Raw genomic sequence first — 261119 nt, 5'->3', positions numbered from 1 at the left:
TATTATAATGTTTTGATTTACTCGCCCAACCTCAAAACACCTCAGGTAAACATCAAGCAGGTTATACAGATATTATGTGATAATAAACTGTATGCCAAACTAGAAAATTGTTTATTTGCTGTGCAGAAGGTGAAATTTTGAGGCTTCCTGGTGTCATCTACTAGTTTCCTGATGGATCCAGATAAAGTTTGTGGTACTCTGGAGTTGGATCCTCCTTGAAATCTGAAAGAACTACAGTGCTTTCTGGGGTTTGCTAATTATTATAGGAAGTTCATCAGGAACTTTTTGTCGATTGCCAAACCCCTCACGGATATGACTAAAAAAGGTACAGACTTTTTGAGGCCCGCCGGGAATTTTCTTTTTTGGAGAGATGCTCTGCTACGGCACCTGTACTCGTCCAACCCCATGTCTCACAACAATTTATTGTTAAGATTGATTCATCCAAGGTGGGAGTTGTCTGAAGGGCTGTCTTCTAGTACAGTAAGTGGCATCCATGCACTTTTTTTCTCAAGGAAATTGTTGCTGGCCAAAAGGAACAACTATATTGAGAATATTGAACTCTTGGCCACTGGACTGACATTTGAGGAATGTTGTAATTTTTTGGAGGTGGCAGTTCACCCTGTCACTCTGATTACCGATCATAAAATTTTCTGTACCTTGAATCTTCTAAGCGAATTTGCTAATCTGCTAATCCTAGACAAGCTAGGTGGTCCTTTTTTTATTTACCAGATTAAACTTTGTGGTTACCTATCATCCCAGTGTTAAAAATCTTAAAGCTTACTCTTTGTCTCTGAATTTTCCTGGTGGATGTAGCTAGGATGACTCTGTCTCTATTTTACAGGAGGGGGTGGTCATCTCTACTGTGTTTTCTGAACTTGAGGGTGAGATGCTGAAGTTTCAGGGGGACGCTTCTTGCCCTTCAGGGAAATTTCCTCGTGTCTTTTCAATTGCGCCTCAAAAATGTCATAGGAGAATCATAACTCGCTCCAGGACGCCTTTCTCGTCTTTTTTTGGTGGCCAAGGTTGCATAAGGATGTAGTGGAGTTTATGTATAAGACCCTGCATACTGGTTGGTCTGGGACTCTCCTACTTTTGACTATACCTAATAGATCATGGACTCATTTATCTATGGATTTTATAACTGACTTTCCTTCATCCGCTGGAAAAACATTGATCTTAGTGGTGGAGGATAGGTTGAGGAAAATGGTGTACTTCATTGCTTTACCTGCTCTCCCTAATGTAAAAATGTTAGCTTATGTGCTTGTTTTTGAGATTGTCAAGCTTCACCGGGTTCCATCCGATGTGGTGTCAGATCGGAGGACCCAGTTTGTCTCTAAATTTTGGAAGGCATTTTGTTCTTGTCTGAGGGTACATCTGTCTTTTTCCTCAACATTCCATCCCCAATCTAACGGTCAGACTGAACGCTTAAATCAAAGTTTGGAGACTTACCTAATCTATTTTGTGTCCGATAATCAGGAAAATTGGTAGTCTAATCTACCTTTGGCTAAGTTTGCGTTAAATAACCATTGCAATAAATCCACTTGCAAGTTACCCTTTTGGTGCCTACAGGTTCCACCCTCAGTTCAGTGCTTTCAATAGAGAAGGGTCTTCAAGGGTTTCTGGGGAGAAAAGATTTTCCTCCTCACTATTCTTTATATGGCATGGAGTTCTGAACAACTTGAGGGTTATGGGGGAAAGGTACAAATGCATGGCTGACAAAAGACATTCATCAGGTCTGGGCATGTGCGTGAATGAATACGTACGGTTGTCCACTAGGAATATCAAGTTGAAGGTTCCATCATAGAAACTGGATCCTAAGTTCATCGGTCCATATAAAACGATCACTTTACCCTGTAGCCTTTTAGCTTGAGCTACCCCAAGCACTAAAATACATAATGTTTTTCACAGGTCATTACTCAAGAAATTCGTCACGTTTCTGGTGTATCTCTGCTGTCCCCTCTCCCTATTGCTAGGGCCTTCCTTCCTTTTATACCATCCACATTGTCGCCTTTGTATTGCGCGTCATACTGAGGATTTGTGAGCTCTGGGGTGACAACAATTGTTTTTTTAAGATCCTCATCGAATGCTTTGTTATGAGATACCATGTTGAACCTCCAGTCAGCAGTATGAGAGAGGGTGTGAGAGATAACATCAAATTTAACACAACTGCTGCCCATTCACACCTGAGACCTTGTAACACTAGCGAGTCAAATTACTACGGTGAGGGAGAATAGCTAATTGGGCGCATTATGGCCATTTTTACTTTAAGGTGTACTAAGTTTTGTTGCCAGCAGTACAGACATTAAAGGCTGTGTGTTGGGTCATTTATATGTCCCACCATATTTTGTTGGAGAGCCAGTTTATGCAGAAGAAATAAACTTGATGGACTCTTAAAGTGACGATGTCCCTGTGCTACCTCGAAAAGTGAGCCAATACACATTAGAGCAGTGTTTATCAAACTCCAGTGCTCAAGGCCCACCAACAGATCATGTTTTCAGGTTTTCCACAGTATTGTACAGGTGCAATATTAAGAAAATCCTGAAAACCTGATCTGGTGCTGTGCCTTCAGGACTGGAGTTGGCAAACTTATATCAACGTGGCATTAATTTAGTGTGTATGGGGGGCTTTATACTTGTGTGGTGGACCATTTCAATTATTTAAAAATTTGCATTTTTCATAACGAATATTTGCTGTCCAAATGTAAAGCATCATTTTTTTTAAACCAAATTTTTATTTCTGTTCTTGTAATGGTAAAATAGGGTACAGAATGAAGAAAATAAGGGTCAACAAATCAAAATATCAAATAACATAGTCTCTACAATTTATCGATCAAATACTTGTCACGGTCATCAAATTTGCTCCTTCCCCTTCTTCGTCAGTGTATATTTCCATTGTTCAGTCTCCGCTACCCCCCTTCAGCATTCCTTGATAACTTGTTACATACATTACTTGTAAACACTATCCCTCCCATTCCCCCCCTCACCTCTCCATGCGACACAACCCAGAATTTGGCAAACTATACTTTCAGCTCGCACAGGGACCCTGACAGGTCTTCCTTCATGTACCATTCCGTAGACACAAATGTGGACATTTATTTGTATTGTTTCTTCTCTAGAACATATAACGCTTATGAACTTTCTCCATTTACTGAAAAATGTTGCTGTCATCCTTTCTTTGCACCTCTCCACCATCACCATCTCCAACATGAGCGTTTTTTTCGTAAAGCATCATTTTAATACAGCTTTGTGCTGTTGATACAATATTGGCCCATTTTCCTTTTCTTAATATTTACACAATTTTTTTCAATGAAATTGTCTTTAACAATTACCATGTTGTTCATTGTGTGTTAAATGAAAATGACAGTGGCTATTCTAACACTGACTGATATATTAGTGCTGTGTAATGTCAACACTGGACATATTGTGCCCAATAATCTTTTGTCTCAATGTCTACATGAGCTGATTGTGTAAAGATTTAAATGGTTGTGGCCAGAGTAAGTAAGCAATGAAAACAAAGATTAATTCGGACCACAAAAGTGATTCTCTACAAACACTTACAGTACAATGTGCAGTCATAGTGAGATTCAAAACCAAGTAGATTCGGTTCCTACGTTGAAGTTTTTCCTAAAATGGACTGTAAAGGGAACCTGTCAGGTGCGATATGCACCCAGAACCACGAGCCATTCTGGGTGTATATGGCTAATCCCTGCCTAACTGTCCCTGTATACAATAACATAGATAAAGAAATCTTTAGAAAAAGTATTTCTAAAGCTCTTTTATCGTATGCTAATGATTGAGGGCACTAGTCCCCTGGGCGTTAGTCGCCACTCCTTAGCATGTTAGTACGCCCCTGTGGGGTGTGCTAACATGCTAATGAATACACAGCATCACATGATGATCTCACTCACCTCTCCGCTGCCAGACTCTGGATTTCGGCTCAGTTCACATGACCCCGGAGTTTGGGTCATGCGCACTATGAAGCTGGGTGTACGCGTCCTGGCTTCAAACTGAAGTAATGCACATGACCCAAATTCCGGGGTCATGGGCACTGAGCCGAAATCTAGCGATGGCAGTGGAGAGGTGAGTGAGCTCATACCATGATGCTGCGTATTCATTCGCATGATAATACACACGGGGCGTACTAAAATGCTAATGAGGGGTGACTAACGCCCAGGGGACTAGTGCCCTCGCTTATTAGCATATGGTAAAAGATCTTTAGAAATACTTTTTCTAAAGATCTCTTTATCTATGCTAGTGTATATAGGGACGGTTAGGCAGGGATTAGCAATATGCACCCAGAACTGCTCGTGGCTCTGGGTGCATAATGCACCTGACAGGTTCCCTTTAATCTGTCAAACGAAGGAGGGGGGAGGACCCAGCACCAAGTCCAGTAAGATAAAATCCAAAAAACTTTATTAAGTCATAATAAAAGTTATAAAGGTACAAAAAGTTCCATGATAACGCCAAAGAATGGATACTTGACACGTTTTGGACTCTAGAAATAAAAACACAGTCCTTAATCATAAGCTTATGATTAAAGACTGTGTTTTTATTTCTAGAGTCCAAAAACGCACAAAAACGTGGCGTCAAGAAATCGCAGCATGCGCACGTTAGACTTTAATCTCAGCCTCTGTCTGTAATCCAAACCTATCCCTTCTTCAGCAGTTAGCCATACAGTGAATGCAGGTAACAATGATTTGTTTTTGGCTCCAAGTAAGGACAGTAATTAGCCATGAAAAGTACTTTTGGATTTCGGTTGCAGCAGCAGTATAACTTTAAAAGAACTGTTTTGCAATTAAACCTGTCTTTATGCCTGCTCTAATCTGTAACTATCCCTCCTCCAGCATTTATCCATATAGTTAATGCAGCTAAAAGCAGTATAAATAGGAAATAGGAGAGATGTAGCTTTGACAAAAATTTTTGGTTTTAGTTTGGAGCAGGGCTCTTATCCCTGCCTATATGTCTGTAATCCTAACCTATCACCCCTCCAGTAGCTAGCATTACAGTGAATGCAGCTAACAGCAGTATTAATAGGGAATTGAATAGATATAACCCTCACAAAGGATTTTTGGTTTCAGGCTGCAACAGCAAGAGCTGTAAGGCTCTAATACGTGCTGGTATGACTCTAATCCTAACTTCCCTTCTGCAGCGGCTATCCCTACACTGTTTCCAGGATAGAGTAAGCAAAGTGTCATGTCACCTGGTATTATTTAGTACCTAAGGATAAGGCTGCACATCAAAGTTAGATAATAGTATAATGCTATAAGCATACCGAAAAACATTGAAGCATACAATGAAAAATGCCACTTGCTAACTTGTAAATGTGAATAATGAAATGCATACCTGCCATGAATATTAGGAAAAAGGAGATATTTAGCAATCGCATTGATCAATGTAACTGAGCCCCAAAACCTCGTCAAGGTATATCTCTATATTGGGGTCCCTAGCTCTATGACCCTAACTGTGTGTCATCTCATTGCAATTAAAAACTGCTGTGTGTGGAGAGGGGTAACCAAGGACTTTCTGATATAGGAGATGGAAAAAACATGGCCGAAAGGGGCGGAGCTGTGTTCACATTCAGAAAAAAAAACAAAACTTCATGATACTTTGGGGGCTCAGTTACATTGATCAATGTGATTGCTAAATATCTTCTTTTTCCTAATATTCATGGCAGGTATGCATTTCATTATTCACACTTACAAGTTAGCAAGTGGCATTTTTCATTGTATGCTTCAATGTTTTTCGGTATGCTTATAGCATTATACTATTATCTAACTTTGATGTGCAGCCTTTATCCTTATGTACTATGTATTTTTTTGGCTTGCACTCAGAATATATATTCGTGCTCACTTCAGCTATCCTATTTAGCACCATGAAGTTTTTTTTTTCAGAATATATATTAGTGCTCACTTCAGTTATCCTATTTAGCACCTGGTATTATTTAGACCCGATGACGTGTTATGGCCGGCCATTCATAATTCATAGTAATGCCAGTAGCCAACATGGCTATGCAATAACCATGATTGACTTACAATCCCCGTGTGATTAGTGGCTGAAAAATAACAACGAAATATGCAGGGTGGGGACTCAACCAGGCCGCTCGAGCACCAAGGATTCTCGAAGCATGTGTAGCACCCCTGCGGTACCAGGTGCCACAAATGTAACCCGTGGAAACCCAAATCCCAGAATATCCGTGCCAGTAAGTACACCAGCACCTTTAGGCCACATACACAACCCCGACACTAAGGGCACTCTCACACATCCGGCTTTTCGCCGGTTTGACGGTTGCGGGGCACGCCAGTATAGTACGATACAGTACAGTGGCAGCGCCGCAACTTCCGGGTCACATGCTCCAGTCATATGACAGCACATGACTGGAGCTTGTTGCGTGACCATTGTACTGTATACACTGTATGGGAGCGCGCCATAGTTGACAAACTGATGAAAAGCCGGATGTGTGAAAGCGGCCTAACCTGGGAGACTGCCTAGTAACAGGTAAAAGGGGAGGGCACTAGTTGGATGTAGCCACCCAGCCTGTAGGGAGAGACTCAGTGACGGGGAGGGGCCAGTGGTCAGTTGGAAAGCTGGCAGGAAGTGGTGTTCAGTCAGTCAGGATAAGTGTGTGAGGAGAGTAGAGAGTCTGTCACAGCACGTGAAGGAAAGAGTAAAGTACTGAAGGCAGACCTGTAGAGAAAACTGAGAGCTGTAAAAGGAGTGAGAACTGTGGCGTATGGAACCAGGACTCCAGGCACCGTGGGTTACCTGTGGAAGCAGCAGACTGCAGAAACCACGGAGGGCATGTGGAAGTTCGGAACCAAGGCTCATTGGACTCGGCACAAGGCGGGGTGCAGACCCTAGGACAGTGGGACACTTTATGGTCAGCTGTTAACTCTGCCGGGCGAGAAGATCTCCAGGGTCAATCGCCAACCTAAAAAGCCTGAAGCACAAGCAGCAAAGAGTGGACTGGGGACTGAACCCCTTAAATAGTCCAGGCTGCCTGCATTAGGGCCCAGAGATAAAAAAGGGACTTCCAAGTAGCTCCAGGCCACAGGAGTCCAATCACAACAAGTGTACATGGAGGACAGCCATCCCAGGTCCAACTGGCATGGAGAACAAGGGGAGCAGGTACACCTGGAACTGGCACCCGTGGTTCCAGTACCAAAAGCAAACAAGGCAAGTTAAACTTCAACACTGGTGTGAACTGTTTCCTTGGCGGCGTGCACTCACATAGACTGTTTACCCACTACAACCCTCATAATGCACTGCCGTCCCTCAGGAAAGAAGCCCCTTCTTCTTTCCTGAGGGACAGCACCCCAAAGGCCATGGTACCGGTCCACGACCACGACTGACCCCACGAGCACTACAGAGCCCGGGCCGAGTAACCCACAGCCCTGGGACATCACATATACTTGCCCATCACTAATCTTTAGCATTTCATTGATGGTATCATATTTATGTTGAAAGAGAAAATGTTACCATCACTCCCCTGGTAGACGTGCATTTTTCTTAAATGCATGATGTCTACAGTGACACATGGTGGTGGAAGTGTCATTATGTGGGGCTGCATGAGTGATGTTAGGGTGTGTCAGGGAGTGGTGTCAGGGAGCTACATTGCAGATATCATGAATTCACACATGTACTTATCTATATTGAAAGATAAGATATTCCATGCTCTTTGTAGATGTGCACTTTCACAACATGACAATGATCCAAAACACACATCTGTAGCATTTCTAAAGAATAGTGATTGAGTTCCGTACCAAATCTGCATCGCTTGACAAAAAAAGCACAAAAACTGTTTTGACGCCCTTTCGGTGCAGTTTCTGCCAGATGATGCAAATTTGGTGTTGAAATATCTGGACCAGTTTTCCGCATAAAATTTGCATCTCCTGGCAGAAACTTAAACCGAAACAGCATCAAAACTGTTTTTGGGTGGTTTTTTTTGCCAAGATATGCAGATTTGGAGCTGAAATTTATACAACATATTCCTGTACCAAATCTGCATCTTCTGGCAAAAAAATAAATCAAAACAGTCCTACATCCAGAGGTGTATCTAGGCTTTCCTGCACCAGGGGCAAGAATTCAGTTTGCCCCCCCCTCCCCAACCAAGCAGTTTGGGTGCTCGTCATATGGCCAATCATTCATATGTGATTTGCACACTAAGGGGTACTTTGCACACTGCGACATCGCTAGCATCGGCTAGCGATGGCGAGCGTGATAGTCCCCGTCGCACATGCGATATCTTGTGATAGCTGCCGTAGCGAACATTATCGCTACGGCAGCTTCACACGCACTTACCTGCCCTGCGACATCGCTCTGGCCGGCGATGTCGCAGCGTGCAAAGTACCCCTTAAGGCCACTTTACACACTGCGATATCGGTACCGATATCGTTAGTGTGGGTACCCGCCCCCATCTGTTGTGAGACACGGGCAAATCGCTGCACCGTGGCGCACAACATCGCCCAGAGCAGTCACACATACTTACCTTCCCTGCGACGTCGCTGTGACCGGCGAACCGCCTTCTTTCTAAGGGGGCAGTCTGTGCGGCATCACAGCGACGTCACAGCAGCGTCACTGAACCGCCGCCCAATAGCAGCGGAGGGGCGGAGATGAGCGGGACGTAACATCCCGCCCACCTCCTTCCTTCCGCATTGTGGCCGGGAGGCAGGTCGGGGAGCTTCCTCGTTACTGCGGCGTCACACGCAGCGATGTGTGCTGCCGTAGGAACGAGGAACAACTTCGTTACTGCTGCAGTAACGATATTTGAGAATGGACCCCCATGTCACCGATGAGCGATTTTGCACGTTTTTGCGACGATGCAAAATCGCTCATAGGTGTCACACGCAACGGCATCGCTAATGCGGCCGGATGTGCGTCACCAATTCCGTGACCCCAACGACTTAGCATTAGCGATGTCGTAGTGTGTAAAGCCCCCTTTAGTCACGTGATGACGAGCTTCTCTTAATAATTCTCTCAATGTTCAATGAAAAATGTAGGAAGAAAAGCCAGTTGTCACATGCAAGTATGAAAATCACATATGAGTGGACTGGCCATTTGATGACTGCTGGAACCAGCAAGCAGAGCTGAATCCTGACAGGGAATATATTACACATTGTTGGAACTGAGGATACTACACTGCTTAATTTTATAATTAAAGGGGTTGTCCAGGTTTGAGATGAAAGTCTGCGGTGACTATTCATGATTTCAGGCTTCTTAATTTTTTAAATGCATGCTCTATACACTTTTAGGATTCTCCGGTGCCAGTCACGAGAGTGGCCGATCATGTGAACACAAGTATAAGATTTGTATACTTCTGGCCACATTCTGATTTGATGTGTCTGGCCTCAGTCAATTCATTTTCATGCCATTCACATACTTGCAGCTTCATAACCTCCCACTCTCACCGCCAGCAACAGAGAATCCTGACAGCGTGCAGTGTGCGCACTGTGAGAACACATGGCGTGACCGCAGACTCATCACAAACTTGGAGAACCCCTTTAATGCTCCTAACAACATGAATAAAAACATAGTAACCCTTAACTTGTCAAACGGCACAAGACTTTATTAAAGAGATTGTCCACTAGGATAGGTCGCCAATGTCTGATTGGTCGGGGTCCGGCACCTGGGACCCACTCCAATCGCCTGTTCTAGGTGCCATGCCGTTGGTGGCAGGTGGCCGTAAGTGGTCAGTTCTGGATCTGTTCTGTCTTCTGATACTGGCAGCAGCCTCCTATTAAAATCAAGGAGTCGGATGTGCAGTACCCGGCTGCGGACATTATCAGAGGATGGAGAAGATCCAGAAATAAGCATTTCTGAACACCTGCACCAAGAACAGCTAATCAGTGGGGGTCCCATTGCTCTCATATCAGAAGCAATGCGTAAGTGGGACCGAGACCTAATGATGGGACATAGTATCACAAATAAACATTTACATTCAGGTACCTTATAGATGATGTTGTCTCTAAGTCATTTCCTTCTATTCTTCATCTTGTCCTGACGCGATGATGACTTTTCACATTCACATTGCGTCTTTGCAGATTTCCATCTTCTCCGGTCTTCTGCAGCTTATGCCGACACAATGCCTTGAAAAATAGCAGAATGATCATAATACTCCTATTTAAAAATATCTGCCCTACACTGTGCCCCAGAATAAATAATTGCCTCTCACTGTGTTCTCTGCACAAAATATGACCCACACACTGTCTTTCTTATGGTACATGCCCTCCACACTCCCTCTCCTTTCCATACTGGGCCCCTCTCTTCACACTGTCCTTTACACTGTGTCCCCTTATACTGCTCAGTCCTTATACTGTGCCCTTTCATCACACACCCCTCCTCGCTATGGTTTCACAGTATCCCCTGATGCTACCCCCTCTCCATACCGCCCTCCTCCACTACCCAGTTTCTATTCAGTGCCCCCTCACATTTTTCCATCCCTTACTGTCTCCTGCCTACCCCCAGGGTGTGACAATATACTTTTCCCCCTCACTCCCCATCCTGCCCACTTGCTCCTCATACCATGTCACTCTTTATTCTGTGTCCTCAAAATTTATTTCCCCTGTTTGCTCCCCATATTATGTCCATATACATTCCCCCAATCGCTCCACATACTATGTATACATTCTCCCCTCGCCCTCGCTCCCATTATTATGTCTGTATACATCACCTCTCACCCTCTCTCCCCATACAACACCTCTCACCCCTATACTATGTCTGTATACATTACCCCTCACTCCCTATATCTGTATACATCACTCCTCACCCTCACTCCCTATACTATGTCTGTATACATTACCTCTCACCCTCTCTCCCCATAAATCACCCCTCACTCTCACGCTGTATAAAGTCAAAAAGGAATTCCAGCAAGCAAGTCCACGGAAAAAAATTTCTTCATTAATAATTCAATTTTATTTATAAATTCATATTAAAAAGGTCCATGGTATAATTCAAACTGCCCCATAAGAGTATACTATGTCTGTAATCATTCCCCCCCCACCCTCGATCCCTATAATATATCTGTATACATCACCTCACTCACTGTACTATGTCTGTATACATCACCCCTCACCCTCTCTCCCCATACATTACCCCTCACCCTCCCCTTTCTGTGTCCAAAGATACTTTCCCCCCATCCTCTCTTCCCCCCACAATGTGTCCAGATAGTTCCTGCCCCCACCCTCCCTCATACTGTGTATATAGATTTTGCCCCCTCCCCACCCTCTGTCCCCCCATACTGTGTCCACAGATAGTTCCCTCTCCCTACCATACTGTCTCTATAGATACTGCCCCCTCCACACTTTGTCCCCCCATACTGTGTACACAGTTCTCTCCCCACCCTCTCCCCCCATACAGTATCTATAGATACTCCCCCCTCTCCCACCTTCTGTCCCTCATACTGTGTTCACCGTTCCCTTTCCCCACCCTCTGTCCCCCATACTGTGTCCATGGATACTGTTCCCTTTCCCCACCATCTGTCCCCCCCCCATACTGTGTCCACAGATAGTTCCCTCTCCCCATCCTATCACCTCCATACTGTGTCTATGGATACTGCCCCCGCCCCACCCTCATGCTATGCCATAGATACCTCGCCCCTAATGCTATAATGTTCTTCTTCCGTGTCTTCAGCTCCACACTGGAGCAGTTATCATCAGCGTTCTCTGCCGCCTCTGTGCTGCGGCCCTGATTCCCGGGTCAGCAGGGTGATCAGCTAACACGATCACACAGCTGTCGCTCTGACCCGGAAGTCAGCGCCGCGCTCACCGCTTCAATTGTCCTTGCATCTGAAAAATACAAGGACAATTGATCGGTTGGACCCAACGCACTGCAGTTTCTATGAGTGCGGCTGTCAGTTTGATAGCCGCGCTCAGAGAATGGCGGCTTCCACTACAGAGAGGCAAACCCAGCCCCCGGGGAGACTTTCACAGTGCAGGCAGCCCAACAGCGCCCCCCTGACAGTTGCGCCCAGGGCAGATGTGCCTCTGCCTACATCTATTCAATTCTAGCCACTATTAATATCACTCTTCACAGCATTTAGTGTATTGAGAGTTGCTCTATATCTCTATGCAACTGAATAATTTACTTCTGGTTTCTTTGCCTGTAATACAGGTCGAGATTACCAAATCCTCTTATGTCTCTAAGTGCAGGCAGTGGCTCAGTGGTAGAGCTGCTGCCTATATATGGAGGCACGGTGGCTTAGTGGTTAGCACTGGGGTCCTGGGTTCAATTCCCACCAAGGACACCATCTGCAAGGAGTTTGTATGTTCTCCCTGTGTTTGCGTGGGTTTCCTCCGGGTACCCCGGTTTCCTCCCACACTACAAAAACATACAGATAGGGACCTTAGATTGTGAGGCCCAATGGGGACAGTGTTGCCAATGTATGTAAAGTGCTATGGAATTAATAGCGCTATATAAATGAATACATTTTATTATTATTATTATTATTATGATGATGATGGACACAGAGCTCACACTCTAGTCCCATCTGGGAAACCAAAAGCAGATGAGAATTTAATTTATGCACTGAACTGAGTTAATTTATTCACTGCACTAAAAGGAGGAGCCGGGACAAGAGCTGTGAACAGCGGGACTGTGGAAGAGAGCCTGAATCTGGGACGGTTAGGAAGTATGCGCATTGTGTGGCTCCAATCTCTCTGTTACAGTCCCAATGAGGAAAGATCAGAAACAGTGAAAGCATCTACTGCGAAAATGGTCATTGCACCCTAGTAAATTTTCTAGGCTATATTTCGATCAGTAATTGGTTAACACTGCTATAGCGTGACACAGTAATACCGCTATGCAGCGCATGAATAGCACCGCCATGTAGTGACTGAAAAATAACACTGCAGTGTTAGAAAGGCAGTGCCACCATACACATTGCTTACCATTCACCAAACAGTAGGACAATAATACAGCTATTCAGTTATTAAATAATACCGTCACACAGTGCAAGACAGACAACCCCACCATAGACAAAGCCTGAATTTCAGCCATTCATATAGTGATTAAGGTCACCAAATTGTGAGCAAATATTGACAAGCGGGGAACCAATTATACCACAATGCAGAGAATTCCCCAATACACAGTAAATATCAGAGATTATTTTCTTATATAGAACCATTACTTTGAATATTGATTCTTAAAATGTTTTCAAACTCAGTTACAATGTATATGTAAACTGTCTATCTTATAAAGACGTTATAAGGAAGTTATCAAATCAATCAATATGAGTTGAGTCAGTCACAATCTGTCATCTCCCTTTACACATCTGCACTTCTATATGTTTGTTTTAAAGGGGACCTTTCAAATTGAAAATGCAGTATAGTCTGCAGTCACCATGTTATATAGAGCAGGGCAGGCTGAGCAGATTGATGTATAGTTTTGTGAGAAAAGATTCAGTATAACTTGTATTTTAATTATTTAAATCTTTGCTTTTTCTGGGATTTTCAGTCCAGTGGGTGGTCCTATCAGTGATTGACAGCTATCTCTATAGTCACTCTTATGACATGTTCAGTATTTCGTCATTATTTTACCTCAGCATTGTTAAGTTGAAACTAGCAGTGGCTGAAAAATAGAGAAGTGGTGCCCGTGTTTCTATCATATTTTTATGCTGATTTTCCCACTCCTGAGTTTGACTTACAAATACTGAGGTAAAAAACTCACCAAATCATCGTGTGAACAAAGACTAAAGCGGGCTTTACATGGGAGCGATATCGGTGACGATATCGCTATTGTGCGTACCTGCCCCCTCTTTTGTGCGACACGGGCATATCGCTGTCCGTCGCGCACAAAATCGCACTCCCCCGTCACACTACTTACCTGCCCTGCGATGTCGCTGTGACCGGCGATCTGCCTCCTTTCTAAGGGGGTGATTCGTTTAGTGTCACAGCGACGTCACAGCAGCGTCACTGAACTGCCGCCCAATAGAAAAGGAGGGGAGGAGATGAGCGGCCGGAACCTCCTGTCTACCTCCTTCCTTCCTCCTTTTCCGGTGGAGGCAGGTAAGGAGATGTTTGTCGTTCCAGCGGCGTCACACACAGCGATGTGTGATGCCGCTGGAGCGACAAACAACATCGTACCGTCGCTGCAGCGATAGTTTGGAAATGAGCGATGTGACAACGAGCTACGATATCGCACGTTTTTGCGCTCATTGATCGTCGCTCATTTGCGTCACACGCTGCGATGTTGCTACCGGTGCCGGATGTGCGTCACTACCGACGTGACCCCGACGATATATCGGTAGCGATGTTGCAGCGTGTAAAGCCCGCTTTAAGGCCATGTCACACACAGATAAATCTGCGGCAGATCTGTGGTTGCAGTGAAATTGTGGACAATCAGTGCCAGGTTTGTGGCTGTGTACAAATGGAACAATATGTCCATGATTTCACTACAACCACAGATCTGCCAAAGATTTATCTGTGTGTGACGGGGCCTTTATACAATGAAAACTGTCAATCACTGATAGACCCACCCACTGAACCAAAAATTCCTCCAAAACACAGAAGTTTAAGTCCTTAAGGACAAAGCCAATTTTGACCTTAATGACCAGGGCAAATTTTAGAAATCTGACCACTATCACTTTATGAACTCTGGAACAATTCAACGGATCCTGGTAATTGTGAGACTGCTTTTTTATGACATATTGTACTTGATGATAGTGGTCAATTTAGGAAGATAGTTTTTGCTTTTATTTGTGAAAAAATCAGAAATTTTTACGAAAATTTAGCACATTTCAAACTTTGAATTTTTATGCCCTTAAATTAAAAAGTTATGTCAGAATAGTTAAAAAATTACATTTCCCACATGTCTACTTTACATCAGCACAATTTTTGAAACAAAATTTTGGGGGTTAGGAACTTAGAAGGGTTCAAAGTTCATCAAGAATTTCTAATTTTTTCAACAAAATTTACAAAACCATTTTTCTAGGGACTACATCATATTTTAAGTGACTTTCAGAGGTTTAGGTGAAAGAAAATATCTAAAAGTGACACCATTCTAAAATCTGCACTCCTCAAAGTACTCAAAATCACACCTAAGAAGTTTATTAACCCTTCAGGTGCTTCAGAAGAGCTGAAGTGATGTGGAAAGAAAAAAAACCCAAAAATTAACATTTTACCTAAAAATGTTGCTATAGCCCCAATTTATTCACTTTTATATACAATAAAGCAACAAAATTTACCTTAAAATGTGTTACCGGTTTCTTCTGAGCGCGTTGATACCCCACATGTGGTTAGAAATCTCTGTTTGTACAAATAGGAGGCCCGAAACAGAAGAAGCAATATTTGAATTTTGGAACACATATTTGGCTGAAATAAATTGCGGGCACCATGTCACATTTGTAGGGCCCCAAAGGTACTTAAACAGCAGAAAGCCCCAACAAGTGACTTCATAGTGGGAAGTTAAGGATATTATTCAGGGGTATAGTGAGCATTATAAACTCACAGGGACTTCTAAAAAAATGTTACTGTAGCACCAAATTTCTGACTTTAGGCTAAGTGTCCACTATTTGGCGACACTGCATCTAGGACGCAGTGTCAGCTCTTCTGCGGAGATGCAAGTGTTGTCCTCGGGATAATACAGCTGCCCGTGTCCATGATCCGGGTTCAGGCGGCTGCGAACATTAGCTCTATTCTCACCTCGAAGAACGCTCTCGTCTCTGCAGCATATGTAGCACCCAAGAAGCAGGGGTTGTCAGGCACGGGGTGTCTCGTACCTGCATTACTCGGCACCGGGCTGGAGTGATGATCTTGATGTCGCGGTGGCCTGCCCAGCTTCGTGCCCCAAGGTGTACACCATTAAGGAGGGAAGATGATGGTGATAGTAGTAGGATGAATGTCATGATGCCACCTGTGGTATGCGGCCAGGGATTTAGCCGCCACTGCTGTCGCTGTCCTCTGGGGTGGATGGTAGTAGCAGCCAGAGATGGTATCGCTCCCCACAGGTGGAGCTGGCCCCGGGATGATGAGGGCAGTAGTGATGGCGTTTGAGCGCCGAGGTGCGGGACGGCGGTGCCGGTAATAAGAGTCCGAGTCAGTGGCTGTGGTTCCAGGTGTCTTTATTCACTCTTTGTGCTGTGCCGCTCGCCTGGATAGTACTGGTCACCTGCTGTGATGGTCTCCGTTGAAAACCCGGATAAGTTAGGAGAAGTCACCGATGTTTGAAAGAAGAAGAAAGTCCTTTTTCAGAGTTGCCTTTCCAACTGCGAGGCACCTGGGCTGAGCGTTCAGCTCCAAGCCCCAGGCCCCGTGGAGTGAAGAGAAGAAAACGGTTGTGGTGGTCGTGTCCCAGAACTAACCCCCTCCTTACCCAAGGCGAATATTGCACCTAAAATAAGGTACAATACTCTGTGGCGACTGAAGCCTCAGGGTCGCCACACATACATTGACATGTTGGGGCTCAGGAAGCCACGCCACATGTCAGTTTATGCTGCATACAAAAGAAGCACAGTGGGCATGGGATTTCTAAAAATCCCATCCACTGTGTTTGTACTGTACAACACAGCATTTTGGAAACAGTGAAAACATGCTGCAAACCCTGATCATGGGCACACAGCCTAAAAAGCTAAGCTAGATATTTAGACGTCAAATATCTATATAATGTCCCCCTACATATTCTAAGCTGCCTTTCATGTGGCACTAAAGAGTGTTTAGCCTTGTATTTAGCAAAAAAAAAAAATGTAAAAAATGACGTAGGGTCCCCACCATTTTTGATAGCTAGGGTAAAGCAGACAGCTGCAGACCGCAGCTGGCAAGTTTACCTTGGCTGGTAATCCAAAACAGTGGGCACACCACTCTGTTTTTTAAATTGTTTATTTATGAAGAAATAATAAAAAAAAATGTGGGGTCCCCCCCAAATTTGGTTCACCTTGGCTGGTAATAAAACAGCTGCGGGCTGGTATTCCCAGTGTGGGAAGGGCCATATTTATTTGACTCTTCCCAGCCTAAAAATAGCAGGCTACAGCCGTCCTAGAGGTGGCACCATCATTAGATTTGCTAAACCTGGCGCTTTGCCCCTGCTCATCCCGTTACCCTGGTGCGGTGGCAAACAAAGTAATATATGGGGTTGATGTCAGCTGTGTAATGTCAGCTTGCATCAAGCCCAGGGTTTAGTAATGTCGAAGGCATCAGATACCCAACATTACTAACCCAGTCAGTAATAAAAAAAAAATAAAGACAACAAAAAAAAATTATTTTAAAAAATATTCCCCAACACATTCCCTCTTTCACCAAGATATTGAAAAAAAAAATTGCAAGGAAAAGAAAACAAATAAATCCCAATCTGGTCCGCTGTAATCCATTTTGAAGGTCCCACGACAACTCTGTCTTCTAGGATATGGGGGGGCACACTCAGAGAATGTATTCTCCATGTTCTGGAAGGGCAGGCACTCCAAGTGAGGAGTGTGCTTGTGGTGATCTCAGTGAGATCTGCAGTAACCTCCTTGACATCACCACACTGACGTCACTGCAGTCTTACTGCTCACAAAGAGGTGACTGAGAGCTGTCTCTCTGCGCATGTGTGAAGCCCCACAGGTGTTGTGTCGGTGCATTACCTTCAGGGACTCCACTCAGCTGGATCTGGTCACAGGTAGGAGATCTTCTTCTTGTCGTGACGCCACTCTCAGTATTGCGGCCAGTAGGGACCGCCACTGCAGGTTGAGGGTCGCCTGGGGCTGATGGTATGTGCAGTTAGTTGGAATAGCCCCCTGAGAGTGAGGCAAGCCCCAGGGCCCGATGTAGGTGCGTAGTACCACAAGGCGCAGAATAACTCCACACAGGCAGAATGTCTTTCAGGGTTTTTACTCACTTCAGGTGGCAGGGTGAGTAACCCGGGCGTAGCTGGGATGAACCAGGCGGGAACCAGGTGTCCTTCAGGCTGACTTGTGAGGGTGACTACTAACTCGCCTTCCTTAGCCCTTGGTGGTTTGGGGTGACCCCGACTTTGAGTCCCTATGGGGGTCACCCAGGGAAGTTGCTGAAGCCTCACTCCCCTTCGTTTGCCGTGTGCTTGTTGCCTGGGCCAGATCACTCCAGCTTCTTGCCTCCTGTGACCTATGGGCCCTAACTGTGGCTACGTGGCTGCGGCTTTTGTAGTGTTGTGGCGTGGGCTTTGAGAGCCCCACACCGGCAGGTTTAGCAAAAGAAAGCTGGATCTATCTCCGCTTCGGGATCTGCCGCCCGTTTGGGCCTGGTACTCTCTAGCAGTCTCCTTACTTCCCACTCCGTGCTCCCTCTTTAGCTGAAGATGGATTTCGGGTAGCACTCCTAGTTGACCGTTCTCCCCCGTCAGTAGCCACTGCGCGGGCGCTGTTAGACAGCAACAGCCCCACAGGTCTGCTCCTCACTGAGCCCTATGGAGTTCTGCTCTAACTGACTCACTGCCCCTCCTCTCCTGTTCTTGCCTACGCCACCTAGCAACCAGACTCTCTTACCACACCCCTTGAGAGGAGATGGAGGCTTTTGGCCCCCTCCACTATTCCAGTGAAGGTCAAGGCTTTTCCCCCTCCTGGGATCCCCAGGGGTCCTCTCATGGGTACATGTGTGAGAGCTGATTACTATGCGCCTGTGTTCCACACCCCGGTCAGCCTTCTGGATTACCTGTATTGTACTGTCCCCAGCATGGGTGCAGTACTCAGTGGTGCCTGACCAGGTCAGGGGCGCCACATTCCCCCTTAGTTATCACCAGCACGTCCTCGGGCTGCAAGACAACATTTTAAAAATGCATAAAACATTAAAACATGTAAAACATTTTTAAAAGCACCAGGTACCATACATCACCACCCTCCACCCACAAGTCCGTTAACCCACCCAAAACCCTCTCACGTTGGCCGCGGCTTCAGCCACTTCTGGCAGGATGTAGAGGCGGCTTACATGGGCTGGTGGTTTCAGGGTATACCTGGCCTGGTGGATCCGCGCCTTCAGCCTCTTCTGGCAGGATGCAGAGGCGGCCTCCACAGTTGGTGCTGACCAGGTACCCTCTTTGTGGTGGAGAGCCAGGCCCCATAAACAGGCATGCTCTCTGGTCGCAGGTGAGCCAAGGCCCTATATACGGACGGGCTCCTCCTGGTTGCAGACGAGCCAAGCCCCTAAACAGGCTGACTCTGGTGGTGGTGGTGCCCTCTGGTGTAACTATTTACACTGCGAGAGTTTGTGGCTATAGCCAGTTCATAGCCTTAAGGTTTATTTCTCACATCAGTTTATGTGGGCACATTCTTGAACTTGAGAACGTTGCAAAACAAACTTTTTCAAAACTTTAACTGATAACTTCTTTCTTTACTTTACTCCTCCATTTCACCAGGGCTTGGGCCTGTAGGGCTGCGGCACCTGTTGCTTTCTTGGCCTCTTTCTTCATCTGTTGTTGTCTCATCTGCAGGTTCCTTGTCTCTGCTTTCTCTATCTTCATCTGTTTCCTTTCCTGTATCTGTTTCTCTTTCCTGTAGCATGGGGTGGCTGTAAGGTTTGCTGGTACATAGTGCTACGTCAAGCGCGTACAGTCCTCTTTCGCCTTGATGCATGGTAAACTGTACTGAATCCCCCATCTTTAGGTTTCTGCCAGGGTGTCCTCTAGGCAGATGAGCGCTCACATCTCTTCTATTGACGAAGATACCTTCCTTTATACCAGGTGCAACGATGAACCCGTATCCTGACTTCAGGCTAAAGTCTTCCACAACTCCTCTGCAAAGGGGTCCTCTGACCTGGGCTTTGGCTCTTCTCAGGAACCTTTTCTCCTGTAGGTCTCTGGCTGTGACTTCTCTCTGCTCTGGAGACTGTGGTGCAGGGGACAGCGTTGTTCTGTTGCGACGCCTGGTCTTGCGGGCTGGGTTCTGCTGGGCTGTTACCTCAATGCCTGCAGGGCCCCAGGTGAGGTTTCTGGGCTGGTCTTCATCAGCAGACGGTGTCAAGTCCTCCTCATCCCAACGGGAATAGGGTAACATCTCCGGCTCTGAGTATTGCTCCACTGCCGGTGGCTCCGGAGTCAGCTCCTCAGTTTCCTGGCCTCCTCTCCCCCTTAGTTCTTCTTGGCACTCCTTTGGTGGCAGTGCTGGGGATGGGCTTTCTTCAGCAGGCCCAGGCGGGGGACTCTTTGGCGTGGTTGCTGCAGGGGTTGCCGGAACCCTCTTGGGGGTGTGCAGAGGGAGCAGATACCGATCCACCATCTCTTGTGGGAACTGGGCCTCTAGGTCAGCCTTCAGCTTCCAGTATTCGGGGTCCTCTCCTATCAGGGACTTCCTAGCAGGGACCTCTTTGGACTGGGGAGCGGTGTCTGCTCTGGCCTTGCAGGCCGGGGTAAATGGTGATGCAATCTCTTTGCGGGCCGCGCCCTGTATGGCGGCGGCCTGGTCTTGGCGGGCCGCGCCCGGCATGGCGGCGGCCTGGTCTTGGCGGGCCGCGCCCTGTTTGGCGGCGGCCTGGTCTTGGCGGGCCGCGCCCTGTTTGGCGGCGGCCTGGATCGGCGTCGCTGTCGCGATGGAATCGGTGCAGGCTGGGCTGGGCGTCGCTGCAGGGACCGGGTCTTGGTGGGCCGAGCAGGGCATCGCTGCGGCGGCCGGGGCTTGGCGGGCCGAGCAGGGCATCGCTGCGGCGGCCGGGGCTTGGCGGGCCGAGCAGGGCATCGCTGCGGCGGCCGGGTCTTGGCGGGCCGCACCTGGCGTGGCTGCGGCCTGGCTCAGCGTCGCCGCGCCGGGCGCCTCTTCAGGGACCGCGGGCGTGGCAGCAGGGGTCGGGGCATCCGGGCCGGCAGGGGTAATACTGGACTCACCCATCGGTGGCAGCATCGGGGTCTGAGTCGTCGCCGTCCGGTCTGGCACTCGTCGTGCGGTTCCCCTCTCATAGGCCTGAACCGCGGCAGCCATCTCCAGAAGTTCCATACGTTCTTCTCGGATCTGCTCCACGACCCGGGTCTCCAGTCGGTCGCAGAACTGGGCCAGCTCCCGATACCACCAGGCAGCGGAGCCCGGTTCTGGATTTCTGCGGTCAGACGCCATTTCTTCTGCGCCCTCTTCTGCACGACTCTCCAGCTGTGGACTCGCCGTTGCCTCTAATAGCAAGCTGTTCAGTTTCTGCTCTGCCTCTTTCAGCAGCTCCTCTCCCAGCAGCAGGCTTCTGGCTCCCTTTCTGTCCCGACGTCTCCGGACGCTTCCGCTCTCTTCACTTGCGAGGTCAGGACTCTGCAGGGGATCTCTGGGTAGCCACCCCTCTTCGTGGGCGGTAACTTCTTCCAGCGCGGGCTGCTGTTGTTTTTCAGCGCGCTTTTCATGGTGGCAATATGGCGGCGCTTCCAATTTTTCAAGCGGACCGCCTAGGCACATGGTCACCTGTCTGAACAGGTCTAGTCCTTATCCTGTTCGTGACGCCAGATGTGAAGCCCCACAGGTGTTGTGTCGGTGCATTACCTTCAGGGACTCCACTCAGCTGGATCTGGTCACAGGTAGGAGATCTTCTTCTTGTCGTGACGCCACTCTCAGTATTGCGGCCAGTAGGGACCGCCACTGCAGGTTGAGGGTCGCCTGGGGCTGATGGTATGTGCAGTTAGTTGGAATAGCCCCCTGAGAGTGAGGCAAGCCCCAGGGCCCGATGTAGGTGCGTAGTACCACAAGGCGCAGAATAACTCCACACAGGCAGAATGTCTTTCAGGGTTTTTACTCACTTCAGGTGGCAGGGTGAGTAACCCGGGCGTAGCTGGGATGAACCAGGCGGGAACCAGGTGTCCTTCAGGCTGACTTGTGAGGGTGACTACTAACTCGCCTTCCTTAGCCCTTGGTGGTTTGGGGTGACCCCGACTTTGAGTCCCTATGGGGGTCACCCAGGGAAGTTGCTGAAGCCTCACTCCCCTTCGTTTGCCGTGTGCTTGTTGCCTGGGCCAGATCACTCCAGCTTCTTGCCTCCTGTGACCTATGGGCCCTAACTGTGGCTACGTGGCTGCGGCTTTTGTAGTGTTGTGGCGTGGGCTTTGAGAGCCCCACACCGGCAGGTTTAGCAAAAGAAAGCTGGATCTATCTCCGCTTCGGGATCTGCCGCCCGTTTGGGCCTGGTACTCTCTAGCAGTCTCCTTACTTCCCACTCCGTGCTCCCTCTTTAGCTGAAGATGGATTTCGGGTAGCACTCCTAGTTGACCGTTCTCCCCCGTCAGTAGCCACTGCGCGGGCGCTGTTAGACAGCAACAGCCCCACAGGTCTGCTCCTCACTGAGCCCTATGGAGTTCTGCTCTAACTGACTCACTGCCCCTCCTCTCCTGTTCTTGCCTACGCCACCTAGCAACCAGACTCTCTTACCACACCCCTTGAGAGGAGATGGAGGCTTTTGGCCCCCTCCACTATTCCAGTGAAGGTCAAGGCTTTTCCCCCTCCTGGGATCCCCAGGGGTCCTCTCATGGGTACATGTGTGAGAGCTGATTACTATGCGCCTGTGTTCCACACCCCGGTCAGCCTTCTGGATTACCTGTATTGTACTGTCCCCAGCATGGGTGCAGTACTCAGTGGTGCCTGACCAGGTCAGGGGCGCCACACATGCGCCTGCCATTTTTACAGAAGAAGGGGAGAAGGAGAGGCTCCAGTGGACTCGGTGCAAATGAAGGTACCAGGACGAGGACCGGGAGAGTACAGGGGGTGACAGGGGGAGACTTCGGGAGAACTTTTCCATCAAACATGTCAGATGGGAGAGAAATCAGAGGAGGAGAATAATTGCGGCAGGCGCACAGCTCATGCACTCACCATTTTAGAAGATCAGGAGGAAGAGGGGGACCAGGGGGGACTTTGGCCACATCAGGAGATCGGGGGAGGACATTTCTCTCCCATCTGACTTGTTTGATCATAACAGATGGGAGAGTAATTATTTCTTTTGCGAGTGCTGCATTCACTTTTACATGATCACTATTATACAGCATATAACGATGATCACATGACCAGGGACCGGAAAAACCGACCCAGATCGTGACCTCCGGTAGCTGATATCCAGGATATTTTCTGACGCTGGAGGGTGCTATACCAATTTTCCGAGTGCCGTTAAAATGCGGCGATGAGGAATAAAACCCCTTTACTGCCGTTGTTAATTATTAAAACACACCTTATACTGAATCTTTTCCCACAAAACTATATATCAATCACTCAGCTCGTCATGCTCTATGACATGATGCCTGCAGATTAGGCTGCATTTTCATGGTAACTGTTTCACTGTAAGCACTATGCACTGTGTATGGTTTTAGCCCAGGCTGAGAAACTTGCTTAAGTTAAATCCAATGGAAAGACCAAACTATGTGTATTGCACCATGTCCGTTATGTTGAAATAAGATGTCTAAACCTATCAACTTGCTAAAATTCAGTTTATCTGCCTCCAGAATATTGAGCACTGTTCAAGTGACCATCAATCCTCGACATTATAAGGGACTATACATTTCTGATATATCGTTATCATCATATGGCACACATAGAAATCTTGGGCCCCATAGCAAAAGTTCTAATTGCCCCCTTCCTCAAAAAAGTTAAATAATTGGTAGGGTCACTGGTGTTGATCACATCTCAGAACTTTGCAGCCCTTACAAAGTAATTTTTCTCCTATTGAAGCCCCTTAGTGTTCCCATCCTCTATGATACCCCTTTTGCGGCTCCCAGAGAGTATGATGCCAACAAAAGTGCCCCCTAACACAGTATACCTCCACAGTGAATTCCTACAAAGTACCATCCACACACAGTATGATAACTCTACAGTATCCCCACCCCTGCAAAGTATGCCCCAAACACAGTGTGACACCCCCACAGTTAACTAGATACAGTATGATGGTCCTGACACAGTCATCCTACATAGAATGAGGGCCTCATAGCCCTCCACAAAATATGATGGTGTCCAAACAACCTTGCATACAACATAATGGCTCCCACACGCCTCAACACTGTATTATGCCCCCCCCCTCCAAACACAAAGTACAAAGTATAATGAACTGCACACACTGTAATAGTGTGTCGCCCAGGGCTTTGGGGAACTCAGTACCGGGCCGCATATGTATGGGGATGCTGTGTCACAGTTGTATAATGGCCGATGCCCGATTCCGTGACCCTGAGGATGCTTTTTAAAAGGGGGTATATACAGGGGAGTGAAAGAGTGTGTATTGTGATGCCACTTGTCGGTTGCAGTTATGGTAATGGAACCGCCGCTAAACAGTCTATTACCTCTGGGGCTGATGGTGGCAGCCGAGATGGTAGGCCCTCCACAAGTAGGGCTGGGCCCCAGGGAATGGATGGCGGGGTCCATCGCAGAAAGAAGAGAGGCCACACAGGGAGGATGTAGTATAACTTCTGTTTACTCACTGTCAGATGGAATGGTGGCCTTGAGGATGGCTGGTACAGACCCCTTGTCCCTTTTGTCCCAGTGCTGGTGTGGTGACTTGGTAGTCACTTTCTCCGGCACCTCTCACTTGTGGTTCGGACCCCGTAGCCTGGAGCGTTTGTGGGTCACTTACTGTCTTTTGGCAGTCTCTTGTTCGTACGGCGGGCAGTGTGAACTCTGTAGGGTTGGTGTTCTATTCCGGACCCTGGCTCAATTTTTACTGCTGGTGCCCAGATTCTTTGGGTCAGAGAGGTCCGTGAAGGTCCCCTCACTGTGCAGGTGTTTGTCAAGTCGCGTGAAGCTGTCGCCTGACCTAGGGCCCTGTGCCCCGACAGTGCTCTGGTTCCAGAGTACCTGGCTGTACCGTCCCTGAAACAAGACTCATATATGTGATAACAACTAGGGAATAACAAAATACATGCACATAGACTGTCCCTATAAAACTTAAATACTTTATTAAATCACTTAAAACCACCCCGTGATTACTAAAAGTGCACAGGATAGATTGTACCATGATTACTAAAAGTGAACAGGATAGATTGACCATGATTGCTAAAAGTGCACAGGATAGAGTGTACCATCCCTGGCAACCACTCACCTTGCTACCTTTGTCTGGAGACACATCCGTCCCCTTCCACTATCACTACGGGACTCTCCTCTTGAGTGTCTGTCTGTGTCTGTCTTATCCCCTCCCATTAGGCTGCCTTCTAGTGGACTGGACTGGCTCCACCTCTAGGCGGCCATCCATTGGGTCCCGGACTAGTCAGTCATCCCTAATGGGGAGTGGGGAACTGGGGATGCTAGGTGTGTTGTTGGTACTGGCACTGGGTTTCCAGGTCCCTGGGGGGTAGGCCCTGCCTCTTAGTTAGGATGCAGTACCTAGTAGTGCCCTGAGGGGATCAGGGGCGCTACAATAGCATGCACTCAGTATAATAACCTGAACACAATATATGGTCTACACAAAGCTCTCCACACAGTATAATGGTTCTTACATAGCCCTCCAAACAATATAATATATCACACATAGCCCTCCAAATGGTATTATGGCCCCCACATAGTCCACTCAACAGTATGATCACTCCAGTGAGAACAATGTACTCATTGATTAAAAAAAAAAAAAAAAAAAAAAACTACTGCAGAATGTGTTCTAAAGCTTTGTACACCACGCCCAATGTAATGATGTCATCGCATCTGATGCAATTGGAGAATTATGGAGGAGGGAGGTGACGGCTCTCGCTTCATCATTGTTTACAATGGTATTTGTATACAGGACGCAGTTACAGTTGAAAGTGTGATGCCGGGTGGGTACATCGGCCGCCGTGAGTCACGTACCCCACAGTGGTGCAGCTATTAGAACATATTCAGCTCATCACTATTCCATCAGGATAAATGTTCACCACGCTGATGCAACAGGAGGACGGCCGTTCATTAGCTGCAGCTGGCCCATGAAACAATGTTCATGTCACCACCAGGAACATCAGCTCTGACATCACTGGGACAGTCCCGCGGAAAAAGATGATAGTAAACTTTTTATTTCACATGTGGTCCTGAATTGATTTAACTCAAGTTCTCCTTTGGTGGACAACCCCTTGAAATTTCTCATTGACTGTAAGCTTGTGAGCAGGGCCCTCACTCTTCTTGGTATGTGTTGAACTATGTGTTACTCTGTAATGCTTTGTCTTGTTTGGAAAAACACCTTCTGAATTGCCAAGTGATGTGGAATTGTGAAGCCCCGAGAACGCTGTGTCGGTGCATTACCTTCAGGGACTCCACTCGGCTGGATCTTGTCACTGGTAGGAAACCTTCTTGTAGGATTGTCGTGACGCCACTCTCAGAATTGCGGTCAGTGCGGACCGCCACTGCAGGTTAAGGGACGCCTGGGGCTGATGGTGGGTGCAGTTAGTTATAATAGCCTCCTGAGAGTGAGGCAAGCCCCAGGGCCCTGTGTAGGTGTGTAGAACCACAAGGCGCAGAATAACTCCACACAAGCAGGATGTCTTTCAGGGGTTTTACTCACAGTTGATGGCAGGGTGAGTAACCCGGGCGTAGCTGGGATGAACCAGGCTGGAACCAGGTATCCTTCAGGCTGACTGATGATGGTGACTACCGACTCGCCTTCCTTAGCCCTTGGTGGTTTGGGGTAACCCCGACTTTTAGTCCCTATGGGGGTCACCCAGGGAAGTTGCTGAAGCCTCTCTCCCCTGCGTTTGGTTGCCGTTTGCTTGTCGCCTGGACCAGATCACTCCAGCTACTTGCCTCCTGTGAACTATGGGCCCTAACTGTGGCTACGTGGCTGCGGCTTTTGGGTGTTGTGGTGTGGGCTTTGAGGGCCCCACACCGGCAGGTTTAGCAGGGAAAGGTGGATCTATCCCCGCTCCGGGATCTGCCGCCCGTTTGGGCCTGGTACTCCCTAGCAGTCTCCTTACTTCCCACTCCGTGCTCTCTCTTTAGCTGAAGATGGATTTCGGGTAGCACTCCTAGGTGACCGTTCTCCCCCGTCGGTAGCCACTGCGCGGGCGCTGTTAGACTGCAACAGCCCCAGGGGTCTGCTCTCCTCGGAGCTCCCTGGACTCTGCACTAAACCGGCTCACTGCTCCTCCTCTCCTGTTCTTGCCTACGCCACCTAGCAACCAGGCTCTCTTACCACACCCCTTGAGTGGAGATGGAGGCTTTTGGCCCCCTCCACTATTCCAGTGGAGGTGAAGGCTTTGCCCCCTCCTGGGATCCCCAGGGGTCCTCTCAAAGGTACATGTGTGAGACCTGATCACTATGCGCCTGTGTAGTCACACCTCGGTCAGCCTTCTGGATTACCTGTATTGTACTGTCCCCAGCATGGGTGCAGCACTCAGTGGTGCCTGACCAGGTCAGGGGCGCCACATTCCCCCTTAGTTATCACCAGCACGTCCTCGGGCTGCAAGACAACATTTTAAAATACATAAAACATTAAAACATGTAAAACATTTTTAAAACCACCAGGTACCATACATCACCACCCTCCACCCACAAGTCCGTTAACCCACCCTAAACCCCTTCAGGAGGCAGGTCACCGGTCCTTTTGGTAACCAGATCTGGGCCATCTACTTCCCCAGACCTTTCCTCCAATCTGCCTCTCCCGTTGGCCGCGCCTTCAGCCACTTCTGGCAGGATGTAGAGGCGGCTTTCATGGTCTGGTGGTTTCAGGGTATACCTGGCCTGGTGAAGCCGCGCCTTCAGCCACTTCTGGCAGGATCCAGAGGCGGCCTTCACAGTTGGTGCTGACCAGGTACCCTCTTTGTGGTGGAGAGCCAGGCCCCATAAACAGGCATGCTCTCTGGTCGCAGGTGAGCCAAGGCCCTATATACGGACGTGCTCCCTGGTTGCAGACGAGCCAAGCCCCTAAACAGGCTGGCTCTGGTGGTGGTGGTGCCCTCTGGTGTAACTATTTACACTGCGAGAGTTTGTGGCTATAGCCAGTTCATAGCCTTAAGGTTCATTTCTCACATTAGTTTATGTGGGCACATGCTTAAACAGTAACGTTGCAAAACTTCAAACTTGTCAAAACAGTAACTTGTTGTACTTCTTACTTTATGCAGATTCCTCCTCACCAGGGCTTGGACCTGTAGGGCTGCGGCACCTGCTGCTTTCTTGGTCTTTTTCATCGTCCGTGGTGGTCTCATCGGTGGGTTCTTTGTCGGTTCTTTCTCTGTCTCTGTCTTTCCTTTCTTTAGGACATGGCGTAACATCTAGTGCATACCAGCCTCTTTCTCCTTGATGCATGGTAAACTGCACTGTGTCTCCCATCCGTAGGTTTCTTCCAGGATGTCCTCTGGGCAAATGGGCTCTCACGTCCCTTCTATTGACAAAGATGCCGTCCTTCATACCAGGTGCAACTATAAAGCCGTATCCTGATTTTAGGCTGAAATCTTCTACTACTCCTCGACAAAGGGGTCCTCTGACCTGGGCTTTGGCTCTTCTCAGGAACCGTTTCTCCTCTAGGTCTCTGGCCGTTATTTCATCTCTCTGCTCTGGGGACTGCGGTGCAGGGAAAGACTGGGTTCTGTTACGGCGCCGTGTCTTGCGGGCTGGATTCTGCGAGGTACAGCTTACAAGCTCCCAGGTGAGGCTTTTGGGCAGATCTTCTTCAGCAGAGGGTATCGGGTCTTCTTCGTCCCAGCGGGAGTATGGCAACATCTCTGGCTCGGGGTATGAATCCACTGCTGATGGCTCCGGAGTCAGCTCCTCAGCCTTCTGGCCTCCCCTCCCCCTTAGTTCTTCGGGACACTCCTGTCGTGGCAGTGCTGGGGATGGACTTTCATCAGCAGGCCCGGGCGGGGGACTCTTTGGCGTGGTTGCTGCAGGAGTCGGCTTGGGAGTGTGCGGAGGGAGCAGATACCGGTCCACCATCTCCTGTGGGAACTTGGCCTCCAGGTCAGCCTTCAGTCTCCAGTATTCGGGGTCCGCACCTATCAGGGACTTCCTAGCAGGGACTTCTTTAGACTGGGGAGCGGTGTCTGCTCTGGCCTTGCAGGCCTGGGTAAACAATGGTACGTCTGTCTTTTCTTGGCGGGCCGCGCCCTGTATGGCGGCGGCCTGGTCTTGGCAGGCCGCGCCCTGTATGGCGGCGGCCTGGTCTTGGCGGGCCGCGCCCTGTATGGCGGCGGCCTGGTCTTGGCGGGCCGCGCCCTGTATGGCGGCAGCCTGGATCAGCGTCGCTGTTGCAGCTGGCGTCTTAGCGGGCATCGCTACTATGGCCGGTTCTTGGCGGGCCGGGCAGGGCATCGCTGCGGCGGCCTGGATCGGCGTCGCTGTCGCGATGGGATCTTTGCAGGCTGGGCTGGGCGTCGCTGCAGCGATCTGGGCTTGGCGGGCCACACCTGACGTGGCGGCGGCCTGGTTCAGCACCTCACTTGCGGCGCGGACGAGCGTTGCTGCTGCGGTGGGGTCTCGGCGGGCCGGGCCTAGCATGGCGGCGGCCTGGGTCAGCGTCACACCTGCGGCGCGGATGAGGGTCGCGGTGGCAGCCGGTTCTCTACGGGCCGAGCAGGGCATCGCTGCGGCGGCCTGGGCTTGGCGGGCCGCACCTGGCGTGGCTGCGGCCTGGTTCGGCGTCGCCGCGCCGGGCGCCTCTTCAGGGACCGCGGGCATGGCAGCAGGGATCGGGGCACTCGTGCTGGCAGGGGCAACACTGGACTCACCCATCGTTGGCAGCATCGGGGTCTGAGTCGTCACCGTCCGGTCTGGCACTCGGCGCGCGGCTCTCCCCTCATAGGCCTGAACCGCCGCGGTCATTTCCAGAAACTCCGCACGTCCCTCTCTGATCTGCCTTCCGACCCTGGCCTCCAGTTGATCGCAGAACTCGGCAAGCTCCCGACTCCACCAGGCAGTGGAGCCTGGCTCTGGGTCTCGGTGTTCAGACGCCATTTCCTCTAGCAGCAGACTTCTGGCTCCCTTTCTGTCCCGACGTCTCTGAACGCTTCCGCTCTCTTCACAAGCGAGGTCAGAACTCTGCAGGGGATCTCTGGGTAGCCACACCTCTTCGTGGGCGGTAACTTCTCCCAGCGCGGGCTGCTGTTGTTTTTCAGCGCGCTTTTCATGGTGGCAATATGGCGGCGCTTCCAATTTTTCAAGCGGACCGCCCAGGCACATGGTCACCTGTCTGGACAGGTCTAGTCCTTATCCTGTTCGTGACGCCAGATGTGAAGCCCCGAGAACGCTGTGTCGGTGCATTACCTTCAGGGACTCCACTCGGCTGGATCTTGTCACTGGTAGGAAACCTTCTTGTAGGATTGTTGTGACGCCACTCTCAGAATTGCGGTCAGTGCGGACCGCCACTGCAGGTTAAGGGACGCCTGGGGCTGATGGTGGGTGCAGTTAGTTGTAATAGCCTCCTGAGAGTGAGGCAAGCCCCAGGGCCCTGTGTAGGTGTGTAGAACCACAAGGCACAGAATAACTCCACACAAGCAGGATGTCTTTCAGGGGTTTTACTCACAGTTGATGGCAGGGTGAGTAACCCGGGCGTAGCTGGGATGAACCAGGCTGGAACCAGGTATCCTTCAGGCTGACTGATGATGGTGACTACCGACTCGCCTTCCTTAGCCCTTGGTGGTTTGGGGTAACCCCGACTTTTAGTCCCTATGGGGGTCACCCAGGGAAGTTGCTGAAGCCTCTCTCCCCTTCGTTTGGTTGCCGTTTGCTTGTCGCCTGGACCAGATCACTCCAGCTACTTGCCTCCTGTGAACTATGGGCCCTAACTGTGGCTACGTGGCTGCGGCTTTTGGGTGTTGTGGTGTGGGCTTTGAGGGCCCCACACCGGCAGGTTTAGCAGGGAAAGGTGGATCTATCCCCGCTCCGGGATCTGCCGCCCGTTTGGGCCTGGTACTCCCTAGCAGTCTCCTTACTTCCCACTCCGTGCTCTCTCTTTAGCTGAAGATGGATTTCGGGTAGCACTCCTAGGTGACCGTTCTCCCCCGTCGGTAGCCACTGCGCGGGCGCTGTTAGACTGCAACAGCCCCAGGGGTCTGCTCTCCTCGGAGCTCCCTGGACTCTGCACTAAACCGGCTCACTGCTCCTCCTCTCCTGTTCTTGCCTACGCCACCTAGCAACCAGGCTCTCTTACCACACCCCTTGAGTGGAGATGGAGGCTTTTGGCCCCCTCCACTATTCCAGTGGAGGTGAAGGCTTTGCCCCCTCCTGGGATCCCCAGGGGTCCTCTCAAAGGTACATGTGTGAGACCTGATCACTATGCGCCTGTGTAGTCACACCTCGGTCAGCCTTCTGGATTACCTGTATTGTACTGTCCCCAGCATGGGTGCAGCACTCAGTGGTGCCTGACCAGGTCAGGGGCGCCACAGAATAAGTATAGAAATAAAAGCTATTATTATTATTTAAAGATGAAGCTCAGTTATATATTGCTCATTTCTGTTAAATAGGAGATAGTGTTTACTTATGAAATCATTTTCATGTTGGCTGCTGCACTGATAAGCTGGGGTCACACTAAACGACAGCGACAACGACGTCGCTGTTACGTCACCATTTTCTGTGATGTAGCAGCGACCTTGTAAGTCGCTGTTATGATCGCTGCTTAGCTGTCAAACACAGCAGCCGAAGCAGCGATCATAACGACACGCGTCGCTGTGCTGCAATATGTGCAGAGAGCAGGAAGCCGCGCACACTGAGCGCTGGCACCCTGCTCTCCTAGCTACAGTACACATCGGGTTAATTACACGATGTGTACTGCAACTACATGTGCAGAGAGCAGGAGCCGCGAACACTGCTTAGCGCTGGCTCCTTGCTCTCCTAGCTACAGTACACATCGGGTTAATTAACCCGATGTGTACTGCAGCTACATGTCACAGTGCAGAGAGCAGGGAGCCGCGCACACTGCTTAGCGCTGGCTCCCTGCTCTCCTAGCTACAGTACACATCGGGTTAATTACACGATGTGTACTGCAGCTACATGTGCAGAGAGCAGGAGCCGGCGCTGGCAGCGTGAGAGCGACGGAGGCTGGTAACGAAGGTAAATATCGGGTAACCACCTTGGTTACCCGATGTTTACCTTGGTTACAGCTTACCGCAGCGGCCAGATGCCGGCTCCTGCTCCCTGCTCGCTTCATTTCGTCGCTCTCTCGCTGTCACACACAGCAATCTGTGCGTCACAGCGGGAGAGCGACGTCCAAAAAATGAAGCTGGACATTCAGCAACGAGCGGCGACCTCACAGCAGGGGCCAGGTCGTTGCTAGATGTCACACACAGCAACACACAGCGACGGGACGTCGCTGCAACGTCACAGAAAATGGTGACGTTGCAGCGACGTCGTTGTCGCTGTGTGTGACACCACCTATAGAATATGTTCTTTACAGTGAACCTGACAGCTGATACATGCTGCCCAATCTATAGACTCTATGTATCAGACTGTGGCAGTATGAGCTCAACCATGCATGCTAAACTCTGAAACACTGTGGCGTTTCAAAGAAAAACATAATTGAAAAGTCGCCGGGGGCCAAGACTGCGCTGTAAACTAATTGAACAGTCAGCTTCTCCCCGCCCATTGCCCTGGATTGACAGGTCTCAGTCTATGGCTGCATGATCTTGTGCATCTAGTGTCTGATACATGCTGTATGTGGATGAAGCAGCATGTATCAGCATGTCAGGTTTTCATTAAAGGAAACCTGTCACCTTATAAAATGTTATTCATCCTTATTCTGCAGGTTAAGAGGGTTACAATCCTGTATGGCTCCTCTGCTGAAAAGTGCGGCTACTGGGAGAAAATTAACTTATTTCTTCCTGGGGGCTGCCTACTTTCAGTCATAACGACATGCATGGAGCAGCTACAATCATTGCTCACAGCATCACCCGCTGTATTGTGAGTGGTGACTGTAAGCATGTCCCACTACAGATGTTCTGCAGAGCCTGCTGTCCAAGTGTTTGGGAATGCTTACAGCTGCCACTCACTGTGCAACGAGTAATGACTGTAGTCTGTCTATGCGCGTGTCAATGACTGAAAGCTGACAGTTTCCAGGAGAAAATAAATTAATTTTCTTCCGGTACCCACATTTTCAGTAAGGTGGTTGGACAGCATTGTAATTCCATTAGCCTGTATATTAACCCTTTATCTGCAGGTATATAATGTTTTATGAGATGACAGGTTCCATAGAATGGGATTGTCCAGTTAAAACAAGTTATAACCTATCCTCAGGCTAGGGGATAACTTGCTGAGAGGTGGATCGAGCATGATCAGATCTGATAATGGGGAATTTGTGTCTCTGCAGGGGAACTGTTATCCACTTTTCAAAATTTCATGGCAGGGTGGACGACTGACCGCCACTCCTTTCATTCTCCATGGGACTGCCTGCAAATGCTGAGCGCAGCACTCAGCAACCACAAAGGGGAATAAAAGGAGCAGTTGTCGGACGTGCACTGCAGCTCCATTCAAACAGGGCTTAAAAATGTCTTGTTCTGCCCCACCAATCAACAAGTTATCATCTATCTTGGGATGGGTATAACTTTTTTTTAACAGACAACCCTTTTAAGACCATAAGCTTAATAGTGATCCAAACAGTAGTGGACATCAATAGTGTCACTCTCCACCCGTTAAAAAATGTTATTGCAAAAATTAAAACATACTGGAGAAAGCAGGGCATGTGGAGACGATGGCTGTTTCGCATTACACACGCTTCAACTGGGGGTGGGATCGATTGAAGCATATGTAACGCAAAACGGCTGTTGTCTCCACACACTTTGCTTCCTCCCTCATGTTTCATTTTTTTGCAATAATATTTTTTAACAGATGTAGAGTACCACTTTTGACTTCTACTACTGTTGGGATCATTCACGTCTTCCACAAGTAGGCACCTTGATTCTAAAATACTTATGGAGCTATTCCTGTCACTAAGATCCACAAGTATGGAACGGGAATTGTGCTGAATTTCCTCTATTATTTATCATATTAGCATATAATACATTATGTTAGCAGTGGGAACATCTGCTCCTTTCTCTGTATTTCTGGATATCCGCTAAAAATATGTCATCACAAATCACAGTATCCTTCATAGTGGCTGTCCACATTTTGGCCTGGGAAAGCCACCGCTCTCAGGAATGGAAGCCCACCAGGTGTCCAGCCTGAACGTCATGCACCTTTTCAGCCCTTCTCTTTTTGGACCACTTTAGGAATATCCTGAATTTGTGCTATATTGTTTCTGGAAGGGAAAGTTGGATGTGTAGTGACCAATTTGGAGAGTCCAGTGTGTTTTTCATTGTCTTATTGTCTTTTTCAGCACAAGTGCTTAGCTGTGTGCCTCAGGTGGCATATGGTACCCTCTCCACACTCCATCCAGGAGGGCATCCATGCGGCTGCTTTCCTAAGAATCTGTGTTATGTTGTCTCTTATTATTTTACAGTCTAAGTGTGTGGGGGATAGAATAGGTAAGTGTTATCTTAAGCAAACTGCCATTCTCCAAATTAAACAGCACCTTGTGTGACAGCAGCCTGCGAGCAAGTGCCTGATTGCAAAACCTGCCCATTGTTGGCAGAAGAAACACAGGATACAGTTAAGCTGGTTACCATATGTTTCAATAAAATAAGACAAATAGGACGTGGAGATATGGATAGCAGTAAACCAGGATAAAATAATGCAATGTAAACTGTGCAAACCCCTCCTTGAGTGGGCCATGTAGTGTCAGGCCTAGAGCAAAGCTGGGCAGACAGGTGGGAGTATAAACCTAACAGTTTTCTGCTTTATATATTTTATCAGGGTTGTGGTATTTTTGTGCTTGTTATGCTAACTATAAGTAAATATCGATGTTCAATCATAGTGAAGTTATCAGAGAGAGGAGCCGGACGGAGGTGCTTTAACAATAAACGTGCCTTGTGTAGGAGCAGGTGATACCTGCCCCGAGCCTTGTGATTAATGCCTTCCAGAGCACTCCACTTTGCAATCTCTTGTAATTATTTATTAAACAAAATCCATTTATTATTATTTTAGCAAACAGAGGTACCAGGTGGGGCTTTCATTTCTTCTACAGCTTTTGTTTGAAGGAAGATTGAAGTGGGTAGTCCAGGCTTTGGAAACTCGCTCACCAGATTTTTTAGTCCATCCAATTGTGCAAGAGAAGAAAACTGCCAAGCTTTAGCTATTCATTTTATCACTTCATATACATGTAAAAAGGCACAGAAAATAAGAAGAAAAAAAGAGAAAAGTCCCCCTGGTGAAGATGTAGAGAAATAAAGGCTTTTATACTCAACTGTCCTTTTTTTCCATACTTGAAAATGTAGCCACTAAACAGATGCCTCTCTTGGAAAGGTGGAAGTTGGCCCACTCATTCCTGTACTTTTGCAAGTGCTCGGAGGACATATAGCGACCTCAGACAAAGCACTTGCCGGCTGAAACAGTTCAAACTAAGAACTTCCTGGAAAAGAACCCAGATATGGAGCTGTTTCAGCACCATTGGTTTATATATGGAGAGCCACTGGAACTACAGCAAAACCAACACTCTCCAAATGGGCTTACTTACAGGATAACGATGTCCCATTGGTGAAATCTCATAGCCGGGGTCTATTGAAACATTCATTTGAAATTTATTAATATATAATTACAATAATGTATTCGATTCAATGCTACATTTTATTATTCATACAAGTGTATATCAGTTCTTTGAGCTACGTCTATTATAAAATGTATCAGTTATAAGACTGAGCAAATAGGTTTAGAGAAAAATGTTAAAATTTAGTAGAATAACAGGGTCGCAAACTCGAAACCCAACAGATACTGAGGGGACACCGCAACCAAACACTGACCCGGTCGCAATGTTGGAGAAGGCAAATTAAGGTAGAAGGGGGTTGGAGACAACTTTTTTTTTCATTCTAAGTAATGAGTGGTAACTGGGCTGCCAAATGATCATGGACTGAGAACAGGATGCAGAGCCTGTGATCAGAAGAAGAAGCAGGATAGAAATGGAGGCTCCAATAGGTAGGATACTTGATGGAGCTGAGGCCGATCTAGGTGTGGAGACTGGAGAACTACTGGGATGGAAGTAGGACCCAAAGGTTAGACAACTATAATTATACTAGAAGGTGGCCCGATTCTAACGCATCGGGTATTCTAGAATTTACGTATGGTGTAGTTAATGTATGATTTTTGTTTTATATATATATATATATATATATATATATATATATATATGTTTTTGTGTGTAGTTACCAAGTGTTTGTGTAGGGCGCTGTACATGTTCTGGGTGTTGTCTGGGTGTGGGGGTGTGTGAGAGCGGTGTTGTATGTGTGTTGCGGTGTGTGTTGCATTGTTTGTGGAGCGCTGTGTCTGCAGCATTCTGTGTGTGTGGTGCTGTGTGTGTTGCGTGGTTTGTGTGGGTGTGGAGTGTGTGTGTGTGTTTTGGGGGGAGGTATGTTTTGTGCAGTGTGTGTTGCGCGGTATGTGCGTATATTTATGTATGCCACGGTGTTTGTGTGTTGGGTGTTGTGTGTGTGCGGCGTTGTCTGTGTGTGTGTGAGTGTCTGTGTAGGGCGGTGTCTGTGGTTCCCAGTGTGTGTGTGGTGTGTTGTGCGGTGCGCGTGTGGCGATGTGTGTGTGTTTTGGGGGGAGGTGTGCACCCCCATCGTGCTCCATCCCCCATGCTGCGCACCCCCAATCGTGCTCCTTCCCCCATTCTGCGCATCCCCATCGTGCTCCATCCCCCATGCTGCGCACCCCCCATCGTGCTCCATCCGACATGCTGCGCACCCCCCATCGTGCTCCATCCCCCATGCTGCACACCCCCCATCATGCTCCATCCTCCATGCTGCACACTCCCCATTGTGCTACATCCTCCATGCTGCGCACCCCCCATCGTGCTCCATCCCCCATGCTGCGCACCCCCCATCGTGCTCCATCTCCCATGCTGCACACCCCCCATCGTGCTCCATCCCCCATGCTGCGCACCCCCCATCATGCTACATCTCCCATGCTGCGCACCCCCATCATGCTCCATCCTCCATGCTGCACCCCCCCCATGGTGCTCCATCCTCCATGCTGCACACCCCCCATCGTGCTCCATCCCCCATGCTGGGGCCGCCGGGGCGGGTCCGAGCATGGCAACGTGTTCCGGGGGCGGGGCTGAGCGGGCGAGGCGTCAGCGTATGCCGGCTCCCTGCACATGTGTACTGGGAGCCGGTGTACGCTAGAGCAGGGCTGAGTGGGCGAGGCGTCAGCGTATGCCGGCTCCCTGCACATGTGTACCTGGAGCCGGTGTACGCTGGAGCGGGCGATGCGTGCGGAGGGCTGGGGCGAGCGGCTAATCCATGCGGGGGGCCGGGGCCAGGCCGAGGCGAGCGGCCAATCCGTGGGGGGGGCGAGGCCAGGCCGAGCCCAGCGGCCAATCCAACAGTTGTCACTCTAACGACACTGTCACGGTGACACAATTTTGGAGCAAGACAGACAGAATAAGGCAATTATATATATAGATACTAATAGATTGAGCACTAGTCCAGATAGGGATCTAAGAAAGAAAGTATTGTTCATGTCAAGCGTCTGGGTTTAAGATGTCATTCAGGGCATGGGGAACTGCAGGGAGATGGATGGCAGAAGTGGTAAGGAAATATAACCACCGGTGAGAGGTACAAATGGAAATGAAATAGCACTGTATATAAGAGATGCGTTTACTCCCTGTATGCAGGGAACCTATAATTAAAAAATCTGTACTGAAGAAGTTGTTCATGACATAGTTTATATGTTGTCCGTCAGCTTATATTGCTGTAGGCTAGACACTGGTAGTTTCAAACATTTAATTCTACTAAAGGTAAAAGGGAAAGAAATAAGGAGTACACACTGGAGAATAAGGTAGGGTTTGAAGTGGCTTAATAGGAATATCTGAAATAATAAATGAGAGGGTATTCTCAGGTTATTCAGTTGAGTTTCTAAATAATAAAAGACTAGAAGAAAAGAGAAGGAAAAGAAGAATATTGATCAGAAGGAGTAAGAGTTCCAGTGAGGAGAAAACCTGAAGTGTAAGGGCAGTATCCAACAAAGAATGAGGCCTTCAGTACAATATAAGCCACATTACAAGAAGGCCACTGCCAATCCTAAAGGATCACATGATCAGTGTATTTGGCAATAAGGCTGGGGCCACATGAGCATTACTGCGAGTGCATCGCATGATACTCGGCTCCTGCTCTGCTGGAGTGTCATGCCACTGTTATGCTATCCTGCAATCACAGCACAGCCATGGAGGAGAGGGCGGGCACTGCAGAGGAGAGGAAGGGAGTAATCTCCCTATCTCCTTCGTTGTCAGCTGATGCGATTATTGCATGGTACTCCGGTGTAATGCGAGTGCAGTCTGATGTTTCTCTCGCACCCATAGACTTGTATGTGTGCGAGAGCAAACGAAACTGATTCCATCCGCAGCATGCTGTGATTGTTTTCTTGGTCCAATTAGGGCTGAGAAAAACATTGCTCATGGGAGCGACCCCATAGAGTAACATTGGTCCGAGTGGAATGTAATTTTTTTATCGCATTCCACTCGCTCCGTTTTTCTCGCCTTGTGTCCCTAGCCTAAGGGGCCCTTTGCACACTACAACATCGCAAGCCGATGCTTGCGATGCCGAGTGCGATTGTCCCCGCCCCCGTCGCAGCTGCGATATCATGGTGATAGCTGCCGTAGCGAACATTATCGCTACGGCATCTTCACATGCACTCACCTGCCCTGCGACATCGCTCTGGCCGTCGAACCGCCTCCTTCCTAAGGGGGCGGGTCGTGCGGCGTCATAGCGATGTCACACGGCAGGTGGCCAATAGAAGGAGATGGGCGGAGATGAGCGGGACATAAACATCCCACCCACCTCCTGCCTTCCGCATAGCCAGCCGGGACGCAGGTTGGAGATGTTCCTCGCTCCTGCGGCTTCACACACAGCGATGTGTGCTGTCGCAGGAACGAGGAACAACATTGTAACATCGGTCTTTCCCAATTCATGGAAATGACTGACGCTACACCGATGATACGATTACAACGCTTTTGTGCTCGTTAATCGTATCAAAAATGCTTTACACACTACGATGTCGAGAGCGACGCCGGATGTGCGTCACTTTCGATTTGACCCCACCGACATCGCACCTGCGATGTCGTAGTGTGCAAAGGGCCGCTAAGGCTGTTCCTTAGAATGACGTGAGAACTAGACCCTTGCTCTTGTGTGTGTCGGAAAACAGGCAGAAGACTTTACAGTCATAAACAGTGATTTATGGTGAGAAATGAGAGAAACCTTTGGGAGTTTGTGAGGGTTCAGCTTCTCAGGCCAGACACGTATACTGCTTTGTAGGCCTTCCTGAAGTGACATTCTCCACTTTAACACATTAGAGTTAGATCCCAGTGACAAGAAGGACCAGGGGAAAGTAAAGGTATAGGAAATTACTAAATTACTATTTACATTTATGTCATTGTCCCAGAAAACAAATTCTGCAAAAAGCATCATTCTGTTTTCTATTGACAAAGTGGTATATATTGTGAAATTATTGACATTGTTATAAACTATTTTTACTGGTCATCGGTCATTCTGAATATGAAATTGATCATAATAGACTTCTAGGCTTGAGAAAAATAAAAACATATTGCTGTAAGGCTAGGTTCACACTTCCGTTGTTTTGCATCAGTCACAATCCGTCGCCTTGAGGAATTACGGTATCCTGCAAAATATTTTGCTGGAATCCAGTTTTTCCGCATAGACTTCTATTAGCGACGGTTTGTGACTGATGGCCTTACGTTGCATCCGCTGCGAAAGGATCAGACGTTTAGTGACTGACCGTCAGGCGGGAGCAACGCTGAATGTAACGTTTTTTGGAGCGGCAAAAAACCGGACTCCACAGGTGTCCGTCACACACCGTCACAAGCTATAATGAATGTCTATGGTGAAGGATTCCGTCGTAATCCGTCACACGACGGAATCCAGTGCTGGATTCCGTCATGCTCTACCGAGCATGCCCAGCATGTTTGACACACCCACTGGCCTGTCCCAAACACAAACGGATCACGACGGATCCGTCAAAGAACGGATGCACAACGGATGTAACGGACGCGACGGATCAGTTTTTTCACATGATTCCTGTGAACGGAATCCTGTGAAATTACACATCCGTTGCATCAGTTGACATCTCAGAAATGACGGATCTGTCATTGCGTCACAACAACGGACCTGACGGAAGCAAAACAACGGAAGTGTGAACCTAGCGTAATAAACAAGCTACATATTAAAAGAAAAGTACAAAATACCAGTTCCCCATTGGATAAACAGATGCAAACTATTAATCAGCAGGAAGGGGGTTGCTGGGTTTCTTATCTTTATTGCTATCTCCAGTGACATTTTTGTGCTAATACCCAGTACAAATGAATTGATCAAGTGAACATGTTGGCAGCTTCTACGTATGGTCTAGAAAGTAATGACACCATTATATCCCACCATGGTTTGGTAACCACAATTTGCAGGAATACTTTTAAGAAATGGGAATGCCAGTGCCCAGCAGTGTACAGACAAGATACTATGTTATACAAAGGTGGGAGTTACAAGATATTGATGGGAATTCATTCACACAACTACTGTTTAAAAATGAGTGTCTACATATATAGTGTCAATCACATAGTTACTTGTAGTGCACCATGTGGTCTAGAAGTGTATTGGTCAACATCCTTAAAAGAGAAAGCAAACATTTTGGGTACCAGTTGGTCAGCCCTAATACGGAAGATTTCTGCTGGTGGTTTGCGAACAACCAGTATATGGCAAAATGTGCCTGATTTAAATACTAAGGTTACCACCCCCAAGGAAATCTAGGAAGAGCTTTACATAAGGCAGTGAACTTCAATTTACAGTTTTGAACAAGAACTAAAGTTTCTTGAAAAAAAGTTTAAGATTACTTTTTCTATCTTGAGTACTGACATCTGCTTTGATAGATGAGTGCACCCAATTTAAGTGTAGGTGACATTTTCCAAAGTTAAGGTGGGCGAAATGAAAGAAAGGAAGCTTAAAGGGGGTATTCCTATCTCAATATGTAGTAGGTGTATTAATAATAATAACAAATATCTACAATTAGAAATGTAGTATAGTTCTCCTGATAGAGCTATGTCTCTTACCTCATGTGCAGCACATTGCAGCTTAGGTATCCATGGTTATGACCATGAGCGGTCGCTATATGAGTTGACGTAACCATGGATACCTAAGCTACAATGCACTGCACATGAGGTGAGAGACATAGCTAGTCGGAGAACTATACTACATTTCTAATTGGAGGTGTTTGCTAATATTATTATTATTATGCCTACTACATATTGGGATAGGATCTTGGAGATGGGAATACACCTTTAACTTTGAAATTATCACACCTTTAAGGTGGTCAATTAATGATGTACTTTGATTTATGTAAGGAAAATATGACTGGCATTGTAGGGGGTGCCTTATCAGAAGGAGCATCATCTTCCATTTGTTTTTCTGTTGTGGTGCCAATTCATATGGTTCATGAATATATTAAAAAATTGGGATGTGGAGAAGAGCAGGACTTGTATTTTGCACTCACTTTATCTGCAATAGGACTAGTCTTTCTGGCAGCTCCAAGAGCAGTAGAGGGCAATGCCCATCCTATTCTTGAAGTGCTGCTCTTCTATGATGCTGGAATTTGTATATGCAGCTCTTTCTCCAACAAAAAAGAAGTTGAATGCAGCAATAAGGAAGTAATGGATGGCATGGAAAGCAAGGTAGGAATGCAGAAAAGGCAAAGTTTAAGACAAGAGGTACTAGGTGGATTTGGGGGTAACAGAGTGAAAAGTCTTTGAGGTTAAGGCATTAAAATTCAAAGATGAAGATTCTTCAGATAAGTGAAAGAGGCTGTACTTTCACCAGAAAGAAAAGGGCTTGAGGGAGAGCGAAAATACTATACCACTATTGAGCTAATTTCCCGAGGCTCCTGCAGTAATTAGCTATAACACTCAGTAGGACATCTATATCTACAGTATCAATGAGAGCATCTTTATGTATCCTCCTGAGCCTGGGGAACATATTCTGTGTTTTGAGTTTCTTATTGTTTCATCTTAAAAGCAATCTGAAAATTACCTTGAATATTCACTTACTTGGATTTTCCACCAATCTGTGAGAGGGAGAACGCCTCGACTTTTCCTTGGGATAAAACACCTTGACTTTTCCAGCCCCGTTTTGGACAGGGGAAGGCAGATCTGAAAACGTGCTACTCTATTCATTTTGGGCTTGCATATTAATAGTGTTAATTTTGGAACCGAAGATGTTATATCAGCTGCGAAAGAGAATGATAGAAGATGTCTAAAACTGGTGCTGAACTAATGTAGCTAAAAAATGGTCCCTTAACCGTTTCCAACTTGGTTGTTCAAAGCAAGTGACAATGTAGGAGATGGCTGCATTGGTTGACCACTTGGAGGTTATAGATGTTTAACAGAAAGAAATGAGTCAGAATATCACATTTATCTAAAAGGAAAGAATAGATTTTCAGAATCATTAATGCAAGGATTTAAGATGATGTACGAAGGGCACAATTATGGCCTTTCTTGTCCAAGGATCTGTAATGTGCCTTTTCATAAGGGATTAGTGAGTGTAAAGGGGAATATATACTTGTAATGACTTCTGGTATTAACAGACTTCACTTGGCAGAAAATCAAGCTGAATTCTCTGTAAATATGAATTCTATCTTCTAAGAAATGTCCTCTAATTTTGTCCTGATTGTGCAGAATTGCCCTATTTATCAGTTGGGAGGATATCACTGTTCTTAATGCCTAGGTGTATGTAGTAGACATCAGTTTATCTAGGTAATGTTCCTCTCAATAATGCATCTAGATATTATTGTTATTTGCTGGATGAGCAGAATGAAGTTTTGCCTCTCATGCTCCTATTCTTACCTAAAATCAATTAGATTTGCTATTCACATACTTAAAGGAATTAGGTGTGCATTCTCCATAGCGTGCAGAGGTTCCACATGGATAAACATTTTCAGTGCATTTTAAAACAAGGGTTCCAAAATTCTGTGGCAATTGTGCAAAGTTGAAGAATTACAAAAGTTCAGTCTCAAGTTAATCTTTTTTCCCCCCTCCTTGATACCACAGAGCTAAATGGGCAGCTCCTAGAGTCATGTACATATTAATTGTAAGGATCATTTATGGAGGGGTGGGGGTTCATTGCTCTCCCTCCCACTTGGCCCTTTGTTGGGATTCCAGCTGTGTCTGGCAGTGGGGAGGCTCGCATGTCATTGATGATTCTGATTGGCCACTTCCCAGGTTGTAATGAGCCCGGCACACTCCATGATAAGATAAAGTGTGCCAGGGGGGCACACTTTGTATTGATCTGCATTGTTTCACAATGGTATATATATGCCTGGGAGCTAGTTCTGTGCCTGTTCCACATCCCTCATACATCCTTCTAATGAAGCTCCTCTAATATATAAGTCCTAGAGGTCCAGGAAAGAAAAACACCTCACATCTCCTGGTGTCTTACCCCTGCTTACATCAAGTTCATACAGCCTGAATGTCTACAAGGTATGTTTTTGGCTTTACATTATGTCCTGTATAGTTATTTGTATTCGTTTCATTGGTTTAGACCTCTTGCTAATGTAGTAGGATGTTGTACCATATAAGCCAATATTGAAAACCAGAAAATCTGTAGATACTTTTGTTTAACTTAATTGAACATTTGGGTCTGTACTTCTGGTATAGAATAGCCCCACTTTCACTCACTAAAATATTTCCATGCAAATATATGTAACATAATGTTATAATGTTAACGAAATACAGTTAAATTCTATATATCTACAAGTTGGATTCTGAAAGATTCTGTTTCTAATTGTGTTTTGCAGAACTTCTCCCCAACTTGAAAAAACCCATAGGACAAGCAAGGGAGTCCTATAATTTATTGTCTCAGATGATGAAGGTCTTTCACTTCTCATTTAAAGCTCAATGTGGAGTAAAAATAAATTTTGTTTGTCGTAACATATTGCTTTTCTTCTTCTGCTGTCGTGAGCCTACCCAACAAGAGGAATAGTGAATTTCTTCTGATGCCAGCGAGCTGTGGTGGAATCATTGGCTTGCCTTTGCCCTCTTTATTCTCTGTACAAGCCTGGGCTGTTCCAACTTTGTGATCAGCACAGCTCACACTGTCCTCCTTTTCTATTAGACAAAATCTGCAGCAGTATTGGGGATAACCTCTGTTCCTGAGCTCAGACATAGAGGTGGTGACATCGAACAAGTGACAATGCTTCAAATTTTGGATGTGAACTAATATTATATCACTTCAACAAAAAAAATAAATAAATGGTAGCTGCAAACATAGCACAGAAAACCGGCCCTACTGGGTGAATGTTCTACATGAAAATCCACAAAATGTGATGAAGATGCAATAAATATTGTTTTATATATAATGTGGGCTTACGACATATGGTAAGTATAGCAAGTACAATGCTAACACTTCGATATCAGAGGCAATAGGATACATTTGGAGCAGTATTTCCGAAATATATATACATATATATATGTATATATATATATATATATATAGCTATATTCATTCACTCTGCACTTTTTACTTACAACCCTATGATCACTGCTTAATGTATAAACAATTAACTATTGATTCTTATTGTTCAAATCAATAAAAAAGGTAAGTTTTCTCTAAATTGCTTTTATCAATCTGCCCTTTGTACTAGAATTGATCAAAACAGACTTAAAGGGGTATTCTCCAAGACCCTATTACAATATGTAGCAGGTGTAATAATAATGCAAATACCTCCAATTAGATATGTAGTACAGTTCTTCTGATTAGCTATGCCTCTTACCTCATGTTCAGGGCATTGCAGGACCTTATGTACCCATGGTTAGGACCACAAGCAATTAACTAACTATGACTATATGCATGGTTGTAACCATGATTACCCAAGGTCTTGCAGTGCCCTGAACATGAGGCAAGAGACATAGTAAATCAGAACTATACTACATTTCTAATTGGAGGTATTTGGTAATATTATTACTACACCTACTATACATTAGGATAGGATCTTCTTGAACATGGGAATTATTACACTTCTTAATGTTTTTCCCTAATGAAGCTTATTGCTTTCTCACAAAGTTTCTGTGTGTTGAGTTTTAAAGTCATAGATTGATTAAAAATCATAAACCAAAGCATTATTACCTTCCAGCAGTCTGCCCTGTCCGGGAGTCACAGCACCGCTTCAGCCTGAAAGTGGCTGCATCAGTTTGGTGTCATCGGAGAAACATCCGAACATGGCAGACACTACTCCTAGAGCCAGCGTAGAAGGTTTCTGTCATTCACCAGACATCACAGTCTGTTTACTTCTTAGTGTTCCTTTAAGGCAGAGATGCACAACGTTTCTTTGTTCTAGTTGTTAAAATTTGTGATTCCACCACTCACAAGGGCTGCATAAAATTCAAAGGGGTTTTCTGATCGTTTGGTTATATATGCCATAATCTAATAAGTGTACAAACTATTAGGTTTTTGCCCCCCTTTTTGGGCGCAGTTTGTGGCACAAAACTGTATGCATTTCCTACCCTGGGAAAGTCTATAAGATTTCCGTTTTGCTGTCGCATGTTGTTTTTTTTTTGGAGGGGGCTGCAGTTTTGTGGTGACCACAAAACTGCAGTATGTCATTTTTTTTGCGTTTTTCCCTGCGTTTTTCACCCATTGGTGATAAAAAATGTATAAAAAACACATGGTCAAAAAACCCATGGAAAATACATGCGTTTTTGGATGAGTTTTTGGCCCACAGGCTGCATTTTTGTGGCCACACGGTGCAGTTTAGTGGTGAACACAAAACTGTAGCGTGAGGACATACCCTACTGTGAGCAGAGTCTCAGCTTTGTGTGACAAAACCTATAAATATGCCATAAACGGCTATAATGGAAAACTCTAAAATCCTTATGGCAATGTTTACAAATCCAAATCAATATGTCATTATGGCAAGTGTCTGTTTAATTTTATTTATTATGTGCCTTTATATTGTTATCAATACCATCTAGAGTAAAATGTCTGCATATTATGAGGGGGTATTTTAAGGAAAGATTATCTCAGAATTTTTTATCATTTTAAAGCAGATAAGCTCTATTCATAGGCATATTTAGATATAGTGGAAGTGTATTCATGACATGAGACTTCCTATTCTTAAAGGGGTTGTCCAGTCTAAAATATCAAGTCTTCAGACATTGTCTATGTGTCACTCTATGTGACTGCAGACTTGTGAATCCTCACATCTCACGCACTGTGCACTATGAGGATTCTCCAGGGTCAGCACCGGGTTTGGGCAGTCACGTGGCCGGGAGTATACATTAGGCATACTCCTAACCAGAATCAGACTTGATGGGCACGGCCTCGCTCAATGCAAGTGTATTTGTACTTGTGAATAGACTGGACAATGCCATTAACCAGTGTGGAGCTACAATAGCAAGACCCCCACAATCCAATAGTTTGAAGATCTTATTTCTATCAGTCGGTTGTTTAATGCATATATTCTTTTGCAAAGGAGCTGAGTTAAAGTAATTTAGTCGGTATGCATGCCATACTGAAAAATCTGCCCTCATAGGCGATACAGAACAGTCCGGAGACACTCGTCTATTCCTTATGACAGATGTGTGATTTGTAGAATGTGCTCTTTTTCTTCAAGGTTTAGGTGTCTGTGGATGAAAAAAATCTCTGTAGACATCAATCAATTTTGTGAATGAGGTATGTGAACTGATTCAATCAGGATTTAGTGATGGAATCTGTACGTAATCCTGGCAGAGCTCTGCGTGTGGCCATGATATTACACAGTTCTACTGCTCTCATTTTATGTCATCTTTAGTAGAGTCTGTCTTCCACTGTTATTTTTCATTTGAGTGTTAACTTGGTTGTATTAGTGTGATAATGGGAAGGGAGAGCCTGAGACATTCATTTTATGGAGGGAAAAGCCCAGATGGTGATATCTAAGATCACTTTCCATTGCTACTCACACTCCTCCAGGCACAAAATTCAAAGGGGAGCAACACCAGGAATAACCGGCAGGGACTTTCAGCATTGCTTGGTAGATTTCTTCCTCTTTAGTAGGCTTATATGCCATTATCTCCTACATGCAATATTCCCCAATGCAAATTCACTGTGTTTGGTACTACTTGAGTTTAAAGTTATCTCTGAAAAAAAGAGAATTTTTTTGGGGGGGGAAATTCAATTATTGTCATTTCAAGAGAGGGAACAAATCATATCACAACAAATTATGTGGACCAGAAGTAAGTTTCTCTATTAATTCCTGTAAAGGTATGTGTGCATACTGCAAATTAGGTGCAGACATTTTCTACACAAAAAACTGCACCTTGTGACAGAAAAATGCACAAAAAATGCATGCGTTTTTGGTGCGTTTCTGTGCCAGGCGTTTTTTGTGTGAAAGCAATGGCTGTAAGGGACACAAAATGCACCAAGAATTGATATGCTGCTTTTTTCTGCACCCAAAACTGCAAGGAAAAAAGAAGCAACATGTGCACAGCACTTCAGATTCTCATAGACGTTTCTGGGATAAGGATAGACATGCAGATTTGAGCAACAAAGTGCACCAAAAAATGCGGTAAAAACGCATTAAAAAAAGCAGTGTGCTCACAAGGCCTTAGCACAAATACACTCGCATTGGGCTGGGAGCATGCATAAATGCACAGAGAATTACATTTCCAGTCCACCCATAAGACGCTGTAGCATTCGGAGATTCTGAGCGCAGATACAAGGAACAGCAAAGGACCAAAGCGAAGAGCATAATTTGCAAATAAAGCTCTTGGCAAGATAAATAATGCTTGTGCTATTTTACATCTCAAGTGAACTATTAAAATAATATATAGTATATAATATCAGCATAGGTGCCTGTCTACCTGAAGATCTATCACTTAGTACATGCCTAAACTGTATGCTTTGAAGACCAGCACAATGGTCTATTGCGTTGTACTTTCTGTCTCATCTAAATACACCAAAATGTGTCTCCATGGGTTATTCCTAATGCTTAGAAAGCATCTTGCAGTGTTCTACTGCACTGCGTGATTAACATGCTGACAGTGGTCGATTTTTTTGCATTATTACAGCTTTCCAGTCAGCCCTTCTTCAACTTCTTCAATGAACAGAAAAGTGTTTCAAGCCAACAAAGGACAAGATATATAGTTAGTGGCAAGCTCAAACCAGCACTTCATTTTACTACTTGTTCCCAAATAAAACATATTGTTTGCCTTAGCTTGCTTTTACAAAGAAGGCATATGTGCACCTTGAGCCTGGCATATGGATTGCATGTATCTCAACAGCTTGTTTGTGTGCATTAGGAACAAGTGTGCATCTGTTAAACTTGACCATAAAGTTACAAAATGAGGCTGTTGTCAGCAAGATTAGTGGGTCTGGCACGTTAGGAAAAAAAGATCCCGAGAGCTGCTGGCTACAGGTATTATACTGTGGGTAGGTATGTTAGCAGTGGGAACATCTGCTCCTTTCTCTGTATTTCTGAATATCCACTAAACATATGTCATCACAAATCACAGTATCCTTCATAGTGCCTGTCCACATCCTGGCCTGGGAAAGCCACTGCTCTCAGGAATGGAAGCCCACCAGGTGTCCAGCCTGTATGTCATGCACCTTTTCAGACCTTCTCTCTTTGGACTTTAGTGGCATCAAGAGTTTATTCTCTATTGTTTCTGGGAATGTTATGGATGCATAAATAAAGACCATCTTGGAGAGTCCAGTGTGTTTTTCATTCTATTATTGTCTTTTTCAGCACAAGTGTTTAGCTGTGCGCCTAAGGTGGCATATGGTACCCTCTCCACACTCCATCCAGGAGGGCATCCATGCCGCAATGAGGCTGCTTTTCTAAGAATCTGTGTTCTGTTGTCTCTTATTATTTGCAATTTAACTATGTGCATAATAGAATAGGTAGTGTAATCTTAAGCAAACTGCCCTTCTCCAAATTAAACAGCACCTTGTGCAGCATGTGTGTAAGTGCCTGATTGCAAAACCTGCCCATTGCTGGCAGACCAAACACAGGATTCAGTTAAGCTGGTTACCATATGTTTTCAATAAAATAGGACAAATAGGACATAAAGATATGGATAGCAGTAAACCTGATATAAAGTAGCATAAAATAATCCAATGTAAACTATTCCGAGCCCCTCCTTGAATGGGACCTTTATTGTGAATCCTATACTAAAGCTGAGCGGACAGGTGTGTGTGTCGACCTAACAGTTTTCTGCTTTATATATTTTATCAGGTTTGTGGTAATTTTGTGCTTGTTAATCTAACTATGAGCAAACATAAGCGTCAAGTCATTGTGAAAATACCAGAATTATCAGACAGAGTATTCGTGTGAAGGTGATTCAACAATAAAGTAGCCTTGTCTAGGAGCAGGTGATACCTGCTCCATGCCTGGGGAAGAATGCCATCCAGGGCGCTTCACTTTGCAATCTCTTGTAATTTATTAAATGAAATCTATTTATTATTATTTTTTTCAAACAGAGGTACCAGGTGGGGCTTTCTTTTCATCTTCAGCCTTTGTTTGAAGGAAAATTGAAGTGGGTAGTCCAGGCTTTCCAAACTCGCTCACCAGATTTTTTAGCCCATCCAATTGTGCAAGGAAAAAAAAATCTGCCATGCCTTGGCTATTCATTTTTTTCCCTTGATATAAATGCAAAGAAATGAGAGAAAAGTTGTAGCCATACACAGAAATAAAGGCTTTTATACCCAACTGTCCTTTCTCCCGTGAACAGTAGCCACTAAGCAGATGCCTCTATTGGAAAAGGTGAATGTAGCACCAGCCATTTGTGCCTGGAACTTATCAGGGGGACCTCAGATAGGGCACATCAAAAGCTAAAACAGAAAAACCTTGGAAATCTTGTAAGGAGCTGTTTCAGCACCACAACTTATATCTCATTTAAACTTCCAGATACAGCAAAAGGGATATCTTGTTGGATAAAAATGTTCCATTTGTAGGAATATACATCTATGTAAAAAAAAGTCAGTATGGTTCAATGTTCTATACAGATGCCAACAAATTGTGGAATTATTTTCTTTATATACCTGATCCAAGTCTAGTGACCTGATAAGTTAAATTATTAATGCACTTTTGTGCATAATGAAAAATTTGTACACAATTTGCATTCACGCACACTGAGGTTTTTTGTCATTCCAAAGACTTAGTTACATAATCAATTAATTAATAAAATTACAAAGGAGTTAAATATCTCATTGGAAGGACTTGAAGGAGAAAAATGGGATTGTGCACTGGGCGTTTTAGGAACAGTGCATCTGCATCAACTGAAGGAAAGTCAAAAAGGAGAAATTGGAGTGGTTGGGGCCACTTAAGGGGTCAGGAGAGGTAGACTAATTAGCAACGAGTGTCATCTGCGGTGTAGTGAGGCAACTTGGGCCTCAAAACTTCATGCTGCCTGACTGTGTTCTACTCTTCTTTATACTGACAAGGACAAATAAGGAGGCTGGAACCATCGTTAATGAGGAAAACATAGTCTTAGGTCTAAGACTGGACCTAAAAGCCAGGCTCAGAAGAGATCTTAGAGAAAGGAACAGAACTTGAGGTGTCAGAGAAGTGAAGAAAGAGGTTGAGGAGATTTACAAGCAACATAAGAAGCCTATAAGATTTCCATTACTTAACAGGAGTTGAAAACAACAATGCTGGAGGCCATCGTCTCATAATAGGGAAGTAAAGATGCCTTGGACTTGGATGCATCAGTAAATTTACAGGGGAAGGGGATGAGGGGACTTTGGCCTCCAGCCATTGCAATGGAGCAAATTATACTAATTGTACAATCCACCAAAGGCAAATGTTAAAACATAATTCAAAACAATATTCTAAAATAAATAATAACTGTGGTGTTTTGTTATATTACACTTTACGAATCATTTGACATGAAGGAGGATTAGAAAATAGACAAGAAAAGAGGAGATATAGAATAGTCTCACTGCATTTGGCAAGAGTGAGGGTGTTTGGTGTTCATACAGTATAAACATCCACAGGATACTGTAGGGAATATGAAAAGAAATGGAGGACACAATCTTGTTATTAATTTGCAATGCATCTTTCAAGGACAGGCAAGAGGTTTAGGAACTCAACAGCTAGCTCATTGGAAAAAAAAAGGTTTCTTCTTTTCTATTTACATGAGCTGTGTCTGCAAAATTTTGGCACAGGGGCCTTGTATGTTGGGAAAGCACTACGCAAAGAACCATCCTCCAACATGAAACAGCTGTGGAGATCTAAGGGTTAATACCTACCAATGTGCAGGAGGCTGCTTTATTAAGGGAGGGAATAAGAGAGAATGTACAAATCCTTGGATATGGGGAATACTACTGAGGCTATCATTAAAATGATTTTTTTTTTTTTCTAGGTAATTTTGTATATAAGTGTTTTGTAGGACCAACTAAATATCTAGCATGCAGCTAGAAAATCGAGGTTTTAAATAGTGACAGAAGGAATGTGGCCAAAATAGTGTCCCAATATCCTTATTTTAGAGGGGAACTATGCCATACAGGAGAATTTTGTAAATCTACAGTAGTGGAAGTGAATTGCTTTAAGAAAACAATCTGTTACAGGAAAGTGAATAGATGTTTGTTGGGGTATGCTGTAGATCATTTATTTCACAATAACTGGTTGAGTGGTAAATTTTGAGATGGAACTTATAGAGAGTCTGTGGAACTTGACATCTGTCAGAATGAATAAGCCCCCTTTCAGAGCAAGTAGCATGAGGGCTTCATGGGATTGTGACACCTCACACCCCTGGCCACTCATTAGGTTTTAATGTGTTTGTTATGGGCTTCTTACTCCCCCCTCTTTTCTCTCTCCCCCCTTGCATACTGGCTATATATCGGTAAATAATACTTTTTTCAAGTTATTTCTTACGAGATCAGCTGACCAGGCAGAATTCAGCAACAGAATCCTGATTGGCGTAATACCTATTGGCGGAAAGGTGATCTAGGATATAAGCCTTGGCGTTCCTGTCAGCAAGGCGTTGCCAGCCGGTGAGATGAAGAAGCAGCTCCCCGTTCACCGTTCCCTAGTTTTTGCTTCAATCATGGTATTTGTTAGTTGGGTGGTCACCAAGTTATAAAACTGGGTTGACATTGGCTGAATTATAAGTACTTTATAATTTTTATTAGTAAATTATAGTTTAACTGGTTGAATAGTTAAAGTTTTGTAATAAACATTTAAATGTTTGTCAAGTAATCCTTTAATAAATACTGTGGCCTTTTATCTACAAATATCAATTATTGTCTTGTCTTTATTTAGTTAGGTCTGGTTAATCAATGGGAGTGTGTGTGGTGCCTGCAGTGCCATATGTGTGGAAACTAAGTGAAATTGTGAAAAATCTTTCAGTTTCAATCCTTGAAGGCTTACTGATCACAATAGTGACTTCTTCCATTTATATAAATGATAGATTGAATAGTTTACCTGGATGGGTACAAAAGGGAAGACAAGTGCGGCGCTGACCTAAGCGCAGCAAATGGTGAAAAGACTTGGATATAAATGAATTCAATGCTCCCCTTTTTGAAGGTATAATTCGCTTTGAAAGTAGCTGTATTGAGCCACGGCAACTGGCCCCTCTTGGCTTGCAGCAATCCCTGGACACTATGAGAGAATCCTCCCTTGGATTCACATAGGCACCACAAATCAGAACCATAAAAAAATCCAGGCTGTGTGTGATTGCGCTTCCATAGGAGGCTAGAGCGGGGTGATCCTTTTTAAAAATTATTTATTGATGTTCACATAATTCACATGCAACGCGTTTCGGCTAGCAAGGCTTCTTCAGGTATAATATAAGCAATATTATACCTGAAGAAGACTTGCTAGCTGAAGCGCGTTGTATGTGGATTATGTGAACATCAATAAATAATTTTTAAAAAGGATCTCCCCGCTCTGGCCCCCTTGGAAGCATAATCACACACAGCCTGGATTTTTTATGATTCTGATTTATATAAATGAGAATGCAATATTATGGATCTAGTCTTTAATAGATACAAAGTAAAAATACAAACATGCTCAACTAGGTTTGGTGCAGGAGGTGCCGGAAGCATTGTAATTCAGGTTTGAACATAGAATTGCTTTTTGGAGAAGGTTTCCCTGCAGAGATTTTCTGTTCTGCCTGTTTGTATTCTCTATTTCATGGTGAAGGAGGATAAATCAAGTGCTTTTATTAAAATGCCAAATACTAGGATGGAAATTTGCGGCTCATGTCTTTGTGTTGGAAACCACTGACACGTGTTGGTTATGGTTTGGTGATGAAGTCATACATAAGATTGGTCTGTGGGGGACAAGAAGGCGTGCCTTGTATATTAGGATAGCAATAGCTTGAATTCACTCAGTTTGCTTGTTCGATGTGTGTGTTATATATTCCCTACCCCTCCTGCTTTGATATATACCGTATATATATGTGTATATATATATATATAGATATATAGATATATAGATATATAGATATATATATAATATATGATTTAGATTTTTTTCCATTTACCACCCACACATTTCTCAAGGTGGGGCCAATTTTCTGTGAATTTAGATGATCACTAAAATACTGGAATGGTCCCTAGCCTCTGGGAATATTTTCAGAGATGGTTTTATCAGATGATTTCCATATGAGAAAGATTAATATGGATCTTGTCAATGTGCACAGTTAGGATGGGAAAAAGTATTGGTTGGAGAGAGAAGTATAGGAGGAAATATTTGTGCTCTTTGGTTGGTAATTAGTTACATCACTATAACAAGTTAAAGTTACAAGAAAATTATCTTAATAGACATGTCTGCAAGACATCCCTTTATTAATAGATCCAAGGAGGTAAAAAGCTAAAAAATATTTGATACCCACCTTCCAGACTGGTGCCGCTCCTTCGTACGCAAGCATAAGTTCCTTATCAGTCTGCTAGGATCAATAGTAATGTGGGATGTGCTATAATTGTAGAGAGAAAGGACAAGGACCACACATCCAAAACTCATACATTGATCCATTGCAGCTAATCAAAAATGTACAAAACTGAACCTGAGGTTCCTTGTTAGCATTCTGACCAGACTGTATTAAGCCGACTACCACGTCATGGCGGTCCTCTGAGTGGGGGTGTCACATGAGTAACGGAGCCAATCATTGACCAATTCTTTGCAGCATTCACAATTTGTCTGCCTTGACTACATAGTTTTTATTCTGACAAAATGTTACCACTGCAGTCAATCAGTGGGCACAGATTAGCTGCAACTCTCACATGACGCCCCTAAGGGGTGTTTTTTTCTTATTTCTCACCTCTCTATGTCTATTAATAAGGTCCAGTAGTGGACACCCCCCTTTACAGCACATGGTTATCCGACTGACTGGATTACAACAGCATGAGGCGGAACCTACATATTGGTGAATTAGAAACCAGCTTAAGATATAATATTGGAGAAATTGGGCTGAGTTCACATCTTTGGTGTGCTCATATAAAGTATATACCATGCAAATGTCTTGACTTTTACTTTTAACAGAAATAGAGAGAGAATACAGTTGTACATAGCAAACGTGGTGTGCGAACACAGCCTTACATTAATTAATGGAGATTGCCTTACTAAGAATGATGGTCTCAGAAAGATTTTATGGTGACTAAACATACATTTATTCTGCAGACACCTCCTACAGGGGAAACATATTATTACATGCCGGTAATTGAACTGGAAGGCTGAAATTGTGAAATAAGCCCTGGCTAGGTCTACCAGAAAAGTGCTTCTGATAGGGCCATGTTGATCTTTTATTGTATTAGATTAAATTAATAAATTGAAAACTCTTTTCATTCATAGATTTGAATGTGTTCTATTAAAAGGTATTGGAATCTACTAATGCATATAGTACAATTACCAAAGTAATGAAATAAACCATTGAAAGTTGATTGACAGCACACACTTATTTTTACCAAATGTTTGTTTTCCAAATGAGAAAAACATTGACCTCTACTTTTGGGGGCGTTTTTTAATAAGGAATTAAAAAAAAGTTTAATTTCTAATTCTTTTTTAAAACTATGCACAATATTGAGAACAAAAGCAGAAGCTAAACCATCTAAGGGCCGTTTGTCGACTAGCAGAAATTCAATCCTGAGATGAAATTTGTGTACTTTGAGAGATAACGGTATGCCGGGGAACCTCTTTGATGAAGCTAAAAGTACTTTGTTTTTAGGCAATGCATTCCTAGCAATTTATCTGGACTGTTAAGATAGTGGTAAAACGCGTGGATAGCAGTCAAGACATACCATTTTGCATCTCAGGATGCAGTAGTTAGACTAAATTTACAGCCCCTTTATTGTAGGAGGCACATGTTCCCATCTTGGTTTCTTGAGTAAAGCTTTATTAAAAATGGGAGTTGAATTTGTTAGGTGCTTTGAGTTGACTTAAATAAGCAGATCCCAAAACGGCCTCTTACCTCATAGATTTGATATTTTGCATCTTCTCTGAAAGGGTGTTGGTTTGAGAGCATCAGTTAGTGGTTAGCAGCAGCGTTCTTCAAACCTTCCACTGTCATTTATGCTTCAGCAAACAAGTTATAAGAAGTATCATGTAACAATTCCCCAACAGTCTTAAGACCATGGGTGCCATAGCCAAAACGAGTCCTAGACAATGTCAGTACTGCCAGTCTGAAGCGTCCAAAAATTGTCTATAATACCTTATTTTAAAATAATGGGAAAAAAGTCCATGTAGAGACTTCAATATATTTATATAGATCTCTTACAATATTATGCTGGATAATATTTTTTGAAAATTTTCACAAAGCAAAGTTTAGTCTTAACACAGTGCTATTCTTAATGCAAAGGAAAAACTTTAGTGTAGTTAAATCTATATGAAATTTCGATATTGTATATATTGGCTCTTCATGGACAAAACATGATCTTTATATTTTAGGGCAATCGTTCCAATAACCATGCAACATTTAGTCTACAAAAGTTGTCTTAAGTTAATCTTTTTCTTCCATTCTTGATACCACAGAGCTAAATGGGCAGCTCCTAGATGCATGTACATATTAAGTGTAAGGATCATTTATGGAGGGGTGGGGGTTCATTGCTCTCCCTCCCACTTGGCCCTTTGTTGGGATTCCAGCTGTGTCTGGCAGTGGGGAGGCTCGCGTGTCATTGATGATTCTGATTGGCCACTTCCCAGATTGTAATGAGCCCGGCACACTCCATGCAAGACTGATAAGATAAAGTGTGCCAGGGGGGCACACTTTGTATTGATCTGCATTGTTTCACAATGGTATATATATGCCTGAGAGCTAGTCGTGTGCCTGTTGCACATCCTTCACACATCCATCCACTGAAGCTCTTTTTACATATAAGACCAAGAGGTCCAGGACAAGAAAACACCCCACATCTCCTGGTTTCTACTTTCAGCTTTCATCTATTTTATACAGCAATTCAGCTGGCTATCTACAAGGTATGCTTCTGGCTTTTCATTTCCCCTTTTGTATACTCTCATATTATTTGTTTCATGTAGTCCTAACCTATGTTACATATTATTCTAAGAATTTTGAAGCATATGACCAGGAAAACTAGTATGACAAGCTTTATAACTTTTCATCCTTGATTTTCAGATTTGCTCACACATGTCTGTTTGCATTTTTTAGAATGTCTCCAAAAACAGAGAACAGCCATAGCAGAAGCGAGAGATACCTTTACTATGATGTCTCTGATGAGGAGGACCAGTCTCTTTCTCTGCCCTGTTCTCCAGCCCCCTCAGCTGGGAGTGAAGGTTGTTTAGTGGGAGAAAATTTTCCCCTTACTGACTCCAGGGAGTCACAGAGTAAAAGGCAAAAAGGGAGACAAAGATCACAAGTTAAGAATGAAGTAACAGTCATTAAACAAAAGAAGAATCGCAGGATAAAAGCTAATGATAGAGAAAGGAACCGAATGCACAACCTCAACTCAGCCTTGGATGCCTTGAGGAGTGTTCTACCTACCTTTCCAGATGATGCTAAACTGACCAAGATTGAAACCCTGAGGTTTGCTCACAATTATATCTGGGCTTTGTCTGAGACTCTGCGGATGGCTGACCACAGCTTATTTAACATGGCACAACAGGGTATGACAGACTCATTTGAAAAGTTATCTAAGACATGTTTAATGGTGGATCTCACTAGTCCAAATAGTAGCTGCAGTTCCTCAAGTGACTGGGATTCTCTGTATTCTCCTGGGTCACAGAGAAGCAGTCATAGCCCCACAGACATGGATGATTTTATTTCTCAGTCCAGTTCTTGCCTGAGATATACTGATACTTTATCAGAGTTCATATGAATTGTTCTAAGTGTCCCCATCACTGGGTGTCCCTGTGCTCTCATCTTCTCTTCTGAATGGCCAGCTTACTGTAGCAGATACAGAAGTGAATCTTACCCTCTCTGCAATGCTTTTCTACTGTATATTTATGTTGATGTGTCTCATTCTCTTCATTGTAAATGCTTTATTTCCTTTAAATATTTCTTTCCTTTCCCTTCTAAACTTACGTTGGAAAGACATGATTTTTTTGCACTTTTCTTGTAAAGGAAAAACAGTATCTTTATTAGCTCTTAAAACCCCCACTTAACTCTTTACTACTGTGTATATTGTCATATTGATTTTTAAAGTCTATTTTGTAATGGGCTTCTATGACTATTGATTTCCAACTATTTGCTATGTTTAAATTATATATTTTTTAATCATGTGTATTTATTAATTGTATTCAATATCAATATATATATATAGTGTACAGATATATTTTTGCACCATGTTGAGTAATTGTACCTTGAGGTATCATTGCAATAAAATATTCAGTAATTTGGAAACCATGAAAACTGTTGTGTTAAAATATTTAACAAACTATGTATATTTCAACCTGTGGCTAATTAAATATATATACACATATTGTGTGTGTGTGCGTGTGCGTGCGTGTGTGTGTGTGCGTGTGTGTGTGCGTGTGCTTTACTATATACATATATATATGTGTGTGTGTTTTTATTTATATATATATAAGCATATATATATATATATATATATATATATATTCAACTAATTCAACTATGGTGGTATATATATTTAGTGTGGCTTAGTGCATGGTAGTATATATATATTCGCTTAGATTTTTGAGTGTGTGTGTATGTATATATATATATATATATGTATATATATATATATATATATATATATATATATATATATAAAAAATCTATCTCTTTCTCTATCTCTATCTCTGTCTCTGTGTGTGTGTATATATATATATATATATATATAGATATATATATATAAAAAACAGTATTCACTATATAGAGTTATTTCATTTTTACTAGAATGCAGCTTTTAAATAAGAGATAATTGTTTCAAGTTACAATAAAGTGCTGTATTAAGCTTTAAATTAGTATTCGAATGCATAAGAAGAAAGGTGTTTACATTCAGGATGGAGGAAGTAAACAAATGGGCATTTCATTTTTTAAGATATAATCTAGTAGGGAAAGATTAATGGTTCCTTAGTTGCTGATTTTATATGGGCAGTGTCATGGGTTATGTAGGCTGTCCTGCACCTGGTAATTCACCTCTAACTCACCTGTATGTTTAGACGGACGAAGGTTACAGTGTTGTATTATTATATTCTATACACTGTTCCATGCACTTTCTAAGGGATTCATTTTCTTTGTCTCTATATTTTGTTATCTCATCTTCCAATTTGTTCTTTACAGTCATCTGTGATTGTATATTTTCCCTACATTTCAAAGTCTTCTTTGTCATTTCTAGTCCCCAATTCACTCATTTCTTTATTCAAAGATTACTTTTTTTCCTTGCTTGTTTTCCTTTTCTCCTTTTGTTCTCAAGTTTTTCCTCCCTGTTTTTCCTACTTTTTATACTAGTATCACTCATGGATACAAGAACTGTAATTTAAGAGTATTGGCATGTTTGGACTTTTTACTCAATTCTTATAAGATACAGTTCTATAGGGAAAAAAAAAAATCCTTTTTTAGGATTAAATAGTTCAACAATAGTGGCCAATGTTGACGACTTTACACCCTTAAACATTCAGCAGAGAGTTGTAAACTCTTTACAGCAAAAATCTGGTTGTTTTGTGCGCGGAGGGTGATCGTTGGGCTGGAATGCCAATGTGAATGCAGATCAAGCTTCCACACAATTTGTAGTAGCTAGATTTATATCATCTTCCTTTCATTGTGGCTTCCAAAGAGAAGCATTCTCTCACTGCCCCCATTGCAATGTGTCTTGATGACAAAGAGATGCTTATGTGCCAAACAGTTATTGTTATGCTAACAACTAGCAGTTGAATTAATTTAATGGAAGCAAAAGGATGCTTTTCAAGCAATTTGTAAAACAAAAGAAATTTGGCACTTCAACGCATGATGTTCAACATATCTACACAAACAGATCAAATGTGAGTCTTCAACAATTGTATACTGTCACTCAGTTACTGATGATCTAGGTCCTTGCTAATGATTTACTAGTCCTATATATCCAGGAGTCATCAACCAATGCTAAAAAGTTCACTCTCTTGTAAAATATAAATCTAGGGTCATACTTCGCCTATAGCAGGACAGGGGCAGCCAAGGATTTCTCCTTACACGCTGTCATTTATCCAGTAAATGTGTAGCTTTATGCATCAGTAATTAAGAAATTAGGAGACTTCATTCTTTATATTTTTTTTTTTAGACAGCCAAAATTTATATTACTGATATGGTAACTATTTTCATATAGGTCTGTCCTTAGTGAAACATTGTACACTGACCAGGATAAAAGGGTTATTCCCATCTCCAAGATCCTATCCTAATATGTAGTAGGCATAATAATAATAATAATAATAATAATATTAACAAATACCTTTAATTAGAAATGTAGTATACTTCTTCTGATTCACTATGTCACTTTCCTCATGTGCAGGGCATTGCAGGACCTGAGGTATCCATGATTTTGACCACGTATATAGTGTATATGTAGTTAGTTAGTTGCTGGTGGTCATAACCATGGATTCCTAAGGTCCTGCAATGCCCTGAACATGAGGGAAGTGACAGTGAATCAGAAGAACTATACTTCAATTCTAATTCGGAGTATTTGCTAATATCGTTATTGCTACACCTACTGCATATCAAGATAGAATCTTGGAGATGGGAATAATACTTTAATTTTCTTTCAAATTATTTCAATTAGGGAATCAGAAGAGGCGCCCTAAGTTTTGCCAAAAAAAACCCCCAAAACATGTGTATTTTAATCTTGTTATTACGCAGCTTGACTAAAATTCCACTATCTATACCATTAGTATTAGCAATCAGCCTTAGCAATTTTATGGAATACTTTTTGCCAATAATGGATGTTATATCCCATCCCTGTGTGATTATCTCATCTTTGCTCTTCAACATTTTCAATCATAGTGAAGTCATTGCCATGTTGGGATTTTTTAGTTTTAAGAGTTTCTGAATCAATACAGAACACATGCACATGTACTTTTAATGGCATCATAAACCTTTGAAACATCCTTGCATGTATAAAAGGTATAACCAATAAGGTCTAATGGGTTATTTGTGAAACAACACATAAGAAAGAGACCCCAAGAGGCGTTCCATTGGGTCTCATTGTTGTATCACTGTCTGGGTCCATTTATGGATCCTGTTGTTTTCTGATAGGCCACTCCAAGTACATCTGACAAAAGTGAGCATTGTTCTGTATGACAAAGAAGAACACATTTCAGCCTTCTAATTTTACTCACTTCTACCAATTCCAAAATAGTTATTTCATAATTCTATTACGTAAGAAAATGTTAGGAATTTATTAACACAAAATCATAGATGACCTGGGTACTTGACTGAAATTTTCAGTAGATTCTGCAATAATACTAATAAATTAGCCACCAAAGCTCAGCTGAGTATCATTTTGTACTCCATAATATAAATAATGCTCTTTTAATAACATTTGATGATAATTTTTAAAATGTTCTCTGGGCTTTATAGAATATTTCAGTGCCTTTAATTGTCTCAAGGTTCAGCCATAAAATATTGTGTGATTTAAATAGAATTCTTGCAAACGTTTCCTAATGAAATGTATGTATCTATAAGGATCTATAAAAGAATTTTAAAGTGAAGCTGGCTTTTCTTTCCAGAATAACATGATTTCTATGGAACTTAATTGATTTTAAGCATGCAATGAGTCTGAAATAGCATGCAACCCTCTTTTTATGAGAATTAAAATGACTTTAATTGGCTTGCAATTGAATAGAAAAGTTCAACCGGAGGGTATAAAAAGTAACAGATTGGCCCAGCATTTTCATAGGGTCCTCTATAGAACGACCCAATGGGTGAATTTTACGCTTATACGTTTTAATGTTGAAACCCACAGTAGTTAATGTCAGAGCCAAGATTAATGTAGACAATGCTAGGAAATGCACCACTGACCATGGTCCTGAACAGTGCGGAGTGAGCACACAGCATTGGCTTCCCTTCATTACAGGCTCATTTAGACTATTCAGCTCAAGAAAGCCTCCCTCCAGACACTGACAAGTCTCCTGTCAGGGTCCCAGCAAACTCCTGCTGCCAGACAAATCACCATTACCACGCTATGTCTTTTGCCAGTGAGGTCCTTCTTCCTTTTCCTTGCAGGCTTTTAAATAGCCTGGAACTCCCTACTGTGGCATCCTGCATTGAAACAAATCTGTTGCTTTCTCATTCAAATTCCTCAATTTAGGAGTCTTCTTTCTGATTAATAGGGCAGAGGGCACCTAAATCAATTTTATTTCTAAAGATAGGCCTTTTTCTTACTATTCTAAGTACCCCTAAACCCTTCCATATATGCATTACGTCATTTTGATTTGATAATGTAAAACAATGTTCCAGAATGGAGGACATGTTAGCCCTATGTAGAGCATGAATGTTTTAACAGCTTGGTAAACTAAGAGTTATGTAGAATATTTTGTCGTGGCATGCACATTGGCACATATACTTGCTTGGCCTCCATTTAATCCACATTTTACACTAGGTCAACATTTAGGACATCAAATGTGCTGTAGACTATAGAAATTAGCATTGTAACATTGAACATTTCATTTATTTTTATACTATTTCACTTATATAGTACATTTGGTATTGGTTGTTCGTACTAGTAAGTGTGACTAAAATCTATTCTTTAAGAGCACGTTCACACATTCAGTATTTGGTCAGTATTTGTAAGCCAAAATTAGGAGTGGAACTGATCTTTCATAGGAAAATAATAGAAATACGTGCATTACTTCTGCATTTTCCACCCACTCTTGGTTTCAGCTTACAAATAGGGATGCAAAATACTTACCAAATACTGAACGTATGAACATTGCTAAGTGGTAATCCCATTTTTTGTTTTTTTTCTTACTTCTGTGAGGCTAATTATTTATTACTGGGTAGCTACTAACTACCTCCTACTTCTGCCATGCACCAATGTCTCCTGGGTCAGGGCAGCCATAGAGCGGTCACTTCCTGTGCCATCATGTTGACAAAGCCGTACCTTCCCTTACATTCTGCTCTGTCGATGGGGCTTTGCTGCCAATGTCATGTTGATTGACAGCCGGCTCCCTGCTGCCTAACATGGCACAGGTGCACTGAGTTTGTGCAAGTTACATTGCATGAGCAGTGTAGTGAAATAAGTCTGCTAGTGATACTGATATCCAGCATAATTGCTGAAAATCAGAATCATTTGCAGAGCTCTTTGCCCTGCTCATGGGCCAGCTCATGCAAGTAAATCTTGGCTGTGCTGAGGTTGGCAGAGGGGAGCCGATTGTTAGTCAACAAGAGCAGGGTGGAAGAGAAGGAACTGCTCTGTAGATGTTACGGCACAGGAAGTGAGCATATCGCTGTTAGGAATGGTCCATGAGCACTCTGTGCTGGGAGGAATTGGCACACGGAAGAAGCAGGTAGTTAATGACAACCGACCGATAAGTGCTTAGCCGCATAGAAGATAAAAAGTCCTAGATAACTCACTTACCAGGCTTGCTCAATACTGCTACCACTTTGCATGCTACATAGTACTCGTGTCACATTTCTGTGAATGAGGAGCATATCAGCTACTTATACCCACATACATGGTAAAGTTAATCTTTGACTTTAAAAGCCAATTAGACAATTTTTTTTTTACTGGCTATTACTAAAATCTTATTGCTTAATTTTCTCTCTTTATAAGTGGGGGCATTTTGGATAGCAGAAAACAAATCAAATTAATTGAAGTACGAGTACTCTGCTTTATCTGTAATTTTGTGAATTAAAGAAGATGGACTTTTGCAATGTGCTGTGAACTGCATTTGTAGTCTAGTGTGGCAAAAAATCTGTTTTTCCTTTTTTATCATTATTATTATTATTATTATTAGTAGTAGTAGTAGTAGTAGTCATATTTTAGAATGCTATAAACTACTTTGGTGTCTATAAGATCACAAATAACTCAAAAAGTTCCGATTAAAATAAAAGGGCTTGTTATAGACTATAGACTAATATTCAGCACTGTCTGACTCATCTGTACAAGTAGGCCCCTTTAAAGGAGTTGTTCAGCACTAGGACAACCCCTTCTGATTCCACGTTTCCCCAAGGTAAAATAATAAAGCCTCCCATACTGACGCATTTCCAGCAGTGCCACAGCTCGCAGTAATGGGGCTCACATGTCCAATCAGCGCAGGCTATCTTCTCCCCACCTTCGGAACAAACAAGTAATCAACAGGAAGTGAGCACAGCCACAACTGGCTTGATACCCAAGGCTTGTGACCAGCAAGAACAATAATAAAAGTTGTTTCCTTATTATGGTAGTGCCACTTACACATTTTTATTTGCTCACAGTATGTTGGGGAAATTTGTGTACGGCATGGTAGTATTTAGTGAGGCATTGTGTGGAACTGCTACTGATCATGTGGTACTGTGTACTATGTATGCAGTATATGATAGTGACTATAATGTATATTTATGCAATTGTATGGCACTGGTATTTGGACATTATACTCTATGGCATTTGAATGGGCACCGTATGATATCGCGATTTGTGTGCCATATTGTGTGTGTAGGGGATGTACAAAATAAAAGATACAGCATGGTACTTCATCTAATATAAGGTCATTCGCCCTGACTATAAATATTTTAGTATTTTAGAAAGTCTACCAACAAAATGAGTTCTGTTATAGTGTAAAACAAGAGGATGGTATAAAAGATTGACCCTACCCAAAATGCTATTCAATTGGCACAATCCTTTAAGGAGGAGAAGGATTCCCAGTATAATATATAATCTCTTTACATCTTAACATAATATTCTGATTCTTCAGAGTAACAATTCAGTCTGATTTTTCTTTTAATAAGTTAAGTATCTTATCAGAAATAAGAAGGTAACATTATAATGTCTTAAAAAAAGGAAGAAATCAGATCTTTTCACTTGGGCAACATTCAAAAGTTCTTTTTTTTTTCCAAAGAAATAAATACAATCCAAAGTGTTTCTGATAGGGTTTTAAAAGATGATTATTCTTTCACTGTCTACCAAGCATGAAAATCTAGCTGACTTGGTCCCATTCTTGGTGCAAGCGACCTCACAGTGTCTAATTTAGGCAGCAGCCCGTTACCTAAAACTTGTCACTCACACTTTAACTTCTCTTTGTTGTCTTTAGTCTTTATCCCATTCTTCTTTGTCGGTTCCTCCTCCTTCTCTCTGGGAGCCAGAGAAAGGATGTCTGGGAATATGTTTAAGACGGGCTTCTCCATTGCTGTGCCTGTTTCCAAGTTAAAGCACTTCAGTGATGAAAGAGATTACAATAGGAGAGATTCGGTGAACGGTGATAACTGGAGCTTCTCTAGTTGGGTCTTGCATTGTTTATAGTCTTCATAAAGTATTAACTAGAAGGAATAACAGGCCAAGAGGGAAGGAGTTACCAGTCCAATTTGACATGGTATTACTATTATCATTTATTTATATATTATAATATTACAGTATATAGTTACATTTCTTTAATTATAGTCATATCTTAGAGATATTGTATTCATTCATGCACATGAGATACAATCAGATTGTTTCTTTATTATCTCGGGTTCTAAGTATTCAATATAATAGCGATATGTTCAATTCTAAAAACATTCTTCAATAGTAGCTACACTTAAATGCTTGACCATCTGCTAAGCTAAAATGACTTATCTCACTTCTCTTGGTGCTGTCTCAGAAAAATAGTCCCTATCTACATGAAGCTGTGACTTTAGGTAGACAGAAGAAGATTGATGAAACAGGTGGTTTAAACAGTGCTGCATACATATCAAACAAGACCTCATTGTGACTAATTACATTATTGGTTACAAATCACTGGCATGTGGCTTACAGTAGGAAAAATCCAGCTAATGTTTAATCCTGGGAGCAAATTAGCGAAGCTGGGTTTACAGAAGTCGTGATTTATCATCTGTCAGGAGGCAGCCGCTGGTCTTGGTTTTATGAATGGTTCCTCTAATTCATTAGTCTAAAAATCAAAAAACGAGCACTTCACTGGACTCCATGAACCAAAACATTTGTTACACCACATATAGGTTTCCAGGTCGATGCATCCTTCTGAATTTAGAGGTTTTATATGGCATGCAACGTCACCTAAGAGATGGTGATTTTGTAAATGTGATGACCAGTTGTAGCTATGTCCACATTTACCATCGATTTCATCGAACATAAACTGTATATAAATTTGCATTTTTGTGTTTAGAGATGAGTAGACCCGCTGAAGTTCGGTTCGGTGGGTTCAGCCGGACTTTAGGTAAAGTTTGGTTTGGGACCCGGACCTGATCTGAACCCTAAATGAAGTCACTAATTGGGCAGTTCGGGTCTCCGCCCACATGCAGCCAGCCATAAACAGAGCACTTCCAAGTTATGGTTGGTGGGGGTTTTCTATTTTTTTGGGGAGGGTCAACAACACTACATCCAATCATGCTGTTGTTACCCCCAGTGTGAGCCATTCAACACTGCAAGTGGCTCACACTGACCTGACTACTGAATGCACCCAAACACAGTGATGCTCCTGTGAGTGGACTTCATAGCTAAAGGACCTGAACTTCGAATCCAAACTCTGTTGTTTTTTTTTATAGTCTGTGTTTGGTACGAACAATGAACCTAGGGTTTGCTCATCTCTAATTGTGTGAAGTTACAGTTACCTGCTTACTATCATGTTCTACTGTGCATATAGTACTGGAGTTCTGCATTAGATGAACCATATGGGTCAGGATAAACATTGATGTATGTTCTGCATGACATAAGGTATGATGGCATGCCTCAGTGCATAGAAGGTAATGGATTGTGTATATTTTTTCTGATGACTAGGGACTATGATCAGTAGCACAGCATATTCAATCAAAAGAGCAGATTTGTCTATAAATTGATGGTTGTGGGTGCAGCTTCCGCTATCTCAATCTGCTCATGTTGCCAGCCAAACAAAAGGGCAACTATGTAACACAATGCAGGTCTAAAATGTAAAAATTACATTTTATCTGTTATATCTTAATTGTTAAATGGGTTGTCCACTATCTGGTAAACCCTTTTTAAATAAAGTAGTCCCCATTTTAAAATAAAAATAACAGATACCGCCCACACCGGCCCATTCCAGAAATATCAACAGTGAGACTCCCAGGGATTGCAAGATATTGTTATGTCACGTGAGCCCTGTAGCCAACATTGGCGCTCTCACTTCTGCTGGTACGAGGTTCGTCTGAAGGAGGTGAGCGCACAGCAGCTCAACAGCAGTCACTGATTGGCTGCAGGGCTCACGTGACATAATCTAACGCAAGTCCTAGGAGACCAAGCCCTGACGTGAGAATATGTTATTTCTATTTCAAATGGTGCACTACTTTCATTTAAAATATCCAGGTATTAGACAACTCTTTTAAGGCAAGCAGGCAGCAATATATTTTTCTTGTTAAAGAGATTATTTTAAGAGCTTCTCATCTATAAATTATATCATTGAAATTATTTAGACAACGCAACTAGATGGTGTAGATAAGCACTAGGGAACACAGACAGAAGAGGGCCCCTGTGCAAGAACAATATTTGGGCCCTTTGCAACTAACCCAATAGATCATTTTAATGCACAATACCTTCAGCTTTTGAGGTAGAAATGGTCCCCCTTACCTCTTGGGCCCCTGTGCACCAATGATATGTCCGCCCCTGTATAAAAGTTATACAGACTAGATAGAAAAATATTAAACATGCAGGCTTCTGTCTGATAAGAGAATCATCTAGTGCCAGTGCAAGAAGAGAGGCAATCCTCATTTCAACTGGTAAACTTTGTTAAAAAGTTCAGCTCTATAAACCATATGATTATATATTCTATTTACACAGGGAATAGAGAATATTCAAAGTTATCCCGAGCAGCAAGCAGCAGAGATGTCGCGGGTGGGGGCCAGACCTGTGCAAGGGGGCTGCTCAGGACGCTCGGATCCGGGGCTTTACTGTGGCTCGAGTGGGAACCGGACCTGGGCTCGAGCAGCGGTCCGCCGCCCACGAGTGAAAAGGGTATTTACAAGGAAAATTATCTGTGACGCCACCCACAGTGTGTGGTGAGGTATGGCACCACCGCTGCAGTTATGGGAGACCCGGGGAGGTGTAATGGCAGCTGGTTGTTAACCCCTCCGTGGGTAGGGATGGATGCCCCGGGTCCCCGTGTCTTTGCGCTGAGGATTAGTAGTGCAGGGGCCGGCGCACCCGGCCAGGCCGGGGATGTTACTCACGATGAAAAGAAGTACACAAGTCTGGTGGTAAACCAAAGTGATGGTGGACAGCCTCCGCAGACGGGTGTATCTGGTCCCACACCCGGGTGTAGTAGTCAAGTCTTTCTCCTCTGCACTGTTTGTGGAAAATGGGACTGCCTGGTGTGTAACGCAGGTTCCCGCTCCCGGTTCTTTGGGAGCCGTGCCCGTCTGATGCTGACCTGTGGGATCTACGGGCCCTGGCGGTGGCCCTATCCCTCTCTGTGGGTGGTTGTCTACTTTTTGGGACTTAGGTTGTGACAGGACCTATAATCCTGCCCTCAATTGGTTAATTAGCTAGCCGCTGGTTTCGGTCCCGGCTACAGGGTCCGAGTACCCCCCTTTCTGTGCGTACGGTTTCCGCTTGGTTCTGGGGTCGCTGCACCGGCGGGCCACTACCCTGTCCCGGTCCACTCTGGATCCCCGCAGCAGTCTTCCCGTCTCCTGCAGACTATGGCTACTATCTTCCACCTAGCCAAGGTACCAGGGCTCCGACCCTGGCACCATTCAAAATGGAACTTTCTCTGCTGGAGCTACACCTAGCGCCAGCCCACACTCCTCTCCAACATGAACTCCAAGCTAATCCAAACTGAACTGCTTTTTCCTGCCCCCGGCTGTCTAGACCCCTAGGTGGGCATTTCCTAACCGCCTGGTCCCGCCCACTGGTGTACCTGTCTTGCCCTGAGGGGGGGGGGTGTGACTAGGGTTTCAGGTCAGCTGGTGTAACCCTTTGGGGACTGGTGTTATGTGGGGGCCTAAATGTGTCAGCCCCTGGTTCTCCAGGGTGCTACAGAGAAACCATAGTCATTTAAAGTGTTCCTCAAATGCTTAGAATTGGCAACACAACCAATTATCATGGGGTCCCATTTTTAACACGTAAACTTTGTTGTTGTGCAGTTTATATATTCCTAGCAGAAAAGGACTGGATCTTAAAGAAGATGTTTGGCATGGGTATAGATAGATACATGGGAAATTGACAAGAAAAAAGATGTACCCTATCAGAAATCACTGCCGACTACTATTTATACCCTACAGGCAGGGGCGTAACGACCGCGGTCGCAGAGGTCGCCATCACAACTAGGCATGGCAGATTAGGGGCCCAGCACTCACCCTGCAGATCAGCAGCCGGCTCCTCTCTGTGAGAGAGTAGCTGTGCTCTTCTGTGGCAGACCACACGACTGCTATATGGCCCATGAGTCAGTGTTCTCCGCTCCATGCCTCATCATTCTCCCCCTTTGCATGTGTTCGACATCCGAATGCAGCAGAGCGTGGTGACATCTCCACTTTGGGACTGCTGTGCTGAGACTGCAGAGCGCAGACAGCCAGATGGTGGACGCTCTGACTGGAGCAGTAAGGGAGCGAGGAGAGGAGAGTACTTGTTTGTTTTTTTTAATCAATGAGTGAAGGACAACTTATACATGAACTATAGGGGTGCATTATACATGGAGGATTATGGGGCTGCATAATGCAATATGAAGGACACCTTATACATGACTATAGGGATGCCTTATACATGGACTATAGGGGTTCATTATACATGGAGATCTATGTGGCTGCATAATACAATATGAAGGACGCCTTATACATTGACTATAGGGGTGCATTATACATGGAGGTCTATGTGACTGCATAATACAATATGAAGGACGCGTTATACATGGACTATAGGGGTGCATTATACATGGAGGTCTTTGGGGCTGCATAATGCAATATGAAGGACACCTTATACATGGACTATGGGGGGGGGGAGTATATATGGAGGACTATGGGGCTGCATAATACAATATGAAAGTCTATAGGGCTACATTGTAATACATATAGGACTATGGGGGCTGCATTATAATATATGGAGGACTATGGGGGCTATCTTATACATGGGCTATAGGGGTGCATTATAAAACATGATGAAGGACTATGGGGGTGCATTATAACATATGGAGAATTATGCAGTGCAGTATAATATATGGAGTATTATGGGGTGCATTATAACATATTCAGGACTAAGTGGTGCATTATAATATATGGAGAACTATGGGGTGAATTATAATACATGGAGGATTATGGGAGTTGCATTATAATAATTGGAGGGCTATGATGGCTACTTTATACATGGAGGACTATGGGACATGCATTATAATACATGGAGGACTATGGAGGTACATTCTAATATATGCAGGGTTATGTGGGACCCTTTATACTATTAGGAAGGCTATGTGGGGGGCCATTATTGTATTTGGAGAACTAGATATGAGGGGGGACAAAGATGCATGGGATGGGAATGTTTTGTGCTGAGAGAAAAAGGCTCTTTCCCTCAGCAACCAGCTTCCCCATGCTCTGCTATACATCTTCTCTCAGTACCCAGCTTTCCCATGCTCTGATATGGGAAAGCTGGGTGCTGAGGGAAAGATGAATAGCAGAGTATGGGGAAGCTGGGTGCCGAGTACAAGATGGATATCAGATCATGGGAAAGCTGGGTGCTGATAAAAAGAAGGATTTCAGATCATGGGAAACCTGGGTACTGAGGGAAAGAGCCAAGTGTCAGCATCATTATCCCGTACCCCAAGTGTCGGTGTCATTATCTTGTACCCCGAGTGTCAATGTATCTTGGGGGGGGGGGGGCGGTAAGGTCTAAACTTTTCACCGGGGACCATCAAACTTTAGTTACAAATCTGCCTACAGGTGGTAATTCCCTTTCATTATTTTATTTCTATTTTATTGGTATTTGTTTTTTTTCTTTTAGTAAATATAATGTACTCCATATATGAATACATGTACACTTATTGTTACTAGCTGATTGGTTCTAAAAAAAAAAAAAAATAGTTAATTTTGCAGGTAGCAGATGGTCATATGTGGCTTGTGGAAGTGCTAATAGCTGTGAAGTCTCAAATCAGGCATTGTAAAAGAGACTCGCTGAAACAAACTTGAAGACACACACAAAAAACAAGCATAAAAGAATGAAAAAAAGACACAAATAAATGAGGGGGTATATTAGGAACATAGTATCAGTGCCTATCCTCCCAGTCCCCCCACCTGTATTCCCTCCAGCCATCTGCTGTAGCTTGCTGAACCTATTGATTAAAAGTCTACTCAATAGCCCATCACTCTGGCTAGACTGGGCAAACTGAGGTTCAACCTCTAGTCCCCATTAATAATTCTAGTGGAGCTGCTGCCTTTAAATTTATTACTGCCCTTTCTCCATGTAAAATACAGACCTTATTTATTCAGTCAACTTTTTTAAAACCCATTAATGATTTATTCGTACAACCTTTTTTAACCGCACAACATTTAGGGGTGAAGTAACTGGACTTCATGGCATTCCAGTTGTATATTGAGATTTTTCTATTACATCTCATACATCTGCTGTCAATTGCTGCTATTTACTTGCACATATTTATGTCTTCTATTCTTCTGTCTCCAACAGCTCCAGCTCTGACCCGGTTAAAGGTGACCAGTAAATTACTTGGCTTTCATTAACCTTTTTTTTGCTCACTTGCTGCCAGCTTTACTACCATTGCCCCAGTAACAACTTATACACATGTACCCTGGGATAAGAGGCAGTTTTGTGAAACTGAAAAAAGAACAGATGTAAAAAAGTCTTCTTTGGATTGTGTGCTTTAAATCCATTTGCATTTGCATGCAGGCTAGCTGAATAATGCTGTCTGTATATCAGAGGTCATATATCAAAACCTTGTTCTTCTGCATTGGCAGTCTGCAGGCTGCTTTTGATGGGAATAGCTGTCTTCTAACATACCTATGAACTCACTATGGATTCACAGAAAAGTGAAACGTTCGTGGCGCTCAGTACTACCACTTTGGATTGATAGAAATTTCTGTAATTCCTAGAGAGCTTCAATAATAATAATAATAATAATAATGTAAGTGATGACTTGGATTGATAGAAATTTCTGTAATTCCTAGAGAGCTTCAGAAGCGCCAATAATGTAAGTGATGACTTTGCTCTTATGACATAATATACGGCTATTGAGTATTATTGTGACATATAAAAGAAGGGGGTTAAATTATGAATCATTTATTATCTTTATTTCTGACCACTGGAAAAGTGACGGCTCAAGTGCATTACCAAGTTTGCGCAACCCCCTTGTTATGGAGATCATAGTCCTATCTCATGGACCCCGCTAATGATATTCTCTGACATACAGCTGGCTTGACAACCAATCATTTGGAGCATTGTTTTTTTGAAACATTTCACATGATATAGAACATAAGTAGGAGATACAAATATACAAGAATACAATGATAAAATAATGCCCAAATCTTATGCCAGAAAAGAAAATGAGAATTCTAAAGTACTGTGTGCACATCGCTTCTTTTTTCCTTGCAGTTTTGGGTGCAGAAAAAATCTGCAGCATGTCAAGTTGTTGGAGCGCTTTTTTTTTGGTTTTTTTTTGTTTGTTTTTTATCCCTTCCAGGTATTCATTTCACAAAAAAAAGCATGGCAAAAAACATGTTTTTTTATGCATTTTTGTACCACAAGGTGCAATTTTTAGTGCAGAAAATGTCTGCACCTAATCTGTAACGGGCGCACATACCCTTATTTATTAGTGTTAGGGTTGGCGGATTGGAAATAAATAAGAACGTTCCAATCGCAACCGGGGTCCACCGTGCTCTAATGTGATATAGAGCTGCTAATGTCCTGAGGACTTGCCGGACAACAGCAGACCACAATAGGTAGAACGCACTATACCCTGTGTTAACCGTCACGCAGGTAGCATGCAAAGTCTTGTGTTACTCCACACCAGCCTACTGTAGAGAAGCCTATGTTACTTCACATAGACTGAACATACACACACTAAAATAACTAAAGCCATAAGTGTGCTGCCGAAATAAAGGAGAAAGAAAAGACACATATTCAAGCAGCTAGAAACGTGTGTGCATGCTGCCCCGTGCACACACCACTATGCTAGAAAGGTAGATCCTAACCAGACTGCCTGTCACTGTATAGAATAGTAGTGCTTACCCAGCACACATGCTTAACCAGCATTGATACACCAAGGCACAAGGCACCTTGACTGCATCTACTGTCTAACACACACACTCTCCAATGTAAATGACAACTGCACACCCATGTGCGCCAGCGGAGGGTTTTTATAACCTAAACCCCTCCCCAAACACTCACACCCAGTTGGCGGTGATATCATCCGTGAGCCAATCCGGTGGGGCCACATCTTCAAGCCTGCTGGCGTTAGACCACCAATAGGACGATGCAACATCACGCACATGCTCACTAGTGTGGTTCTGCACTTAGACTCAGGAGTTAAAGCACCTCCAACCCGGGCATGCGTCGTAGACCCTTTTATAGGCTTAGTTGCAGCACAGCCAGTACACCGATGCACCTCCTGGAGATGCGCTAAGCAGTGGGAGCAACGCCTTGGCTGAGCAGCAGTCCCAGTGGCCAGCTCTGACTGGAAGACTTGAAGAGATCCGGGTTTTAGCCTGCGATGTCCAGGCTCCAGCCCACAAAGAAGGGTAACCACTGTCCATAACAATTAATTAGCCCTCAAATAGAAGCAGCAGCACAATGGAGGAAATTATACAGAAGTACTGAGGACTGCAGATGTAAATTCAGCTCTAGCATGAAGTGAAAGATTTGTTAAAAAACTTGGTATTTCTGTGTTTGCCTCTGTTTTCTCACTCCTCCTCCCTTCACCTATCAGGAGAATATAATAAAAGAAGTAAACTGACACCTCACTTGTACCAACAATTCCTTTGGTCTTCAGTATGTTCAGGAGGCTGCAAGGAGGGGAAGAAGTGACTCATAAGTGGAGAAAGCATCAAATTCCTCTGATAAAATATTTTACAAAGTTTATTATATTTGCCTTCATATTAATTTATGTTTCATTTGTGGAATCTAGTTTTCATTTAAAGCCTTTATCAATTGTGGTTTTACTTTTAATTTAGTTGATACCAAGGTGTTCAGATTGCATTGAAAAATATATTTCCCAAAAGGGAAAATATATATTCCTTCTGATTAGAGAAGAGCAGACCAGTGGAAGTTTGGGTTTGCAGGACTTTACTTAAAAGTTCGGTTTGGGATCCGGACGTGATCTGAACTTGACCCCGGACCTCAAATCTATATGTAAGTCAATGAGGACCCGAATTTCTAAGCTGTAAAATGATGAATTGATAGCTGCCATGAAGCCCAGGGGTTATTAATGGATAGGTGTCTATCAGACACCCCCATTACTAAACACACACAGGAACAAAAATTTGAATAAAAACTCCCTCATTCAGCAATTTATTAATTTTAAAAATTCCTTGAAGTTTCGATGTAATCCAGTTGGTGCATAAAAACTCCGCCACAATTCCTCGTTCACTAACTTATAAATGCAAAAGAAATCTTGGAATTTACAATGGAATCCAATGGTAGTGTCCCACGACGACCATCGATCCCATTGGAGCTTTGTTCTGCGAACGTTCTCAGTATGAGGCTCAGTAAGTCATTGCCGGTCAGTAGCAGGCCCGGAATTTCTCACAATTTCTGCCATTTTCCAAAACCCGTAACATTTTTATTTTTTGGTTGATGTTTGAAGACTGTTTTTTTTTTATTTGTTAGTCGTGCTTCCATTCTGAAACCTTCTGTGAAGCACCTGTGGGTTCAAGATGATCACCAAACCACTAGATAAATTCTGTGAGGGGTGGAGGGGGTTTCCACTTTTAAGACACATCAGGCTTAAAAATAAGAGAGGAGAAGGAGTTAACGCCGCGCATTCGCCAGAAAAGATGTAGAATTATTGATTAATTAATCATTCTTTTATTCCATAGGTGTACATGTTTTGAGGTATGGAACCTCTTCCTACGAACCAAAATATCAACAATACCTAGACATCAGGGGCTCTGGAAGGCGACATGGTGTTCGCTATCTATTACAGCCAATTTTGTGGTCTAAAAGTCTAATGGTGTTATTTCCCTTCCAAACCTTACTGTGTGCCCAAACAGTAGTTTTCCACCACATATAGGATATCAGTGTATTCAGGAGAAATTGTAGAGCAAATTATATGGTTCATATTCTACTGTTACCTTTGTGAAAATTAAAAATGTTGGGCTAAATCAATATTTTTGAGGTAAAAATGTAATTTTATATGATCACGGATCACTATAAAATTTTGTGAAGCACCTGTGGGTTCAAGGTGCTCACCACACCTCTATATATGTTTTGCGGATGTCCTTGTCACACAATGTCTTGCTCTAAACTCGCCGAGTGTCATGGGGGCATCAGATGCTTGTACAATACCACAGACTCTGACACTCCTCACTGTATTTTCTCTGGTGCTTCTGAGTTGCACAAGCAGGCATGGGCGTCAACCAGCTCTGTGTTCATTAGTGATTGGACTAGCAGGAGTTAATTTATCCTAGCCTCTTGGTTACCTTTTGGATCACATGTTCCAGGAGACCTATCACAGCCTTTTTGAGATGGAGGAATTTGTCTTCCAATGCCGACTATAGCTTTCTGGCACACCAGACCATGTGCTGCTGTTTTCCAGTCTGGTGATTTACTGCATGTTGCTAGGTGTGCTGTGGATTACCACCTGTGAACTGGTTATTTCCTTCCTGCTTTAGTTTTCATCTTTATCACTTGCCTGATTACTCTATGTGATAGAGTTTTGGTTTTCCCTGTTTCTCTATCACTGTTGGTGTTTACATGCTCCTATGTCTCGGCCCCCCTAGGGTAGGGAGAGAGGGGGTACTAGATTAAGGCTTGTCAGGAGCAGGGGTAGGAAGGCGGCTAAAACATCGTCAACTTCAGATGTATCTCTGGGATCAGGGACAGCTTGGGCTCCCATAGCCTGAGGGCATGTTTAGGAGCACTGGTTCCCTGTTATCCCCTGCCACCCTGTGACATTAGTTTACCAAATGAGGTCTCTTGTGGGGGTTTCTACTTTTATGGCACATCATGGGGTTTGCAAATACGACATGGTATACGCTATCTATTACAGCCATTTATTGCCCCAAAAGTTTAAGGGCACTCTTTCTTTTCTGAGTCCTGTGGTGCACTCAAACAGTAGTTTTCCACCAGATATGGAGTATTGGCATAGTCAGGAGAACTTTCACAACAAATTATATGGTTAACTTTTTACTTTTACCATCGTGAAATTGAAAAATGTGGGTCTGAAGAAACATTTCTGCAGGATAATGGGTTCAAGATGCTTACCGCACCTCTAGATAAATTCCTTGAGGGGTAAGTTTCCAAAATAGGGTCACTTGTGCAAGGTTTCCAATTTTCAAGGTACATCAGAGGCTTTGCAAACACAACATGGTGTCTGCCTTCTATTCCAGCTAATTTTGCACTGCAAAAGTTTATTTTCACTCCATCCCTACTGTGCCCTACCATGTGCCGAAACAGAAGGTGTACTGAGGAGAAATTGTACAAAAAATTGTATGGTCCATTTTCTCCTGTTACCATTCATGGGGTGTGATAGGATCACTAGGGACAGGGAAGCCCAAACTGGCCCTCAGGCTAAGCAAAACCTGGCTGACCCTGATCCCAAAGATACTTCTGAAGGTGACAATGTTTGGACCGCCTTCCTAACTCTAGCTTCTGAACAACCCTGGTCTAGTGGCCCCCCTCCCTCCACCCAGGAGAGGGCTAGTCCAGGAGTGATTAATCCCACACAAAAAAAACAGATGGGGGAAAAACATAACTCAAACTCACAGCAATCACTCACAGAGGTATAGACCATACATGCTTAGGAGGAAACTAAAGGAAGGGAGGAAATAATAAGGCAACAAGAGTAACACACCAAAATGTAGACAGAATTTCACCAGCAACTGGATATCAGAACACAAGGTACGGGATGGCAAAAGCTATCATCAGCATGAGAGACCAGGCTCCAGCATCTTTTAAAGGGTGGAGGCAACTGTGATAGGTCTCCTCCAACAAGTGACTCAAGCAGTAATCCACAGGCTAGCAGAAATTCACTCCTGCAATTCCAATTACTAACAAGATCCCAGCTGGTCGACGCTCGAGCCTGTCTGTACAACTCAAAAGCAGGATCATGTGGAGTGTCTGACTCTGCTGTGTGAACAGCATCACAAGTAGTCCTGACAGTTGGTGAGTTTTGAGCCACACATAGTGTGACATTACCCTTGTGAAAATGAAAAATTTGGGACTAAAGCAACATTTGTTTGCGAAAAATGCAATCTTATATTTTCCCTAATCAATGTTATAAAATTCTGTGAGGCAACTGTGGTTTCAAGTTCACACTTCTATATCAATTTTGTGAGGGGTGTAATTTAAAAAATGGGGTCACTTGTGGGGTGTTTCCACTTTTACTGCACAATAGAGGCTATGCAATTGTGACATGGTGTCCGCTATCTATTACAGACAATTTTGCACTCAAAGTCTAATGGCGGTCCTTTCCTTCAGTGCCCTACTGTGTGCCCAAACAGTAGTTTTCCTCCACATATAGGGTATCGGCGATCTCAGGAGAAATTTTCCAACAAACTATGAGGTCGATTTCCTCGATGTTACCTTTGTTAAAAATTAAAATTTTACCATTGTGAAAATGAAAAATTTGAGGCTAAAGCAACATTTTTGTGGGAAAAATTTAATTTTATACTTTTACGGCTCAATGTTATAAAATTCTGTGAAGTGCCTGAGGGTTCAAGTTGCTCACCACAGCCCTAGATAAAATCCTTGAGGGATAAAGTTTACAAAATTGGGGTCACTTATGGGGGGATTTCTTCCACTTTTATGGCATATTAGGGGCTCTGCAATGTGACCGAGTCTGCCATCTATTCCAGCCAATTCTGTACTTCGAAAGTCTAATGGTGCTTTTCCCTTCTGAGTCCTGTAGAGTACTCAAACAGTAGTTTTGCACTACATATTGGTGGAAAACTGGTAATTGGCATACACAGGAGAAATGGCACAAGAAATTGTATGTAAAATTTTTAGAGAATCATTGAGTTCAAAAATTTTGCGTTTCATTTTATGCCAATTGCTTTTAATTCCTCCCACTGTGCAAGAGATTACATGATATCAGGCGCAGCTAATTGTACAGCAAGCCAAACAGTATGGACTATAAAACAGATGCCTTAGCCTGCATAAAAGTAAAAATAGGAATTGTGTGCCACCCCTGCAGTGGTCGAACCGCTCGGATCTGGGGTTTGCTGTGGCTTGAGGGTCTCCGGACCCTGGGACTCATGGCCACTTGAATGTAAAAGGGGGGGGGGTATTTACAGGGGATTATAGTTTGTGATGCCACCCGTGGTTCGCGGTAAAGGAAGTACCACCGCTGCTGATGGGAGTATCCGGGGGAGATGGAGTGGAGGCAGCCAGATGACATTTCCCTCCACGGGTAGGGGAGGCCCCGGGACTCTGGATGGTGGTGTTGGGGAGCGGGATGCCGATTGGAAGCAGGGGAGGACCATGTACTCAGGCAGTGTTGGAGATGATGCGGCCGCAAAGCAGATCTGACAACAAGGTGAACCAAGTCTCTGGGTGCCGCTGCCCTCTTGGGGGAGCCCGTCCGGGTATCCGTCCCCTATAGTACTGCTGGGTGGTTCGGAGCCTGCCTCCGTGCACAAATTTGAAGTGTTCTCGTGGCCCGTTGGCATAAAGCTGTCCGGGCCCTGCTCCCTACTTTTTGGTAGTCAAGCTGTGCTCCCAAGGGCTCACACTTGGGATTTCTGTGGGCTGCTTGGGTTGGAAAGCCCTATCCCCCTCGTTGCGCTAGTGCCACTGATCTCTGAGCTTCTTGGGGACAGTCCATAAAGTCACTATCCTCTGTAGGTTAATTGCCGGGTTGCCTGAAGCTACTCCCTGACCTAGGCTCCAGTACCCCGCCATGCTTTTGGTCCCGAACCGGTTATTAGACTCAGATGCCTCCCATCCTCCAAGACCGGGTCCAGGCACCTAGCCTCAATACCCTGCGACCGGGTCTCCGACTCCTCCGGCCCAGACCACCGTCTGTGACCCAACCTGTAACTCTCCGGGAGCCACACACTCCCCTAGCTCCTCACTCAAAGAGGGCTACCACTGCTCTGCTCTACTTTACTTCCCTCCCACCAGTCTGCCTGACCCCTAGGTGGGCGGCCTTATTCCAGCTCAGCAGCCCACTGGTGTGTCTGGCAGGGTGTGGTATGAGGTGTGGTTGGGATTTGGATGCTGATGGAGGCAGTACCATAGGTTGGGAACCCAGAACGATGGGGGGTTTAGTCCTGCACTAAGAGATAAAGAGCGTGCAGTACCCTGTGATGACCTGACAAGTCCAGGGGCGTCACAATTGCATCAGTCATTTTGTGAGAATTGTCGATACAATATAGGATGAGGTCATGGAGCTACAGAAAGAGAAGCATAATACACAGAATATAATATATGGATAGCGAGTGACAATAGTGAACATTACCTAGTGAAAAAAACGGAATAATTCAGATTTAATGAATAGGGAGAGAGATAAGTCTGATCAAATTAAGTCTGTGTATGATGCTCTTTTAATCAGTCTGATACTCAGACAGTAAGGGAGTCAGACAGATAGGCACATTGGTTACTCATAGGTCTCAATTGCTTTAATTCAATCAGTTTCAGTTGTCTGCACATGCACATCAATGCAGCTCATCAGAGGCAACTATCGTACCGTTTTATACTTTACAGCATATTCCCTGGAATTTATTCAGTTGGGGCCATATAGTAAGCTTGGCACTTTATAAACTAATTTAGCCCTCTCACCCCTGAACCTGATTTTCACCTTCATGACCGGGCCATTTTATTTCAATTCTGACTTGTGTCACTTTGACAGGTTATAACGCTGGAACACTTCAACAGATCCCAGTGACTCGGAGATTGTTTTTTTCATGGCATATTGTATTTCATGATAGTGGTAAATTTGAGAAAATAATTTTTGCATTTAATTGTGAAAATATGAGAAATGTAGTAATTTTTACACTTTGAATTTTTATGCCCTTAGACGGTTATGTTACACAAAATGGTTAATAAATAACAATTCCCACATGTCTCACTTACATCAGCATTTTTAGTTTTTGAAATATCTTTTTTTTTGTTAGGAAGTTAGAAGGGTTCAAAGTTTATCAGCAATTTCTCATTTTTCCAACAAAATTTACAAAACTTTCTTTTTTGGACCACATCACATTTGAAGTGACTTTGAGAGGCCTACAGTTTAAATCAAAACTTTACATCCACTCTCCAAAAAGACACGTATACATGTTTTCTCACTATCTGACATGAATTTGGTACCATTGCCCTTAAACTGTATGACATGGGTCAAACGTTTTGGATGTCCTTCCACAAGCCGCTCACAATAGCTGGTAGGAATTTGGGCCGATTTTCCGTGACAGAACTGGTGTAACTGAGCCATGTTTGTAGGTCGACTTTCTCACATCTGTCTTTTCAGCTTTGGCCATAAATTTTCAATAGCATTGAGATCAGGGTTTTGTGATGGCCACTCCAAAACATTGACTTTGTTATCCTTAAGCCACTTTGTAACCAGTTTGGAAGTACTGTATGCTTCAGCTCATTGTCCATTTGGAAGACCCATTTACGCCCAAGCTATAAGGTTCTTAGCTGATGTCTTGAGATGTTGCTTCAGTATTGCCCTCTAATCTTCTTTCCTCATGATGCCATCTATTTTGTGAAGCGCACCAGTGACTCCTGCAGCAAAACAACTCCACAACATGATGCTGCCAAACCCATGTTTCTCGGTCGGCATGGTGTTCATAGGTTTCAAAGCTTCTCTGTTTTTCCTCCAAACGTAACAATGGTCATGATGGCCAAACAGTTCAATTTTAGTTTCGTCAGACCACAGGATGTCTCCAAAAGTAAGGTTTGTGTTCCTGTGTGGATTTGCAAGCATTGATCTGGCATTTTTTTGTTTCTTTAGAAGTCATGGCTTCTTCCTGGCAGTGTGTTTCAGGTGTGCACTAAAATACATCCACAGGTGTGTTTCTAATTAACTCAAATGGATGTTACCAATAAATCAGAAGCTTCCAAAGACAGGACATCATCATATGGGCTGTCCCATATTGTTTAAATGCATAGCACGCTTGGTGTATGTAAACTTTTGACTTTGCAGAAAGTAATAAAAATGTCTTAAACATTCTCTCTTATTATTCTGGCATTTGGCAAATATAAATAATTTTGGTTCCTAATTGACCTAAAATGGGAAAGTTTATTTTGATTTATTCTGATCTATGGGTGCAGTGAGCATTTTGACACCACAGGTGTGTCACAAAATTACTATTGGTCAGTGAAAAAAAAATAATTATGGTACATTTTTACCATCAAAATGTTTTAACCCTAAATTTGTAATTTTACAAGGGTTATAGGTAAAAAAGGCACTACAATGGGTTACACAATTTCTCCTGAACCTGGCAAAACTGCACATGTGACTGTACAGTACTGTTTAGCCGCAATGCAGGGCTCATGAGGGAAGAAGCATCATTTGATTGGCTGGCTGCCTGCAGTGTTTTCTCTGGCTGGTCTCCCCGAGATCAGTGATTGTTTTGTCTTGTTGGTCTACTAGGCATTGCTCCCACCTGGCCAGAATCCTACTCCACACTGATGAGGGGCAATACCCCGAAAAAGCTGTCTGTGGATGGATACCTGGCCTTGGTATTTCCCTTGTCATATCTTTAAACTTGTCAAAAAGTTGGATAATGACTAAAAGGGCCACTTAATGTGGTGGTTATGGTGGTCTCCTAAAAAGAGCCACTCCTTGCCTGGGTCCTTCCCGGAGGGATATCTGGCTGGTTTCTGTGTTGAGACTCCTAACAGAGGCTCCACGGACTTTTTTGATTTGAATATTTCCCAGGGGGCAATGTACCTAGGATTTCACTGTGTTGAGCGCCTTCACTGGCTGCTGGCAGTGCTTTCTCTGGCTTGTCTCCCCGAGATCAGTGATTTTTTTGTCTTGTTGGTCTACTAGGCATTGCTCCCACCTGGCCAGAATTCTACTCCACACTGATGAGGGGCAATACCCCAAAACAGCTGTCTGTGGACGGATACCTGGCCTTGGTATTTCCCTTGTCATATCTTTAAACTTGTCAAAAGGTTGAATATTGACTAAAAGGGCCACTTAATGTGGTGGTTATGGTGGTCTCCTAAAAAGAGCCACTCCTTGGCTGGGTCCTTCCCGGAGGGATATCTGGCTGGTTTCTGTGTTGAGACTCCTAACAATGGCTCCATGGACTTTTTTGATTTTAATTCTTCCCTCGGTACAGGTCTGGAGCACCAGGAACCAAACAGGAGCACCGTGGCACTACAAACTGCACAACACTGCAGAAAAGCCATATCACCACTCGGCAACTACATCTGTGTGTAATAGTGCCTCCAGCTTCTATTACCTGAGTGTGACGTACATTACATATACATTGGGTCTTTTATGGCAGTTAGGCAGCAGCTAGGTATCCTTTTAGTGATGAACATTAATAATGGAATGAAACATTTATTGAAATGCTCACATGCCTGAACAGGCTGGGTTTAACGTTTAATATTTAGAATAGTAAGGCCAAATTTCGGGAGACTTACTTGAGACCATTTCCCAGCCCAGATAAACTTAACCAACTTTACATTTACTAATAATTAGGGATGATCGAATACCTCAAATATTCGGCTTCTCGAATATCTGACAAATAGGTTGCCGCTATGCCAATATTCGATGCGCAATGTAAGTCTATGGGAAGCCTGAATAGTTCCAAATAGTTGTTATTCGAGTTTCCCATAGACTTACATTGCGCATCGAATATTCGCGAATAGTCGAATAGCGGCGACCTATTCGGCAAATATTCGCGAAGCAGAATATTTGAGGTATTCGATCATCCCTACTAATAATGTATTTTTATGTTTTAGATGACTGCAACTGGAAGTATTAGAAGGAAAATAGGAGCTCTGACACAAGTCCAGTGTAACACCCAGGGGTCGAGGTTTTTTTTCACCCAACACATCGCTGGGCCGGGGGTGCAGATGTTCTGCATCATCACGGGCTGGCCTGGCCCAGTTTCGTGACCCCGAGACGTACAGGAGGGGAGGAAAGCGGTGTACGAGAGGCAGGACGGAGGATGTTGGTGGTAGTGACGATTAGGAAAATCTTTTATGATCGTGACGCCACCTGTGGTACACGGCCAGGGATGGGCCGCCGCTGCTGCTCTCAGGGGTTGATGGTGAAGGTCGCAGCCGGGATGGGGTCGCTCCCCACAGGCGGTGCGGGATTACCCCAGGGAGGATTATGGAGTAAGGACGGGGATGGTGGTAGTCCCTGTTGGCGCTGGAGCGCTGGGCGCCGGTAAATGAGAGACAGAGGCAGGGGCTGCAGTTCCAGGTCTTTTACTCACAAGTAGTTGAGGTGCTGCCCCAGAGTACCGATCTCTGCCACGATGGGCTCCAGCCAATCCCGGATAGTCGGCGGTCACCGACGATGCCCGTGAAAGTGTTTTAGTGAAGTGTCCCAGGTGGAGCCTTCTGCTCCAAACCACGGGCCCACGAAGAGAGAGAAACACTAACTCCAGTTGTCAGTGCTAGATGTTATCCCAAGCTGTGCCCGGGAAGGTCTGCTCTAAGTGTGATGGTTGCGCCTACTTCTACCCCATGTGGTGCCCGCCCCGGTGGTTGTCCTAGCGACTGGGGAAGTCCCATGCTTCATGATGGCTAACTACCCTGTCTGCCCTAGTCCAAGCCCTGTAGGAAAGGCATTTTACTGTTGTATGTGTGTGTTTTGTGAAGGCACCGGCAGTTAAACGCCACCTAACCCAGGATAGATATTACCCCTGGTGTAATACCCTGTGGCACCTGAAGCACAGGGGTGCCACACCAGGAATATAGAAGGTGTTCTAATTTATACAATTAAAAGCTTTTAGAAAAAGGGGGATCATTTAGCTTATAGCAGCTATCAGGGGTTTCAAAATTGTTTCCTATGTAAGTTGTATAACAAGTTATAGGCTAAAGTGATCCATCTAGGGTTTTACAAATAAAAGTGCAGACCAGGTTTTCAAAGTTGTAATAGTTTCACTCTGTTTTAATAAAGTGGTAGTCTGGCGATGTTCCAAGTGTTGCTATCTCCAGTGCTTTTTATGCCTTGCACTACACCCCTGACAGAAGTTCTGTCGCTTATGCATGTTATGTAAATAAAAGCTTATTACCGGACTTTAAATTCATCTATTGGTTTCATAAATTACTCTTTTGAAAGCTGAAACCCTCTCAAATTTGGTTTAGGTTATGAAAATAAAGTTGCTGTAAAGCTGAAATATTGATCATTTAATGAACACCGAAAGGTCAGATTTTGTCAAGACAAAAGTTTTGTCTCCCACATAAAATAATGTGAAATTCTAACAATGAATTAACTTCTAATACAAAGGTATGTTGCATAAGATAGCTGAATGAAGTTGTGGTGCTATTAGAGCCATATTTAATATTTTGTGTGACTTCCATGAGCTTGAAGGACTGCATCCATGCGGTTCAACAATGATTCATACAATTTATTGATGAAGTCATCAGGAATAGCAAAGAATGCAGTCTTACATGCCTCCCAGAGTTCATCTAGTGTGAGGTTCTCTGACTTTTTGCCTTGTTTTGTCATTTTGCTTTAATCTGTTTTTTCTTCATAGGCCATCTTGCTTCCTGTTCTGTTGCCCTCACTTTTGCCCTCAGTCAGTATGGATTCCTCAGCTTCTATGTTCCCGCCCTGTTCCCTGCCAATTACCTGCTTAAGCCATCTCAGCTGATGGACCAATGCTTCTGAATCCTGTTAGCAGCCTGCCTGTAACCTGATCTCCTGAAGTCTTTGGAAGAACTACTTTTCTGCCATCCTCTGTTTTGGATCCCTGGAACTCGTGTCCACACAGGAACCCTTCTGCTTTGCCATGGACGTTTACAAGTACAGTAAGAGAGACTGAATTATACTTTGACACTTCTGCTGAACTTTGAGGATCCATTCCTGATTAATTTGTTCCCAGCCTCTGCACCCTGCAACTGTTTAACCCTTCATGTTTTGTGCACCTGTATGAAGTAATACAAGAACCGTTTAGCAAACCTGTGTCTGTGTTTCCCTTGTACCCTTGCACTAGACTCTATACAAACAGTATTTAACACCTTACAAGATTCAGAAGCCAAGAATAGAGTCTGCAGGGTCTGGGAATATGGAAGCCCGTATTAGCAATCTGTGTGAAGTGACAGACACAATTCTTACTGAGATACAGGCTTTAAAGACCAGCTGTGCAAGTGTGCAGGATCGTAATGAACACAATCTGCAGGTTTTTGGACAAACCATTCGTGATTTACGGGCCCGGATTGAGGCCCTAGAGGGGCGACTCCAAGCACCATCTTCACCCCTGGTTTCTGGAATCCCCAAGTTGCCACCATTCCACTTTGGCGGTGAACGGGAAAAATTCAAGGGATTTATTAACCGATGCAAACTGTTTTTTGCTGCTCATGCATCACAGTTCCTCAGTGAGCGATCGAGAGTGCTATCAATAATCATGCTGCTCACCAACAAGGCTCTTGCATGGGCTAATCCCCTGATTGAGACTGATGATGATTGTTTGAATAATCTGAATGATTTAATTTCAGCTATGGGTCAGGTGTTTGATGACCCGAACCGAGGTGCTACAGCAGAAGCAGCCATGTTGACTTTGCGTCAAGGTAAACGTTCTGTAGCAGAGTATGCCTTTGAGTTCAGAAGATGGGCCCTCGACACCAATTGGGATAGCTCCGCCAAGAAGTCTGTCTTCCGGAAAGGATTGTCTTCTGTGATTAAGGACGAACTTGCTCGTGCAGATCCTCCCTCTGCCTTGGGAGATTTCATCAATTTCTGCATTCGGATCGATGTCCGTCTTACTGAGCGCAGACAGGAGAAAGTATCTGAAAATTACCATATTAACAATTTCCTTCCTTCTTCTCCAGTTAAGGAGTCTCTTGGTAGGAGAACTCGAGTCTCTGAACCTGAACCCATGCAGGTGGACTCTCTACAGAGACGGGTCAGTGATGCACGCAAGGAACATCGACTGAAGGAAAATTTATGTTTCTATTGCGGTAAGTCAGGGCATTTCCTTACAAACTGCCCCAGCCGATCCCGTAAGACTACCGCAGCTGTTGTACACTGTGAATGCTGTGAAAGGAGATCTGTAATATCTGAATCACGGGCTCCAGAGAGATCTGCAGCTATAGACATTGATTATTCGGACTTGAACTCCGTTATTTCTGACTCCGATTCCCACATCAATGCTGCAGTTTTTCAGGTTTCCTCAGCAGTGTCTCAGCCGAGTTGTAAGAAGAACAATTCTCATATATTTCTCTCCATCAAGCTCTGGGTTAACACAGTGAGGGTGTCTAGCTCTGCTATGATTGATTCCGGAGCAAGCGGCAATTTTATAGACATTTCCTTTGCCCAGAAACATGGGATACGTTCTGTGAAGAAGACTACTCCTGTACAGATGGAGACTGTGGATGGTTCACTGTTAACCTCTGGACCAGTGGATCAGGAGACAGAGCCCCTGAAGGTTCTCCTGGGTAACAATCATCGAGAGACTGTCTTTTATGCTAATCTCTTTCTCCCCATTTTCCCATCATCCTAGGATTGCCATGGCTGCAGGCTCAGAACCCTACAATAAACTGTGAAACCTAGGAGCTGCATTTTCCAGAGAAGCAGAAGCAGATAAGTCCTGGGTTTTCAGTCTGTTCAGCCCCTAAGATACCCACACCAGTCTCCGAGCTACCAGCAATATACTGTGAGTATGCGGATGTGTGTGATAAGCGGAACGCTGACCAGCTTCCCCCCCACCGTTCCTATGACTGTCCAATTGAACTTTTACCTGGTGCTGAGATACCCTTTGGCAAAATTTACCCCCTGGCTGGACCAGAGTTGAAGGACTATAGAGATGAAAATTTAGCCAAGGGCTTCATTCGCCACTCTTCATCTCCTGCAGGCGCACCCATCTTTTTTGTGAAAAAGAAAGAAGGCTCTCTTAGGCCCTGCATAGACTATCGGGAGCTCAATAAGGTCACAATCAGAAACCGCTACCCACTGCCTTTGATCCCTGAATTATTAGAAAGAGTTCGGCATGCAAAGATTTTTACTAAATTGGATCTCCGTGGGGCCTATAATTTGGCCCGCATTAGACCTGGGGATGAATGAAAGACTGCATTCAGCTCATGCTATGGACATTTTGAATATCTAGTTATGCCGTTCGGCCTGTGTAACGCCCCAGCTACCTTTCAACGTCTAGTTAATGATATCTTCAGGGATCTCTTGGATACATTTGTGGTGATTTATCTAGACGATATTTTAATCTTTTCTAACTCCACAGATGAACATCATAGACATGTGAGGATGGTATTAGAGCGCCTTCGACTGAACCATCTTTATATCAAACTGGAAAAGTGTGAATTCCATCGGACCGAGATTCAATTTTTGGGGTACGTAATGTGTTCACAGGGAATAAGCATGGATGAAAGCAAGACTCAAGCCATCAAAGACTGGCCAGCTCCCAAGAATGTAAAGGACGTTCAGCGCTTCATCGGGTTTGCCAATTTCTATCGGCGTTTCATCAGGAACTTTTCTGAGGTACTGTCACCTATCACACAACTTACCCGTAAGAAGTCTACTTTCACCTGGACGCCTCAAGCCCAAGAAGCGTTTTTCCTTTTGAAGAATAAATTCATCTCAGTGCCTATCTTAGTGCATCCTAACCCTGAACTTGCCTTCATAGTAGAGGTGAATGCCTCGGACTGCGCCATCGGTGCCATACTCTCACAGAGGACAGGTGAGAATAACGTTTTACATCCCTGTGCTTTCTTTTCCCAGCGGTTGTCTTCAGCGGAAAGAAACTATGACGTGGGAAATAGAGAATTGCTGGACATTATTGCTGCCTTCAAGGAATGGAGACACCTTCTTCAGGGAGCAGCACAGCAGATAATCGTCCTGACTGATTACCGCAATCTGGTATTTATCAGGTCGGCCAAATGCTTGACTCTTCGCCAGGCTCGTTGGAGCCTTTTCTTAAATCAATTTAGTTTTGTAGTTTCCTATAGGCCTGGGTCACGCAATGGGAAGGCTGATGCACTATCTAGAATCTTCTCGACTGACACCATTCCATTCACGCCTCCTAAGACAATTGTTCCCGATTCCAGATTCCAGATTCCTGGGAGTGATTCATAATCAAGACTTACTTAATGACATCAAGGAGGCATATCATTCAGATTCCTTGCTAGCAAATCCATCTGATGAAGTAAGTCTGGTCTTCAAAAATGGTGTGTGGTTTCAAGGGCAATGTATGTACATACCTGAGGCATTCAGATTGAGAGTACTGCAACTCGTTCATGATTCAAAAATGGCTGGACACAGAGGAATTCTAAAGACTCAAGAGTTCCTTTCTCGTTTCTTTTGGTGGCCCACTTACAGAAGAGACGTTCAAAATTACGTTACTTCATGTGAAGTCTGTGCGAGATTCAAGACTCCACGTTCTTCACCTACAGGTCTATTACAGCCCCTACCTATTCCATCCCGTCGATGGGGTTCCATTGCAATGGACTTTATTGTAGAATTGCCAACCTCCCAAGGGAAGAACACTATTTTAGTGGTGGTGGACCGTTTAACGAAACCAGCTCATTTTATCCCCTGTGTCGGCTTACCCACTGCAAAACAGACATCTGACCTAATTATTCAAAACGTGTTCCGTCTGCATGGAGTACCAGATGAGGTTATTTGTGATTGAGGGGTGCGATTCACTTCAAAGTTCTGGCATAATTTTTGTAAGGCATTAGACATCAAAGTTAATCTTTCTTCTGCCTTTCACCCCCAGACAAATGGACAAACTGAGCGGACCAACCAGACCTTGGAACAGTATCTCCGCTGTTTCATCTGCCATCTACAAGATCAGAGGTTCCCAACTCCAGTCCTCAAGGCACACCAACAGTGCATGTTTTCAGGATTTCTTTAGCATTGCATGGGTGTTGGATTCAGCACCTTTGCAGGTGATTAAATTATCACCTGTGCAATACTAAGGAAATCCTGAAAACATGCACTGTTGGTGTGCCTTGAGGACTGGAGTTGGGAACCTCTGTACAAGATGACTGGGTGGATCTACTCCCACTGGCTGAGTTTTCATATAACAACTCTCAGAGCGCCTCCACTAAACAGTCTCCTTTTTATGCTAATCTGGGCTATCACCCTAATATTCTTCCTCGCCTTCCCATAGATTCTCCCTTACCAGCTGTGGCTGACAGAATCTCTTTGCTACAGCAGAATCTTGATCTTCTAAAGGAGAACCTGGGATCGGTTCAAGAGAGGTATAAGAAAGCAGCTGATAAGTTTCGTAAACCTGCACCAGCCTTCAAGGTAGGAGATTTGGTCTGGCTATCAACCAGAAACCTTAAGTTGAGAATTCCATCATCTAAGTTGGGACAAAAGTATGTTGGACCCTACAAGATCACTAAGGTTGTAAGTGCTGTGGCTTGTCGTCTTCAACTGCCCAGAACTATGAGAATCCATCCTGTGTTTCACGTTTCTCTCCTAAAGGCAGCAGTACCAAATACATTTCCTGGACGTTCTCCTTCCCCTCCTGATCCAGTGTTAATTGATGGTCAGGAAGAATTTGTAGTGGAGAAAATTCTGGACTCAAGGTTTCACAGAAATCAGCTACAGTACCTGATTTAGTGGCAGGGCTACTCATCGGAAGACAACTCTTGGGAACCAGTCAACAACATCAATGCTCCCCGCTGCTTACTCCGCCAGTTCCATCAGAGATACCCAGACAAGCCTGGTCTGGGGTCGTCCAGTGGCCGTCCCTAAGGGGGGAGTAATGTGAGGTTCTCTGACTTTTTGCCTTGTTTTGTCATTTTGCTTTAATCTGTTTTTTCTTTATAGGCCATCTTGCTTCCTGTTCTGTTGCCCTCACTTTTGCCCTCAGTCAGTATGGATTCCTCAGCTTCTATGTTCCTGCTCTGTTCCCTGCCAATTACCTGCTTAAGCCATCTCAGCTGATGGACCAATGCTTCTGAATCCTGTTAGCAGCCTGCCTGTAACCTGATCTCCTGAAGTCTTTGGAAGAACTACTTTTCTGCCATCCTCTGGTTTGGATCCCTGGAACTCGTGTCCACACAGGAACCCTTCTGCTCTGCCATGGACGTTTACAAGTACAGTAAGAGAGACTGAATTATACTTTGACACTTCTGCTGAACTTTGAGGATCCATTCCTGATTAATTTGTTCCCAGCCTCTGCACCCTGCAACTGTTTAACCCTTCATGTTTTGTGCACTTGTTTGAAGTAATACAAGAACTGTTTAGCAAACCTGTGTCTGTGTTTCCCTTGTACCCTTGCACTAGACTCTATACAAACAGTATTTAACACCTTACATCTAGATTCTTTGGTTTTGTCTTCCAAGCTTCCTCTTTCATCCTACGCTGAACATGCTCAATGATGTTCATGTCTGGTGACTGGGCTGGCCAGTCCTTGAGCACCTTGATCTTCTTTGCCAGGAGAACCTTTGTTGTAGAGATGGATGTATGAGATGGAGCACCATCCTGCTGCAGAATTTGACCCCTTTTATGATTGTGAATGAGGTAGCTAATACTTCTTGATATTTTAGGCTATTGATATTGCCTTTCTCCTTGCAAATCTTTCACACACACCCATACTAAATGTAACCCCAAACCATGATCTTTCCACTACCAAACTTAACTGTTTTCTGGATCCATATGGGCTCCAGTAGGTCTCCTGCAGTATTTGCGGCAGCTGTGGTGTAATTCAACTGAAGATTCATCGGAGAAAACCACCTTCTGCCACTTTTCCAGCGTTCATCTGTTTAGCAAGCTGTGGGACTTGGCAAATGCCACACGTTTTTTTAATTGCCTTTTGTTTAGCGCTGGCTTCTGGGCACTGATTCGACCATGGAGGCCATTTCGAGACAGAATCCTACAAACTATTCTAGTTGACACAGGGACTTAAAGTGATCAGGCCTTTTGGAGCTCTGCTGCAGTGGAAGAGAGGCTGGCTTTGGATTTTCTAACCAACAAACATTCCTCCTGAGCAGTTGTCTTGCAGGGTCTGCCAGACCTGGGCTTGTCAAAAACATCTCCAGTGACCAGTCTCTTCAAATCTTTTTTTAATTCTTTGTACTTGACGCTGAGACACATTAAAGATGTCAGCCACCTCTGCAGTGGATCTGTTCTTCAGCCTCTTGATAATCAAGGCTTTGGTCACAGGGTGGATTTTTAGCATGTTGTCAGAGGTCAAGTTGCAGTTCAAGTGAAGGTCTGGGGTGCTGGGTTTCTTTTTATACACACCCACTAATTAACCGATCTTTTAGTGAGCACAGGTGAGGATGTAAACTAGGATTGGGTGCATTATATGACAAGGTGACAAAACTTTTGTCTTGCTAAAATCTGACCTTTCTGTGTTCATTAAATTATCATTATTTCAGCAACTTTATTTTCATAACCTAAACCAAATTTGGGAGGGTTTCAGCTTTCAAAAGAGTAATTTATGAAACCAATGGATGAATTTAAAGTCAGGTTATAAGCTTTTATTTACATAACATGGATAAGCTACAGAACTTCTGTCAGGGACTGTATTTGCTTTGTGACTTCAATTGCAATAAGCTTGAGGTTTAAGGGGAGCTAAGGCTACAGAACCTAGGATATTTCTTGCAAGTCAGACTAAAGGGTTTCTGTAGGTGTTGAATCAGTGTGTGTGAGCACCATCTTGTTGAGAGCAGAGCTTTTGTCTCCCCAGAAGGAGGAAGTTGTCTGATTTTGTATGCTTCACATCAGATATGGGCCTATGGCGGGCTTTGCACACTACGACATCGCAGGTGCGATATCGGTGGGGTCAAATCGAAAGTGACGCACATCCGGCGTCGCAGTCGATATCGTAGTGTGTAAATCCTTTTTGATACGATTAACGAGCGCAAAAGCATCGTTATCGTATTATCGGTGTAGGGTCCAACATTTCCATTATTTGGCAGCAGCGACAGCTACGATGTTGTTCCTCGTTCCTGCGGCAGCACACATCGCTGCGTGAGAAGCCGCAGGAGCGAGGAACATCTCGTACCTGCGTCACCGCATCTCACGCCGGCTCTGCGGAAGGAAGGAGGGGGGTGGGATGTTTACGTCCCACTCATCTCCGCCCCTCTGCTTCTATTGGCCGCCTGTCGTGTGACGTCGCTGTGACGCCGCATGACCTGCCCCCTTAGGAAGGAGGCGGGTCGCCGGCCAGAGCGACGTCGCAGGGCAGGTAAGTGCAAGTGAAGCTGGCGTAGCGATAATGTTCACTACGCCAGCTATCACCATGATAATGCAGCTGCGACGGGGGTGGGGACTATCGCGCACGGCATCGCAGCATCGGTTTGGGATGTCGTAGTGTGCAAAGGGCCCCTATGACCTGCTGTTTGTTAACTTTTGAGGTGAGTGTAGGAATAAAACACAGTTATATCTGCCTGATTTGGTGATAATATGTGTTATGCAGGAGGACGGTTAGAGCAAAACTAATAACAGCTCTAAAGTCTCCTGAGGTCCTATGGGCAGATGGTAAAGTCACAGATGGACAAGCGGCAGGAAGGCACAGCTTCAGAGGAACAAGAAAATAAAAAACACAATCGGTGGTGTTGGCAGCACACCCACCGAGTACTGGACCTCTCCTGTTCATAGCACAGGGAGTCCTGAGGGAAATTGTCCGTATACGTATGGGGCACACCAGGACAGTAGGAGCAGCCCAGTTAACTTCACTGGACTGACACAGGACTGGAGTGGTAGCATAGAAGCGGGAATACTGTTCCTGTGTGTACCTCGCCACGAATCTTGGCATGATGGGTGCCGGACATCTAAGGCTATGTGCGCACTGAGCTTTTTTCGCAGCGTTTTTGTGCATTTTTCGGGTGCGTTTTTGGCCTCAAAACTGCATGACTTTGCTTCTTCAGCAAATTCTATAACTTTTAATTTTTACTGTCTGCATACAGCTTTTTTTTTTAGCTGCGTTTGAGCTAAAAAAAAAAAAAATGGACATGTCAATTCTTTCCTGCGTTTTACTGCGTTTTTCACTCATGCAATGCATTGGAAAAACGCAGCAAAATGCAGTGATCAAAAAAGCAGCAAAACGCAGCCAAAAACGCACCGAAACGTGGTAAAAATGCATGCGTTTTTTATCGGTGCGTTTTTGCCGCGGGTGTATTTTTGCGTTTTTTGCAGCCAAAAACGCACAAAAACGCAGCGCACATAGCCTTACGCTTCCAGTATAATATGCAGCTCTGTCACAGGCACTACAGGGCTGTATTGGCGCTATGGCCGATATATGACTGCAGTGCTCTGCTAGTGTCACAAAGCATAAATGACGCACGCGCAGTCATGTGTGTCGTCCAGGGTCTTTTAAAGACTAAGCCCTGCCCCAAGCCAAGCATCAGATGGCAATGGCGCCGGCAGCGGCCACTCAGGGATCGTCACATCACCAGTGACGTCATTGACGGCCAATCAGTGGCCGCCGCCTCACCGCGTACGTCATCGATGGCCAATCAGCAGCTGTCGCGTCATCGGTGACGTTAGCGACAGCCAATTAGGAGCCACCGCATCACTGGTGATGTCACGCGCATGCGCAGTAGCGGGAATCCTATACTTAGAGCCAGGAAAGGCAGCCGGAACCCACACATGCGCAGTAGGGCAAAACAGGGACTTCGCCTCAGAATGAACAAAGACCCTCGACACCTGATGCCTAGCAGCCAAGCGCCTGGAGTGGTGGACTGGTGGCGCAGGAGAGTCAGGCAACAACACAGCAGATGATGAGGCCGCGGCAGGAGCGGTTTTAGGCTCCAGAGAACCCCGAACCGTAACAATATGTGCTACTTTCTTCTAGTGATGTTGGTACAATGGAGGTGGAGGGGAACCCCAGAATTTATGACCGTTCTTTTACCTAATGTTCCCACAGGCATCCAAATACAGATAGTTTTCTTTTCAAATAAAGGAAAATACAGGGAGATAATCCATCATGCAAAAATATCAGGAAGGTATCTGATTGCCGTCATTATTTGTTCTGAAGCAGGGCAATAATCCCAAACATATGTCATTAAGAACTATCTTCAGCATAAAGAAGAAAAACAAGGAGTCCTGTAGGTGATGAAATGGCTCTATATAGACCTCATATTAACATCACCAAGTCTGCTTAAGGTTACATAAAGAGGCAGAAGGAATAGCACAAGCCTACATTCACAGACCTGTGGTTAGTCCTCCACGATGTTTGGAACAAACTCCCTGCGAATTTCTTCAAAAACTATGTTTGAGTATAGTGTACTTAGAAGAATTAATGCTGGTTTGAAGGCAAATGTGGGTGATCACACAAAATATATGATATGATAAACTTTTAACACTTCTATTTTTACAGCAATCCTACTTTCAACCTTTCTTCACACCTGCCTATAACTTTTTCACAGCAAAGTATATACACAGTGTATGTACACACACACACACACACACACTGTATATACAGTATATATATATATATATATATAAAAAAAAAAAAATACATGTGTATATATCTACATACACGCTCCTGAGTATAAAACACAGATACTAATGCTATCATTGTTTAAAACTATTGTTTAATACAAAGCAAAAGCTGCCTATGAACCCCCTATGAATGAGGAAGAACCTCGGAATAACTAACTTGGATGACTTGCTTTTAACCTTACGACCTTTCTCAATGCAGCGTGGGACCAAGGCTCATCCATCACAACTTGGACTGAAAAAAAAAATTAGCCCCCCTTGCTGCTTTCTTGTGGGTTCTCCCCTTGTCCCCTTCCACTTGCCCCTCATTTATCTATTCATTCCAAGACAGGAGATTTCAATTAGTTCATTCCTTCATCAGTTGAAGTGAAGTCACAATGGTCCACAATGACTAGGCCTCACCCCGGCCTGCTACGGCTTTGAAGCAGCGATTTGCTCACCCAGGGTTGGTCTAAACAAATGCTAATTTCACATGCGCCTGTTCCTTTTTTATTCTTTTCTTGATTTCTTTTCTTTTTTTTCTCATTTTATGCTGGTCCGGCAGTGGACGGATGATCAGCCAGGCTATCTGTACTAAAACTGTTATAAAGGGGATTTTAGTGTCTGAGAAAAGGAACTCCCCTAGATAGACTTCCTTTTTACGCTGTGATAAAAAGATTTTACAATTCAGTTAAAAAGAAAGGTGGATACTCAAAACCAGCTTCATTCAATGCCTGTGCAGAAAAAGGCTATACAATACAATACATTCACTGCTGACATTTAACCACCCCAGGATATAATTTATATTTCCTGACATTGTTGCTGAAAATGCAAAAAGATATATTACATTTAGTTTTAACCTTTTAGTGATTAAGACAATTTTGATCTGAATGACCAAGCCCCATTTTTCAAATCTGACGTTTTGTTTTATGTGGTAATGGAAAACAAAAAGAAGACTGCGCATTCTAAAAAATGAAACTTTATTATAAAAAAAGAGAACAAATATAAGAAAGCAATTGAAAACACCAAAGGTTTATATGATAACATATGGGGCATACTCACAATATGTCAGTCCAAGCAGCTGCAATGGGGCCTGTATACCAGGGGTGCCTGCGCCACTGGACCTAATTCCACTCCTCATCGCGATTTAAACTGCATCTGCATCCTCAGGATATGGATACCGCTGAATGCGCAATGACTTTACTACATCGTGGTTGCAGTGCGGAGCCTCAGTACTTCCATTGCACAGACCTAAGCAGAGCGCAGGGGAACAAGGTGAGGTGAGTAGTGTTTTTTAAATGCCACTAGCTGTGGGGACCCTCATACTGAGTGAGGTATGAGCTGTAGAAATATCATACTTAGTAAAGGCTGTGGGAGTTGGGCTATGGGGGATATTATACTGAGTGGAGGGTGGGCTGTGCAGGACATCATACTGATTAGGGATCAATGGGGACATATTACTGAGTGGGAGGCTGTGGTGGACATTATACTATGTGTGGGCCTCTGAGGCCATCATACTGAGTGTGGATTGGCATTGGAGGCCATCATGCTCAGTGTGGGACCGGCTGTGGGGGCCATCATACTGAACGGCGTCTGGCGTTGTGGGCTATAATACTGAGTAGAGGGATGGCATTGGGGTAATCATAATAAATGGGGGGTTGACATTGGGAACAATCATAATGAGTGGGAGGCTGGCATGGGGTGGGCCATCATACTGAGTAGGCGACTCAATGTTGGGACTATCATACTGACTGCGGGGCTTGATGTAGAGGCTATCATACTGAAAGGGGGGCAGGCAGAGGAACCCATTGTACATAGTGAGGGGCTGTGAAAGCATAAAACTGAGGGGCAATCATACTGTGCAGGGCGCTTTGGGGACCATGATACTGTGTGGGGTGCGGGGCTGTAAGGTATCATACTAAAGGGGATGATAATACTGAGGTAGGCTGGAATAGCATAATACTGAGGGACCTTCTGTCATGGGTGTGTCATGGGTGACAGGCAGTCATGTAGATTTTGGCCATAGAAGGTCACAGTGTTTGGTTGCACAGAATGCTCCCTGACTTTCCATTGTTCCTGCTGTCAGTATTCATTGGTATAGGTAGCTTTCACATACCTCCCAACCGTCCCGGATTCTGCGGGACTTTCACGATTTATCAGGGCTGTCCCGCACTCCCGCGGCTCACAGCTGATGTCCCGGCTCCTCCCCTCAGTGGAGTGAATAAATTAAATGCTCTGGATTTTCGGGGCGGCCGGGACTCGAACTCGTGGAACTGTGAGTTCATTGTTTCAAAGGCAGCAGCTCTAACCACTGAGCTACTGCCTCTATTGAAAGCAATAGGAAGATTTTGTTATCTTGACCTCTATACTGCAGGTGAGACACCAGAAGCAGGTTATTCAGCTGCAAAGATGGATGGAGGGATGGATGAATGGAGGGATAGAGGGAGGGATGGATGAATGGAGGGAGGGATGATAGAGTGATGAATGGAGGGATGGATGAATGGAGGGATGAATGGAGGGATAGAGGGAGGGATGATAGAGGGATGAATGGAGGGATAGAGGGAGGGATAGAGGGAGGGATGGATGGATGATAGAGGGATGAATGGAGGGATAGAGGGAGGGATGAATGGATGATAGAGAGATGAATGGAGGGATAGAAGGAGGGATGAATGGAGGGATAGAGGGATGGATGGATGATAGAGGGATGAATGGAGGGATAGAGGGAGGGATGGATGCATGGATGATAGAGGGATGAATGGAGGGATAGAGGGATGGATGAATGGAGGGATAGAGGGATGGATGGATGATAGAGGGATGAATGGAGGGATAGAGGGATGGATGGATGATAGAGGGATGAATGGAGGGATAGAGGGAGGGATGGATGCATGGATGATAGAGAGATGAATGGAGGGATAGAAGGAGGGATGAATGGAGGGATAGAGGGATGGATGGATGGATGATAGAGGGATTAATGGAGGGATAGAGGGAGGGATGGATGGATGATAGAGGGATGAATGGAGGGATAGAGGGAGGGATGAATGGATGATAGAGAGATGAATGGAGGGATAGAAGGAGGGATGAATGGAGGGATAGAGGGATGGATGGATGATAGAGGGATGAATGGAGGGATAGAGGGAGGGATGGATGCATGGATGATAGAGGGATGAATGGAGGGATAGAGGGATGGATGAATGGAGGGATAGAGGGATGGATGGATGATAGAGGGATGAATGGAGGGATAGAGGGATGGATGGATGATAGAGGGATGAATGGAGGGATAGAGGGAGGGATGGATGCATGGATGATAGAGAGATGAATGGAGGGATAGAAGGAGGGATGAATGGAGGGATAGAGGGATGGATGGATGATAGAGGGATGAATGGAGGGATAGAGGGAGGGATGGATGCATGGATGATAGAGGGATGAATGGAGGGATAGAGGGATGGATGGATGGATGATAGAGGGATGAATGGAGGGATAGAGGGATGGATGGATGGATGATAGAGGGATGAATGGAGGGATAGAGGGAGGGATGAATGGAGGGATAGAGGCAGGGATGGATGGATGATAGAGGGATGAATGGAAGGATGAATGAAGGGATAGAGGGATGAAAGGAGGGATAGAGGGATGGATGGATGATAGAGGGATGAATGGAGGGATAGAGGGAGGAATGGATGGATGATAGAGGGATGAATGGAGGGATAGAGGAAGGGATGGATGGATGATAGGAGGGATGAATGGAGGGATGAATGGAGGGATAGAAGGAGGGATGAATGGAGGGATAGAGGGATGAATGGAGGGATAGAGGGATGAATGGAGGGATAGAGGGATGGATGGATGATAGAGGGATGAATGGAGGGATAGAGGGAGGGATGGATGGATGATAGAGGGATGAAAGGAGGGATAGAGGGAGGGATGAATGGAGGGATAGAGGCAGGGATGGATGGATGATAGAGGGATGAATGGAGGGATGAATGGAGGGATAAAGGGAGGGATGGATGATAGAGGGATGAATGGAGGGATAGAGGGATGAAAGGAGGGATAGAGGGAGGGATGGATGGATGATAGAGGGATGAATGGAGGGATAGAGGGAGGGATGGATGGATGATAGAGGGATGAATGGAGGGATGAATGGAAGCATAGAAGGAGGGATGAATGGAGGGATAGAGGGATAAAAGGAGGGATAGAGGGAGGGATGGATGGATGATAGAGGAATGAATGGAGGGATGAATGGAGGGAAAGAGGGAGGGATGGATGCATGGATGATAGAGGGATGAATGGAGGGATGGATGGATGGATGATAGAGGGATGAATGGAGGGATAGAGGGAGGGATGAATGGAGGGATAGAGGGAGGGATGGATGGATGATAGAGGGATGAATGGAGGGATAGAGGGAGGGATGGATGAATGGAGGGATGAATGGAGGGATAGAGGGAGGGATAGAGGGAGGGATGGATGATAGTGGGATGGATGGATGATAGAGGGATGGATGATAGAGGGATATATAGATACACGACAGATAATAGATAGATAGAGATAGAATCATAGATAGATAGAATCATAGGTAGATAGATAGAGGGATAGATAGATAGATAGATAGATAGAGGGATAGATAGATAGATAGAGAGATAGAATCATAGAGGGATAGAGATAGATAGATAGATAGATAGATAGATAGATAGATAAATACTGTATCTCAATGTTGGTGAAAGAGTCAGATTCATTTGTTCCCATAAAACTACTATAAAGAAATGAGGAAAAAAATACAAATACAATTTTTTTTTATTTTTTTTTATCTTCACCACCTTGGATTCAAACCAGCAACATTCAAAACTTGTGTCCAGCAGCCTCCTGGCTTTCCTAGCTGCTCTAGCTGTTGAGCCACTAGGATTGATGATGTCAGAGGGAGGATTTCACATAAATAAACCTACAATGCAGCCGCTTACACAGCAGATTACACAGGACACAGCTCCATTGTACAGAGCAGCGTCTCTATCTCCTGTATTCTAGAGGGAGAGGAAAAGAGGATTTTTTTTTTCTTCTAATAAAGTTACTAAAAATAATAAAAAAAAAATAGAATAATGTAATTTTATTGCACTTTTTTATAAAATAATAAACATCACAAATCAGCAGATAACATGGACATATTTGGTGTCCCTGTAATCGTAATGACCTGAACAACACAGCGATCAGATTATTTATGGGGATCGGTAAATGGCGGGGAAAAAAAAGGCGCAATTTATTATTTTTCTTTATTAAAACCCATAAAAAATGTAATAAAAATGGATCACTGAGGCCGTGAATAGCGTAAATGCTGCATTTTTTCTGCAGGTGTCTGCGCCACGAGTGCAATAACAATGTTCTCTGATTATTGCGTGTTTGCGGTATTTTTTATACATTGTCCCCCTTATTTGATACATGTTTGTTGCTGATGTGAATCCTGAAGCTTATAAAGAAAAAAACACCAAATCCGCACAGTTCAGCGGCGTCTTTCCACGCACCAGGAGCGGAGATTTCAGGACGTCTCATCCACTTTGCTTGGACAATTAGTCCATATTCACATGTAGTGTAAATGCTGCATTTTTTTCTGCTGTTTCTTTGCACATTTATTCTGCTGTGTTTAATTGTCCAAGTAAAGTGGATGTGATTCCATGAAAAGACGCCGCTGAATTCTGCGGTTTTCGGGGGGGGGGGGGTGGTTTCTCTGGAGGTTTCTATGTGGAGCTTAAAAATGCAGGAAAAAGCTTCTCTGTACAATAAAAACACTTCAAAACGCAGATTCACATCTGAACCAAAAACACATTAAATAATGGAGAAAAGGCAGAAAAAATGCAGCAAAAATGGAAAAAACAGAGAAGATTGTTATTGTGTAGTTTGGTGCAGACAGAAGCAAAAAGAAACAGAATTTATGCAACGTGTGAACACAGATTGATAGGCACAAATATGCAACATGTCATATAGTGACAGAAATATAAAAAAATTCTGACTGCTATGAATATGAATGAACAGTCCGGGGCACAGCTGAATGACCCTTACTGCCAAATGGGTGTGGCTAGGGGTGTGGCTAGGGGCGTGGTCAAAATTTGCCGCAGCGCGCCGCATACTTTGTCCCTCTTTCCTTTCTTGAAAAGTTGGGAGGTATGGCTTTCTTGCTGTATTCATCTCTCCCCCTTCTAGACCCAGCAGGAGCTTGCCTTCCACCTAGTTGCTGATCATCAGCATTATCTTAGTGCTTAAATACCCCTTCCTTCCTTGTACTGGTGCTGGTGATATTTTTCAGTTCAATCAAGCCTTGGTTGCAAGCAGGTGGCTTGTACTCCTCTGTGGCATCATTGCTGAAAACTTTGCTGAACTTCTACCTGTGTCATCTGTAAATAAGTAGTTCATGCATTTTCCCCCTATGTGTCCTGCTCGTGTCATCTATAATGTTTAGTGGGGTTGATGAAGAGCTCATCCCATCTCATCTTGGAGGGGATAGGGGTGTGATCCCTCTCCCAATCCCCTAAGTGCCGTGATCGATATTTATACATTTAAGGGGTGTGGACCATTCCTGCCTGTGAGAGCGGGGGCTAAGTTGTTGGGAAAGCCGAGTCCCCAGCAGCATTTGCTCACAGCGCCAGTGCTACTGTGAACGCCATGATGTACCTATATGTCCTTCGTTTGGAACTCCTTCCCTCCTATGACGTATAAGTACATCCATGGTTGTGAAGGGGTTAAAGAGAGTGTCCTTACACTCTGGTAACCATCAAGATGCAGCTGTTATAATTGACAGTGGCATCTGCGATCAGTGCTAAAATCAATAATTGCTGAAACATTATGGTGTTAGTTGTCATATACAGCTGACACCCGCCGCATTTTCACCTGATGGCGAATCCAATCCACTTAATCCTGAGTGCCATAAAAAAGTGGTGTTGAGACTTTAGGTCCCTAAATAAGCTCCATTAAAAGTGTATCTGGGTTCTTTAAATTGTTCAGAATACTAAATTTATTTTTTTCCTGATAAATGTGTGTTAAGTGCACTGATTATGACTTATATTTGCTTGAATGAAACAACTTAACTTTGCTATTAAAGGGAACCTGTCAGTCGATTTATGCTGCAAACCGCAGACAGCTTGAATTGAAGCTTGGCTGTATGATTGCATCCTGTATTATTCACTGAAACACTTTCAGACAAAATATACTTTAAAGACGCAGTCCGACTCTGTCCAAGGCCAGCTTTTCACAGTGCTGCTGCTTGTAATTGACAAGTTTCCCATTCGCCTGAACTTAGGGAGAAACCTGTCAATCACCTGCAGCAGCGGTGGGAAGAGATAGCCGGAGACTAGCCTAATTTATGACTATGATTAGAGCTGGTCGAACTCGCAAACAACCAGGACCGGCGGGTGCCTGCTAAATTAAAAAAAACCAATCCACTCCAGAATTCGGTACCCATATAAGTCTATGGGGACCAGAATCCAGAGATTAAAAACGTTGGTGGAAAGGATAAGGGGGTAGAAGCACGTGCGGTGTACTCACCAAGGCTGTGTCATGGCAGCACACTCCTTCCAGATCACGCTTTCCCTTCCGGAGCCGACAATTGACTATTCACTGTTTTGCCCGCCCACCGGCGCATGTAATTAGTTGCAGTTAGACGCGCCCCCACCCTGAGTGTCAGCGTGTCAGCTGACTGCAATCAATCACAGGCCCCAGGACAGCCAGTGGGCAGGGAAAGCAGTGCAAGAGTCTATGGGTCAGTATGGTGGTATAAAAATAAATAAATAAAACAATTGGTGCAGGGTCCCCCATATTCTGATGCCAACACAGATAAAGCCTGTGGCTGCAGCCCCCAGCTGTCGGACTTTATCTGTGCTGTGTATCAAAATAAGCCCAGAGTCACATGTGCAAGGGACTCGCATCACATCACCTTGCAGCTGCACACTCTCCTGACAGGAGCGTGCAGGTACATAGAAACACATGCGGCCGACCCGCTCATATCAGAAGAGTGTGTGGCTGTGCCGAGTAATGCCATGTCAGACTCGCACGGCCTGCCGCTCTCCAAACATAAGAATGCAGGTACATAGAAACACAATGGCTAACCCGTTCCTGTTAGGAGAGTGTGCAGCTGTGCCAGGTGATGTGACGCGAGACTCATGTGAGTCCCTCGCAAGTGTGACTCCAGCCTAAGGGATAACCGCATGTGGCTTTTTTTTTATTATTATTATTATTATTATTATTTAAATAAATAATTAAAAAAAAACTGAATTGCGGTCCCCCCAATTTTGATACGCAGCCAAGATAAAGCCAGCTGGGGGCTAGTATTCTCAGCCCGTAGCCACCCAATATTGCCGCAGCCATTAGATCAATCCCGGTGCTTTACCGGCTCTTCCCGTTGCCCTGGTGCGGTGGCAATTGGGGTAATAGCAGGAGTTAATAACAGCACACAGCTGCTACTAAACCCTAGGTTACTGATGGCACAGCCGTCTATGAGATACCTGCACCACTACCTGTAAATGAAAGTAAATAAGTACACAGAGAAAAAATCCTTTATTTGGATTAAAATACAAAAACACACTCTCTTTCACCACTTTATTAACCCCCAACACACCTCTCCAGTTCCGACGTAATCCCCACGAGGTTCCACGCCGCTTCCAGTTCTGGTACATCTCACAGCGAGCGACCATAGAACACGACCGCCGGTTGTGAGTGCAGACAATGACTGAGCCGTGATGAGCAATGACTGCAGGCAGACAATGTCACAGGCTGGGGGCACGTCTTACTTCAACCAATCACAAACGACAGGACAGCCGGTGGGCGGGGAAAGCATGGAAAGCTGTGTGTATGCGATGAGCCTAATGTGCAGTACACAAAGTGAATACGCGACCCGGAAGCAGTTTGCCGCCTTGACACCGAGTCAGTGTAAGTATGAAATTCTCGCTTAATTCTTTTTTTCTTTATTTTTCCTTTAATTACAGCAGTGCTGAATCCGGATCGTACACCTGGAATCCCTGGCCTGGCACCAGAGCATCTTTGAAACCGTGGGGATCCGGACTATAAAAGTCCGGGTCTGCTCAGCCCTAACTATGATCCCCAGCTGCATGACTCCGGAATGTCTGACTAAAGGCCTTGACCTTCACCCAACAGCCCCCTACCCCCCAGGGTTCTTATCTAAAATAAACACAAACACTGCGTGACGTTGGATATAAAGGCCACAGCAGCCCCATTTATTAGTAACAGAAACATAAGCCATGTAACAATACAATTCTTCATTGAAGAACCCCCGAAAAAGGAGAGGGGGGGGTACCTGAAGGTTAACCAAAATGTTCCTTGCAACATCAGCCCACCTCCTGACCCTCAGCCGCAACACACCGACTCGAGAGCCCAAGCCAGATGTTGCCCACACTATGTCCCGCTGAGACTCAACCCAGCAAGGACCCGTTTAACAAACAATTGCACCGCTAGAGGTAACCCGCTCCGGCACTGGGTTCCGTCCTCTCCTCTGTGCAAACCCCCACCTTCAGACACCCCCCTCCTTTCCGCCGCTGCGACAAATACGATCTTCCTCCTTTTCTTCGTCGATGTCGAATCCACAATCAGGGCGGGCGGGCGGGAACGATTACAGTCACTGTCCAGGTAGGAATGGCCCACCCCCCTCTGACCTGCCCTATATACGACCCCCTATAGCACCACCCCCTGACCAATCACACTGACCCCTGATCCTGGCTGACCCTTAGCACCACCCCCAGATTTCGCTCCCAAACTGACTTCTCCATTAACCCCTTATTAACCCTATGGCCTGGCATCCCTCCTAGTCATGTAGCCCTCCCTTGAGCCCCTTCGGGGCAGCAGTCCGGGCTCTTCCTTGACTCCGGAATGTCTGACTAAAGGCCTTGACCTTCACCCAACAGCCCCCTACCCCCCAGGGTTCTTATCTAAAATAAACACAAACACTGCGTGACGTTGGATATAAAGGCCACAGCAGCCCCATTTATTAGTAACAGAAACATAAGCCATGTAACAATACAATTCTTCATTGAAGAACCCCCGAAAAAGGAGGGGGGGGGTACCTGAAGGTTAACCAAAATGTTCCTTGCAACATCAGCCCACCTCCTGACCCTCAGCCGCAACACACCGACTCGAGAGCCCAAGCCAGATGTTGCCCACACTATGTCCCGCTGAGACTCAACCCAGCAAGGACCCGTTTAACAAACAATTGCACCGCTAGAGGTAACCCGCTCCGGCACTGGGTTCCGTCCTCTCCTCTGTGCAAACCCCCACCTTCAGACACCCCCCTCCTTTCCGCCACCGCGAGTGCGCATGACCCCTTGTGCGCGCGAGTCCTCCCACACCAACAAAGCCTTCTCGACCCCCTCCATAAGCCCTAAGGCCCAAATATCATTTCCCACCGAATTTAAATGGACCCCGTCCCGCCGCAACAAGTCGGCGGATGCCGCTTCCAACTCCGGGTGCCGAACCGAGACACCCCCGACCCGGGAAATAAAACGCCCAATCTCCCGATTCACTTTGCTTCGTGCTCTGTTAACTGCCTCCACCGACCTGGCGTGCCGCCATGCCAGCCGCGCAACCATATCAGACCAGACGATTACTAGACCCGGGTGGGAGGACAGGAGCCGCAGGCAGTCACACTTTATATCTTGTATCAGGTCCCTGGAAGCCCGGAGACCCAGGTCATTCCCACCCGCGTGTAGTACTACCACGTCCGGTGCTCTATCCAACTGTGAATGGTGGCGCCAGGTAGGCAACACCTCACTCCACAGCATACCCCTGACGCCGATCCATCGCACTGTCGCCTTTTCCCTGGGGACCCCCAACTGACGGCCGTCCGGTCGTATTCCCGCACGAAACGCCCCCCAATACACGTATGAGTGGCCGAGCACCCACACCAATAAAGGTAAACCTACAAAACAAAAAGGTGACAGCACGGGGGGGGGGGGACACGTGGAAGAAAGGGGGGCAATGAGTACCAAACAAATACCGCCCCCCGACCCCCCCCCCCCACCAATATCTTACAAGTTCGGCCGGACGTAAGATCTAAACCTGGCCGAGTCCCATCGTCCAATCTTACGGAGAGCCTGCGCGCCCAGGCCCCAACGAGCCGCCTGAGTCGCAGCCCCAATCCGAAAGGAATGTGACGCGAACTCAGCCTCGTTGAGACCGCAACACTGCAGGCACCTCCGAAAGATACAGACAAATTGGTAACTGGACAAGGCTGACCCGTCCCGGTGGGACAAAAGGGACCCCGGGCGAGTTCCCCTCACTTCTAAAAACGCCGACAGCCATTTAACAGGGCATTCCGCTAAACCAGGTACACCCCACAATTCCACCACCCGACCTCTACCCAGCTGGTCCGTCTTTGACCGTCTCAAGCAACACCGCACCGCATCCATACCGCATGCCACGTCCTCCAACAACAAACCTCCGTGACTCCTCGTGTTCCTGCTCACCAATTCACTAATTCTGAACGCCCCAAAGAAGGCCAAAACAAAAGCGGTCCCAAACAACTGGCATTCATACTCCGAACAACACACCCGAGGCAAAACCGACAACAGCTTGCCCAGCAGCTCAAAAGACACCGGGCGCCGAAGGTCTCGGCGCGCCCCCGCCCTACGGTAACCCTTCAACGCCTGGTGCACCCAGAAATCCTTAGTGACATCCTTCCAGCCCAGTAGCCTGAAAAAGAAAGCAATGCCCGCCAACCTGCCCGCAACCGCCGACCACGAAAGGCCTTCTTCCTTTGCCCTGCCCATCATGAACAAAACTAAATAAACTCTGTCACCTTCAGATACATCACCTCCCACCTCATCAACCAACTCGAGCCAATGGTCCCACGCTGCATTATAGCTGCGCCACGTACTGGGTGCCACCGAATGTCTGATCAATTCCCAGGCCGGCTGCAAACCAGGTCCCACAACCAGACGGGCCACACGGTCTCCTGCTGCTCCGCGTCCGGCGCCAGCATTCGAAAGCGGTCCCACTGGAAGCGAGATAAAGCATCAGCCACGGAATTCAGCACCCCCGGCACATGTACAGCGCAGACCCACAAGTTCAACTCCAGACATTTCAACACCAAATGACGCAAGAGATCCACCACCGGGGGGGAATCAGCTGTCAACTTGTTAACACACTGAATGACCCCCAGGTTGTCACACATGAAACGCACCTTTCTGTCTTTCAAATCCTGTCCCCAAACCTCTATGGCCACGACAATAGGAAAAAGTTCCAATAGGGCCAAATTCCTAGTCAGACCGGAAACCCGCCACGAATCAGGCCACCTGCCGACACACCATCTCCCCCCAAAATATGCACCAAAACCGCTGGATCCCGCCGCGTCCGTATAAAGGACCAACTCCTCATTGGACACCACCTCACGAAGCCACAATGACCGTCCATTATACAGCTGCAAAAAACGGGACCACACTCTCAGGTCCGCCTTGTGCTCCACCTTCAAACGCACAAAATGCAAAGGGTGCAACACACCGGTAGTGGCTTGAGCCAAGCGATGGGAAAAAACTCTACCCATCGGCAAAATCCTACACGCAAAATTCAACTTTCCCAACAGGGACTGCAAATCCCGTAAACGAATCTTCTTGGCCTCAATGGCCCCTTGAACGCAACGCCTCAAATCCGCCAGCTTGTCCTCCGGCAAGCGGCACTCCATGGCAACTGTATCTAGCTCGATACCCAGGAATTTCAAAACAGTAACCGGACCCTCCGTTTTTTCAAGCGCCAACGGAACGCCAAAGCGGCGAGCAACCTGCTCCACTGTCCGAAGCAAAAGGGAACACTGCGAGGATCCAGCAGGTCCCATGCACAAAAAGTCGTCCAAGTAATGCAACACTGAATCTAAGCCCGCCTCCTCCTTAATTACCCATTCCACAAAACAACTAAACTTCTCAAAATAGGAACATGAAATTGAACAGCCCATAGGCAAACAACAATCTACATAAAACTTGTCCTCCCACCAACACCCCAACAGGTGAAAACTGTCCGGGTGCACCGGCAACAGGCGGAAGGCAGCTTCTATATCCGTTTTCGCCAAAAGCGAACCACAACCCAACTTCCTTAACCATTCCACCGCCTTATCAAAACGAACATACGATACTGAAACCAGCTCAGGATCAATACCGTCGTTCACCGACCTGCCAGTAGGATAGGACAAATGGTGGATGAGCCGAAACTTGTTAGGTTCCTTTTTTGGGACCAACCCCAACGGGGACACCACCAAGTCAGGCAATGGAGGGGCATCAAAAGGCCCTGCCATCCGTCCTAGTTCCACCTCCTTCTGTAACTTATCTGCAACAATCTCACCATGCAGGCGAGTCGACTGTAAATTTTTTAAACGAATCTCTCCCGTCTTAACAACCGACGGTATCTTGAAACCAAAACTAAAACCTTCACTCAACAATTCCGCCGACACCCGATCCGGGTATCTACTTAGAAACGGCGCCATCCGATCTACCCTCACCGGGGTCCTCCCTTTTTGACGAAGACTCTGCGGCCTTCCCTTTTCCCTTCCGGAAGCACTTGAGATAACTGTGGGCGCCACCACAGCCCGAACACTCGTGCTTGAACCGGCAGGAGGAACCAAATCGGCATTCCTTTTCATTGAACTGCCAGCAAACGCCCTTTTTGGGCCCCGGCGGGGTGCCAAATGATCCCCCGCCGGTACCCCCTGGAAAGGACTGCGACGCCGACTTCGGCGCAGCCATCAGTCGCATCCATAGACTGATTTCTTTGTGGTCCCACCGTAAACTGGGTCTGACCGCTTTCCTCTGGCGGAACTGCTCGTCATACCGTAGCCAAGCAGTCCCCCCCGTAGGTCCTATACGCTTCACAAATGGAATCCAGATAGCAAAAAAGCGCCGAACAGTTATCCGGAGCCTTTTCCCCCACCACACTGGCCAGTATCACAAAGGCCTGCAACCAATTCTGAAAAGTGCGAGGAATAAGGCGATAACGCCGCCGTTCTTCCTCGTCCTTTTTGCTCTCGTCCGGTTTAACCCGATCCAGATTAAACTTTTCCAACGGAAGCAATGAGAATATTTCAACATATTCATCCTTCCATATTTTTTCCCTGGTCTCCTGCTTCAGATGCGCCCCCAACGGCCCATCAAAGCAGACATACACTTCCCCTCTCGCCTTGTCATCTAAGCGAACAATATCCACTGTAGCCGCAGCTGCGGCAGCGGTAGCCGCAGCTGCGGCCGTGGGAGCCGCCACCACCGGCTCACCAACCACATTGCCACTGGCAACCCCTCCAGCCGCAGGAGTCACAACATCCTGCCCCGTCGCACCCTGCCACACCATGCTAGGGCCCCCCACAGGGGCAAACAAACCCCTGACCAACCTCAACAACTCGGATGCCACACTGCCGTCACCCGGCACCGCATTCATGACCTGCCCCCCACTCGGGCCACCAAGCAAACCACCCGTACCACCAACCACATTCACGCCCTGCACGCCATCCATATCGCCAGACACACCATCCATAGCCAAACCAGGTGTACGAGAAAGAGGAAAAACTGTGGTCTTACCAGGCTGACTCTGAGAAGATCCCGAAACAGCCGTCACATGTCCTCCGCGTCGCACTCCAGCCGTCTCGCCGACATCCACGATATGGTCCCCGGTGTCGTCCTCCGCGACGTCCTCCTCCAAGATGGCATCATCCTCCTCACTGGACCCAGGCCCAGGGAGCCCGCCGTCCGGCAGACTCGACCTTAGACCCCGTCCGCCCGCAGCACCACACATCCTCCGCGCCGTCCGCGACGATCCAGACGCTGGCGCCTCCATGTAGTCTCCGCCTGGGGCATGCCGTCCGGCATCCCCGCGCGCTCCAGCGGACCCCGACGCCGTCCCGTCGCTGTCCATCCTCTGTGACAAAAGGCCGGGCCCCGCTGATCCGGGCCGTCTCCGTACGGAATCCCCCGCCGGCACTGGGACCCTATGCTCCTGCATAGGCCCCGCTCGGTTCCTGGCCTGTGCTGCCGCTGCCACTGCGGCCTCATCTGCGCCCTGCGATCCCACTGGCCAACGCAACCCAGCTGGCCCCCGTGACCCCGCTAGCACATGCGTCCCCGCCGTGCCACGCGACCCCGCCGACCCACGCGACCGCGCCAGCCCACGCGACCGAGGCGGGTCAGGTGACCACGCCGGGTCAGGCAAGCCTGCCGAATCGCGAGGACGCGCCGGGCCGGGTGAGTCCGAGGGGTCACGCGACCGCGCCAGGTCAGGTGACCGCGCCAGGTCAGGTGACCGCGCCAGGCCACGTGACCGGGCCGGCCCACGTGACCGCGCCGACCCACGTGACCGCGCCGACCCACGTGACCGCACCGGCCCACGTGACCGCGCCGACCCACGCAACCGCGGCGGGTCAGGTGAGCGCGCCGGGTCAGGTGAGCCCGCCGGATCACGAGGGAACGCCGGGCCAGGTGAGCACAGCGGGTCACGTGACCGCGCCGGGTCAGGTGACCGCGCCGGGTCACGCGGCCGCGACGCGCGAGTCACCACAGTGCGCCGCGAACCGGAAGAGGAGGGGAGGCCGGCCATGTCGATCACCGCCCCGCTGCCTTGGTGCCCGCGGCCCGACTTCCGGCCGGGGCCTCGCGACGTCCCGGCTCCCGGATCCACCGCCGCACGTCCACTTGGGCTCCGTCTCCGCTGCCGGCTCCTCGGCGTCATCTCAGGGCTGAGGCGCTCCGGAGGCCGCGTTCTTCGCTGCCGCTTCGGAGGCAGGGGGGTCCCATCTTCCGCGCTGTCGCCGGTCCATCGCTGCAGCTGTTCGTCCATCCACCACTGTCCACGCTACTCCGCCATCCTCTTCATCTGTGCCATGAAGTCTTCCATCTTCAGGATCCAGACACAACGATTACAGTCACTGTCCAGGTAGGAATGGCCCACCCCCCTCTGACCTGCCCTATATACGACCACCTATAGCACCACCCCCTGACCAATCACACTGACCCCTGATCCTGGCTGACCCTTAGCACCACCCCCAGATTTCGCGCCCAAACTGACTTCTCCATTAACCCCTTATTAACCCTATGGCCTGGCATCCCTCCTAGTCATGTAGCCCTCCCTTGAGCCCCTTCGGGGCAGCAGTCCGGGCTCTTCCTTCATCAAAAGTCATGTCTACAGTCATGCAGCCAGGTTACGATTCATGCTTCCTGTGGTTTGGAGGGCAAGAATCACCTGAAAAGTTCCCCTGTAAATGTGTTATACTGTCAAAGTATAACTAAATATCTTCATAATGAAATGAAACAAGCTTTGCAGAACTCAATAGTACAAATGGATCTAAGGAACTTTGTAATGTATCTTAAAGAAATCTTCCACTTCTTCTCCCCATGCCTCATGAACTTACCATCCACTTGGAAAAAAGTTCAATTCTGTCTTCCTCAAGATAATACAGAGTGTGTATATATATATATATATATATATATATATATATATATACCACCTCTTTTTGGTAGACACACTTTCTCAATTGCATTAACCTGCAGTGAATCCATGTTGCCCGCATGCACATTGAGAAAGTGCTGCGATGCTCCAGATAATCCTCTAGTAGTTGCATTATTTGCATCATATATATGTTCAGACAGCCTCTTTAATCACCTTGAACCTGTGCAGTCTTTTCAGATTCTATGTCCGGTTTCATGTCTTTTTAATCACTCTGTCAGTGTCCATTTACTAGAGAACTAACTCTGTTCGAAACGCGTCCTCTCACGTTTATTCCTATGAATTCATGATGGAAAAATTTTTTAACTTGAACATGAAATAAAGAAAGAACCTATTTTTAACCTATTTTGGACCAGATTGCTGGATTTCTACTCTATTCATGCTGATGCTGAGGTCTGCCTACCTCTTTCTTTCCGTGCACGGTCTGGATTTGATCTCGGGTACAGGTGAGCGGGGTCACCCCCTTCCTCTGTTTTGGTACTTATGTCCTGCTCAAGTATGTCCATTGTTTCATAGGGAAAATATTAGTGATGAGTGAGCGCTAAAATGCTTGAGTGCTCGTGTCGCGGGCGAAGGAGGGGACGCTGCGCTCTCCCACTGCTCGGGTCCGGCTACTGCTGCCGCTGCTCAGTGGTGGCTCAAGCGGTGGGCCGGATCCCAGGGACTCGAGCGGTGTTCCTCGCCCGTGAGTGAAAAGGGGATTTGATTGAGGGAATTGGATATTGTCCGTTACGCCACCCACGGTTGTGGTGATATTGGTGACACCACCGCTGCTCTGAACGGGGATCCCGGGAGCGATGACAGGGAGCAGCTTTGTTGTTAGTTCTCCCCTCCGTGGGTAGGGGGTTGGTTGTCCCGGGGCCCGGTGATGGGGTAGGGATGGATGGCAGGCGGGTTACGGGGCCTGGTGAGGTGCAGGGTCGTGGGGGCAGCGCTGTGCCGCACGGCACGGTGGTACTCACTCAGCCAATGATGAGGACACAGTTCTCGGTAAAACACACGGCTGGATGGACGGGTCCCACAGAAGGCTGCGGTGTTGTTTCTCCCGGCAGGTTGATGGTGACTGCCTTTCCCTGCACCTATGTACTGTAAACGGTTCCAATGGGTTCCCACTGGTAACCCGCTCCCCAGCTTGGAGGGGAGCTGAAGGAGCCCCTTTTGCCCGCAGGCTCTGGCCCTGGGAACGGTAGCCTTGGCGATGGCTGTGTTTCCATCTCACGGTTGGACTGTTGCCTTCTGTCGGGACTTGGCTGCTGGGAAACCCAGGAGGTTCCCTTCGCTGATGGATTTGGCAAATTCACGGCGACTCCTAGCCTTGCCGGGGTCCGTAAGCCCCTGCCAGATGGTGCTGACTTCTCTTTGTGTACCGGTCCGGTACCGCCGGGCCACCGCCCGTCCACGGTCCTTACGGTAAACTCCGATAGGCCACTCCTGCAGACGGTCACCACCGTCTGCCAACCTTGCTGATCTGTCCGGGCCACATACCCGGACCAACTTCTGTCTGCTCCTTTGCCACTTTCCTTCCTCTCACTTTCACTTCCCTCACTCAACTGTCTGCTTTTCCCGCCTCCAGGACTGTGAACTCCTCGGTGGGCGGGGCCAAATACCTGGCCCACCCCCTGGTGTGGACATCAGCCCCTGGAGGAAGGCAACAAGGGTTTGTGTCTGACTTTGGTGTGCCTGACCGGGAGTGTGGGGTGTGTAGGTGTTGTTCTCTGTGGCCCCTGGCTTGTCCTTGGCGCCACACTCTGTACTCGAATCGAGCAAGTCAAACACTCGGACGGGCTCTACTGGAATAACGAGTATAATAGAAGTCAATGCGAAACTCAAGCATTTTTCCGTAAGACCCTACCAGGAGGGCTGGGGGGGGGAAAGCTCCCTGAAATTGATAGAAACAAAGCTCATATGGAATGGGAACAGCAAAGGGAAGATGACAGATTGCTTCTCTGACTAAAGGGCCATTTACACGCTGCGACATTGCTAGCGATATATCGTCGGGGTCACGGTGTTTGTGACGCACATCCGGCGTCATTAGCGACATCACAGCATGTAACACCTATGAGCGACCTTAAACGATCGCAAAAGAGGCAAAAATCATTGGTCTGTGACACGTCTTTCATTTACCAAAACTCGTTGTCTGGTCAGTAGCGAGGTTGTTTGTTGTTCCTGCGGCGTCACACATCGCTATGTGTGACACCGCAGGAGTGACGAACATCTCCTTACCTGCATCCACCGGCAATGAGGAAGGAAGGAGGTGGGTGGCATGTTCCGGCCGCTCATCTCCACCCCTCCTCTTCTATTGGACGGCCGTTTTGTGATGTCGTTGTGATGCCGAACGCACCTCCCCCTTGAAGGAGAGATTGGAATCAACAGCGACGTTGCAGAACAGGTATGTGCGTGTGACACTGCCGTAGCGATAATGTTCGCTACGGCAGCGATCACCACATATCGCACCAACGACGGGGGCGGGTGCTATAGCTCGCGATATAGCTAGCAATCGCTAGCGATGTCGCAGCGCGTAAAGCACCCTTAAGAGGTTGCTGCTGTGAACAATATTGCCAGAGTATTAGGCTGTTTGGAGATGTTGCATTTTTACATGCGTTTTTGAGTGTAGATTTGTTGCAAAACGTGAAGGGAATTTTGATACCCTGGCAAAACCAGGTAGTCACAAATAGGGCCCCGCATAACACCTTCCCTCACTAGTTAACAACTTGCTGCACAACATGGGTGTTACGGGTGTTACATGGGTTACGGGTGCCCCGTAACAGCAGCGGTGGTGTCCCACCTCACCACACACCATGGGTGGCGTCACAAATGTACTACGGCCTAGCCCGTACATCTACGGCCCCCATTTTATTCGGCATGTCCGCGAGACCCCCGGGTCTGGAGACCGTCAAGCGTCGGCTGCTGGCACGGGGGCGGCACACCTTGTGGAAGTGCGCCTTGTATTGGACAGTCAGCGGAGATCCGTTGCAAAATTTTCAGAAGTTGCCATTTTGGCGCGAAAAACTACAGCCCAGCGTCTTCTTCCCTGCGAAAAGGGCGCGAAAGCCGAAGCTCCGCCCCCTGGGAACGCGGCCGGAAAGCGAGGCCGGAAGTCGCAAAACGAAACTTACAGGCCTGAAAGAGGAGTGCCAGCAAAATACCAAGGGGGAGCAGCGGGAAGATGTCGGCTCCTAAACCTGCTGCAAGCCCCGCACCGACCGCGGGAGCGGCGGCACCTCTGAGCGGGGCAGAGGTCCCTGCGGAGGAACGCGAATCGGATCGCTTACCGTTGGGGACCACTGCCTGGCTGGAGCGGGAGCTGGCGAGATTTTGTGTCCGGGTGCGATCACAATCCCTGCAACAGGTGCTGGAATGGAAAGCGGAGGTCCGGAGAATGGTGGCTGTGGTGTGGGCCCGTGAGAGTCGAGTCATCCGTACAGTGTCGCAACGGGAGTAAGGCACCCAAACCATCTCGTCCTCGCTGACTTGCACGGAGTTGGAACCTGCTTCCCAGGTAATGGGAGAGTGCCGGCTGGCACTGCTCCCGGGAGCAGCGGCATCACCTACTATACCACCTCCGATCCCGATGGAGGTTCAAAGTTCCGGGATGTATTGCAGCTGGCCCCGGTATGCTGACCCCCGGGGGCTAAGTGAGCCATACGGCCCCATGCAGCAGTGGTAGTGGTTCACGGTTACCGACAAGTCCAGTCCCCATTGGGACCATCTAATGTCCCGGTTCTGCAGTTATAAGTTAAAAAGTTAAAAACAAAGACAATGGCTGAGAACTTGCAGGCCAACCCATAAACTTTTGGGCCTTGTAAATAGCCCCCAGACCGACCTTTTCACCAAGCCGCAGTCTCTGGAGAGGCTGATTGGAGGACGGGCCTGCGGTAGAGTAGGCCGAGGCCCTGTCACCAACGAGACCGGTGACTAACCTCCGGGTCAGGGGTCCCTTGGATGTGGGGCCCTTGAAAGGACTGCCGGGTAAGGAACTTTTTACCCGGCCCATTTGGGCAACACCCGGACCTAGCCTGGACTTGGGCAAGGGGTGCCAACCTGTGTTTTAGTGGTGGCACCAGGACTAGGTTGTTTTGGGTGGGTGAAGTGGAAAGGACCCGGTCCGTCCCGTCCCGGTTATGTATGTGCAACGTTTAAGTAACCTGCCTCCCGTAAGGGAAGAAATCCAAATATGCTTGGAATGTAAATATGTTATTATACTTGTAAAATGCTTTATTCTCTTAATTTCTTGCAGTAAAAATAAATCGGTGGTGGTCAGACAGCCCGCAGACGGTCTGTGTTTAACCAAGGGGGAGTATGACGCCCTGGCAAAACCAGGTAGTCACAAATAGGGCCCCGCATAACACCTTCCCTCACTAGGAAACACACAGCCAACCATTAAACCCTAGTCACCCCCCTTAGGAACAGATAGACACACCAGTGGGCGTGACCAGGCGGGCTGTTGGGACAAGCCCACCCAGGGGTTTAGACAGCCCGGGGCGGGAAAAGGAGCAGATTAGCTTTAGAGAGGAGTGTGAGTGGAGGTCAGGCCTCTGTGTCAGGCCTGAAGCAAACTGACAGGTACCAGGGTAGGAGCCCTGGTGCCTTGGCTAGGAGGCAGACGGTGGTCTCCGTCAACAGGAGACGGGAAGACAGCTCGGTGGAACCGAGGCGGACCGGGCCAGGGTTGTAGCCCGCCAATACTGACATGGGCAACCGACCCGGAAACCGTGGCGCAAAGGGGGGTACTCGGACCCTAAAGCCAGGAGCCAGAAACAAGTGGAACTGGTTAATTAACCGATTGAGGCCAGGACTAGAGGTCCTGTCCCACCAAAAGTCCCTCATGGAAGACAGCAGCCCACCGATTAGGGATAAGAGGTCACCGCCAAGGCCCATAGATCCCACGGGCCAGCGTCTGCGGGCACGGCTCCTTAGGCCACATCCAGCCGGGAGCGGACTCCTACGTTTCATACTGGGAAATCTTTTCTACTTAAACAGTGCAGGTAAACGATAGAGACCACCAGCCGGGTGGGGGATCCCGAACACAACCAGCCACGGGACCGGCCACCACCACCTTGGTTTACCAGAGACTTGTGTGTTTTACTGAAAGTGAGTACACCAACACCCCCTGCGGTCGTCATTCCCCCTGCACTAGAGCCATCAGGTCCCGGGGCCACCATCCCTGCCCACGGAGGGGTTAACAACTTGCTGCACAACACCTCCCCCGGGTGCCCCGTAACAGCAGCGGTGGTGTCCCACCTCACCACACACAGTGGGTGGCGTCACCAACTTACTACAGCCTTGCCTGTACATCTACATCCCCCATTTTATTCGGCGTGTCCGCAAGACCCCCGGGTCCGCAGACACTCGAGCCACCTCCCCTGAAGGTTCGGATCCGGCGGCACAGAATCCTAATGCCAACAAAGTCAATGAAAATTCTAAAGTGTCATGCACACATTGCTTATTTGTGACTTGCACATTTGGTGCTAATCTGCAGCATGCCAAATTCTTTCAGTGATCTTGCAGCGAATTTCAATGAAGTCAGTCAAAATTGCTATAAAAACGCATGCAAAACTGCATTGAACACGTGGCAAAAACTCACGTTTTTGCTGCTGCTTTTTTACTGCAAAGAGATGCAGAAATAGTACAGAAATTTCTGCAACCAAATACTCTACATGTGCACATACCTTTACGGTCCTTTATAGGTATACTGCTACTGCAAAAGTCCTTTTCAGGGCTACATATTTTCTTTTCCCTAATCATACCGGAAAATTTGCAGGCATATATGATATATCTAATTTATAATGTGCAAATCATGCAGTAATGGATAGGGAAGTGGATTTGCTGCTGGTGGTGCACGCATCAGCCGAGCCCATGGGCCAGGTGAAACTGTGCCTGTTGCAGGTGCATGTGAAACACACTCATCCATGAGATCTAGATTCCTGTCCCACTTTGAGAGGGGGGCCAGGACATCACTGTTGAAGCCAGAACAGTGTGATCAGATGGTCGGTTGGATGGCAGATAAGGCTTCCAATATGTTTACCACCCTGTCTTACACATGGTCCAGTTTCACTAAACACATAATCTTCACCCTGATCCTACTTCCTCCCACTATTGCAAGTCCCAGAAGACAAGTGAAACCACACACTCCAAGGAGCTGTTTTCATTTCCATTTATGGATTCTTGCCTCTATCCCTGCACCTTTCAAGTGGGAAATGAGGAGATTGTGTGTAGTAATGCCCAAATATAGCCAAGGTCAGAAGAAGATGACTGTGGGGAACGACAATTAGTATCTCAAAAGGTAAATGATCATGAACCACAGTTGCCAACAAGCGACGTTGTTACGTCAATAAGTCAGGAGGACCAGTGTGTGGAAGTGGAAGATGAGGTGGTGGATGATGAAATCACTTACCTAACATGGCAAGATGGTATGCTGAACTGGGACAGACGTTTCTAGGGGGAGGGATCTGCAGCAATACAACAGGCAGGAAGAGGCAGTGAGGTAGCCAGAGGGAGATGGCAGGCAACTGTTCCCCATAGCAATCACAAGCGGCAAGTTCCCAGACCAAGTTTTAGGTGTTCACCAATCTGGCACTTTTTAAAGAAAGTATGGGTGATAAAAGAACGGTCATTTGCAACCTGTGCCATACCAGGGTCAGCAGGGGCCTAACCACTACCAGCCAGACCACCACCAGCTGAATGCCTGAGTCCACAATCAGTATCTGCAGATAACACCTCTGCTTCTTCCCCTGTGCTATGTGCTTGCCAATCCGCTTTCCAGGAAGCATGTGTGGATGCCTACCGTCCTGCACCTGTTATTTCACATTCGTAAGCACCATCAGATTCTTTGTCCCAGCGTACATTTAAATTTTTGTAATTATTTTATACTACAGAGTAGGCCATAAGTATGGATACACCCTGATAAAATGGAAGTGGTTGCTGATATCACCTTACCGTTTGTGGCATATTAATACATGGGAGGGGCTAAACATTTGAGGCCGGGTGACACCCATTGCGGTCATCTGCAAAGCCGCCATTTTTAATTCAACTTGACGTTTTTCAATGGGAAGGGGGTCATGTGACACATCAAACACATAGGGAATTGCACAAGAAAAATAATGGTGAGCTCATTTTTAACGTAGCTTTATTCATCATCGAGTTATTGACACGTTTGTGACATGGAGATATGACAGTAAACCACTAAAGGATGTGCTCAAAGTGCTGCCCATTGTGCTGAATTGTCAACGCGATTCTTTCCTCCCACTCTTGACACACTAAGAGCAATACCACAGAAGAAATGCTACCACAGCCCTCCTGTATCCGTTGTTTCAGGTGCCCCACATCCTGGATCTGCAGTATTGCTCTCGGTGTGTCAAGAACCAAAACATTAAATGGGCACATTTCCAGACTACTTGACCAGGACATTTTGCCATTTAGGCTTGTGGATACTGAGGCTTTCCGCAATCTTTGGCTGTGGCCGTTCCCCATTACTCAGTTCCCAGGCGCCCAGTGTGCCATCCCCAACTTCCTCCAGCATGTGACCCATAACATCACTCCTGAGAAGGTCCAAATAACAACCTACACGTGTACAAGTACTATGTTTCCCTGAATGCACACTGGGTAAACCTTGTGTAGGCTGGAACTAAGTCAGACCCTGGAACGGCACATGTCATACCAACGCCAAGGATTGCGGGCCCAACTTCCATCAGGGTTTCCTCCACCTCCTACACAGTTCCTGTACTATCTCCTCTCCCTCATCCTCCATCTCTGAATTGAAATCTTGGAGCACATTGTCCATATCAGTCGCAAGTTAGAAGCACCGTAGGACTGCCTCGGTGAAGTGGTAACAGGATCTGCTGACAAAATGCCCACCACTGCAGAGTTGTAGAAAGCTATGACAGACCAGACAGATCTGTGGCTCTCACCGCTAAACCTAAAACCATGCATGGTGATGTATTATAATGGCCAAAACCTAGTGGCTGCTGTGAAGCTTGGCAAGCTTGTACACGTACCATGCCTGGACAATCATGCTCAACTTAGTGGTTCTGCGATTTCTGAAAACGTACCCTGATTTGCCTGAGCTACTTGTGAAAGTACATGTGTGCCTGTTTCCGCAAGTCAGCTACAGTTCTGGCAGTGCTGCAGTAGTGCTTGCAAGTGCCAGCTCAGCTCACTGACTGGTGTGCGAAGTGACCACATGCAGGAACTCCACATTACATATGTGTTGGCAAGGCTTTACACATGTGGGAAGTGACTACATCGGCATCCCTACTGGGAAGGAGATATGGGGTAGTGCGAGGACACCAGCGTTACAAAATCAGCAGGGTCACCATGCGGCCCTGGCTCCCCATGTTAAGAGGGTAATCAGACCACTCTTGCTCTGAATTTTAAGAAGATAAATGGGAAGCTTTTGCTCAACATTTTAAGAGGATCATCAGGCTGCCCTTGCTCCGAATTTTAAGAGTGTAAACAGATGTCCGTCACTCAACATTTTAAGAGGGTCATCAGGCTGCCCTATCTCTAAATTTTAAGAGGGAAAACGGGTGGCCCTCACTCAACATTTTAAGAGGGTCATCAGGCCACTCTTGATACAAATTTTAAGACAGTAAATGGTCGGTCCTTGCTCAAAATGTTTAGAGGGTCATCATGCAACCCTTGCGCTTAATTTTTCCATGGGATTGTATGATGCTCTGTTTCATAAATTTTTCAAAATGTGTATGAGGCCTACCTCTACACTCAATTAGATATATAGATATAAACTTTCAGGGGTAAATTTTTCAGCCCTTGCACTTAGTTCAGAGGCTTTATCAGTCTAGTGGCACTCCTTAAAACTGGGGGAAAAAAAATATTTTATTAGACCCTCCTCCAGATGTCTTACAGGGTGTATTGCAGTCCCAACTTCTAATTTTTGGCAATTTTTCACTTAGTGCATAGCCTTCATGAGTCTAGGAGTCCTACTACCTAACAATTTTACCAGAATGTGTCGGAGGCCCTCCTTTATGTCATCTAGAGATATGCTCTTCATAACTGTGTGCTAGAACTAGTGCTACTGTACCAAGCTGTCTAACTTTCGCAAATCCTAAATCATGGGTCCACAAGCGACATATGGCTTATGAGCCACAGGCATGGTTGCCAACTTGATGTTTTATTTTTTCTGCACAGTTTATAAAAAAAACCCAGAAATACAATATTTTTTACGGGCACATTGTAAAACTATAATAAATCATTATGAATGTAAGTGATCCAAGTATACAGCCCATAATTCTGATATAAATACATCAACTACAGTCACTCTAAACTGTAAAATGATGATAATTACAGTCAAAATAATTTGTATACATTTTTTAAGCGTCAAAAAAATCATGGATGCCTTACACTTTTTTATAGACAGAGCAATAAGTGCCCTAATTTTATGTACTGTCCTGGAATTACTGGACAGCTGGCAACCCAAGACACAGGTTGGGGAACCCTGTCTACTCTACCAATCCCATGATGAATCAGCAAATTATCATATGGACAGCTGGAGCCAGTACCATCTCTGTCTCCTGTGAGGACAGTGTGATAATCCCTTTCCTCTGCTAAATAAGATGATACCATAAATCAGAGGTGTATCTAGGCTTTCCGGCACCCGGGACCGCACCAATGCTGATATCTTTTTCCGGAGATTCTTTATTCCATACAAAAAGTTAAAAGGTGTATAGTAGTCAGCGGGTGGAGGAGACCTGGATGCGGCCCCTCACTGCGGACGACGGCCGTTTCGCCTGTGATTAGGCTTCCACGGGTCCACATGTGGGGTAAGATCAACCCTCCTTTAATAGGATAGTGCATCCAGGTGACCTCCCCACACGTAAAAAAAAGGGGTAAATGAAGTGTATAATACAATAAAAGGTACTATGTATACAAACTTAACGTACCGATGATAAAAACAAATATTGTGAACAATCCAGAATCGGACAATGTTACAGAGATGTAAATTTATCATGACATTCACAAAAATAAGTTCATACATGGTTCATAAATATAGTAATAATTATTACAATCCATCTGTGCTTAATTTAATTTTTCTGGGATATCTTTTATACATTATTAACAATCCCACTAATCCTGAAACATATATACTTATTTTACCATGACAATATTCTTGCGATAAAAAAACTCTATTACAAGAAGACTGATAAGTCATTGCGGTCATTCATTCCCAATGCTCCCTGTGCTCCATATTTTATAATTAACTTTGCCTCCATTTGTAACAACAGTTTGTGATGGTCCCCCCCTTGCAATGGGAGTGACACCCTTTCCAAACCGGCAAAATTCAGGACGTCAGGGCAGCTATTGTGCGATTCACGTACATGTGCTATCAATCTTGGGGATCCTTTTCCTGTCAAGATTGAGTTATAGTGTTCCTTGAACCGGACATATAGGCATCTAATGGTCTTTCCTATATAAAATCTCCCACAGGGACACACTATTGCATAGACTACAAATTTTGTCTTGCACGATATAAATTGATTAATGTAATGTGTATGTGCACCAATTTTTACGGACTTGCCGGTCAAACGCAGACTACAAAACCTGCATTGGCCACATTTAAAGTTGCCACTCGGAGATTGTTTATCCAACCATGTGTTTTTGCTGGTTAATCTGTTTTTGACCAGCAAGTCCCTCAAATTGTGGCATCTCCTGTAGGAAACTAATGGTTTGGAAACAGTCATGTTTTTCAATTCAGGGTCCCTTTCCAGGATGTGCCAATTCTCATTGAGCGTTTTTCTTATAATGTCAAACATGGGTCCGAATTTGAAACTAAAGGCAAACCTATTACTAGTATTCTTTTCTTTCTTCTTTTTTACACTTCCTGAAACGGCTATTGGACAGGGACGAAAATCCTCGTTTATAGTTTTTTTATATGCTGCATCAATAATGGTATCGGGATAACCCCGTTGTAAAAGCCTATGTTTCAATTCAACAGCCTGTTCGTCAAAGGTCACACTGGTACTGTTAGTTCTTTTTACCCTCAAAAACTGTGAGTACGGTAAGGCAGTTTTTGTGTGCTGCGGGTGGGCGCTTTCATAATGAAGAACAGAATTGGAGGCTGTCGGTTTTCTGTAAATTTTTGTTGTAATTACTCCATCACTGACTCCAACCTCAACATCCAAAAAACTTATGGAATTGCCTCCAAAGGTAGAGGTAAACGACATGTTCATGGTGTTGGTGGTGTTCAAGTAGGAAACAAAGTCGGAAAAATCCTTCTCTGTTCCATCCCACACCATGAACACGTCGTCGACATACCTTAAGTAGTATTTTATGTGTTTCAAATACGGGTTATTGGCTGTATATACATATTTGCCTTCAAATTGCCCCAGAAAAATGTTGGCCATGGCACATGAGACAGGGGTACCCATCGCAGTACCCCCGCATTGTACATACCACCCGTCTAGAAACATAAAGGCATTTTTTGATAAAACAAATTCAAGCGCCTCACCAACAAAATCACTAAATAAAGGACTTTTGCCACTTCGTGTGACAATGTCCTTTACCGCCCCTACTCCCAAAGCCTGTGGAATCCGTGTGTATAGATTATCCACATCAATTGTGGTTAGATTGTATCCCTCCTGCCACGTCAATTCTTTTAGGAGTGACACAAAATCCCCACTGTCTTAAACATAATACGGGATATGGGCTAACAGGGGTCTCAACAGCCAGTCCAAATAGTGGGAGAGTGGCTCTGTGAGTGAGCCAATCCCCGCCACTATTGGACGTCCAGGAGGATTTTTTTCACTCTTGTGCACTTTTGGTATACAATACCAGTGTGGTCTCGTAGGAAAAGGCGGAATTAATTTTTCTGCTTGTTTTTTAGAAAGCAAACCGAGGATTACATATCTGTCCAAAAGACGTACAAGTTGTTTTTTGTATTCATTAATAGGGTTAGATAGTAGGGGTTTATATGTTGTGCGATCTTGTAGCTGTTTTAAACATTCCTGCAGATACATGTCCCGGGACATGAGGACAATATTGCCCCCTTTGTCCGCTTCGCGGAAGATAGTATCTTCCCACGTACGCATGATTCTAACTGCAGCCAATTCACCTTCATTCAAATTCATATTAACTTGTGGATACCTCAAAGCCTCTACTTTTTTTATGACTGTGTCTTGAAATAAATCAATCAAATTACCATGCACTGTTGGTGGACAAAAGTCCGATTTATTCCCTTTTGTGAATCTCATAGGTTCACATATTATTTCATTTATGTCCACTTCAGACTCTAATGTGGGATCATTCAGACTCATTAACAAAGTAGCTTCTTTCAATGTATCAGGGTCAAATGCCCCTGTCACATCAAAATTCCCGTCATTTACTATGCATGGTTGTTCACCCTCAGGAACCATATTCGTATTATGAGGCATTTGGTTAAAGAATTTGAATAAATGTATTTTTCTTATTGCTTTATAAAGATCAACTCTAAACTCCACAAAATTAAATTCCTCTGGAACACAAAAGCTCAACCCTTTTGACAAAACGGACACCATGTCGTTAGTTAATGGATGTTCAGATAGATTAATTATATTTTTGTTAGCCGAGACAAGCAATTGATTTTCCCTCAATTCCTCCATGACACCATTTTTCGTTTGCGTCCTCTTCCTCTTGTGCCCCTTCCTGCCCCCCCGTCGGGTACGTTTCCTAAAGGGGCAGGGGTGGGCACTGACGAAAATATATTCCCTCTCTGAAAGAGAGGTGCGGTTATTTTGGACGGTACAATCACTACAATCATATGTGGACTGCAACAGAGTTGTGGAGTTTAGAGTTGATCTTTATAAAGCAATAAGAAAAATACATTTATTCAAATTCTTTAACCAAATGCCTCATAATACGAATATGGTTCCTGAGGGTGAACAACCATGCATAGTAAATGACGGGAATTTTGATGTGACAGGGGCATTTGACCCTGATACATTGAAAGAAGCTACTTTGTTAATGAGTCTGAATGATCCCACATTAGAGTCTGAAGTGGACATAAATGAAATAATATGTGAACCTATGAGATTCACAAAAGGGAATAAATCGGACTTTTGTCCACCAACAGTGCATGGTAATTTGATTGATTTATTTCAAGACACAGTCATAAAAAAAGTAGAGGCTTTGAGGTATCCACAAGTTAATATGAATTTGAATGAAGGTGAATTGGCTGCAGTTAGAATCATGCGTACGTGGGAAGATACTATCTTCCGCGAAGCGGACAAAGGGGGCAATATTGTCCTCATGTCCCGGGACATGTATCTGCAGGAATGTTTAAAACAGCTACAAGATCGCACAACATATAAACCCCTACTATCTAACCCTATTAATGAATACAAAAAACAACTTGTACGTCTTTTGGACAGATATGTAATCCTCGGTTTGCTTTCTAGAAAACAAGCAGAAAAATTAATTCCGCCTTTTCCTACGAGACCACACTGGTATTGTATACCAAAAGTGCACAAGAGTGAAAAAAATCCTCCTGGACGTCCAATAGTGGCGGGGATTGGCTCACTCACAGAGCCACTCTCCCACTATTTGGACTGGCTGTTGAGACCCCTGTTAGCCCATATCCCGTCTTATGTTAAAGACAGTGGGGATTTTGTATCACTCCTAAAAGAATTGACGTGGCAGGAGGGATACAATCTAACCACAATTGATGTGGATAATCTATACACACGGATTCCACAGGCTTTGGGAGTAGGGGCGGTAAAGGACATTGTCACACGAAGTGGCAAAAGTCCTTTATTTAGTGATTTGTTGGTGAGGCGCTTGAATTTGTTTTATCAAAAAATGCCTTTATGTTTCTAGACGGGTGGTATGTACAATGCGGGGGTACTGCGATGGGTACCCCTGTCTCATGTGCCATGGCCAACATTTTTCTGGGGCAATTTGAAGGCAAATATGTATATACAGCCAATAACCCGTATTTGAAACACATAAAATACTACTTAAGGTATGTCGACGACGTGTTCATGGTGTGGGATGGAACAGAGAAGGATTTTTCCGACTTTGTTTCCTACTTGAACACCACCAACACCATGAACATGTCGTTTACCTCTACCTTTGGAGGCAATTCCATAAGTTTTTTGGATGTTGAGGTTGGAGTCAGTGATGGAGTAATTACAACAAAAATTTACAGAAAACCGACAGCCTCCAATTCTGTTCTTCATTATGAAAGCGCCCACCCGCAGCACACAAAAACTGCCTTACCGTACTCACAGTTTTTGAGGGTAAAAAGAACTAACAGTACCAGTGTGACCTTTGACGAACAGGCTGTTGAATTGAAACATAGGCTTTTACAACGGGGTTATCCCGATACCATTATTGATGCAGCATATAAAAAAACTATAAACGAGGATTTTCGTCCCTGTCCAATAGCCGTTTCAGGAAGTGTAAAAAAGAAGAAAGAAAAGAATACTAGTAATAGGTTTGCCTTTAGTTTCAAATTCGGACCCATGTTTGACATTATAAGAAAAACGCTCAATGAGAATTGGCACATCCTGGAAAGGGACCCTGAATTGAAAAACATGACTGTTTCCAAACCATTAGTTTCCTACAGGAGATGCCACAATTTGAGGGACTTGCTGGTCAAAAACAGATTAACCAGCAAAAACACATGGTTGGATAAACAATCTCCGAGTGGCAACTTTAAATGTGGCCAATGCAGGTTTTGTAGTCTGCGTTTGACCGGCAAGTCCGTAAAAATTGGTGCACATACACATTACATTAATCAATTTATATCGTGCAAGACAAAATTTGTAGTCTATGCAATAGTGTGTCCCTGTGGGAGATTTTTATATAGGAAAGACCATTAGATGCCTATATGTCCGGTTCAAGGAACACTATAACTCAATCTTGACAGGAAAAGGATCCCCAAGATTGATAGCACATGTACGTGAATCGCACAATAGCTGCCCTGACGTCCTGAATTTTTCCGGTTTGGAAAGGGTGTCACTCCCATTGCAAGGGGGGGACCATCACAAACTGTTGTTACAAATGGAGGCAAAGTTAATTATAAAATATGGAGCACAGGGAGCATTGGGAATGAATGACCGCAATGACTTATCAGTCTTCTTGTAATAGAGTTTTTTTATCGCAAGAATATTGTCATGGTAAAATAAGTATATATGTTTCAGGATTAGTGGGATTGTTAATAATGTATAAAAGATATCCCAGAAAAATTAAATTAAGCACAGATGGATTGTAATAATTATTACTATATTTATGAACCATGTATGAACTTATTTTTGTGAATGTCATGATAAATTTACATCTCTGTAACATTGTCCGATTCTGGATTGTTCACAATATTTGTTTTTATCATCGGTACGTTAAGTTTGTATACATAGTACCTTTTATTGTATTATACACTTCATTTACCCTTTTTTTTTACGTGTGGGGAGGTCACCTGGATGCACTATCCTATTAAAGGAGGGTTGATCTTACCCCACATGTGGACCCGTGGAAGCCTAATCACAGGCGAAACGGCCGTCGTCCGCAGTGAGGGGCCGCATCCAGGTCTCCTCCACCCGCTGACTACTATACACCTTTTAACTTTTTGTATGGAATAAAGAATCTCCGGAAAAAGATATCAGCATTGGTGCGGTCTTATTCTTCTTCTATATGGATGATTGGAACTGACTGTTTCTATTTGGACCTGCACGCTGATCCGGTTTTTATCGAGGACAACCGGTGCTGTATTACCTGCCCCGCCAGTGAGCCCAGGTGTAACAAGCATATACGGGTAGTACAGGACTGCGCTCTCTTTTGGATCCATATTTCCGGCACCCGGGGCAAGATTTTAATTTGGCACCCCGCCCTCATGTGACCAATTATTTATATGTGATTTGCACACTAAAGCGGGCTTTACACGCTACGAGATCGCTACAGGATTTTGTGACGCACATCTGGCCGCTGTAGCGATCTTGTTGTGTGTGACTCCTAGGAGCGATTTTGGATCATTGCAAAAACATCCAAAATCGCTCCTCGTTGACATGGGGGTCCATTCTCAATTATTGCTGCTGTCGCATGGGCGAAGTTGATCCTCGTCCCTGCGGCAGCACACATCGCTACGTGTGACGCCGCAGGAACGAGGAACCTCTCCTTACCTGCCACACACCAGCAATAAGGAAGGAAGGAGGTGGGCGGGATGTTCGTCCCGCTCATCTCTGCCCCTCCGCTTTGATTGGCTGGCCTCTTAGTGACATCGCGGTGACGTCGCTGTGATGCCGAACGTTCCTCCCCCTTGAGGGAGGGATTGTTCGGCAGTCACGGTGACGACGACGACCAGGTAAGTGCGTGTGACGCTGCCGTAGCGATAATGTTCGCTGCGGCAGCGATCAACAAATATCGGCATAACAATAGGGGCGGGTGCTATCACGCTTGCCATCGATAGCATCGGCTAGCGATGCCGCAGCGTGTAAAGCCCGCTTTAGTCACATGATGACGAGCTGCTCTTAGTAATTCTCTCGATGTATAAAAAGAAACGTAGGAAGAAAAGTGGAGAGGCCATGTGGTGTCTGCTGGAACCAGCGAGCAGAGCTGAATCCTGACAGGGAGTATATTACATGCTGTTATGATTGGGCTACAGTGCTTAGTTTTACAAGTAAAGGGCTTCTCCAGGTTTGAGATAAAAATTTGCAGTCACTCTGGGTTGCTCTATGTGACTGCAGACTTCTGAATTCTCACACTGCACACTGTCAGGATTCTCTGGTGCCGGCGGTGAGTGGGAGGTCACGAAACTGCAAGTATGTGATTTACATACATGTGGTCATATGCTGACTAGACATGTATGGCCTCACTCAATAAAAATGAATTGAGTGAGGCTGGACACGTCAAATCAGAATGTGACGAGAAATATAAAAATCTCATACTTGTGGTCACATGACCGTCCACTCTTGTTACTGGCACCGGAGAATCCTAAAAGTGTGTAGAGCATGCATTGTAAGAATTCAGAAGCCTGCAGTCACCTAGAATGACTGGAAACTTTCATCTCAAACCTGGACAAGACTTTACTTATAAAATTAAGCAGTGTAGCCCAGTTCTAAGAAAAGGGTTGTCCAATCTCACAATTTATGTATTGTTACTTGTGTACAGGACCAGAAGTAGTAACAGCACCAGAACCACTAGAGGTATAGAAATGCATAAATAGAACCCCCATCAATACAGAAGTACAGCATCAAAACCACCAGCAGCACAGAAATTCATCATCAGAACCACCAGCAGTACAGAAATACATCCATATAACCCCATCAGTTCACAAACATAGCATCAAAACCCTCATCAGTATAGAAATACATAATCATAACCACAAGCAGTACATGGTACATCAATTGTAATGTCAGCTTAGACATATACACATTTGAATTGCAGGAATCTACAACTTCCAGTACATCCTTAAATGGAATCTGTCACAAGGATTTTAACACCTAATCTGAGAGCAGCATAACGTAGGGGCAGAGATCCTGATTCCAGTGGTGTGTCACTTACTGTGCTGCTTAGTGTACTTTTGATAAAATCACTGTTTAATCAGCCGTAGATTACCATTACAGGATTGCTTGACATGCTGCCAGGTAATTCAGCATATTCATCAGCTCTGCATAACTGCTAGATCTGCAGCAGAGAAAACATTGCTTTTATCAAAATAACAGCAAAGTGCTCAGTAAGTGACACATCACTGGAATCAAGGTCTCTGTTTCTACATTATGCTGCTCTTAGATAGGGGAGCAAAAGCTGGTGACAGATTCCTTTTAACAATGGTAAGGAGATACTTGGGAGTTATCAATCATCATCAGACTGCGGACTATACAGGAACTACAGTAAGGCCTCAGTTCCACTTGTGTTTTGCACGGACGAGTGCAATCCGATAAAACATTGAATTGCACTTGCACCAGTGTAAAACTATGGGGCAGTGTCCATCTGCGATTCATTTTACATGATATATTAGCATGAGAAAAGAATTGCAGCATGCTGCGTTTGGCAGTGAATCTCAGCTCACACCCATACAGGTCTACGGGAGAGTGTGAAACATCGCACTGCACTTGGATGTCATCAGAGTGCAGTACGATGTACGCAGAGACAGGCCGAGGAGAAGGGGGGGAATTAACCCACCCCTTCCTCTTGTTTGTACCTGTGATCCAATCACAAGATCGGATCACAGTCGCATGACACTCGGCTCAGGCTGGCAGCAAAGCCTGAGCCAAGGCTCATTAGCATATTGCATCTGATGCTCTCGCATGGGAAGCAATGCGCAAGTGAGACTGAGGCCTAATGATGAGAATTAGTCAGTATCACAAATAAAGGCTGGAGCCTCATTAGCGTATGGAATGGTGGGGGATAGACAGTTCTGGGGGTATACAGCACTGGGGTGGGGGATAGACAGTTCTGGAGGTATACAGCACTGGGGTAGAGGGATAGACAGTTCTGTGGGTATACAGCATTGGGGTCAAGGGACAGACAGTTCTGGGGGTATACAGCACTAGGGTCAGGGGATAGACAGTTCTGGGGGTATACAGCACTGTGGTGGGGACGGATAGACAGTTCTGAACATACAGTTAGGTCCAGAAATATTTGGACAGTGACACAATTTTCGCGAGTTGGGCTCTGCATGCCACCACATTGGATTTGAAATGAAACCTCTACAACAGAATTCAAGTGCAGATTGTAACGTTTAATTTGAAGGTTTGAACAAAAATATCTGATAGAAATTGTAGGAATTGTACACATTTCTTTACAAACACTCCACCATGTTTTACAGAGGATGTGGTGTGCCTTGGATCATGTGCCGTTCCCTTTCTTCTCCAAACTTTTTTCTTCCCATCATTCTGGTACAGGTTGATCTTTGTCTCATCTGTCCATAGAATACTTTTCCAGAACTGAGCTGGCTTCATGAGGTGTTTTCCAGCAAATTTAACTCTGGCCTGTCTATTTTTGGAATTGATGAATGGTTTGCATCTAGATGTGAACCCTTTGTATTTACTTTCATGGAGTCTTCTCTTTACTGTTGACTTAGAGACAGATACACGTACTTCACTGAGAGTGTTCTGGACTTCAGTTGATGTTGTGAACGGGTTCTTCTTCACCAAAGAAAGTATGCGGCGATCATCCACCACTGTTGTCATCCGTGGACGCCCAGGCCTTTTTGAGTTCCCAAGCTCACCAGTCAATTCCTTTTTTCTCAGAATGTACCCGACTGTTGATTTTGCTACTCCAAGCATGTCTGCTATCTCTCTGATGGATATTTTCTTTTTTTTCAGCCTCAGGATGTTCTGCTTCACCTCAATTGAGAGTCCCTTAGACCGCATGTTGTCTGGTCTGGTCTGGTCTGGTCACAGCAACAGCTTCCAAATGCAAAACCACACACCTGTAATCAACCCCAGACCTTTTAACGACTTCATTGATTACAGGTTAACGAGGGAGATGCCTTCAGAGTTAATTGCAGCCCTTAGAGTCCCTTTTCCAATTACTTTTGGTCCCTTGAAAAAGAGGAGGCTATGCATTACAGAGCTATGATTCCTAAACCCTTTCTCCGATTTGGATGTGAAAACTCTCATATTGCAGCTGGGAGTGTGCACTTTCAGCCCATATTATATATATAATTGTATTTCTGAACATGTTTTTGTAAACAGCTAAAATAACAAAACTTGTGTCACTGTCCAAATATTTCTGGCCCTGACTGTACACAGCAGTGGTGTGTTGGATAGACAATTCTGGGGGTATACAGCACTGGGGTCAGGGGAATAGACAGTTCTGGGGGTATACAGCACTGGGGTCAAGGGATAGACAGTTCTGGGGGTATACAGCACTGGGGTGGGGGTTAGACAGTACTGGGGGTATACAGCACTGGGGTGGGGTGAATATAGAGTTCTGGGGGTATACAGCACTGAGGTGGGGTGAATAGACAGTTCTGGGGGTATATAGCACTGGGTTGGGGGGATAGACAGTTCTGCATGATATACAGCTCTGGGGTGGGGGATAGACAGTTCTGGGGGAATACAGCACCAGGGTCAGGGGATAAACAGTTCTGGGGGTATACAGCACTGGTGTGGGGGGGATAGACAGTTCTGAGGGTGTACAACACTGGGGTGTTGGATACACAGTTCTGGGGGTATACAGCACTGGGGTCAGGGGATAGACAGTTCTGGGGGTATACAGCACTGGGGTCAAGGGAATAGACAGTTCTGCGGGTATACAGCATTGGGGTGGGGGTAGACAGTACTGGGAGTATGCAGCACTGGGGTGGGGTGAATAGAGAGATTTTTGGGGTATAGAGCACTGGGGTGGGGTGAATAGACAGATCTGGGGGTATATAGCACTGGGGTGGGGGGGATAGACAGTTCTGAGGGTGTACAGCACTGGGGTGTTGGATACACAGTTCTGGGGGTATACAGCACTGGGGTCAGGGGATAGACAGTTCTGGGGGTATACAGCACTGGGGTCAAGGGAATAGACAGTTCTGCTGGTATACAGCACTGGGGTGGGGGTAGACAGTACTGGGGGTGGGGTGAATAGAGAGTTTTTTGGGGTATAGAGCACTGGGGTGGGGTGAATAGACAGATCTGGAGGTATATGCACTGGGGTGGGGGATAGACAGTTCTGCATGGTATACAGCTTTGGGGTGGGGGTATAGACAGTTCTGCATAATATACAGCTCTGGGGTGGGGGGACAGACAGTTCTGCATGGTATACAGCTCTGGGGTGAGGGAAAGACAGTTCTGCAGGGTATACAGCTCTGGGGTGAGGGATAGACACTTCTGCAGGGTATACAGCTCTGGGGTGGGGGGACAGACAGTTCTGGGGGTATACAGCACTGGGGTGGGGGGATAGACACTTCTGCAGGGTATACAGCTCTGGGGTAGGGGGATAGGCAGTTCTGCAGGGTATACAGTTCTGATGTGGGGGGATAGACAGTTCTGCAGGGTATACAGCTCTGGGGTTGGGGATAGACAGTTCTGCAGGGTATACAGCTCTGGGGTGGGGGACAGACAGTTCTGCAGGGTATACAGCTCTGATGTTGGGGGATTGACAGTTCTGCATGGTATACAGCTCTGGGGTGAGGGATAGACAGTTCTGCAGGGTATACAGCTCTGGGGTGAGGGATAGACAGTTCTGCAGGGTATACAGCTCTGGGGTGGGGGGGACAGACAGTTCTGGGGGTATACAGCACTGGGGTGGGGGGATAGACACTTCTGCAGGGTATACAGCTCTGGGGTAGGGGGATAGACAGTTCTGCAGGGTATACAGCTCTGCGGTGGGGGGACAGACAGTTCTGCAGGGTATACAGCTCTGATGTGGGGGGATTGACAGTTCTGCAGGTATACAGCTCTGAGGTGGGGGGATAGACACTTCTGCAGAGTATACAGCTCTGGGGTGGGGGGACAGACAGTTCTGTAGGGTATACAGCTCTGAGGTGGGGGGATAGAGAGTTCTGCAGGGTATACAGCTCTGGGGTGGGGGAATAGACACTTCTGCAGGGTATACAGCTCTGGGGTGGGGGATAGACAGTTGTGCAGGGTATACAGCTCTGGGGTGGGGGGAACAGCAGTTCTGCAGAGTATACAGCTCAGGGGTGGGGTGACAGGCACTTCTGCAGGGTATACAGCTCTGAGGTGCGGGGATAGACAGTTCTGCAGGGTATACAGCTTTGGGGTGGGGGTATAGACAGTTCTGCATAATATACAGCTGTGGGGTGGGGGGACAGACAGTTCTGCAGGGTATACAGCTCTGGGAGTTGGGGGACAGACAGTTCTGCATGGTATACAGCTCTGGGGTGAGGGATAGACAGTTCTGCAGGGTATACAGCTCTGGGGTGGGGGGGGCAGACAGTTCTGGGGGTATACAGCACTTGGGTGGGGGGATAGACACTTCTGCAGGGTATACAGCTCTGGGGTGGGGGGACAGACAGTTCTGCATGGTATACAGCTCTGGGGTGAGGGAAAGACAGTTCTGCAGGGTATACAGCTCTGGGGTGAGGGATAGACACTTCTGCAGGGTATACAGCTCTGGGGTGGGGGGACAGACAGTTCTGGGGGTATACAGCACTGGGGTGGGGGGATAGACACTTCTGCAGGGTATACAGCTCTGGGGTAGGGGGATAGGCAGTTCTGCAGGGTATACAGCTCTGATGTGGGGTGATAGACAGTTCTGCAGGGTATACAGCTCTGGGGTTGGGGATAGACAGTTCTGCAGGGTATACAGCTCTGGGGTGGGGGACAGACAGTTCTGCAGGGTATACAGCTCTGATGTTGGGGGATTGACAGTTCTGCATGGTATACAGCTCTGGGGTGAGGGATAGACAGTTCTGCAGGGTATACAGCTCTGGGGTGAGGGATAGACAGTTCTGCAGGGTATACAGCTCTGGAGTGGGGGGGACAGACAGTTCTGGGGGTATACAGCACTGGGGTGGGGGGATAGACACTTCTGCAGGGTATACAGCTCTGGGGTAGGGGGATAGACAGTTCTGCAGGGTATACAGCTCTGCGGTGGGGGGACAGACAGTTCTGCAGGGTATACAGCTCTGATGTGGGGGGATTGACAGTTCTGCAGGTATACAGCTCTGAGGTGGGGGGATAGACACTTCTGCAGAGTATACAGCTCTGGGGTGGGGGGACAGACAGTTCTGTAGGGTATACAGCTCTGAGGTGGGGGGATAGAGAGTTCTGCAGGGTATACAGCTCTGGGGTGGGGGAATAGACACTTCTGCAGGGTATACAGCTCTGGGGTGGGGGATAGACAGTTGTGCAGGGTATACAGCTCTGGGGTGGGGGGAACAGCAGTTCTGCAGAGTATACAGCTCAGGGGTGGGGTGACAGGCACTTCTGCAGGGTATACAGCTCTGAGGTGCGGGGATAGACAGTTCTGCAGGGTATACAGCTTTGGGGTGGGGGTATAGACAGTTCTGCATAATATACAGCTGTGGGGTGGGGGGACAGACAGTTCTGCAGGGTATACAGCTCTGGGAGTTGGGGGACAGACAGTTCTGCATGGTATACAGCTCTGGGGTGAGGGATAGACAGTTCTGCAGGGTATACAGCTCTGGGGTGGGGGGGCAGACAGTTCTGGGGGTATACAGCACTTGGGTGGGGGGATAGGCAGTTCTGCAGGGTATACAGCTCTGGTGTGGGGGGACAAACAGTTCTGCAGGGTATACAGCTCTGAGGTGGGGGATAGACACTTCTGCAGGGTATACAGCTCTGGGGTGAGGGATAGACACTTCTGCAGGGTATACAGCTCTGGGGTGGGGGGACAGACAGTTCTGGGGGTATACAGCACTGGGGTGGGGGGATAGGCAGTTCTGCAGGGTATACAGCTCTGGTGTGGGGGGACAAACAGTTCTGCAGGGTATACAGCTCTGAGGTGGGGGATAGACAGTTCTGCAGGGTATACAGCTCTGGGGTGGGGGGATAGACAGTTCTGCATGGTATACAGCTCTGGGGTGGGGGGACAGACAGTTCTGCAGGGTATACAGCTCTGATGTGGGGGGATAGACAGTTCTGCAGGGTATACAGCTCTGGGGTTGGGGATAGACAGTTCTGTAGGGTATACAGCTCTGGAGTGGGGGGACAGACAGTTCTGCAGGGTATACAGCTCTGATGTGGGGGGGATTGACAGCTCTGCAGGTATACAGCTCTGAGGTGGGGGGATAGACACTTCTGCAGAGTATACAGCTCTGGGGTGGGGGGACAGACAGTTCTGTAGGGTATACAGCTCTGAGGTGGGGGGATAGAGAGTTCTGTAGGGTATACAGCTCTGGGGTGGGGGAATAGACACTTCTGCAGGGTATACAGCTCTGGGGTGGGGGATAGACAGTTGTGCAGGGTATACAGATCTGGGGTGGGGGGACAGACAGTTCTGCAGGGTATACAGCTCTGGGGTGGGGGAAACAGCAGTTCTGCAGAGTATACAGCTCAGGGGTGGGGTGACAGGCACTTCTGCAGGGTATACAGCTCTGAGGTGCGGGGATAGACAGTTCTGCAGGGTATACAGCTCTGGGGTGGGGAGATTGACAGTTCTGCAGGGTATACAGCTCTGGGTGGTGGGATAGACAGTTCTGCAGGGTATACAGCTCTGGGGTGGGGGATAGACACTTTTGCAGGGCATACAGCACTGGGGGGACAGGACATACAGCTCGTCGGGATGTTAATGCTTCGGCTCCTCTCTTTAGCTGTGGGTTGAGCCTAGAATGTATGGGCTCTTTCCAGGTTAGTGGGCGTGACCAGCTTCATGACAAATTAAGTCATACTTTGAAGGAGCCCATATATTCTAGCATCTACCTTCATATGTGGGAGCGCTGTGCATGCTGCGTGCTAGCTCCACCCACAGATGAAGTTAGATCCTACACGCAGCGGTGAAAGCTGCGTGCAGGTGAGCATTTAAGAACCAGCAGCCAGGGATGTGCGGGTGCATGAGCGCTCTGGTCCCCAGAACTTGGCCCGGGGGGCCACACCCTGGCCGCCGGGGAGACTCAGTGCTGCATCAGCGCCCCCTGACACTGCGCCCGGGGCAGATGCCTCGCCAGCCCCCCCCCTCCCTAGATACGCCTCTGCATAAATATACAAATTCCCTATCAGTATTTCTTTGGAGTACGGAAGTAAACTGGAGTACACAGAGAAAACTCTATGCAAACATGGGGAGAACATACAATCTCCTAAAAAATAACATTTCCATATGCCAATCAATCCACATTATTGTATGCTTTCCATAAGGTGTTTTGGTATTTATATCCCAAATACTATAGCATTTTAATATTACTCTTGCTCTAAAAAATACCTTACCCACAACAGTTAACTGAAAGACCTGATTATCAGATAATGGGGTCCATCAGAATTTATTGAGGTCATAACTGCCAAACCTTCATTATGACCAAAAGCCGTGATGTGTGAGGAGAGCCGTAGCGTAACCGGACATGTATGTGAGAACATTATTAGTATGTACGGTAAGTCTTTTGTATGTTAAACCTTAGTCACGTCATGTCGCCTACTCTGAGGTATTAACATTCATGTGCCCCTAAATATGGAGCCCAAGGAGCTAGAAGAACAAATCTTGCATCCTTAAGGGTGCTTTACACGCTGCGACATCGCTAGCGATAGCTAGCGATGTCGTACGCGATAGCACCAGCCCACGTCGCTGTTTCGTCATGGGGGTGATCGCTGCCGTAGTCCGTCTGTCCTTTAAGGGGGAGGTTCGTTCAGCGTCACAGCGGCGTCACTAAGCGGCCGTCCAATAGCAGAGGAGGGGCGGAGATGAGCGGCCGGAACATGCCGCTTACCTCCTTCCTTCCTCATTGCCGGTGGACGCAGGTAAGGAGATGTTCGTCGTTCCTGCGGTGTCACACACAGCGATGTGTGATGCCGCAGGAATGACGAACAACCAGCGGCATGCACCACCAACGATATTATGAAAAGGAGAGATTTGACGTTTTTGCGATCATTGATCGTCGCTCCTTTTAGTCACACACAACGATATCGCTAACGGCGCCGGATGTGCGTCACGAACACCGTGACCCCGACGATATATTGTTAGTAAAGTACCCTTTAGTGTCTTCATGCCTTTAAGTGGAAGAAGCGGCCATGAAGAAACAGGTGCTATAATAAAATCAAATGCACATTTTTTAAATAAAAAAAAGTTTTAATAGTGAAACGATATTGAAAAATAATAAATGAAAATAAGGCTGGTTTCACACTATGTCTTTTTAACATCCGTTGAAAACGTTATTTTAGCGGAAGTACGGATCCAGTGCAAATGCGTTTTCATTTCAATGCATTTGCAATGGACTCGCGTTAACATCCGTTCACCTGCGTTTGCGTGCGTTATAGTGCGGATCCGGTGACTTGCAGTTTTTTAACATGTTTCAAAAACGCTACTTGTAGCGTTTTTGAGCTGCGTCAAAATACTGCAAGTCACCGGATCCTGACTAAACAGCACGCGAACGCAGGTGAACGCTGGCGTGCTGATAGACAGGATCCTGCTTTTGTACTGAGCATGCCCAGAAAGTACTGAGCATGCCCAGAACCAGTCTCGCGTGATCTGTCTCTCTCTCCTCCTCCCTCCCTCACCCTCTCTCTCTCTATCTATGTCTTTCCCCCTTCCTCCCCTTCCTCTCTCTCCCACCTGAGAGCTGCGGACACTCGTAACCAAGGTAAATATCGCGTAACCACTTCTCTTAGTTACCCGATGTTTACGTTGGTTACGTGTGCAGGCAGCCCTGCTCCTAGCAGCTGCAGACACTCGTAACCAAGATAAATATCGGGTATCCAAGCCCGATGTTTACCTTGGTTACCAGTGTCTGCAGCTGTCAGAAGCCGGCTCCCAGTCTAGTTCCCCTCACTCCCGATCACATGACTCCAATGCCCGCCCCTAAACATCCAGTGCAGGATCCTGCAAAATAACAGATGCGTTTGCATACGTTATTTGCTGTAAAAGCAGGATCCGTATTTCCGCTAAAATAACGTTTTCAACGGATGTTAAAAAGACGTAGTGTGAAACCAGCCTAAGCTTTAATTTGAGCTTGGTCAAACACCTCTTGGAAGTGTAGACACAAGTAGCATCAGCTTCACAAATTACAGATGCACAAGTTGGAAAAATTATACATTACAATTCAGTGCCATAAAAGCCCTATTAATGAATATGAGAAGTGATTACCTTCTTCTCAATCGAAACAGCAATATTGGAAGTTGCAACCTTGAAACTTGTGATAGCCTTACCTTACCTCTTGTCCCTAGTAATAGACGTCTAGGCGGAACATTACTTCCTCTTTGAGGTGCCCACACACAAGCAAGGAGACAACACTTTGAATACACAGTCCACTACAGGCCTTACCCCTCCGAGCTGTAGACCCTTATGCTGAATGGGTTATTAGGTAACCTCTTTGTGATGTAATTGGATTTCTCTCCTTGTTAGCTGCAATGAAAATGTCATCTATATAGGTGGGATCCCATTCATCTTGAATTAAGTTCACTGGTTTCTTTTGAGATGTGTCAAACTATTCACAAAGGGTGCAGCTGTAGAGAATAAAAGCTTCCCGTCAAACTTTATATACATATATTCCCTAACAACCCCCATGCGGCCCTCCATTTCACAGCATAGCAGCAGTGGAGGCTACTTCCAAAAACAATTGCAGACAAAGTCTGGAATTACATTTGCTACAGATTGAAGAGCAGCTAAAAACATTATGGACAATATTTGTATTTGTTGAGAGCATTAAAATTGTTTAAAAAGTAAAAACAAATGTTTAGTACTGTATATACATTTTATTCTCACGTAGACACATAACAAATTTAAAAATCTCACAAAATGCATTTAATAAACTATTTTACTACATCATGGCATTGTTCTCCTGAAAGCTCAAAATCTGGAGAAACCACTAATTATAATTAGTCATAAGGTATAATCGTAATGGTTAGTTTAGACAATGCTGCTGCCAATGTGCTACTTGACAGCATTCCATATGTTAGTCATCATCGAGGCATCCACTAACGAGAAGCTGAAGTGCTGTCGTGTGGTTGAGGTCAAGCACAGTGGTGGAGAAGCACAGGCAGGACAACTGATGGCCATGGGGAGATCGAGAGTGACTTGACAGCAAATTAGTTAGACAATTAGGTAACCAAAAATACACTTACATTTTTATTTACCTTTTGACCTCAGGCAACTAATATCCAATTTCCCACACCTTTTTATAATTACATATTTATGGTCATTTAAAGTTTAGAAGGAATAAAAGCCTTTAAGGAGATGGGACCTTTCACATATACAGTTGAAACCAGACGTTTTACATCCATGCTCTAAAAAGACCCATCTGCAGGTTTTTCTCACTATCTGACATGTAATCAGAATAATCCTTTCCTGTTTATGTGCGCACTTACCGGATTTTGCCACAGATTTTCCGCGGATTTGCTGCATGTTTCGCTGCAGAAAATGTTCATAACATCTCTGCAGTGAATCACCAGCAAATCCTATGGAGAAAAAAAATCCTGTGCGCACTGGGCGGAATTTGACAGCTGCATGTTTTGCTGCGGGAATCCCGCAGCAAAAACAAGTGCATGTCAATTCTTTTCCGCACATCGCTGCGGGATTTCACTCCATTGACTCCAATGTAATCGTGAAATCTCGCAGGGAATAACGCAGGCAGCAAATTCTGTGCGGTTCACTGCGTTTTCCTGCGTTATTCCCTGCGGTATTTCGCGGTTTACCTCCGGTAATGTACATCGCTTGTCTGCGGTTTGCAGGGAAGTGATGTCATTACAGGAAGAGGAAGCCATGCAGAGAGTAAACACAAACACATCACAGACACAGATAGACATCACAGACACATAGAACACAGACACAGACACATAGAAAGAAAACGGAAATATAGAAAACAAAGAACGTGGGCTCCGCTGCATATTTACCTTCCAGCCGAGGTAAGCACACAGCGGCGGCCCGGTATTCTCAGGCTGGGGAGGGAGAGGGGCAGGGATAATGTCCCCTGCCTCATTCCACCTCCCGCAGCCGAGAATATCAGCCGCAGCTGCCCCGGCACTGTCGCATGCATTATGCGGCAGCACCGGCGTGTCCTCGGCTCTTCTTGCTGCCGTGTAGCAGTGGCAGCAAGGTAATACAAGGGGTTAATGATGGTGGGGGACCACCGCCATTAACTCCAGGCTTGATCATGGCAGCGTCTATGTGACAGCTGACATGATCAACCCGTAAGTAAAGTGAATAAAACACACACACATAAAAATCCTTTATTTTAAATAAAACAAACAAACCTCGTTCACCATTTTATTAACCCCTCCCGCACCAAAGCTCCGGCGTAATCCACCGCTCCGGCGTAATCCACAGGTCCTGCGCTGCTTACATCCAGCCGCGACTGTCACAGACACAGCGCTGAATGAATGCAGCAGACAGCAGAGGTAATTACCGGTCATTTCCCACGGCCGGTAATGTGAACTCACTGCCGACCGTGGGAAATGCAGCGATCTGTCCTCTATCTATCTATCCCTCTATCTGTCTATCTATCTATCCCTCTATCTATTCTTCTGTCTATCTACTATCTCAGAATTAAATGACTTTTTTTTTTCTTCAATGTGTTTTATTGCATTGAATGCAATAAAGCACATCCCAACCCGCACGCGGCAATACCGCGAACAATACCGCGGTAAAACCGCAGCAAACCGCATGCGGTTTTCGGGTGCGGTTTCCCGCGTTTTTTTTACCGCGGGTGCGATAATCTTTGAGAGCATGCAGAATTTTATCAAGAAAATTCCATTTCCCAGTGCGCACATAGCCTTAGGTCAATTAGTAACCAAAATTATTTATATTTCCCAATATACAATACAATTGGGAAATACAATATACAATATACAATCTCAGAATAATGAGAGAGAGAGAATGTTTTAAGGCATTTTTATTACTTTCTACAAAGACAAAACTTTACATACATTTCATTACAGTAGTATTTGGTACCATTGCTCTTAAACTGTATGACGTGGGTGAAACGTTTTGGATATCCTTCCACAAGCTTCTCACAATAGTAGGAATGTGGGCCCATTCCTCTTGACAGAACTGGTGTAACTGAGCCATGTTAGTAGGTCGCTTTGCTCACACCTGCCTTTTCAGCTTTGCCCATAAATTATCAATAGGACTGAGATCAGAGTTTTGTGATGACCGCTCCAAAATATTGACTTTGCTATCCTTAACCCCATAACGACAGCCTAACGTCTCAAGACGTCGGAAAAACAGGGTACTCGTTCTGTACCAACGCTTTGAGACGTCATGACAAAAAAAGCCTGTAGCGCCCCCCAGCGACGGAAAATCTCTGGGCTTTCAGCTACCGGGGGTAGCTGAGACCCTGGAGATCATGATTTATACACCGTATACCGATGATCACGTTACAATAAATGACAGCGCCGGTAAAAAATAATTTATCTCCCACCTGGCATGATCAAACATGTCAGCTGGGAGATAAATCTCCTGCCCGGGCCCCTCCGGTCCCCCAGTGTCGCCAAAGTGCCCCACCGACCCCCCACCCCCTCCATAATCCAAGATGGCGACGCGCACACCAACGCACACCGGCGCGCACAGCAGCGCGCTGCCCGCATTCACCCTCTCCCTCTGATTTCTGTCGCATGTGCCAGGACACATGCGACAGAAAACTCCTCCCCAGGCCCTGACAGGTCACCCCCCCATAACCCCCGGTGTTCCACCGTACCTTAGCCTCGGTGATCCCCGTGATCCCTGCTCTTCTTCTAGCGCTGGTCACATGTGCAGAGCGTGGCTGACAGCCAGCTTCCTGCTTTGCTTTCAGAGACGCTGGCTGCTGCCCGCACTCTGCAGCTGTGACCCGGGGAGAGTGGGTGCAATGTAATTGCACCCACACTCCTCACATGGAGGGTCTGCATGCCTAGAAAATGGGGGATACGTTCCCTGAGCGTGCCCCCCATATTCTAGAAGGTCCAGAATCTTCGTGGGACCTCCAAAATGGATTACAGCAGGCGCAATTTTTTTTCTTTTCAATAAATTGGCGAAAGAGGGAATGTTTTGGGGAGTGTTTTTTCAAATAAATTTTCTTTTTGTTGTCATTTTTTTTTATTACTGTCAATTAGTTATGTCAGGTATCTGATAGACGCCGTGACATCACTAATTGCTGGGCTTGATGTCAGGTGACATTACACATCTGGTGTCAACCCTAAATATTATCCCGTTTGCCACCGCACCAGGGCAACGGGATGAGTTGGGGCGAATAGACACGCAACTTCTGGGGTGGCTGCGGCCTGCTATTTTTAGGCTGGGAAGAGTCCAATAACCATGGCTCTTCCCACCCTGAGAATACCAGACCCCAGCTGTCAGCTTCACCTTGGCTAGTAATCTAATTTGGGGGACACCCCATGTTTTTTTTGTTTTGCTTTGTTTTTTTTTATAAAAAAAACAGCCTGGGGAGCCCTCCAAATTGATCACTAGCCAAGGTGAAGCTGTCAGCTGTAGTTTGCAGAATACAGCTTTCTGCTTTACCCTAGCTGGTTATCAAAAATCGGGGGGACCCCACGTCATTTATTTTAATTACTATTTTTTTGGTGGGCTAAATACAAGGATAGGCACCTTTTAGTGCCACATGAAAGGCACTAAAGGGCGCCACCTTAGAATATGCAGGGGGTGGGACGTTATATATGTTTGACATCTATCCATTCATCCATTGTAGCATTTTAGGATGTATGCCCACAATAAGGGTTTGCAGCGTTTTGGGCGCAAAGTGTTCTCCCTGCGTCCGTAACGCTGCGTTGTGCAGTAGAAGCACAGTGTAAGGATTTTTAGAAATCCCGTGCCCGTTGTGCTTCTTTTCTCCGCAGCATTAACCGACCTGTGGTGCAGCATCCTGAGCCTCGGCATGTCAATTTATGCTGCGGAGACAAGAGTGTTCTCTGCAGGTAGAATAGAGCTAAAGTCCACAGCAGCCTGAACCCAAATCGTGGGCATGGGCAGCAGAGTGTCTCCCGTGGACAACACTCACATCTCTGCAGGAAGGCTGACACTGTGTACTAGACGCCGTGTCGCTGGATCATGGCCACATAGCCTAACAGTGAGAAATTTGTTGCTACAGCAACATTTTTGTGAAGTACCTGTGGATTCAAAATGCTTACTATACTCCTGAATAAAATCCTTGAGGGGTCCAGTTTCCAAAATGGGGTCACTTGTGGGGGGTTTCTGCTGTACAGGTACCAAAGGGGCCCTGCAAATGTGACATGGTGCGCTCAATTTATTTCATCTTTTCCAAAATTCAAATAGTGCTCCTTCCATTCCAAGGCCTCCCATTTATCCAAACAGAGGTTTTTGGCCACATGTGGGGTATCCCTGCACTCATAAGACACTGGATAACAACCTGTGGGGTCCACTTTTTGTTGTTGCCTCTTGAAAAAGTAAGAAATTTGATGCTAAAGCAACATTTTTGTGAAAAAAATGAAAATTTTCAATATGGCGACCTAAGCTTATCAAATTCTTTGAAGTACTCATGGATTCAAAATGCTCACTATACACCTAGATAAAAGCCTTGAGGTGTCTTGTTTCCAGAATGGGGTCACTTGTGGGGAACCTCCCCTGTTTAAGCACCTTAGGGGCTTTCCAAATGCGACATAGCGTCCGGTAATGATTCCAGCCAATTGTGCAGTCAAATGGCGCTCCTTCCCTTCCTAGCCCTGCTGTGAACCCAAACAGTTGATTTCCATCACACATAAGCTATCAGCATACTTAGGAGAAATTGCACAATACATTTTATGCTGATTTTTTTCCTTTTACACTTGTAAAAAAAAAGGTACCTGGTTGAAGTAACAATTTTGTGGTAAAAATGTATTTTTTTATTTTCACAGCTCAACATTATAAATGTCTGTGAAGCACCTGAGGGTTCAGGGTACTCACCAAACATCTAGATAAATTCCTTGAGGGGTCTATTTTCCAAAATGGGGCCACATGTTGGGGAGCTTCACTGTATAGGCACCTCAGGGGCACTCCAAATGCAACATGGCATCCGCTATTGATTCCAGCCAATTTTGCAGTCAAAAGGTACTCCTTCCCTTCCGAGCCCTGCCGTTGCCCAAACAGTTGATTTCCACCACATATAAGGTATCACCAAACTCAGGAGAAATTGCACAATAAATTTCATGGTGATTTTTTCCTGTTACCCTTGTGAAACAAAAAGCTACCTGGTTGAAATAACAATTTTGTGGTAAAATTTTAATTTTGTTATTTTCATGGCTCAACGTTATAAAATTCTGTGAAGCACCTGGGGGTTCAGGGTACTCACCAAACATCTAGATAAATTCATTGAGGGGCCTAGTTTCCAAAATGGGGTCACTTGTGGGGGGGTTCTGCTCTTTAGGTACCTTAGGGGACCTCCAAATGCGACATGGTGCCCGCAATCTTTTTCAGCCAAATTTCCTTTCCAAAATTCAAATATTGCTCCTTCCGTTCCAAGCCCTCCCATTTGTCCAAACAAAGGTTTCAGACCACATGTGAGGTATCACCACGCTCATAAGAGAGTGGGTAACAAACTTTGAGGTCAAATATTTGGAATTACCTCTTGAAAAAGTGAGAAAATTGATGCTAAAGCAACATTTTTAAGAAAATTATTAAAATTTTAAATATGACAACTTAACATTATCAAAATCTGTGAAGTACCTGTGGGTCCAAAATGCTCACTATACCCCTAGATATAAGCCTTGAGGGGTCTAGTTTCTAAAATGGCATCACTTGTGAGGGGTTTCTTCTGTTTAGGTACCTTAGTGGACCTGTAAATGCAACATGGTGCCCGCAATCTATCTATTTCAGCCAAATTTGCTTTCCAAAATTCAAATATTGCTCCTTCTGTTCCGAGCCCTCCCATTTGTCCAAACAGAGGTTTATGACCACATGTGGGGTATCGGCGCATTCATAAGAAAGTTTGTAACAAGTTTTGGGGTACATTTTGTTGTGTTATTTCTTTTAAAAGTGAATAAATTTGGGTTAGAGCAACATTTTTAGGTTATATTTTATTTTTTGCTTTTTTTCATTCCACATTGCTTTTGTTCATGTGATGAACCTGAAGGGTTAATAAACTTCTTGGATGTGGTTTTGAGTACTTTGGGGGGTAATGTTTTTAGAATGGTGTCACTTTTGGGTATTTTCTGTCATCTAGGCCTATCAAAGTCACTTCAAATATGATGTGGTCCCTAAAAAAATGGTTTTGTAAATTTTGATGTAAAAATGAGAAATTGCTGATGAACTTTGAACTCTTCTACCTTCCTAACAAAAAAAAATGTTGTTTCCAAAATTGTGCTTATGTAAAGTAGACATGTGGGAAATGTTATTTATTAACTATTTTGTGTCACAGAGCTCTCTGGTTTAACGGTATAAAAATTCAAAAGTTGAAAATTGCTAAATTTTCAAAATTTTTGCCAAAATTCAATTTTTTTCATAAATAAACGCAAAAAATATTGTCTTAAGTTCGGTACTAACATTAAGTAAAAAATGTAATGAAAAAGCAGTCTCAGAATCACCGGGATCCATTGAAGTGTTCCAGAGTTATAACCTCATGAAGTAACACTGGTCAGAATTGCAAAATTTGGTCTGGTCATTAAGGTGAAAATTAGCTCCGTCACTAAGGGGTTAACCACTTTGTAACCAGTTTGGCAGCATGCTTCGGGTCATTGTCCATTTGGAAGACCCATGTCCACCAAAGCTTTAGGTTCCTGGCTGACGTTTTTAGATGTTTCTTCAATATTGCCACATAATCGTCTTTCCTCATGATGACATCTATTTTGTGAGGTGCAGCAGTCCCTCCTGCAGCAAAACAATCCCACAATATGATGCTGCCACCCCCTGTGTTTCTCGGTTGGCATGGTGTTTTTAGGGGTACTTTACACGCTGCGACACCGCTACCGATATATCGTCGGGGTCACGTCATTAGTGATGCACATCCGGCGCCGGAAGCGACATCACAGCATGTAATGCTAATGAGCGACGATCAATGATCGCAAAATCGTTCCAAAACGGTGATCGTTGACATGTGGTTCATTTCCTTAATATCGCTGCTGCCACAGGTACGATGTTGTTCGTCATTCCTGCGGCATCACACATCGCTGTGTGTGACACCACAGGAGCGACGAACATCTTACCTTACCTGCGTCCACCGGCAATGCGGAAGGAAGGAGGTGGGCGGGATGTTACGTCCCACTCATCTCCGCCCCTCCTCTTCTATTGGCCGGCCACTTAGTGACGCCGCAGTGATGTCGCTATGACGCCAAATGCACCTCCCCCTTGAGGGAGGGAATGTTCGGCGGTCACAGCGACGTCGCTGACCAGGTATTTGCGTGTGACCCTGCCGTATCGATAATGTTCGCTACGGTAGCGGTCACCAAATGTCGCACATACGACGGGGGCGGGTGCTATCGCGCTCGACATCGGTAGCAATCGCTAGCGATGTCACAGCGTGTAAAGTCCCCCTTAGGCTTCAAAGCTTCTCTCTTTTCCCTCCAAACGTAACGATGGTCATTATGGTCAAACTGTTCAATTTTCGTTTTGTCAGACCACAGGACATGTCTCCAATAATTAAGGTCTTTGTTCCTGTGTGCATTTGCAAACATTAATCTAGCTTTTTTATGTTTCTTTAATGGCTTCTTCCTGAGAGTGGCCATTCAGCCCATGTTGATACAGTACTCGTTTCACTGTGTATAATGACACAATCTTACCAGTATCTTAACAGGGTCTTTTACTTTTGTTCTTAGGTTGATATGCACATGTCTGACCAAAGTACATTCATCTCTGGCACACAGAACCCGTCTCTTTCCTGAGTGGTATGATGGCTGGACATTCCCATCTTGTTTGTACTTGTGTGTAATTGTTTGTACAGATAAACAAGGCACTTTCAGGTATCTGGAAATTGCAGCCAAGAATGAACCAGACTGTGCAAATGCACAGTTTTCTTCCTAAGGTTTTGGCTGATTTCGTTTGACTTTCCCATGATGCTACACAAAGAAGCAGTGTGTTTCAGGTGTGAATTAAAATATATCCACAGGTGTGTCTCTAATTAACTCAGATCAGATATTGCCAAAAAACTTATCAGAAGCTTCCAAAAACATGACAACATCATATCGGCTGTCCCATATTGTTTAAAGGCATAGTACTCTTACTGTATGTAAACTTTTGACTTTGCAAAAAATAATAAAACTCTCTCACATATTATTCTGTCATTTGACAAATATAAAGAATTTTGGTTCCTAATTGACCTAAAGCGGAAAGGTTTATTCTTATTTCATATTAGATAGTGTGGAAAACATGCAGATGTGTCTTTTTAGTGAATGTAAACTTCTGTACTTATACAGTGCCTTTAATAAATGTTCATTGCTTCACAAAGTTTTCCAAATTTATATTCCATAAATCAAAATTGCACATAAAAATAAGCAACTTTGTAATATATCTTAGACAAATTTGCTTCTTTCTCTGCTAGAATTGAGCAGTCATTATCAAAATTCTCAATTCTGAGGTATAATCTGTATTCAGTGAAAACTTTCCCATTACTGAGAAAGGAGATGGCAGCTAGTGCTGATGAGATTCTATGTAGATAGAAGTAGGAGGAGCTCTGCTTCTAGCTCGTCCCTTTGCATCTCAGTCATCTGTTTAGCCCTTTTGAACAACGTTGGTCTAAATACTGTCATTAAATTTAACAGACCACATGAAAGGTGTGAATAGAGCCTTAGGCATCATTCAGTAGTTAGTGATTTTTTTTATATATAGAAAACTTTCCAAGTGTCACCAGTGGTTTGAATCTGAGTTTCATCAGTGTATCAGCTTTTACCATCAGTTTCATCAGTGATTATTATGTATGAAAAAATGTATACTGTAAATAAATGTGACAGCTTCTCTTATCCATTGCAATGTTAATTATAGACAGCACATGAATTGCACAATGATGGCATCTGTATGCCGGCCATGATTTACACACGTACTGTATATGGAGTAAACAATGCCAGCATTATGTTTTGCAACAGTATGGTTGCAAAGATCTTGCGATAGCTCACTGGTTTTACCCATCATGAGATGTTTCTTGTGTGAGACCTTGATAATCAGACACTTTTTATAGGTCATCAGTTATATCAGCTGATATTATTTTTCCCTAAGTGGCAGAATTGCTTTTCTAGATCTCTCTTCATGTGTTCAATACTTTTTCCCTTTATCATTTGTCATTATTAGGGCTCGCTCCCATTTGAGTATAAAAATTTGGTCCATTCTCATCCAGAAAACTTGGACAAGTTAAATCCATTTAGTATTCAATATGTCATGAGAGTGCTATGCGAGTGTGCGATTGATTTGATGCCTAGCATCCATATGACATGTTTATGCAATTTTTTCTCAGCAGCTATTATTCTACAATCATTTACAAGACCAATTACAGTGCTTTATGCTATGGAATGGTAATATATGTGTAAAAAATTGATGGCATATGGATGGTCTGTGTGCCGTCTGTTTTTTTCTTACAACTATTGAGTTCCATTGGCGAGTCTCGACTGTTTTGTGCAACCATTTCACATCATGCTTTTTTTCCTCAGGCAGAGTACCACTGTGGAAAAACTCACAGATCAGAACTGCCTCATTGAATTTCATGGGATTTTTCCTTGCATTGCACTGGTCCGTTTTATACGGAAGTGGGAGTGAGCCTTTACACATAACTTAAGTTATGGATATCTATGGTTTGATTTCTTTGCCTGTGTGGTGAGAAATGTATCTTATGAGAAATTCACATTAATAGCTCCTTTACAAATGTATTTATTTAGAAAAGTGGTGATGTGTTCAATACTTATTCCACCTACTGTATATGTGTGTATCATCCGTGACTTCAATTAAAAATTTACTTTTTTGCTAATGGTCCACAAAAAAAACAACAGCCATGTGAACAGCCCCATAGCCTATAATGGGTACATGTTCCATCCATGAAATTCACAGATAGTACAAGTACAGTATGTGATTGATTGATTGATGGATGGATTGGAGTGAGGCGCTATGAACATTGGCATTTCTTTATCAAAAAGTGCAAGAAAGTGTCCACGACAGTGGAGGATTCCCAAGAAAATAAATATTTATTATAGGATGCAGAAAAAAAAACAATGTATATAGCCAAAACCCACTGTGGGTACAAAGTCTTGCCTTATTGTATGATAACAATAGAAGGGAGCATATACAATATATCAGAACTCTACAGTTAAATGTAAATGAGAATTAAAGTTTAAGTGTAAGTGAAAATATGCAAAAGATATATGGTAAAAAAATGAAAGTAGAGATATCATTTTGCAGGAGATAGCACACTAGTATACTGCCCACATTAAATTAGACAGCATAATGACCAATGTAAATTTTGTGACCTTGAAGAAGGCCTCCAGAAAGGCAAAACACGTAATCATGTTAGACAGCTGCACCTCTTGTCAGGCTGTTAATGCTGCATATATACAATTTTTATATGGATTTTTAATGAATATTTGAAAATAAAGTATTTTTATATACTTACTAGGTGTCACGCTCCCCAGCTCCCGTCCCACGCTCCCCGGCTCCCCTGCCACGCTCCCCGGCTCCTCTGCCAGGCATCCCCCGCTCCACGGTCTCCATGCTCCCTCACCTGCGTCCTCCAGGCAACCCGGTCCCCGATCCCGGCGCCCATCTGCGATGCTGAGCACTCCTGCCTCCTGTGCACCGCTCCCTGCTCTGGCTTCTGGCACCCGGGCCTCGCGCATGCGCATTAGGGCGCGCGCGCGGTCATTGACCTTCTCTTAAAGGGCCAGCGTCCTCCAACAGGATATTGAAGATTCAGGTGCAGGGTATATAGGGGGTTCCTTTCCAAGTGGGCGGGGCCTGTTCTTCGTGTTTGCTAAGCTAGGAGTCAGGTCTCCCTGTGCTTTGTCCCGTACTTACCTATCTCTCTTGTAGAGCCGCTCCTGTCTCGCCAACCGGTCTTGACGGTTCCAGAACTCCTAACGGTGACTCTCCGCCATCTTCTCAGTCCCTACCGTCTCCGATCCCTGGATCCGTGTGGTGACCGACCTTCCCGCTTCGCTGGTTCCGGACCCTGCCTGACATCTTCTCGGCCTCCGAACCTGAGCTCCGTCACCCGGACTACCTTCAGAGACTCCGTGGTCCCAGGGACTTCTACACCTACTCCTCTGTACGGACTGTCCTGCTACCCGTAGTGCTCCGGCTACCGGGCACCTTGCCCTTGGTCGGGTGCTCAGTCCAGTGGATCCACCTCCTGGGCCCACCCGTCATCCTGGTCCTAACAGTAAGAACAGGCCATGGATCCCGCCGATGCACTAGCGACCCAGCTGGCCGGATTGCAGCAGGAACTCGGACGACAACGCGAGACCCAATCCCGCATGTTAGCCTTCATGACCTCAGTGGACACCCGTCTGAATACGCTGCAAGCCACAGCTACGTCCCTGGCATCACAGTCCACGTCCACACCTCCCGTGGCAGCCTCCTCGGAAGCCTCTAAACTCCGTTTGGCCTCTCCACCCCGGTATGCTGGAGATCCTAAGACCTGCAGAGGCTTCTTGAACCAGTCCTCCCTCCACTTTAAACTGCTTCCGCATCTGTTTGCCTCCGATCAAGCCAAGGTGGCGTTTGTGATGTCCCATCTAGAGGGTGAGGCACTGGCCTGGATGAACCCCTTGTGGGAGAAGGAGGACCCTGTAACCACTAACATCCAGGAGTTCCTGCAGGCGTTTAGAACCACCTTTGATGAACCCGGACGTGCCGCCGCGTCCGCCTCATCACTCCTCAAACTACGCCAGGAGACCTTGACGGTGGGTCAATACGCCATCCGCTTCCGCACCTTGGCCTCTGAATTAGGGTGGAACAATGGGGCCCTAACCGCCACCTTCTGGCAAGGACTCTCCGGTCGTATTAAGGACGAGCTGGCCGGCCGCGATGTTCCTTCCACCCTGGATGCCCTGATCGCACTAGCCACCCGCGTGGACCTCAGATTTCAGGAACGATCCAAAGAGGTGTCCCGCGAGAGACGTCCGATACGGCATTCCTCTCCTACGCAGAAGCCCGCCGTACTTCAGTCGGCGTCGTCTGGTGTCTCTGTCCACGAGCCCATGCAGATTGACCGTTTGCGGCAGTCCGAACAACGCCGAGCAGAACGGCTCGCCAAGGGCCTCTGCTTCTACTGCGGAGAGGGCACACACCTGCTACGTTCCTGTCCAGAGAGGCCGGGAAACTCCAAAGCCTAGGGTTGGTAGGAGAGGCCACCCTAGGTACTGTGACTCTCTCAGACCCGGTTACGTGGACGGTTCACGTGACAGCGGGAGAGACGCGGTTCACGGCGGAAGCGTACCTCGATTCCGGGGCAGCAGGCAATTTCATCCAGCAGGACACGGTGGACAAGTACCAGGTGCCTGTTACTCCACTCGACAAACCCCTCGTGATTGCCTCTGTAGAAGGGAGACCCCTCTCTGACACCATCTCTTCGATCACCAAGCCTGTAGTACTACGCATCGGTGCCCTGCACACCGAGAAAATCACCTTCTACGTCCTCCCGCATATGTCTCATTAAATCCTGCTGGGACTCCCCTGGTTACAGACACACGAACCGTCGGTCAACTGGCGTGCTGGCGAAATTACCCGATGGGGCCCTTCTTGCCACGAGAACTGCTTGAGGTCTATACAGCCCATCCGACGACCTCCGGTCCCGGAGTCCCTACTAGGAGTGCCTTCGGCCTATTGGTCCTTCGCGGACGTCTTTGATAAAAAGGAGTCAGAGGTACTGCTGCCACATCGTCCTTACGACTGTGCCATCGACCTACTCCCGGGAACCACACCACCTCGAGGACGGATATATCATTTGTCCCCTGCTGAAACAAGGGCCATGTCTGCCTACATCACTGAGAACTTGGCAAGGGGATTCATCCGGAGATCCTCCTCTCCTGCTGGAGCAGGCTTCTTCTTCGTTAAGAAGAAAGAGGGCGACCTGCGCCCCTGCATTGACTACCGGGGATTGAATCAAATCTCCGTAAAGAATAAATACCCCCTGCCGCTCATTCCCGAATTGTTTGATCGGCTTAGAGGAGCTCGTTTGTTTACCAAGTTGGATCTTCGTGGTGCCTACAACCTGGTCCACATCCGCTCTGGGGACGAATGGAAGACCGCATTTAACACTCGCGATGGGCACTACGAATATTGTGTGATGCCCTTCGGCCTGTGTAATGCACCGGCAGTCTTTCAAGAACTAGTCCCGGAACACGTCGTTCACCTTCTCTACGTCTGTGTGGTGGTATATTTGGATGACATCCTGGTCTTCTCTCCGGACCTCCAAACCCACAGAGAGAACGTGCAGCTGGTACTACAAAGGCTTAGAGAGAATCGCCTGTACGACAAGTACGAGAAGTGTGTCTTCGGGCAGTCTTCTCTTCCCTTCCTGGGTTACGTAATCTCCGATACCGGCCTGCAGATGGATCCAGAGAAGGTCTCTTCCATTCTCAACTGGCCCCCTCCTTCCGGACTGAAGGCAATTCAACGTTTTCTTGGCTTTGCTAACTATTACCGTCAGTTCATCCCTCACTTCTCTGCCCTGACTGCGCCTCTCTCTGCCTTGACCAAAAAGGGGGCTAATCCGAAGGACTGGTCACCTGCGGTCGACGCCGCGTTTGGCTCCCTGAAGCGGGCATTTGCTTCCTCTCCTGTGCTCCACCGTCCTGAGTTAAACCGACAGTTCACCTTGGAGGAGGATGCCTCCTCCTCTGGGGCCGGGGCAGTGCTCATGCAGACGTCCGCCACCGGGAAGATGGTCACTTGCGGTTTCTTCTCCAAGAGCTTCTCAGCGCCTGAACGCAACTACACCATCGGTGACCGAGATCTATTAGCAATCAAACTGGCTCTGGAGGAATGGCGCTACCTTCTGGAGGGAGCAGTGTACCCCGTGATCATTTACACGGACCACAAGAACCTGAAATACCTGCGGTCTGCTGAGCGACTGAACCCACGACAAGCCAGGTGGTCCTTGTTCTTTGCCAGGTTCGATTTTCAGCTCCATTTTTGGGCCACGGATAAGAATGTGCGAGCAGATGCCTTGTCCAGGTCATTCGTGCCCTTGGAACAGGAGGAGGAGACATCCCAGCCCATCATCTGCCCAAGTAAAATCATTCTGGTGGCTCCTGTCACTCTGGCCCAGATACCGCCCGGGAAGACCTATGTCTCTGAAACTGACAGACAAAAAGTGTTGCACTGGGGCCATGCCTCGAAAATAGCCGGCCATGCTGGTCAGAAGAGAACATGGAGTACAATTGTACGTCACTATTGGTGGCCATCCCTTTGCACGGACGTCGCGTCCTTTGTCTCAGCCTGCTTCTCTTGTGCCCGGAACAAGACGCCCAAACACCTGCCATATGGTCGCCTTCTGCCGCTGCCAATCCCCTCCGTTCCGTGGCAACACATTGCAATGGACTTTATTACAGACTTGCCCTTGTCCTCCGGACACACAGTCAAATGGGTCATGGTGGACCGTTTCTCCATAATGGCTCATTTCGTCCCTATGGCTGGACTCCCCACTGCCCAGGAACTCGCTGACGCCTACATACAGCACATCTTCCGGTTGCATGGCTTTCCCTCACACATTGTGTCCGACAGAGGAACTCAGTTTACCTCCCGCTTCTGGAGGGCTCTCTGCAAACATCTGGGAGTGGCTCTGGACTTTTCTTCAGCCTACCATCCTCAGTCGAATGGCCAAGTGGAACGAGTCAATCAGATCCTGACCTCCTTCTTACGTCACTACGTTAACGCTCATCACGACGACTGGTCCACGCTCCTTCCTTGGGCTGAATTCTCCCATAACCATCACGTCAGTGAGTCCTCCTCCAGCTCTCCCTTCCATGTAGTTTACGGACTTAAGCCTTCCGCCCCATTACCTGTATCTTCTTCCTCGGATGTCCCTGCTGCTGATACCGTAGTCCGTGACTTTTCAACAATTTGGGACTCTGTCAAGACGTCCCTTGGACGTGCTTCCCTGCGGATGAAGAGACACGCAGACAAGAGGCGTCTGGATACCCCGTGTTTCTCTCCAGGAGATCTGGTCTGGCTTGCTTCCAAATATGTCCGATTGAAGCTACCATCATACAAGCTGGGTCCTCGCTACATCGGGCCGTTTAAAGTCATCGGCAAAATAAATGAGGTCTCCTACAAGCTGCAGCTCCCGGCCACGATGAGGATACCCAACTCCTTCCACGTCTCCCTGCTCAAGCCGGTTGTCCTTGGTCCCTTCTCCGCTGCTGCAAGTTCTGCTCCTCCTCCTATTGCTGACGATGACATCTATGCGGTAAGGGATATCGTGGCCATGAAAACCGTGCGGGGCCGACAGTTCTTCCTGGTGGACTGGGCTGGGTATGGTCCTGAGGATAGGTCCTGGGAACCCCGGGAGAATGTGGGTACTCCCCTGATACGTGCCTTCCTGTCCCGATTGCGGGGAGGGGGGCGTGAGGGAGGGGGTACTGTCACGCTCCCCAGCTTCCGTGCCACGCTCCCCGGCTCCCCTGCCACGCTCCCCGGCTCCCCTGCCACGCTCCCCGGCTCCTCTGCCAGGCGTCCCCCGCTCCACGGTCTCCATGCTCCCTCACCTGCGTCCTCCAGGCAACCCGGTCCCCGGTCCCGGCGCCCATCTGCGATGCTGAGCACTCCTGCCTCCTGTGCACCGCTCCCTGCTCTGGCTTCTGGCACCCGGGCCTCGCGCATGCGCATTAGGGCGCGCGCGCGGTCATTGACCTTCTCTTAAAGGGCCAGCGTCCTCCAACAGGATATTGAAGATTCAGGTGCAGGGTATATAGGGGGTTCCTTTCCAAGTGGGCGGGGCCTGTTCTTCGTGTTTGCTAAGCTAGGAGTAAGGTCTCCCTGTGCTTTGTCCCGTACTTACCTATCTCTCTTGTAGAGCTGCTCCTGTCTCGCCAACCGGTCTTGACGGTTCCAGAACTCCTAACGGTGACTGTCCGCCATCTTCTCAGTCCCTACCATCTCCGATCCCTGGATCCGTGTGGTGACCGACCTTCCCGCTCCGCTGGTTCCGGACCCTGCCTGACATCTTCTTGGCCTCCGAACCTGAGCTCCGTCACCCGGACTACCTTCAGAGACTCCGTAGTCCCAGGGACTTCTACACCCACTCCTCTGTACGGACTGTCCTGCTACCCGTAGTGCTCTGGCTACCGGGCACCTTGCCCTCGGTGGGGTGCTCAGTCCAGTGGATCCACCTCCTGGGCCTACCCGTCATCCTGGTCCTAACACTAGGGATGATCGAATACCTCAAATACTCAGCTTTGTGAATATCTGACGAATAGGTCGCCGCTATGCGAATATTCGATGCACAATGTAAGCCTATGGGAAGCCCGAATAGTTCCGAATAGTTGTTATTCGGGTTTCTCATAGACTTACATTGCGCATTGAATTTTCGCGAATAGTCAAACAGTGGCGACCTATTTGGCAAATATTCGCGAAGCCGAATATTTGAGGTATTCAATCATCCCTAATACTTACCCATTTTGCCTGCTCACTGGATTTCCTCTCTATTGCTCTGATTGCATCGGGTGGGACTCACACCCTTATTCGGAGCGATATGTTGGTGTCACGGGCGGGGAGGAGGGTGCCGGCACCGCGCTCACCCCTCTGCTCGGGTCCGGCTGCTGCTGCTGCTCAGTGGTGGCTCGAGCGGTGGGCCGGATCCCGGGGGTTCTCGAACGGCACTCCTCGCCCGTGAGTGAAAAGGGGATTTTGTTGGGGAAGATTGTCCGTGACGCCACCCACGGTTGTGGTGATTTGTAGCACCACCGCTGCTCAATAAGGGGATCCCGGGAGTGGTGATGCGGAGCAGCCAGGTGTTGCGTTGCCCCTCCGTGGGTAGGGGTTGGTGATCCCGGGGCCCGGTGATGGTGTGGAAGGGTGCAGGGCCTGGTGGGCGCAGGGACACGGGGGCAGCGCTGTGCCTTGCGGCACTGTGGTACTCACTCAGCCTGAGACGTTGACACAGTTTTACGGTAAACCACACGGCTGGAAAGACGGTTCCCACGGACGGCTGCACTTGCTCTCCCAGCAGGTAACAGTGATGTCCCTCTGACCTGCACCTGATGTTTCTAAGTTGGTAGCGATGGGTTCCCACCGGTAACCCGCTCCCCGGCTTGGATATGGGCCGGAGGAGCCCTACTTTGCCCGCAGACGCTGGCCCTGAGGAGCTGGTGCCCTGGCGGTGGCGGTGTTCCTCTCTAATGGTTGGACGGTTGTCTTCAATCGGGACTTGGTTGTTGGGGGATCGACGTCCCCTTCACTGACGGATTCGGCAAATTATGGCGACTCCTAGCCTTGCCGGGGTCCGAGAGGACCCTGCCCTGGTGCTGACTGTCCTTTGTATACTGCTCCAGACCGCCGGGCCACTACTCGACCGCGGTCCTTCCAGCAACCTCCGAGCAGTCCCCCTCCAGACGATCACCGCTGTTGCTGACCTTGCTGACCTGTCCTGCACTTAGCTGGACTAACTTCAGGTCTTTCTACGTGCACTTTTGTTCCTTCTCTTCTTTGCTCCACTACTACTTCACTTTTACTTAGCTCCTTTACCACTTCTTTCTACTTCACTCCCCTGAACTGCACTCCTCTCACTTCCTCCTCCTTTCTCTATCTCTGTTCACTTAGCTCCTCACTCAAGCTCCCCCTGAGCTAATCTGCCTGGTTCTTCCTGCCTCCAGGGCTGTGTACTCCTCGGTGGGCGGAGCCAACCGCCTGGCCCACCCCCTGGTGTGAACATCAGCCCCTGGAGGAAGGCAACAAGGATTTTAGTAGCTTTGGTGTTCCTGACTGGGATGTAGGGTGTGGTGGTGTGATGACCTGTGACCCCTGGCTTGCCCAGGGCGTCACATTGGCCTTTAGGGCCCTTTTCTACTCGCGGTTTCCTTGTGCGAGTGCAATCCGATAAAAAATCTGATTGCACTCGCACCAGTATTAATCAATGAGACAGTTTCCTCAGTCCTGTTTTTTCTCCACACAAATCGGGCTCTCGGTGCAATCGCAGCATGCTGCTTTTTTGCACCGAGTCTCGGCTCACGTGTGTGTGTGTAAAATCGCACTGCACTCGCATGTTGTGCGACTGTAGTGCGATATACGCAGAGACAGACAGCAAAGGAGATGGGAGACATTGCTCCCTCCCTCTTTTCTGTAACTGTGATGCAATGTGATGCGATCTCAAGATCGCATCACAGTCGCATGACCCTCGGCTGACACCCGCAGCAGAAGGTCATTACCATATTGCTTTCGATGCTCCCGCATCGGAAGCGGTACGCAAGTGGAAAAGAGCCCTTATATATTGACTCAACGGCATGAACTACTAAAGCAGTAAGCTGGCTACACATGTTTTATTGTTAATATAGGGACACACGGATGTCAAATGGAAATAATTTAGGGATGCCCAGATGTCACACGAACGTAATTTAGGGACACACGGATGTCACATGGACGTAATTTATGGACACACGGATGTCACATGGACTAAATATAGGGACACACGGATGTTACATGAATGCAAAATAAGGACACTCGGATGACACACTGGCGTAAAATACGGACATGTGACTTAAAACACGGACACGCAAATGGCACACTGACGTAAAATATGGACAGGCAAATGGCAGGTGGATAATATTTAGGGACATGCGTATGTCAAATGAATATAAAATATGGACACATGGATTGTACTTGGAAAGTTGTCCAATTACAAATACACTTGTCTGAACCTGGCCTAAAACATACCTGGCTGCAATAATGCAGATTGTATGATTCTTGCTGGTTATGGTTTGTGCACCATGAATCAGATGATGGGTTCCCTTTAAAGAGAACCTGTCACCTACTCACCTGCAGGGCGGTATGGTCCAATGGGAATCGCTGGTCTTGATCTGCCGCCTCCTCTCTGCTTGCGATCGCTGTCCTCCTTGCTTTGTGTGGATAATGTGTCCTTCGTCACCCACACAAAGTCCTCCATTGTACTTCTGCACACACCCACTTCTCTCTGCCCTGCTGTGGGCAGAGCAAAGTACTGTAATGCGCAAGTGTGGGGAAAAGTCAAAGAACGCAGGCACATGCGCACTACGACACTTTGATTTGGCCTCAGTAGTGCAAAGAGCAGTATGAGTGCAGGAGAACAATGGAGGGCACTGTGTGAATGACGTAAGACACGTCATCCACACAAAGCATGGAAAGAGTGCAGCGATCACAAGAAAAGAGGAGGCGCTGGGTCAAGACCAGCGATGTCCATCGGGCCGGACAGCCCCACAGGTGAGAAAAGAACAAGAACAAGAAGGCGAACACAGTCCCAATTATTTTTTGCAAAAATATTTATTACAAAAATATGGATATATAGATCTTATTTTTAGGGCCCCCTAAAATCTCCAGGACAGGTGGAATAAGATGAGATATTGGGCTGCAGAGAGTCTATGTAGTGTTCCTGCACAGGGGCCCCCTAACATCTCCAGAGTAGGTGGAATAAGATGAGATATTGGGCTACAGAGAGTCCATGAAGTGTTCCTGCACATGGCCCCCCTAAAATCTCCAGGGCAGGTGGAATAAGATGAGATATTGGGCTACAGAGAGTCCACAAAGTGTTCCTGCACATGGCCCCCCTAAAATCTCCAGGGCAGGTGGAATAAGATGAGATATTGGGCTGCAGAGAGTCCATGAAGTGTTCCTGCACATGGCCCCCCTAAAATCTCCAGGGCAGGTGGAATAAGATGAGATATTGGGCTGCAGAGAGTCCATGAAGTGTTCCTGCACATGGGCCCCCTAAAATCTCCAGGGCAGGTGGAATAAGATGAGATATTGGGCTGCAGAGAGTCCATGAAGTGTTCCTGCACATGGCCCCCCTAAAATCTCCAGGGCAGGTGGAATAAGATGAGATATTGGGCTGCAGAGAGTCCATGTAGTGTTCCTGCACATGGCCCCCCTAAAATCTCCAGGGCAGGTGGAATAAGATGAGATATTGGGCTACAGAGAGTCCATGTAGTGTTCCTGCACATGACCCCCCTAAAATCTCCAGGGCAGGTGGAATAAGATTAGAATTGGGCTGCAGAGAGTCCATGTAGTGTTCCTGCACATGACCCCCCTAAATTCTCCAGGGCAGGTGGAATAAGATGAGATATTGGGCTACAGAGAGTCCATGTAGTGTTCCTGCACAGGGGCCCTCTTCTTTGTCAGCTTCTGCTGAAAGGGTAAAATCTGCAATAAATTTGCACGTAATATGCAATGTATGAACCTAGTCTAAATCTGACAGCCTGGTATTGTTTTATAGCATTTTTGCTATTTTTCTGCCCCCCCTCCCCCCCGCAAAACACACTTAGGCCTTGTTCGCACGTACCTGCTGAATATTCTGCAGCGATTTGACAGCACATGTGCGCTTCAAATCGCTGCAGAAACACTGCATAATGGATGCAGTGTTTCAGCAGATTACATGCCGATTTCATCCGCTATTGATGCTGCCTCTCCCATAGACAGAGTGGGAGCTGCATCCAAAGCGCACAAATTAATTGACATGCTGCTTTTATGAACGCACGGATTTGGGTCAAAATTTTAGCATTGCGTTCAAAAAAGCAAAGTGCGCACCTATCATGCACAATCTACATAGATTGTGCAGGGGACGCAGGACGCATGCAATAACACTGCAGTGCTAGACGCAGCGTAAATGCATGGAATTACGCAACGTGCGCATGAGCCCTTAGGCTATGTTCATGTGTTGCGTTTTTGCTCTTTTTTTTCCAGCTTTTTTTAATGATTGTTAAAGGCAAATTAAAAGCTGCTTTTTAGGCCAGAATCACACTTGCTAGTGCCTCGCGCGAGTCTCTCATGGTAGAACCCGGCCTGGCCGCACACTCCCCTGACAGGAGCGGGTCGGTTGCATGTATCTCTATGCAGCTCAGACGCTCCTTTCTGTATAGTGTGCGGCCATGCCGGGTTCTACCATGAGAGACTCGCGCGAGGCACTAGCAAGTGTCATACCTCCCAACCGTCCCGGATACAGCGGGACAGTCCCTCGTCTGAGCCTTTGATCCCGGGTCCCGCCCGTGAGGCTGTTTGTCCCGGCTCCACCCACCCACTGTAGCCCCGCCTCGCTGTTTCTCCCTTCTACTATTCATTACAGAGCCGAGCGCGCACCTACTCCTGTGACTGCTGCTGAGGTATGAATCACCCCCTGCAGCAGAGCGACCCCCCTGCAGCAGAGCCCCCCCCCCTGCACCAGAGCCGACCCCCCCAGTCCCGGAGCCTGCGTTTCCCTGCAGCTGTTCTCTGACTCCCCGTGTGCGGCTTCTCACTGCTGCAGACACGCGGGGAGTCAGGACGCTGAGGAGACCGTGCAATCAGCACTTATCTCCTGCAGATAGCACTGGCCAGTAATAACCTATGCAGCAGAGTGGCATCTGCAGGCTTCTATTAGCTTACCGATCAGTGGTCTCCTGTCTGTGGAGCTGCTGGGTCCTAGCTTCCCAACAACTTCAGCTCTGCTTTATCCTGGCTCCCCTACCAGTTAAAGGGAACATGTCAGCAGAAATTTCACAATAAAAATAAAAGATTCCCCTCTGCAGCTCCTGGGCTGCTTCTAGAAAGGTTCCTGTTGTTATTGTGCCCCCTTTGAGACCTACAAAAATACTTTATGAAGTCTTACCTTTTTGTATGCAAATGTGTTTTTATGGTCACGGGGGCGGGCTGTCTGGCGTCCGTTATTCCCCCTCCTGCCGCTTTACGCAGTCCCCCATTGCTCATTTACATACACAAGGACGCCTTCCTCATGTAACTGTCCTCCCGAAGTTTTGCGCATGTGAACGCTTTTTCAGGTGATTGCGCAGGCACGAGATTATGGGCGGCGCTGTGATTGTCATCAGCAGCGTTAACCAAGTACCCGCCCATAATCTCGTGCCCGCACTTTTCCCTCTGACTCCACCGTTATGCGCATGTGCTGGCCATATGAACCATGTTACCTATTACTGCTTGCACGAGATTATGGGCGGGTACTTGGATGACTTTGCTGATGACAATCACAGCGCCGCCCATAATCTCGCGCCCATGGTAATAGGTAACGTGGTTCATATGGACAGTGCTTGTGCATAACGGTGGAGGCAGAGTGAGAAGCGCGGGCACGAGATTATGGGCAGGTACTTGGATGACGCTGCTGATGACAATCACAGCGCCGCCCATAATCTCGCGCCCATGGTAATAGGTAACGTGGTTCATATGGCCAGTGCTTGCGCATAACGGTGGAGGCAGAGTGAGAAGCGCGGGCACGAGATTATGGGCGGGTACTTGGATGACGCTGCTGATGACAATCACAGCGCCGCCCATAATCTCGCGCCCACGGTAATAGGTAGCATGGTTCATATGGACAGTGCTTGCGCATAACAGTGGAGGCAGAGTGAGAAGCGTGGGTACAAGATTATGGGTGGGTACTTGGATAACGCTGCTGATGACAATCACAGCGCCGCCCATAATCTCGCGCCTGCGCAATCACCTCAAAAGCGTTCACACTTTGCACAGTGCTTACTCCCGCGAGAGTGGCACTGGGCATGCACAAAACTTCAGGAGGACAGTTACATGAGGAAGGCGTCCTCATGTATGGAAATGAGCAATGGGGGACGGCGTACAACAGCAGGAGGGGGAATAACGGACGCCAGGCAGCCCGCCCCCGTGACCATAAAAACAGATTTGCATACAAAAAGGTAAGACTTCATAAAGTATTTTTTTAGGTCTCAAAGGGGGCACAATAGCAACAGGAACCTTTCCAGAATGCAGCCCAGGAGCTGCAGAGGGGAATCTTTTATTTTTTTTGCTAAATTTCTAGTGACAGGTTCCCTTTAAAGGGAACCTATCAGGTGCAATCTGCACTCAGAGCCAGGAGCAGTTCTGGGTGTATATTGCTAATCCCTCCCTAACTGTCCCTGTATACACTAGCAAAGATAAAGGCATCTATAGAAAAAGTATTTTTAAAGAGCTTATATCTTATGCTAATTAGCGCGGGGACTAGTCCCAAGGGCGTTACTTCACTTGGCAGGTCGGCTCACATAGCATGTTAGTACTCACACAGGGGCGTAATAACATGCTAACATGCTATGCGAGCCGACTAGCCAAGTGAAGTAACGCCCTTGTGACTAGTCCCCCGCTCATTAGCATAAGATATAAGATCTTTAAAAATATTTGTTCTTGATCTCTTTATCTATGCTAGTGTATACAGGGACGGTTAGGCAGGGATTAGCAATATGTACCCAGAACTGCTCCTGGCTCTGAGTGCATATTGCACCTGACAGGTTCACTTTAAAGGGAACCTGTCACCAGATTTGGGGCCTATAAGCTGCGGCCACCACCAGTGGACTCTTATATACACATTCTAACATGCTGTATACCTCCCAACCGTTCCGGATACAGCGGGACTTTCACGCTTTACGTTGTTTGTCCCGTTGCCACGGGCGGGACGGCCGGCTCCCGGGCTCCGCCCACCCACTCTCTCTCCGCCTCCCTGCTTTTCCCTCCTACCATCCTAGTAGACGTGGCATAGAGAGGAGCGCTGCCTGTGCTGCTGCTGGTACAGTAAACTAATCTCCCCAGCGCTGATTTCCCTCCCTCCCCCCTCACCCCCGGCCGGAGCCTGTCTGTGCGGTCGGCCGGCCGCCTGTCTGTGCGGTCGGCCCGCCACCTGTCTGTGCGGGCGCCCCCCGCCGCCTGTCTGTGCGGGCGCCCCCCGCCGCCTGTCTGTGCGGGCGCCCCCCTGCCGCCTGTCTGTGCAGGCGCCCCCCTGCCGCCTGTCTGTGCGGGCGCCCCCCTGCCGCCTGTCTGTGCGGGCGCCCCCCCTGCCGCCTGTCTGTGCGGGCGCCCCCCGCCGCCTGTCTGTGCGGGCGCCCCCCTGCCGCCTGTCTGTGCGGGCGCCCCCCTGCCGCCTGTCTGTGCGGGCGCCCCCCTGCCGCCTGTCTGTGCGGGCGCCCCCCCTGCCGCCTGTCTGTGCGGGCGCCCCCCGCCGCCTGTCTGTGCGGGCGGCCCGCCGCCTGTCTGTGCGGGCGGCCGGCCGCCTCTCTCTGCGGGCGGCTGGCCGCCTCTCTGTGCGGGCGCCCCGCCGCCTGTCTGTGCGGGCGCCCCCCGCCGCCTGTCTGTGCGGGCGGCCCGCCGCCTCATTGTGCGGGCGGCCCGCCGCCTCATTGTGCGGGCGGCCGGCCGCCTCTCTCTGCGGGCGGCTGGCCGCCTCTCTGTGCGGGCGGCCCGCCGCCTGTCTGTGAAGGCGGCCGGCCGCCTGTCTGTGAAGGCGACCGGCCGCCTCACTGTGGCTGCCTGCGTGTCCGTGCTGGAGGCCCGCCGGCTGCCTGCGTGTCCGTGCTGGAGGCCCGCCGGCTGCCTGCGTGTCCGTGCTGGAGGCCCGCCGGCTGCCTGCGTGTCCGTGCTGGAGGCCCGCCGGCTGCCTGCGTGTCCGTGCTGGAGGCCCGCCGGCTGCCTGCGTGTCCGTGCTGGAGGCCCGCCGGCTGCCTGCGTGTCCGTGCTGGAGGCCCGCCGGCTGCCTGCGTGTCCGTGCTGGAGGCCCGCCGGCTGCCTGCGTGTCCGTGCTGGAGGCCCGCCGGCTGCCTGCGTGTCCGTGCTGGAGGCCCGCCGGCTGCCTGCGTGTTTGTGCTGAATGGGTGTGGATGGGGAGTGGATATGGGCGTGACTGTGAAATGGGTGTGGTTAGGGGGCGTGGCCTAAAAATTTGCCGCGGCGCGCTACGCGCGCCGCAAACTTTGTCCCTCTTTTCCTTCTTTAAAAGTTGGGAGGTAGAAGTGTGATTCTGGCCTTACAGTGTCAGCAAAACCTCTGCAACTCCAGAAATCACGCACGCACACACACACCTTTTTTTTCCTGACTGAAATGGAAAATGCTGCGTTTTTGAAAGACAGCAGGTCTATGTTTTCAGCATTTTTTCACCATTGAAAGCAACGAGAAAGCAGAAACGCAACAGCTTCATTTGTGCTCCTTTTGTGGTGAATGAAACTAACTTTATTTCACATGTACTGTAGGCAAATGACACAAAAACTGCTGCAAAAATCCAGCTAAAAAAAGGAGCAAAACCTGCTTTTTGGAAGCAACTTTTTTTACTGCCAAGAGAACAGGTTTTGGATGTACAAAAGACGCAGCAAAAACACGAATGTGTGCAGAAAATGTGGATTTTAGATGAGGAAATCCTGCTAATATTAGTATACAAAGCTGTGCATGAAATCCACACTAATTACACAACGTGTGAAGTCAGCCCTCAGTCAGGAGACTGTTCTGTCCTATATTATCATGCACTATTGCACTAGTCTAGTTCCTACAGCGCCCATCCTCAGCAGCCTGGGGACCTCCCCTCATCCGCAGCATTCATCACTTCATACATTTAGAAAAGGAGATATCGAACTACTACAGTGCAGGGGAGAAGAACCACAAGTGCATGCATGCTTAGTCTACGTCAGTAGAGGAGGCCCCGCCAGAGGGCAGCACTGAGCACCGCTGTGTGGAGCTGGCAGAGCCGAGCAGAGCAGAATACCGGCCCTGCCCAGCAGAAAGCCGGCCCGGCCCTGCTTCCTGTGTGCACAGGCGGGGGGAGAGCAGCAGGAAGCGGCAGGAGACGAGCACAGTCCTGCCTGGTAAGCACGGACGGCTGGTGACAGGACCGGGCGTCTCCTCACTGCCCGGCTGCCACTATGGCATTTATGTATGGGCGGGAAGGCAGGTGGGCGAGGTAAACAACATGGACTCTACTCCCGTGCAGTGGGCAGACTACTACTCCCATCATGCCCCACAGCTGCCTCTTCCTAGAACCTATAGTACATGTATAGAACAGTAATACCCGAGCAGCCTGTGCTGTGGGCAGACTACTACTCCCATCATGCCCCACAGCTGCCTCTTCCTAGAATCTATAGTACATGTATAGAACAGTAATACCCGAGCAGCCTGTGCAGTGGGCAGACTACTACTCCCATCATGCTCCACAGCTGCCTCTTCCTAGAACCTATAGTACATGTATAGAACAGTAGGCTGTGCAGTGGGCAGACTACTACTCCCATCATGCCCCACAGCTGCCTCTTCCTAGAACCTATAGTACATGTACAGTATAGAACAGTAATACACGAGCAGCCTGTGCAGTGGGCAGACTACTACTCCCATCATGCTCCACAGCTGCCTCTTCCTAGAACCTATAGTACATGTACAGTATAGAACAGTAATACACGAGCAGCCTGTGCAGTGGGCAGACTACTACTCCCATCATGCTCCACAGCTGCCTCTTCCTAGAACCTATAGTACATGTACAGTATAGAACAGTAATACACGAGCAGCCTGTGCAGTGGGCAGACTACTACTCCCATCATGCTCCACAGCTGCCTCTTCCTAGAACCTATAGTACATGTATAGAACAGTAGGCTGTGCAGTGGGCAGGCTACTACTCCCATCATGCTCCACAGCTGCCTCTTCCTAGAACCTATAGTACATGTATAGAACAGTTACACAATGCGCGTCCTGTGCAGTGGGCAGACTACTACTCCCATCATGCCTCACAGCTTCCTATTCCTAGAACCTATAGTACATATATAGAACAGTTACACAATGAGCAGCCTGTGCAGTGGGCAGACTACTACTCCCATCATGCTCAGGAGCTTCCTATTCCTAGAACCTATAGTACATGTTTAGAACAGTAGCCGGTTCAGTGGGCAGACTACTACTCCCATCATGCTCCACAGCTGCCTCTTCCTAGAACCTATAGTACATATATAGAACAGTTACACAATGAGCAGCCTGTGCAGTGGGCAGACTACTACTCCCATCATGCTCCACAGCTGCCTATTCCTAGAACCCATAGTATATGTATAGAACAGTAATACCCGAGCAGGCTGTGCTGTGGTCAGACTGCTACTCCCATCATGCCCTGAAGAGGAAACTTTTAGATGAGCAAAATTTCTGCTGACAGGTTCCCTTTAAGTCCTCTCACCCTGCGAGGTGCCCTCAGCACATTGGCATTCGGATATAAGCGTGAGGGTGTACTCAAGACTATATAGACTTCCAATTGTACATAGGTTTGCAAGCTAGCACCATATGTCGGCATGCTGGGTGAGGCCTATGCATTTCATGCTTTACAGGCTCTGTGTCTTAGCTATGGATAAGAGTATCAGACTCAAAATACCTGAGCCTCACCAAGCATGCTGATGCCATTTTAACTTGATGACATGTAGAAGTGGTTATACATAATGGTGCTGAAGTTTGCCGAAAAACCTTTTTATTTCGAATTGAGAAGTATATATGCAGCATATATGAAGTTGTCAGGTTCAGCTCAGTAGACCCATGGCCATTCTTTGCATCGCGTGTTCTTACTCGGACGTCTGAGTTCAGCCTAAGTTTACATTTGCACGTACCGATTTAATCATGATTCGATAATCATTAATAATTGGCCAGTGTAAACAGACCGCCGATCACCCAACGAACGAGCAAACAATTTGTTCGTCAGGTGAAGTGATTTTAAGCTTGCTTAAAAATCATGGTTCACAGCAGCGCATCATCCCACGATAAACAGGATATGTGCTGCCAAGAACAGTGACAGCCTATGTGCATATAACACCCTATTATTCACTGTTCTGTGAGCATCTAAACGGGTTATTTAAGGGGTTGTCCACTACTTTTACATTGACTGTCTATCCTTAGGATAGGTCATTTAATGTCTTATGCACTGGGGCCCGACTCCTGGCACCCCTGCAGATCAGCTGTTTTCGGGATTGGTCGCGGTAGCATACATCCAACTATGCTCAGTTCTGGAGCTGCCCTGTCAACTGATGACTGTGGCTAGGTACGGTACATCCACTTTCCATTCAAATCAATAGGAGGTGGATGTGCATTACCCAGCCGCTTCCGCTATCAGAAGACTGATCAGCTCTGGAACTGTGCATTCCCGGCTGCCTGCTGACGGCGGAGGCACTGAGAGCAGCTGATCGGCAGGGGTGTGGGGTGTCGGACCCCGGATAATGAGACATTGATGATCTATCCTAAGGATAGACCATCAGCATAATAGTAGTGGACAGCCTCTTTAAACACCGCCAACTGGCAATTATATAGCCAATTGGTTATTACATTCAAGGAACCTGACATCTGATACATCCATGGACAGCGTGTATCAAGCTCTGGCTGTATCATCTTAGCCAGGTGTGTTTGACTTTCAAACGCTGCGGCACAACATACTTTATAGTCAGTTGGCTAAATTGCATGAGGTACTAGTTGAAAAGTCAGGTTCTCTCTGCCCGCTGCCCTGGAATGACAGGTTTCGCCGTATATACACATGCCGGGGAACAAATGTTACTCAAGCAGCAGGCAAGGAGACGCTCAAGGAGATCCGCCTTTCTAACAAGTCTCCCATGTAACATGGCCCCCAGCAGGTTGTAAATTGTTCTGTTCTCTGAAATGCCATAGCATTCCATAGGAACACATCTGGCTGAGACCATATAGCCAATGCCTGACACATGCTGCCTGTGGAAAGGGCAGCATGTACCAGCTGTGGAATTCCCTTAATGCTGCAAATTGGCTAGTGTAAATAAGTCCTAAATCCTTATGATCAGCACACACAGATTTGCTATATCTCAAGGGTTTGCTGCAAAGGGCCCTTAGCCTTAAAGGTGTCTTCCAACATTATTTTTTTTTTTAAAAAAAGCTGACTGTAGGAAATAAGAAAAACCTCAATTATTGATTTGTTTAAATCCCCACCGCCTCCGTAGCTACTGTGGACATCACAGGTCTTTGATGTGGCGCTGACATGCTGTTCACCCACGTTACTGCCATTTCTAAACGCTGGCCTCATCAGTGATGCTGGCTTGTACGCATGAGACCACAGAGACCAGTGACTGGCTGCAGCGGTCACATGCACGTGCAACATGTCGTCACTCAGGGACATTAACATAGAATGGTAGGGACGACCACAGTATCAAAGTGCCGGGAAATAACAGTAAATGTTTTTTTTTTTTTTGGCTTTAACATTTTGTACATGTAGTTTCATTGCTTAAACATTTATAGTAATATACACACACACACTGAGCACATATACACACATAGCAGACACACATGGATACACTGGGCGCATACACACAGCGCACATGCATGTATATACACACACACACTGAGCACATATACACACATAGCAGACACACATGGATACACCAAGCGCATACACACAGCGCACATGCATGTATACACACACACACACTGAGCACATATACACACATAGCAGACACACATAGATACACCGAGCGCATACACACATAGCGCACATGCATGTATACACACACAGCAGACACACATGGATACACCGAGCGCATACACACAGCGCACATGCATGTATACACACACACACACACACACACACACACACACACTGAGCACATATACACACATAGCAGACACACATAGATACACCGAGCGCATACACACATAGCGCACATGCATGTACACACACACACACACATACTCTGCTGTACACTCACCCAGCGATGCGGTCCCCGGCACTGAAGTCCCCAAAGCTGTCCCTGCTTCCAGCTCCTCAGGGCACTGAATATTCAGTGAGTATAATGAGCGGCGATAAGGAGCGGGAGGCAGCAGACCCGGAGACAACATCGCTGGAAAGAAGTAAATATAGAGAATATTTTTATTAAAAAGACCCATATTTTCTCTGGGGCGCGCAGCATCCGACAAAGTCAAGAAAAGCCGGATGTGTGAAACCACTAGCTTACCCCGGCTCCCGGCACACGTGTGCCGGAGCCGGCGTACGCTGGTAACCATGGTACACATCGGGTAACTATAGAAACCGCTTTGCTTAGTTACCCAATGTGTAACATGGTTACTAGCTTACCCCGACTCTCGGCACACGTGTGCCGGAGCCGGCGTACGCTGTTAACCAGTGTACACATTGGGTAACTATGGAAACCACTTTGCATAGTTACCCGATGTGTACCATGGTTACTAGCTTACCCCGGCTCTCTGCCCATTCAGATCATTGGTCTCCCACTGTCAAACACGCCGATGCGTGCTGCACAGCAGGAGACCAACAAGCAAAAAATAAACCAGCACTGTCGCTTTGCATAGTTACCCAATGTGTACCATGGTTACCACCTTACCCCCGGCTCCCGGCACATGTGTGCATACACACATAGCGCACATGCATAATGAATAATAATATAATCAGCAAGTCTTGAATAATGATGGTTCATTTCTTGCTCGTTGGTCTCCCGCTGTGCAGCATGCATCGGCCTATTTGACAGTGAGAGACAAACGATCTGAATGGGCAGGGAGCCGGCGTACACTGGTAACCATGTTACACAATTGAGTAACTATGCAAAGCGCTTTGCTTAGTTACCCGATGTGTACCATGGTTACCAGCGTACGCCGGCTTAAGCACCCATGTGCCAAGAGCCGGGGGTAAGGTGGTAACCATGGTACACATTGGGTAACTAATGAAAGCGCTTTCCATAGTTACAGGATTGTGTACCATTTGTTACCAGCGTACGTCGGTAAGCTGATAATCATGGTACACATTGGGTAACTATGCAAAGCGACAGTGCTGGTTTATTTTTTGCTTGTTGGTCTCCTGCTGTGCAGCACGCATCGGTGTGTTTGACAGTGGGAGACCAATGATCTGAATGGGCAGAGAGCCGGGGTAAGCTAGTAACCATGGTACACATCGGGTAACTATGCAAAGTGGTTTCCATAGTTACCCAATGTGTACACTGGTTAACAGCGTACGCCGGCTCTGGCACACGTGTGCCGAGAGTCGGGGTAAGCTAGTAACCATGTTACACATTGGGTAACTAAGCAAAGCGGTTTCTATAGTTACCTGATGTGTACCATGGTTACCAGCGTACGCCGGCTCCGGCACACGTGTGCCGGGAGCCGGGGTAAGCTAGTGGTTTCACACATCCGGCTTTTCTTGACTTTGTCGGATGCTGCGCGCCCCTGAGAAAATATGGGTCTTTTTAATAAAAATATTCTCTATATTTACTTCTCTCCAGCGATGTTGTCTCCGGCTCTGCTGCCTCCCGCTCCTTATCGCCGCTCATTATACTCACTGAATATTCAGTGCCCTGAGGAGCTGGAAGCAGGAACAGCTTTGGGGACTTCAGTGCCGGGACCGCATCGCTGGGTGAGTGTACAGCAGAGTATGTGTGTGTGTGTGTGTGTGTGTGTGTGTGTGTGTGTGTACATGCATGTGCGCTATGTGTGTATGCGCACGGTGTATCCATGTGTCTGCTGTGTGTGTGTATTCATGCATGTGCGCTATGTGTATATGCGCTCGGTGTATCTATGTGTGTCTGCTATGTGTGTATATGTGCTCAGTGTATGTGTATACATGCATGTGTGCTATGTGTGTATGCGTCGGTGTATCCATGTGTGTCTGCTATGTGGGTGTGTGTGTGTAACCGTACACTGTACAGGACAGTGGCTGCGCCGCAACTTCCTGGTCACATGAAAACACGTGATCGGAGGTTGTCGCGCGGCAACTGTAGTGTACACAGTGCACGGGAGCGCGCCGGATGCGGCAAAGTGGAGAAAAGGTAAGCGACAGTGCTGATGTGTGCCAGGAGCCGGGGTAAGCTAGTAACCATCTTACACATCGGTAACTAAGGAAAGCGGTTTCTATAGTTACCCGATGTGCACTATGGATACCAGCCTACGCCGGCTCCGGCACACGTGTGCTAGTGGCTTTTCTCCCACTTTGTCTTGCGGTGTGGGCTTCGGGTGCTGCAGCAGTCACCTGGGTGTCGGGTGTCTCCGTGTGGTTTGGGGAATGCGTGCGGGGGTACGGGCCAGGGCGAGCATCCAATGCGTGCAGGGTGCCGGGGCAAGCGGCCAATCCATGGGGGGGGGGCCAGGGCGAGCCGAGCGGCCAATCCGTGCTGGGGGGGCGGGGCCATGCCGAGGCCAGCGGCCAATCCGCTGGTTGTCACCGTAAGGACACAATTTTGGAGCAAGACAGACAGACAGACAGAATAAGGCAATTATATATATAGATAATAAAAAGTTAAAAACAAAACAGTTTTGCGGTGTCTCGATAGTAGTGCAAAACTATAAAATGAATGCTTGGGCCATCAAATAGCAAACCTATTCTTAGGTCTTATGCAGAAAATCCGTGTGCTCAGGGCAGATCAAAGTATTGTAGTGCGCCTGTGCAGGACCTAAATGCCAGCGCGTGTGTATGACGTAGACGTGTCATGCACCGCGGCTTCAGAATAAGGAAGACCCAAGATGGCCGAAAGGGGAGGCGCCGGTCCCGGAGAAAGGAGCCAACCATCTGACTGTTGTGCTCCAGAGCGACCTTCTAGGTAAGTATTATAAAGTGTTTTGTATGTTCTACCCCAGCGGCCTGGGCTCTATATACAGCATGTTAGATTGCTGTATATAAGAGCCCCACTGGTGGTGGCCACAGCTTATAGGGCAAAAAACTGGTGACAGGTTCCCTTTAACAGATACATTGTTACATTATACATATACCGAATACAGATAATATACCTGTTTATTTCCATTACATTTAGATTCTGTTACTCTGAAAAAAAGAATGGTGCGAATTTTAGCAAATGGTGAAATTGTTCAAGATGATGACCCTCGAGTCAGGCAAAGCAGCCAGCGCAGCAATACTCGCCAGGTAAGAGCTCGGTTAAGTGCAGATCTCTGTCCATTATACAACATATTTCTTAAGGCTACTTTCACATGATCTTATTTGTGATCCAAGTGCTGCCCGCGAAAAAAAATGACTTCACACAGACTACATTTGGACCAATTTAATTTAGTAGAGTTGTTCAGATTACAGTTTTTTCACATGGACTTAATTTCCGACTGAATAAAAATTGCAGTATTCATTATTCTCTTCTGTATTTCAAATGAGACGCACGTATGCAAGTCTAGGGGTGCACAAAAAAATGAGGATCATCCGGATGTATAGCAATAAATGATGAGCAAGTTTCAAAATTCTCAGATTTGTGATACTCTAAACGAATACTGTCTAATACTCGCGTATGCATTCCAGATAGTGTGTGTAAGCAAGTCATTGGGGAAAAACTCGCAATGTAACTAGTAACCCGAATACCGTACTATTAGCTACTCACACGAATAGTGCGGTATTCATACATTGCGAGTATTTCCCATTGACTTGCATTGCACACACTATTCGGAATGCATACGCGAGTAATTAGACAGTATTCATTACGAGTATCGCGAATCCAAGAATTTGGAAACTCGCTCATCATTAATAGAAATTATATTGGAAACTCTACTTTGTCTTGTACATTTTATCAACTGCTGATTTATAAGGCTATATGTGCACACTGCAGTATTGTTGTCACAACAAAACTGCACATTGAGATATCAAAACTGCACCTTTTCCCAGAAATGTAAAAAACAGCACTTGTTAATGATGCTGCATTTTTGGTGCATTTTTTTCAGTAGAAGCTGCCAAAAATGCAATAAGGTAGAACATGCTGCAGTTTTTTTTGTCAGACGGTTGTGACAAACTGCAGACAAAAAACTGTACCCCCCAAAAAAGCAGACCCCTCTTCTCAGGAGACTCCTACTTACTAGAGGATATTTGCCTCTGATCCTTCTGCAAACTTCGAAGGGCGCTCCCAGCATGTATGCTCTATGCGGTCCTCCCCTACTTCTGGCCGACACATACAGCAGATTACACACACATCGGATCGCACACACAATCGCACATCAGATCGCACACACAATCGCACATCAGATCACATACACATCAGATCGCATACACACACACACATCAGATCGCACTTATACACACACATCAGATCGCACTTATACACACACATCAGATCACACACACAATCGCACATCAGATCACACACACATTAGATCGCACTCGTACACATACACATCAGATCGCATACACACACACACACACATCAGATCGCACTCATATACACATACACACACATCAGATCGCACTCATACACATCAGATCACACACACAATCGCACATCAGATCGCACTCGCACACACAATCACACATCAAATAACACACACATTGGATCACACTCATATACACGCACATCAGATCGCACTCATATATACACACACACACACACATCAGATCACATACACAATCGCACATCAGATTGCACACACATCAGATCGCACTCCTACACACACATCAGATAGCACACACCTCAGATCGCACACACACATCACATCGCACATCAGATCACACACATTAGCTCGCACTCATACACAGACAACATATCACACACAATCGCACATCAGATCGCACAGGCACACACTCACCACATCCAGCGATACCGATTGCTTCCGGACGGCAGGGGAGCCTGGGACACAGTGCAGAGGAGCACGAGGACCAGCGGTGGAACACATTGATGAGTAACACAATTCAACAGATATCAAGAGGAGTGAGGGCCCTGCTCACAATCTTACACTCTCAGTACGTGCAATGATTCTTCTGTACTGTATGAAAACTAGGTAGATCTGTCTGTGACATTCTAATGGTGGAGCTATGGGTTATTGGGGAGATTTTTCATAAAAGACCCCCAATACACATGTATAGCTATAATTATTATCTACAATGAATGCTTATTTCCTTTTTCTTTTTGCCTGTGCAGGGATTTTTCAACAATGTTGGAAATACTGGGGCCGGAGCACAGCAGGCTCCCCAAGACGGTGCGAGGCAGGAGGGGCGCTCTCCCTTCACCGACATTAACCAGCAACTGGTGAACATGGGTTTTCCTCGCTGGAACCTGGGAAACCAGGTGGTAGAGCCTGTCATGTCTATTCTGTTTCTGTTTCTCATTCTAATGATGGGGGTCCGTGGCTTGCTGTTAGTTGGTCTTATATACATCGTGTCCCACCTCAGTCAGCGGTAAATGGAAGCACAGAACACCGGATATGAAGAATGGAAAACAAAGCAGTGGTGTCTGTTTCTGGAAAACTAAGTGGTGGTAACCTCCAGGGGACCAGATAATACAAACAGTACACCTGTTCTTCATGACTAACAGTTGGATCACACTCACCACCTAGTGGAAGGAAGAACTGGTTCCATGGACGGAATTTTGTTTTTTTTTTAGCCCTTGGGGTTTATTCCTGTTCACATTCCTACTCTATTTGTATGTTAAACTAATTGAATATCTGTAACAACTACTTGATAAGAAATAAGGTCTATATTTTCTCCATTCAGCAGACAGAATAACTTTTTTTTTATTGTCTAGGTAAATCTATGAACACATTAATAATTCCCAATGTTCACAAGTTTTATGAATCACTTAAATAATTACTGTATAAAAAATTGTTTAAATGTATATTTGAGGTTCAGAAGCTTTATGGAACATGATAGGTGATTACTATTTGAGGAATGAACACTGCTAATGGGTGCAATAGAAACTACAGCATAATGACTCGAATGAAAGCTTACTGTCAGCAGGCAGCAGCCGCCTGTAGCCTGCACATCCCTTGCAGATTAGACGGCTGTCTACTTTCAGTACAGGTACTCCAAAGCCACGGTTGGAAATTGGAAATCCCTACAGAGATGTAACGTTAATATAAATTTCTTGCAATTTCTTAAACTGAGAGCTGGTAAAGTGTCTAGATTTTTCTTTAGTGATAATTAGATAAAAAAAAAAACACATGCTGATTTTATGCTGTGAGTAAGGGCTGTAATCACTGTTGTGAATGAAATTGGCCACCATCCAATTTATTTATATGTGGTTTTTTTTTGTTCTTTAAAGAACTAAACTCTGTATAATGTTGTCCTTCATGGAAAGTTAGGAAATTTTTCAAACTGCTTTATTAGGGGATTTGTCTTCATACCTGTAAAAAAAAAATGCGTGTAAGTAGATTCTCAAACCCTGCTTTTTCCCTGCCTTTAGCTACAGTGATATCACAACAGAGACAGGGTCAGCAGTTGTCTCCTTGGGAGTGTTGGGCTTAGGCCGGGTACACATATCCGGCGCACGCCAGTACAGTATGATACATTACAGTGGCAGTGCCGCAACTGACCGGCGCTTGCTGCGCATACACTGTACTGGCGTGCGCCGCATCCGTCAAACCGGTGAAAAGCCGGATATGTGTACCCGGCCTTATCAGCACAATCTCCTGCACCAGTCCCTTCCCAGACTTAATAAGACACAGTTGCTGACCCCTGTCACTGCCATCATTTGTACTCCAAATGAGAATGTTCTGATATCACTGCATCTGAAGACAAATTTGAGAGCCACTTGTATTCAATTTTTTTTTTAGAAATAAAGAAAAATCCTTTAAGTGATTTGTAAAATTTATAACTTTCAGTGTTGAGAAAACATTTATTTTTTAATTATTTTCCTATGTGTACCTTAAGGGAATCTATTAGTGTGTTTTGCTATGTTATCTGAAGACATCCTGCTGCAGGGTTTAACACAGATTTCTGCAATGGGTCTGTTTTCACACTGTGCAATTTTATACCTGCACTGTTTCTTTTAGCTTCAGAAGATTATAATTGCCGGACTAGGTCAGTTAGAGTTCAGCCAGTCCAGCACACCCCCTGCTGTGATTAGCACCTCACTGTCTATAGACTGGTGTGGGTGGGGTTAGCTTTCTCACCTCTACTACATGCTAAATCGAAAAACTTTGATTGTATTAGAACGGCTGCATCCATTAAACTAAGTGACACATCATTGGATTCAGGATCTATTTCCTTACATCATGCTGCTCTCAGATGAGGTAGCAAAAACCTGCTGACAGATTCCCTAAGTTACTCTTTAAGGCTATGTGCACACACTGCGTTTTTTTGGCCGCTAAAAACGCACAAAAACGCACCTGTGTCGAAAAAACAGAGGGGAAAAACGCACGCGTTTTGCCGCGATTTGGTGCGTTTTTTGCTGCGTTTTGCTGCGTTTTTGCTCACTGCGTCCTTATGCGTTTTTTATCAGTGAACAAAAAAAAAGGTCTGATGTCATTTCCTTCTTCAATGTGTTCTTCATTCTCCACTAGTGTATGCAGAAGAGCAGACAGCTGCAGAACTACAAGGCTCAGCATATTCCATCCAATAATGTATGCAGGAGAGCAGACAGCAGCTGTCGAACTACAAGGCTCAGCATCCTCCTTCCAGGACTGTATGCAGGATTTCTTTGCCCCCCCAAACAAAAAAAATGACGTGGGCTTCGCCATATTTTTGTATGCTAGCCGGGTACAGCAGGCAGGTACGGGCTGCCCCCAACCCCCAGCTGCCTATTTGTACCCGGCTGGGAACCAAAAATATAGGGAAGCCCTTTTTTTTAAATTATTTCATGAATTTCCATCTTCTGGCGCTGTATCCAACTCTTCCAGCTGCCCTGAAGCCGGGTGGCTCGCCGGGTAATAATGGGGTTAGGGCTAGCTGTATAGCTGGCCCTAAGCCCGAAATTCATGGTGTCACGCCAATATTAGACATGGCCACCATGAATTTCTAGTAAAGATAAAAAAAAAACACAACACACAGAAAAATATTTTTATTAGAAAAAAAAAAACAACACAATTAGTGACTCCATCTTTATTGAAACAAAGAACCCCCCTCCGCAGTAATCCTGGGTCAAGGGTCCCGCGCCGTCCAATCCGGATCCAATATCATCTGATCGGTTTGCTGGAAGGCAAAGCGATCAGATGATGTGTCAGGATCAAGTGCCTGAATCACATCACACATCAGCTGATTGTATAAAAGCCGATTATACAATCAGCTGATGCATCGGTAGAAAAAAAAAAAAAAAAAAATACTCACTTATGTGCTGATTACCGGCAGCTCCTGCAGCGATGGGGCGGGAGTCTGATCCCGTCCGATCGCTGCAGCAGCTGCCGGTAATCAGGGATGAAGTCTCCTGACGCATCCGCTGATACCGGCCGGGCGCCCGCGATACTTACGATCACCTGATGCGTCGGGTGACTGCATCAGGTGATCCATCGCCAGGTCCTGCATCCATCGGAGCTTTCCCGGCCATCTGCACACAGCCGGAGCGGGGGTGGCGATACCGTGAGGAGATGGGAGCGGGCATGGCACCGGGAGGCTGCAGACAGGTGAGTATAACTTTTTTTTTTTCTACTGTTAACTTTTGTTTTCGCAGCCGCTTCCACCTCCCGCCCAGACATGGCGCCGCACGGCAGCATACATGCATAGGACGGGAGATGGAAGCGGCGGTGACGGTACCGGGAGGATTAACGCTTCTGTATATACTGACAGAAGGAATCCTCTTCCTGTACACGTCACTTTACTGCCCACCTCCTGCGTTTATAGCTGCGTTTTTGGTCTTAGGCTATGTGCACACGGTGCGTTTTTCGCGGCGTTTTTGCGCGTTTTTCGGGTGCGTTTTTGGCCTCAAAACTGCATGACTTTGCTTCCCCAGCAAAGTCTGAGTTTTCATTTTTGCTGTCCCCACACAGCGTTTTTTTTCAGCTGCGTTTTTGTGGTGACCACCAGCGTTTTTCACTGCGCTTTTCATCCATTGAGTTCAATGGGATGTTGAAAGACGCAATGAGAAACGCAAATAGCTGCGTTTTGGTGCGTTTTGGTGCGTTTCTAAGACCAAAAACGCAGCTATAAACGCAGGAGGTGGGTAGTAAAGTGACGTGTACAGGAAGAGGATTCCTTCTGTCAGTATAGACAGAAGCGTGAATCCTCCCGGTACCGTCACCGTCGCTTCCACCTCCCGTCCTGTGCATGTCAGCTGCCGTGTGGCGCCATGTACAGGCAGGAGATGGAAGCGGCTGCGAAAACAAAAGTTAACAGGAGAAAAAAAAAAAAAAAAGTTATACTCACCTGTCTGCAGACTCCCGGTGCCATGCCCGCTCCCAGCTCCTCTCACGGTATCGCCACCCCCCGCTCCGGCTGTGTGCAGACGGCCGGGAAACCTCCGGCTCCGATGGATGCAGGACCTGGCGATGGATCATCTGATGCAGTCACCTGACGCATCAGGTGATCGTAAGTATCGCGATGACGCGGGCGCCCGGCCGGTATCAGCGGATGCGTCAGGAGACTTCATCCCTGATTACCGGCAGCTGCTGCAGCGATCGGACGGGATCAGACTCCCGCCCCATCGCTGCAGGAGCTGCCGGTATTCAGCACATAAGTGAGTATTATTATTTTTTTTTTTTTTTTTTGCACCGATGCATCAGCTGATTGTATAAAAGCCGATTATACAATCAGCTGCTGTGTCATGTGATTCAGGCACTTGATCCTGACACATCATCTGATCGCTTTGCCTTCCAGCAAACCGATCAGATGATATTGGATCCAGATTGGACGGCGCGGGACCCTTGACCCAGGATTACTGCGGAGGGGGGCTTCTTTATTTCAATAAAGATGGAGTCACTAATTGTGTTGTGTTTTATTTCTAATAAAAATATTTTTCTGTGTGTTGTGTTTTTTTTTTATCTTTACTAGAAATTCATGGCGGCCATGTCTAATATTGGCGTGACACCATGAATTTCGGGCTTAGGGCTAGCTGATAATATACAGCTAACCCTAACTCCATTATTACCCGGCTAGCCACCCGTCACCAGGGCAGCCGGAAGAGTTGGATACAGCGCCAGAAGATGGCGCTTCTATGAAAGCGCCATTTTCTGGGGTGGCTGCGGGACTGCAATTCACAGCGGGGGTGCCCAGAAAGCATGGGCACCCTGCACTGTGGATTCCAATCCCCAGCTGCCTAGTTGTACCCGGCTGGACTCAAAAATTGGGCGAAGCCCACGTCATTTTTTTTTAAAATTATTTCATGAAATTCATGAAATAATTTAAAAAAAAAAAAGGGCTTCCCTATATTTTTGGTTCCCAGCTGGGTACAAATAGGCAGCTGGGGGTTGGGGGCAGCCCGTACCTGCCTGCTGTACCCGGCTAGCATACAAAAATATGGCGAAGCCCATGTCATTTTTTTTTGGGGGGGGGCAAAGAAATCCTGCATACAGTCCTGGAAGGAGGATGCTGAGCCTTGTAGTTCGACAACTGCTGTCTGCTCTCCTGCATACACTATTGGATGGAGGATGCTGAGCCTTGTAGTTCGACAGCTGCTGTCTGCTCTCCTGCATACACTATTGGATCGAGGATGCTGAGCCTTGTAGTTCTGCAGCTGTCTGCTCTTCTGCATATGCTGAGCCTTGTAGTTCGACAGCTGCTGTCTGCTCTCCTGCATACACTATTGGATGGAGTATGCTGAGCCTTGTAGTTCTGCAGCTGTCTGCTCTTCTGCATACACTAGTGGAGAATGAAGAACACATTGAAGAAGGAAATGACATCAGACCTTTTTTTTTTTTGTTCACTGATAAAAAACGCATAAAGACGCAGTGAGCAAAAACGCAGCAAAACGCAGCAAAAAAACGCACCAAATCGCGGCAAAACGCGTGCGTTTTTTGCCGCGTTTTTTCGACGCAGGTGCGTTTTTGTGCGTTTTTCGCGGCCAAAAACGCACAAAAACGCAGCGTCAAAAAAACGCAGCGTGTGCACATAGCCTTAGAAACGCACCAAAACGCAGCTATTTGCGTTTCTCATTGCGTCTTTCAACATCCCATTGAACTCAATGAATGAAAAACGCTGGAATAATTGACATGCTGCGCTTTTGTGGTCACCACAAAAACGCAGCTGAAAAAAAACGCTGTGTGGGGACAGCAAAAATGAAAACTCATAGACTTTGCTGGGGAAGCAAAGTCATGCAGTTTTGAGGCCAAAAACGCACCCGAAAAACGCGCAAAAACGCCGAGAAAAACGCACTGTGTGCACATAGCCTAAGTGAATTATATTACGTACAACTTATCAGCTAGGGACATCCCTGTGTGCTAGCTGCTTCCATCCCAATCAGCACTGCCAAGAATGTTTACAGTGATACTAATTTGCCAAAAACTATGGCACATAGGGATTTGTTAACAATAGTCCATCTAGTTGATAAGCTCAGCTGTAAAGAGGACATTATGCTATTTGTAGTTTCCAGCGATGCCTCAGTAACCACATAACCTCGTTCTCTGAGCTCACTTTAGTGTGAACCTTCCCCTGCAACAACTAGATTTCATCTCAATCTCTCAATGATCTGGTACATTTTTATTTTTTTTTCTGTACTCTTGTAAACACTCTTATATGGATTTTGTACTTTCCTTGTATTCTTCTATTTTCCATATTTCACATAAGGAATACTTTGTGTATGTGTAAATGTACTTCATATGCGTAAAAAATTGCTTTTTAGTAAAATATTAATTAAAACAATTCCATTTATATCAGGGACACAGATTGAGACAGCCCGAGAGATCACGTAGATATCCTACCGTTTCCACCAATATGTGACGAACAGCGCTCTGCTGCCCCCTATCGTCAAGACAATTATGCAATTGACCAACGATTAATGGACGAAGCCACGGCTGTTTACACTACTAGGCCTGTTATTGTGGAACTCATAATGAGCATATTGTATATATGATACCAGTTCCAACACATAGAATTTATATGGAATATATATAGGCTGGGCCATAAGTATGGCTACACCCTGATAAAATGGAAGTGGTTGCTGATATCACCTTATAGTTTGTGGCATTAGTACATGGCAGAGGACAATCATTTGAGGCGAGGTGACGTCCATGGCGGCCATCTGCAAAGCTGCCAATTTGAATTCAACTTTACTTTTTTCAATGAGAAGAGGGTCATGTGACACATCAAACAGAGAATTGCACAAGAAAAACAAAGGTGTGCTAATTTTTAACGTAGCTTTATTCATTATCGAGTTATTGACACGTTTGTGACATGGAAAAACAACAGTAACCCACTAAAGGATGTGCTCATAGTGCTGCACATTGTGTTGAATTGTCAACACAATTCTCTTCTCCCACTCTTGACACACCGAGAACAATACCGCAGATCCAGAATCCCGGATGTGGGGCACCTGAAACAACTAATACAGGAGGGCTGTGGTAGCATTTCTTCTGTGGTATTGCTCTCGGTGTGTCAAGAGTGGGAGAAGAGAATCTCCTTTAGTGGGTTACAGTGGTTTTTCCATGTTACAAATGTTTCAATAACTCGATAATGAATAAGGCTATGTTAAAAATGAGCACACCACTATTTTTCTTATGCAATTCTCTGTGTTTGATGTGTCACATGACGCCCTTTCCATTGCAAAAATTAAAGTTGAATTCAAAATGGCGGCTTTGCGTATGGCAGCCATGGGTGTCACCCGGCCTCAAATGTTTGGCCCCTCCCATGTACTAATATTCCACAAACGCTAAGGTGATATCAGCAACCACTTCCATTTTATCAGGGTGTATCCAAACTTATGGCCCACCCTTTATGTACCTCAATACAGTCACGTCTTCCGCCAATTGTTTTACAGGTAACATATGGCTTCACTGCCCAAACCACATGCGCCATAAATCTGAAAAATCAAAAAGGGAAGGGGAGAGAGGCCAATTACCAGCATTGTAAAAGTATTACCTTAAAAAATCACGTTCATGAAGTAAGCTTCACCAATTAAAATTTAAAAAAATTAAAAACAGGGAAAGCAGACATTATTACAATGAACATTAGGTGTTTCGGACTAAACATAGTCCTTATTCATAGGTAAATCATATCACTGATGGGGCTTCCTCCTTCAGACCCAGTGATCATGTGTTTTCTGGGTGTAAGGAGGGAACCTAAGAGACTCATTCAACTCTGCAATGTAGCCTGAAAGCCGAATTTCTGTAACTGGGGCTAATATGACAGCCCCAGTTACAGGGTATATCAGTAATAAAAAGATTGTATTAATATGAGATACCCCCTTCCCTATAATCGGGGGGTTTTTTGGTTTTTATTTATAACTACCATGGCTTATAATACAAAGTTGTCTGAATATGGGCAAGTCCTTTAGTGGAGTGCTGGTAAAAGATTAAACACATGTCAAGGGATGATAAATAAGGGTATATACCAACACAAGAAAAGTCTAGTGTCCATCATGGTTACAGTAAAGAAGGTATTCAAAATGTGAATGTCCTAATGCAGACTTGATTTTCTTGATATTGTAGTGAAGAATAAGAAAAGAAAAGTATTGGTGATCACCAAGATTTCTCAATGAGGGTAAAGACCTAGGTCCATGTAAGTAAACACAGATGGAGAACGTTTCCTGTGAAGCTGGTATCCAGAAATCAGGAGTCTAAACTGGAGATTTGATCTGCAATATGAAAGGATATGAGTAGGGCCTTAGTCTGCAGTCTTTCCTCAGAACCTGTGTAAATTGTAGAAGTAATTGACCCCTTTATCACAAAACTGAGACATCCACAGTTGCAGGTGAACTTACTCCTATCACAATCAAAGATGCTTGTATATGATGTATAATAAATCTGCAAAGTAAAAAGGTGTGACGAACGAGTTGTTAAAAATTGTAAAAACTAACGGCCTCGATTCAAGACTGGCGATATTCCTGCCGATGTTGATGAGGAGTTGTTAGTTAGACTAGTTTCCCACATCCGGCATTTCGCTGGATTGCCGGATTCGGCACACTCCAGTACAATGTTAATACTGTACAATGGCATCACGGCAAGCTCCGGTCACATGCTGTCATGTGACCGGAGGTGCCGCAATGCCATTGTACTGTATTACATTGTACTGTATGTACTTGAGTGTGCCGGATCCACATGAGCCACATGATCGGATGCAACTGCTCTACTATGAAGTTATGTTTTGGAACTTCACTGCAGAGAAGAACACGGAGCGCCCAAATGTTTAGTCTTTGGGCGGTCTGCAAATAGTTAATCACTTGGTAAACGATGTAGCAGCACTGGGTTAGTGAAAAGCATAAGGCTATGTGCGCACGTTGCGTAAATACATGCAGTTACGCTGCGCTTTGTAGCGCAGCGTACCTGCATGAGTCCTGCGTCCCCTGCACAGTCTATGGAGATTGTGCAGGGGTCGTGCGCACGTGGCGTCTTAGAGCGCAGCGCTTCGGCTGCTGCCCGAAGCGCTGCGTTCTAAGAAGTGACATGTCACTTCTTCCGTGCGCTCTGCATGCAGCTCCTGCTCTGTCTATGGCAGGAGCTGCAGGCAGAGCGCATGGAATCGGCTTTTTTTTTTTTTCTCTACGGACATTTTCTGCAGCGATTTGAAGCGCACGTGTGCTCTTCAGATCGCTGCAGAAATTTCTGCAGGGCTAGTACGCAACGTGCGCACATAGCCTAAGATTTCACGATAACAGATGAGATTTTGCAGTTTCACTAATGGGGACTACGAAGGGTTGTTGGATCCTGAATACCGGAATCCTTTAACCTGGAAGATCGGGCCTGACCTTTGCTAGAAAGTTGAGCTGTTTCAGGTATGTTAGGGAGTATTCTGCATCCTTTAGTACTAATTTATATTTACAAAAATCAGCAGTTTGAGACTGCCTTCTTTCTCATTAAATAAAATATGCAAACTAGATTATGGTAGGTACTCTTTATACAACGCTCTAAGTGGTGATCATTCGAGCACTGGCCACCATGACCTACTTTTACTCCAAACTATGGGAACACATTTCCCATTATGACATACACACACAACATTGAAAGATTTATAGCTGTGAGAATTGTAATTTAGATGTGTAATAACAATAGCAGGCTTTCTCCTTACTGTTGCTTTATTGGTCATATTTCGTATATGCTCTTTATATTACTCGTTAGTGTAAAACTACCTCTGCGAGGAAAGTCATGTTTTCTATAGTGGCTTGAGACATGGACTGTGGTGTAGATCTCCATTATTCGTTATCGTGATGGCATTAATCCTTTGAACAGTTAGTGTTCTGTATATTGCTGAGTGAGGCAAAGCTGAACAAGGATACAGAAAAGCTTAGGGATTTTGAAGCATTATCTACAGATCTGCTAATCTCCTGGCCTAATCTTATCTGGTAGTAACATACTCCTGTCAGAATACATTTGCAGCCTGGATGCTCTCCTGGTGAGATTTTTTACAGCACTCCTCTGGCAGACAAATTGTTTCACTAAATTAAAGTTTTTATATATCGTAAAGTTATGTGTTATTAGATTTCATTAAGACATGATATCAGAAGAAAGTGCTAGGAGTTAGTGTTTCTGCTTTTTAGATTTAAGTAAGAGATTATTGATGATAGCGTAATAATACACAGGCTATTGAATGTTCTCAGTGAGAGGAACAAAATTATAATCTTGTGATACCTTTCAATGGCTAACTAAAATAAAATAAAGTGATGTTACAAACCAAGCTTTCGAGACATCTCAGGTCCCTACATCAGGCATGGTATGACAAAATATCTGAAGAAACATAAATATATGCACAGAGCAGAGGGATGGCATAATACAAGACATTTATTATGCCATCCCTCTGCTCTGTTTGTGCACATATTTGTGTTTCTTCAGATATTTTGTCATACCATGCCTGATGAAGGGACCTGGGATGTCTCGAAAGCTTGGTTTGTAACATCACTTTATTTTATTTTAGATAGCCATTGAAAGGTATCACAAGATTATAATTTTGTTCCTCTCACTGAGAACATTCAATAATTTTTCAACTGGCTAACACTGTACCAAAACCTTTTTACTTGTAATTACACAGGCTGGAACAGTATCCATGATGGAGCCTGGGACATTAGTATTAGGTAGAAAAATGCAGCCTATGTTCCCTGGGTAGCTTTATCTCAGGAGCTGTGGAAATTTGGTATTTATAGATTGCACCACGTAGACACTTTTTAACTGATAACTTATCATAGTATTAATGGCATTATCTTTGTTTAAAGGGAACTTGTCACGTGATTTTGGCCTTCTAAACTAAACCTAGCACCTGTACTGCATTCTGCAAAAGTGCACGTTACCCCCTGATCCCCTTATGTAGACCCCACAAATATCTTTATAAAATCTCCCGCCATGTATGTAAATTGTCTGTCCGGTCCAATGGGCATCCTAATCTGCACCTCCTTTCACCGTCCTCTTGTGCTGATTGACGTCACCCGCTTCATCCACATCACTGGACAAAATCTTGCGCCTGCGCAGAGAACTCACCAGTTCACACAGGTGCACCTATGTCTTCTGTTCTGCCTGTAATAGGGCAGAGTGATGTGCGCCTGTGCGAGCTGGGAATATGTCTGCACAGACGGGAGATTTTGCCCGCTTAGGTGGATGGTGCCCGAGGCCTCATCCATGTCAATCAACACAAAATATAAATGTGGATGTGTAAAACTATAAGTAGTCTGTAGAATTATTACATTTTATTAAATTTTGGTTAATATCTTTAGATATATTTTACATTCTCTACTATATCTAATAATTGCTTGTTTGAATAAGCAGTATAACCAAAGAATCTTTCACATACCATACAAAAAAAAAAATATATATTTACTTCTACTCTTTACATCTAATCAGTGTTATAGTAGAGGGAGTCTCCCTGAAGCACTGTGACCCCCTATCTGTAATACATGAAACCGCAATGTCCATGTGTGTGGTTGTGTTTGGCAATGAAGCACAGCCCATTGTAGACAACAGTCTGACATATGGATGTCTCTATATTAGGTACTGCTGGGCTAGTGTTGCAGCACTGAGAGTGTCTTAAGTGCCACCTTATATAGTAGTGCTGTGGGAGCTCACAAATAATACAATGCCTATATAATGTAATTTTACACACAATTTATAAAAAAATTACCTTTTGTATAACTGCCAAATAATCCAAATCTTGAATTTGAAGTCTGCATGAGGAACAGGATTCCAAGATCAGCAAAGTTTTCAGAGAACCTAGGCTTTTTTTTTGCAAAGGTGCAGACACCCACACACTCAAATGCTTTATGCCTAAATAGCCGTAACCAAATCTGAAAATGACCTATTAACTACCAATACTCTGTATTCCTCTTTTTATTTATGCTTTGCATCAGTCACAATCCGTTTGGTGACGGATGCGTCGCACTTTGTTGTAAAAGTGATGTAACGGATGCGTTAAAAAAAAAAAAACAAAAAACAGAAGTGAAAGGTCATTTGGTAAAACCAATCGAAAGAAAGAGAGAGAGAATAAAAAGACGGAACTTTCGCAACGGATAACGGTGGATTCTGCCGCCCATAGGCTACTATCATAAAACACGCATCCGTCGTTATCCGTTTTTTCGACAATGAAAAAAACGTTACATTCAGCGTTGCTCCCGCCTGATGACCAGTGACTAAATGACTAATCCGTCACGCGGCGGATGCAACGCAAGCCCATCAGTCACAATCCGTCGCTAATACAAGTCTATGGGGGTAAAAACGGATTCCTGCAAAATGTTTTGCAGGATAAAGTAATTCCTAAAGGCGACGGATTGTGACTGATGCAAAACAACGCAAGTGTGAATGTAGCCTTAGACCTGTCCTCTTGGTTTCAACTACTACCTCCTACAACAAATCATCTCTTCTCTTGGCATCAAAGATTTTCTCCGCTTCTGGAAAGCCTTATTTCTCACTAATCACACATTTAGCGTCTACCATTCCCATACTACCTCCTTATTCTACCTTCTCTCTGTGGTTTCCACTCAAGGGTCTGACCTGGAACTTTTCTACATCTATACCTTTGGCCTGGGATGATGAAGTCCCATAGCTTCCAGTATAATCTGTATGATGATGACACTCAAATCTACATTTCTGTCCTAGATGTCGCCTCTCTGCTGTTCAGAGTCTCTGAGTGTCTATCAGCCATATCCAGCCTTTTCATCACACTGTGGGAACGCTTATCCGGCTGCTTGCAGAGGTAGAGACAGGAAACGTTTCTATTTAACTGTCTGGCTGGTTTATTCAGACTTCAGAAACCATTCCTCAAAGCAAACTTAAATAATGCTTTTTTCCTGCCCACGGTAACAAAAAGGGAAAATGAAGTAACAAGTTCATACACTTTTTGCAGGATTCACCCACTCAGGGTAATCCATGCTTCACCAAGAGTCCCAGTGCTGGAGGTCTGTTACCTCCATACACAGAACAGTTCATGGAGCCAGAGGTCTTCATTTTACCTCCTGTACCACATGTTAGGGGGGAGATATGTGAACAGCCATTCCACCCATCTCTGTGACTGTTCACAAAAGCCTGACCCTTTTTAAAACCGTTTAACCCTCTCAGTACTTAGCATACTGAGCATTCATTCCAGATTTCACATCACTGAATCTAATAACCTCAGTGAAAAATATCTCCCCTCCAGGATTTTACCATTGGCCATCTTACAACACTTTTTAAATTTTCCTTATGGGCAGAACTGAACTCATCATTTTCTTCCAGCTCACTTAACTCTCCTATCTGATCTTTCTATCACAATAAATGGCAGCACGCTTTCACCTGTACCAACAGTCTGCTGCCTCAGAGGAACATTTCAGTCTGTTCTATCCTAAAAAACACACATTCATGCCTTCACCACCTCCTGACATCTCAAACTTAAAAATATTTCCAGAATTCTCCCTTTCCTTAAAGGGAAGGTGTCATCAGAATTTTTTTTTCAATAACTGTAAAAATATAAAGTATTAATGTTTTAATGTTGTGTACATATTATTATTTGTTTTTAATTGAGAATTTTTTTTAAAAAGTGTGATATTTTTCACTCTTAAACACTAGGGGGAGCAGCTGCTGAAATCCTACAGAAATCCTACTGTAGAAATAGCTCACATTACAGCTGCAGTAAAGTGGGCGGAGTCTGCTCGCCTGTGTGCTATATCACCCCCCCTCCCAATCTGGGTGTTTCCAAAAGAATAAGTGGAAACATTCCCCATCATCTGTGCTTGCTGTCAGTGAGTGGAATCCACACATACATAGGGATATATAGCTTACAGAGGGTCGTTCCTCCTGTATCATGTGTCAGGAGCGACGCTCTGTAGGCTATTCCTGTATGTGTCAAGAGGAGCAACGCTCTGCAGACTGACGCAAGGAGGCCAGGGGTGAGCACACACAAGTGGGGGAGCGGCTGCGGTGGGGCGGGGTTGGTGGTGGCGGGGGCAAAGCGGTGGGGGCTGGGGAGCAGCGACGGCGGCGGGGGGAGTAGCGTACCGGTAGCTTCGGACTGGCTACGGAGCTCTCACCTGCAGCCTGGACTGATCTCAGAGGTTGCAGGACTGTACTGCGAGCGCCGAGTGATTGATTCCCCGGCGATTGCGGTGCAGTTCATAACAGCTGCGGACAGTCTGGGCTGATCTCCGGAGTTCAGGTAAGAGCACCAGAGATCAGCCCGGGATGTCTGCAGCTGTCATGAACTGCACCGCAATCGCCGGAGAATCAATTACTCGGTGCTCGTGGTACATTTCAGGCTGCACGCCGGAGCTCAGGTGAGAGCTCCAGAGTGCACTACAGGTAACCGCAGCCAGGACTGACATTATGGAGATTACTCCAGTAATCAGTCAGACGCTGCATACCAGTACTCACCCATCCCGGCGGGTGACAGGGGGGAAGCTCCAGACGGCGCTGATCTTCCTCTGCTGTGATCTGGACAACCCAGGGGGTGCGTCCAAGTCATAGCAGACGCAGACGCCTACTGTATGTTAGCCTACAGGGTCGGATCCCGACCACTGTTCTCTATGCACAGGGGGCTGCCATAAAGAAGGTGACTAGCTGTCGTTACACACAGCGAATCCAACATGGCAGCCCCCAGTGCCTTCAGTAAAACTAGAATTAAATAAAAACTAAATAAGCAGTGATTTTTTTTTGTATTAAAAATACTTTATTTCATAATCACTATAATTAATACAAAAATAAAAATACGCGAGACCTTCCCTTTAACCCTGAATCAAAACTGTTTGCACAGACCCTTATCATCTCCTGGCTTGACTACTGATATATCCTCCTCTGTGGCCTCCCGACTTAAGGGGGCTTTACACGCTACAATATCGTTAATATTTTATCTTCTGGGTCACAACGTTAGTGACGCACATCCGGCGTCATTAACGATATTGCAGCGTGTGACACTTACCATCGACCTCAAAAATGGTGAAAACCGTTCACCATGGAGAGGTCGTCCCAAAACCAAAAATTGGTATTGGTTGATTATCGATGTGGTTCGTCGCTCCTGCGGCAGCACACATCGCTGTGTGTGACACTGCAGGAGCGAGGAACGTCTCCTTACCTGCCGCCGGCCGCAATGTGGAAGGAAGGAGGTGGGCGGGATATTACGTGCCGCTCATCTCCGCCCCTCCGCTTTGATTGGCCGGCCGCTTAGTGACGTCGCGGTGACGTCGCTGTGATGCCGAACGTCCCTCCCCCTTGAGGGAGGGATTGTTCGGCAGTCACAGCGACGACGCCGACCAGGTAAGTGTGTGTGATGCTGCCGTAGCGATCACACGAAATCGCATGCATGACTGGGCAGGTGCTTTTGCGTATGATATCGCTAGCAATATCGTAGCGTGTAAAGCCCGCTTTACACTCTTGCACCTCTCTAGTCTATGATTAACTCTGCTGCTCTATTAGTCCTCTCCAGTCACTACTCTTCCATCTCTGCCAATTCTATCTCTAACTCTGCCAATTCTGTCACTAGCTTTCAATTGCCCAACAAATCCAGTTTAAATTACTAAACAGCTTGTCCATAATCGGTCTCCTCCATACATCTCTGAACTAACTTTCAAATACCTTCCCTCTCATAATCTATGTTCCTCAAAAGACGCCTTTCTGTTCTCAACTTTTATATGTTTCTCACTCAACCATCTTCAATTTTTTTTTCAAACATCTCCTTTCCTCTGGAATTCAGTGTCTCAGCACATCCAATTGTCTACCATGGTTAAAAGCCTTCAGACACAATCTGAAAACTAATCTCTTCAGAAAAGCCTGCAATAACCCCACTGACACTTAACTTACCACCAGAGCTACTACAACACCTTGACCTACTATCTCCTTTGCCTATAACCTATAGATTGTAAGCCTGTGAGGGTCCTCTCCCCTTCTGTACAAGTCTGTTACTGTTAAGGTACCGTCACACTAAGCGACGCTCCAGCGATCCCACCAGCAACCTGACCTGGCAGGGATCGCTGGAGCGTCGCTACACTGGTTGCTGGTGAGCTGTCACACAGGCAGATCTCACCAGCAACCAGTGACCAGCCCCCAGCTGGCAGCGACACGTGAAAGCGATGCTGCGTTTTGTAACTAAGGTAAATATCGGGTAACCAACCCGATATTTACCTTGGTTACCAGCGCACACCGCTTAGTGCTGGCTCCCTGCACTCCTAGCCAGAGTACACATCGGGTTAATTACCTGATGTGTAGTCTGGCTACGTGTGCAGGGAGCAAGGATCCGGCACTGACAGCGTGAGAGTGGCGGACGCTGGTAACGAAGGTAAATATCGGATAACCAAGGAAAGGGCTTCTTGGTTACCCTTTCCTTGGTTATCCGATATTTACATTGGTTACCAGCGTCCGCAGAAGCCGGCTCCTGCTGCCTGCACATTTAGTTGTTGCTCTGTCGCGGTCACACACAGCGATGTGTGCTTCACAGCGGGAGAGCAACAACTAAAAAATGGTCCAGGACATTCAGCAACAACCAGCAACCTCACAGCAGGGGCCAGGTTGTTGCTGGATGTCACACACCGCAACATCGCTAGCAACATCGCTGTTGCGTCACAAAAGTCGTGCCTCAGCAGCGATGTTGCTAGCGATGTTGCTTAGTGAGACATGGCCTTTAGTTTCCTGTTCTTGTTTATTGTAGAGTGGGGAAATACAAAGGTAAACCTTGAAGGGCTTAAAATGAAAAGGGACACACGCAGCGCCACTCTAAAATGTAGTAGTTCAAATGCATAAATATTGATTAAGAAATGTGCATAAATTGCACTCACCTTATTTCAAGTTAGATCAAGCCCATAGATCCCTTTAGGATCAATTTCCACAATCTCTCTGCTGATCTGCTGCTCACTAGGATTTGATACACTGTGTATTACCTCCACAGGAAACCAGTAAATTCAAGTGCTTGAAAAATCCTTCAAATCAAAAAACGTGGGGCTGACCTCCAAATGTATTATAACAGAAGAAATTTTATTTGGCTACTATAAAATATTACAATGCGGTTCGGCTAAAAACCTTAAAAAAAGCCTTCAGGTAAAATAACATGAGCCTATGGTCATGTTATTTTACCTGAAGAAGGCTATCTACACACCCCCACACACACCCCCACACACACCCCCACACACACACCTCCACACACACACCTCTCCACAATGGCCAAGACCAAAATGCTGTCTTAGAACACCAGGGACAAAATTGTACACCTGCACAAGCTGGGATGGGCTACAGGATAATAGGCAAGCAGCTTAGTCAGAAGGCAACAACTGTTGGTGCAATTCTTAGAAAATGGAAGAAGCACAAAATGTTTCGTCTCTAGGGTAAGGATGATTCTGAGAAAGTTCAGGAATCCACCCAGAAATACACTGGAGTAGCTGACGAATGACCTAAATAAAGCTGGAAACAAAGTCTCAAAGGTTACAGTTAGTAACACACTACGCTGTCATGGATTAAAATCATGTAAGGCACACAAGGTCTGCCTGCTCACACCAGCATATGTCCAGGCCCTTTTGAAGTTCTCAAATGACCATCTGGATTATGCAGAGGAGGTATGTGGACAGATGAGACCAATATAGAACTTTTTGGTATGAATTCCACTTGCCGTGTTTGGAAGAAGGAGAAGGATGAGTACAACCTCAAGAATGTTGTCCCAACCGTGCAGCATGGGGGTGGAAACATCATACTTTGGGGTTGCTTTTCTGCAAAAGCAGAGGATGACTGCACCGTATTCAAGGGAGGATTGATGGGGTCATGTATCTCGAGATTTTGACCAACAACCTCATTTCCTCAGTAAAGAGCATTGAAGATGGGTTGTGGCTGAGTCTTCCAGGATGACAATAACCCGAAACACACAGCCATGGCAACTAAGGAGAGGCTCCATAAGAAGCATTTCAAGGTTCTGGAGTTGTCTAGCCAGTGTTCAGACCTGAACCCAATAGAAAATCTTTGGCGGGAGCTGAAACTCAATGTTGCCCACTGACCACCCCGAAACCTAAAAGATGTGGAAAAGATATGTATGGAGGGGTGAGCCAAATTCCCTTCTGCAGTGTGTGCAAATCTGGTCAAGAACTACAGGAAACATCTGGCTTCTGTAATTGCAAACAAAGGTTTCTGTACCAAATATTAAGTTCTACTTTTCTATTGTATCAAATACTTATTATATTAACTAAAATGCAAATTAATTATTTAAAAATCATATAATGTAATTTTCAGGATTTTTCATCCGGCCGCCGCATCGGCTAAATATGCCGCATCCGGACGCAAAACTGGACGCAAAACTGGACGCAACGCAAGGCCATGCGGCACAATCCGGCGCTATTAAAAGTCTGTGTGGAAAAAACGCACCCGGCGGCAAAAAAAAACGGATGCGGTTTTCCCGCAAAGCGCCGTATGGTGCCGCATAGCAAAAAACTGATGTGTGAAAGCAGCCTTAAGGGGGCTTTACACGCTACGACATCACTAATGCGAACTCGTTGGGGTCACGGAATTGGTGACGCACATCCGGCCGCATTAGCGATGCCGTTGCGTGTGACACCTATGAGCGATTTTGCATCGTTGCAAAAACGTGCAAAATCGCTCATCGGTGACATGGGGGTCCATTCTCAAAAATCGTTACTGCAGCAGTAACGAAGTTGTTCCTCGTTCCTGCGGCAGCACACATCACTCCGTGTGACACTGCAGGAACGAGGAAGTTCTCCTTACCTGCCTCCCGGCCGCTATGCGGAAGGAAGGAGGTGGGCGGGATGTTCGTCCCGCTCATCTCCGCCCCTCCGCTTCTATTGGGCGGCGGTTCAGTGACGCAGCTGTGACATCGCTGTGACACTGAACGAACCGCCCCCTTAGAAAGGAGGCGGTTCGCCGGTCACAGCGACGTCGCCGGGCAGGTAAGTATGTGTGACATGTCTGGGCGATGTTGTGCGGCACGGGCAGCGATTTGCCCGTGTCGCACAACAGATGTGGGCGGGTACCCACGCTAGCTATATCGGTACCGATATCGCAGCGTGTAAAGCGGCCTTTAGTTACAGTTGGTGTCCTACAATAAATATTACACATCTCTCCATTCTTTGTAGGTGGGAAAACTTATTTTCTTCACTGGACATGTATTTGTATGTAAACCATATATGCACCCTGTAATTAATAGAGCTTTAAAATAAATAACAAGAGATATAATATTGTGCAACACATACAGTACTTAATCAAACCTACATGACAGATATTCTGTGTACTTTTCAGGAAATGTGAAAAAAAAATAAATTAAAAAAACCTTCAGTCATTTGGTCACTGCAGTGGCCATTGGGAGCACAGTGGTAAATCTGAACAACTTCTTCCCTGCCTTTCCTGTGCTGAGAAGACATGGTTCACATTCACTAATGCGTCCTATGACATTGTGTTGGCAGTGATTGATGCAGGAGGACAGGATTGCCAGTCTCAGTGGAGAAGGCAGTGGACTACCAGTTTAAATGAAAAAGTATAGTCACTTTTCAGTGCCAGAGTGGAGGCTTGGTTGAAAGTGCTTAAATTAAATGTGCAGTTGGGTAGAACAGTGTTACCGAATTCCAGTCCTCAACACCAACAGGGCATGTTTTCAGGATTTCCTTTACCATTGCCCAGATGTTGGAATCATCATCTTTACAGGTTATTAAATTATCATCTGTGCAATGCTAAGGAAATCCTGAAAACATGCTCTGTTGGTGGGCCTTGAGGATTGGAATTGGGGAACACTGGTGTAGAACATATTGAACCTCATTTATCAAAACTGTTTTTGTTGCACATAACAACCAATTACCATTAAAATGTAATTCCTTGAACTGCCCTGCTGAAATTAAAGCTGCACTGTGAAGTTTTCTTTTAGATAATTTTAATAAATGGGGTTCAGTATCTTCATACCCATGTTACAATACTAGAAGGCAACCGTGCTAACCACAAATGCATCGTTAGTTCTTCTTTTTTTTGTAACTGGTAGTATTAACCCCTTCCCAACATTGCGTACTTTTACATTAAATGTTGGGTACACTTCCTTGATGCAGGCTCAGGAGCTGAGCTTGCATCATTTCCAGCAGACACTGGCTGTGTTACACAGCCAACATTTGTCTCTAAAGCCTGCTTTACACCATACGATCCAGCATACGATATCGTATGCGATCGTACCCGCCCCCATCGTATGTGCGGCACGTTCAATTTGTTGAACGCGTCGCACAATGCTGTAACCCCCCGTCACACGTACTTACCCGTCCATACGACCTCGATGTGGGCGGCGAACATCCACTTCCTGGAGTAGGAGGGACGTTCGGCGTCACATCGACGTCACGCGGTAGCCAGCCAATAGAAGTGGAGGGGCGGATATGAGCGGGACGTAAACATCCCACCCACCTCCTTCCTTCCGCATAGCCGGCGGGAGCCGAGGGACGCAGGTAAGCTGCTGTTCATCGTTCCTGGGGTGTCACACACTGCGATGTGTGCAACCCCGGGTACGATGAACAACCCGACGTTCAATTTTTAGGAATTGAACGACATGCATGCGATGAATGTTTTACCGTTCAATCGCAATCGCACGTAGCTGTTACATGCTACAATGTAACTTACGATGCCGGATGTGCGTCACTTACGATGTGACCCCGCCGACACATCGAAAGATTTATTGTAGTGTGTAAAGCACCCTTAACAGAAGCAGGTGGAGCTCAGCTCCATCCATTGATATCTTTTAAAAGTTGCTGTCAATCTCTGACAGCAGCACTTACAGCTCGAGGTTGGGGGGGTGTACTATTCCATGTGCCCATCTCTCTTCCCACGTCGCGATTGAGGGTTGCTTATAGCTACCAATGGCATCCAAGGATCTGCTGAAGATTCCCGTGCAGGCTATGATTGTGCTCCTGTGGTGACCAGCCTGTGGCTAGCATTCATAGAAGACTGATTTTCTCTACATACTGCAATAATTTAGTATCACAATATATATTGTTAGTGATTAGACAATTGTAGATTCAAGCTCTCTATAGAGATTAAAAGAAAGGTGAAAAAATAAGTTCAAATCACTCACTTCCTCCTACTCCCAAAAAACATTTAGAATCACTGCTTTTGTAAAAGTGCAATATATCAAAATATGAAATTAAATAACCCGATAGGTAACTGCTCTAAAGAGAAAAAAATCACAAGACCAGAATTACATTTTTTCTGTCTCTACAAGAACACCAAATATACAATAAGGATCAAAATGTATCTACCCAAAATGGTATCAATAAAAATGTGATGATACCATGCAAAAAAAAAAACAATTCCTGGCACAACTCCATCAAAATGAAAACATTACAGGTACTTCAAGATAAAGCTAAATGCAATTTTATTTTGTTGGCAGTTTCCGAGTTTTTTGGGGTGGGTCACTTAAAATAAGAACTATACAAATTTGGTATTGATAGAATCGTTCTGACTAACAGAACCATACAGCCAGTTCATTTTTACATCACATATAACAGCATAAAAATACAAAAATCAACGCTTTCACCACACTCTGAATTTTTTTCCAGTATGTTGAATGGTATAATGAACTGTCATTGAATAGTATAACTTATCCCGCAAAAAAAACAAAGCCCTCATACGGCTATGTGGATAGAAAAGTAAAAAAAAAATGGCTCTTGGAAAAACGGATTAAAAATGAAAGCGTAACGATGGAAAACTGCACAGCCAAGAATACACATTTGACTATTTATTACCACAATTTCAATATGACTGGTCAATCCTCGGATGTGCATTAGATTTTTGGCCAAATAGGATAGGGTGTTTTGAATTTCAATATTCCAGATCTTTTATCTTTAAGGCCCACGAGGTTGGGTTCTGAAGGACTAGCTGTGGACCGACACAATTTGAAGTTGTATGGCTACACTTTAACAAATGTGGTGATAAAAACGGTAGTTCTTATCTGAATTTATAAGTTTAGAAAAATCCACCTGTTTAGTTGGTGGTCACTACTTTTATTTTGTTGTTTTGATGATTAGATTATCTTTTCATCCGTCAATAGTAAAATGCCTTTTTTGTTGTTGTGAACATCTTTCCTGAAGTACTGTTCCTTTATGGCCTAATCAGGGTTAAGTTTCTTTGAGCAATAATCTAACTAATGTGATGTCTGCCTTATTGAAATGGTATGGCCCAAGACTTAAAGGTTAGACGGGTTTGGTGAGATCACGCAGGACTTAGTTTGTTCAGTAAACATGAAAAGCCTTCTTCTCGGTGCAGCTGCCTGCAGCATGAAAAGTCCTAGTGCTCACCCAAGAGAAAACTGGATTTTATGTGAACTGAATGGGTGCCCACCAATATAGATGACATTTTCATTGCCGTCTAACAAGGGGAGAAACCCAATTACATCACAAAGGGGGCTCACTAATAGTCTATTTTCTGTGTGTGGGGTGGTGTTGTTGAGCTGAAGGCTTTCTTAATAATTGGATGCAAATAGCACATTGCAGAAGTAATCCATCAGAGGTACAAAGCAGAAAGAAAAAGAAACTTCACTCTGCCTTTGTCACGGTTTCAAAATAAAAGATCAAAATGCTAATGTATTGTGAGCCTAGGAGAGATACAAGCACATGGTAGGCATTCACAGCTTCATTGAAGCTAAACTAACTTGTATTTTCTCAAAAACGTTGGACATAGTATAACCTATATATGACTGATAGAGATGCTTAGAGTGTAAAACATATATACCTGCTTAAGGTATAGTAAATTCAGGTACAGATGTGTGGAAATTACAGAATTTGGGCTCTAGTTAACTTTTGTCAAAAAATGTTAGTTCTGCAACACACAAAAATAGGTTACTTCCATGGTCTATGATTCACAGACCAATCTCAGGAGTCTCAACTCAACAGCCTAATAGACAGATAGCTCATGAGACCTATGGCCAGTTTCAGTAAGGACCATGACACAGATGTCTGAATCTGGCCTAATATTAATAAGGTGAGGGAGATGAACTACAAGTGGACCATTCTGGCAGAGGCATATCTTCCAGTGATGAATGGATTGGAAAGTTCTCATGCTTTTCTCTTAAAAGACCTATTTTTAAAGGGAACCTGTTGCCAGGTTTTTCCCCTAATGAGCTGTGGCCACCACCAGTGAGCTCTTATATATAGCATTGTAATATGCTGTATATAAGATCCCAGGCCACTGTGTAGAACGTAAAAAACACTTTAATAATACTCACCTAGGCGGCGGTCCAGTCCAACGGGTATCGCTGGTCTCTTGTCCGGTGCCTCCTCTCTGCGGCTATCTTCGTCCTCCTGAAGCCTGTGTGTATGTGTAGCACCCACGGGGCAAGGGGTTAAACTTTACTCATCGCTGGGCTCGGTGATGTCGGGTCTGGGGATGTCACGGGTGGCCCTGTACGGTTTAGTGGTCCCGAGGTGTACAATAAAGAAAGGCTGGGAAAGGGTGATAATGGTGGAGCAATTGTGCTGTGACGCCACCTGCGGTACGCGGCCAGGGAATAGCCGCCGCTGCTGTCGTTGTCCTCCGGGAAGATGGTTATAGCAGCTAAGATGTTTCTGCTCACAACACGTGGAGCGGGAGGATGATAAGGGGAGTAGTAATGGCGGGCACCGAAGCACGGGGCGACAGGCGGACACAGTCTCTGTGGGTTCAAGGTTTTCTTTTCTCACAGTCCTGGTTTTACCTGGAAGATGCCGGTCACCGACGATCCCGAATCTATTAAAGGTCAGAACCGGTACAGTGAATGGTGGGCCCTTCCTCCTTGCGTTTCTAAATGTAGATCCCCGTGGTTTGACGCTTCTTGGGGACCTCGGTTCTTGAAAAATGTTTACTCCCGTCCCATATTCAGGTGTTGCGGGTCCATTGTGGGGCCTGCCTTGGAGCACGACCCCGGATCCTATGTAGCACTGTGCTTCGGGAACTGTGGGGGCCGGAGGGACATATAATCCCCCTGGCCTGCAGATTTTGGTGGACAACCTGAAGTATGATCCACCCTAGGAATCTGCACCTTGCACCGCACTAGTCCCGAGGGAGCAATCAGGCTCTCCCCTCGGCGACCGTATTAACACCTGCGTCCCACCAGAGCACTGGTAAAACCCAACTGCTCTCTTCCTCTCCTGCTGGAGAACTTGCTAACTGTTCTGTTGCTCCTAACTCCCCCTGGTGGCTGCTCCTCCCGTCGCAGGTTCCCACCACTAGTGGATTGGGGATCTCAGGTGTGGTAGTATCCTAAAGACCCAACCACGTTTGCGACCCCTTTTGACTTAAACCTAGGCCGTTCCATGGTAAAGGAGGGCAACCTACTGTGTGTGTGTGAATTTGTGTATTGTGAAACCGGTACTGACATCCTCCAGACCCAGGATGAGCACCGCACCTTAAGTGAGGTGCAGTACCCTGTGGCGACTGAAGCCTCAGTGGCGCTACACATGACACATCCTATGTCATTCACACTAGCTGGCATTGAGGTCCTGCGCAGTCATGCTTTGATCTGCCCTGCTCAGGGCAGATAAAAGTATTGTAATGCACATGCATGGACGGTCTTTAACCTTTCCTCACGCCTTTGCATTACAGTACTTTGATCTGCCCTCAGATCAAATTGTGACTGTGCAGGACCGCAATACCGGCCTGAGCTGGATAGAAGGAGGACTGAGATTGCAGCAGAGAAGAGGCACCGGACCGCAGAGCAGCAACGCCCATCGGACTGGATCGACTCCCAAGGTGAGTATTATAAAAGTGTTTTTTTACATTCTACACAGCATCCTGGGTTCTTATATACAGTATTTTAGAATGCTGTATATAAGAGCCCACAGGTGGTGACCGCAGCTTATAGTCGCCAAATCTGGTGAAAGATTCCCTTTAAAGAGTAGTCAAGTGGAGGAAGTTGATAATATGTGGTTGTTTCACAGCCAAAGGTGTAGGATACTTCACCTGCTTCGAAGTTGGTCTTAATGCTGAGCTATATGTGCATATGTCGACATTAACAAACAAGTGGTTCAATGACAATGAGGTAGAGATGCTGGATTGGCACCTCACAGTCCTCAGACCTCAACCCAATCGCACACTTGTGGATAGAGTTGAAGAAAAAACTGTATGCATACCCAAGTGAGTCGACCAGTATGCACCAACATTGGGAACGTGTACAAGAGACCTAAGATCAGATTTTAATCTTGAATCAGATGCTTGAATCTGATTGAGAGCATGCCCATAAGAATTGTCAGTCTTCAAAGCCAAATGTTATGATTCAGTGACTGAGGAGGATCAAAAAAGGCAAAGACTAGGAAATCCAGAGTGTCACCAGAGTGGTTGGAAACTCAGCTGACTGCAGACCTCACATTGACAACACAACTAGAAGTAGCCGTGGGACGAGCCTACGATGACCTAGTCGCCTCGACACAGCCGGAGAACTAATTCTTCCTAAAGAGAGAAAAATACCAAAAGCTAATCTGCCTCGGAGCAGTTCCCCAAAGACATAGATAGTCCCCAAACATATAAAACCAGGGAGAGAAGATGAAACACAGTACACAGGTAGAAAACAGATTTAGCAAAGATGAGGCCAAAACTATCTATATAGGAAAGGACATAAAAGAGCACTGTCTTCAGCCGCGCAATACCCTAGAAAAAACCAACACACCTGATAGGAAAAAAAGCTGCGACCACACGGCTTCTCCGCCACTATATCAGTACTCTGGTGTTACTGGGATCCAAGCAAAACACTAATTTAGATGAAGGACTAAAATTAATACCAAGCATGACAAAACACAAATACATTGCAGAATATGGAGCAAAGTACACAGACATTCCCAGCAAGGAATGATCCAACTCCACACAGAACTCCACAAGCAAAATCAGGGAACAACCCTTAGTACCTCAAATAAGCATCAGAAAAATGGAAACAAAACCAGCAGAGGTACAAAACCAAACATATTTGTCAGTTCAGGTAGAAACAGAAGATAGGGCAGGCTTCAAAATGTTCACAGCACCACAGGAAGCAACATTGATCACCGGCTCAGACCAAGAGAAAACTACTCAGTTATATTGGCCCAGTCTGAACAACCTGATTTCCAATCATCATCAGCTGTCTGGCTTCTGTTAAGCAGACCAACTCCACTACCAGCACTGGCCACAAGAGGGAGTCCCAAACCAGAACCCAGTCCAAATGTGTTCACAACAGCCGAAGGTAAATTTAAATAATATTAACAAAATAATAAAAATTAAATTTAGAATTTAAATTGTTACACCGGTGTACCGCGAGTGCAGTGCGATTTTTCTCTCGCCCCATTCACTTGAATGGGTGCGAGAGAAAGAGTCTCGCATTACTATTGCAGCATGCTGCGATTGTTTTCTCGGTCCGATTAGGGCTGAGAAAATAACTGCTCATGTGTGCTGACACACAGGCTAGAATTGTTTTATCGCACTCTACTCGCACTGTTTTTCTCGCCGTGTGGCTTAGGCCTAAGGGCTCATCATGGATGCAATTGATTTTCTTGTATGAGTGCTATAGAAAATACTTGTACATGTGATATTCTATGGGGCTGTGCACATGTCCAATTTTATTTCCGAGTGGTTCAGGGAAAATCTTTCAGACATTTTGATCCAAGTGTCTGAACAGTCAGCAATGGAAGACTACGGGTCTGTGAAAAATATCGGACCACACTTGGATGATTTTAGCGGAAAGTCAAAAATGTGGATTTTTTTTTCTCTAGGTACAAAAAATAAAACTAATGACACTCGAACCACACTCTCATCAAAGTTTGATTGGTCCATTTTTCTTGTATGTGCCTATTTAACGATTTTTCCCTCCCCAGTGTCATGTGACTTATTAGTGTTACAAGATCTCAGGTGTGATTGGGGAGTAGGTGTGTTAAATACCAATTGCTTTATGCCGGCAGGGGAACCTGTGACAGTGCAGTGGATGCAGTGGAGCATGAAGACCTACGGTAGAACGCATGGAGGACCTGCAGTGGAATGCATCGATATGTTCCACCGCAGGTCTTTCATGCATTCCACCGCAGGTTCTCACACTCCATTGTGTCCCAGGTTCCCCTGCTGTCCAGAAGCACTTGGTATCGCCGCATGTGGTGAGTGTGTGTGTGCGATCTGATGTGTGCCTGAGCATAAAACCAGCAGGCCAGGTTAAACTCAGAATAGGCCTAGACTTAAGGCCCCGTCACATGTAGTGATATCGCTAGTGATATCGCTAGCGAGCGTACCTGCCCCCGTCATTTGTACGCCACGGGCAAATTGCTACCCGTCGCGCTCAATATCATTCGGAGCCGTCACACGGACTTACCTGCCTAGCGACGTCGCTGTGGCTGGCGAACTGCCTCCTTTCTAAGGGGGTGGTTCATGCGGTGGCACAGCGGTGTCACTAAGCGGCCACCCAATAGAAGCAGAGGGGCAAAGATGAGCTGCCGTAAAATCCCGCCCACCTACTTCCTTCCTCATTGCTGGCGGCCACAGGTAAGCTGTAGTTTGTCGTTCCCGTGGTGTCACACGTAGCGATGTGTGCTGCCTTGGGAACGACGAACAACCTGTGACCTCAACAAATCAACGATTTTTTGAAAATGAACGACGTGTCAACGATGGATGATTTGGTGAGTATTTTCCATCGTTAATGGCCGCTCGTTGGTGTCACACGCAACGACATCGCTAACGATGCCGCATGTGTGTCACGGAATCCGTGACCCCGGGGATATATCGTTAGATACGTCGTTACATGTGACGTGGCCCATAGTCGACCAAAGAAGTTGAGTACATGTTCTCAGCATAATTGCCAGAGATTGTCTTTTCAAAATAGACATATGAGTGCTGCCAGCATTGCTGCAGGAGGTTAAAGAGGTAAAAGGATCAGCATGTCCATGCTTAGAAAATACACTTCATTCTGCGTAACTGAGCATCTGAAAAAAATAACTGGTGCTCTACAAAACTATGGCCGCCGTAGACTATAAGAGATTGCAAAAGAAGATGAGTACATGTTCTCACCATCATATCCAAAGGTTGTCTTTTCAAAATAAACATATGAGTGCTGCCAGCATTGCTGCAGAGGTTAAAGGGTTGGGGGTCAGCCTGTCAGCTGAAATCTCCCAAATTTGGTTTAGGTTATACAGTTGCTGTAAAGCTGAAATATTGATCATTTAATGAACACAGAAAGGTCAGATTTTGGCAAGACAAAAGTTTTGTTGTCTTGTCATATAATGCATCCAATCCTAGTTTACACCCTCACCTGTGCTCACTGAATGATTGATTAATTAGTGGGTGTGTATAAAAAGAAACCTAGCACCTCAGACCTTCACTTGAATTGCAACTTGACCTCTAACAACATGCCAAAAATCCACCCTGCGACCAAAGCCTTGATTTTCAAGAGGCTGAAGACCAGATTCACTGCAGAGGTGGCTGGCACCTTTAATGTGTCTCAGCATCAAGTACAAAGAATTAAAAAAAGATTTGAAGAGACTGGAGATGTTTTTGACAAGCCCAGGTCCGGCAGACCCCGCAAGACAACTGCTCAGGAGGAACGTTTGTTGGTTAGAAAATCCAAAGACAGACCCTCTTCCACTGCAGCAGAGCTCCAACAGGCCTGGTCACCTCAAGTCCCTGTGTCAACTAGAACAGTTTGTAGGATTCTGTCTCAAAATGGCTTCCATGGTCGAATCAGTGCCCAGAAAACAGCACTAATCAAAAGGCAATTAAAAAACCGTGTGGTATTTGCCAAGTTCCACAGCTTGCTAAACAGATGGATGCTGGAAAAGTGGCAGAAGGTGGATTTATCTGATGAATCTTCAGTTGAATTACACCACAACCACCGCAAATACAGCAGGAGACCTACTGGAGCCCGTATAGATCCAAAATACACTCAGAAAACAGTTAAATTTGGTGGTGGAAAGATCATGGTTTGGGGTTACATTCAGTATGGTGGTGTGCAAAACATTTGCAAGGTGGAAGGCAATATCAATAGCCTAAAATATCAAGAAGTATTAGCTACCTCTTACATTCCCAATCATAAAAGGGGGCAAATTCTGCATCAAGATGGTGCTCCATCTCATACATCCATCTCTACAACAAAGTTACTCCTGGCAAAGAAGATCAAGGTGCTCAAGGACTGGCCAGCCCAGTCACCAGACATGAACATCATTGAGCATGTTTGAGGTAGGATAAAAGAGGAAGCTTGGAAGACAAAACCAAAGAATCTAGATCAGAGGCATATCTAGGGGGGTGGGCTGGTGGGGCAAGTGCCCCGGGCGCAGTGTCAGGGGGGGCGCTGTCGGGCCAACCGATGTAGCACTCTGAGCGACCAGGGATGGCGTCAGCACCTTTCAGCAAGGGCGGTGATGTATGCTGCGGCCTCTGGGCCGAGTTCCGGAGACCGCAGCGATCATGTTGGCAGCCGCAGTTCCCTGGCTGATGGCTCTTACATCCACACCTGAACGCAGCCTTCTCTGCGGTCTGCAGAGCCTAAGTTCATCTGTGAGCGGAGTTAGCACTCAGTGTCCACTGCGTCCAATAGAAAAGGTAGATGCTAGAATGTACGGGTTCCTTCCAGGTATGACTTGTCATGAAGCGGTTCACGCCCACTGGAAGGAGCCCATACATTCTAGGCTCAACCCACAGAAGACACTGTCATACAGGAGCCGAAGCATCAACTACACGCTGAGTTGTATGTCCTGTCCCCCCACCCAGTGCTATATACCCCAGAACTGTCTATTAACCCCACCTCAGTGCTATATACCCCAGAACTGTCTATTAACCCCACCCCACTGCTATATACCCCAGAACTGTCTATTAACCCCACCCCAGTGGTATATACCCTCAGAACTGTCTATTAACCCCACCCCAGTGCTATATACCCCCAGAACTCTCTATTCACCCCACCCCAGTGCTGTATACCCCAGAACTGTCTATTAACCCCACCCCAGTGGTATATACCCCCATAACTGTCTATTAACCCCACTCCAGTGATACAGTTAGGTCCAAAAATATTTGGACAGTGACACAAGTTTTGTTATTTTAGCTGTTTACAAAAACATGTTCAGAAATACAATTATATATATAATATGGGCTGAAAGTGCACACTCCCAGCTGCAATATGAGAGTTTTCACATCCAAATCGGAGAAAGGGTTTAGGAATCATAGCTCTGTAATGCATAGCCTCCTCTTTTTCAAGGGACCAAAAGTAATTGGACAAGGGACTCTAAGGGCTGCAATTAACTCTGAAGGCGTCTCCCTCGTTAACCTGTAATCAATGAAGTAGTTAAAAGGTCTGGGGTTGATTACAGGTGTGTGGTTTTGCATTTGGAAGCTGTTGCTGTGACCAGACAACATGCGGTCTAAGGAACTATCAATTGAGGTGAAGCAGAACATCCTGAGGCTGAAAAAAAAGAAAAAATCCATCAGAGAGATAGCAGACATGCTTGGAGTAGCAAAATCAACAGTCGGGTACATTCTGAGAAAAAAGGAATTGACTGGTGAGCTTGGGAACTCAAAAAGGCCTGGGCGTCCACGGATGACAACAGTGGTGGATGATCACCGTATACTTTCTTTGGTGAAGAAGAACCCGTTCACAACATCAACTGAAGTCCAGAACACTCTCAGTGAAGTAGGTGTATCTGTCTCTAAGTCAACAGTAAAGAGAAGACTCCATGAAAGTAAATACAAAGGGTTCACATCTAGATGCAAACCATTCATCAATTCCAAAAATAGACAGGCCAGAGTTAAATTTGCTGAAAAACACCTCATGAAGCCAGCTCAGTTCTGGAAAAGTATTCTATGGACAGATGAGACCAAGATCAACCTGTACCAGAATGATGGGAAGAAAAAAGTTTGGAGAAGAAAGGGAGCGGCACATGATCCAAGGCACACCACATCCTCTGTAAAACATGGTGGAGGCAACGTGATGGCATGGGCATGCATGGCTTTCAATGGCACTGGGTCACTTGTGTTTATTGATGACATAACAGCAGACAAGAGTAGCCGGATGAATTCTGAAGTGTACCGGGATATACTTTCAGCCCAGATTCAGCCAAATGCCGCAAAGTTGATCGGACGGCGCTTCATAGTACAGATGGACAATGACCCCAAGCATACAGCCAAAGCTACCCAGGAGTTCATGAGTGCAAAAAAGTGGAACATTCTGCAATGGCCAAGTTAATCACCAGATCTTAACCCAATTGAGCATGCATTTCACTTGCCCAAATCCAGACTTAAGACGGAAAGACCCACAAACAAGCAAGACCTGAAGGCTGCGGCTGTAAAGGCCTGGCAAAGCATTAAGAAGGAGGAAACCCAGCGTTTGATGATGTCCATGGGTTCCAGACTTAAGGCAGTGATTGCCTCCAAAGGATTCGCAACAAAATATTGAAAATAAAAATATTTTGTTTGAGTTTGGTTTATTTGTCCAATTATTTTTGACCTCCTAAAATGTGGAGTGTTTGTAAAGAAATGTGTACAATTCCTACAATTTCTATCAGATATTTTTGTTCAAACCTTCAAATTAAACGTTACAATCTGCACTTGAATTCTGTTGTAGAGGTTTCATTTCAAATCCAATGTGGTGGCATGCAGAGCCCAACTCGCGAAAATTGTGTCACTGTCCAAATATTTCTGGACCTAACTGTATATACCATCAAAACTGTCTATTAACCCCACCCCAGTGCTGTATACCCCCAGAACTGTCTAATAACCCCACCCCAGTGCTATATACGCCCAAACTCTCTATTAACCCCACCCCAGTGGTATATACCCCCAGAACTCTCTATTCACCCCACCCCAGTGCTGTATACCCCTAGAACTCTCTATTCACCCCACCCCAGTGCTGTATACCTTCAGAACTGTCTATTAACCCAACCCCAGTGGTATATCCCCCCAGAACTGTCTATTAACCCCACCCCAGTGGTATATCCCCTAGAACTGTCTATTAACCCCACCCCAGTGGTATATACCCCCAGAACTGTCTATTAACTCCACCCCAGTGCAATCTGTCCCCAGAACTCTCTAATCACTCCACCCGAGTGCTACATTCCCCCAGAACTCTCTATTCACGCCACCCCAGTGCTATATACCCCCAGAACTCTCTATTCAACCCATCCCAGTGCTGTATACCCCAAGAACTGTCAATTCACCCCACTTAAGTGCTATATAACCCCAGAACTGTCTATTCACCCCACCCCCAGTGCTGTATACCTCTCAGAACTGTCTGTCCCCTGACCCCAGTGCTGTATACCCCCAGAACTGTCTGTCCCCTGATCCCAGTGCTGTATACCCACCAGAACTCTGTTCCCTCCACAGCTGTATCTCCCCCCACCACAGTGCTGTATACCCTCAGAGCTGTTTGTCCTCCACTCCAGTGCTGTATACCCTCAGAGCTGTTTGTCCCCCACTCCAGTGCTGTATACCCCCCTGAGCTGTTTGTCCTCCACTCCAGTGCTGTATAACCCCAGAGCTGTATGTCCCCCCACTCCAGTGCAGTATACCACCCCAGAGCTGTATACCCCCACTCCAGTGCAGTATACCATCCTAGAGCTGTATACCCCCCATAACCCCCAGAGCTGTATGTCCCCCACCCCAGTGCTGTATACCCCCCAGAGCTGTGCGTCCCCCACTCCAGTGCTATTTACCCCCCAGAGTTGTATGTCCCCCACCCCAGGGCTGTATACCACCTCAGATCTGAACGCCCCCCTCTAGAGCTGTACGTCCCCAGTCTCTCCTGTGATAAATATTTACAGCAGTGTCAGTGTGCTCTGTGTGTGGCCATGTCTTTTAGTCATGGCCACCAATCAGCGCAGCACAGCCACATGCCGAGAAGGAGCTGGACGGAGACAACCGGGGGAGGTGAGTGAGGCTGCTGCCGGCTTCCCCATATTAATAATATCTGTAATGTGTCTGTCTGTGCATGTTTCGCAAGATCGGGTCACAGTCGCATGACACTCGGCTCATGCTCGCAGTAGAGCCTGAGCCGAGGGTCATTAGCATATCGCATCCATTGCACTCGCATTGGATGCCATACGTTAATGTGACTCCAGCCTTTATTTGTGATACTGACTAATTCTCATCATTAGGCCTCAGTCCCACTTGCGCATTGCTTCCCATGCAAGAGCATCAGATGCAATATGCTAATGACCCTTGGCTCAGGCTCTGCTGCGAGCATGAGCCGAGTGTCAAGCGGCTGTGATCCAATCTTGCGATCAGATCACAGCTTCGGTCAAGAGAAACGGAGGGAGTAATTCTCCCCCTTCTCCACGGCCTGTCTCTGCGTACATCGTACTGCATTCTGATGACATCCAAGTGCAGTGTGATGTTTCACACGCTCCCGTAGACCTGTATGGGTGTGTGAGCTGAGACTCTCAGACACTCGCAGCATGCTGCAATTCTTTTTTCATGCCAATATATCATGAAAAATCAATTGCAGGTGTACACTGCCCTATCATTTTACACTGGTGCGAGTGCAATTCGATGTTTTATCAGATTGCACTCGTTCGTGCAAAACGCAAGTGGAACCGAGGCCTTACTGTAGTTCCTGTATAGTCCTCAGTCTGATGAATGACTGATAACTCCCAAGTATCTCCTTACCATTGTTAACAGGAATCTGTCACCAGGTTTTTGCTCCCCCATCTAAGAGAAGCATAATGTAGAGAAAGACCCTGATTACAGCGATGTGTCACTTACTGAGCTCTTTGCTGTCATTTTGATAAAATCAATGTTTTCTCTGCTGCAGATCTAGCAGTTATACAGAGCTCATGAATATGCTGGACTACCTGGCAGCATGCCAAGCAGTCCTGTAATGATAATCTACTGCTGATTAAACAGTGATTTTATCAAAACTACACTAAGTAGCACAGTAAGTGACACACCGCTTGAATCAGGATCTCTGCTCCTACGTTATACTGCTTTCAGATTAGGTGTTAAAATCCTGGTGGCAAATTCCCTTTAAGGATGTACTGGAAGTTGTAGATTCCTGCAATACAAATGTCTATGTGTCTGACCTGACATTACAATTGATGTACCATTCTTGTGATTTTGGTGATGTATTTCTGTACTGATGAGGGTTTTGATGCTGTGTTTCTAAACTTATGGGGTTATATGGATGAATTTCTGTACTGCTGGTGGTTGTGATGCTGTGTTTCTACATTGATGGGGTTTAAATTATGTGTTTCTGTACCTCTGGTGGTTCTGGTGCTGTTACTAGTTCTGATCCTGTAAACAATAACAATACATAAATTGTAAGATTGGACAACCCCTTTACTTAGAATTGGGCTACACTGCTTAACTGTATAAGTAAAGTCTTGTCCAGGTTTGAGATGAAAGTTTCCAGTCTCTCTAGGTGACTGCAGGCTTCTGAATTCTCACAGCGCTTGCACACTTTTAGGATTCTCCGGTGCCAGTGGACAGTCATATGAGCGCAAGTATGAGATTTTTATATTTCTGGCCACATTCTGACTAGATGTGTCCGTCCTTACTCAATTCATTTTTATTGAGCGAGGCCATACTTGTCTAGTCTGCACGTGACCACATGCATGTAAATCACATACTTGCAGTTTTGTTACCTCCCAATCACCGCCGGCACCAGAGAATCCTGACAGTGTGCAGTGTGAGAATTCAGAAGTCTACTGTCACATAGAGCGACCCAGAGTGACTGCAGATTTTTATCTCAAACCTTGAGAAGCCCTTTACTTATAAAATTAAACAGTGTAGCCCAATCCTAATAGCATGTAATATACTCCCTGTCAGGATTCAGCTCTGCTCGCTGGTTCCAGCAGACACCACATGGCTTCTCCACTCATATGTGATTTTCATACTTGCATGAGACAATTAGCTTTTCTTCCTATGTTTCTCTTTGAACTTTGAGAGAATGATTAAGAGCAGCTCATCATCACATGACTAAATGTGCAAATCACATATAAATGGTCACATGGGGGGGCGCCAAATTGAATTCTTGCCCCGTTTGCCGGAAAACCTAGATACACCTCAGAACTAGATGAACTCTGGGAGGCATGTAAGACTGCATTCTTTGCTATCATTGCTGAACCGCATGGATGCAGTCCTTCAAGCTCATGGAAGTCACACAAAATATTAAATATGGCTCTAATAGCACCACAACTTCATTCACCAATGTTATGCAACATATCTTTGTATTAGAAGCTAATTATTTGTTTGAATTTAACATTACTTTCTGTGGGTGACAAAACTTTTGTCTTGCCAAAATCTGACCTTTCTGTATTCATTAACCCCTTCAGCCCCGGGGCACTTTCCGTTTTTGCGTTTTTGTTTTTTGCTCCCCTTCTTCCGAGAGCCGTAACTTTTTTTTTTTTTCCGTCAATCTTGCCATATGAGGGCTTGTTTTTTGCGGGACAAGTTGTACTTTTAAATGAAACCATAAGTTTTACCATATGGTGTACTGGAAAGCAGCAAAAAAATTCCAAGTGTGGAAAAATTGCAAAAAAAGTGTGATGACACAATAGTTTTTGGGATGTTTTATTCACGGTGTTCACTATATGGTAAAACTGATGTGTAGGTATGATGCCTGAGGTCGGTGCGAGTTTGTAGACACCAAACATGTATAGATTTACTTGTATCTAAGGGGTTAAAAAAAATTCACAAGTGTGTCCAATAAAAGTGGCGCACGTTTTGCGCCATTTTCCGAAACACGTAGCGTTCTTATTTTTTGGGATCTATGGCTCAGTGATGGCTTATTTTTTGCGTCTCGAGCTGATGTTTCTAATGGTAGCATTTTTGCGCAGATGCTACGTTTTGATCGCCTGTTATTGCATTTTGCGTAAAACTTGCGGTGACCAAAAAACGTAATTTTGGCGTTTGGAATTTTTTTGCGACTACACCGTTTACCAATCAGATTAATTGATTTTATATTTTGATAGATCGGGCATTTCTGAACGCGGCGATACCAAATATGTGTATATTTATTTATTTTTTAACCCTTTAATTTTCAATGGGGGGAAAGGGGGGTGATTTGAACTTTTAGGTTTTTTGTTTTTTTTTTAATTTTTTTAAACTTTTTTTTTACTTTTTTGATTTTATTTTACTAGTCCCCCTAGGGGGCTATAGCGATCAGCAATCCGATTGCTGATCGCTATGTGCTGATCACAGCTATACCGCTATAAACAGCAGAAATAGTCACTTTCTTTTTTCCTCTGCTCCGTGCCGAGGAAGAATGAAAGTGAAACTTCGTACCAGCAGGCGTCATCACATGACCCTGTGCTACGATGGCAACCACCGAACGTCACGTGATCACTCACGTGACGTCCGGAGGGGGCGGCGGTAAGTAAAAAACATGGCCGCGCGCATATAGATCTCGCTGCCAGACTTTGGCAGCGAGATCTAAGGGGTTAATGTTCCGGGTGGAATGCGATTCCACTCGGAACATGTAGGCACACATGTCAGCTGTTGAAAACAGCTGATATGTGTGCCGATCCACGCCGCCTGCCCGCGGCAGGGGGCGTGGCTTACCGGGACACGATCCATGACGGAAAGATCCGTCCATGGTCGTGAAGGGGTTAATGATCAATATTTAAGCTTTGCAGCAATTTTATTTTCATAACCTAAACCAAATTTTGTAGGGTTTCAGCTTTCAAAAGAGTAATTTATAAAATCAATGGATGAATTTAAAGTCAGGTTCTAAGCTTTATTTACCGTATTTTTCGGACTATAAGACACACTGGACTATAAGACGCACCCTGGTTTTAGAGGAGGAAAATAGGAAAATAAAATTTTAAGCAAAAAATGTGGTCATGACACACTGTTATGGGGCGAGGATCTGCTGCTGACACTGTTATGGGGGTAATGTCCCCAAATACTCTGCTAAGGTACCCCATCCTGGTAATGATCCTCCTGCCTTGTATATGTACCCCATCCTGGTATATGCACTTATCCTGCTATATACTGGCATCCTGCTATATACTGGCATCCTGCTATATATTCCCATCCTGCTATATACTGCCATCCATCCTGCTATATAGCCCCATCCACCCTGCTATATACCCCATCCATCCTGCTATATGGCCCCATCCTGTTATATACTCCCATCCATCCTGCTATATGGCCCCATCCTGCTATATACCCCCATCCACCCTGCTATATACCCCATCCATCCTGCAATATGGCCCCATCCTTCCTGCTATGTGGTCCCATCCTGCTATATACCCCATCCATCCTGTTATATACCCCATCCATCTTGCTATATACCCCCATCCTGCTATATGGCATGTATCCTGTATCACACAAAAAAGTAAATGTTTATACTCACCTTTCCTCGCTGCATGCAGCATTGCTCCTCCCCCTGTCTGTGGCGGTAGCAGCGCTGCTGATCTGTGTGGAGCCGTCATCGGTCACTAACCTTCAGCATCGCGATGTCCTCCTGTCTGCCAGCTGACCCGAGTGACTAGCGGCGCGCACAGCGATGATGTCATCGCTGTGCTCACCGTTTCTACACAGATCAGCTGGCCGGCAGATGGGAGGACATCGCAAAGCTTCAAGGGGAACGGTGAGTGTACCGTACTTATTCACAGCCCCCCCCGCACTGATGATGATGCGCAGGGGGCAGTGAATACAGCCTCACATGATCACTCCAGGCTGTAGTTGCCAGGGGTGATCATGGCCGGCTGTTTACCATGCACGCGTCCCCCGCCCATCATCCCGCCCATCTGTCAGCGCTGGCTTCAGCACTGAGGGATGATGGGCGGGATGATGGGCGTGCATATGTAATGAGCAGGCCCACGTGGTCACAGCAGGCGCTTCCACAGCCTGCTCGTGCCGCCGATGACCCGCTCCACCGCAGCACCCTCATTCCCCGCAGCCCTACATTCAGACCATAAGACGCACCCCCCACTTTCCCCCAACATTCGGGGGAAAAAAAGTGCGTCTTATGGTCCAAAAAATACGGTACATAACATGGATAAGCGATAGAACTTCTGTCAGGGATTCTATCTATCTATCTATCTATCTATCTATCTATCTATCTATCAGAAAAAATAACAGGCAACACTCCAGAAACAAATTAGGAAACAGTTGACTTTAGTAGCCTATGTAGCTTGGCAACGTTTTAGTCGTTCCCACCCTTTATCAAGAAACAAATGTAAGTGAACTGAAAGTATTTAAAGATATAATACATTGTTCTGCAAATATACAATCAATATACATAATTAATAGGTTCAATGTGATAAAATTCATAGTAAACACAGTACATAATACAAATGTTAAAAACATTAGTTACCATAGATGTTGCCATACATAAGATATACAATCTTAAGGCCGCTTTACACGCTGCGATATCGTTACTGATATCACTAGCCTGCGTACCCGCCCCCGTCGGTTGTGCATCACGGGCAAATCGCTGCCCGCGGCGCACAACATCGCTCGGACCCGTCACACTACTTACCTGCCTAGCGACGTCGCTGTGACTGGCAAACCGCCTCCTTTCTAAGTTCGGCGTCACAGCGACATCACTAAGCGGCCGCCCAATAGAAGCGGAGGGGGCGGAGATGAGCGGGACGAACATCCCGGCCACCTCCTTCCTTCCTCATTGTGGGTCGCTGCAGGTAAGGTGAGGTTCCTCGTTCCTGCAGTGTCACACATAGCGATCTGTGCTGCCGCAGGAACGACGAACAACCTGCGTCCTGCAACAGCAATGATATTTGGAAACTGGACAGCGTGTCAACGAGCAACGATAAGGTGAGTATTTTTGCTCGTTAGCGGTCGCTCGTACGTGTCACACGCAACAACATTGCTAACGAGAACGGATATGCGTCACGAATTCTGTGACCCCAACGACATCGCGTTAGCGATGTCGTTGCGTGTAAAGACGCCTATAGTGATATCACTGTGTAAAGTGCAATAAGTGCATACATTGATGATGTAAGTACACAAGTGTATATTATAATTAGATAGAAGTATGACTCACCCACTGATATATTATCAAGCTTAACCAAAAAATGCCGATCTCGAAATTTATATGATCCTAGTACGCATGTACATACATAAAAGGAGGTGATTGGCAACATGGGCCATTAAAGTCTGCTTTTTCCTAATTTTTTTTCTGGAGTGCTCCCTGTTATTTTTTTTTAATATAATGTATTATTTATATTTGGCTATATGGTAGTTTGAGAGAACTTGCAGCCATCTCTCATTTTCTAATGTTCTTTCCAAATTTCTATCTATCTCTCTATCTATCTCTCTATTATGTATCTATCTCTCTATCATGTATCTATCTATCTATCATGTATCTATCTATCATGTATCATATATCTATCTATCTATCTATCTATCTATCTATCTATCATGTATCATATATCTATCTATCTATCTATCATGTATCATATATCTATCTATCTATCGCTATTATCCTTGCACATTTTTAAAACATAAAACTCAATAATTTCTTGAATGCATTTATTTTGGTACATGTCACAAAGATGACGACACACATGGATGACACACGGACAGCACACACATACACACAGATGGCACATGGATGACCCATGTCCACATGGGTAGTCAAAACGGAACGTGCCACACTTGAGTGTTTTTATGCACACATTTGAATGCGGCCTAAAAGAGAGCTTCCCACAGCATATCAGACTCTCTCCTACCTTGACAAGCTTCAAAAGGAACCTGAAGACCCACCTCTTCCGACAAGCCTACAACCTGCCATAACCCTCAGTTCGCTATAGCACTACATGACCATCTCAACCGTCACCTACTGTATCCTCACCCATCCCCTCTAGACTGTGAGACCTCGCAGGCAGGGTCCTCTCTCCTCCAGTACCAGACTGTGCCTTGTTTTCTTTATGATTTTTGTACTTGTCACGGAATAAATGGCGTAATAATAATAATAATACAAAAAAATAATAAAAAATAAATAATAATAATAATAATAATAAAAAAACAACATATTAGGAAATTGTAACTAACGCCCATTTCAATTATACAGGATATAAACTTAGATGGAAAAGGCTATTTTCAGGGAGTCAGTCAATGCTCTGAACAAACAGGATGGGGATCTGAGTTCCCAAAAGTTGTAACTCCTAACACCATGTCAGTCTTGCTCCTTCCCTTTTACTAGACAATTTCCATCATCCTATTTAATTATAGTTCTTGAGAGTGTGAGGAACCTTTAGGCCACAGGCCTGGATTCAATGTGCCATCTAGTGTTCACACTGTAGATTACACTTTTAGAATCGTATCCAGCATATATGCTGTTTTTTCTTTCTGCCTTAACCTCTAGTGCACATGTTGCTAAATTTGACATAATCCTATTATATAAGCAATAACATAGTGTCACCAAATACTACTACATGTCAGAAAAACTTTACATTCACCAACAAAAAGACTGTGCATTGTGATCCTAAGCTTTATCCTCCCCCTTTCTTTTGCCGGGCACCCAGAAGAAAAAAGGAGGTGAAGAGTAATGTCAGACACATGCGAGCAGATCCTGCCCACAATTACTGCAATCATAATGGGAGCTACAGTAGCAGTACACTTGGTTTTCATGAATATATGCTCCCCCTAGAGTTTAAAAAGTGAAAATATTAAAACTTTTACATTATTTTTCACTTATTATACCGGGGATGAGGAATGATTGTCGAGTAGGCAGATTCCTGGTGGGTTGCAGTGCTGGAACTGCTGGCACTTTAATTTTTCTGTAGTGTATGCACACAGGCATGCAACAGTCACTACTAAATACCGCTGCAGCGTGCACACGTTTGATAAAGTCCAACGCTGGACAGTACCAGCATGATGACGTTCTTTGTGAGCGAAGGTAACATGGTCTGCCCCAGCCTATGTGATATATGTATAGAAGAGTCTCAGTGTCTTCCATGGAATGTATACAGCAGTCTTGGTATCTCCTATGTGATGGATATATGGCATCCTCGAAGTGTAGTGTGTAATATATATATATATATATATATATATATATATATATATATATATATATAGTAGCAGTCACTGTCTCAGTATGTCCTGTGTGATACAAAGTGGTCAGCATAAATGAGTACACGCCAACAGATTTATTAAAAAGCCTTTAGTTTCTTTTCAAAATCAATATTTTCTGTGGGATAGCATACTACACAATATTCCCACTAATGTGGGCCTTTAATTGCAAACAAGATTTGTTATTTTTGTGTATGATCGGGAACCAAGACTCTATATTGCTAAATAAAATATAACATTTTATTATGTTAATTAAAACACAGTTTTTAGCTCAGAACATGATCCTATTAGTTGGCAGATACTGCCGCATGCTATGTTATGGGATACTATCCAAAAATATAAATCGTGTCAGATATGTCCTATGAGATTGTTTTGGCTGATAGTATGGATGAATTTGATAGCAGAATAAAATTTGATATTTTATTTAGCTATCTAGACTCTTGGTTCTCTATCATACACAAATTCATATATGAGTCTCTATGGCTATAGGCAATTGATTTGATGATGATAAATATGCAAATCTGGAACTAAGTAGTAAGATTTGTTATTTGGCACACTCAAAAAAAGTAATTTTCCTAACATATTCATTCAAGACCATGTTGCGAAAATGACTACACCCCAATGAAAGTCTTAGCAGCAAAGCTAAATTTTAGACAACAAAATTCTAATTAACAAAAATTCAACCACGGGTAAGTCTATTCATTAAACAGGTGTCCAGCAGACAGTTGATTATAAAAGGGTGTTAGTTAAAGAAAAACCCTTGCCATTTCATCCTGTCAGCAATGGCACTACATGGAAGAGAAATGTCACAAGACTTCTGAAAAAAATATTTCTTCACACAATAAAGCTGAAGGCTACAAAAAGATCAGCAAAGCTTTACTCATCAATCAGAATACTTTAGTAAAAATGATATAAAAATGTAACAATGATTGAGCTGCAACCATGTCACAGAGACATCCAGGCTGACCATGGAAGTGTTTTCTGATTAGAAGGTTTGAAGAAAATTGACAAGCAAGTTCACTGCAGTTAGCTAAAGAAGTAGAAAGCCAAACCAGGTTGAGTGTTTCCTGTGACACAATAAGGCATACACTGCCGAGTAATGGCATTCATGGGTGTCGTGAATGAAGAAAGCCTCTCCTAAGATCCATTGTCAAAAAAAGTCAATCTGAAATTTGCCAGGACCCCTGCTGAAAAATATGAAGACTACTGGGACTCTATACTTTGGAGCGATCAGTCCAATATAAATGTTTTTGGAACTGATGGCTTCAAAAGTGTATGGTGTTGCATAGGTCAGGAGTACAACGAAAAATGCCTGGTGCCTAAAGTAAAACATGGTGATGGCAGTGTCCTTATGTAGGGCTGTATGAGTGTGAGTGCTACTGGTGTCAGGGAGCTACACTTTATTGATGGTATCATGAATTTACAGATGTACTGCTCTATATTTTGAAAAAAAAGATGCTACCATCCCTCCATGCCCTTGGTACAAGAGCAGTTTACCAATATGACAAAAATCCAAAACACAAACCTGTTGCATTTCAGAAGCAAAGGGTGAAAGTGATTAAAGGTAACCTTTCATAAGTTTTTACCTATTAAACAAAAAATATCACCATCTACAGCTCCTGGGCTGCATTCTAGCAAGGTGCACTTTGCTGCTGGCCCCCCTTCCAGACCCCTAAAAGAACTTTATAAAATGTTATCGTTTCCTATGCAAATGAGTTTGGTTGGCCAGATGTGCGGGCTCTAATTCGGCTCCTGTCCCCCCTCCTGCCGCTGTTTTCCATCCCCTAGGCATGATTTACATGGATGACGCTGCCCCCGTCATCGTGCACGCTGCTGCAGTCTCGCGCAGGTGCATTTCGCTGTGCCCCATATCGCGGGCCTGAGCATAAGGTATCCCTCGCGCGAGCGCCGGTGATGTAGTTGCGCAGGCACGACATTATGGGCGGCGCTGTGTATGACCTCACCAGCGTCATCCATGTACCCGTAATGAGGAGAGGTGTGGTGTAATGACATCAACACCCTATATAAGGTGTGCTTAATTATTAGGCAACTTCCTTTCCTTTGGCAAAATGGGTCAGAAGAGAGATTTGACGGCCTCTGAAAAGTCCAAAATTGTGAGATGTCTTGCAGAGGGATGCACCAGTCTTGAAATTGCCAAACTTTTGAAGCGTGATCACTGAACAATCAAGTGTTTCATGGTAAATAGCAAACAGGGTCGTAAGAAGCGTGTTGGGCAAAAAAGGCGCAAAATAACTGCGGAAAATAACTGAGGAAAATCAAGCGTGACGCTGCCAAGATGCTATTTGCCACCAGTTTAGCCATATTTCAGAGCTGCAACATTACTGGAGTATCAAAAAGCACAATGTGTGCCATACTCAGGGATATGACCAAGCTAAGGAAGGCGGAAAAATGACCAGTTTTGAACAAGAAACATAAGATAAAACGTCAAGACTGGGCCAAAAAATATCTTAAGACTGATTTTTCAAAGGTTTCATGGACTGATAAAATGAGAGTGACTCTTGATGGGCCAGATGGATGGGCCAGAGGCTGGATCAGTAAAGGGCAGAGAGCTCCACTCCGACTCAGATGCCAGCAAGGTGGAGCTGGGCTACTGGTATGGGCTGGTATCATCAATGATGAACTTGTGGGACCTTTTCGGCTTGAGGATGGAGTGAAGCTCAATTCCCAGACCTTGTGCCAGTTTCTGGAAGACAACTTCTTCAAGCAGTGGTACAGGAAGAAGTCGGTATCGTTCAAAAAAACCCCATGATTTTCATGCAGAACAATGCTCCATCACATGCATCCAACTACTCCACAGCGAGGCTGGCCAGTAAAGGTCTAAAAGATGAAAAAATAATGACATGGCCCCCTTGTTCACCTGATCTGAACCCCATAGAGAACCTGTGGTCCCTCATAAAATGTAAGATCTACAGGGAGGAAAAACAGTACACCTCTCGGAACAGTGTCTGGGAGGCTGTGGGGGCTGCTGCACGCAATGTTGGTCATACACAGGTCAAGCAACTGACAGAATCTATGGATGGTAGGCTGTTGAATGTCATCATAAAGAAAGGTAGCTATATTGGTCACTAATTTTTTGGGGTTTTGTTTTTGCATGTCAGATATGTTTATTTCTAAATTTTGTGCAGTTATATTGGTTTACCTGGTGAAAATAAACAAGTGAGATGGGAATATATTTGGGTTTTATTAAGTTGCCTAATAAGTCTGCACTGTAATATTTACCTGCACAAAATCTAATATACCCCACTCCAACTGCCAAAAATATTAAGCTTTGATATTTATGAGTCTTTTGGGTTGATTGAGAACATAGTTGTTGATCAATAATAAAAGAAATCCGCTAAAATACAACTTGCCTAATAATTCTGCACCCAGTGTTTATAAGAGAATAGCATAGATTATGGCTCTAAATAGATAGGGATTTAGAATGACATTTAATTTGTTTTCCCCTTTCATAGGAAATCTGTCTTCAGGTTTTTGCTACCTAATCTGAGAGCAGTATAATGTAGAGACAGAGATACGGATTCCAGCGATATGTCACTTACTGAGCTGCTAGTGTAGCTTTGATAAAATCACTGATTAATCAGTAGTAAATTATCATTGGAGGACTACTTGGCTTGCTTACAGGTAGTCCAGCATGCTCTGTATAACCCCACCCCACCCCACCATTGAATGACAGTTTACTGTGTACACTGTATATGATCAGAAAGCTGCCAATCATTAGTTTGGGTGAATTATACAACACCACATTCAAATAACTGACTTCAGAAACAACCCTGTAATTCTATTTTGACAAACCATGACATCTAGTGGCTGAAAGACATCATTACAATTAAGGCTGCATGAAAATCACATCCTTTTTTTTATCATTTCAGCTCGATCTTGAGTTGTGGCAACTTGATGAATGAATGCTTTGTAGCAATATCGATCTTGGCAAGCCTACATAGGGTCTTCTCTGCCGTTTTCTTGATAATATCAAGCCATTGGGTTGTTGGTTTTCGTCTTCACCTTGTTCCTTCTATTCTTCCGACCATGATATCGTTCTCCAGTGGTTCTCTTCGTATGATGTGTCCAAAGTAGGCAAGTCATAACTTGGTGATTGTTGCTTTGAGTGATGTGTCTGGCTTGATTTGTTCCAAAATTGACTTGTTTGTTCCTCTTCCCATTCGTAGTGTTAATAACATTCTTCTCTAGCACCACAGATGGATGGTATTAATTCTTCTTCTGTCTTGTTGCTTTATCATCCAAATTTCGCATTAATGTATTTGTGGCGCCCCTGCGGCCTCAGGCGCTACAGGGTGCTGCACCTCACCCGAGGTGCAGTATTTATCGCGGATACGGAGGAGGTCGTCACCAGTAACAATCACAACACACTCAACCAACACATAACACGGGGGTTTTGTCACTGGGACTGGGCTAGGGTAGGTGCTGGGGTGGCCATCACGAGGTATGGGACCTCATGCCCACTAGTTCAGGGACCCAGAAGAAAAGGTACCCACAGGGGAAGTAAGGAGCCATCTGACACACTACAGGCAGTTAGCACCAGACAGTGTACGAGTCAGGTCGGACTCCGGAACAGGCAAGCAAAGACATGGAAAGTTCGGGGCTTGTGGTCTGGAGCCGGAGGCTCGACCGGGGTTCTGAGGAAAGAAGGGTGATCCCAGAGTTCGCGGGGAGTGCAGAAGGCACCCATGAGCCATTCCACAGCCCAGGAGCTGGGGTGGAGGGAAACCATTGAAGGTAGATGCACAGAAGGAACCACCGGCCACGACCTCCGAAGTATCTGGGATGGGGTGAGGCCCATCACAGCGTAGCCTGGTGCTCCAATGGCAGTATGTGACCAGTGAGTAAAAGACCTTGAACTGTTCCGCCTGTGTGATCCTGTTACTACCGGCGCCCTCCCCATCAAGCCACCGCGCCATCAGAGCCTGAGAGACTACTATCACCACCATCCTCCCTGGAGCCATAGCTCTGCCTGTGGAGAGCTGAACCATCGAAGCTGTGTTGTCATCCACCCCAGCAGAGAAGTCCCGCAGCAGCGGCTAATACTGGCCGCGCACCACAGGTGGCGACACGAACAACTACCCCCATCATCCCCATCCCCAGCCATTAAATGGCACCCAGGATCACGGAGCCGGGCAAGGCCACCGCGGTGTCCCAGGAGAAGCACCGTGGCTCGGTGACGAATAACCCCCAACCCTGTGGGCGCGTGATATTACTACAGAAAAGACCAGACTATGTACGAGTCGTGTCTTCATCACCAGTGAAATATTTCTCAATTTGAGGGTCTTGTCCTATGACTTCATTGTTGATTTGCCCATAACTATTCTCCTTTTGACTTCCGTTGTCATTGCTGCATCTTGAGGGATCATCTATCCAAGTAGGTTGAAGTCCTTTACAATTTTCAGTTTGTTGCCATCCATCTCAAATGTCTCCCAGTCATACCTGGCAGTAGTCAATATCTTTGATTTTTTTCCACTCCTTATGCAGTAGTCAATATCTTTGCCTTCTATGTATTGCGTAGGAGTCCTATATTTGAGTTTTCCTTCTTGACACTCCATTAGTCCTTTGTTCTATCTATGCTTGTTATTATCAATGTTGTTTCATCTGCGTATTTAAGATAGCTGACGATTTGTCCACCAGTTTTGATTCCTTTTTTTTTTCCCGGCAAGTCCAGCCTTCCTGAAAATAGGTTCTGCATATAAATTGAAGAGAAATGGTGACAGAATGCATCCTCTTCAAATGCCTCGCTTTACTTTGAACCATTCCGTATCACCGTGTTCCATTCAAACTGTTGCTATTTGGTCGATGTAAGGCTATGTGTCCACGTTGCTTTTTACCTGCTTTTTTGCTGCTTTTTCAACTGCAGCGTTTAGGCTATGTGTGCACGTGTGCGTAATTCATGCAGTTACGCTGCGCTTTGTAGCGCAGCGTAACTGCATGCGTCCTGCGTCCCCTGCACAATCTATGGAGATTGTGCAGGGGCCGTGCGCACGTGGCATATTAGAACGCAGCGCTTCGGCTGCTGCCCGATTCGCTGCGTTCTAAGAAGTGACATGTCACTTCTTCCGTGCGCTTTGCCGGCAGCCCCTGCTCTGTCTATGGCAGGAGCTGCAGGCAGAGCGCACGTTCTCGCCGGCGCCATGCGCTTCAGAATGCAGCTTTTCAGCTGCGCTCTGAAGCGCACCTTTTCGGTGCGGTGCAGAGCGCACACGTGCGCACATAGCCTAAATGCCAAAATGGATGTGTTCTGCTTTTCAAGCATAGTCTATGGGAATTTGGGTTTCTTGTGCGCACTATGCTGTTCAAAAAGGTGCCTTTTTGTGGCAGAAATTTGGGCAAAAACTCTGCTTTGAAGTTCAAAACGCAAATAGCAAAAACAATTGACATGTTGCGTCTTTGAAAAGCAGAGTTTTTGCCCAAATTTTTGCCACAAAAAGGCAGCATTTTGAACAGCATAGTGTGCATAAGAAACCCAATTCCCATAGACTATGCTTGAAAAGCAGAACACATGCATTTTGGCATTAAACGCTGCAGTTGAAAAAGCAGCAAAAAAGCAGGTAAAAAGCAACGTGGACACATAGCCTAAAGGTTCCTAATGAGGCTGATCAGATGGTTTGGTACACCCATGTCCTTCAGAGTATTCCAGAGTTTCTGGTGATCAACACAATTGAATGCTATGTTCACACACTGCATCTTTTAGGCCCTGTGCGCACACTGCTTTTTTGCTGCGTTGTTTCGGCCAGATGGTGCATTTTTTGCTCAAGAAAAAAACTTCTGTGTGCGCACATACCCTAACTGTGTTTTTAGTGCATTTTTGAGGTCACAAAGATGCACCTAAATGCATGCATTTCCTTCTCCCAGCAAAGGCTATGAGATTTCTATCTTGCTGTGCGTCTTTTTTTGGTCTGCATCTTTGCCGAGTTTTTGAAGATTCAGCCAAGATGCAGCAGGTCAATTTCTTTTTGCGTTTTTGAGCCCTTCCAGTCAATAGATGTAACTTAAAAAACACATTTGGCAAAATGCAGTAAAAACGCATGTGTTTTTTAATGCGTTTTTGCCGCTGGTGCGTTTTTTGGGGACAAACACGCTGCATCTTTGTGGTTAAGAAAAGATGCAGTGTGTGAACATAGCCAAAGGCTTTGCTGTAGTCGATAAAGCAAAAATACAGTTCCTTGTTATAGTCTTTTGCCTTTTCCAGTAACCCCTTCACCCCCGACCCCGTTTTTCACCTTAATTACCAGGCCATTTTTTGTAATTCTGACTAGTGTCACTTTGACAGGTTATAACTCTGCAACGCTTCAACAGATCCCGGTGATTCTTATATTTTATTTTCATGACAGGTTGTTCTTCATGATAGTTGTAAATTTAGGCTGCTATTTTTTGCGTTTATTTTATATTGGAAATTTGGAGAAAATTTTGAAAATATTGCAATTTTCAAACTGAATTTTTATGCTCTTAAACCAGAGAGCTCTGTGACACAAAATAGTTAATAAATAATATATCCCACATGTCTACGTTACATCAGTGTAATTTTTGAAGCATCATTTTTTTTTGTTACAAGGGTTCAAAGTTTATCAGCAACTTCTCATTTTTCCAACAAAATTTACAAAACCATTTTTTTAGGGACCACATCATATTTGAACTGTCTTTAAGAGGCCTAGGTAACAGACACTACCCAAAAGTTACACCATCCTAAAAACTGCACCCTCAAATGGCACAAAACCACATCCAGGAAGTTTATTAACCTTTTAGGTGCTTACAGGAACTAAAGCAATGGGGAAGGAAAAAATGAAATTTAACTTTTTCCCTCAAAAATGCTACTTTAGCCATACAATTTAGCATTTTCAGAAGGGTAACAAGAAAATGTACCATAAAATCTCTCTGGATCTCTGGCCCTTGGCGGTGGCACTTATCCGGAATGGTTGGGCTGTTGCCTTCAATCGGGACTTAGGTGGGAATGAACCCCTGAGGTCCAGACCGCAATCAGTTAATTTGACTATGGTGGTGGCTTCTAGCCTAGTTCGGTGTCTGAGTACCCTGCCTGGTGCCCCGGTATCCAGTTGGCTCCCCGGTTCGGTTGCGGTGGGTTACTACCCTGTCCCGGTCCCTTACGGTTCCACCGGTCGTCTTCCCGGTCTCCTGCAGGCGGCCACTACCGTCTGCCTCCTTGCCAATGGTGACTGGGCTCCAACCCAGCCACCGGAGTAGTCTTTGGCAGGCCTGAGCACAGGTCTGCTTCTGGACTTGAACTTGACTCTTCCCGAGCCTGAGCTAGACTTCAACTCCTCTGTTTTTCCGCCTCCAGGCCTGTGAACTCCTCAGTGGGTGGAGCCAACCACCTGGCTCCACCCCCCCTGGTGTGGACATCAAACCTGGACACCGGCGGCAGACAAAGCGGGGAAGCGGCAGCGACCGATACGGGCAGCGGAGGGGGCGACAGGAGAATTGGGGGCAGACCAGGTCTCTCAGCCGCAGCGGCCGGTCCCTCAAGGACATAGGGCGTGGGTCGCTCGCCCTCTCCTCCAAATTCCCCCCCATCTCGCGTGCCCGCACGGCCGCGGCCATCTTGGCCGCCCATTGCTCCATCAGGTACCTCACCTGGACCTGCAGCCGGCAGCACATGAGGGTCGTCCGGGCCTCCACCCACGCCAATGTTCCGGGTGCGGGCTCTGGGAATTCGGGCCTCTCGGACGGGGCAGACATGCTGTATGCTCGGGTTTTAGGAACAAGATGGGTGGCGGGGTCCTGGCGTCCGTGCCCTTTATCCATACGGTCATACATGGCAAACAGTCCTTACCCGCCGCCTTGGTCTTTTCCGAGCACTTCTCTAGCTTTTTGCTCTGCTCTCGGGGGTGGGGCCTCACTTTTCGCGCCTTTTCTGCTCAGGGAAGACGGCTCGGGTGGGAACTCCTCGTGCCAAAGATGGCGGATTCTCAAATTTTTCAGCGGGACGCCGCTGACGGGGAATTCAAGGTGCACTTCCACTGGTAAGTGGACTGGCTCAATCCTGTTCACAGCGCCAGAAGAGTCGATGTGTACCGCCCCGCGGGCTCGGCCGCGACCGCCGAGCTGCTCGGATCCGTTCTCGTACTGCAGGTGGTGGCTCAAGCCTCTCACGGACCCGGGGGTCACGTCGCTCTGCAAGGGAGTTGGCGCTACACGCGGGGATTTGGGTGTTTGGTTTGAAGTGATAGTTCGTGACGCCACCCACGGGTTGTGGTGATTGTAGACACCACCGCTGCGGTAAAGGTGTGGGGGCCCCCGGGAGCGGTGTAGTAGCGCAGCTAGATGCTGACCCCTCCGTGGGTAGGGGATGTTAGTCCCGGGGTCCGGTGGGCCGGGGCCCGGGTGCAGGGTGTAGTGTTGCGGTGCAGCGCGGCGCGGTGCCGGATGGCACTGGTGTACTCACTCTGACACAAGACACTGGAGTCACTGGTAAACCAAACGGATTGATGAATGGGGCCCGCAGCCGGCTGCAGCTTTTCCCAGATTAGGTTGGTAATGTCCGCCTTTCTCCTGCACCTCTGTATGTGAATCTTGACTCCTGTGCCTAGGCACCGGTAGTCCGCTCCCCGACGTGTATCTGTCGTAGGAGCCTGTTTGCCAGCAGACGCTGGTCCTTTGGATCTCTGGCCCTTGGCGGTGGCACTTATCCGAAATGGTTGGGCTGATGCCTTCAATCGGGACCCCTGAGGTCCAGACCGCAATCAGTTAATTTGACTATGGTGGTGGCTTCTAGCCTAGTCCAGGGTCTGAGTACCCTGCCTGGTGCTCCGGTATCCAGATGGCTTCCCGGTTTGGGGAGCTGTCCCGGTCCCTTACGGTTCCACCGGTCATCTTCCCGGTCTCCTGCAGGCGGCCACTACTGTCTGCCTCCTTGCCAATGGTGACTGGCCTCCAACCCAGCCACCGAAGTAGTCTTTGGCAGGCCTGAGCACAGGTCTGCTTCTGGATTTGAACTTGACTCTTCCCAAGCCTGAGCTAGACTTCAACTTCTCTGTTTTCCCGCCTCCAGGCCTGTGAACTCCTCGGTGGGTGGAGCCAACCACCTGGCTCCACCCCTCTGGTGTGGACATCAAACCTGGAGGGTGGTGACAAGGCTTTTAGTTTGACTGCTGTTACCTAACTGGGAAGGGGTGTATGTAGTGTTGTTGTGTCTACCTGGGACGACCTGGATAGTCCAGGGCGTCACATTGGGGTCATGGATTCCGTGACGCACAGCTGGCATCGTTAGTGACGTCGTTGCGTGTGACACCAACGAGCGGCCGTTAACCATGGAAAATACTCACCAAATCGTCCATCGTTGACACGTCGTTCGTTTTCTAAAAATCGTTGGTTGTTGTTGAGGACGCAGGTTGTTCGTTGTTCATGAGGCAGCACACATCGCTATGTGTGACACCTCGGGAATGACGAACTACAGCGTACCTGTGTCCTCAACGAGCACCAAGGTGGGAGTGACGGCGATGCGGCTGCTCTCCGCCCTTCCGCTTCTATTGGCGGCCCGCTCTGTGACGTCGCTGTGACGTCGCTGTGACGTCAAACAAACCTCCCCCTTTCAGGCGAGGTTTTTCACCGCCCAAAGCGACGTCGTTAGGGAGGGCTGTACGTGTGACACGGACAAGCGAGATTATGCGCCACGGGCAGCGATTTGCCCATGACGCACAAACGACGGGGGGTGGGTGCCATCGCTAGCGATATTGCTAGCGATGTCGCTCTGTGTAAAGCCCCCTTTAATTGATTCTTATCTCTCTCTCTCTGTATATATATATATATATATATATATATATATATATATATATAAAATTAATTTATTCTGTGATACAGGGTTTCTTTTTATTGCTTTTGAATTTTTCATTATGTTAATGCATATTCACTGCACCTCAGACTGTAGGCAGCAGCAGCAGCACTGGACACAGCAGCACCATGGACAGGTAAGTATAGAAATTCATGCTGTCAGTGCACTATGTGGATGTCACTCGGATAGCACACTGACAGCACACGCTGAACACACACACGGACACGCACCTACGCACCTACACCACGGATTGCAAAATGTATTTTTTTTGCACGGATGTGTGAAAAAGGCCTAAAGTAGTGGATTTGTCAATATGGCCGAACTTAAGGGTGCTTTACACGCTGCGACATCGCTAACGATATATCATCGGGGTCACGGTGTTTGTGATGCACATCCGGTGTCAGTAGCGACATCGCAGCGTGTAACAGCTAGGAGCGACGATCAACGATCGCAAAAACGTCAAAAATCGTTGACATGTCACTCCTATTCATAATATCATTGGTGGTGCATGCCGCTGGTTGTTCGTCGTTCCTGCGGCATCACACATCGCTATGTGTGACACCACAGGAGCGACGAACATCTCCTTACCTGCGTCCACCGGCAATGAGGTGGAGGCGGGCGGCATGTTCCGGCCGCTCATCTCCGCCCCTCCTCTGCTATTAGAGTTATAGGGTATTGGTGTGCACTCAGCTAGAGTATGGTTTCATTAGAGGTGCTAGTGTGGGGTCAATAGTCCCAGAACGTATTATATAATAGACACTGCACTCTCTTGTGAAGACAAAAAGTTTTTTTTCTTTGCAGAAAAGTGATTATTTATTTGATGGCGACAAAAGATGGTGAACGTTTCGGCCCAACGGCCTTTATCATGTATAGTCGCTGTGAAGTGAGAAATAAAGAAATCAATATTTACATATATTACATAATATACAACTATATACAATAGATACCATGTCTGAGCGTATTATAAAGTATGCATGGCTCACAGTATATCACAGTTACAGTCAGAATATAGGGGTAATACATTCTCGCATACCTCCACAATAAGGCTGTTTCAGAAGAGAAGAAAATAATGGAGCAGGATGGAAGGAGTACCACCAAGAATAGTTTATGATACAAGATTTTCCAGAGGATGAAGTCTGCAGAGGAAGGATATGTGTTAATTGATTATAAATGACAAGTTTATTGTGTATACAGATAAGGAACCTTTATCATTGATTTTATGAATAATATTTCAATCAGTGTTATATGGGATTGTTGGAGCACTGGCGGTTTCAAGGGGTGAATATCGCAAACAATAGGGAGCAGTGATTGAATAGATCTTCTTTACATTCACCTTGAATGGATTTTTTTAAAAAATATATATATATAAAAAAAAAAAATAATATAATCAATTAACACATATCCTTCCTCTGCAGACTTCATCCTCTGGAAAATCTTGTATCATAAACTATTCTTGGTGGTACTCCTTCCATCCAGCTCCATTATTTTCTTCTCTTCTGAAACAGCCCTCTTGTGGAGGTATGCGAGAATGTATTACCCCTATATTCTGACTGTAACTGTGATATACTGTGAGCCATGCATACTTTATAATACGCTCAGACATGGTATCTATTGTATATAGTTGTATATTATGTAATATATGTAAATATTGATTTCTTTATTTCTCACTTCACAGCGACTATACATGATAAAGGCCGTTGGGCCGAAACGTTCACCATCTTTTGTCGCCATCAAATAAATAATCACTTTTCTGCAAAGAAAAAAAACTTTTTGTCTTCATTTTATCAACAAGAGAGTGCAGTGTCTATTATATAATACCTCCTCTGCTATTGGGCGGCCGCTTAGTGACGCCGCTGTGACGCCGAACGAACCTCCCCCTTAAAGGAGAGATTGTTCGGTGTCACCAGCGATGTCGCTAAGTAGATATGTGCGTGTGACGCTGCTGTAGCGATATTGTTCACTACGACAGCGATCACCCCCATGACGAAACAGCGATGTGGGCGGGTGCTATTGCACACGACATCGCTAGCTATCACTAGCGATGTCGCAGCATGTAAATCACACTTTAGTCTCTAGCTCTCTGATGCTTAGGTAACTTTTGCCCGGGGCACTCACTTTGTCTCACGCTTCTGTTCGGTACAGGCCCATTACCTTAAAGGTTAGAAACTCGGGGCCATACTGCTAGACATCCTTTTCCAGGGTCCATCTCCTGTTGGTCACTCTCATTTTTGGTCAATTCTCTGACTCTTCTCCAATAGATCACTCTGAACCTCGATCAACTCTCTCTCCTTCTCTCTTTACATAGGATCTTGCTATTCATGGCCTCGATCCACTCTCCTTCTAGGGTCACCCAAATCATGCCACTAACCAGACCTTAGGTCTGCTTCTCTCACACACTGGGCCCTATTTTACCTCTTGATCAGAAACATATCATAACAATACCATTAGGGTCTTTAAGGAGGAACATGGGCAATATGTCCATCTTCTTACTTATGGAAGCTTTAAGACTTAAATAGCATGATAGTTAAAAATAATTTAAAAGACGGTAAACATGTAATTCTTGTTGTCACTATTTTAGGATTTTCAGTTCTGAACATTATTGAAAACTATTTTTATTTTCAAAAAAATGTCAGTAATTTGTTGTTACTATGTGGGCAGCCTCAATGTAAGGCCTCATACACATGTGAGTATTTGGTTAGTATTTTACATCAGTGGTTGTGTGATCAAAGTGGATCTAAAGGCCCCGTTACACGCAACGACGTATCTAACGATATATCGCCGGGGTCACGGATTCCGCGACGTACATCCGACATCGTTAGCGTCGTTGTTGCGCGTGACACCAACGAGCGGCCGTTAACGATGGAAAATACTCACCACATCACCCATTGTTGACACGTCGTTCATTTTCAAAAAATCGTTGATTGTTGAGGACGCAGGTTGTTCGTCGTTCCCGAGGCAACACACTATGTGTGACACCTCAGGAATGACGAACTACAGCTTACCTGTGGCTGCCCCCAATGAGGAAGGAAGGAGGTGGGCGGGATGTTACGGCCGCTCATCTACGCCCCTCCGCTTCTATTGGGCGGCCGCTTAGTGATGCCGCTGTGATGCCGAACGAACCGCCCCCTTAGAAAGGAGGCGGTTCGCCGGCCACAGCGACATCGCTAGGCAGGTAAGTCCATGTGACGGCTCCTAACGATATTGTGCGCGATGGGCAGCGATTTGCCCATGATGCACAAATGACGGGGGCGGGTACGCTCGCAAGCGATTACGCTAGCGATATCGCTGCATGTAAAGCCCCCTTTAGAGAGGAAAATTGTGATTGTCAGATTGACACCTGTTCTGTGTTTGGAGACACTTCTGGTTTTGGCATGCAAATACTGATGAGATACAAATCAACAATACTAATGTATGAATAAAGCCTAATGAATTACTTTCCACTTCAAAGTGAGTTCTAAAGCCGCATGTGACTTACCAGAAAGTGCTGCAAATCTATAACAAGTACAAGTGGCACATAAGGACCATGAGCTTCATGTGTACAAGGGGCTGATGATAAGTCCTTGGCTGTGTGATCTTTTTTTGTTTCTATGGTAACGAATGCTACATCACATAAAAGTCTTCTGTGTCTAATATATGTTTTCAAAATTTTGTGTTCGTTATGGCAAAAGTGTTCAACGTGTGTGGGAAAACAAAATGGTGGAGTCTAATGCAATATTCACAGCAACTGAGAGCAGAAGAGTGATAAAATTCTTGTTTCTGCAAGGAAAGGCCAAAAAGGATATTTATGGTGATATATCGCACACATTGGGGAATCAATGCCCTTCATATTCCACAGTTAAAAACTCGGCTACCAAATTTAAAACGGGCCACTTCAGCACCAATGATGAGGAACGTCCTGTACGACCGAGAGTGGTTGTTGTTACAAAAATCGTCGATGCTGTGCACAACCTCATAGACCTGGATTTATTTGTATGACCCTGAAAACAAGGAGCAGTCAAAAGAGTAGAGGCACAGTGGTTCTCATGCAAAGAAGTTGAGGGTGCAAAAATCAGCCACAAAGGTGATGGTATCTATGTTCTGTGATAAGGAGGGTGTGCTGCTAGTGGATTACCTTAAAAAGGGTTCCACCATCAATGCAAGGTGTTACATTGAACTTTTGGTCCAATTGAAGGCAGCTCTGAAGACCAAAAGGTGCGGCAAACTGTTAAAAGGAATCTTGTTCCTGCAAGTTAACGCCTTCGCTTACACTGCACAACTGACCACGGCAAAACTGGCAGAGCTGGGTTTCCAACTGGTTGACCACCCACCTTCTTCCCCAGATCTAGCTCCCTCTGACTATCATCTGTTTCCAAACCTGAAGAAACACCTCAAGGCTAGCAAATTTCACACCATTTCTGATGCCATGGCTGCTACAGATGCCTGGTTTGAGGCACAACCGAAATCCTTCTTTTTGGTAGGCTTACAGAACTTTGAATACCGATGTAAGAAGTGTGTTGTTCAGTGGAGAGTATGTGCAATAAATGTAAAGTTTCATCATGCTATCTCGTTTCTTTCTGGTTCAAGCCAAAGACTTATCAGCAGCCCCGCATATTTGGCCTGGATTTGCCATACTTTATAGTAAACTAGGTGCTGTTATGGAATCTGGACATTGTGCAGCCAAAGATAATAATCTCCAGATGCCAGCTAAGCTGGTGGCAGAAACCACCCTCCCTTCCTTAAATTGCACAAAAACATGCATGTATTCGCCTAATGGCTTTGTATACATCATGTCAACTTTTTTATTATTTCAATGTTTTCAAATTATTTTCTCTGACACTTTCCCAATTTAACAGTTGTGGGATCGCAGGCTGTCAAAACCACTTTTCCCTTGGGTGTGCCTTGACTATCTGCTTCATAAAACATGCTTCTGTTTTCACACAGAACATGAGTCATTCTATTTATTCCATCATTGTGTCCTGGACCATATAGTACAGTGGTATGGAACATAATTCTATGTGTTCTCTGCCTTGTGTGTATCATATCTTTTCTGATTTGCAATTTGAAAACATTGCTTTTTCTTAGCAAAACGTTATTCATTATTCCCTGATATTTCATCCAGAAAATGACAACCTACATCATAACTAGACAACATAAGAAAGTAATTTCTTCTTTGTTTCATTGGGGCAAAGGAGAAAGGGTTGGTGGGTTTATAATATGAGAGTGTTGGCTTAAAAATATTGGCTGCACTTAGTTATTTTGTGTTTTCTACTGTTTGTCTCCTCTCCCTGCAATTTTTTTTTACCATGCAAGCCCAGTCCATATTCTTCACCAATGGTGCTCTCGGGGTACTTGCCCACCTAACTTTGTATGTGCTGCACTCATAGTTCCCTCATATTCCACATTAACAGTTGTATCCCACACTGTGTGCTGAATTATCTGTCCACACAAATGCGTTGAAGACTTCAGAATTTAGAGAAGCCTGCAGCTTCATGTGGTGAGTCTTCAAGAAACCTGCCCCACTCTTCAATGCCGCCAACCCTCATAAAAAAATCATAGGTGTATTTATAGGTGGATATATATTCTGAAAACCTCTACTTCTTAGAGGTTTTCAGAATATGAAATAGTCACTATTATATCATACAATGGCTATACACTTGGAAATCTGCCTTCTTGTTTCTTCTATTAAAATTGTAGCTGAACATGCCCAGGGTACCACTGTCCTACATGGCAACTCCAACTGCATCTTCGAGCCCAAAGTATATACAGTGAGTTTTCTAACCCACCTCCACTACCACACCAATCACTAATCTCTACTTTGAGCCAATGGCTTTTCGTACTCTACTTTCACAACATCAATAAGTTCTTCTCAAAACCCACATACAGTACAGACCAAAAGTTTGGACACACCTTCTCATTCAAACAGTTTTCTTTATTTTCATGACTCTGGAAAATGTAGATTCACATTGAAGGCATCAAAACTATGAATTAACACATGTGGAATGAAATACTTAACAAAACAATTATGAAACAACTGAAAATATGTCTTATATTCTAAGTTGTTCAAAGTAGCCACCTTTTGCTTTGATTACTGCTTTGCACACTCTTGGCATTCTCTTGATGAGCTTCAAGAGGTAGTCACCGGAAATAGTTTTCATGTCACAGGTGTGCCCTGTCAGGTTTAATAAGTGGGATTTCTTGCCTTATAAATGGGGTTGGGACCATCAGTTGTGTTGTGCAGAAGTCTGGTGGATACACAGCTGATAGTCCTACTGAATAGAGTGTTAGAATTTGTATTATGGCAAGAAAAAGCAGCCAAGTAAAGAAAACGAGTGGCCATCATTACTTTAAGAAATGAAGGTCAGTCAGTCCGAAAAATTGGGAAAACTTTGAAAATGTCCCCAAGTGCAGTGGCAAAAATCATCAAACGCTACAAAGAAACTGGCTCACATGAGAACCGCCCCAGGAAAGGAAGATCAAGAGTCACCTCTGCTGCGAAGGATAAGATTATCTGAGTCATCAGATTCAGAAATCGCAGGTTAACAGCAGCTCAGATTAGAGACCAAGTCAATGCCACACAGATTTCTAGCAGCAGACACATCTCTAGAACAACTGTTAACACTAGAAGTCCAAGAAATTTTGAGCTCCCCCCTGAAGTCCCGAAAGAGGGTCAAATGACCCTTAGTCCAAACTGAATAGAGCTAACTAGAAACTAAATGGCTAAACTCAATGGAAAACAACAACCTCCTGTGGTGCGACAGTAATGGCCTTAATTACAGAACAAAAGACGGTGATTATAGGATGTTAGCTAAAATCCTTCAGGTCATTCGACCCGTTTCTGGGTTCCAAAGGTAGAAATGTTAAATGACCCCTCTCAGGGACTTCTAGTGTTAAGAGGAGACTTTGTGAAGCAGGCCTTCATGGTAAAATAGCTGCTAGGACACCACTGCTAAGGACAAGCAACAAGCAGAAGAGACTTGTTTGGGTTAAAGAACACAAGGAATGGACATGAGACCAGGGGAAATCTGTGCTTTGGTGTGATGAGTCCAAATTTGAGATCTTTGGATCCAACCACCGTGTCTTTGTGCGACGCAGAAAAGGTGAACGGATGGACTCTACATGCCTGGTTCCCACCGTGTAGCATGGAGGAGGAGGTTTTATGGTGTGGGGGTGCTTTGTTGGTGACACTGTTGGGGATTTATCCAAAATTGAAGGCACACTGAACCAGCATGGCTACGACAGCATCTTGCAGCGGCATGTTATTCCATCCGGTTTGCATTTAGTTTTACCATCATTTATTTTTCAACAGGACAATGACCCCAAACACACCTCCAGGCTGTGTAAGGGCTATTTGACTAAGAAGGAGAGTGATGGGGTGCTACGCCAGATGGCCTGGCCTCAACAGTCACCAGACCTGAACCCAATCGAGATGGTTTGTGGTGAGCTGGACCGCAGAGTGAAGTCAAAAGTGCCAACAAGTGCTAAGCATCTGTGGGAACTCCTTCAAGACTGTTGGAAGACCATTTCTGGTGACTACCTTTTGAAGCTCATCAAGAGAATGCCAAGAGTGTGCAAAGCAGTATTCAAAACAAAAGGTGGCTACTTTGAAGAACCTAGAATATAAGACATATTTTCAGTTGTTTCACACTTTTTTGTTAAGTATTTCATTCCACATGTGTTAATTCATAGTTTTGCTGCCTTCAATGTGAATCTACAATTTTCAGAGTCATGAAAATAAAGAAAACTCTTTCAATGAGGTGTGTCTAAACTTTTGGTCTGTATTGTATATACAGTATCTATTTTATCAACCCAATGCTTAGGTCACAAGCTTAATCAAAGTAAAAAGACACCTACAGTGAGGCTTAGTTGAAAAATTCCTTCTCCCATGACCTAACATACAGCAAAATTGTCAGTTTTTCTGATTTTTCTCTTTATAGGTATATTTTTGAGTAAAATTTAAATTGTTCTTTTATTCTATAAACTACTGACAAATTTCCAAGCAATACATTTTGTATTTATTTTCTGAAAATGAGAAATGATCAAAATAACAAAAAAAATGCATTGCTTTCAGACCTCAAATAATGCAAGCCGGGATTCGGGTGCACGATCCGGATCCGTGTTTTTTTTTTTTGTCTCTGTCTCTCTCTCTCTCGTTCTCTCTCTCTCTCGTTCTCTCTCTCTCTCGTTCTCTCTCTCTCCCGTTCTCTCTCTCTCCCGTTCTCTCTCTCTCCCGTTCTCTCTCTCTCTCGTTCTCTCTCTCTCTCTCATTCTCTCTCTCGTTCTCTCTATCGTTCTCTCTCTCGTTCTCTCTCTCTCATTCTCCGTTCTCTCTCTCTCGTTCTCTCTCTCTCGTTCTCTCTCTCTCATTCTCTCTCTCTCATTCTCTCTCTCTCTCTCATCCCAGATCCGCCTCCCCATTGATTTACATGGAGGCGGATTCCGGATCGGATCCGGACTTCTGCGGCAACCCGATCCGGATCCGCCGGACCCGGATTATAACCGATCCGCTCACCTCTACTCAGGAAGAGTTCAGAAATCAATATTTTGTGGAATAACCATGATTTTTAATCACAGCTTTCATTCGTCTTGGCATGCTTTCCACCAGTCTTTCACACTGCTTTTGGGTGACCTTATGTCACTCCTGGTGCAAAAATGTAAGCAGTTCTTCTTTGTTTAATGGCTTGTGACTATCCATCTTCCTCTCGATTACATTCCAGAGGTTTTCAATGGGGTTCAGGTCTGGATATTGGGCTGGCCATGACAAGGTTTTGGTGTGGTGGTCCTTCATCCACACATTGATTGACCTAGCTGTGTGGCGCATTGTCCTGCTGAAAAAAAACAGTCCTCAGATTTCGGGAACATTGCCTGAGCAGAAGGAAGCAACTGTTTTTCCAGGATAACCTTGTATGCAGCTTGATTCATACATCCTTTGCAAAATTTAATCTGAGGGGCTATTTATATTCACCATGCACATGCATTCAGTGCTACCTATATTCCTGGATAGATGGATGTTTGGAATCCTAGCTTTCCAGTTGAGGATAATTTTGCTGAATAATCACTATGGCTTTCCCTGTGGTGTGTCTGTGTGTTTCCCTTACCAGTATTCTTCTCTTTCTTTTATGTTTGGGATTTGAGGGATTTCCACTTAGTCCGTAAGTCTTTTTAGTTTCTTTTGCTTCCCTGTACGTCTGTGTTAACATGTTTTTACCCTGTGTCTCACTGTCTGCCTGTGTACACTTCTTTTATGTTAATTGTTGTTTATTGTAACACGTTGTTTATAGTTGAGGGTGCAGTTAAGGTCACTCAGCTGACAGTTAGTTGGTGTGCCATTTCATAATCTTAGGGTGCCAACCTCCACGGTCAGACAGGGCTAAATCAGGTTCAAATTTAGCACTTTTTCTAATCTGACAGGGGACCTGTTGATTACAGGTAATGCATCTCTCCTGGTTCGTTCATTCCTGTCTAGGTGGAAAGGCTCAGTTGTAACAATTACTTATATATCTGAAGTCGGGGAGAGCAAAGCTGGCGGTAATTGGATCCGAGGCTTGCATGACGTAACAACCTCACTTAAGCCCCAGGACACGAGCGCCCATCAATGCTGGAATGCCACCACACGGGAGGTGAGTACAAGCTTTTTTTATTTTAATTGTGCCAAACAGGTAATGAGAAGGGGTTGTCATCTTGATGCTCTAAACCAATTACAAGGTCCAGAGGCTGTGGTACCTAACTCCGGCCAGAATAACGAGGGCTGTTCATAATTACCCTCCTCAATGTTTTAGGGGCTGTCAGGTAATGAGAATCATGCATCCCACCTGGTGGCTCTGCCCAACTGAGTGTAGACTGTGTATCAGAGTTTACGTTATTTTTCTCTCTGTTACTAGCGATGATTTACTCAAGAATATTTAGGAAGACTTACTAAACAAATGTATCTAAGAAGTCCCCAGTCAACCCCAAACTCTTATTTTTTTTGTATTTCTATCAACTAAGCAAACTACCGCCTACACCTAAACTTCATTAAAGTAGAGAGTTACCGTTCGTCTTATATGATCAATGAAAAACATACAAGTTGGCCAGGTTTGAGCAGAGCCAGGCTCCCTGGGCTGAATATACTAGCCACACTATTTTTTATCATACTCACTACATGCCTATCAGATGTCAGGCAATATAGCGCCACAAACTGTTTTTATGAAGTGATCCCCTCCCCAGTTATCTCTTTGGTACCTCTCCTTGTCATACCACTCCTACTTCTAGTCTTGCCCCATTGCCCCTCTACTATCCCTTCCCTCTGCATGTTTAATAGACAAAATAAATGAATCCATTCTATCTCTAGAGAGATTTGCTTGTGTGTCCCAACTACAGGCAACTATGAGTAACCATTTGGATTGTAACTATTTTTTGTCTTTGTCACCAATGTTGTTTGCTCGGCCCACAGTGCCAATTTCTGCAATTCAGACCAACAATTGGGAGCAATATTGTAAGTCTTCTCATTTGATTGCAGCTATTTCCATTGAACATTATCTGTTTGCTTGTTTGTTAACTTTAATAAATTGAAAAATCAATATAAATCTATAGTATAAAAAACCCAACAAAAATAAAAATGAATATTTGCTGTAAATAAATGTCTCATATTTTTGACCAGCAGCGATGCCAATGATGTTTTTGCTGAGTTTTAGAAAATCTGTAAATATTCTACGAGATCTTAATTATGTCTTCAAAATTTGGTGTTTTATTATATTTATACTTTATTATACTTATAGATTTGCCACCAGAATTCCCCTAATTAGTATATTGAGTCTACCTATGTGTAATTTATTCTCAGTATAACTACAACAATTCTGTGAAGGCCTCAGAAGTTGGTTTGTGAACATTAAGGATTAAACAGCATCATGAAAACCAAGGAACACACCAGACACGTCAGGGATAAAGATGTGGAAACAAGTAATGCACAATTAGGTTAAAAATATAGTCCAAGCTCTGAACATCTCACTGAGCACTGTTCAATCCAAAGATGGAAGGAGTGTGGCACGACTGCAAACCTACCAAGACCTAGCCGTCCACCTAAATGACATCCCAAGCAAGCAGAGTACTAATTAGAAAAGCAGCAAAGAGGCCCATGGTCACTCTGGAGAAGCTGCAAAGATCCACAGCTCAGGTGGGAAAATCTATCCACAGGACAACAATGTCATAAAGTCCACAAAAGCCTTTAAAGGGAACCTGTCACCAGTTTTTTCACTATTAAACTAAAAGTATCACCTTCTGCAGCTCCTGGGCTGCATTTTATGAATTCTTGCATCCTGACTTCCCTTGCAGACCCCAAAAATAACTTTATAAAAGCTGACTACCACGTATGCTAATTACCTGATCTAGTCGGATGGGCGTCCTCTTTTTCGGCTCCTCTCTCCCCTCCTGCCGCTGTTCGCCGTCCTCCTTTCTTGATTGACGTGGATGACGCATCTGTCATCATCCACGTTGCTCTTTCAAATCTCAAGCCTGTGCAGAGTGATGTACGCTCACGCAGGTGGAGTTCGCTCTGCCATATCGCGGGCAGAGCAGAAAACATAGCTGCCCTCGCGCGCCGGTGCGCTAAATGCGCAGGCACGAGGATTACCGTATTTTTCGGACTATAAGACGCACCGGACTATAAGACGCACCCTGGTTTTAGAGGAGGAAAATAGGAAAATAAAATTTTAAGCAAAAAATGTGGTCATGACACACTGTTATGGGGCGAGGATCTGCTGCCTACACTGTTATGGGGGTAATGTCCCCAAATTCTCTACTAAGGTGCCGCATCCTGGTAATGATCCTCCTGCCTTGTATATACAGTATATGTCCCTCATCCTGCTATATACCGTCATCCTGCCATATGGCCGCATCCTGCTATATAACCCATCATGGCATATGCGCCCATCCTGCTGATATGACCCCATCCTCCTCAGATGACCCCATCCTGCTCGTATGACCCCATCCTGCTCGTATGACCCCATCCTGCTCGTATGACCCCATCCTGCTCGTATGACCCCATCCTGCTCAGATGACCCCATCCTGCTCAGATGACCCCATCCTGCTCAGATGACCCCATCCTGCTCAGATGACCCCATCCTGCTCAGATGACCCCATCCTGCTCAGATGACCCCATCCTGCTCAGATGACCCCATCCTGCTCAGATGACCCCATCCTGCTCATATTATACCCCCATCCTGCTCATATTATACCCCCATCCTGGTGTATTGCCGCATCCTGTGGCACATAAAAAAAAAATAAACGTTCATACTCACCTCAGCTCACCTCACTCCCTGCAGCATCGCTCGTCCTCCGGTCTGTGTCAGCGGCAGCGCCGCTGAGTGGTGCCATCCCCGTTCTCCTGCAGCATCACTTGTCCTCCCATCTGTGTCAGCGGCAGCGCCGCTGAGAGGAGCCGTCCCCGTTCTCCTGCAGCATCACTTGTTCTCCCGTCTGTGTCAGCGGCAGCGCCACTGAGAGGAGCCGTCCCCGTTACCCTGCTGCATCGCGATCATCTCCTGTGTCTGTGCCGGTGGCGGCTGCGTGTGGACACGTGCGCACAGCGATGACGTCATCGCTGTGCGCGCCGCTAGTCTCAACCCAGCCGACGGCACAGGAGATGATCGCGATACAGCAAGGTAACGGGGATGGCTCCACTCAGCGGCGCTGCCGCTGACACAGACGGGAGAACGAGCGATGCTGCAGGGGAAAGGTGAGTACTGTACACTGATTCACTGCTCCACGCGCTGATGATGACGCGCGGGGGGCAGTGAATACAGCCGCACATGATCACTCCAGGCCGTAGTTGCCAGGGGTGATCATGCGGGCCGGCTGTTTATCCCCCGCCCATCATCCCGCCCACCTGTCAGTGCCTGCTTCAGCGCTGAGGGATGATGGGCGGGGGATGGGCGTGCATATTAAATGAGCGGGTCCACATGGTCATGCCACGCTGCTACAGCCTGCTCGTGTCCCCGATGACCCGCTGTACCGCAGCACCCTCATTCCCCGCAGCCACATTCAGACCATAAGACGCACCCCCCACTTTCCCCCAACATTTGGGGGGAAAAAAGTGCGTCTTATGGTCCGAAAAATACGGTAGGTTGAGTACGAGGATGTCACAGTGACGTCATGCACAGCGCCGACCATAATCTCGCGCCTGCGCAAATAGCTCACCAGCGCGCGCGAGGGCAGCTATGTTTTCTGCTTTGCCCGCGATTTGGTAGAGCAAACTGCACCTGCGTGAGCGAACATGACTCTGCACAGGCGCGAGATTTGAAAGAGCAACATGGATGATGACAGAGTCGTCATCCACGTCAATCAAGAAAGGAGGACGGCAAACAGCGGCAGGAGGGGGGACAAGAGCCCAAAAAGAGGACGGCCATCCGGCTAGAAGTTATTTTTGGGGTCTGCAAGGGGAGTCAGGGAACAAGGTGCACCTTCATAAAATGCAGCCCAGGAGCTGCAGAAGGTGATACTTTTAGTTTAATAGTGGAAAAAACTGGTGACAGGTTCCCTTTAAAGGAAGAGTGGCAAAAATAAACCTATTTTTGAAAGCAGGCCATGAGACATCTTGTTTGCAGTTTGCAAAAAGCTATGTAGAAGACACAGCTAGCATGTGGAAGAAAGTATTATGGTCAGATAAGATCAAAGTAGAACTTTTTGCGCTAAATGCAAAACACTAAAAGGGCCTCCAACACACATCCGTGAAAAACACGCACGTGTGTTATGTTCCATTTTTCGGGTCCGTTTCTTAGTCCGTTTTTATGGTACGTGTGGCATCTGGGGGCTGGGGGAATTGTGTATGCTAGCCGTGTGTGTGTGTTCAATGTCCGTGTGTGTGTGAGATACGTAAGTGACATGTCCGTGTGTTGCCCGTGTGAAATGTTCCGTGTGTGATGCACAATGTCATTGATACATACCCGCTGACAGCAGACAGCGACGCGCGATGAGAATGAACTCGGGTGAACTTCTGTCTGTGTCGCGTACTAATTAGCGGTCACCTGTGAAGGCCTCACTGGTGACTGCTAATCCCCTGAGTCACTAAAGTGAGCAGCGCGATTAGCGCTGCTGTCACTCAGGTTACCCGCGGCTAGCTGGATCCTCCACCCGTGACCGCAACTCACCTGTTACTTCATCGCTGTCACTCGGGCGACTTGCAGTCACAGTTGGAGGATCCAGCGGTGGCCGCGAGTAACCTGAGTGACATCATTGCTGATCGCGCTTCTCACCTCAGTTGCTGTGTGGAGCTGACAGGAGCAGCGGGGTTCTTCTGCAGCTCTTGTCACCTTCATGTAGCAGAGCTGGAAGCGACGCGGGACCTCCGTGGATTACGCCGGACATTGATGGCATTTTTGGGCTTAATAAAGTGGTGAACGAGGGTATTTGTTAGTGTTTATTATTCAAAATAAAGGATTTCTTCGGGTGTATGTGTTTATTTACTGTAACTTACAGATTAATCATGGAAGGTATATCGGGGAGACGCCAGACATGATTAATCTTGGACTTAGTGGCAGCTATAGGCTGTTGCCATTAACTACTTATTACCCCGATTGCCAACGCACCTGGCCAAATCGGGAAGAGCCGAGTAGAGTCCCAGTACTGTCGCATCTAATGGATGCGGCTATTCTGGGCGGCTGCTGGCTGATATTGTTATGCTGGGGGGCTCCCCATAATGTGGGGCTCCGCATCCTGAGAATACCAGCCTTCAGCCATTTGACTTTACCCTGGCTGGTATCAAAATGAGGGGAACCGCACGTCGTTTTTTTAAAATTAATTATTTATTTATTTTACTGCTCGGTATTGACACGCCCAACGGCGGCTGTGATTGGTTGCAGTGAGACAGCTGTCACTCAGCATGGGGGCGTGTCTCACTGCAACCAATCAAAGGCGCCGGTGGGCGGGGAAAGCAGGGAATACGAGATTGATTAATGAGCGGCCGGCTTTTTCAAAATAGTAAAAGCCGCCGGAGTTTTTTTTAACAGCTGTGCAGCGCCGCGCCGGTGATTGGGGAATGGTGAGTATGAGAGAGGGGAAACTGACTGACATGGACAGAGAGAGAGAGGGACAGACAAGACAGAGAGACCGACCGACGGACTGAGGGAGATTGACCGATATACACAGAAAAAGAGAGAATGACCGACATCGCTAGAAAAAAGCACAAAACGTACACAGAGCATACGGAGATGTATCCGTGTCACGTAGGTGTGCTCACGGACCTATAGACTTCTATTGGGTCTGTGTGTGCATGTTCCGTGCAGAAAACGGACATGCTTCCGTGCAAAACGGATACACATACGTATCACGGACACGGACACACGGACCGTATGGAATAACGCACGTGTGACCTCAAACATATCATAACATTGGTGCACATTTGTCCGTGTCTCTGGTATATACAGGAATGGACCAAACACGCACGTGTTTCACATATGTGTGTTGGAGGCCTAAGACTGCATGTCATAATGAAATGATCACTGTCAAACATGGTAGTGGCAGTGTCATGCTGTGGGGAGGCTTTTCTTCAGCAGGGACAGGAAAGCTGGTCAGAGTTAAATGGAAGATAGATAGAGCTAAATACAGGGAAATCCTAGAGGAAACCTGTTAAAGGCTGCAAAAGACTTGATGCTGATCTGTAGTTTCACCTTCCAGCAGGACAACGGTTCTAAACCTACTACCAGAGCTACAATGGAATAGTTTAGATCAAAACATATTCATGTGTTTGAATGGCCCAGTCAGTCCAGACCTAAATCACATTGACAATCTGTGCTATGACTTGAAAATTGCTGTTCAGAAATGATCTCCATCCAATCTCACTGAGCTAGACATAAGCGGGCTTTACACGCTGCGATCTCGCTAGCAAGATCGCAAGCGATCGTATCCGCCGCCATCGGTTGTGCGACACGGGCAAATCGCTGCCCGTGCCGCACAACCTCGCTTAACCCCGTCACACGCACTTACCTGCCCTGCGACGTCGCTCTGCCCGGCGAACCGCCTCCTTTTCTAAGGGGGCGGTTCGTGTGGTGTCACAGCGATGTCACATGGCAGGCATCCAATAGAAGCGGAGGGGCGGAGATGAGTGGGACGTAATATCCCGCCCACCTCCTTCCTTCCGCATTGCCGGTGGAGGCAGGTAAGGAGATGTTCGTCGCTCCTGCGGTGTCACGCACAGCGATGTGTGGTGCCGCAGGAATGACAAACAACATCGCTAATATGCAGAGAACGATTTTTTGTCTCAGGACAACCTCTCCGCGGCAAACAATTTTAACCGCTTTTGCGATCGTTTAAGGTCACTCATAAGTGTTACACGCTGCGATATCGTTAATGACGCCGGATGTGCGTCACAAACACCATGACCCCGACGATAATTCATTAACGATATTGTAGCGTGTAAATCCCACTATACCCCAAAAGACTTGCAGTAGTGATTGCAGCAAAAGGTGTTTGTGTTGGTATATCACAAAAAAATCCCAATAAAATACATTTAAGTTTGTGGATATAATATGAAAAAAATGTGGTAACGTTCATAGGATATGAATCTTTTTGAAGGCAATGTAAATGCAGAAAAATATGTATTTTTTTAAATAGTTGAGATAAAATTTTCCAATACCCTTTCATTTATCTCTTGTAGTGAAACAAAGCAATAATGATTTAAAATGTCCAAAGAATTGATTTTTTTTGTATTATATGATGAAAACAAATTATATATTTGCTGTTTGTGATACCTAAATAATCTGACATGACCAACTAGAATCCGATTGAAAAAAGTTGTATTAACATAATTGTCAAACTTACTATTGTGTGTTATGAGATAACAAATTAAAATTTTATTTAATATGTTTTATTTTTAAGAAATATACCGTTGTTACATTTTTGTCTACATTCTAATGTATAGATTTCTTGCAATGAGCGACGCACAACGGGATAATGCCTGAGCTAATGGTAAGGCAGTATGACTACTTCTCTTACTTTACCTCCTACCTGTAACATGGTAAATAAACCACTCAGAAACCTATAATAATGTAAAAAACACATCTGTGTAATTTATATAATACACAGCAGGTTTTACCAACTAAAATGAGACTAAAAGAATAATTTTTATATAACCTGCTGACAGAAAGCAATTTTCTAATTGTGGTATGATTTTACATTGTAATATCTGTGTGCAAGTAATAACATTTCCCAACGTGAAACCTATTGAAAGCAAAGAAAGGTATATATTTTATTTAAGAGAACATGATTTATTTAGGTAGCAATACCGACATAGAGGGGGTACTGGCATCCTAATTAAGCTGAGGGTATGCATATGCAGACAACCCTTTTATGCACCAATATTACTGGATGAATGACCTTGCTATAGATGCTGTGTTACAGATTAAGATAACATACAGTAAGGCTGAGTTTGGGTATATATATTTCTCACAGTCTATATACAAATTGCAATGTTTGTCTTATGACCTCAGTTAGGAACTTCATAGGCATATTGTTAGTAATGCAGTTAGTTTGGGTCAGGAGTACAGATGAGCGGACCCGAACTTAAAGTTTGGTGTTCATATCGAATACAGACTTAAAAAAAAAAATCAGTATTCGAGTTCAGAGTTTGGGTGCTTAACATATGCAAACCACTTGAGTGAGAATCGGGGTGCTCGGGTGCGCTTGGTTCTTAGCACAGTCTTTGACTGGTTCGCATTGAGGGTAAAATTAGCGTTATCGGATGTAGTGTGTACAAGAAAAAAAAATTCCTCCCTCCCCTGAAGTGCTGTGTTTATGGCTGGCTGTATGTGGGCGGAGAGCCGAACTGCCCAATCATGACTTCAAATGAGGTTCGGGTAAAGTTCGGAACCAGAACAGAACTTTATCTAAAGTCTGGCTGAACCCGCAGAACCCAAATTTCCACAGGCCGCGCACGGGGCGCTAATCTTTAGTCAGGAGACCCGCAGTCGATCCATTATTCTCCTGCATGGGAACAAGGAAATTTGAATTAACCCCTTAAAGGGAATCTGTCAGGTCTCCTGTGGGTCATTCCATGTCAAGTGAACCAATGATTATTACCTCTATATTTTTAATTCTTTTGAGATTTTGTTATTTGATAATAGAATTTTTTTTTTTTTAATTGATTCTCAAAGTTTGAAAAAAGTGCGAAATTTTGTATTGCCTGCCTTTACATTTCTCCTCATAACTCAGGCTAGAAATGAGATAGAGAGACAAAATAAACACCATTATACTCAGAACTGTACAGGCTTTCACTAGATATGTCACAAGAGTATCTTTGTTAGGGCTCTTCTCTACTTGCGATTTTCCTGTGCGAGTGTGATCCGATTGTCCACTAGCTTAGTTTTATACGACACGTCTTGTGCTCTCGGTGAAATCGCAGCATGCTGCGATTTGCACCGAGTCTCCGCTCTCGCACCCCCCATGCAAGCATATGGGAGCGAGAAAAAAATCAGAATACGGGTGGCATGCGAATGTCATACAGATGGCATACGCATGTCACATGGATCCTTGACACTTGCATACAGCATCGGACTGGCTACCGGAGGAATCTCCAGTAATACCAGTCCTGGACGCGGTTACATGAACTGAACTCTGGAGCTGTCACCTGAGCTCCGGAGTGCAGCCTGGACTGAACAGCGATCGCCGAGTGATTGATTCCCCGGAGATTGCTGTTCAGTTCAGCACAGCTGCAAATAGAGCGGGCAGAACTCTGGAGCTCAGGTGACAGCTCCGGAGTTCAGTGCAGGTAACCGCGGCCAGGCCTGGTATTACTAGAGATTCCTCCGGTAGCCAGTCCTACGCTGCTTGCATAAACACTCACATAGCACTTGCATGACGCTCGCACGTCATACGGATGCTATGTGAGAAAAAACAAAACACCGTACGCAGACCACACGCAGATCATACACAGGACACTCGACTCACATTTGTAGTCGAGTATCGCTGTGGTTTTTTTTTTTACGCAAGTGGAGAAGAGCTCTTAATGTTTTACCCATGCAAATGCAAACGTAAAACTTTAAAATGTATTTATGAAAAATTGGTTTCATTTAAAAATTTCCAAAACTGCACGTGTCTGCTATGCTCTTAGCCACATCTGTACCAAAATTCAAGTTGGGATCGCGAAGTGATCATATTTTAAAATATTTTACTATTGATAGCGTCAATGGGTCATTCCATATCAAGTGATCTAAATATGAATTTTTTTTTACCTGACATCTTTAGATTGTTTTTATTTTTTTCTATATGAAGTACAACTTTAGTTAATTACAAATTAAAAGATTTGAATTTTTTTTTTTTAATCAGTTATTTTTTTACAGATTTTTAAAGTTTGAAAAAAGTGCGAATTTTGGCGTTGTATGGCTTTACATTTTTTATCTCGGGCTACAAATAAGATAATGAAGTGGGAGAGGCATAATTTCTCAGAACTGTACCGGCTTTCATTTGATATGTCACAAGACTAGGTTTCTTTATATTTTGTTTGGGAAAAACCTAATTCAAACTTTTGATGCGCAATTGTGAAAAAAATGTTAGTTTGAAAATTGTGAAAAAATGCACAGTTATATTTGTACAGAGATTCAACTTGGGGACTACTGATGAGCCACCCCCCTAGTGTTTGAATTCGGTTCGTCGAACGGTGGGTGTGTTCGTCGAACGTTAAACGAGCGTTCGACGAACACCTTCGAACTCCATTGAGAACAATGGCAGGCAAACACAAACACATAATACATATACACATACAGTTAATAAACATTGCCATTATACTTACAGGTCCCCGCGACGCGTCCTGCAGACTCTGTCTCCCGCCGCTTCTCCTTCCGATCATCGCTGTGCCCTCCCGGTAACCAGCTCTGATGATAGGACCTTCCATGACGTCATAGCATGTGACCAGTCACGTATGTATTATCTCATTGGCTACAGACTGGTCACATGTATATGACGTCATGCTAGGTCCTGTCAGTGCATCTCTCCGGTACGCGGTGCTCGTTCGAGCATCTCTGTGTACCGGCGAGATGCTTGGGCACATGCTTGGCTCCCCGTTCCTGCATGTCGGCACAGGGAATCAGGTGATCGGAGATCACCATTGCTATAGTAACCCGGTCAGGTTACTATTGCAATGGTGGCAGCAGTGATGTCACCGCTTACCAACCTGCAGCCTCTGCTTACTCATTGAGTGATTAGACTGCATGTGAGCAGCAGCGTTCTTCCTCCCATGCAGTGCTGTCTGATGTAGCAGAGCTGCATGGGTTGAAGGAGAAAGAAGACAGAAGACCAGGATCGTGGAGGGGTGAGAGGGAGTAATAAACATGGAGTCTCTAAGTGTGTCTGTGTATTTATTTCTATTAAAGTATTTTTTCTGTGTGGTGTCTTTTTTTAACCCTTTATTGGAGATTCTTAATGGCCCAGTCAAACTTGCCTGACATTAGGAATCTCTGTCTTAATACTAGCTATCAAAACAAAGCTAGTATTAACCCCTTATTACCCAGCAAGCCACCCGGCATCAGGGCTGCTGGAAGAGTTGGATACAGCGCCAGATGATGGCGCTTCTATGAAAGCGCCATTTTCTGGGGCGGCTGCGGACTGCAATTCGCAGCGGAGGGGCCCAGAAAGCTTGGGCCAACCTGTTCTGCGGATTCCAATCCCCAGCCGCCTAGTTGTACCTGGCTGGACACAAAAATAGGGCGAAGCCCATGTCTTTTTTTTTTTTTTCTTTTCATTATTTCATGAAATTCATGAAATAATTAAAATAAGGGCTTCCCTATATTTTTAGTTCCAGCCGGGTACAAATACGCAGCCGTACCTGCCTGCTGTACCTGGCTAGCATACAAAAATATGGCGAAGCCCATGTCATTTTTTTGGGAGGCAAAAAACTCCTGCATACAGTCCTGGATGGAGTATGCTGAGCCTTGTAGTTCTCCAGCTGCTGTCTGTATGGAGGAGAGTAGACAGCAGCTGCAGAACTACAAGGCTCAGCATCCTCCATCTAGGACTGTATGCTGGAGGGAGAGGCAGAGGGAGCAGAGAGAGGAGAGAGAGGAGAGAACAGAGAGAGAAGAGAGAGAGAAGAGGGAGAGAGGAGAGAGAGAGGAGAGAGAGGAGAGAGAAGAGAGAGAAGAGAGAAGAGAGGGAGGGGAGAGAGGAGAGAGAGAGAAGAGGGAGAGAAGAGAGAGAGAGGAGAAAGAGGAGAGAGAGGAGAGAGATAGAGGAGAGAGAAGATAGGAAGGAGAGAGAAGAGAGGAAGGAGAGAGAAGAGAGGGAGGAAAGAAAAGAGAGAGGGAGGAGAGAGAAGAGAGAGGGGAGAGAGAACAGAGAGAAGAGAGAGAGAGAGAAGAGAGAGAGGAGAGAGAAGAGAGGGAGGAGAGAGAGAGAAGAGAGAGAGAAGAGAGAGAGAGAGAGAGAGAGAGAGAGAAGAGAGAGGGAAGAGAGAGGGAAGAGAGAGGGAAGAGAGAGGGAAGAGAGAGGAAGAGAGAGGGAAGAGAGAGGGAAGAGAGAGGGAAGAGAGAGGGAAGAGAGAGGGAAGAGAGAGGGAAGAGAGAGGGAAGAGAGAGGGAAGAGAGAGGGAAGAGAGAGGGAAGAGAGAGGGAAGAGAGAGGGAAGAGAGAGGGAAGAGAGAGGGAAGAGAGAGGGAAGAGAGAGGGAAGAGAGAGGGAAGAGAGAGGGAAGAGAGGGGAGAGAGAGAGGAGAGAGAGAAGAGAGAGAGAAGAGAGAAGAGAGAGAGAAGAGAGAGAGAAGAGAGAGGGAGATAGAGGGAAGAGAGAGAGGAGAGAGAGGATAGAGAGAGAAGAGAGAGAGGAGAGAGAGGGAGCGAGAGAGAGAGACGGAGAGAGAGAGAGAGAGAGAGAGAGAGAGAGAGACACACGCCAGGCACTACCACCCCCATCATCATCCCCGCACACACCCCGGCACTACCGCACTCATCATCATCCCTGCATTATACCCCAACACTACCATCATCATCATCATCACCGCACACCCCCCCGGCAGTATCGCCCCCATCGTCATCCCTGCACACACCCCAGCACTAATGCACTCATCATCATCACCGCACACACCCCGACACTACCGCACTCATCATCATCACCGCACACACGCAGGCACTACCGCACCCATCATCATCTCCACACACACCCCGACAGTACCGCAACCATCGTCATCCCCGCAACACACCCCGACACTACTGCACTCATCATCATCACCGCACACATGCAGGCACTACCGCGCTCATTATCATCACCGCACACACCCCGACAGTACCGCACTCATCATCATCACCGCACACACCCTGACAGTACCGCCCCCATCGTCTTCCCTACACACACCCCGGCACTACCACACTCATCATCATCACTGCACACACCCCGGCAGTACCGTCCCCATCATCATCCCCGCACACAAGCAAGCACTACCGCACTCATCATCATCCCCGGACACACCCCGACAGTAATGCCCCCATCGTCATCCTTGCACACACCCCCGGCACTACCGCACTCATCATCATCACCGCACACACACTGGCACTACCGCACTCATCATCATCACCTCACACACCCCGGCATTACCGCACTCATCATCATCACCGCACACACACAGGCACTACCGCACTCATCATCATCACCGCACACACCCCGACATTACCCCACTCATCCTCATTCCTGCACACACCCCGGCACTACCGCACCCATTATCATCCCGGCACACACCCCGACAGTACCACCCCCATCGTCATCCCCGCACACACCCCAACACTACCGCACTCATCATCATCACCGCACAAACCCCTGCACTACCGCACCCATAACTTTCCGCGCACACACCCCGGCACTACTGCACTCATCATCATCACCGCACACACCCCGACACTACCGTCCCCATCATCATCCCCGCACACACGCAAGCACTACCTGAGTGAAGTCTCCGGTGACAGGGCGGCTCACTTCAGTTGCTGCGTGGAGCTGACACAGAGCGGTCGTGTTCTACGGCGCTCCCTGTCAGCTTCATGTAGCAGAGCTGAAAGCGTAGTGTGGATTACTTCAGACCTGGATGGGTATTTGTGGATTAATAAAGTGGTAAATGAGGTTTTTTTTTTCTCTTTTATTCCAAATAAAGGATTTTTCGTTGTGTGTTTATTTGCTTTCACTTACAGGTTAATCATGGAAGGTATCTCGGGGAGACGCCTGTCATGATTAACCTTGGACTTAGTGACAGCTGTAAGCTGTCATTTAACTCCTTATTACCCCAATTGCCACCATACCAGGGTAATTCGGGATGAGCCGGGTAGAGTCCCGGGACTGTCGCATCTAATGGATGCGGCAATTCCGGCTAGCTGCTGGCTAATATTGTTAGGGTGGTGGGCTCCCCATAACGTGATGCTCCCCATCCTGACAATACCAGCCTCCAGCCGTGTGGCTTTATCTTGGCTGGTATCAAAATTGGGGGGAACCGCAGGTTTTTTTTTTTTTAATTATTTATTTATTTATTTTCCTGCCCAATATAGACCCGCCCGGCGGCGGCTGTGATTGGTTGTAGGGAGACAGCTGTCACTCAGTGTGGGGGCGTGTCTGACTGCAACCAATCATGGGCGCCGGTGGGTGGGGAAAGCAGGGAATACCAGATTGAATAATGAGCGGCAGCCATTTTCAAAAGAGGAAAAGCCGCCAGAGCTTTGTGACAGCTGTGCAGCTGATCGGTGAGTAGGAAAGAGAGAGGGATTGTGCTGAGGACGCAGGACGCATGCAAATACACAACATGCGCTGTGAAAAGCCATGCTTTTGGTGATCGAACCGTTATCGAATGGTAACTCGAATGGTCGAACGTGAAGCAAATAGTTCGAGTTCGTCGAACGACTCGAACACCGCCCAAAACCTCTCGAATTTGAAATTGGCGAACGGTTCGCTTTGAACATCGCTCATCTCTACTTGGGACCTATCAAATTTATATATTTTTTTATTTTATGGTTGTGTGAGTTACTACAACCTATTGAATAAAACATTTAAAAGCAACAAAAAAGAAACACAAAAACCAAATCCTGTAAGTGCCAGGAAAAATACAGCTTAATCATCAGAACACAACTTGCTCAGCATTTTAAACCTGAATGCACTGAACAAACCAAAAGAAAAAAGGTGATCATATCATCAAGTTTGATTAAACAAGATTAAAAAACCCAAGAATTTTAACCCCTATTCATACATGTATATTTGTTTTCTGTTATATTACTAAACATGTCATTTATGAAGTGTTTAAGAAGAATAGTACAGTAGTTAAATCATCGTTAAAATATGAACTAATAAAACAATTAATAATATGTTTTTAAATGGCCTTTTATCATCAATTTGTCCCTTCTGGTGGGTGAAATGTAATCTTGTCCATAAGCGCTTACTAGCAATCGAAATTTCATTTTGTGTCAAAGAGTATGTACGGCCTGTCACGGTGTTCGGCTCCACCTAAGTTAATATCTTACTTTTGTGCACTTTTAAAGTGTCTGGCTTTCTTAGATACACAAAGGATGGCGCTGGACCAGAAGGATGCAATATAGTCAATTCTACTTCTTCATTTTCACAATTTTTGGAGTGTACATTAGCCAGCCACCCGCGCCAATGATATTCACAGGTCACATGGCCAGTTATGTCATCCATTGCCAATCTTGTGCCGCCTTCTACCACTTCATGGACTTCACTGTTTTGCTGAATGAAAAAATCCTTGTTTTTAATTCTGTTTCACTACATGGAATGAAAGTGTGGTATTGCTGAGTCCAGGGGCGTAACTACCAGGGTCGCAGAGGTTGCGACTGAAATCGGACCTGCGGGGTAATGGGGCCCGCCCTGCAGATCAGCAGCCGGCTCCTCTCTGTAAGAGAGGAGCTGCGCTGATCATTGGCAGACCACGCTGTCGGTAGGGGAGGAGGCCCTCGCAACTAAGCTGGAGGGCCATGCAATAAAGTATTATATATACAAAAACAAAGGAGGGAGTAAATACGTGCAATTAATAGAAAATTTTAATGTATATAAACAGTTACAAAAATGTACATGAGATAAAGAAGCATACGTCAGGGAAAAAAATACATACATAAAGTCCCCGTAAAACATCCTACTTGCTGGTATATATATACTGGGAAAGTAACTGGGGTGTATAGAATGGTATAGCACAATAGCTGTCGCTAAATGAGGTGTAGGGCCAGTAAGGACAATTACTGGGGGGGCTGCGTCAAGGAAAGGTATAAATGGAATGACTAAGTAATAGCAACCACCCTTGGTACTGCCAGGAATAAATGCTGCATGGGTTAAAATGTCCAGCCATAAAGGGGTGTAGCGCAAGTGCATAGGTTAGATAGCATGGAATCACAACCCATATAGTGCAAATCAGCAGACCAGGTCAGCAGACAAATGCTTACCAGTGGAGGAGGTTCAGGGGGACAACAGAGTGGGCATCCGACGGCCGTTTCGCGGTGCAAGGACCGCTTCTTCCGGGAGGAAAATAGTATATGGTGTCAAGGAAACTGCTGAGTGCCGAACAGCCCAGGAACCAGTAAGAGACCCTCCTATGTTCACGTGCAGACCTGCAGGACACTCTGCCCCTCTCCCTGCTAAGCACCAGGGGAGAAGATGGAGGCCGCATCCAAAGAGCAGCAGCTGATTTCTGCAGGAGAGGACGTCAGAGCTGAGGGAACAGCAGGAAGATGGAGGCCGCTCCACATTCACAGCAGGAGAGGAAGAGCAAGAAAAACTCCACAGGTCATCAGAGTGGGGAGTATATACTTATTGGATCTGTCTGTTTGCTTGTACTGTATATAATTGTGGATGTGTATGTGTGTGTGTGTATGTGTGTGTGTGTGTGTGTGTATACGTGTGTGTGTATGTCCGCTAAAGGAATCCGCACCGTCGCATTTACAATCACGAAATTTTGCACAGACACTCCATGTGACTCATAGACTATGTTTGAGCGGGAAAATATAACCCCGTGCTTTCCAGTTACTCTACAAAAATCATGCAGCCATTAAACTGAATGGAGCTGGGAGCTGCAGCCTATAAATAACAACTGTCAGTGTTTGCTATAGGAACAAAATAAACTGTTAGTATAAGATAGGATAGACGGATAGAGAGAGACAGAAAAAGACAGACAGACATAGAGCGACAGACTGAGAAAGAGACAGCCCGGCAAAGAGACAGCCCGGCAAAGAGACAGCCCGGCAAAGAGACAGCCCGGCAAAGAGACAGCCCGGCAAAGAGACAGCCCGGCAAAGAGACAGCCCGGCAAAGAGACAGCCCGGCAAAGAGACAGACGCCCAAAGAGATAGACCTGGAAAGAGACAGACGGGCAAAGAGACAGACGGGCAAAGAGGCAGACGGGCAAAGAGGCAGATGGGCAAAGAGACAGACGGGCAAAGAGACAGACGGGCAAAGAGACAGACGGGCAAAGAGACAGACGGGCAAAGAGACAGACGGGGAAAGAGACAGACGGGGAAAGAGACAGACGGGGAAAGAGACAGACGGGGAAAGAGACAGACGGGGGAAAGAGACAGACGGGGAAAGAAACAGACGGGGAAAGAGACAGACGGGGAAAGAGACAGCCCTGGAAAGAGACAGTCCTGGAAAAAGACAGCCCGGCAAAGAGACAGCCCGGCAAAAAGACAGCCCGGCAAAGAAACAGCCCGGCAAAGAGACAGACGGGCAAAGAGACAGACGGGCAAAGAGACAGACGGGCAAAGAGACAGACGGGCAAAGAGACAGACGGGCAAAGAGACAGACGGGGAAAGAGACAGACGGGGAAAGAGACAGACGGGGAAAGAGACAGACGGGGAAAGAGACAGTCCTGGAAACAGACAGCCCGGCAAAGAGACAGCCCGGCAAAGAGACAGCCCGGCAAAGAGACAGCCCGGCAAAGAGACAGCCCGGCAAAGAGACAGCCCGGCAAAGAGACAGCCCGGCAAAGAGACAGCCCGGCAAAGAGACAGCCCGGCAAAGAGACAGACGGGCAAAGAGACAGACGGGCAAAGAGACAGACGGGCAAAGAGACAGACGGGCAAAGAGACAGACGGGCAAAGAGACAACCCTGGAAAGAGACAGACGGGCAAAGAGACAGATGGGCAAAGAGACAGACGAGGAAAGAGACAGACCTGGAAAGAGACAGACCTGGAAAGAGACAGACCGGGAAAGAGACAGACCGGGAAAGAGACAGACCGGGAAAGAGACAGACCGGGAAAGAGACAGACCGGGAAAGAGACAGACCGGGAAAGAGACAGACCGGGAAAGAGACAGACCGGGAAAGAGACAGACCGGGAAAGAGACAGACCGGGAAAGAGACAGACCGGGGAAAGAGACAGACCGGGAAAGAGACAGACCGGGAAAGAGACAGACCGGGAAAGAGACAGACCGGGAAAGAGACAGACCGGGAAAGAGACAGCTGGGCAAAGAGACAGCCGGGTAAAGAGACAGCCAGGCAAAAAGACAGCCAGGCAAAAAGACAGCCGAGCAAAAAGACAGCCGGGCAAAAAGACAGATGGGCAAAGAGACAGAGAGAGACAGACAGATACAGAGATTGAGACAGATAGACTGATGCAAATATAGAGAGATAGAAACAGACAGACAAGGAAAGAGACAGACAGCGACACACAGACAGAGACTGGGAGAGAGACAGAGAGACAGTTACTATCCCGGGCAACGCCGGGTACTACAGGAAGTATATATATACATATATATATACATATATATATATATATATATATATATCTAATATATAAAGCTGAATGTGTGTATGTCCAGGATTGGCATCTGCACCATCGCAATATAGATATAGCCACAAACTTTTGCACACCTGGATCCCGAGAGCGTCATAGGCTATGTTGTGAGGCAAAATTTTAACCCCGCACGTTCCAACATATCAATCAATTTTGCCCCTATCTGCATAATGGGGAAAAAGTGAAACGAAAAGTGGATCTGCACCGTCGCATTTACAATCACAAAATTTTGCACAGACACCTCATGTGACATAAGGAACGTCGTAGACTATGTTTCAATAGGAAAATTTAACCCCGCGCTTTACAGTTACTCTCCAAAAAACATGCCTCCATTAAAGTAAATGGAGCCTGGAACTACAGGTTATTAGTAGGAGCTGTGAGAGGTTGCTATAGGAACAAAAGACATTCATAGTATAAGAAGCTTACATGTGAGGTAATAAGATGTCGGTGGGGAGACGGATAGAGAGAGACAGAGAGAGACAGACAGGGAAAGAGACAGAGAGATAGAGACAGACAGGGAAAGAGACAGAGAGAGAGACAAACGGTGAAAGAGACAGACAGACAGACAGTGAAAAAGACAGACAGAGACAGACGGGGAAAGAGACAGATCTGGAAAGAGACAGATGGGGAAAGAGACAGACAGACAGACATGCAGACAGGAACAGAGACAGGCAGACAGGGAAGGAGGAGACAGCCAGAGAGACAGACAAAGATGGGGAAAGACACAGACCTTGTTAGAGACAGACAGGGAAAGAGACAGATAAATAGAGACAGACAAAGACAGGCAGACAGGGAAAGCGACAGACAGGAAAAGACAAAGAGACAGGGAGACAGACGGGGAAAGAGACAGACATGGGAAAGAGACAGACCTGGAAAGATACAGATGGGGAAAGAAACAGAGAGATAGAGACAGACAAACAAAGAGACAGACAGAGACAGGCAGACGGGGAAAGAGACAGACGGGGAAAGAGGCAGACGGGGAAAGAGGCAGACGGGGAAAGAGGCAGACGGGGAAAGAGGCAGACGGGGAAAGAGGCAGACGGGGTAAGAGGCAGACGGGGAAAGAGGCAGACGGGGAAAGAGGCAGACCGGGAAAGAGGCAGACCGGGAAAGAGGCAGACCTGGAAAGAGGCAGACCTGGAAAGAGACAGAAAGAGACAGATCTGGAAAGAGACAGATCTGGAAAGAGACAGATCTGGAAAGAGACAGATCTGGAAAGAGACAGATCTGGAAAGAGACAGATCTGGAAAGAGACAGATCTGGAAAGAGACAGACGGAGCACATTACTTGGCCAATTTAGTTAAATCTGTGTGGAATATCTGTGGTGTTGAAATATATGTTGTGAAATGCTTCCATTAGCTTAGTTTTTGCCTTTTAATAATTACATTTCTATCTACTTGTTTTGTGGTTTTTCTGTGCAGAATACATTTTTGTTAATACATTCTATTTTGATAACAGCAGTTATTAACCCGGGCGAAGCCGGGTAGTACAGCTAGTATGTATGTATATGGGGAGTGCGCAGCATGGGGATGGAGCACGATGGGGAGTGCGCAGCATGGGGATGGAGCACGATGGGGAGTGCGCAGCATGGCGATAGAGCACGATGGGGGGTGCGCAGCATGGGGGATGGAGCACGATGGGGGGTGCGCAGCATGGGGGATGGAGCACGATGGGGAGTTCGCAGCATGGGGGATAGAGCACGATGGGGGGGTGCGCAGCATGGGGGATGGAGCACGATGGGGAGTGCGCAGCATGGGGGATGGAGCACGTTTGGGGAGTGCGCAGCATGGGGGATGGAGCACGATGGGGGGTGCACAGCATGGGGATGGAGCACGATGGGGAGTGCGCAGCATGGGGGATAGAGCACGATGGGGGTGCGCAGCATGGGGGATGGAGCACGATGGGGAGTGCGCAGCATGGGGATGGAGCACGATGGGGAGTGCGCAGCATGGCGATAGAGCACGATGGGGGGTGCGCAGCATGGCGATAGAGCACGATGGGGGGTGCGCAGCATGGGGGATGGAGCACGATGGGGAGTGCGCAGCATGGGGATGGAGCACGATGGGGAGTGCGCAGCATGGGGGATAGAGCACGATGGGGGTGCACAGCATGGGGGATGGAGCACGATGGGGGTGCGCAGCATGGGGGATGGAGCACGATGGGGAGTGCGCAGCATGGGGATGGAGCACGATGGGGAGTGCGCAGCATGGGGGATAGAGCACGATGGGGGGTGCGCAGCATGGGGGATGGAGCACGATGGGGACTGCGCAGCATAGGGGATGGAGCACCTTTGGGAGTGCGCAGCATAGGGGATAGAGCACGATGGGGGGTGCGTAGCATGGGGGATGGAGCACGATGGGGAAGTGCGCAGCATGGGAGATGGAGCACGATGGGGGGTGCGCAGCTTGGGGGATGGAGCACGATGGCGGGTGCGCAGCATGGGGGATGGAGCACGATGGGGAGTGCGCAGCATGGGGGATGGAGCACGATGGGGAGTGCGCAGCATGGGGGATGGAGCACGATGGGGGGTGCGCAGCATGGGGGATGGAGCACGATGGGGGGTGCGCAGCATGGGGATGGAGCACGATGGGGAGTGCGCAGCATGGAGGATAGATAACGATGGGGGGTGCGCAGCATGGGGGATGGAGCACGTTTGGGAGTGCGCAGCATAGGGGATGGAGCACGATGGGGAGTGCGCAGCATGGGGGATGGAGCACGATGGGGAATGCGCAGCATGGAGGATGGAGCACGATGGGGAATGCGCAGCATGGGGGATGGAGCACGATGGGGAATGCGCAGCATAGGGAATGGAGCACAATGGGGAGTGGGGATGGAGCACGATGGGGGGTGCGCAGCATGGGGGATGGAGCACGATGGGGGGTGCACATCTCCCCCCAAAACACACACACACACACACACACACACACACACACACACACACTCACTGCCACACACGCACTGCACAACACACCACACACACACTGGGAACCACAAACACTGCCCTACACAGACACCCACACACACAACGCCGCACACACACAACACCCAACACACAAACACCGCGGCACACACAAATATACGCACACACCCACACAAACCGCGCAACACACATACACAATGATACAGACACACAGCGCTCTACAAACAACGCAACACACAAACAACACCGCTCTCACCCCCCGCCACACCCAGACAACACCCAGAATATGTACAGCGCCCCTACACAAACACTTGCTAACTACACACAAGAACATCTATATATATAACAAAAATCATACATGAACTACACAATACGTAAATTCTAGAATACCCGATGCGTAGAATCGGGCCACCTTCTAGTAATATATATATATATATATATATATATATATATATATATATATGTATATATATATATATATATATATATATATATATATATGATACACACGTTTGAAAGTGTGCATACAGTATATGTACCTCTGTGCATAAATAGTATGTGTAGACGTGTAATACAGTGTATATATATGTGTGTGTGTGTGTACATAGTATATGTACCTGTGTGTGTTTGCATAGTATATGTACCTGTGTGTGTGTGTTTACATAGTATATGTACGTGTGTGTCTTTACATAGTATATGTACCTGTGTGTGTTTACATAGTATATGTACCTGTGTGTGTGTTTAGTGTGTCTTTACATAGTATATGTACCTGTGTGTTTACATAGTATATGTACCTGTGTGTGTTTAGTGTGTCTTTACATAGTATATGTACCTGTGTGTGTGTGTGTGTAGGGTATGTTTACATAGTATATGTACCTGTGTGTGTTTACATTGTATATGTACCTGTGTGTGTATATGTGTGTGTGTGTTTAGTGTGTCTTTACATAGTATATGTACCTGTGTGTGTATGTGTGTGTGTGTGTGTGTAGTGTGTTTACATAGTATATGTACCTGTGTGTGTTTACATAGTGTATGCACCTGTGTGTGTTTAGTGTGTCGTTTACATAGTACTTGTACCTGTGTGTGTGTGTGTGTGTGTAGGGTATGTTTACATAGTATATGTACCTGTGTGTGTTTACATAGTATATGTACCTGTGTGTGTGTTTACATAGTATATGTACCTGTGTGTGTGTTTACATAGTATATGTACCTATGTGTGTGTTTGCATAGTATATGTACCTGTGTGTGTGTGTTTACATAGTATATGTACGTGTGTGTCTTTACATAGTATATGTACCTGTGTGTGTTTACATAGTATATGTACCTGTGTGTGTGTGTTTAGTGTGTCTTTACATAGTATATGTACCTGTGTGTTTACATAGTATATGTACATGTGTGTGTGTTTAGTGTGTCTTTACATAGTATATGTACCTGTGTGTGTGTGTGTGTAGGGTATGTTTACATAGTATATGTACCTGTGTGTCTTTACATAGTATATGTACCTGTGTGTGTATGTGTGTGTAGTGTGTGTTTACATAGTATATGTACCTGTGTGTGTTTACATAGTGTATGCACCTGTGTGTGTTTAGTGTGTCGTTTACATAGTACATGTACCTGTGTGTGTGTGTGTAGGGTATGTTTACATAGTATATGTACCTGTGTGTGTTTACATAGTATATGTACCTGTGTGTGTGTGTTTACATAGTATATGTACCTGTGTGTGTTTACATAGTGTATGCACCTGTGTGTGTTTAGTGTGTCGTTTACATAGTACATGTACCTGTGTGTGTGTGTGTAGGGTATGTTTACATAGTATATGTACCTGTGTGTGTTTACATAGTATATGTACCTGTGTGTGTGTGTTTACATAGTATATGTACCTGTGTGTGTGTTTACATAGTATATTTACGTTTGTGTGTTTACATAGTATATGTACGTGTGTGTGTTTACCTAGTATATTTACGTGTGTGTGTGTTTACATAGTATATTTACGTGTATGTGTTTACATAGTATATGTACCATTGTGTGTTTACATAGTATATGTACGTGTGTGTGTTTACATAGTATATGCACGTGTGTGTGTGTGTGTGTGTGTTTACATAGTACATGTACGTGTGTGTGTGTTTATCCTCAGAACCAGCAATTCCTCTTTGCTACTGCTCTGATCTATGTTTGCAGCAGTGATATCATGACTAAAACATGTGACTGCTGGAGCCAATCACTGAGCTAAGCCGTCACGCCATGGAAGATGGTGTCAGTTGCGGAGCCCTGTGATTAGCTAAAGTGGTCACATGTGACATTATTACTGCAGCCTGTAGACGGAGCAGCAGAGACATCACTGGACCAGGTGAAAATGAGTAACTCCGATTTTATTTTTTCCAAGTGCAAGATGATCAGCACAACAAAACTTAAAATGGTAAAATGGAAGACACCAAGAGGCAGTGGGGCGGTGTGGGAAGGGTTCGGGAGGGGGGCATAGTCAATTCTTGCACAGGGGCCCTTTGCTCTCGGTGTCCAAGCCCACCCCTGGAGGATTTGAGGGTTTTTTTTAATCCGTGAGTACACAGTGGCCAGAGGCCTATGGGGGTACATTACACAGTATGGGGCGGTGTAATAAAATATGAGGGACAGCTTATACATATTTTGGAGATACATTATAATACTTGTAGGTATATGTGGTGCATTAAATGGTATTGGGGCTGTATAATACAATATGAAGGACTATGGGTGTATTATAAAACATTCAGAACTAGCTGAACAGAGCTGCATTATAATATATAGAGGACTATGGGTGTGCATTAAATGGTATGTGGGCTGCATAATACAATAGGGAGGACAGTGGGCTGCCTGAGAAAACATGGAGGACAATGGGGCTGCATTACTGCATAGGTATGTGTGTAAAAGCAAACAGACAGATCCAATAAGTATATACTCACCACTCTGATAGCCTGTGGAGTTTTTCTTGCTCTTCCTCTCCTGCTGTGAATGTGGAGCGGCCTCCATCTTCCTGCTATTCCCTCAGCTCTGACGTCCTCTCCTGCAGAAATCAGCTGCTGCTCTTTGGCTGCGGCCTCCATCTTCTCCCCTGGTGCTTAGCAGGGGGAGGGGCAGAGTGTCCTGCAGATCTGCAAAGGAACATAGGAGGGTCTCTTACTGGTACCGGGGCTATTCAGCACTCGGCAGTTTCCTGGTGAGTGTCGGACCCCAGACATATATAATACTTTATTGCATGGCCCTCCAGCTTAGTTGCGAGGGCCCCCTCCCCTCTGTGCCCCGGTACCACAATTGCACAGGCTATGTCAGTCACTACACTATCCTCACCACCCCTCGTTCCCTCGGTCAGCTTCCTTCCGTTCTGCGCTCTGTTGTTTCATCTCAGCAGCGCGCAGTGATGACGTCAACACGCTCTGCGAGCGCAGGCACAGGGGGAGAATGAAGAAAAATGGAACGGAGCGCTCCTCTCCATTTTTCTGCATTGCTGTGTGCGATGACGGGTGAGGGGGGCCCGGGTCTCTTCGCCGCCGCTGACACCGGGACCCCTGACTCACGGGTGTATACAGACAGCGTGGTCTGCCACTGATCAGCGCAGCTCCTCTCTTGCAGAGAATAGCTGGCTGCTGATCTGCAGGGCGGGCCCCATAACCCCGCTAGCCCAGTTGCAGTCGCGACCTCTGCGACCGCAGTAGTTACGCCCTTGTGTTCAGTACAGACCCCGAACTTTACAGTTTCGGGTTCGCCCATCACTAGTCTTCAGTGTGTAATATTTCCTCAAGACGTTGAACCTTTAAATGAAGACAACTGCAGGTTACTGTGAATCAAGGTTACATTTCTCTTTCACTGATAGTCATGCAGAAAGCTTACTGGTTACTATTCATTTAAAAGCCATAATATACTTGTTGGTTACAACACTGAGGAGCGCCACATAATCTTAACAATGTCAATACACACAAGGTGGCATCCTGTGAGCTGCAAGCCAGCATTCATAGGAGATCATGATTTCTGCTGTACAGAACAGTGCTGATGCACTGCTGTATATAGCACAAGTGATCAGAATATTGCAGTTTAAAGCCCCCTAAGGGGAAGTGAAAGCGGGCCTCTCGCCCGGAAGAGGTGATTTAGTTAGTGAAGCATCTCATCCGATGTACAGAGCCTTCCTGACTGCACAGGTTACAGCGGAGACGTCATCAGCCTTCTCATATGATTTGCTCTTGTAAAGAGGGGGTGCAGGCATGATTTTTTTTTTTTTTTTAACAGAAATCTTGGACCTTTGCTGCTGCCATGGGACAATCAAATAAATTGCTGACCCCCTCTGGCAACGAAAGCATTAAATAACATTTCTTTTTAGTATCAGTGGGGGTCTCCATTAGGCAACCGAAAAATGAAAACTATGTCACTTGTCAATAAAATAAAGTGAAAAATGATCTTGTGCAATACATGTGACGAAAGGCAAATAGCTGCAGTGAGACTCGTATATAGGAAAGTACAACTTCTAAAATAGCGGAACTGAAGTATATTGTACAGTACAGACCAAAAGTTTGGACACACCTTCTCTTCTCTTCTAGAACAACTGTTAAGAGGAGACTTTGTGCAGCAGGCCTTCATGGTAAAATAGCTGCTAGGAAACCACTGCTAAGGACAGGCAACAAGCAGAAGAGACTTGTTTGGGCTAAAGAACACAAGGAATGGACATTAGACCAGTGGAAATCTGTGCTTTGGTCTGATGAGTCCAAAGTTGAGATCTTTGCATCCAACCACCGTGTCTTTGTAGAAAAGGTGAACGGATGGACTCTACATGACTGGTTCCCACCGTGAAGCATGGTGGAGGAGGTGTGATGGTGTGGGGGTGCTTTGCTGGTGACACTGTTGGGGTTTTATTCAAAATTGAAGGCATACAGAACGAGCATGGCTACCACAGCATCTTGCAGTGGCATGCTTTTCCATCCAGTTTGCATTTAGATGGATCATTATTAATTTTTCAACAAGACAATGACCCCAAACACACATCCAGGCTGTATAAGGGCTATTTGACTAAGAAGGAGAGTGATGGGGTGCTACGCCAGATCACCTGGTCTCCACAGTCACCAGACTTGAACTCAATCGAGATGGTTTCAGGTGAGCTGGATCGCAGAGTGAAGGCAAAAGGGCCAACAAGTGCTTAGCATCTCTGGGAACTCATTCCTCATTCCTGGGACTGTTGGAAGACCATTTCTGGTGACTACCTCTTGAAGCTCATCAAGAGAATGCCAAGAGTGTGCAAAGTAGTAATGAAAGTAAAAAGTGGCTACTTTGAAGAACCTTTGAAGAACCTAGGCCTCCGACACACATCCATTAAAAATGTGCGTGTTTTGTCCGTTTCCATATATACCGGAGACACGGACAAACGTGCACCAATGTTAATCTATGTTTGTGGTCAAACTTGCGTTTTTCATCATGTCCGTGTATCCGTGATCCGTATGTGTTTCCGTTTTTTCATGGCATCATGTCCGTTTCCTGCACGGAACACGCACACACGGACACCATGAAAGTCAATGGTTTGGTGCGCACAAGTACGTGACACGGATGCATCTCCGTATGCTCCGTGTACGTTTTGTGCTTTTTTCTAGCGATGTCGGTCATTCTTTCTTTTCCTGTGTATGTCGGTCAATCTCCCTCAGTCCGTCGGTCGGTCTCTCTCTGTCTGTCTCTCTCTCTGTCTTGTCTGTCCCACTCTCTGTCTGTCGGTCAGTCTCCCCCCCTCTCTCATACTTACCGATCCCCGATCAACGGCGCAGCACTGCACGGCATTCACACTGCTCCGGCGGCTTTTACTATTTTGAATAAGCCGGCCGCTCATTAATCAATCTCGTATTCCCTGCTTTCTATGCCCTCCGGCGCCTATGATTGGTTGCAGTTAGACACGCCCACACGCTGAGTGACAGCTGTCTCACTGCAACCAATCACAGCCGCCGGTGGGCGGGTCTATAATGTGCATTAAAATA

At 45.8% G+C, this 261119-nt stretch overlaps 2 protein-coding genes and 1 long non-coding RNA gene across 3 annotated transcripts; 2 read left to right on the top strand and 1 right to left on the bottom strand.

Moving 5' to 3' along the window:
* The first annotated feature begins 56192 nt into the window (after positions 1-56192).
* On the top strand, positions 56193-57243 carry NEUROG3 (neurogenin 3). Its single transcript, XM_075347220.1, has 2 exons — positions 56193-56214; positions 56405-57243. Exon 2 carries the CDS (start codon positions 56406-56408, stop codon positions 57069-57071), a length of 666 nt encoding a protein of 221 aa, XP_075203335.1. The 5' UTR covers positions 56193-56214; position 56405; the 3' UTR covers positions 57072-57243.
* Positions 57244-64304: 7061 nt separating this feature from the next.
* LOC142309773 (uncharacterized) lies at positions 64305-258214 on the bottom strand. Its single transcript, XR_012753992.1, has 3 exons — positions 258078-258214; positions 180164-180242; positions 64305-64624 (listed from the first exon to the last, which is right to left on the bottom strand). It is a non-coding gene; the product is annotated as an uncharacterized LOC142309773 (long non-coding RNA).
* On the top strand, positions 163336-174173 carry FAM241B (family with sequence similarity 241 member B). Its single transcript, XM_075347219.1, has 3 exons — positions 163336-163496; positions 170409-170518; positions 172503-174173. The coding sequence occupies exons 2-3, from the start codon at positions 170432-170434 to the stop codon at positions 172761-172763; spliced, it is 348 nt and encodes a 115-aa protein (XP_075203334.1). The 5' UTR covers positions 163336-163496; positions 170409-170431; the 3' UTR covers positions 172764-174173.
* Positions 258215-261119: the final 2905 nt, after the last annotated feature.

This window comes from Anomaloglossus baeobatrachus, chromosome 5, assembly GCF_048569485.1.
Source record: "Anomaloglossus baeobatrachus isolate aAnoBae1 chromosome 5, aAnoBae1.hap1, whole genome shotgun sequence".
In the NCBI taxonomy this organism is placed as follows: domain Eukaryota; kingdom Metazoa; phylum Chordata; class Amphibia; order Anura; family Aromobatidae; genus Anomaloglossus; species Anomaloglossus baeobatrachus.
Note: the sequence above shows the minus strand (reverse complement) of the source record. Positions and strands in the feature narration are given on the sequence as shown.

Excerpts from the sequence above, each read along its gene's own strand:
- NEUROG3 (XM_075347220.1), top strand. The coding sequence starts at position 56,406 with ATGTCTCCAAAAACAGAGAACAGCCATAGCAGAAGCGAGAGATACCTT.
- FAM241B (XM_075347219.1), top strand. The coding sequence starts at position 170,432 with ATGGTGCGAATTTTAGCAAATGGTGAAATTGTTCAAGATGATGACCCT. Across the intron at positions 170,519-172,502 it reads AGCGCAGCAATACTCGCCAG|GGATTTTTCAACAATGTTGG; the intron begins GTAAGAGCTCGG and ends TTGCCTGTGCAG.